We start from the raw sequence: 231,972 nt of genomic DNA on the forward strand, positions 1-231,972 counted from the left end.
ATCCTGTCAAGTGTCCCGTGTTGACCAGTCCCGTAATATGATTGTTGATTGTAAATGACAATAGTTAATAGTTTGATATCCGGCCAGATGTCGCTAGTGTCAGCTTATGGTATGAAATTAAAAAATGAAATATTTATTTACAGAGGTTAAACCAAAGAGTATATAACCACTACGTTCTGGGACAACTGTGACATATTTAGCCGGTGTAAGATATACATTCTTGCTTCAGTTGTCATCTTAATCGTTATGTTAATCCAAACAAGGTCAGGCCTCCCGGCCCTTATGTCTAGTTCTGACTATTTTAGTTGAGTACCAACAATTTTTGGGTTTACCGCCCAAAAATCGTTTGTACTCGACTAAAATACTAAAGTAGTCCGAATTAGGCCTTATAAAAAGCCTGATTGTCCCTTTATGAAAACGGATCGATAAAGGAGAGGGGGATATGGAGCATAGGGTCGCACAATGCTACTCTAATGATTTGGAGTCATTAGACCTGCATCGGTCTAATGACCCTGAATTCGGGGTTGGAGTCAAATTTGGCTCGATTGATCGTTATCAGATGTTTATGATAATGAATAGGAATGAAAATAGGTTTAATGTGCTCTCCAAAGCAAGATTTTGTAACACCACGAACTTTCTCAATTCTGAGCTGAGATTTTTTATTAACATTTATTTTTTAAAGAAGAAGGTTCTGAACTTCATAACCCAAGCCCAACACAGGGCCATATAGGCTAATCGCTGGGCCAACTAGGTAATTTAATATTTCCACACAATTTTCATGCCAAGATGGTCGGTACCTTTACCCTCTATAATTGAACAGATAGGAACTAGTAGTCACTTTGAATTACATGATTATACTTCATAAACATAAAAGGCGACTGTCCATTCCCGATTTATTATTTTCTCCCATTGAGATACATTCTTTTATTATAGTTGTGTCATGAAAGTTTAAATAGTGCAAGTATTCTAGTATACATTTTATGATGGTAGGACTTGAATGAAAAAGCAATCACATCTTAGTTTTACTCTCTGAGGGGCAGGAAAACTCGGCATAAGCCACATTCAAACCAAACCATATGCACTGTCTCAACTTTTGTGAATCACAATAAATTTAATTATATTGTAAATAATGTTTAAGACTCGTGTCTTATTTATTACTTTAGAAACTGCTTTAAATTAAGAATATGCACAATCAAATGAAATTGTTTCACTAAAATTTGGCATCAAAATTTATTCCAGTACTTAATGAACTACAACAAAACTGAAGAATATTTTGATAAATTGTTATGTTAACCTGAATATTATAACCAAACTAAAACCCTAAATTATTATATTCAAATGCGATATGTGAATATTGTCATTATTATCTTTAAATTTTGTGAAAATGCTTGTACCTATTAAGTTAAAAAGAAACAAAATACCTAGACAGTACCTAGGGGTGTCCATTTTGATGTTTTAATAATTAATTTTAAAACAAAATAAGGACATTTTAACTGCAGTAAACTCCTTTTTTTCGAGGTATTAAATCTAGAACGTAATTTTTATTTATTAGGTTTCATTAGTTGGGTGACCTCACAATGTTAAGATATTTTTTTTTAAATAGGGAGATACGAGCGCTCACATTTTATAAAAATTATATGTCGTTCTTTTTTAAACGCATCACACCACTAATTATTTACATGTGCCTAATTTAAAAAGAACTTCTTTACAACTGTAACCTAAAAATTAAATGAAAACAATGCTTGCGGTAGATAGGGAAAATTATCATTTTTATCCGTAATTTATTTGCTATATTTTGAGTGTAATCATTAATCATTACTTTCCTATACTATGTTTTAATATTCTTTGTCACATTAAGAGTTGAATGTAAACAATAAATTGACTATTTTATAAAAGGTTTTTATTTTTTACCGCATGCTAATTTCACAGCCTTACAAACAAAATGCACTCAATAAATAACTTTAAAATATTAAGATGATCAACCGCAATGTGTCAAATTAAAAAGGGGTAGGGGTAGGGTAGGAGTAGGGGTAGGGTAGGGGAAGGTGTAAGTTTACATCGAGTTTCACGCGGACGAAGTTGCGGGCGTCCACTAGTTCCATAATAAAAATGCGACGATTGCGTAGTATATTAGTCACTATCACTTTCCGAAAGCTCAGCTTTATCTTTAGGTACAGGAAGCTTTCTCTTGGTCTTTTTAGTTTTACGATCAATTTTCGTTTTGCGGAAAAGTTCTATAGCCTTTAATTTACTTTCCAATAAATGTTTCTTATCCATTTCTCTTTGCGGTATGATTTCTTGATACCGTGCGCTTTTTGGTATCTTAACATCAAATGGTTTTTCAGACTCTTTTACCACTGTCAATTTAACAACTTGTTCAATATTTTCGGTCTCATTTTTCGATGTAGTTGTCTTCATGAGTTTTGTTTTTGAAGGCCCTGCTTCATTGGAATCATTGGTTTTAGTTTTCCTTTTCCTTTTAGGTTTGTTTTGTTTGTCCAACTCTTCAGATTCATTAGTTTTCAATGCAGAATCTGGGTCTAGCCTTTGAACAGCAGCTTTGACTCTTTTACTCATTTGATCCTCCAACGATTGAAACTCTAATTTTCTTTTAAAATAATCGTAAACAGTTTTCTGGCTTTTACGATCTACCATCCTCTTCAAGACAGGTTTTATAATTTCGTCTAATTTATTTTGGGACCAGCCAAATTTAGTTTTTGTATAATCTCTCAATATTGTTATATCTATTTCACCCCAAGAGAACTTTTCCTCACTCTTTTCAATATTTGGGTCCATGTACGCTTGTACGACCTGTAAAAAATACACAATCAAATCTAATTTATTAAAGGTCTCGAATTTTGATAGTAAGAGGGTACCTTACCCGAACACTAGGAAAGTCATCAGAAAGTTGAATATTTTTAAGCTTTTTCTTCAGACTAATATTGTCTGTCCTTTTTCCTGCCTTTACCCATTTTTTAAACTCTTGTAATCCAGTAATTAGTTCTTGGTATGTATTTTGCTTAGGTTGTTCGCATAATAATTTCTTTTTGTTAAATGGAAATGAAGCAAGAATCTCTAAAGCAGTAACTGGGCCGACACCCGTTACTCCCGTTGTGTAATCACTTCCCACCAGAAGAGCCAGCAACACAAACTGTTCTCGAGTTAGGTCTAAAAGTAAAAAAAAAACGTCTTAAAGTACAACTTGAAAAACAAACAATTAATAGATTGATATAACCTAAATATTATATTATATTGGAAAGAACTTACTATAAGATTTTTCTATTCTATCACTAAGAAACTGTAGAACATGTTTCTTCTGGTTAAAGAAATTCTTATAAACTGTTTTCCCGCCAAATAACCAAATGTCGCTATCGTCTGTAATAGTGCCGTCTGTTAATTTTACGTTCTCAAGAAACGCACACTGAGCCTCTGCCTCCATCGGCGCCACAACATACGGGATCCCAAACACCCTGAGTAATTCTTGGGCTTCTTTGGTCATTTGCTGTGTAATATTTCGACCTATTCGATCTAATCGCCCCTTTTCATTTAATAGTTCTTCTTCCTCATTTTCAATTTCAGTTGCTAATGAATTAAGCTTTTCAACAGTTATCACATCTCTGTTCGATTTATTATTATTTTCTGATGGAATTTCTTTTGGACTAATGTTAGCCAGTTGTTCATTGTCTGGACGCTGATTGTCTAAATTATAATTAGACGTTTTCGGTATCTCATTCACATGTTTATTCACTGATACATCGTTACCCTTTACATCGATTACCTTTTCTTTATTTTGCATAGTTTCAACTAGTTTTGTATTTTGCAGCTCAATTTCCTCTTTACTAGTTAAATTTTTCTTTAACTCCGCAGTAACTAAACTTTCTCCAATATTTGATTTGTTAAGGGAAGTTTTTTCATTTTTTGTAGACTGGATGGATACATCTGAGTCGTTAAGTAAATTAGATTCGATGTCATGTTTTTCAAATACATCTGCAAAAATATCATCTTCTAAATCCTTGTCCATATTTAGTGTTAGCTGAATGGTAGGTTTTCTTAATATATCTTCATTATCAGATACTTCTTCAAAATCATCTTCACTGGATTCAGAATTGAATTCGATATTTGATTTTGTTTGTTTATTTTGCTCCTCTGTATTCTCTGTGCTTGTTTCAAGTGAAATAATCTCTTCAGTGGAGTTCTCAATGCACATAACCGACAACTGTGTATCATTCATATCAATACTTTCGTTTTCCTTCTTTATTTTAATTAAACCAGATTTTTCATAATCGATGTATTGCGAATTTTTGCTCCTTTCTATTTCTTTATCTAAATTATTTTGATTCTGTTCTTCGTCACTGGAAGTTATTTCTATATTATCCTCAATAATTGTTTTTTCTTGATGTAGTTCTTCTATTATGTCATCAACTTTAGGGGCTTTAGACTTTTTTCTGTCTCTAGGTTTTACTGCAACAATATCATCTATTGCTTTATTTGTGAAATCACTATACTGTAAAATGTATGCTTTTGCTGATGAAATGTCCGGTTGCTCAAATCCATCAGTATCTTCATCGTAACTATAATCTGAATCACTTAAGTACGACGTCCACGAATCATCTGTTTTAGATGCGCCTGCGCTTGTATCAGCTTCATCAACACATTCTAATGACATTTTGATAGCTTTCTGTAGGTCATCTTCTAATTCATTGTCATTTGATGCTTTATCTTGTTCTGAAGATGTCCCTGGTTGTTCTTTGATATTTTTGGCTTCTGTTTCTTTTTTCTTTGCATCTTCCAATGCTTGTTTTACGTTACTGATAAGTAAATACCGAGTTGTATTATTAGAAGCAATTCTCCTACTAGGTAAACTATCAAGCTTTGTATCTATGCCTTCTTCATTAAGTAATGATTCTAGCTCATTTAAAGACATTCCACTATCCCCCATTTCTTTTTCTGTTTCCTCCAAGCATTCCTGTAGTTTTCTTCTTTTCAGTAACCTTTGCATCTACCGAAATTTGACAAACCAAAAAAGTATTACTATAAGCTTCATTCTAAATCAATACAATGTTAGAATATCAAAATAATGGACTTACTTGGAAATCAGAAAAATTATCACTTTTCTTTGGTAAAGTGTGAAGTTTGCCCCAAGAATTCATTTTTCTAGTTTCTTTAAGTTCTACTAGTAAATCGTACTTTTCTTTCACAGGCATGTTTACAAATTTATCAGATTCAAGATCAACAGAATGTAAATCAACAGTTGATGCACTTGAATTTTGTTCATCTTCTGATCTAAAACAAAGTTATATCTCATGAGATCATTTTAATTCCATCTGTTCATTTGACCTAAATATGTTTACATACTCTGATTCAGATTCCAACTCTTTTTCTGGTAGTGCTGGTAACTTAAAAATGTCATCTCCATCTCCAACTTGTTTATTTTTCTTTGGTGAAATTTGTGTGCCTAGCAAAGCACTAATTGCAGTCTTTTTCCCCAGAAGAAGAGCAATTTCCCTTTTGAGTTTTTCTGACTGAGAGTTGTATTTTGATTTGTTATCTTGCCGTTTAGCCTTAAAAACAACAAAAACAAATATAGAACATGGAATTAATTATTTTAAGCAATTCAGAATATGTAGTAAAATATTTCCTTCCTATTTAAATAATTACTAAGGTTCATACAGACAAAATTATTATTTTGGAGACAATAAGTTTTGTTACTAGGTAGGTACACAAAATATGAAAGAGTAAATTGATATGATTACTTCTCTGTACAAATAGTAAAATCATATAAATATTGACAAGTTCTTATGTTTGTTTCAGAGTAGGTATATTTGACCTACTTAGGTAGGTCGTTAGGTCGGTCAAGTGAAAATAATTGATATATAAGTATTATTAGAATGTAAAATTCGTATAAAAGTAATTAGTTACTTGTAGGTACACACAAATATTACTGAATTCTCTCTACAAATAAGGTATAAAATTATTGCTAAGAATATGAATTTATTGAACAGTGCTCATCCATTGACTTAAACTTGTCAACAGGCTAAGAAAACTTACAATAACTAAAAATCAGGGAAAGCCCCTTCTTAAGAAAAAAACTGGCTTAACCCTATAATCTTACCTAATTTGGAGTCTGCAACAAGTGCCTGACAGAACTTTTTTTTACATGGGTGAAGTGTATAACTGTGTAGGTAAGAAATTTAAATAAAAACTTACAATGGTTTCCTTTTTCAACTCAGGAAAAGCCCCATCAAAAACAAAAACTGGTTTAATCCTAAAATAAAGTAATTTGCAAAGTCTTTGAAAAAGACCCATAAGATGGGCATTAGGCAGAGGAGCTCCTTTTGCATCTTGGTAGCCTTTCACCATCTGATGCAACCATATTGAAATGTCTGAAGCAAATGTAAATATTAGTAAGTATGAAAAATTGCATTATGCTACAAATTCCATTCTAACTGTTTTTAAATTCAGAACCTACCCACAGCCAAAACCTTGTTCTCCAAAGTCTCCACTGGGACAGGTTTGCCGGCGGGCTCAATTAGGCGCCACAGCCCAGTGACTCCCATCGCGTGCGATTAAATTCCAGAACAGATTTTTTGTTTAACTAATCTATATAACAGTGTACATAACAAAGGTCGTTTCCCACGAGATCTCCGGTCAATCGTCGGTCTCTTCCTCACACATTGCAACCTTTTCGGTCCGTGAACTCGCGGCTTATTTATCACGCACACAACAACAATACGAAATGATCTCTGCTACTGGCGCGCATGCAAGTGTTCACTATATACATACAATATCAAATGTTTTACTACATCGAGACGCCCACTCTTTCCCACACTTTATTTTCTCACGCCCCATGCGTAACCCCACATCCTATGACCGGCCGTCTGTCAGTCGACGTGCCGCAGTCGACCTAACTTCTATTATCCACTCGATTATTCGCGCGCGTTTCATCGACAACTCAGTCGAATCACATTTACAGCACTGGGGTGAGGCCTCTCGCTAGCACATCCCTTGAGTGTCTATGGCGTTCATTGACAGTTCGCATTTTTAGCGTTGTTGTATTTATACTCGAATAAACATATGATTTAAATTAGTTTTTCGAATGGACTATGTAGCATCGCAAATATTTCTCAATGTAAATTACTAGAAAACGACAAGTTCTCGGAAACAATTCAGGTTTTATTAAAAATGCGGTTATGAGACGTTAATTGGACCGTCTGAAAATTCTCCCGTCAAACAGGTGTTATTGAATGTGTGTTACAGTTCCCATCGTAATTATTTATTTATGGTGTAGTGAATAATACAAATATCGATCGAAAAAACGAAGGGTGTCCCTGAGAAAGGAGCCAGCATAATATCGTAGGAAGACTCGAGCGACAAACTCATCGTTGTGATAAGAGACGCTAACGACCAGAGTGGTTTACACTATGTGCCGTAGCAGGAAATTCACTGTTGTCTCCAGATAAGCATGTAGAAGTGGCACCATGCCCGGACGCTGTCGCTATCTCGGTTTACACATTATGGTATTGGAGTCGAGGTGAGAGTGAGCCGTGGCGAGCATGCCGCACCAGTACGGCGCGGGCGCGGGCGGCATGGGCGGGGGCCCGCCGTCGCCGCCGCCGCAGCACGGCGCGCTGTACCCGCGCTACGCCGCCGCCGCGGGCCCCGGCGCCGGCGCCTACCGCCCCGAGGAGCGGCGCCTGACGCGCGAGGCCATGGAGCGCTACCTGCGCGACCGCTCCGACATGGTGGTGGTCATCCTGCACGCCAAAGTCGCTCAGAAGTCGTACGGCAACGAGAAGAGGTTCTTCTGTCCGCCACCCTGTATATATCTGTTCGGCGACGGCTGGCGGCTGCGGCGCGAGCGCATGCTGCGCGAGGGAGAGACTGAGCAGGCATCACAGCTGTGTGCCTTTATCGGCATCGGCAACTCCGACCAGGACATGCAACAGCTCGACCTCAACAACGGCAAGCAGTACTGCGCCGCCAAAACATTGTACATATCAGATTCAGACAAGCGCAAACATTTTATGCTCTCTGTAAAGATGTTCTATGGCAACGGCCATGATATTGGAATATTTAATAGTAAAAGAATAAAGGTGATATCTAAGCCTTCGAAAAAGAAACAGTCATTGAAAAATGCAGACTTATGTATTGCTAGTGGAACTAAGGTAGCTTTATTTAATAGACTAAGGTCACAGACTGTGTCGACGAGATACCTCCATGTTGAGAATGGAAATTTCCATGCGTCGTCCACTCAGTGGGGAGCGTTCACGATACACCTGCTGGACGACAATGAGAGTGAGTCGGAGGAGTTTGCAGTGAGAGACGGGTATGTCCACTATGGGTCCACTGTAAAACTTGTGTGCTCAGTGACAGGCATGGCACTGCCGAGACTTATAATAAGGAAGGTAAATTTCAATCAATTTTTTTTTTATTATTTTCACATTGGCATTTTAAATAATAAATAGGAAATAAATTAATCCCAAGAACTTTCCAGCTCAGATGATATTAAATAGAATGGTATATGTTATAACAAGCTTCTAAAATCTTGATAGTTATGAATACTTTTAGTTTACACTATAAAATGGAAATAAACAGCCCTACTTACAAAAAAAAACTGACCATTTTAGAAACCCAGCATGATATGAAAAAAAAAAACAAAAAAAAAAAATACCAAAAATTTTTATGTTTAAAATAAATCCAAATCACAAAAAAAATGGTCAGTCTCATTTCACATCATCAACTTTTGTTTTATGATAGCATTAGTAGCATTATTAATTTCTACTATTAATGTCCTGCAATATTTGGTCATAGGTAGACAAACAAATGTCTCTCCTAGAAGCTGACGACCCAGTGTCTCAGCTACACAAGTGTGCTTTTTACATGAAAGACACTGAGCGCATGTACCTGTGCCTTTCTCAAGAGAGAATCATTCAGTTCCAAGCCACTCCGTGCCCAAAAGAGCAAAACAAAGAGATGATCAATGACGGAGCTTGCTGGACTATCATATCAACTGATAAGGCTGAATATCAATTTTATGAAGGAATGGGTCCTGTCAGGTAAGTTGATACTTTAATACTTTGCTATACAGGTTACTCGGGAGTATTTACCATAACTTATAGGACTATATAATGATTTATTTATTTACATACTTTACTATATAATGATTTATTTATATACATCCTCAGGAGATGTTGACTCTACAACGTGCAATTGCACGTTGTAGAGTCAACATCTCCTGAGGATGCTCCGGTTTCGGGGTGAAACGTACGTAGAGAGTATTTTGTCGGACCTGGGTGACGTTGTCGCATGGGTTCGCCGAATTTTCGCGGATGATAGCAAAATAAATAAATCATTATATAGTCATGATGAACTTCCGCAAAGTAACGCCTGCTTCTATCCAATATAACTTATAGGAGCCAAACTGCATAATTAATATTTTTAGGTAAATAATAAAAGTATTATTATGAGGAATACAAGAAAAAACTGATAGTACATCATGAACTTCTGTAGTAATCAATGTAGAGTCTGCTACATTGTACATATTGGCACTAAGTACACTATACAGTTATAATAATTACAACAAGTTTTCTCATCTAATTATTACTGTAAATAGAACTGATAAAAATAGATATCATTGACTCATTGCACTACATTGCCCGCTAAGAGTCACTGGGCTATGTTGACTATTTGACGGCCTCCGTGGCGCAGTGGTATGCGCGTTGGATTTACAAGACGGAGGTCCTGGGTTTGATCCCCGCTGGGCAGATTGAGATTTTCTTAATTTGTCCAGGTCTGGCTGGTGGGAGGCATCGGCCATGGCTAGTTACCACTCTACCTGCAAAGGCGTACCGCCAAGCAATTTAGCGTTCCAATACGATGTTGTGTAGAAACCGAAAGGGAAGTTAGTCCGTTTCGTTCTTAGACTGCATCATCACTTACCATCAGGTGAGATTGTAGTCAAGGGCTAACTTGTAACGAATAAAAAAAAAAATTTAAAAACTAGAGTATATCTGTGTGATCAAATCGTCATATTGTACAATATGATTTTTTTTCAATATTTTTTTATGTTTTAGTTTTGAAGAAACCTTAAATCACACATTAAGATTACGGAATGTAATGATCTGAATGTAAAGCAGTGTCACCTTTTTCAGACAATAAAGACATTGCTTTTGTTGTATACGAGTCAGTTATAAATAGAACTTTAAAGATGGTTGCAAACTACAAGTAGATGTCTGTCACCCTATTCAATGTATATGGGTTACTGTAATGACTATGCATATGGTTAATGTAATGACATCTAATAATGGGAATGAGGGAGAGAGGCTAGGACAGTACTAGAAGCTTGTTGCAATAGGGACATGGTCAATTACCTACTAAAGAGAATTCAATGGATGGAGTGTTTTTTACAAAATTATAGAACATTATTTTATGTTTTATTTCTATACCAGAACGACTGATTCAGCGTCTTAGCCCTGAAATGATAACACACCAGTTGCCACAACCTGCCTGAAATGGTAACAACCTAAAACATAAACAATTTATATTAAAAAAAACTTCAACCCTTCTTTAACTCTTTAGAGGTAAAATTTTGAAAATCTTTAATTTATTTTTAGTATTTTCTTTGTACACATACCAATTTGTACAAATGTAACTTGAAAACTGAAAAGAGAAAGACTATCTATATAAACTTACAACCCCTGTTTCATCCCTTCTGATTTAATTTTCGCAATAAAAAGTATCCTACAGCATTCTTCATGTTATGGTCTCAAATCGTGCCAAGTTTCATTTGAATTCATTCAGTAGTTTCAGCCTGATGGAAAGACAGTCAAAAATTAAAAACATATATTTTTGGCTTCAGTATAGATTATACTGTAATGCCCTCAAACAATTTTTTTAAAAATATCTTTAATGTATAGAATTAGACCTGCTACAGTTTTATTATAAGTATAGATTAATTTAATTTATCATCATGATGGTTGAAAAAGTAAAAAGTAAGTAAGTAAAAAAACTAAATTTTCCTATGAGTAATTCACATACATCATAATATTTCTTAGTTTGTACTCATTTATTTCAATAGTCACATCTGTGTGTGTTTAGTCTTCAATGAGCTGTATTTTTATAAACTCTGTTAACAGCAGTAATTACATGAGAAAATTTGTTATCACTGTAGAGTTAACTGTAGACTACATTCAACTATACTTAGTGTAAATACCCATTTTTTTTTATTAAAAATATTGCCATATATTTAAATATGACCAATATTCCTATTCCCTCCAACTAGTCGGGAATGACTGTATTAGGAGTGGGTACTCCCTCGGTGATGAGTCCGACCGCTTTTACCGTTGAGCTATTGAGGCTCTAAACATTGAATTGAAGAAAACCCTTATCGTTCTGTTGTTTAGGTACTTAACAGAAGTTTATGGGGCACTTTGCTACCCTATGGTATCCATGAAAATTTGACAAATAACAAATCTAATTAAAATACTCTGTACTCTATAAATTTCTGACATCAGTAGCGATATTCTGTAACGGTATTTTTATAACTTGACAGTGTGGGTTTTAAATCTCGCACTGTCTTATTTACCCTTCATTTGTACATATTGGACCCCCCAACTAATTTTGATACAGGGCCCCTCCAAGGCTCGCTACGCCACTTTGTCCAAGTAATTAGTTAGTTGGAGATATGTGCGATGTACTATTATTTATTTATTTTATTTATTTATACTTTATTGAACAAAACAACAACAAAGAAAACATAGAAAACAAGTATGTGCAAAGGCGGTCTCATTATAGCAAAGTTCCCAGTGTATTTGAATTACGTATTTCATAAGGAAGACCATTCCATTCCACGTAAATGACTTATTATAGAACTTAGTGTGGCTAGGAGGAACATGCAACCGACTGTTTGTACAAGCTCTCAAAGGCGCTCAGTATTTGAGCCATGAAAAGAAAAATTCTGTTTTCATTATCTACAATAGTCTGCGATTTAGTCGGCCAACTTACAATATTGTTAGTCTTTTTTTTTTTATATTCTTTACAATATAACCCTTGATCACTATCTCACCTAATGGTAAATGATTATGCAATCTTGGATGGAAGCAGGCTAACTTGTCAGGAGTAGGATGAAAATCCACACCTATTTCCGTTTCTACACGACATCGTAAACGCTAAATCGCAGTACGTGGCGGTACGTTTTACCAGTATGGTGGTAACTAGCCATTTCGAAGCTTCCAACCAGCTGCGAGAGCTTTTATCGCAGAGCTATGCGTGCTGAGTCGTGCGTTTGGCAGGTCGCCGGTGACGCCGGTGCCGCTGGTGCACTCGCTCAACCTGAACGGCGGCGGCGACGTGGCCATGCTGGAGCTGGCCGGCGACAACTTCACGCCGTCGCTGCAGGTGTGGTTCGGCGACGTGGAGGCGGAGACCATGTACCGCTGCGCGGAGTCCATGCTGTGCGTGGTGCCCGACATCTCGCAGTTCCGGGGGCAGTGGCTGTGGGTGCGACAGCCTACGCAGGTACGGTACATAGCAATTTAACCCTCGTTACTTTAATTTTAAGTTTTCGACTAATTAGTATCACCATTATCTTAAGTAGGTATAATAAATACCTATTATTACCTGACGTTTCGAAGAGCTTGTAAAGTAAGCCTATTTGAAATAAAAGAATATTCATTGATTGAATTTGTTTACGCAACAGAAGACGTGCATAATCATTCTTTTGACGGCCTCCATGGCGCAGTGGCATGCGCGGTGGATTTACATAACGGAGGTCCTGGGTTCGATCCCCGGCTGGGTCGATTGAGATTTTCTTAATTGGTCCAGGTCTGACTGGTGGGAGTCTTCGACCGTGGCTAGTTACCACCAAAGACGTACCGCTAAGCGATTTAGTGTTCCGGTACGATGTCGCGTAGAAACCGAAAAGGGGTGTGGATTTTTATCCTCCTCCTAATAAGTTAGCCCGCTTCCATCTTAGACTGCATCATCACTTACCACCAGGTGAGATTGTAGTCAACTAACTTGTAAAGAATAAAAAAAAAAAGACCACACTGCTCTGCTCTGGCCGCTGCTGGACGTCCATCAACTGATAACGATGATGATTAAAAACCAAATGAATAGCCTGCAGGTGGATACAGTTGATGATGGTATGGAGTGTTTGTGCAGGTGCCAGTGTCGCTGGTCCGCAACGACGGCATCATCTACGCCACGGGGCTCACGTTCACGTACACGCCGGAGCCGGGCCCGCGCCCCACGTGCCCGCCCGTGGACGACGTCATGCGGCCCGACAACGCGTGGCACGACGCGCACCGCCTGCCCGACGCGCTGCAGTAGCGACCAGCGCCGACAGCTACTGCCTGGTTGGTGACAATGATTAGTGCTCTTCTGTGACATTCACTCATGATCAAGAGACTGGTTGGTTCTGTGACTATTGGTGTCAATCTCAGACTAAATACATAAGGACTAGTATCACACCCAAATTCACGAACAAAATTTTCTGCCATTTTCTAAGGAAAACGAGCTTAGATTTCATACATATCTTATACTAAAGTAGCAGTTTTTGTTCGTTTTTTACACCATTTAACTACACAAAAAGGTATTTTTAAGGAGGTTTTTAACCGACGGACACGATTGTAAACTATGAAACATCGATTCTATAGAGACAGTGTTTATAATCGCATAAGATGACAAAAAATAATGTCTTGCGAGGCAGGTCTTTATCTAATTAGTCTGAGGTGTCAAGTGTCAAGTGATTAGTGCATCTCATCATCAGCTTCTGCGGCCCATACATATGCACTCATGATCAGAGACTGTTCTGTGACCAATTTTGTTCTGTGCCCTACTGTGCATATACCCAAAAATGTTCTGTTTTTCCTGCTGGCCTATTCACATATTACATCCTTCATTGATTTATAAAAGCAGGGAAATAGAAAATGTTAGTTAAATGTGATTTGTCCCCTTTATTGAAAGATCACTTTTAAGTCATGGGAATGTATTATTATGTCGCTGATATCGATATAATAATAGAATGAATGCGAAGGAATAATTTATTTATCTACTACATGTTTCACTGTGTTTAGATCACTTTTTCTCGGTCTTCGAAAGGAACAAATGTCACCTAAAAGTTGATAACGTAAATTCATGAAAAACGTTAAAGGAGATCATTCACGCTCCATACATTTTTGGGCTCTTTTTGAAAGTGCCGGCCAACAAAAAAAAATGGCATGACTCGTTATAATTAGCTATTTGGAGCAATAGTTAATATGGCATAAAAGTTGTCAGGTGGCTCTGAACCAAGTTATAAAGGTTCGACGATTCGTTATTTCCATACATTTTGTCAATTTTCAAAAGTGCCCGCTAAGAAAAAAAACTGATACGTATCGTTAGAACTGCCCATTTGAAACAATAGTTAGTATGGCACGAATGTTGTAAGATTGCTCTGAACCAAGTTATACAGGTTCAATGACTCGTCACTTCTATACATATTTTTTGAGTGTTGTAAGTGCCCACCTACAATATAAATAATACGTATCGTTGTAACTAGCCATTTGCAGCAATAGTTACTATGGCATAAACATTTTAGTATAGCTCTGTGTCCAGTTATGCAGTTTCGATGATTCGTCAAATCCATTTATTTTATTGATTTTTTAAAGTACCGTTTATCAAAAATATGGTACTTATGGTTAAAACTGCCCATTTGGAGTAATAGTTAGTATGGTTAGTATGTATGATTTATTTTGTTTGCGGGCACTTACAAAACTCAGTAAAATGTATAGAAGTGACGAGTCATCGAACCTGTATAACTTGGTTCAGTGCAGTCCTACAACATTTGAGCCATAGTAACTATTGCTCCAAATGGACAGTTCTAACGATACGTACCAGTTTTTTTTCTTGGCGGGCACTTTTGAAAATTGACAAAATGTATGGAAATAACGAATCGTCGAACCTGTATAACTTGGTTCAGAGCCCTCCTACAACTTTCATGCCATATTAACTATTACTCCAAATGACTAGTTCTAACGATTCGTGCTATTTTTTTTCGTTGGCCGGCACTTTCAAAAAGGGCCCAAAATGAATGATCTCCTTTGGTTGCGATAGTGCCTAAATAACCAATGTCCATTCGACAATTATGATAATACAATGATATGTAAAGGAATTATTTATTCTGGTACTACCCGCGAAATTAAAAAAACCTAAACTTGTCATCCTGCATTAACTTCCGAGTCATTGCTCGCCGGAAAACGATATTTTGTCGAAACTGGGTATAACTCCATAAAGATTTGTTTGATTGATTTATTGAGCAAGTTGATTTAGAAATCAGATATTTATTCGATGCGACTATGCGACTTCGAATTGTACTTCGTTCTCTTCCTTCCCCGTGCCTCTGAGAGCACGTTTAATCGTCGGTCGCGATCGTCATCTTGTAATTATTGTTAAATAGTCAAAACATCGCTCGGGCTTACCTTGCATTAGAGCAACATTGGTCTTAGCTCCATATCTCCTCTCCTATAAGGAGAAAAGCCTGACCTATTTATTTTTTAATTTTTAGACTGCGATTGTAGAAAGAGAATTGCGTGCCATGCCACATGGCTACAAGCTCTGGCTTTGTAGTGGACCGTCAAATAGGCTTGTTCTTTTTGAACATTAATGACGTCTGTCTATCATAATGTTTCATGTTCCATTATATTGAGTCAAATGAGATTTTTTTTATTTCATACCAATCTTAACTTAGCAGTAACAAAAGCAATAACAAATAGAAAATAGCACAATAGCGCTAAGATAGTCATATAATTGTATTTGAATAACAATCGAGGATGTATCACATTTACTTGATAACATCGTGATGGTAATTACCATCGCGGTAAATTATCCTATCCTATCTCAGACCAATTATTGTATAGGACCTGCATCGCTAGACGTTACTTTTCTGTCAAAGTATATGATCAACGATCTAATGCGATTATAAAAACTGTCTCTATATAATCTATGTTAAATAGTTGTAATCGTGATCGTCTGTAAAAGAGCTCCGTAAAAATACCTTTTTGTATTATTGAATTGCGCCAAAAACGGGCAAAATCTTCTAGTTTAGTATAAGATGTATACCAAATCTAAGCTCGTTTTCCTCAGAAAATGACAGACAATTTTGTTCGTGCGATACAGGTACTTCGATAGGCGATATTGGTCTGAGTATCCTATTATACCTCTGCATTGATATGTTCCTAAACACTGCTTAATCGCTCCACCAAAGTAAACAAAGAAAACAACAATATTATATATATTATTTATAAAATCAAACTTACACCTCTAAGCGTTTTTTAATTAGGCTTGTAGTTTGCTTTGCGACTGCTAATCAAAAATCTCGAAAGTCGTGTTTATCTTCAACACTTAAAGCGAATTTGATGTCGCACCACAAAATTTGCGGTATCAAAAATATTACTCTCTCTTTTGTCTCTTCTGCCGTTATTGGTCGATAATACCTTCTCTCGTCTCGGGATATCTTGCTGACGCATGATAGGATTACTTGGCCTAATACCATAATGTCCTCGACTCCCAATGATCTCCCAATAATCAAGTCTAATTGACGCAATAATAGAGTATAAATAGAGACTTTTCCCTTTTCGCACTCACTTGTGTGTTCGGGTCGGCGACTATCTGACGAGGCGCGGTGAACCGGAGTACGTTGCTGTCAAACTATTAACGACATTGCTAGCGTTAAAATAAAGTCGAAAATATGTAACCCTTATCGCTCTTTTCTTTTCTCTCAGTATTATGAGTATTTATTGACATTTATTCCAATTTTAACGCTGACTGTGTCAATGATAGTAAGTTAAAAACGTTTTACGACCGCCACTCAACAGATGTCTAAAATATGGCACTAGCTCTAGTCCTTCCGGTTCACATTTATTTTTATAAAGAATATTCGCCATATCTTTTGAATATGGCCAATATCCTCTCCAATTAGTCAAAAATTACTAATAGGAGTGGGTACCACAATAGTCTAGGGTATTGAACCAAAACCTCTTGGTGATGAGTCCGTCGAGCTATTGAGGTATCTTTACTGGATAGTCGGCTAATCTTCAGTGACCCATACCAGCCAAAACTCGATCGAGAAATAAACATTACTATTTTATGTATTTTTTTGAACAATTGCTTGCGTTACCCGTGACCACATGAGCTGAAATAAATAAAGACACTGTAAATATACAATTAGATATGACTTTTTTTTCTTTTATTATTATTATTATGTGTTGTTTTAATAATATAATTAATTGATCAAATACAAAGGTGTAAATCGTGATAGATATAAAATTGTTTTAAGTCTGTCGATCAAATTACCTATAATGAGGGTATTTCTAATTTTTTGTCGAAAAGTGAAATTATTGTTTTCGAAAGTAGCTTTTTATAAAAAGCTAGTTTTGATGACAAATTGTGAAAATTTGGTTTTACACGAAATTAACAAATACTGTCAAATTTACGAGTAGTTGTGTACAACCAAGTGGCACATTTGTCTGAATGTTGATCTGTACAGTATCAGGTCAATTCTAATAAATTCCTTGAACGGTTTGACGCTTTGACGTAAGTCATTTATGTCTGAATCCAAAAATGAATACTTTTGAGGGTAGTTCCTAAAAAACGGCATTTATGCTATTATGTGGTGTTGAGTTAAGGAAAAACATCTCAATGAAAAAGTGTCCGTTGAATGCGTTGAGTTACCTTGAGTATTTGCTATAAATCTATTAAAATGTCATTTACCTACTGTGTGCTATCCACGACGGGTTGACAGAAGGCACCGTATGACATATTTATATCCTACATAGAATCTTCAATTTCGTTCATGTCAACTAACTTAAGGCAAAGTTAGTAAATCAGCCTGCTGGTCCACATTTTTTAAGTAGATAATTAAGGCAGGTTGACAACTGGTCTTGTAACTATCCCTGCTACTAAACTACATGGCTGGACACAGAACCCCCTAAACCCCCTATCTCTCCAAGGCGAGCACTGAAGAGCTAGTAGTCGACGTAAAATACTCACAGTTTTTCACTTGTACCCTACAAAATGAAATATATTTTTAACTATGGAAAGTTAAATTAGAATTCAATTCCAATAGGTATGTAGTTCTTATCATACCCGGATTTTAAAGTAGAATTTATTTTTACGGACGGACACTTTTTTAGTAATATCTTTAAATGAAATGTTTCTCCTTTCCTCTGCTCTCCACCAATCTCGAAATTAAAAAATAATAATTTATAAAACAGAGATCTCTCTTGCTCTTGAATATATTTCTTCGGGGCCAAATAGCTGTAAAATCCATGACGAGTCATTGAGTTTATATTGTATTGCAATTAAGTATAATGTAATGTAATATGTAAGTTATGTAATAAGTAGCTTTATAGGAAAACGTCATTGAAAATGGCACTTTAAGTCTTTTATTTTAGGGTGTGAATTTCTTTTCGATTGTATAAACGTATACAAAAAGGCATCTAGACGATCTGGGAGCTATTATTTAGTAAAAAGACAAATATAAATTTTGTAGGTTATGTATTATAAGAGAACGAATAGTTTTTAATGAAGTTCTGTTTTGTTTCCTGAGTGGGTCTGCTATGCCGGCTCCACTTGTTGATCCTAACGTCACTCATTCAACGTATGGAGACGGTGTTATTAATTATAATCATAATTGACCACTAAATCGAAAGTCTCATATTTTTTGTGTAGTCTATGAAAACTCGAGCACCGTTAATTGTATTTAGTTATTTTAAGACAAGTTTTCTAGATTTACTTACATAGGTAAATCTAGAAAAACATGTCCAAACTACCAAGTCAAGAAACAACTCACAAATATAAAGGAGATGATCCCAAGGCCTGGTCAGTGTACAGAAACTGAAATAATGGAATATGAAATATTAAACTATTTATGATTATTCAAATCTATTAATTTAACGAAATTAATGTTTATATTCTACAAGATATGCAACAATACAGGTAATAATGGCGAATTGATGTCGTTTTGACGTTTTATATAAATACTCACATAACGTTTGACAAAATATGGCTGAAAGCTCACATGGCATTTGACAAATGTCTGAAAGGGCGCCATTTTGAAATTCCTCGAAAACTTGGAATTGTATTTCTATCTTGTTATTTGTTCGAGTTATTCCTTTAGTTTATTTTTAATAAAATCCTTGTATTTTTAGAATTTCAATGTTAAAGTACCTGGCCTGAAGTGGACCATATTCTTACAGAAAATAAGTTTTCATTATGTTTGTTTATATATCTTTAGTTTAGATAGCAGACCTGCTGATACATTAGTAAACACAATGCAGTAAAAGTAAAAAGAGATAGATATGAACACGTACTACAATAGGAGTGTACACACGACTTGTCACGTTGAAGTCCATTGCAAGACTGAGATTGGGTTGGTTAATTAACCTACTTTTTTCATTCAGCAGGGCAATTACCCGCCTTGGTTCAAGTCCTGGTCGGGCTAAGAAATGTTTTTTCTTTTTTTAATCTCAGTAAAAAAATTCAGTCAGGAGGTGTCTCGGTGAGCACAATCGTCGATCTCGATTCGTCTGATATTGTCATCTTCTGATAGTAATCAAAATCAAACATTGTACTTTTTCCTTCTATTCACCCTTTTCCTATAAAGCTAAATATAAATTAGCTAATAATGATGACTGACCATTTCAATTATCTGGTAAACAGTTACTATGAACCTCCTTCTTCTTAGCGTGGTCCCACTACGAGGGGTCCCCTTTCTTGCATAATCTCGCCCACTTTGCCCGATCATGTTAATATGAACCTATTGCGTAAAAAACAATGATTACTCGCGCAAAGATATGTCTAACTTGCATATCCAACAGGGCCTCATGAAGACATTCCATATGACCGCTTGTCGTAATTATATCTATCTCTTTTTAGTTACCCAAAGAGCCCATGATTCGTTTCATGTTGAGTTTGGATGTGTAATTATATACGGCCTAGACATGTGGCATCACGATTGTCCTTCTACAAACGCTAACGCTTCGTAAATTAGCAAAATGTATAAAAAATGACAGATCCAATCTACAATTTGATCAGGTGACCTGTCGTTAGTGAATGTAATTCCCATGCATTTTTTTAATTTTCGAAGCGTTTTTCGAAAGAGAATCGTCATGCCACATGGCTAGAGGCCCGCTCCTATAGCCAAGTGGCACGTCGATTCTCTTTCTCAGATCGCTAACGCTTTAAAAACTAGAAAAATGTATGGGAATGACATTTGCATTCAACACTTTCACATGATCAAGATCTGTCATTCCTATACATTTTTTTAATTGTCGAAGCGTTAGCGCTTGTAGAAAGAGAATCGTCATTCCACATGGCTAGAGGCCCTGATTACTATACATAGCAGTTTGTGCCGTTATACGTATGTAAGTACATTGCGCAGACAATCCAATGAACAATGTAGATAAGTAGCTAGATGTACGTAGCTCATTTACTTTTTAAACATTACATTTGAAATTATATTTATTTTGATGCCAATCGTGTTTTTGTACAATTTGTTTTGGGTAAATATGTGTATTTATGATAGTGTGATTACGAACATTCCACGCGGAAAGTGTAATAAGTACAAAAGAATAATATTTTTGTATAAAAAAAATGTAATAATTAAAAAAGTTGCGCGCGAACACACGCGAAGGAAGTGAAACTTCTTTGGGTTAACTTAACCCGTAAACATAAACGCTATTTTACTACACGCAACTGGAATCATGGGTCCAATTGGACCCAAGATAGCTCGTTCTCTCCACATCTAGTAAGCAGTAGTGCTGCACGTTGGTCATCCATTTCACCATGCTATACAGGGTGCTGGGAAGTATTTCCAATAACTCGGAGGTTATATTCTTTACCGGAAAATTAAAAATGTTCAAGGAACATGTGTAAAATTAATATTTTAGGGGTAAATAATATTTCTTTTGTAAATAGATCTTAATATGTGTCCCTAATACGCATCCTTATAATTATGACGTAGCCAAGTTTAACGTATTTTAAAATGCAAGGATAGATAAAGGCGTGTGTTCCATGGATAGTCGGAATTATTTGAATTAATTTGTATGAAAACAAAAAGTTTTTATTTTTTAGTTTAATAAATATTAGTTAGGTATGCAGTTTCGGACTCCTATAAGTGGACTCGTCAACACTTTGAAGTTATGGGAAATACTCCCGAGCATCCTGTATAATGAGATTAGATCGATGCGTAAAACTGTAACTTTTTGTTGTTCTTGGGTACAAATGGACCCAACGATTCCGGTTACCGGTTAACATATTTATCTGTGTGTTAAATAAGTCTGCAAAGAGCAGGCAAACAAATCAGCAGTAGTATTTTACGTGTCATAATTTAGATACATATTTCATTTTGTGAAGAAGGTTGCTACCTCAGAATATAGAAAACTCCATGAAGGTATTAACGCGCATAGAAATGAAGTCATTAAAATCACTCTTTTTTGGTGTAATTTCACGAACAAGTGAGTAATTTCACGGCATACACAGAGTGAAATCAAGAAAGAAGAAAGAAAGAACATTTATATAAATATATATTTATATAAATAAAAATTGTGCCATACACCACAAAGCCTAATTAAGCACTATTGTAGTGTCTGATGCTTCAACCACCTGAACAATTGGAAATCAAAACTAAAGTAGTTGAAGCATCAAAAACCACTTCGTCATGTTTGGCACAACCTTGGAAAAAGGTAGCAGCTCAGCATTGTGCCGCATAAACTAAGCAAAGTACTTGGCCAAGCGGCGCTGATTTTCAGCTGGTACCTCGATACAGGTACAATTTTTGGACACAATTTGTGCTTTTTAATGACAGCTGCACATGGTTTCTGGTGTTTTCAGTATTCTGAGGTTACTACAATCAAAGCCAAAGCTCCTTCATTAGATGGAATAGGTAATTATAGGATTATGTTTGCTGTTTTTAATGATTTTTTGTCAAACTTGAAGAAGTTTCATTTCCATATGAAATTATTGTTTAATATTGATTAATCGAAATGATTTTATAGAATTGGTAAATAGCAGTATTACAAGGAATTAGTATTATACGCAAGGAATGTGCCGTCAATTTGTATGAAAATAAGCCGAAAATAACCGTGTTACTCGAAAAGTTTTTATCATTTTACATTTTGGTATTTCTACATAATATAACGCTCATGTTTAAGAATGTATTGTTTGTATTTCATGTAATTGCGATGATGTGATATTATGGAGCAGTAATTCTAAAACATGAATATTTTAGTAAAACTGAATTTAAATAATTAATTTCTTTTAATTTACATCTCCTCCATATTTCCCTATATAGGAAAAACCGTCCTATCAAAACGTATGAACATGATAAAAATTACAAAATAAATCGCGCTATTATATGCAAAGAAACATCTGGATTTTTGCAAATGTCGAGGTATAAATAATATTTAATTAATGCGCATTTTAATTAATGTTTTGAGACGAATTTATTCCCACGGGTGGCGTAAATGAATTAAAATTGTAAAAACTCATATTTTTAATGTAACAAGGGTCAAGTATAATTAGCTGATTATGAATCAGAGTCGATCGAGGAATCAGAGCTGTGGGAATGTCTTGAGAACATCTTCACATGCAAGTAAATGGCAAACACATGAAGATTTGACCTCTATTCCAAAGGCAATAAGAGCTACGCAAAAAGTCGTCTTATTTACAAGTTCCCCTCGGTTCCGCACTGTTGGGTTTGACCACAGATAATAATCACAAGTTTATCGTCACACGCTATTGTTCGCTGAGATTCAAGAAATCTGGATTATAATTAATGTTGATTAATCTTTTATTTTTGATAATAAAATGTTAATTCAATGGCAATAAAGATAATCAACATTATTTTATTCTACATAAATAAGTAATGATTGATTACGTAAGTATTATTAAATGAGAAAAGAATTCGTCGAAAATCAGAAATACAAAATTCTTAGAACCCGATTGTAGTGCCACCTATGTGGCCAGAGGCAGAGCTAGGTAACTAAGGGCCCTGATCTGGTGCAAATGAAATAACATATAAAATTAAAAATTTCGAAAACTCCCGAATGTCATGAAATTATTAATTACACTCTCGATCAAGTCGTCAATATTCTCTTTTAGTGCGCTTTCATTTGAGACACCACTCGAGTATTTTTGCAGACATTCGGTTGTTCTTCCCCACTTTCAACACCCACAACTTTTAAACGGCTCAACCGATTTTCATCAAATATGTCTAAGAACATTCGCCCGTAAATCATTTATGATACAAAAAAAAAATTTAAATCGCTTCATCCGTTCGGGAGCTCTGGTGCCACAGACAGACAGATAAGTCAGCCTTATAACACCCCTCTTTTTGCGTCGAGGGTTAAAAATGGGCCCCACACTATCTAGACTGGTTAGTTTTTATATAGTAAAAATCTGAAATATATACAAATACATAAAAATGCTAAGTTACTTTAACATGAGGTATTTTTCTAAGTACAATTAGAGATTGCTTTAGCATTTTAGTCGAGTACGAACGATTTGTGGGCGGTATATCCAAAAATTGTTCGTACTCGACTAAAATACTAAAGTAGTCCGGACTAGGCCATAGGGAAATGATTGACTACTCGACCACTCGCTTAATAACTTGCTTTTCCACTAACGGCCATTTTCAATAACCTACCAAAGATTACGGATAGATAGCGATCCTCGATTATCAGTAACAGACAAACTATCTTTACATAGTCAAACTATCTGTCAGTAGGTTATTGAAAAGCAGATAGGATCGGAAAGATAGATTTTCTTAACTTTAGTAAGTGAACTGGCATCTATACGCCAGTTCAACGGAGAAAACGGCCGTAAGTGTGCCTACTAATAGAGGTCTATCAGGTAAAACGAAAAGCTTTAATACTTCTATACGGTCTACGAGTAAATTTTTACTATTCCCAGTCTAGGTAGATGCAGAATCTATATATATATATATATATAAAAGAAAGTCGTGTTAGTTACTCCACTTATAACTCAAGAACGGCTGAACCGATTTAGCTGAAAATTGGCAGGGAGGTAGTTTAGAGCCAGGAGAAGGACATAGGATACTTTTTTTTTGTAGGGGTAGGGTAGAGGTAGTTGAAAGTTTACATCGAGTTTCACGCGGACGAAGTAGCGGGCGTCCGCTAGTATAGATATAAAATTCCCATCCATTGAACCAACAAGAGTTAACCATAGGTACATTGTAGAACCGACCTACACGCCAATTAAAAACCAATCAATTAATCTTCACATGCAATCAATGACGTTATTTTACGTCATGAAAAACTGATATGATAAATCTATACGTAATACGTGGAATCAATAAATGCGTGTGAACGGTTTATAATTGTACCTAATTAACAATACCACTTAGTAATTGGTCTTCCCATATCCTGTTTCATTCATTCACAGCCTTCAACGATGATTAAAAATAACAGTTCATGAGATGATAATTTAGAACATAGAACATTTTAATTGACTTTTTTTTTTAATTACCGATTTTGCTTTACAGACATTTTTACTTTCAATATTCATTTGATTAAACCAAAATCAATGTACCTATTGGGTCTTAATAGCTCTACGGTTATAGAGCAGGACTTAGAGGTATTAGATAGATAGATAGATAGATATATTCTTTATTGCACATAAAAAAAACATAAAACAATAGGTTCGTACGAATCATATTATTATCATTATTAATCAATGGGATTAGCAGTTAAGTAAGTATATATGCACGTACAATAGGTACCTACGGTAGGTACCTACCTATATGAGTATCAGAGTAGGAATAGGTACCACAAACAAACAATACAATCAAGAATCAACATTCAACGCCGCCCTGTCCGGTTCTGTAAGTAAACGCCTACTTTTCAGCTTTAACATTTAAGTAAGTAAACGCCTTTATATCAGAGTTCATAGCTGTTACCCTGTTCATTTAGGTATTCAAAAAATCATTTATTTAAAGTAGGTTCTTATTTCCTTTTACGCCGCTGCACTCTTTACAGAGTAGCCATGGTCATTTTAGAGGTGCTGGCAAATTTTATGATCCATCTTCATTCCTCCCGTATCTACTAGCTACGTAAATAGACACATTCGTGGAACAAACCATTGAAAGTTTTGATCTGGTCAGTAATTCCACATCGCTTTAATTCTTTCTCCAGGATATGAAGTTTGTCTGTTTGAAGCACAAAATAATGTTATCAGAAACATTCTTTTGTACATTTCGCGTCTTCAATGACGGGGATTCCAGTAGCACGACTTCCATATACTTCCGTAGCTATCCCTGGCTTTCTGTACCAGATATTTTAGAGGTTATTTGTACCTCAAGGCCGCTGCAACACCTTCTAGATTTCGGGTGTAAGGTTATTCCGGTCGTCAGAGCCTCGTTGAAGAACCGCGATGGCTATTTAATTATTTATACGATCCACCGACGCACGAGCGGGTGAGTTTGACCTTTGGATCGGTTAAGATGTTATTAGTACCTATTACCGCTCTTTCTTACTTCCCTACTTAGTTTGCAAGCACTTTAGAAACGTCAGATTATGGTGATAAGTAAAGTCGTAAACTTAAAATAACAGTTCCAAGGGTCTTGGTCTGAGAAGAGCCCACAACCAGGGGTTTTTTTGTTATCACCCATTTCACAATATTCTCTAAAACCACTAAAACTAAGTACCTACCTACATTCCAAGTCATATAGTGCGTTTTATTTCGAAGCTTTTAATAGTTCATAATTATAATCATTTTCATTTTAATAAGATTTTTCTCTAAGCTTGCGTTTAATAAAAACCTTGAAGTTATTGAGATCTTGAGCGGAATACCACCTATTTTTATCTTCTGCTGGAAAGGGTTTGAAGCCTAGAATCCCAATGCTGCTGCATGCAAACTGGCATGCTCATAAACATAAATATTGCAGCAAATGCAAAATAAACATGCTTTTAAGTAAATAAATTGTTCTTTTGGTAACTCATTTTCCCACGAGGTTTTTTAAATCATAACTGTCGGTGCTCGAAACTTCTATTGTAGAGTTACACTACAAAAAGATACATATGACGCTATTGTCATAACCGCCTTTTTGTGCTAGCATGACTCAATATTAACGAAATCTCACTATTAATACAGCGTTACTCTGCTCGCGTTGATGTCTAATCTAAGTAGGTACATTTTGAACGCGTTGCTGGGCGATTTTTTTTAGAAAAAGATTGTTTATAGCGCCTTGTACCCGTATTAAACACTCTACTTTTTATTTCGAATATGAGGAAAATAAAACTAGTTGTTTATCTAAACTATTTATTGGTAATACATAATAATATGAGTAGTACCTATTAAAAATTAATTGTCGAATTAGGACAATTCGAATTAATTAATATTAAAAATATATTTTTTTTAATTAATATTTTATTAGCTATTGAACTCATTTTTAATATTCATATCTTAGTTTAAAAGATTAATACAATATTTTTTTCATAGACCTATTAAGAGAAGTTTGCACTAAATTCACACTGGCTGTTTAGAAACTCACATGGCCGCAGCATTTTTTTTTCATTATTTATTTTTTACATAAAACTCTTCACAGCTGACTACAATTCTGTTTTTGAAGTTAATTCCGGCCCTAAGGTGGGAAGTAATTTGTATGAGTTTTTCCCTCTGTATGGAGGGAAGCAGAATTTTCCTCCCAATAATCAAATCAAAACAATATTAATCTCCGAGTATGAGAAAAGAAAAATAGAAGTTCATTCCGGCCCTTAGGTGGAAAGTAGGCTTATATAAGTTTGTATGAGTTTTTCCCTCTCTACGGAGGGAAGCAGAATTTTCCACCCAGAAAGAAAAGACAGACAGAAAAATAATTTACAAACTTACTTAATATATCCTACCTACATGTACAGTACTGTATGCAATGATTTGTACCTAGGTACACTAAAAGTGTTATGAAGTTATTTTATCAAGAGTTAGGTATGTTAAGTTTTCCCTAACCATTGGAAATTAAATTATACCTAGTTACGGATCTAATTGCAACAGAAGAGTAATAGCTGATGTTCGTAATGATAGGTAATCAATGACGTTTAAAAGAAACAATGACGCATTTGCCTGCGACACGCGGCCATTCATTACTTCATTACAGCAAAAAGTTCATTACCTGCATGGTAAAAAATATACATTGTCTCTTAAGAAATTGAGGATCTTGCATCCGGGTAATAAACAGATGGAAAATTCAAGCTCCGCCTTCAGCGGATCATAAACTGTAGTCTGGAAAGTTCATTTATAACACTCGCATGATATGCGGGCGACGGGTGGAAAGACTGCGCGGGTGTGAAATCGTGCGTGCGGTTCAGTAACGTGCATCAGTCGTGGGGTTTTCATTCATCGCTACACGTCCCCAATCTAGAAGCTTGCCAAGCTATAAAAATTGTCTTTTACATATTTATTCCAAGACAAACGTATATACCTACTTGTTTTATTCATTAACTAAGCTATCCATCGTCGTTGAGCAGATACTAAAATTGAACCTACTAGGTAGATATTATCTACATATTTATTTGTTTAAACATCATGCTCAAAGAAGCTATCATGGAAAACATGATTAAGTTTCCCTACCTTCGTTCGATTAGGACGCAAAAAAGTTGTACCAATAGTTATTATATTGGACCAACGTAATAGTTTTTTATCACATAGAGTTACTTAACACACATATAACACATGAAGTTGCAGGATTTTTAAGCCGTTTAATGTGCCCCGAAATGGGAGCCCTTGACGCTACGATAAGTACGCTTGTGTGTGTATAGAGTAAGCGAGGCTTAGCTCTTACACTCACATAGTCACAGAAGTGGCTTACGTTTGGAGCGATCAATTGTTAGGTGTTGCGGGTCTATAAGGTTATTAGTCCAGGTGGACTAAGCTCAAAACTTAAAAAAGAGCATATTTTTGGGTCATTACGAAAGAGCTCCCATGACGCAAAATAATAGATTTTGAAATTTTATAATCTTATTTATTTTGCAAATATTCAGACAATCTGCTTGAAAAATATATATTAGTTAACATTGACTTTATTTACCCGAATGTATCATAAAAATCAATATATTCAAACCTAGTCACCATCCCCTTTGCATTTTGGCGCAAACCATAACGAGAGTATTTTATAACCGACTGCAAAAAAGAAGAAGGTTTCTCAATTCGACCTTAGTTTTTTGTCTTTCAAATTGAAAGAACTTGCAACTTGCGAGTCCACATCAGCAGCCTTTCGGAAGAAGACCCGGAAAGTGGCTGGTGGTCATTTACCCGCACTAATTAGTGCAACGATTTTATCAAAGTGGGGGCTGTGAGAAAGACATGTGCACACAATTGAATCATTGTCTATGCTTTTTACATTCGGGCCTGATGTATGGCGGCAAGATATGCAGAGTGTGGGAAAGGTTCTACTGCTTGTGTTTTCCAACATGTCATCTCCGCTCGTGGGAACTAATCATTTTACCGAGCAAGTAAAGCAAATAACGGTTGCTAGATTTATTTGATGTGCTTTATTAAAGGTCTTCTTCTAACTTTCTCTAGGGTTGAACTGCTTCGTTCTAGTGGTTTATTGAATTGAGGATCCTATAGATTTAGTTGTAGACCAGAGGCTATGAGGCATTACGTGATCAACCCATATTCGGCTCACTGCTGAGCTCGAGTCTCCTCTCAGAATGAGAGGGGTTAGGCCAATAGTCCACCACGCTGGCCCAATGCGGATTGGCAGACTTCATACACGCAGAGAATTAAGATAATTCTCTGGTATACAGGTTTCCTCACGATGTTTTCCTTCACCGATTGAGACACGTGATATTTAATTTCTTAAAATGCAAACAACTGAAAGTTGGAGGTGCATGCCCCGGACCGGATTCGAACCCACACCCTCCGGAATCGGAGGCAGAGGTCATATCCACTGGGCTATCACGGCTCTATGACTCTATCCTCGGTAGTATGAGGCATTGAGTGTGCATAATTCGAGAACCGAATTCTGTTTATAGTTTTGAACTCAGAAAAGCATCAACCACCAACCAACAACCATTTGAACCAACCACGCTGCTTCAACGTTAACGTTGATTTTGTAATGATCACTGCTAGTACCAGATGTTAATGAGATGCTTGATCGCCAAGACTAAATGGTAGGTACATGTCTCCGAGAAGTCGTTCAACCGTCAAATTCATTTATTTCAAATGTGCTTAGTTTGCAAGCACTTTTGAAACGTCAAGCTATGATTTAATAGTAGTAATTGAAGTAAAAAACTTAAAATTAAAGTGACGATGGTTCCAAACACGACTTGGAGAAGAAGACCATTGACCATTACAAAATCAACTTTAACTTGCACTGCGGCAGTGAAAGGCTTAAGCTTTAAACGGTTGTTGGTTGGTCCAGTATATGATAGCAAATTATGGAGTTTGGATTGTGGCTTACAAGACAGCAGGTTTTGAAGGTCCAAACTCCAGACCCTCAAATCATTAATTATTTAAAGTTTTAAAATACTATTACCAGCATGGAGGCAACTTTTCCACGATTATCTTGTATGTTGGATCAAATTAGATATTCGCATTTTGTAATTTGAGTTAGGTTTGGTCTGGGCTGACCTACAGTGACTGATTCAGTCAGAGATAATCTAAACTAATATTATTAAGAGAAAAGATTTGATTGTTTGTTTACATTGACTAGCCTCTGAAACTACTGAACGGATTTGAATAATTCTTTCTTTGTTAGGAAGCAACACTATCCCCGAGTGCTATAGGCTATATTTTATCCCCGTATTCCTACGGGAATGGGAACCACGCAAGTGAAACCGCGCGGCATTAGCAACATTATAAAGGCTAAAATAGTATATAAATAGTCATTAAAACAATATCATGATAATAGCTTTATTAAAATAATTATAACGTTCACGTCCATCTGAGGCGGACATGGAAGTGATTTTTCCGTCAAGATTACCATTAGATGCGATTAAGACCGTTTCCTTCATAGTTGAATAAGAGATCATTGTTGTAGGCAGCAGTAATTACGCCTGTTTTGTATCTATTGTGTTAATACTGCATTAGTTTTCACATTGCATCCGTATTTTTATCTTTTTTATTTAATTAATTAATGGAAATATTTTATTGAATTAATTAATCATTTAATTGCGTTTTAATTGATAAGTCATTTTCATTTATTGATGATGCAGAGTTAAGTTCTCAAAATGTATTTAAATCTAGTAGACGACTACGCGAAAATTTCTGTTTTTCACAAATCACGTGTGTACCATAGATTTTTCCGAGATGAATAGTAGTAACCTATATATTTGTACATATGTTTTCTGTGCCTATAGTTAATTTAGATTTTAGGGTATAGGTATTCCATCTCTGTCCCAATCAGCCAAATCGGCTTAATGATTGCTTGTAAAGGAGTAACAAACATACACCACACATGTACAATCTTTCGCCTTTATAAAATTACTAACTGATGCCGTGCGGTTTTACCCGTGTGGTTCCCGTTCCCGTAGGCATATGTTTATAATATATAGCCTATAGCCTTCCTCGATAAATGGGCTATCTAATACTGAAAGAATTTTTCAAATCGGACTAGTACTTCCTGAGATTAGCGCGTTCAATAAAACAAAGAAACAAACTCTTTAGCTTTATAATATTAGTATAGATTATCACCATTTTCTTAAAGGTGAAGGTTTCTTAAGAGGTTACCTAAGGGCGGATGAAGTTGCGGGCATCCACTAGTAAATAAATAAAAGTGTGCGCTAACAACTAACTCTATAATATCGGGTGTCTACGAGTCATGAAAGTGACCTCCAGTAATCGACGCAGAAGCGGCCCGCGATAGATGACCGTCCAAAATTGCGCATTTAAAATGTGAAATCAGAAACAAAATTGCTCTAAACACTCATATTCTTGATGTTAGATAAATGACTTCCTGCTGCTTACGACAATGGAGCCATCATTATTCTTCGCGACTCAAGAATGGGGCGAGCTCGTGGGAGACTCTCACGATTTTATTGCGGATATATATTTTTTTGTTTGTTCTAATTAACACTTTTTGTTACAGCTTTTACCTTAATTGTTTACGATTGTATTGCAAATTTTTAACTGCTGTAAAAATAGAACGAACGGCTTTACTAACAACCTAATACCTACCTAGATACGAGATTAATTGGTGTTGTTTACGAAGCCTTTAGTTTTGAAAGAAAAATTTTCAGGCACCGCTATTATGATACCTAATTGAGAAAATGTAGGTATGTATAAGTTTGTGAATGCATTTTTTAGGGTTCCGTACGTTATAGTTTCGCCATAGTCTGTCTGTCCGTCCGTCCGTTTGTCCGCGGTTTAGCGCAAAGACAATTATTTACTGTGCTATTACTACTAGATAGCTGTAATTTCGCTCACATTAAAAAATGTGAATAAATTCGTAAAATCAAATCTTGAAAAAAATTTTTTTTAGGGATCCTTTGTAAAATATTAAGCTTATAAGAGGTAATTTTTGTTAGAGTCAAGTGTCCCAAACCTCTATCTTCACGTATTTAGTAACGGTTGTTTTTGAGTACGTGAAAAATTCACAAAAGTGGAATCTATAATGAATCTTAGTAGCAATTGCTATTTAAAGAGTAGACCACCACTACAATATAGTGAAGGTCAGGACTCGATGATGTTGGAACTGAAACACAGATGAAGGAACTTAGCCATGTGAATTAAAAGCCACAACATTTTTTTTTTGATACCTTTCTCATCTGGTACCTACCTGCCCTGGTGTAACATAGCAAGTCTCAGCTCTCAACAAACACGCAGGTATACAAAGCACATGAGACGCTAATGAAAGCCCCAGGTTCTTCATTTGAAAATAAGCTGCGTCAGATCGCTCTGGGATCTTGGTCAATCACGATTGTGTTTCAAGGTTTCAGCTCGTATTTGGTGAGCGATCGTAGAAAGAGAATCGACGTGCAACTTGGCTACAGGGCTGAACCCCCTAGAAAATATCGTTACGAACGAATGAACGAAGGGTTCGAGGATTTGGAAACACCCGGTGACTCGTATGAAACAATATTCCACTCCTTAATCCGAGTGCCAATACACATTGGGATGGTTCTGCAAAATATCAGCTTGATGCATTAGACTCGATAGATCGCCGCGCTAGAAGGATAATTGGTAATGTACCGTTGACACAGGCGAAATTGCAGACTTTGCAACATCGTCGCAATGTAGCTTGTCTGTCGGTTTTTTACCGGATATACTTTGCTCGAGTGTGCTCAGGAACTTCACCATCTAGTTCCTCCTTCCCCTTTCTACCACAAAACAGCCAGACGTCGCAAACGGTGGCATCCATATATTGTGGATGTCCAGGCAACTCGTACGAAAAGATTTGCATCTACTTTTCTAATTCGTACAGCAAAAATTTGGAATGCCCTTCCGGCGTTTGTGTTTCCTGACACATATAATTTGGACACCTTCAAAGCTAGAGTGAATAGGCATCTTCTAGTAAGCGCGCTCCAACTTAGACCGCATTAATGCTTACCATCAGGCTTAATTATAGTCAAGCGCTGGCCTATATTGCATAAAAAAAAAAAAAAAAACACACTTCCAAACGTAGGCAATTCGTTGTCCAAAATCGTAGCGTCGTTCACTGTTGTCCACTTGTATCGCTGGTATCACTTCGATGTAACTTCACTTCATTCCGAAGTTACACGACTCCCATCGTCCTGGCCGGCGCGTATTTATACAGTGACAATGTATGTAGATCATACTGGGAATGTCTATAACATCTGGAGGACATGCGTATTGTTCCGCGAAATTCGACACAAACAAGATCGTTATTGCAGATTGGAAACAACTCGTTATTTTTTTATTCTCTAAAGGTTGGCCCTTGATCTCATCTGATGGTAAGTGATGATGCAATCTAAGGCGGAAGCGTGCTTACTTGTTAGGATTAGGATGAAAATACACACCCCTTTCGGTTTCTACAAGACATTGTACCGGAACGCGAAACCTAAATCGTTTGGCGGTTAGTCTTTGCCGGTAGGGTGGTAATTAGCCACGGCCGAAACCTTTCACCAGCCAGACCTGGACCAATTAAGACAACCTCAACCAGCCCAGCCAGGGACCGAACCAAGGACCTAGTCTTGTAAATCCACCTCACACACCACTGCACCACGAAGGCCATTAAAATAGAAAAACAAAAAACAAGGCAAAACTATTGCATACGTACCTACAATAGTCCACAATCGTAGCCGACGATTGTTAGGTTGGGGTCAAATGAAAAACCAAATATTGTGACTCATGTTTACAAACACAAACGAATACAAACTTTTATTTTTAAAGCAAAGTACAACAAACATACCAAGAAAATGTCTCCAATCATGGCTTCATTAATTACAAAATTATTTATTTAGCTCAATTATATAAATATAAATCCTTTCCTTTCTTTAAATATTTTATTTAAGGTTGTCTGGAGGAGATCGCTTTTAGCGATAAGACCGCCTTTGCGCATCTTACTTATCTATTCTTTTTTTTTCTTCTCTTTTTTGTATCTTATTTGTGTGCAATAAAGTATTAAAATAAATAAATAAATAACCTTATTAATGCTGTAAATGTTATAATAACAAATCAATACAAAAGTCATATGGTAAACGGGTTTCGATGTTACTAGTGTCCCCTTGTGTCACTCTAAACAATTTAACAGTTATAGTTACAGAAGTTATAAGGAACTGTGCTGTGGTAGTTTCTTCACATACATCAATCTCAGTATATTGTTAAGGCCTTTCCCTACCAGAGGGGATCATCATTATCATCATCATTACCACTCAAACTCGATCACTGTTGAGCACGAGTCTCCTCTCCGGAAGAGGGGTTATGCCAATAGACCACCACGCTGGGCCCATATAGATTGACACACTTCACACATGTCAATCAATAAAGAAAACTCTCAAGTATGCAGGTTTTCTCCCAATGTTTTCCTTCCAAATGGTGACAGACACGTAATATTTTTTTTTTATTCGTTACAAGTTAACCCTTGACTACAATCTCACCTGATAGTAAGTGATGATGCAATCTAAGATGGAAGCGGGCTCACTTGTTACGAGGAGGATGAAAATCCACACCCCTTTCGGTTTCTACACGGCATTGTATCGGAACGCTAAATTGCTTGGCGGTACGTCTTTGCCGGTATGGTGGTAACTAGCCACGGCCGAAGCCTCCCACCAGCCAGACCTGGACAACTTAAGAAAATCTCAATCTGCCCAGCCGGGGATCGAACCCAGGATCTCCGTCTTGTAAATCCACCTCGCATACCATTGCGCCACGGAGGCCGTCAAAAAACGTGATATTTAATCTCTTAAAATGCAAATATCTGAAAGTGCATGCCCCAGACCGGATTCGAACCTACGTCCTCCGAATCGAGGGCAGAGTTCATATTCACTATCTATCTATCACAGCTCAATCGGACCATAGAGGTTGTGGAGCCTAAATCCACTATGTTGGGTATATTTTAACATTACCACGCTCTTCTAGAGGGTCACCCTCTACCCACCCTCTGAGGGTGGTAATGTTTTGACTATTTAACGATCACTTAGATAATAATGAGTGGGACCGACGACAAAGTGCTCTTCGAGGCACAGGGAAATAATACCACCAACTTCCCAATTTCAAACTGAATTAGAAAGAAAAAATAACTCATACCTATTTCATAATTTAATTTCATTCAGTCATATGAAAGCTAAAAATAAATGCTTGTTTAAGTTTTCCATTATTTGATTAATTTTGTATGTATCTATCTATTTTTTTAATCCAATTTTTTTAAATACATATAATATATCTTCGATAATAAATAAAAATCTAAATTAATGTCAACATTCCTTTTATATTTATTTGCCTCCAAAATAAGCTTCATTTTAGTATATTCATTTGTATACAAACCTACATATATTTTGATATTTACTTATCTACTTAAATGTAGAATTTTAATAATACATTTGACGCAGCTAACTACAAGTTCTATTAAAAATAAGTAGAAATGTAAGTATAACATTCAAATAATATTTTTATTGTTTATGGACGGATTATTAATAATTTAGATAAAGTTATAAATAATATTACAAATAGGCATATATCCAAAGGCGTGAAGAAGGGTTTAAACTAGGGTAAGCACTGTACGAGATATATCAAATGGAAAATTCCTTCTCCAATAATGACTTCCTAATGAGTCCTCTATATGGAAATGCATTTCTGCATCAAAGTTTGTTCCCAGGATTCGAACCCAATACGTTATTCGACCCGTAGCAGAACTGTTTTACCCACAGAACATATAGCACTGAAGTTACGTCTTTTAACCTTAGTTTAACCACTGCTAAACCAAGTGTTCGTTTGTATGAAATTTGTCACACACTGTATGTCATTTTGCGTAATCTAATGACAATGGTCACCAATGAAAAGTTAAGTAACGGCTAAATTGTATAATATCTTAAAATTTCATTTATTTTAATATTTTATTTTGACTTTATATAATTATGGTGTAAAATATAAAAACTTTTTATATTAAATAAGTTTTAATATTCACACATGTACACTATGCGAATTCATACAATATTTTTTATTCAAGCATCCATATAAAATTAAATATAACATCGCCAAAAAGCGAGACCAACTATTACACATAACAAAGCCCTACATCCTTAAAATTACGAATCGCAGGCCCTGGGCCTATAGCCAAGTGGCATTTCGATTCTCTTTCTACAAACGCTAACGCTACAAAAACTAGAAAAATGTATAGGAATGACATTAGCTATCGACAAGTCACATGATCAAGATCTGTCATTCCCATGTATTTCTAGTTTTCGAAGCGTTTGCGATCGTAGAAAGAAAATCGACGTACCACTTGGCTACAGACCCTGATTTCTAAAACGTGACGGCATTTTGCAACGAATGACTACAAAAATGACCGTCATGACTTGACTCTCATGATAAATAAGGGCCTATGATTACATTTTTCATGCAAAAACATGACACTATTATATTTATTGTTATTTCACCCGCATCGATCGTTGCTTGTTCATGTTGGTGAGCATGAGGGAGATGTATGACGTCAGCAAGTCGTCCATTTTGTATCCGAGCGACGTCTCACAGAGCAGCTTGGAGCCGCGCACCAGGTTCCCTATCGTCATGTGGAAGTACGTGTTGCCTGACGACCAATTCGAGATCCTTGTGAACGGATGTGTGACCAGAATATCCTGAAAATTTTCGATATATATTATTATTCAAAATATGCTATAAAGTCTGATTTTAGACGATCATATTACCTATAGTCTAGCAAATTCGTCGATAACACTCCTATGATATACGGGCGACAGGGGGAAAGACTGCGCGGTTGTGAAATCGTGCGTGCGGGAATGTGACGTGCATCAGTCGTGGGTTTCTCATTCATCGCTACACGCCCCCCGGCCCGCGCGCAATATCGGGTGTGTTATGAACGAAGATGTTAAGCTATAGGTAATGTATAAAAAATCATTCAACAAATCTCGAAATCTATGGATTCAGACTTCGATCGCTTGAAATTTAGCTTTTTAGAGATTTATCAGAAACGGGGAACTATTGGGAATAAAAAACCGGGATAAAAAATTTATTAGTATGTATTAATCCAGGGTTATCTATGTCCATTTAAAATTTCGACCAAATCAGTAACAAACATCCATACCATACCTATATACGCGTTTTTAATATCACTAGGAAAATGAATTCAACAGTCTTGCGTGTAAGGTGTTGTCAGATCATCAGAGTAATAATAATTAAAAGTTAAACAGGCAATTGTGGTTGGGTTTGCAATTTTTTTTTTAGATACCAGTCAGTCCAGTACAAAGTTAGTAAAGCATCTGATTGTAAAAAGAACAACGAGATTTAATGCAAGCAATTTCAAATCCCGCGCAGTTCCCTTTTTCGTAAGAATACAGGGATAAATTATAGCCTATGACAATCACAAATAACGTGGTTGTCTATTAATAAGAGAATATTCAAAATCGATTCAGTGAATCCAGAGATAACCCCTAAAACCTCAAAAGCTTTACCTCTTTTCGATATAAGTATAGATTACCTTTGACTGTGGGTGAATTAAGCTAACTCCATGCTTGTTGATAGCGATCAACAGCAGCTCCGGGTAATTCGGCTCCGTCGTTTGCTTCACCTCAAAGAAGGCGGAGCCGAAGGTCGGCCACCGGTAGATGACCTTGAGGAAGGTGATCTTGGCGTCCTCGGGCGTCATCCCCGCGTCCTGGTTGTATGACGCCACTATCGCCCTCTTCCAGTCGGCGGAACTTTGCAGCTTGATGAGGTCCGCTGGTACTAATTCACGAAGCATTTGTCTGCAAGGAAATTCGATCGATATGGAAGCTTACACAGTGGCGTGCAAAGAGCTGCTAAAATGCACTCAGTACGCCACGCCACACTTTGTACACGCCACGACAAATCTTGTGAAGACAAAATGACATAATTGTCGACCAATAGTGCCCAACCGTAAATATAGCTCGTTCCATTGGGACGAAAGATAGAGCGACATATCGGCCGCTATGCGTCCGCCTTGTCTTTTCTCTACACGTGATATGTCGTGGCGCGAATATCAAGGCTACTAGGGAGTAGTAGGTACAGATACAAAGTACGAATTAAAGAAAAAATCCGGTTTGTATAATTAATAAAAGCTCAGTTTGTACAAAATGAATCTCTATTTCGCTTCTCGATGTCGTATGCTAAGCATACATATTGTATTGTGGCTACCATTTCATGCTTGAGAAACTTTGTATATCACCATATCTACCACCACGTAATTCTAAACGTTTTAAAGAGACCTCTCATCACAGCAAATGCAGCTTGGCGACAGAAATAAGCATGGTGGACGACTTTTGCAGACGAATTCTGTCTTATAATGCTCTAACTAATTCAACTGAAACTCTTACCTTTTAAGATCGTATATGCCTCGTGTCATCTAACAACTATAATTATAGCAAGTAGGTAACACTTACGGAATGGCTTGCAATTCCTGCTTGTTGTCCCCGAAGCGTGCTCTGTAGGCCAGAGCAGCCAACCGCGCCGCCTCCTCCCGCCCGCAGCGGTGGTAGCCGCGCAGAAGCTTTGGCAACTCCTGGTGGAAGTGGAATATCACGTCCGCGGCTCTGTCTTTGCCCGGCACCGTATTCGTCCACAATTTTTTCATGAAGAACACCTGTCGAATCAATTTTTTTTTTATTTAAATAACGATTAAAATTTGGTTTAGGTCATATTTATGTCACTAGAAGAATGTTGTTTGGTTACCTACTTACGTAATAACTTAAGACAGAAGATCTCTGAAGTAGGGAGTAAGGGCTGAATAAATTAACCGACCTTAATCCTTGAAATACCACAAGGATTTCACAAATTTTGAAGCGAGAGTTTTTTGCAAATAATCTTTTTGATGGCCAAAAGGTACCTAAATGTATTTTTAGACAATTGAGTTCTACTCTCTTAATTATGATAATAATTTTATAATCGACCACTCACCTGATATGTAAATTGTGGTGTTATGCCATCTCTCGTCGGCCGTGCTTTCTTAATCCAATCTGTGAGATGTCGCACGAAATCGAAGAAGAAGTCGCCCTCTGGCACCGATATAACCTTATCAGCTATCTTAACAAATAAACTAAAACCCTCACTAGATCTGAGATTCAGTCTCTGCGCTATGTTTTGACAAAAGTCCTTTGCTCTCGTCGAAGAGTCGACTTCAAACGCTTCGTCCGTGTCGTCGGGGAAGTAAACCTTATGAAATATTTGAGTGGTTTTATGTTGAATTGCTTCTACTTCTACTTGATGAGGGGGATATTTTCTTTGGCCGTTTCTCAAAGTTTTCTGCAGTCTCTGTAAGGAATCTTGGGCTATTGGATATCTTCTTGTTCTAAGGAATAAAGTTAATTCTCTAAGTAGACCCTGACTGCATGCGAACAAACCAGTGGCGAGCCACATCAATTCCCAACCTCTTTCTTCTGACATCCTATTTCTGTTGTCTGTCAGTTGTTTCATTAATTGACAATATATTTCGTCTCTTAAAATTTCGTGTTTTAGTGGGCCATCAAAAATGTGATCTGTGTATTCGTTTCCTATTCGAGGACGTTTTGATGGAAGGTCTCCCATATATTTAACAATAGCAGTGAACGCAAAGCATGCCTCTTCGGCTAATTCTTCTTTAGCCTGTAGCTTTTTGAGTAATGGTTGCTTTATAGGTTCCCTGGAATGTCGCCACAATTCCTCGGCGCCTCGTTTTGCTGTTGACAATGTAAGGGCTTTAGATGTGGTCCTCTTTGGTGGTAATCTAAAGTGATCCATTGCATATTCTAATAAAGTGTGGGGCTTGTCCCTTGTTTCCGTTCCATTAAACGTGCTAGTAGGTGCACGTCTGCCATGCTGTGCACCCTCTTGACAAAACAAAGTCAATATATCGGGTGGAGGCTTTGTAAGAGCTGGCAAGACATATACAGTCTCTGCAGGAAAATCTCCTCTTTCCATGGTCCTTTCACACCGTCCAATACACCATCCATTATTTAGCACTGACTCTCCTGTACTTTCTTCTTCTAAAATAATAAGATCTCCTTTTTGGAAAGTCAAGAAACTAGAACCTTCTCCAGGTGCCTTGTAATCTTGTAAGGCAATAACATATTTTGACCTTTTTTTAAGACCTTCTAAGAAATAAACTACTAAATCTCGAATGTCTTCTGCATTTGGGCTTTGGAAAGTAAACTCTTCACCACGAACTGTAGATAAGCTGAATGTTTGCGTGAAAACTTTATTAGTTTTTTGACTTGCAACCGTTGTTATTTCCGGAAACGATAGTTCAAGTAACACTTGCTCCTGATCATCAACGACATAAACTCCTGTCCAGTTGACCGCTATAATTACATCGTTTTTAGGTAAATTTGGTCCTGAATTTCTATAAGCCTCATAAAATCTAGAGAACAATAAAGGCCACTTGAATTTAGCGTAACTAACTACGTCTTCTTTAACTCTATATGCAGGAACTTTTTCTTTGACATAATAACTCTTTTTATATGCTTGTACTACAAGTGCACCCCATCGATCAACGGCTTTTTCAACCCCCGTCAGGCAGTAATCGGGAATGTAATTCGGCAACAATGTATACAGTCGTTCTGTGTTCATATCTTGTCCATACTCTATGTAATACTGCTGAGCGGCAATCATTGCTAAATCTTCTTCTTTATCACACCTGTATTCTCCAAATTTTACACCTCTAACTACTTGTTGATAAATTAGATTTGTAGCCACCTGATCTTCGGTAGGGTCATGCCACGGAGCAAATATTTCTTTCCTAAAGAATAGTCTCCAAGGAGCGTTTCGTTCCTGTGCTCCCTGTTCTTTGGCGTACTGTTCACATTGTGATATTGCATCCATTACGTGATCGCCTCCACTTCCAAGTGAACTTACTTTATCAAATAGTGCTATGTATAAGGAAAATCCAAATTGATCACGTAACGCGATTTTATCCGATAATTGGTTACACAACTCCCTTGCGGTTGTTGCTGAATCAGCTAACAATGTTTTCGTGTTGCCGTCCATAAAAGTAATAGGTAACATGATGGGTTTTTTAGATTTAGTAGCTTGAAGCTCCAACCACGATGGCGGTTGATTTCTTGTCCCATTGTTAAAAGTTCTCTTAAGACGGTCTTCACAGTACGGCGCATAACCAGGGGGGCCTTCTCTGATAAATGCTCTGAGGTAATTTACAAATTTTTCACTAGGAGCGAAACATCCAACGCACAATGATAGCAAAATCCATCCACGAGCGTGAGATGATTTGGAAGGATTGTTTGTTAATTGTTTACATATTTGGCAGTATATTTCGTCCCTCAATTCGGCGCGCAATATGCCGTGTCCAATAATAAAATGAAGTTTCTCTAAATTCGACGTCGGCCGGGATTCGAGCCACGATTGATAGCTGTCAGCGGTATATTCCTCGTCCTATAACAATCAGTGTCCATTAATTTAGAACTTTCTTAAAATATTATTTAGACAATTCGTATTCAATATAATATTTACCTGTAATTTGCGCCTGACATCTTCCCCTAGTTTGTTTTTCCTCTTCAGTGTTAATGATACTAACTTGTGTCTAATCGATCTTGGCTTTTGTTTATTGAGATAAGCCTCAGGGTCAACGCCCATCATTTGCGCTTCCTGGAATTCTTTAGATCTTATAAAGTTTCTACCGAGAGTTGCTGTTACTTTAGACATCACCGAGGTATTATCTCTATCCATAGTATGATACCTTGGCTCTGCAAGGTCTCCAGTAAAGCGTAGTATAGTGATCCATAACGCTTGGGCAGCCTAAAATAAACAAACAATATTAACATTAATATTTGTAATATTGTAGAAACATATTACAATACTAGGGCTATTTATCTATTACGAGTATATAATCTATCATCTCATTTAATCTCAAACTATGAATACATAATTTATGCAATTATAAATCAATTAGTTAAGGTACGAAGTTTCATTAATTTATAATTATAGACTACGAAGACGATAAATACCTCGTATCTAAACAAATTTTCATCAATTATTTTATTTGTAAATCAACGATTTTGTGAAATGCTCGCGACTTTACATAAAATTGTTAATTTTTCTAAACGAATATGAAATTATAATGAACTTCGTGTAGGGGTCTTTCTCTTAATATATTTTGACCATTTTATTTACTTTTACTAAACTTCTGTGTTTTACATGCTTAAAAATTATAACAAAAGTTGTTGTTTAATATAGATAATTGATACGTTTTGGCGTAAAATCGAGACGGGCGTACAAAATTTCTAAACAACAACAGCGTTTGTGATTAAATCCTATAATTTTATTTATTAGTTACTGAAATATGCATATTCATTGCTATAAAACTACTTACTAATTGATCTCCCTGTGTATGTAATGGCAACAATGGGTGTTTCAGTGGTTTTCTCGAGTACTGGTGTGTGACGTTCCCTTGGAAATAAGTTGCTGCAAATTTCTGGAATTTAAATTCTGACAGATCCTCCTCATCTTCAGACGTTGTCTGCATTGGCGTTACCATCTGGAAACATGAGATTAGAAATATATTGTTTTGTAAACGCTTTTTTACCTTAGGAAAAGCTATAGTAGCTTACTAACTATACTATTAGAAAAACTAGCTATAACTAATAAGAACTAACATTATTCGAAAAGGTCTATTAAAAAGTAAATGAAATTTGCCCAAAGGATCAGCCTGGCTGTCCAGCGCGGAAATGCAGCCAGTATTCTTGCCACCATTCCACGTGGGCATGATTTGTATAGTTATTAGGATAAGTTAGCTTAAGTTCCTTGTTGTATTCTTTCTCAATAAAAAAAAAAGTTTAGTAACAATTTATTTTCAATCAAACGGCGGACGTTTACACCTAAAGAATCTTTGTGTTGTTTAAATTTTTCTAATATTCATAGTCATTAAGAATCTGTGTCAATATTATATTTATATGAACACTTAATTCGATTGCGTCACCAATTCCGTCTAAGTCATTTATTACTTAATTTAAGTATAAATAATGCATTTAGTTTGTTAATATATTTAGTTGCATGAATGTTTGTTTGTTTGACTTATTAAGCAGATTATTTACCTCCTGTTGATCAGCTCTCAACTGTGGCAGATCACTAAATATAGAAGTGTCTTTCGGCGCGGGCGCTTCGCTACTGGAATCAGGTAGGAAGTCAAACATGGCCTCCACAAGTTTACTGTCATCTACTGGCTCGTCTTGCTTCCGAGCTGCTTCTTGTAACAAAGTCCTCTTTGCTTCTAACTGCCGCTTCTCTTCTAGAGCCAGCTCTGCGTCGCGACGTTCAAGCTCGTACATGCGTTCCTGTCGACAAGGTCATATGTTTTATTAAAATTCTTTATTGTACGAGTATGCACAGATGTTTTAGCGAATATTTGTAAGAGTGAGTGACTATAAAAGAACATGAGATTGAATTACTTTTTGTGAGACTTAGACCTCGACTTGACGTTGACTTGAGAGAGACAATGAGATCAGGGGTTACAACAGATCTGCGTCTTGGTGACGTAAGAACTTATTAGGGGCATCTTCGCTATGTAGAGATCAAGGATGCACAGAAACAAATAACTAATAGTTATTCGTCTGGACCTATACGCAATATAGACAAAAAATCATTCTATGCAATATTGGTCCCGACTGTTTTCTAATTCCCTCTACACTTCTGGGAAAAACTTTTTTTTTATTTTTAGTTTTTATATTTTTTTCAGTCGGGTTTATTTTTATTGTTTTTTTTATTATCGAATGGCAACATGGAAGTTGTTCGACCAATGATGAAATGGGCTTCTTTATAATTTTATATGCATTTTGTTCTTAAAGTTACCCTAGACTCTACATACTTCCTTACTAGCATAAGAAATCCAATTACAAGATAAGCCGTTTAGTGTTAAGTTACATTTAGTTCGACATTTACGGCACAGTTTTACTAGCTGCTTCATATATGGGAGATCCCAGGTTCGATTCTTGGCTCAGGACAATTTATAAATTTATAGTAGGTATTAACCGTAGCTACCGCCCAACCGACAAACACGGACCAATTTAGCGGTGCAGTAATATACTAAGTACCAACCAAGGTTTTATTTCCTGTTGTAAATATGCAAGATTTGTAGCTCCAAAAATTCTGCAAGATTTAATCCCTAGGGCTGGAACGTTATAGGAGGACGAATAATCTAAGAGTGTGAATCTCTTATGCTGTGAGACACCCTTCCGCTTACGCTTTTGCTTAAGTAAAAGGACACAAGGGGTAAATTGTCTAAATGGCCTTCAACAGGTCATTTAGACAACCTTCCCCTAATTTTGACCCCATCCTTTTTCTTGCAGTCCTTTACCATCAAGTGAAATCACACACGCTAGCCAAATAGTACGTAAATAATTATTCTATTAAAACTAGTGAAAGTTGCTGGATGACATACATCGGCTATACTTGCCCAGCTATTTAAATCCAGTTTCCTTTTAAAGTCACAATTACAGTCATCGAATGAACTAACAGTTTCATAAGTAAAGTTTGACCACATTTTTTTAAACAAATACAGTATAAAATTGACACGACCGATCGGGTGTAGTGTTAGTCGAAACTAAATTAAGTCGGGTTCGGTTAACTTGATTGCACCGTACCGAGCGTTAGCCAACCGCATCCAGGTCGCTAGGCATTGTATAACATACATGGTCGATTAGGATCGATGTAGTTACGTAAACTTTGGATATATCAGGTGTATCTACGGTTTTAGGTAACGCGGTGTTAGTAATTTTTAGTACCTAATTCTAATACAGTTCTGGTCCATTCACTTTTATTACCGTTTTTACTGATAAACAATAAATTGTAGTAATTAATGTTTGTAATCCAGCTTAAGTATATGTAATTTGAGTTTCACCGCGCGGAAGTTGAATAGTGATGCAGTACGTATTACGATACGTAAATTCAATAACATACTATGAAAAAAAGTACAACTAACTCTGAATTAAAATTTATTTATTTCAATAATCCTACAAGCTACGTCCGGTCTTCTTGGACACTGCCCCATTGTCCCAAAGTGTGTGTGTGGAAAACAATGCTTTTTTTCTAAAATGGCGTGAAATTTAATTGTTTTTGGGTGTTTTTGGATGCTTACCATCCACTGCTTAGTCACTTTGATGTCTGAGTTTATCGACAACAACAAATAAATAAATAAATTTTTAGTATGAAATAAAATAAATAAAAATAAAACATTTTTTTATGCAAAATAAAAGGTATTTTTTTGTTTTTATTGACTTTTCTCATAGTTAAAATATTTTTAATTTTTAAGTCAACTTACCCTGAAATTGTAATTACGACTACACACTTAGGAGAGTTCAAAATGCTCCACAAAGTAGCACAGACAAACATACTTACGAAAATACAAAAGATATCTAACTAAAAATACTTTTTTTTTGTTACAATAATTTTGTATTTGTGTTTGCCGATATTATCAGTAAAGATCAATGGTAAGATATTATAGTTAAATGATTATTATGCTTTCTGTTTTCGCAATCTAGTCAATCTTAGATGGATTATAACCTGACGCGATTAGCGATAGAAAAGCAATTAAAACTACATTATATTTTGCAATCTTTCTGGAATTCCGTAGTCAAATCATTGTCTCGCGTTCTAGTACAATATGATATTTTTATGTTCATTCTTTGGCTTGTGAATTCTAAAATCCTAAAATAGTTTGAGTATTTTGCATGGAAAAATGCTAAAGCATATTAGAATTCTCCTCACAATACGCGCCGTCTCAAGAATCACTGCCTTCTGTATCCGACTCTTGATCCAACAGTTAGGTAGATAGAATAAGACCATTGACAACAGCTCATATCGTTATTGTAAATATTATATTCGATTCAATTTATTATAATTATATTTGAATAAGTATTTAAAAAAAAATAGAACCGACTTCAACAACAAAAACGTACCCATGAAAAATCCCAACGAAATATAGCATTTTAATATATTTTACTAACTGCTCTGTTTTATTAGACTTTGAACTTTATTTCTATAGGGTCCCAAACATAAAATGCACTAACAACGAAGTTTCAATGGAAACCAGAGATGTCACAGCACTGTAACTTTACAGAACGCGACGGCATTTTGAAGGTGATGCCAAGCCTTTATATTTATAGCTATTCATTCAAAGCGTTAGTTTCTTAGACATTTCAGAAATGACATAAATTAACAATACACGGGCTTGGCACTGACTATCCTTTTCAACAAAAACTACAGACCCCAACCCATTTTTAGTCAGTTGTAAAATAAAAGCATACCCTGTAGTTCTGTTCCGCTATCTCCTTCGCCCGCGTGTTGCCCTGGTGCTGAAGTCTCTGCTCCTCCTGTCTGCGGAGACGCAGCGCCTCGTTGTGCGCGATGGCTTCCTGCTTCAGTCGCCGGTAGCGCCGCATCGCGATGAGGCGACGCACTTGGCTCTGGATCTTGACGATCGCCCACATCTTGTGGCCGTACGAGCGACGGACTAGGTACCCGCGTGCTGCTGCCTGAAGAGATTTACGAAAATCATTAGTTTCTTGTCAATAAGCCTCAACAGCTCAGTGGTAAAGGACTAATCACCAGGAGGTGGAAGTTCAATCGCCGCCCGCTGGACTATTGTCGCACCCACTCCTAACACACTAATTAGACGGGAACGGGAATATAGAATAAAAAAATAAATAATAATTCTTCAGGCTCATCTCCCACATACTTTTTTGTTTTCCCTGACCAGTCCCTAATAACTTTATCGAAGTTTTCTAACCAAAATGATGCCACTCCTAATTGGAAAAATACTCGGATAATCTGGATTCTGAGATCTGAAAAATCAGACTAGAATATAATCATTATTACTATTTTACAATTACTAGAGAAAATTTGTTCGTTTTTTGTCTATTTCCTCTATTTTTTAGATCACCTACCTTTTGTAACTTTCCCTGACTTGACTATACAGAATAGTGTTCATAAGTCAATTTTTATAAAAGACGATCGTGCATGACGCAAACTTCAAAACATAAACCTATTGAAACATAATTTACCATTATCTTATATCAAAATGATTACCATATTTTTTGAATAACATGCATACAATATAAATGAAAAAATTAATTACTATAAGTACGAATCATTTACTTACTTGCAATGAAACAATGTGTCCACGCAAGTGTCGGAACCGATGCGCTAAAACTCTGGCACGTATCAAAGCTTGCAACCTCGCGTATCCCACCTTCATTTTGTTATACCGAATTCTTTGCAGCTTTCCGCGCCAATGGCGCTGAATCAAAATAGCTGCCGCTCTCATTTTCAAGAATCTTCTGCGATACACCCACCCACGAATAGATCGTTGCAATATCAAAATTTTTCTCGTTAATACCCTGTCTCTTTCTTGTTCGAGGAACAAGTCATGTGCATCCTTCAGAAATACTTTGGTATGTCCCAACTGATAGTCTGATTTACCCAAAACGGTTGCACAAATTTTCGAGGTCGCAGCTCGGCAGTCTGTCTTATGAGCTGGAGGCACTCCTGATATCAAAAATCTATATCTTTCAACAAATTCCTTAAAACTGTGCCTAATTGGATATCCAGCTCGCCTAATTCTAATGGTTTCCATCATTCCAGAATACCTAAGTTGCCTACAGCATAGACCTCGATCAAACATCATGGGTTTCTTAAATTCATTTGGCTTTATACAGCGAATGAAAAATGGTTGACATGATCCTAAAGTTCTCATTAATAAGTCTAAAGATTTCTTGAACTGGGTTGAAAGAGTTGGCGTCCGTTTTCGTGTTTCCGAACCCATAACGATGTCTTCTTGGAATATTTGTTGTAGGAACTTATTTGTAGAAATATGAATCAACTGTAACAAGTCAGCGCTGAAAGTGTCCCGATTCTTTTCAAGAAATCCTCTGGTATCGTAAAAAACTATACCGGCGAAATGATTTAAGCCGAAGCTAGTATTTATATCTGATTTTGGTTTCAGGTAATTTCTATGGAGTCCATGTGTTTTATGTAACTTAGCTAACATAGTTTGATCCGTTCCTTTTGGAAATTTTGATTCCTCGTCTATTAAAGCCATTATGTTCAACTGTTTAAGGGCAATCAAATCTAAGGCATCTTGGTTATCAACAAATTCTATATGTTGCCAATTTATGCCCTCATGATTATATTCCTCTTGTTCTAATTTGAATATATGTCTAACGAAAAATTGTTGAAGATTTTCATTGGCGAAATTTATACAGAATTGCTCGAAACTGTTTTGATCAAAGTTTTCAAAACCAAAGATGTCAAGAACTCCTATTGCGGTCCGCATAGTAGCTTTGGGTCTATAAATAGCTGCATTTATTTTTCTTACTATAGTCACGAAAAGACGTCCGTAAATTCCTTTCACAAAAGCATCTCTAATATCAACAGATTGGTCTCTACTTAGTGTTGACACAACGGTTTCTCCATGTGCAAACAGTGTTTTTCTTGTTAACGCTTGTATTAACGTTTGAGTTGGTACCCCTAATAAACTTGCCACTCTTTTAACATTTCCCTGTTCTATAATCTCAGTGGCGTCCAAATTATCTACGACAGTTGCCTCGTATTTGATATTTCCACAGTGTAAGACAGCTGCTAACAGTTTCAATATTTCCCATATTTCCGATTCGGTGAACAGCAAAACTTTCATTGCAGATCGTATATCTGCAAATTCAGCTGAATCATCTCTGCCTTCACATGTGAAACTGTTGCCCTAAAAAGAAGAATAATATTAGTTTTATTTATGGTCTTCTCTTAATTCTGTTATAAAATATGTATTCAAATTATGACGATAGGTTCGAGTTTTTATTTTATTATCATAATTATAAACAGAAACATTTCTGCGGTAATCAAGCCACCAGAAATAGGATTATGGGAGTCATCAATTCCATCAGGAATGAAGTCAAGGTCATCCTTGACCAGAATCCATAAGGATTCTTGCTATGATAAGCAAGAGACCTGATGAATCGACGCTGCTTCCCTGGGAACTAAACTATACTAACTGGGAAGTAGTGTGGGCCCTACTTGCGTTGACATACTCATTGACTCCGTGCATGTCAACCCAATCAAATCAGGAAGACAGAATGAATACTGAAAGCCGCAGCAGAGAAAGTTGATACCGGTAAGTGGGTCAAGTATGCCTCTCTGATCGAGAGTTACTTATTTGTTCCTTCTGCCGTGGAGGAGCCTTGGGCTATGGAGTTGCAGTGCATAATATTTTTCCGCTATATTTAACCGCGGCTTATTGCCTTGGCTGGTGGGCTGTATAATTTGTGTGCAAATGAACAGTCTGGCTATACAACGCGGAAATACAGCAAGTATTCTTGCAATTCCAGATGATAATTTGTTTGTATAACTATCAGGATTGGTTAGCTTAAGTTTCTTATTATTTGTTAATTAATACTTACTCCCGATAAATACCGGTAATCCGAAGGCTCCCCTAAATCCAACTTTTTCTTCTCTTCTTTAGATAAACCAGCCAATAAACAGTAGAACACGTGGTAATTCCTCTCATCTGTTCCTTGGAAGACTATTCTTGATTTCTCTAGTAAATATTGTTCTATTTTAGCACCCTCTATAACACCATTGCTATTGAAATGAATGTCGATGTATTTTCCGAAACGTGACGAGTTATCATTCCGCACAGTTTTTGCATTTCCGAAAGCTTCTAAGATTGGATTAGCTTCTAGGATCTGAAAAGGAAATGATATTATTAAAAAAAACTCAATTAAATACAATATGTATACGACAGCTGACTAGTATTCATGTCGTTTTTGTGTTGATCGATTTCATTGTAGCATGACTGAAATTACAATTGAATTGTTAAACATTGTGAATTTATTCATGACTTGTGAACCGTTAACAAGTTTACTTATGCCTGACCAACCGGCTCTATTTTGCTTTTTCAAAGACTATTGACATTTTAGGAGCATTTGTTTGAATAACAATACTGACATTCAATTAGAAATATGTGTGTAATTATGAATTAGCGGCATACAGTAATACTAATCATTACAAAGTTATCGAGAAAATTGATATGAAGTGTAAGAAAAGGCTTTATTAGTAAACTTTATAATTGCGTGATTTTAGATGCTAACTGAGGTTTAATTAATTTGTTTCTATTCATCACTATAATCATCATCATCATCATCATCATCATCATCATCATCATCATCATCATCATCATCATCATCATCATCATCATCATCATCATCACCATCATCATCATCATCATCATCATCGTCATCGTCATCGTCATCTTCATCGTCATCGAAAGCACTATCAAGCATTATGATTTTAAGTCGCATCATCGATCAATTAATCTTTGTCGCTGACTTTGGTTTTTCTGCGGATGGCCTTTGTTTCTATTTTATCATTGCAAATTGTATGGCTAGCATGTGTAAACGCACCTGTTGCTCTATCCAAGAATGTTTCCCACTTATCGCCGCAAGGTACTGCAGAATCAACTTCGTGGATTCAGTCTTTCCTGCGCCCGATTCTCCACTGATCACAATGCACTGGTCCTGACCGTACCGCCGCATATGTGCATACGCATTGTCACCTATCGCGAATATGTGTGGTGGCAGCTCCCCGATTTTTCTTTCTTTGTATAACTTAATTTGGTCCGCTGTGTAAATTGGTAATATTTGGTATGGATTTACCGCTACCAATATAGAACCCGTATAAGTCTGGAAAAGATAAAATAGATTTATTATTAAACAGTATTTTACGGTATTTTATACCGGTGTGTAGAAAGTACGTCCTACAAACATTTATTAATGATACGTGGCTGACATTAGGATCACCTTTTTTCTTTCAAAAAGTATTTTTGCCCTAATCCTATTAGTAAGCTGATTTCTAATTTACACACTCTGCTTAAAAGAGGTTATGTCCAACTGTGATGCTGGATTTCGGCCTATTTTAAACAGTGCCAGCCTACTCTTTTTTTGGCTTTCTGCATCTAATCGATACACAGCCACCTTCCTGATGTCATCAATCCACCTAGTTGCGTCCCACACTCCGCTTTCCGAGACGTGGTCTCCACTCAAGAACCTTACGACTTCAACGATTATCGGTCGTCCGACAGACATGACCACCCACTTCAATGTACTAGCCCTGAGAACTATGTCGGTTCGTACTTTCTAGGTCCAGTAATGTATCAAAAATGGTGTCCTTTAAAAATGATAAGACTTACATAGATGAGATTCTCGTTATAGCGAATGAGCAGGTTCCTCAAGATGCCCGCCTCGTGCAGGTCGCCGAGGGAGATCATGTCCTCGACGCCGTGCACGGAGGTGGCGTGCATGGCCTTGATGCGGCGCTCCGGCGGCAGCCATTGCTCCTGGCCGTCGTCGTCGCGTACGCGGATCCGGCGCCCCTCCGCCGCGAGCACGCGTGCGCCGATGGCCACGTCGAACTCGCGCCCGGACACCGGCTCGATCCATATGTAATCACCCTGGAATTTAAACAACTAACGTTATAACTATGAATTTTATCATCACCAACATCATTATCATCATCAACAGCATCATAATCATCATCATCATCATCATCATCATCATCATCATCATCATCATCATCATCATCATCATCATCATCATCATCATCATCATCATCATCATCATCATCATCATCGTCATCATCGTCATCATCGTCATCATCGTCATCATCAGACTATTTTAACGATCATTTATAGTGCTAAGAACAATGAAGTTGTATGAAGTCGATGCAATAACCTTTGGGTACAAAATTACAATCAACTATTGACTACTGTCAAGACAAACTTTAGCAAAAAATATACATATAATATAGTATACCTAAAGTCAATTTAGAACCTCCTTGTTTTTTTGAAGTAGTTTTAAAAAGCTCATCCGCTATAAAAGGTACTTTCATAGGTCTGCACGGCTATTCTGTAATGATGTTTAGTACAACTCGCAAGTGCGAGATTAGAATTCACCTTTATGTCTCTCTGTCTAACACGATACTGTGGAAAGAGAAAAATAGATGTGAATCCGAAACTCGCCATTCCGAGTTATACAAAACATGGTTACAGAATAGTCCTCCAGGTTGTCACTAACCACTAATATTATCAATGAGTCAATCGAGTATGCCATGGGAACAAATGCTACTTGATATTTAAAAATTGATAGCCTGTCAAATATGGATTAAAATGACCCACATATAACTTCTAATTTGTTTTTTTTTAATCATCTGTCATAAGTACATAATCCACACTGAGACTTTAACAGCTTATAGTGTCAAAAGCTTTGATACTTATCGCTATTACATAACGTTGTGAATCTTGTATCGAGAAACGAAATATGATGAGAGCCTGTAATAGTCAGACATGCCTCATTTTATGAAAGCTGAAAATTTGTCAATCTATTGCTCCTACCATAAGTAAGTAGTCAATTAAGGAGATGGTATTGGAAGGTAGCAAGTTTTAAGGGACCAAATCTTTAACTGTTTATTTATAAAACGTATAATTTTTATATTTTGTTATATATCATGAGAAATTCTGTCTCCAGTCGCCAGACCCTTAACTTCGTGAAAAAACCTTCTGTAGAGACCCTTATAATTTGATCTTTTTGACTCGTATATCGGAATTGCCGTGAAGCTAAAAGACTGAAGACTTGGACATGATATCTCATAGTATACCGAGGTATTATATGAGAAAAGAATGGAAATATTGAAAAAATCTATACTTAGTCAGGTCTGGACCCTAGAAACCTGCTATCGTCTTAAGCCATAATCCCAAGCCAACTCCATAAGTGGCTACTGTACCTGCCCTGTCTATGGTATAGGAGCATAGGCTGACAAATTTTCACTAATGTTTGTTTTTTCCATATCTTTTAAATTTGACCAACTAGCGGACGGACGCGACTTCGTCTGCGTGGAATTCAGTTTTTCAGAAATCCCGCGAGAACCTTGGATTTTTCCTTTCCTTTTTTTGAAAAGTAGCCTTTGTGTTAATCCAGACTATAATCTATCTCTACTTCAAATTTCAGGTGATTCGGTTCAGTAGCCGAGGCGTGAAAGAGTAACAAACATTCATACCATCAAAATCATTAGGTTTTCGCAAATCTCGGGAATTTTTTGGGGATAAAAAGTAGCCTAATAGTAGTAGTATTAATCCAAACTAAAATCTATTTCCATTCTCAGCCATATCGCTTCAGTAGTAGCGGCGTTAAAGAGTAACAAATATCCAAACAAACATACATCCATACAAACTTTCGCGTTTATAATATTAGTAAAATATTTCCATTCCCCTCCAACTAGCCGAGAAATACTGTATTAGGAGTGCGGGGCTCGAACCACCAACCCCTCAGTGATGAGTCCGACCGCTCTTACCGTTAAGTTATTAAGTTAGTTAGTCTAGAAGTTTGTCTGGCTATCGCAGGTTCTTAGTCCAAAACTAAATAATGAATTCGTCGGCCGTCTGATAACCGGAACTGAGACAATGCTCGCTAGTTGACAGTATCGAATTTGATAGAAAGTGTGCATATGAGCCGCTACTTATCCAACTGCACGATCACGTTTCGCGACTATTATCTCAACTTGGGTGAAAGTAATCGCTTAAATTAAATAATATTCTAATTGTTTATTTAGTTAGGCAATAGTTGCTTGGGTTGCTTGCGTGATACGAGTCTCTAACATAGAACTACAAGCAGTAAGAAGTTACCTACAAAAGAGTAATTACGAGTAGGTAATTTGATGTTTGAGTATTTGATGAGCCGTGATAGCCCAGTGGATTGTGGACGTGGACGTCTGCCTTCGATTCGGAGGGCGTAGTTTCGAAATAGACCGGGGCATGCACCACTAATTTTTCAGTTATGTGCATTTTAAGAAATTAAACATCACGTGTCTCAAACGGTGAAGGAAAAACATCGTGAGGAAACCTACCATACCTGAATATTCCTAATTCTCTACGTGTGTCAAATCTGCCAATCCGCATTGGACCAGCGTGGTGACTCGAGCTCAGCAGTGAGCCGAATTAATAACAATATAGAACTCTACGCAACTATATTCAAAGTACCGACTTCTTCACAATTCTCACACTACGATATTTATTTGCACACTACTGTAGATGTAAGTTTGTATTGGAATAACATTATATTATTTCAATACCAGTGTTAACATATATTATTATATCTAACCCGATATAGGATAGATCTTCCATAGTTATACCAGCAGAATTAAACCTCTACTTGGATGCCGTAAAATTGAAAACCAAATCTTCCAATCCGGCTACTGAAGTCACAAGCACTATCGACCGGAAATATTCAAAATTCCGACCGTCTTTTTACTAATTGAATCCACAATAACAAGTTAAAACTAACGGGATATATCGAAACATAAATATTTCTCTAATTTTCGTACATGCAGGTAATTGAGCGTTCTATTTTTCGTTCTACATACCTCGAAAATGGTTTCTAATTCGAAAGTCATAACACTTTTACTAAATTCAACATTTTAAACGTATAATAATTCGAAAACACATGTTTAATTATTTGTTTGTGCTCGTTTTACAACGCGTCGTGTTCGTTTTGGTCTTATACGATGTACGAGTAATTAAGTGTATCATTCAATGTCAATAAGTTTATCAATTGACCGTTTCTCTCTCTCTCGATTGAATCAGTTTTGTATATAGACTTTATCTATATGTTATAACTTTAACGACTGCACTGGTGCTAATATTTTGTGCTTGATGACAGAATGGTTCTGGATTTGATTATAATTCAATAAATTAAGGAATATAGATATATTTTTTAACTTTTTCATCTACTCTACAAAGCCCCCATAAAGCGGTTAAAAAAATTACTAACTTTAAAAGTGATGTCGAAAATCAACACACAAGTCATTCACGAAAAAATTACAACAACAATTAATTCAATGCCACGCTGTCTGAGTATAAATAAACAGTCAAAGACTTAGTTATCCTAAAGCAAACTTTAAAAGCTGAAAAGTTGTCAGCTCTACCATAAAGTTTGTTTGATTTTGGTGAACTGGACGGCTATTCTGTAACCATGTTTTAATATAACTCGCAAGTGCGAGTTTCGAATTCACCTCTTTCTTTCTCTTTCTAAAATATCGGGTTAGACAGTGAGAGATAAAGGTGAATTCGAGACTCACACTTTCGAGTTACAAAAACATCGGTACGGAATAGCCCTCCTGGTGTTTGTTGAAGTGAAATTCTTTAGGCGCGATGGGCACTTGCTGGTAAGGGGAAATTGTATAGGTTCGCGTCACCGGCATGCTCATGACTGGAGCACGAGCAGTAGCTTAACCTTGGACACTTTTTGGATGGGTGAAATCTCGTGCGTTCGCGCCACCGACATGCTTGTAGCAGTAGGTTCCATACAGGGTGTCCCGTAAATATTACATGGTGATACCTGACATCAATGTCTACTAAAATAACGCAATTGTCAGTCGACATTTTACGGTTTTTACGTTATATTGGTAGAAAGTTCACTACCTTCAGTGCAATTTAATCGTACCATGTGCTGAATAATTACTTAAAAGTTTATTTTTTTTTTGAATAATTGTAAGTAGTCTCTTATGGCTACTATTTTTAGACTTGCTCAAGCACAATTTGCTGTATACACAATCTCAAGCTCGCATAGCACTAAATAAGATAACAAAAAATATACCCGGCGTTCTGAAGTGGAGGTTTGTAGATAAAAGTCGAGTGATTGAACCTGATTGTATTTATTAAATTTCGGATACTCTATGATACCGGTATTATCGAAAGCTCTCGAAAACGCAGAATGCAAGCTTTCTAAACGTATAATAATTTTATCAAAGCAGTCATAAATATATGTTGATTTATAATAGAAAGTATTTGCATGAAGAATAATTCATACGTAGTTAAAAATGCAAATCGGCACGCACTGTCGCACTGCTCTGTTTTTGAGTTCGTCATTTTATAAATAGATATATTATTCAAAGAATATTTTTCATTACTAAAAGCGAAATCTGTATACCTACTTGTACCTATTAAAAACAAAAATTCCCTATTATGTTTTTTTTAATTAAGGTAGGTATTTTTAAATAAAGTCGAGAGTAAAAAAAAATACGCTAAAAAGAAAATAGTATGTACTAGCGGACGCCCGCAATTTGGTCCGCGTTGAATTTAGTTTTTCATAAATCGCTCGGAAACCGTGGATTTTTCCGAAATGAAAGTTAGCCTATATGTATATCTAAAATAAAATCTATTTTATTCCAAATTTCAGTCAAATCGGTTTAGTAGTTGCGGCGTTAGAGTAACAAATATCCATACAAACTTTCGCGTTTATAATATCAGTAGGATAGGATGTCTACATATTAAAACCATTAATTCTTCCGATCATCTGATCACCCAAAACATGAGACCAACGACACATCTCGTGAAGAGAAATGGACAAATTTCGACCAATAGCGGCGCAACCGGAAATTTATTATTTATTTATTTATTTAATAGGTTTATTTACAATCACTTACACTAACTAAAATAATAAAATGTAACTAAATTATAAATCACTATACGTGTAGTGATTACTTACAAATAAACACACACAGCATGAAATAAAGAAGAACAGTAATTAAAAGATAACTTAAATATCACAAATAAAGAACATACACACTAGTATTATTAACTGAAAAATAAGAAAAAATGAGAGAAATAAAGAAAATGAAATAAGCCCATTTTAGTCATAAGAGTACCAAGTAGAGATGATTTTTTCCGAAAACTGTACATTGATTCAGAGTAAATGTTAACTAAATAACTAAATGCCGGTCTCTTTCTTTGCGTTGGGACGACAGCAATATTTAGTCGATATTTTGTCTTTTTCATTCCACTTGGTCGCAAGTTAGGCTTTATGGGCCCCCTACCATAAAACAGGAGCCAAAAAATAAGTATTTTTCACACATTTCAAAGTGAACCACGAAACAGGTCGTAGCTATTGTAAAATAGGTGTTCACTTCTACATACTCCCACGCCAACCTCACGAGTAAATAGTGCAAGTCCGCAGGCGCGACCACTCTCGCTCTCGATATGGTATTGTCCACATACTAGTTTGACTGCGGACACTATGCTAATGTGCCTACCTATTGTGGATTTGTTTTAATTGAAAGCGAGTTTGAATACCAGCCTTTTCGTTTGTATGCCGGTGGAATTACAGGCACAACTTGGCAATTTACGCATGTTTATTGCGTGTATGCCCAGGGAGATGTGGGAGAGTGACCTGAAGCACTATTAGTGGAGATAAAGAACCGCGACTATGCTAGCGTACTGAAAGAGGTAAAATCTGGACTAGCGAACGAAGACATTGTCTTTTCAAAAGTGAGAAAAACAAGAAAAGGCGATATACTTCTAGAACTAGAAAAAGGACGAACCGGAGGTGTCTTACAAATAAAAAATAAAATGGGAGAAATATGTCCCACTTTAACGCTTAGAACACTCAAAGAGTCCGCTGACGTTATAATAAAAGGTTTAGTTAGATACTACTGCCGAAAGAGAAGATATAGATCAGGTTATCAAACTAAAAGTAAGTGAATTCCGTATCAAGCGCTTTTGGGAGAATAGTTATGGAATCAAGACGGCGATATTAGAGATGTCAAAGGAAGAGGCTCAAAAACTAGCAGATGAGAGAAAAATAAAAATAGGATTGGTGAGGGCTTCGGTTAGCCTTCTGGACCAAAGGAAAAGATGCTACAGGTGTCTCGAATATGGTCATGTTTCTACTGTCTGCCCAGGACAGGATAGAAGCTCTCAATGCTATAATTGCGGAGAAGAGGGACACAAAGCCAAGGATTGTGCGAACAAGATGACATGCGTCATCTGCAAAGATAAGAGAACAGAAAACACAGATCACCGCACTGGGTCTAAAAGCTGCCCATCGTGGAAAAAATGGTTCCCGGTCTTAGAAGAACGAGGCCAAAAAACGGGGGGTAACAGCAGGTCGTGGATTCCCAGGGTCACCGCTCAAGGTATTACAAATAAACCTTGACAGGATACGATCGGCCCACGATCTGCTGGAGGTAACTGCAAGAGAACACAACATAGATATAGGTATTATATCGGAACCAAACAGGAAAATAGCAGAGAAACAAAAGTGGTTAACAGACCTCAGAGGTGACGCATCCGTGATTGCATTTAACAATGGGTTGCAGTTGAAAGTCGCGGCCCAGGGAAACGGGTTTATTGCTATAGACCTATCCGGGCTTATCATATATAGCTGTTACTTCTCGCCAAACTACGGCTTTGAAAAGTTTGAGGAAGATCTAAACAAGCTTTTTGAAAGCATCGAGGCACAGCATGGCGATATAGTGGTAGCCGGAGACTTTAACGCGGCCTCAAACGTCTGGTCCACTAAAGCCGAGGACGCTCGGGGGCGCCTTGTTATGGAGTTCTTGGCAGGCGCAGATATGGTCATAGCCAACGTGGGCCTAGCTCCAACTTTTCAAAGAGGAACAAAAAAGTCAACCCCTGATATTACGATTGTAAGCTCCAGTCTGACACAAAAAATTACAGAGTGGCAAGTCCTGGGAGAAGACAGCATGAGCGGACATCGATACGTAAAGTTCAATGTAAATGAGAGGGAGATAAAACCGCCTATACAAGTACCAACGGGATGGAAATTAGACAAACTTGATCGAAAAGAACTGGAGTTCAGTTTAAAGCAAGTTAACATTCAAACAGCAGCGGAATTGATAGAAGCTACTAGAAAGGCCTGCAAGAAAGCGATGCCAATGAAATCAATACCCAAGAAAACTCCGGTTTATTGGTGGAATGAAGAAATTAGGGAAAAGAGGCAACTCTGCACAGAATGCCGAAGAAAATATACTAGGCAAAGAAGGAAAAAGAATAAAGACTCAACGGAAAATAGCGAGAAAGAGGAATTCCTAAGAGAGCGCTATAAAGCTGCAAAATTATCGCTGCAGTGTGCCATAATTAAATCTAAACAAGACCAGTGGAAACAGCTCTGTGAGGAAGTGGATAAGGATACGTGGGGGCTAGGATACAAGATAGTAACTAAGAAACTGCGAAGAAGTCCTCCAAGACTTAAAATGGATCTAATCAAATCGGTGATTGAAGTGCTGTTTCCAGTGCACAGCGACTTTTGTCGGATTGTCAATTCGAACGCTCCCGATAATATGGAGTTAACACTGGAGGAAATAAAGATAGCAGCAGAGAACCTCAAGGCAAAGAAGGCACCTGGACCAGACCAAATCTATCCGGAGATTGTCAAAATTGCAGTCGAAGTGATCCCTGAAGCTATCAGGAAAATCCTACTGGAGGCTTTTACATCCGGAAATTTTCCTCCCGAGTGGAAAATAGCTAGCCTAGTGCTGCTCAAAAAGACAAACAAGCCAATCGATGACCCGACGGGTTATAGACCGGTTTGCCTGTTAGACTCGTATGGGAAGCTTCTGGAAAGAGTTCTTCTAAATAAAATCGAGAAGCTTTTGCCGGAACATGGTGGTCTCTCTAATCACCAATACGGGTTTAGAAAGGGTCGCTCTACTTTAATGGCAATCGAAAAAGTAGTGAAAACAGCCATACAGGCAAAGAAAGGAACGGGTAGAAATCGTAAACTATGCGCCTTGATATGCTTGGACGTCAGAAACGCTTTCAACTCTGCACCCTGGAAAGAGATTGTGCTGGAAATAAGGACGAGGCGTTTCCCCGGGTACATACAAAACCTGGTTAGTAGTTACTTGGAAGAGAGGTACATAAAGGTAAAGGATACCACTGGAAGGGAGGATATGATAAAGGTCAGTAGCGGGGTACCTCAGGGATCAATTCTAGGTCCAACCCTGTGGAATATCCTTTACGACGGAGTCTTTCAAATAAACCAGGCGGAGGGAGTCCAATTGGTGGGCTTTGCCGATGACTTGGCCTTAGTAGTCGTAGCAAAAACGGAGAGAGCACTTATGGTCAAGGCCAACACGGCACTAAAGCTCATAAACAGGTGGATGCTCGGAAAACAGCTGTCTTTAGCTCCAGAAAAAACTGAAGCTATAGTGTTTAGCGGCAGAAGAAAACTAGACCCTATTACGTTTATAGTTAAGGATGCCTCAATCAGTCCAAAAGACCACATAAAATATCTCGGATTTTGGCTAGATAAGAACCTGAACTATAAAAAGCACATAGAGGAGGTAGCAAAAAAGGCGCAGAATATGACGGAGGCACTGTATCGGTTAATGCCAACTAAAGGCGGTCCTAGAGCCAGTAAAAGAAGGGTGCTAGCATCAGTGGCCCACTCCGTCATCCTTTACGGAGCACCTATATTTAAGGGAGCAATGGAAGTCGATCTCTATCGACGAAAGCTGGAAACGGTGCAAAGACGTCTCGCAATAGGCATAAGCGGGGCATACCGGACAGTTTCCACTGAGGCTGTGCTAGTAATTGCGGGTCTTGTACCTATACACAAACTCGTAAAGGAACGGGCGATGTTGTTCGAAAACAGAGACAGATCATCCGCAGAAGTCCGAGAGGATTCACTGACGGAGTGGGAGAAAGAATGGCTGGGACAAGGGAAAGGGACCTGGACACGGGAACTGATCCTTATAAAGTGGCACAAGAGACAGCATGGAGAGGTAGATCGCTGGTTAACGCAGGCGCTTAGCGGTCATGGAGTTTTTAAGACATACCTCTTCGCCATTGGAAAGGCGCACGACGAGTCATGCTACTTCTGCGACGAGGTAGATACCCCGAGGCATGCACTATTCGAATGCTCAGGTTGCACAGACCTGAGAGCTGCGGCCGACGGAACAAGCGACGGGGTAAACGCAGCAAACCTTATAACTCGTATGCTGTCGAGCGATGAAGAGTGGCAAAAGTACGCTCATATGCTCCGAGCCACGATGAAAAGAAGAGAAGAAAAAGAAAGAGAAGAAAAACGAGAGAGCTAAATATATCAGGAAGGTCAGCGTGAAGTAATGCCAAGCGGTTCCGCGCTGACCACGGAGCACAGGGGAGGTTATTTTTAGTCCGTGCAAGTCGGACATGCCCTGCCGACTAGCCGGCAGAAGTCCGAAGGGATTTTTTTCCTCCCCGACAAAAAAAAAAAAAAAAATGCCCAGGGAGATAGCACTTTGCTTTCGATCATCGATTCCCAAAGTGGTCCAGGTGCCGGTAGAATTACAGGCACAACATAGCAATATACGCATGTTTATTGCGTGTTTGCCCAGGGAGATAGCGCTTTGCTTTCGATCATCGATTCCCAAGGTGGTGACCCCCAAGGGTCGACGGAAGTCTCGGCGGGGGTCTACTTTTACGTGACATAAAAATGGTGGTTCACGTTTTGTAAGCGGAGGTCCACGAAAATTTATCTGGTTTCATGCCCAATGGGGAATTCTATAAATAAAATAATTTGTGAATTTGTTGGTTTCTTGTGCTGTGAGTAGATATCGAAAATTAAAGTTGGCTGAAATAACTTTTCCTTAGACAATTTAACTTTCTACCATCCACTCACAGCATACCTAATCAATTAATCATTTAACTAAGTAATCAATTCTCTCTTTTTTTTTAAACTGTTGTATTTTCGTGGTGGCTGTTGATTCAGCTGCAACAAAAATTTCCATAGGTGAATCTAATCAGCTAATCACATTTTTTGTCGAGTTTAGGATAAAAATTTAGCAGGGGGTCCAACGGATCCAGTTAAATTAGAAAGTAGTCTATGAGAAAAGTTTCGGAACCTCTGCTTTAGCTAAATACCCAATATGGTCTTTATCGTATAATGTGGTATTTTTGGATTTTTATGATGATACTCTTTGGATTTCTTTTTTTTCTTTTGTTTTTTTAACGATATTTAACACATCTTTTTTAATTAATATGACCAATATTCCCCATTCCAACTAGTCGGGAAAAACTGTGTTAGGTATGGGAACGACAGTATAACTATTAGGAGTGGGTACGACAATAGAACAACAGGGCCGGGATCGAACCACCACCCCCCGGTGAGTCCGACCGCTCTTACCGTTGAGCTATTATCTGATCTATCAATCAACTGTTGAGTTTATTGGCGGCTCTTAGCAGAATCTGTCTTCCAAACAGGTGGTAGAAACTCTACGTATTAATTTTTTCACAAGCGCTTGTAAATCTAATACCATTTTTTAGTTGCCTATTTTTGCTGCTAAGCAGCATTGCTGAATTGCGGTCTAATTGCCGATGTAAATACATCACGAGGGTAACACCTTCGCCTCAGGTTAAAACACTATGCCTTGCACGAACACATCACTTCGCTAGAAGTGGTATTCTGTTTATATAGACTAGTAGACAGCCCGTTTCACCCACGTAGTTCCCTTTCCTGTGGGAATACGGGGATAAAACATAGGCTACGCGGCTTTCTAGTGGTAAACGAATTTTTAAAATCGGTTCAGTAGAGCCAGAGATTACACCATATAATGAACCTCTTTATAATATTAGTATTTAACCAACTTCAAAAAGGAGGAGGTTCTCGAGTTGACAGGTATGTTTTTTTTATATATTACAGTATGATTATCCCTGTATCATTAGGTAAAATGTATGGACGAGTAAAAACAACTCACTTATTTGTATTAAATTATTTTAAAAATTACAATTGTCCAAATACCATTTACAATAGTTAAACTTAAAAAAAAACAGTTAAGTATACGTACGAGTACATATTATGTTTCTATTTTCAAATCGCTTAACACAAAAGTGTGTCTGTGTGCAGTAAAGGTGAACGCCCTGGACAGTGCTAGATTGAGTTTGCCGGAATGTGTTGCCAAACGCAATGATCGGAACCCGCTTGCCGTGTTTCACTTTCCGGTATTTTGGAGGCTACTTCAAATGTATAAGGGCAGCGCAATTCGTCCGATATCCGGATGAATTAAATATGTTTCGAAAACTACGAGTTCACCAGTATAATTGACAAAACAAAGATTAACCATTTTTCACTCATTGATGGACCTAGATTTGACGATTGTACCGTTTACAAATGAGTGTCATTTATTAAATAACTAGCTGACGCCACGCGGTTTCACTTGCGTGGTTCCCGTTCCTGTAGGAATACGGGGATAATATATAGCCTAAAGTCTTCCTCGCTAAATGAGCTGTCTAACACTGAAATATTTTGTTAAATCGGACCAGAAGTTCCTGAGATTAGCGCGTTCAATCAAACAAACAAACAAACTCTTCAGCTTTTGGTTCAGTCAGGTTCTTTCAGTTTTGGCTTCAGGTTCTAAGCTACCTGTCCACCAATTTTACGACATTTTTGACGAATGTGTAGATAATAACAGTTTTAGACTTTTAGCAATTGTGAATTGATGATTTTGAAATATAAGGTTATTATAAAATAAAAGATATTTTGTTATTTTTTCTGTAACGTGCTGGACCAAAAATCGTCGGTTTCCTTTGACTACTTGTCTCTGCCGCCTAGACTGTACCACCGATTTAAAAGTCAGGTTATCTGCTGAGTAAATATCCTTACTCCTTTTTTCGTAGTCCACAAGGAACCCTTATAGCTTCGCCATGTCTGTCTGTCTGTCCATCCGTCCGTCCGTCCGCGGTTTAGTGAAGAGAGTATTACTATCTACGTGCGATTCCGAATCGGACGACACTCAACCAAATTTTTAGGAGAAGAGATGGGATATTCTGGTTGGTGGGAACGGCTTCGGTTAGTTACCACCCTACCGGCAAAGACGTACCAAGCGATTTAGCGTTCCGGTACGATGTCGTGTAGAACCCGAAAGGGGTGTGGATTTTCATCCTCCTCCTAACAAGTTAGCCCGCTTCCATCTTAGACTGCATCATCACTTACCATCAGGTGAGATTGTAGTCGAGGGCTAACTTGTAAAGAATAAAAAAAAAAAGATGTGATCTAGTGAGAGACACTATTAGCTACAGGGTTACAAGGCCTTGACTTTTTCAAGTATATTTACGGCAAGCGTGGGTATTGTTTTCATTGAGTTCCATATTTAGTAAATGCTACATCTGTTTTGGTTAAGCAGTAAAATAACACGTTATACAAAACTAGATGTTATTCATACGTCTACTTTGTTCATCTGGATCTGGTTATATTTATTTCATATATTTTATTTACTTGGTTATCATCTGGAAATGAATTGCCCGTACTAAATAGAGCAAAAATGCAACTTAAATCATTGTAACGTCACTTGCACTCCATAGATGAATACAGGCACTGCCTACCCCGTGGAAGTTAAAATCTAACGTAACAAACAGAATTGAAGTATACATTTTTTTTTTGGGTTTTTAAATGTAGGTAACATTAAAATAAAGATACAAAAGTAAAACAAGTTTTCTTTTACCTTTTTTTAAACAGATTTGATTAAAAAAAACTTAAAACAAAAACATGGCATAACAATGTATTAAAAACATCGTTTTAAGAAATATGATCTTATGCCGCTCGATACCTATCCCATATCAATGAATATATATAATAGATACCAAAATAAGAAAAAATCTACCTTTATATGTTAAACTGAGTGACATTGTATTAGCAATTTTGTTTTGTTTTGTAGCAGCAGGTTGTGCTAAAAAAAAACATTTAGGCTACTTTTTATAAAATCTATGGTTCCCGCAAGATTTGTGAAAAACTGAATTTTACACGCGGACTAAGTCGACGAACGAAGATGTATCATCATCATCATTAACAAGCCATATTCGGCTCACTGTTGAGCACGAGTTTCACAATGAGAGGGATTATGCTAATAGTTCACCACGCTGGCCCAATTGGCAGACTTCACACACGAAGAAAATTCAGAAAATTGTCAGGAATGCAGGCTTCCTCACGATGTTTTCCTTCGCTGTTAGAGACACGTGATATTTAATTTATCAAAATACACATTGCTGAAAAGTTTGAGATTCATGCGCCTGACAGAATTCGAACCTACGTCCTAATCGAAGGCCAAGGTCATATCCCCTGGGCTATCACGGCTCTCGAAGATGTATATGTGTTTAAGCGTGTAGAGTTTACATACGTAGATGTTATTCTAAAACCAAAATTCATAGAATAACAAAATCTATTAAATATATAAGGTATATTTTTAATAGATTAAAAATAAATGTTAATAACATTATTTACATAAATAAAAAAGCTTTCCATTCAGTTGAAAGATCTTGAAGCTTTTGTTCAATGGGTTAATGTTATTCAAGGCGAGCGAGCAGCGATCCTTGAACTCTGATCTTGAGTACAAGTTGTTTGCTTGTTGGCAAAATAAGAGTTGAAAATTATTGTGTATTTAATGTTGTTGAAAATAAGATTTAACTAATTTATTGTTTTATTAGCTACCGCGATTATTATTATTATTAAGTGAGCAATTTATTATTTTATTAGCTACTTTTTGAGTAACAAATATGATTTTTTACTGAAAAAGTATTAAGCCTTTAATTTTTTGGGATAAAAAGTACTAATATGTTGCTCAGTAACCTCCTCTTACAATGACATTATTCATTTCATTTATTTATGTTTCAGAGATTATCCTAGACAAACAGACAGACAGTCACACAGACCGATAGACAGACAGAAAGACTATAAAAATATTATAAAAGACGTCCACCGCTATGTAATAAATTTCAAGACAAATTTTCATTCTATTTGTGAAATAAATTTTCTTATTATACCATACACTATAAGTATACCCACTCATTATTCTGCAAGTAAGTACCTACCTACTATACTTACTACTTACGTCACTAAACTAGCATTAGATGATGACCTAAGAACTTACGGAAATCATTGAATCTATTGTATGCATTCTATGCATCAAATTACTAAAAATATCTTTTTTGTTATTAATTCACAAATATGTATATTCAATAGAATGTAAGATGCAACAACGAACTCTTTAGTTTCAAAAGAGCTTGTAAACTAAGCCTGTATAGTCTGGCAAGTTTGTTGATGACACTCCCATGATATGCGGGCGACGGGGGGAAAGACTGCGCGGGTGTGAAATCGTGCGTTTCGGTGCATCAATCGTGGGTTTTTCATTCATCGCTACACGCCCCCCCGGCCCGCTCGGACCATTAGGAGTGTTACGAACGAAGTTGCCAAGCTATAGTCAACACCTACTTGAAATGAATAAATTTTGATGGTCGACAAATTCTTACTTCGTTCGTTAACGTGTTAAAAGACTACTCTAATGTAGATGATGTGATGTACAGATGTACCTTGTATCCGATATTTCTTTATACATATATTTTAACTTCCTTTCATTGGCCAAGCTTGCCTCATCATCATTACTTTTACATATGAAATATACTCACTCTGGTAACGATCACCATGATGTCGCCGACATGTGGTCACCGGCACGATCTAAAACAAAAAAACGATTATCGATACGGGAACGTAAAATACGCGTGTAAAACCACAGTAGTGGTAAAACTGCGGACGGTCTATTAGTCTATATTGATATTACTAGCTGACGCCGCGCGGTATCACCCGCGTGGTTCCCGTTCCTGTAGGAATATGGGATAATATATAGCCTATAGCCTTCCTCGATAAATGGACTATCGAACACTGAAAGAATTTTTCAAATCAGACGAGTAGTTCCTGAGATTAGCGCGTTCAATCAAACAAACAAACAAATTCTTCAGCTTCATAATATTATTATAGATACGAGTCGTCATCAACCCATATTCTTCTCACTGCTGAGCTCGAGTCTCCTCTTAAAATGAGAAGGGTTAGGCCAACAATAGTCCACCACGCTGGCCCAATGTGGATTGGCAGTCTTCACACACGCTGAGAGTTAAGCAAATTCTCTGGTATGCAGGTTTCCTCACGATGTTTTCCTTCACCGTTTTAGACACGTGATATTTAATTTCTCAACAGCATATACGAGAATATATACAAGGAAACAATATACAACCAATTTTCATAACGCAAAGCGATTAATAGACCTCCCGTGACCAGAAGGCTGGCCTATATTTAGGTCAGAGAATCAGTATTGCCATACAACGTGGCAATACTTCCAGCCTTCTGGGAACTTTACCAATGATCATCGATTCGGATGAATTCTACGACGCCTAAGTCTGTAGAAATAATTTATATTTTATTTTTATATTATGTTTTGGTTAATAAGTAATAAGTAATATTTAAATTTCTAAAAAAAAAAATTAAATTTCCAGAGCTGTGATAGCCCAGTGGATATGACCTCTGCCTCCGATTCCGGAGGGTGTGGGTTCGGGGCATACACCTCCAACTTTTCAGTTGTGTGCATTTTAAGAAATTAAATATCACGTGTCTCAATCGGTGAAGGAAAACATCGTGAGGAATCCTGCATACCAGAGAATTATCTTAATTCTCTGCGTGTGTGAAGTCTACCAATCCGTATTGGGCCAGCGTGGTGGACTATTGGCCTAACCCCTCTCATTCTGAGAGGAGACTCGAGCTCAGCAGTGAGCCGAATATGGGTTGATGACGAGAATATTTCAATTTCTAGTAACTAACCTTTAGTTACTAAAAATTTAAATATTGTATTTAGTTGTATATGTATAATTGTTTCAGTATATGAATAAAAAGATATAGTAACAGGTAAAATTCACGTTCATAAGTATATCTGGTTACAGATAAAAAGTTTCAACGTTTTCCTAGCCATTCATCACTTGTTTCAAACTATAAAAATTCACCACACGCAACGAAGCATTCATTCCCGTCCGCGATATGAACCGACGTCGTGTCTCCAAACAACCAACGCGTTACTAAGTGTACGTGAAGAATCGTTGTTAATGATGCAATTACTATATAGTCGGTCTAGATGCGATACCTCGTAACTAAAAATTTTTGGTAAAAATTGATTTTGATGCAGAAAGCTTCAAACAGCTTTTCCGGTGGTAGCCCGTAAATATTTTGTAGTACGTACATTAAAAAACGTTTTTCGCATAAAACGACTTTTAGTGATACCTAAAAGTTGTTTCTTGTCTCTCCTGTAAAGTTCGTCAGTTTGCACTAACGAGCTATTACATCTAGACCGATGATATATTAGCATACTAAAATGAAGATAATGGATATTACCTCTGCTTTTGATAGAATCAGAGGTCGTTTGGTTTGAATCCGGTCATGCACCTCCAACTTTTCAGTTATGTGCATCTTAGGAAAAACATCGCGTGGAAAACATACTTAAGAATTTTCTTAATTGTCTGAGAAAGAACCTGAGAATTTTCTTAATTTTGGTACATGTGTGAAATCTACCAGTCCGCATTGGGCCAGCGTGGTGGACTATTAGTCTAACCCTTCTGAGTAGAGACTCGAGCTCAACAGTAAGATGAATATTGGCTCTTACCGATAATACCTACTGGATATTGGTGATTTTTTTGTGTTGCATAATGTTATTATAATTATATGTTACATGCGGATTCTATATACGCTTACGCTTGACTACAATAGTGACCAACACACGTTTAATTATAGTCGTGGGTCCTACAGAAACGTGAGAATAATTGACCGTTTGTGGCTAGCATAGAAGATACCTATTCATTCTATCACATTTCACTAAGTCCGTGCGTTTAAGTAATATTTACAAAACCCTACACCTATTAGCATACACTTCAGTGTATGCAGCTACTAACAAAACCCGAGCAAAAGGATTACTTGAAGTTAACATTCGTGTTTACAAAGTTAATGAAAGTAAAAGGCACACGGACGCATTTGTTAAACAAAACGCAGGTGTTATTGCTATTGTTCGGCTCCGCGACCGCTCGACTACAGGCTTCTTTCATAGAACAATAAGATGGCAATTCTGTTGTGTTTGTTTTCAAAACAATGAAAAGAATACGCACGTATTTGCATGCTGCGAGTGTTAAATTTCACGGGCTATGGTTGCAACTTCCAATATTGCACACAAACACTCCCTGTGTTTATATTTTGTGTTAACAACTAGTGGAGGCCCGTAAGTTCGCCTGCGAGAAAATCAGTGTACGCTTTCGTCATCTTTTGCACTTCACTTGGTACATTTTATGGATTACTAACTATTTTGTGACGAAAGTCAATGTCCCAACGAGTACCATGAATACAACTAAAATAAACAACGAACTTAATTATACAAAATATCGAACTTTCACAAAAAGAATCTTATTTTACCTTACCAAGGTTGAAAATTCTTCAAAAATCAAGCAATCGGCCCCAACTATAACTAAAGGTATACACTATAAGGTGTTTGTAGACCCTTCACCAGGTGGATTGACGACATCAAGCGAATCGCAGGGATTCGCTGGATGCAAGCGGCTCATTATAGTGATGTTTGGAAGTACCTACAAAAAGCCTATGTCCTGCAGTAGACATCCATCGCAGGCTAATATGATGACGGTATATTGTTGTAAAATAAGTAAGTAGGCATAGGGCGAATACGGAGGCGATACAGCTAATAAATCACTTCGGAAGTCTTTTATCCGGCGACCAATCATCTGGGCGAGGCGCAATACAATGTCATTGGGGAAAACCCGCACACCAGGAAGTTTTCCATTCAACTAAATACAAAAATGTAAAGAGATATTCGTCGATTTCAGTAAGAATACGCAATGGAGTCAGCTTTCTCATTAAGTTTTTGACTAAATAGATTAAAAGTCTGTGCTAGTCAGACCTTTGACATTTTATAAAAGCTGTAGAATGAACGGTAGACACATGATGTTTGCACTGTGGTCGCTTTATACAGCAAAGTATAAAACTTTAAGTAGCGATTGGGCGAGTGACATGAACTCGGACAGCATACGAATGGGGGTAGCAAGATTTTGTGAATTAAAAATTATGGAAAACCCAAATGTGCACGCCGCATAAAACTCACTAGATGAAGAAGAAGAATAACTACTTTTATTGCACACAAAAATACAAAAATAATTTTAAAACATTAAAAATTAAAAAAATCAACTTAGCATGCAAAGGTAGCCTTATTGATGCTATAAGCAATCTCTACCAGGCAACCCCTGTGTTGTGAACGCCGTTAAAACCGTCACGAATAACAGGGCAATACTTCGTAGACACACTCGCTAAGAACACTCCTGATGATGCTTGGTGACAAAAAACATGGCGGTTGTACTTTCCCGTACCAGTTCTGTCACAAGAAACTACAATACTACTAGAAGTGTAAGCAATACACCACAAATAATCCCTAAGATACACTAAATCTAAGTCACGAAATAGACCGTAAACACATAAAGATACTATATCATTAATCTGTGCATATAATAATACTGATACGTATAAGTTACAAATAATAATCACTAGAGCATCACATTTAACTTCAGTACATCAAGCTATCAAGCCTCAGGTAGGCCGTATTTAATTAATACCTGCATGTCTTACAAGGTACTTGGCAACGGAATACATACTAGACGCGTTCCATATTTGTCACAGAGTACAGTCAAAGAGCTAGTGGAAAACATTAAGGCACTGTACGGCTTACGAAATATATTACTGTAAGATTGTTAACATCGTCAAATTTTAAAATATCGGAAAATAGTGTATTGTGCAATCCACGTTAAATTACTTTATCATCTAATTTCTCCCTAGTTGATTACTTATTCACAATTTTTTGTGAGATTATAGTCTAACGCTGTTTATAATCTATCGGTAATACGCGTTGTTAAAATTTGTTTATTTACGTGAGATCAATACGTTCGTTTTGAAGTATTAAATTATTTTCATTTCTCGAAAAAAAGTTTTTAAAAAAAATTCAAAATTGGTTTACAATTGACGGAGAAATATATGTTGACGGAGAAATGAAATGTAAGCGTTTCTTGCTAAACACTCTAATCTTATCGCCATAATGTTACTATATTGCCTAGAATAAAAAACAGTCATTCGTATTCGAGAAACTCTTCTTGTGCAAATTAGCGCGAAAATATACCCAGAATAAGACACAGAATAAGACACACAATACAGATAATAATTTATTTGTCAACACAACACAACTACTAACTTATAACTAATACATTTAAGTAAATGTGTTGTGCAATTAAAATAGACCTGACTTAGCTTATATTGTTGTGAGTACATCAGTACCCAAAACGCTGATATTCTGTCAGACCCTTATGAGTGAAGGACAGTAATAATTATATTTATTAGTTAATAATTATATCACTAATAAAAAGCAGTTAAGAAGTGTAATCTTAGAAGAAAGAAAAAGCAAGTTGAATAAGAAAGATGGTCACAATAGTATAATTAAGAAAAACGATAAATAAAATAAATTCTTCTTTATTAATTAATTATGCTATTGCCACATAGTCTGCCACTAAAAGCCTGCTCAAATTTTCCCGTCATCTCTCAGTAGCATGTGCCGCTATGTAACGGCGATGAAGACAAGATGTCGAGAGTCGAGACAGGTTGTTTGTAGAGTGCAGAGCCTGCCTCCGTTACTAGCTAGTTGCCACCTTATCGCAGTTAGAGTAAACAATGGCGTGACTACAATACGGGCGGTTCTTAATGGGATTTATTGTGCCAAGGTCGTATCTATCGAGTTGAAGGAAAATGGATATTTGATACATTGAAGACTCGGTTGAACGGACAAGTTATTGGTAAAAGAAAATCGGATAACTGCGTAAGGAAAAGCGAGTCTTTTCTTGCATTTCATCGGGGTCTTGCAATAACTATTATGTATCTCGGTATTGAATTCAAAACTTGAAATATCTATACTAATATTATAAAGCAGAAGAGTTTGCTTGTATGATTGAACGCGCTAATCTCAGGAATTACTGGTCCGATTTGAAAAATTCTTTCTGTGTTAGATAGCCCATTTATCGAGGAAGGCTATATATTATCCCCGTATTCTTACAGGAACCGGAATCACGCGGGTAAAACCGCGCGGCGTCAGCTAGTCAGTTGATATAGACCTGTGATTTTTCGTTTTCGCGATTATCTAATTCTACTATTACTGCGATTTAGGTTTTTAGAAACCCAGCACATGTGATTTTGGAAACAAAAACAAAATAAAGAACGGAAGAACTGAAGAATGCAACCTACTCTCTATTTACTATCTAAATAAATTCGTCAAGACCGATTTACCGGTTATGCCGGAAATGTAAATGAACTCACTTTTGTATTCATACCTACATAATGACACATATAAGTATATATATGAGACGTTTTCATTCACGAGAATGTATAAAACCGCTCATCATCACCATAATATCAGCCGATGGACGTCCATTGCATAGGCTTTTGGTAGGGACTTCCAAATATCACGATTCTTACCCGCCTGCCACCAGCGAATCGCTGCGACTTCGACCAAGGCTGCGCTTTCTAGTGCCGGGTTGCCATTCCTGGTCCAGAACGTCCATCGGCTCTTCGATCTATGTGCACCGTCCATTGTCACTTCAGCTTCGCGACTCGTTGAGCTATGTTTATCACATTGGTTCTTTTGTGAACCTCCTCATTTCTGATTCGATCACGTAGAGATAAATAAAATAAATAAATAAATAAAGCCTTTATTTCCAATAATATAAAAGTAATTGCAAAACATTATACATAATAAATTTAGTATTAATTTTTAAACATGTCAATTTCAATTTGTACATTATAAGTTTGATAATAATTTTAAACATGTCAATTTCAATTTTAAATGTTAATAAATATTTTATGTCAGAAAAATTCTTCGTCATTGTTAATATTATGTTAGTTTTGGGCATAGGCCTCCTCCATCCTTCTCCATGTATCTCTATCTCTCGCCAACCTTGTCCAAGTGGTTCCCGCTGTGTCGTAGAGATAGCTTGTTCCAAAATAAAACCTCACAACAACGAAAATTTCACACAACTTCCAGACTGTTTTTGAAAATTACTTGACAATATAACTGATGTTGAGATCACGATACTTTGTCGATTATATTAATAAACTACTTTTTAATTACCGTGAGGCAGTTATATGAGACGGTAATAGTCCAGCCGGGATCAAACCCAAAACCTTATAGTCTTGAATCCGGTCCTTAAAACGTTTAGCTATTGTATTTAACGCGGCAACCTTTTTTACTTATGCTTCAAATGTTTATAATATGTACAATGTACATATATTCATAACATTTACGTAAGCATTATTATAAGTATTGTGTAATCATGTATCAAAGAACATAAGCACAGCCATTATCTTATATTATACCTATAAAGTTACATTTATAAATCGCCAGTAAAACCATAACCACATCTATCTATGGGCAAATAAAATACTCTTTTTAAAAACGTTAACATATAAATTAACAAAGATAATTACAAGCTAAGAGTAATTGTTATGTTTCATTCTCTATTGAATGAGGTAAGTGACTTATGCGCGTTCTTAATACAATGCTTTTTATATATAATTGTATAAAAAGAGTAAATAATATAAATATATAAATACACTCGTATATAAATATCTACAATAGTTATAACGAAACAAGAAAAATACATTTTTTTTGAATGCTGATTTCAAAAACAAGGAGTACCTGTCATAAAGATTTTGGTTTCTCAAACATTGTTTCTTTCATGTGTTTTGTTTAGTGATCGAACGGGCAACACCGCTTATTATTAGTTTTTTATTATATTAACATACCTCAAACAGATAAATCGCTGTTAAAGAGTTTCTTAGAACAGATAGATCGATTATAGGAACCATCCGTTAGCGGTTAGTGCAATCAGCCTGTCTGCCTGAACAATAAACTCGTTAAGTACAGTTCTTATATCGTACGATTAAAATAATATGACTTTTTAAGTTAAATGGCGTTAGAGATGCAAACATGTTTGATATGGTTGCTTTGCTGTGCGATGATGTTATTTGTTTTCAATTCAATTCAATATTCAGTAGTTTATTTGCAAACACGTGTTGAGGATAACAATAAATTATTTGTATGTAGCCTACAGCTGGCATGAAAAATTATAAAACAATAACTTAATGTCGGATGACAGTGACTTACTTTGATCAAATCTCGATGCATTAGCTATAATTGAGATTATGTATGTATTGAGAATATACTCGTAACAATAAACTTTTTCAAAGTTTACTTTTTATATGATTTTCATGTTTAAAGCACATACGAATCTTTTTTTTTTTTTTGTATAAGCAAGCGCTTAGCTGCAATCACGCCTGATGGTAAGCAGTGATGCAGCCTATGGTGGAACGCGCTTGCCTAGAAGATGCCTATACCTTGAATTCATTCAAGCATTATCAAAAAGCGTTATCTACGTTACATCTCTTGCGTATTTTCTACATTGTAATCATGTATGTGTGTTTTATGATTACTTTAAGGGGCAAACTCTATTCGTGCACATACAACACTTACTTCTGTACTTGCATTACACATAATTATATTGTTGGTTCATTAAATAAATAAATAAACAGCTATGAGTGTTAACAATGCATTTTTTATACAAAGTTCAAAATACGATTATAAAGTGGCACATAAGGCTGGTAGCGTGCACGCACGAACGTACCCAATGTGGCGAGCCGACCAGCCGTGACGACTAGACAGGTGGCTGATGGATCGAGTTATCGATTGCTATTGACTAAACAACCAATATGTATAACTTGGCAGATTTGTTCCTAACACGATGATCTGCGCGGGCCGGGAGAGTGATAGCAATGCGCAGTCCTTCCCTGTGCCCCGCGCGCCCACAATAACCGCCATGTCTCAGCTGCATAGAACGTGAAAAGACTGAAACATCTCTATAAACACAAAGAAGCATCTTGTCCATGCACTGATCCCATCTTTACTTATGCAGCTGAGACATGGACGATCAAGTCAGCTGGTGGACATCGCATAGACGCTGTCGAGATGTGGTGCTAGAGAAGAATGCTCCGTATTCCGTAGACAGCACGTAGAACCGAAGTATCGATGCTAAAACAACTTAACATCTCGAAGCGACTGTCCACCTGTCTTCAGAGGATCCTCGAGTACTTCGGCCATATTGCCAGGAGATAACTTAGAGAAACTAGTGATCACTGGCAAAGAAGAAAGAAAGATGTAGCCCGATGCGTTCGTTGGTCAGACCAAATCCGCGCCTGTTACGACACCAAGGTTCACGAGCCTCTGCAAGTCGCGAAATGCCGAGCTACATGGCGCGACATCGTCAAGAAGCAAGCTCGAGTTAGGGGTCACGACCCTCAGTAATAAAGAATACGCTTTAATGAGGAGGAGTATTTAGTTAAAAAGTCTATTTGGTGACGTCTGTTTTGATCTTACTTAGATTTTTATCTTAAATTTCTTTTTATTTTTTATTGCGACTTCGTCCGTATGAAAATCTGTTTTTTCGCCGCGGCAACCACGGATTTATGGGGATAGAAGTAGGCTATGTATTAATCTATCGCCATTTACAATTTCAGCCCCTTCAATTGCGTAATGGACTTACAAACATCAATACATTCACACGAACTTTCGCGTTTATAATATTAACTCCTGCCCTCACTATATGTTACACGGGAGGTGGTAATAGTATAGCTAAAGAAATTATACAAATTAATCATATTTTAAATCAATTAATTAATTATAAACTCATTGACTTAACTATAAGCAATCAATAACTCGTTTACATAATTTATAATATCTACTGTCACCTACTGTTAACAGAATTTTAATACTTTGCGATTTAAAATGCAAATGAATGTCACATTCATTGTACTTTCATTTACCTACAAATGCCGCAATAGTTTCATAGTAATGGGACCGGCCGGAAAACCTAAAGATCAGGGTTCGATCACTGCCCGTTGAGACTAGGGGTGTAGCTACTCAGGGGATAGGCGGTGCAAGTGCAAATTATTATTATGAGGCAAGGTTTGATTTTTTTTTTTAAAGAATATTTGCCATATCTTTTTATAATATGACCAATATTCCCATTCCCCTCCAACTAGTCGGGCAAGAGTGTGCTAGGAGTGGGTACGACAATAGACCAACGGAGCGGGAATCGAACCCTGATCTTTAGGTTTTCCGGCCGGCCATCCCCCCGGTGATGAGTCCAACGCCGCTCTTACCGGTAAGCTATTGAGGTTTGTATATTTGTTACGATTTAACTACTCGGCCGATTTTAAATAGGTATGCTTTCACAATTATAAAGCTACATTTTCACGAAGTAATATAGACTTTATTTCTAGGAATCATCATCATCATCATGATGATGATGATGATGATTCCTACGCAAACGGCAAGTACGCGGGTGAAACTGCGGGGCGTTTGCTAGTACATGAATTAAAAAGAATTCTTTGCGTGGAAGAAATCGCAGGCACATGATAGTTCAGAACAAATGGTTACATATTAGGTGCAACGTTTACGTATCGCGTGATTTTACCGACTAGTTTTCTTCACTTTTCAAGTCCATTGTCTATTAAGTAACTAAACAAGGTCAAGTAGTTTATTGTTTTAACCCAGATTGTAAACTTTGAAGTCCTTGAACAAATTGGCTTATAATTAAATATTTCTAAGATATATCTAATACTTCAATAAAAAAATGTAAAAACCGTAATTTATAATGTTTATATTATGGTATAATTTATTTGCCTATTTAAATTTCGCTCTACAGGGCTAAGCCTACCTCCTACACGCCACCGTCTTTAAACCGATCAAAAGATAGCACATATTATTTTTCGCTTATGAGTTGTAGATTTTTTTTCAATTGTTTACAAGACTGCAATATCACCTGATGGTAAGTGATGCAATCTAAGATGGAGGCGGGCTAACTTGTTAGGAGTAGGATGAAAATCCAAACCCCTTTCGGATTCTACACGACATCGTACCGAAACGCTAAATTACTTGGCAGTACATCTTTGTCGGTATGATGGTAACTAGCCACGGCCTAAGCCTCCCACCACCTCAATTAGCCCAGCCGGGGATCGAATCCAGGACCTCCGTCTTGTAAATCCACCGCGCATACCACTGCGCCCCGGAGGCCGTCAGTATTTGTCACTCATAATGATTTAACTAAAAACCTAAGAAGACTGAAGTAACAATCTCTATAGAAATATTTATGTTGTAAATTTAAAAGGCTTACTCAATGTACTCCGTCGCATTAGTGCTGTACCTACACTTCACATTCAAGGAAACCTTAAAATTTCATTGGATCAATACTTTACTCACGGAATCCGACAATTCCAAACCGCAAGGCTGACTGACTGAATTACATGACCACGAGATATTAGGCCAAGTTATAGTATTACCTTATTTACCTACTTAAAATTAGTAGTTTTCGATGTGAATCCTCCTAATATTAAAACGCCAAAGTATGTATGGATGTTTCTTACTCTTTAACGTCGCAAATTGTAAACCGATTTGGTGGAAATTTAAAACAAAGACAGATAATAACCCTGGATTAATACATAGGTTACGTTTTATCCCAAAAAAATCTATGGTTTTCGCAATAACTGATGCTTATTATTGTATGAATGTTTGTTACTCTTTCACGTCTACTGAACCGATTTGTCTGAAATTGAAAATGAAGATAGACCCTATTATATCCTAGATTAACACATAGGTTGCCCCCAAAGAAACCAAGGTTCTTTGCGAAAAACTGGTCGTAATGCTGGTATGAACTCATATATGCAAAAACTATTGGAATTAGCTGTTGTTTGGAAAACAAATGTGGAAACCCTAATTTTACGCGAATGAAGTCGCGGGTATCATGTTAATATGTTGATGACAATATGTTTGAAATACATAACCCTCTTCGTTTGAAATGCATAACTATTTTCGTCTTCAACAGGTTAAAAACAATATACCATCAGTCTCGACGATATAAATTCAAGCCACGCATCGACACATAGTCGAACGTATTGATGCATATTTGACCCCGCGACCCTCTTCTAGTGAAAGTCAGTGCGTTCTGGTAGAGCGAACGATTTTTATAATTCCCATCGCCATTCATCGATTACATGTTCTCTGGTTTTCAATAGCCATTGTTGCGATGGCTATTGAATGTTTCGATACACGTATGAGTATACAACAGGTAAATAAGTAATAATTTCTATTCACAGATTGTTAGTCATAGCGAGAAAGATCTTTTTTTAATTGACTTCAAATAAAGATGAGGTCCTAAATACAATGTAGTTCTAATTTCTATGCGAAAAGAAATAAATCGTTTAATTAAATTGAACTTCTTATAGTACTTGTACGTCTGGTAATCCTGTAAGCGCGTTGAAATCTTTTATATGAAATGAAAAATTACGTAACATACCTATTTGATACTCATTTTTAAAATTCTATAAAAATGTTAACGTAATAAGTATATTATTTTTTTACCTTGAAGTTTAATCCTCATATATAAAGCATATATTTTAAAATCTTAAAAAAAAATACTTAAGTCGTGATCTACAGAAAAGAGTGTAATGCATGTTTTACCCTATTAAATATACCTAGTTAATACGTTTTGTATAGAGAGAACATATTAAGTTTTCTTGAACAGCTTCAAGTATTATATTACTGCATAATATTTGATTTATTAAATTGTAGTTACAGTCTTTTAACTGCAGTTTAAAGCTCTCCAATTCTGGGAAATTGTTGTGAACAAATAAGGAACAGTAATTTAGCGATAGGCAGGTAAAATTAGTTCGTTCTTGTATTTTTTTACGTTTTTATAAATCAGGAAACGTCAAATTAATTACGCAAGTGGAGTCGTTTACATACTTTGTATAAAAAGTGATAATTACATCATACCAAATCTTACGTATTTTAAAAAGAAAAATATATTTTTGACGTCAATACTGTATGATATTCATCATATTAAACAATTTATACGTATTTTATACATAATAAAATATATTTTTTGACGTGTATGTTGTTCATAATATTAAGTTTTATATATAGTTAGCGTATTTATTCGCTAGTGAATACATGAATTGACATAAATCATGTCGAAACTATTTATGAGTATCAATTTATAAAGTAATCCTACTAAAATTATAAACGTGAAAGTTTGTATGCATGTTTGTTTCGATGTTTGTTACTCTTTAGCGCCACAACTACCCTGGATTAACACATAGGCTGCTTATCATACCATAAATATCCATGGTTCCCGCGGGATTTGTGAAAAACTGAATTCCACGAAGTCGCGGGCCTCCGCTAGTAAATAATATTATGAAGGTTAAAGTGTATATCTAAATATGTAGGTTACTCCCTTACGCTGTAAAGGACAAAATCGATTTGGTCTGAGGAGTTGAGATAGAATAGGTAGGTATACCTTGAATTAACACATTAAAGAAATTAATATTATCAGGGCGAAAGTGCACCTGTAAGTGTGTATAAGGATGTAAGTTTGTTACTCCTTCACTAAAGAACCAATTTAACTGAAAAACGGGAATGTAAAAAAATAAAACAAAAGTAAAAACGGAAATACCATTCAGTCTCTCAGAAATCCATGGTACCTACCGCTGGATTTATGAGAGACTGCATTGTAAGCGAAATCGGGGCATCAGCTATATTTAGAAATACAACCAACTGCAACCCTGAAAAATGCTTCTCTTTAAAACTTATATATAAACCTGTTAATTGAAAGATAACGGCTAGTTTTTGACTAAGTAGTTTTTCAGGAAAATTGCTAGTGACTAAAGTAAAGCCAGCTTTTAATTATTATCTAAAGGTCATAATAACCTCGTTCTGTTGCCGCAATATGATATTTAAAATGGCTAGTGTTACGTGTAAGGTAATAAATACGTGTTACCCACCTTGACTATCGATTGTCAAAATGCATGCTTTACCTACCTTCAATAAACATATTTTCCATTTATTTGTATGAGTCATTACAGTTCTCATTGAGTCTATTGAGAATAATTTCACGCTAGTATTGTTGTAAATGTAGTGAATAGGCTATTCAAGAGGCCTGCTCAATAAAAGTTTAAATTATTATTGACGACTTGTTCGATTGTAACTCCATTGAATAAAAATAAAGCCTTTTCGAGTAACAGAATGTGTTTAGTGTAGAAAATATTCTAAAAGTTTTGCTATAGCTATAGTGGAGTATTTCTCATTCAGACTACCTGCTTATTTTAACAAATAACGAATAAATTAGCCCGTTTGTTATTCTACAAATACGACTGTTGTTCCTACTTCATACGTATCTAGAATAAGTACAATTAAATTCTAATAAGATTCTTAGACGGGTGAAATTTTAGAACGTGAACAGTTTTACCTTACATGCGTTCTAAACTTTCCATGGCAACGGTAAATTCGTATCCAGTTCATATATTTCGCTGCCTCGACAAATCTCGCCGTGCACGAGAAATCTGTGTTGACTTACGACTTGACGAGTTATTGTACCGCTCGCAGCCTCACGCGCATCAACTATCGGTGTCATAATTCACGGGTAAACACCGCTACGTGGATGGGACCTACATCGATGTCTCTTTGTAGAAATATCACGCATTTTCTCTTACAAAATACACCCCTAAAACCCAACACCGTTAAAATTCGTGCTACGATCACCTGACCGCACTGTAAACAGCGGCAGGTCAGAGTCGGCCAACATTTACCGTTAAGATCCGCTGAGTTGCACTATCAAATGCCTCGTCCACTCTTCTTCATATCACAATCACTTGGTAAAACGGGCACTGGGTTGAATCACACGCGGTCACCAGTCACAGATCCTCGCACATTTTATCGCGGAAGTTGTTGATGTTGGAGCCGCGGCGGAGAGCGCATAGAAGCACCAAATGCGACAGACCGTGAATGTTAACCTACCTGTGGCGCTTGCGTGTCGCCCGTCGGCCTACCGGACCGGGGCGACTGCTTTACCGACCGCCCGCGGCGCCGCACAACAATTTTTCACATTCAAAACATGAACAACTATGTGGGATTACAAAATATCTACAGTTCTACGTCAATTGTCCATACCCAAACGTTGTATGTTATAAAACAACACTTTTTTATAAACTGGATCTCTTAACTTAATAATTTACATACGTAAAATTAACTCTAAAGCCTTATTCTGTTTTATCGACACTAACAGCGCCATCTTACGTAAGAGAAAACATCGTGAAAATGGAAAACAATATTAATGAATTGAAAACATTATCTAAAACTTTAGAAATATACTCAACACTACTCATTGTTACAAATTATTATAATAAAAAAACAAAATAGATAACTGAGAAAGTAACAGTCTCATGTTAAAATACCAAAAAAACATTCGCCAGCGCGTAAAGTTTAACTGTACTAAGCATGATCTATAGATCCCAAATGCGAATACAGCCTTACGAAGTACATGACTTTTCCGCGAGATGGCGTAGTCGGTATTAAAGCCTTCTTTGAGCGTTGTTTACTTTGTTTGCCTTTAATTAATTTCATTTTAACGTGCGACTGACATTATTAATTATTTACTACAAGATAAAAATATTAATCAAATTAATTTCCTTCGGCGTACATCCGTGTTTAATTTAAACCGAGGTCGCGGTTAGATCCTGATGACAAAGGAAATACTCGGGAAATCTATTTAGATCCGGGTCCAAGATGTGAATTATTAAATGACGTTAATTTTCATATAATTATGGAAATCGTAGTTAACGTTGAGCCGGGAATATTAATAAGGACTTAAAATAATTAGACCAATTGCGTATCTACAAGACGAGAGTTCTCAGAAATATTTCTAATGGCGCCTACTTGTTAGTCATAATATCATTTAGAACAGAACGTTTATGTAGATAAAATTGTGCTCATACGACTCATAAAAAGCTAAATTACAAGAACTTACGCAAAGATTAACCTCAAAATAAAGTAAATGTGGTATAACCTATTGAAGATTTCTTTAAAGGTCTACTTTAGTATGCTTTTTTTGCATACATAGTATATAGATGAAATTTGGCAGACAGAGAGCTTATAGTTAGTCGACGTCCTTAAAAATGGACTTTCCGACAGGGCCGGATTGAGGAGGTTTAAGGGTGGACGAAAAATGGCCACCAACAGAATGGAAAAAGGAAAATGTGGACACGCAGGAGGTTGTGATCTTACCAGGACCACGATCTTCAGTAATGAAGGAACGACTGCAGAGAAAGAGAATGGTGGACAAAGTCGTGAGCTTCCGCTAGTGTAGAATAAATGTATAGAGGCTAAATGAAAGAATCCAGAAACTCATTTTATATTAAAATACCAAAAAAGTTTAGGTAGATACTTACAAATACAGTCTTGACAGAAGATCCCATAACTTTTTTGGCAATAATAAGCTGAATAAAAAGTTTTGTGACCTGCGATGCGTAAATTGCGATTCATAATCATCATCATTATCAACCCATATTCGGCTCCCTGTTGAGCACGAGTCTCTTTTCAGAATGAGAGGGGTTAGGCCAATAGTCCACCACGCTGGCCCAATGCGGATTGGCAGTCTTCACTCAATTAGAGAATTAAGAAAATTCTCATGTATACAGGTTTCCTCACGGTGTTTTTCCTTCATCCTTTGAGACATGAGTGAGTGAGAGAGTGATATTTAATTTCTTAAAATGCACATAACTGAAAAGTTGAAGGTGCATGCCCCGGACGGGTTTCGAACCTACGCCCTCCAGAATCGGAGGCAGAGGCTCCCCACTGGGCTATCACTGACTAAATAGCGATTATGGCTATAATAATATAGTTACTGCGTCACTGTTACGACAATAATAATAAATAGTTAGTTAGATTAAGAAAATCACGAAGGGAATTGTGGATAATGGGAATTCAGATAGTATTCTGGTGATTCATGAATATGTATAGGAATTTATTCACAAATGAAGGATTGTTTATTACTGCCTTGTGTAGAGTTAATGCTGCAATGAATATGTATGGAAGACCCATAATTTATAAGGCCAATGTCGACACTGTCAACAAACGGATATGTGCATAGGTAATACGGTTTTAAAGTTTGACGGAACATGATTTTATAGAACGTGCCTACACCAAACTCGTATCCAGATGATTTTGAAATCATCATACCTAACGTTGCATCGTCTCTGATTGCTATTTTGTGTTTTATAACTTATAGCTGACACCGCGCGGTTTCACCCGCGTGGTTCCCGTTCCGGTAGGACTATGGGGATAATAGCCTATATTATTATAGCCTATAGCCTTTCTCATAAATGGACTATCTAACACTGAAAGAACTTTTCAAATCAGACCAGTAGTTCCTGAGATTAGCCCGTTCAGTCAAACAAACAAACAATCTCTTCAGCTTTATAATATTATGTACAGATTAACGACGAAGGCAGACGTCATATCCACTGGGCTATCACGTCGGTTCGAATGCGGTTCGGGGCATGCACCTTCAACTTGTCAGTTAATGGGCATTTTAAGAAATAAAATATCACATGTCTCAAACGGTGAAGGAAAAACTTCGTGAGGAAACCTGCATACCTGAGAATTTTCTCTATTCTTTATATATGTGTGAAGTCTGCCAATGCGCAATGCCCATTGGGCCAGCGTTGTGCGCTAAAGCTCTCATTCTTAGAGGAGACTCGTGCCCAACAGTGAGCTATGACTGAACATAGTCTATGTCGCTTCGTATAACTAGGTCCTGGGGTCGAATCCTTGGTCGGGCTATGAATTGAGCTTTTCTATCTTCCAAAAATTGTTTAGTAAACATTCTAAGCCTGAAGCTTGTTTTTAAGTCAGGAAGTTAGCAGTGCCTCGCCAGTACCATCAGCCTCCCTAGCCAAGTTGCACGTCGATTCTCTTTCCACGATCGCTAACGCTTCGAAAACTAGAAAGATGTATGGGTATGACATTTGCTATCGATACGTCACGTGATCAAGATCTGTCAATCCCATACATTTTTCTAGTTTTCGAAGCATTAGCGATCGGAGAAAGAGAATCGACGTGCCTCTTGGCTAAGGGGGCAGTATTGTCCATGATATAGTTATCTTGACAAAAGCGGCAGCAGCGTGGTGGGTCTAAGCTCCAAATCCTATTCTTTATTAAGGGAGGAAGCCTAACCCTGCTGTACCTTTGAAAAGGCTCATAATAACATACGAATTGAAAACCACCTAGCACCTTTGTCATTACCAAGGATGTCAAATAACATAACAGTCATGTTAATTACTCGCAGTTCCTAGTTGCTTCTGAGAATCGTTACGCCGACCGTCACGACGTACGATACTTCGGTGCCATCACACACATAATATTCTGATTGTTATCGTTAACGCCTTACGCGATGGATATGACTGGCTAATAGTAAATACTTGTGCCATGACTAAGACATTAGCTTAGCTGGTCGACATCGCAATGCGGGTAATATGAAGTATGATCTGCGATAGGGCTTGAGTTAATTGAAGTTAAGGTTTTGACGGCCTCCGTGGCGCAGTGGTATGCGCGGTGGATTTACAAAACGGAGGTCCTGGTTTCGATCCCCGGCTGGGCAGATTGAGATTTTCTTAATTTGTCCAGGTCTGGCTGGTGGGAGGCTTCGGCCGTGGCTAGTTACCACCCTACCGACAAAGACGTACCGCCAAGCGATTTAGCGTTCCGGTACGATGTCGTGTAGAAACCGAAAAGGAGTGTGGATTTCATCCTACTCCTAACAAGTTAGCCCGCTTCCATCTTAGACTGCATCATCACTTACCATCAGGTGAGATTGTAGTCAAGGGCTAACTTGTAAAGAATAAAATAAAAAAAAAAAATTAGCCTGCAGGTGATATCGCAGTCAGCTTACTTGTCGTTGATTAAAAAAGGAAAACATGAGAAAATTATCGTTATTTTTTTTTTAAATTTCACGTGTAGGTGTTTCTTATTATTATTTAAAAGTTAGCCCTTAACTACAATCTCACCTGATAGTAAGTGATGATGCAATCTAAGATATCTAAGATGGAAGCGTGCTAACTTGTGTTAGGAGGAGGAAAAAAAACCACACCCCTTTCGGTTTCTACACGACGTGGTACCGGAACGCTAAATCGCTTGGCGGTACATCTTACCGGTAGGGTGGTAACTAGCCACGGCAGAAGCCTCCCATCAGTCAGACCTGTACCAATTAAGAAAACCTTAATCGGCCGGGGATGGAATCCAGGACCTCCGTGTTGTAAATCCACCGTGCATACTTCTGCGCCACGGAGGCCGTCAAATAATAATAATAATAGGTATTAAATAAATTTTTATTAACCGACTTCGTGTTAGTTGTATACGTTAATGCCTTCCTTCAATATGACAGACGTTTAGCACCTGTTCGTAAAAGGACGAAACATTTGCGAAACAGGATGTAGCCAAATGAGGCTGACGTTCTAAAGTATTTTCATATGCAAATACTGAGCAGTGCTGCTGTGCTGAATTATTGCTGTTTTATAATAAAAACCTGTTTTACATACGTAATGACATAATTACTGCTTGTGTGCATCTTAAACTTTACGTAACTCTGTGATGACCAGTGTCTTAAGCAAATCAGATTGCATTATCTGCAAATTGCCAAACTTTCTCGATAAATGAGAATTAATCACACTAATATTATACAAAAGCTGTGAGTGAATAAGTTTGTTTCTACTTGTTGTTGTCTTCTCTTTCGTTTACTTGAGTAGTATTGAGATATATCTGACATAACTTATTTTCATTAAGATAAAACCTTTGGTTTTCAATAACATCTTCATATGCTTTGAATAACTGAGTGTTTGTGGTGATATGCTCTTTGTTGCTTTTTAAGACTTTCTCTAGGTAAGGATTTGTAATGACATATCAAAACGAAATGAAAACATCACTTTATTAATTGAAATTTTAATACTTTACTAAACTATGAAACAGGTAATACAACTGATTCAACTTTAGCCAACCTTTTAATAAAACCTTATAACTGTAGAAAACGAAGACAAAGCATTAAAATTTCGCCAGACTCTCTGTCTACATCCTTGTATCCATTTATGGATGCATTATGCGTACCAGTAATGGCCTGCGATAGCCAGACATACCACATTTAATGAAGGCTGAAGTTCGTCAGCCTATATGCTTCTACCATACTTACTTACGTATAATCAAATTAAATCTGAATTCATTTATTTCCATTAGACTCGGTTTACAAGCACTTTCGAAACTTCAGGTAATATTATTATTAGTTACAGGTCACAATTAAAAAAATAATAATAATACGTATATTGTGTGCTCTTCTCGGACCAAGACGCTTGGGAAGACCTTCTTGGTCCAGGTCTGGCAGGTCTTCGGCCGCGGCTAGTTAACACCCTACGTACCGCCAAGCGATTTAGCGTTTCCGGTACGGTGTCGTGTAGAAACGGAAATGGGTGTGGATTTTCATCCTATGCCTATCCATCTTATCTTATAATTGCATCGTTACTTACCATAAGATTAAAAGAAAAATTAGGTAAGTATGTCTAACTACCGCAGGCTCTCATTCTATAAGCGATTCGATTATTTTTGATAGGCAAAAAAGCAGAAAAGGCACCGATGCCCATGCCGTGCCTCGATTAGTCATGAAACATACGATCGTTATGCAGATTTATGCAATAAATATTGTGAGTTGTAATCGCATGGTCCATGAGGAACCGGGTTGAGGTTACTCGTCATACTTTATGGTTTAATCAATTATGGTTATAATAGTTAAAAATATGGTTAGCCAAGAATGTAGGGGTCGCATGGATTCCCCAGAATCTGAAAATGAACGTTCGTATCTTATACGCATGGCTAGGGTAAGGAACTTTCTCCTGGAGTCAGTATTTCCTAATTCTTACTAACTGGGCATCTTTAAGCTGAGAATGCACATCTTCTAAACAAGAGCGTTTCACCTTACCATCAAGTAAACTCGTGGTTTAACGCGAGCTTATTTCTTATAAAAAAGGACACAATTAAAATTACAATGTGAAAGTCCTCTAAAAATTGAAGTCGAAGTAAAATCGAAGTTCTCAAAATGGGTTTTATGGATTATCGAGTGAATTATATAAATATGAAAAAAAAGTTATGGAACTTTCAAATTTTCAGTTCCTTGTGAATTTATGCCAGGATGAATACTGTGAATAGGTATCTAAATATTTTGTCTCGAGTTAAAATAGAAATGGAGGAAAAAATTAGTAAATTTTTGGAAAAAATTTAGATGGTTGATATATAATGTCCTGGATTATAAAAATTATTTTCCCTATAAAACCGTATTCGTTAACGTTAAGTCCCATATATAATTTAAAAGACGATCGGTTGCTTGGTTATTAGAATCCGGAATACTAAACTTGAGAATTTTTAGTTACTACGTCGACAAACATATTTATGCTAGTTACTTAAGCTATGTAATACATATATATTTTTTATAATTATAGATATAGTCACTGTTAGTCATACATCCGCATCGACTGATGCAAAATAGTTGAAATATTACTAACGAAGCATCAAGTTGGATATTTCATATTATTAATGAAGTAATTTGGTGGCTACCTATGTTAGTTTTTTGGTCATAAATTGTTCTAAAATTGTCATTCTGTGGCCGTTGTGGTCACCGCGAATGGCTTATTTATTTTGTAATGATTTTATTTTTGGAATATGAATAAATTCTTTATACCTATATATACCTACTTATAATTATATATTAAGTGATAAGCCTCTCAACATAGTCTTGTTATATCTACTGTGTCATAGGCTCTCATAAAAGTAGGATATATCTCCGTGAAACAAATCGATTATAAATATAACTGCCATATTCACTAATTTGGTCTTTATTAACAACCTACTAAAATAATCTTTTTATCTTTATCTTTATCTTTTTTTTGTTAAAATAATAATCAGACTTCAATAAAGTATTTCAGTGATTTTGATTTTAACACTACTAAACCGTTTATCATGAAAATGAAATGGGACTAATCTGGAAGTATACTTACTCTTTCAAAATAAAATAACTTTAATTTTCAAAATTGTTTAATAAATGACGAAGTTATAACATAAAAAAAAACAAAGAACAAACGCGTATATACAACATATATAATGAACATTAAATCAATTGACAAAATGTCGTCTATGATATTCACGAATCAGTCAGTAGGCATCTAGGATGACATTTGTTACATAGAATTTCAATTTCGTATAAGTCAACCAACATACGTCAAAGTTAGTATATGAGCTATATGGATATCAATTTTTTATCTCGGTTATTAAAAATTTGGAGCTTAGATCCACCACTCTGTTTTAATTCAGGTCGACGTATTATCGTGATCTCTGAGGCAAGTTGTGTAAACTACCAACTTTCTTCATCCAGTCTGAGAATTCTTTATTTTTTTATCCGAAAGAAACAAGCTGCTGAAATGATCTGAAGTGTGAAATCTTACACACTTCAGATATTCAAATCACGGGCTCAAGGTACTTTTGTGCAAAGAAGCACTTGCCTACTATTTTACTTATTTGCTAATTTTAATTAAGTAAGTACTTAGAGGTTACTTGTACTTACGAAAAAATACAAGATACTTTTTGTATTATTGTTGTAGTCATCAATGTCACGGCATTAAGATGTTATTACATAGAATTACTGAAATGTCTCCGCTTTATGTTCTAAGTCTGGACATAATGGCGCAGTTAACACACGGATGTGGACTTTCTTAGACGTGTTCGTACTTATTACACAACGTCAGCTGCTTGGTAATCATGTGATGACAATAAACCGAAGTACAATATAGTAATGATATAAACAAATTACTCTATATACTTGGACTTAGGGGACCTTTAAAACCTTACCACCCAAGCTACCAAGTCCAAGTTGTCTATCATACTTACCTATGATATAAGCATAGACTGGCAAAAAGCTTTTATAAAATGACGTTTTTTTTTGTCACAATCATGTTTTAATCAATTATGTAGGGTATTATTGACTAACATCCAATTTGTCAAAATATACGTTCCCTTTATAAACTGTTTTAAAAAGTTAAATCTGTGTTGTTATTAAGCCTGGCCCTAACAATGTGGTCCTTCGAGCCAGATTATTACAGTATGTTCCATACTACCTCCCCAATTTTGGTGAACCGATGGTGCTCTGTTGAAAAACAGCAGCTAACGGAGCAGGAGCTGATCCAGCGAGGTGCAAAAGCATAAATGTCAGAGGAAGGAAGAAAACGACTTCTAGACCAGCTACGAGTAGAAGCATGCGCTAGTAGTAAAATAAGCAGCCATCCTGTGACACCGGATTGGGCTTCTTCGCACAGGAGGACAAGTAGGTCTGGAAAGCTACAAGCAGTATCCTAAGCCTAAGCTAAGAAAGCACAGTTGCAACTAGCGGCAGCGGAAGCGAAAGCGGAATGGTATTTGCGTCGCTAGCAAGTTATAGCTAACAAATGTGATTAATATTTATTTTATTTATTTATTTATTTATATACATGACATGTGCTCAGAGAAACATTACAGTTTCCCAATTCATTTCTCGAGCAATCAGGAATAATAATTATGACAATAAATCTTAAATTACAAAATGAATATATTTAAAGCACTAGTCTTACAACTTAAAGCTGGTAGTATCAGCAAGGTTGTCACAGTCTAAGGACTCTATTAGACAAGAGTGTGCTCATATTATCGTCGTCATCTCGCACTACCATATTAATTTGGCAAAACTCGTATGAATCCTACGACAATAAGGATTACTTATATGGAAGGAGGTCACATACGAAAATGGACAAATCCTGTTTTACATTTTAGAAAATATGGTAATTGCGAAGCATACAACTGTGTCTTATATTTACTATTAGTTATATTTACTATTACGCCCATGATTTCGTTCACTTGAAAATAATTGTAATCTATACTTTTAAACATTCCTTATTCCTTGAATTGTTTAAATTACTCTACGAGCATCTAGCTATGAAAGCCGCATTGAAGTTCGTTGTCTACTACCTAATTATAAACTACTACAGTTTTATTTTAAGTAGATTTATAGATAGATAAGTATTAAGGATACCTACTAAAACTTTTCCTGAAAAAGGTTCCTTCCTATAAGTTAGGTACATGCGTTTATTGATAATTGAAAACCCTTGGTCAGGATTTTCTTTGATAGGATTAGATTTTTTTAATCATAGACGTTCAAACATTCATTGTACCTACGATTACATACAAAATCGAATGCAGAACCTTCGAATACTTTATATAGAATACTTCGAAGTCCGTTTAAATATAACGTATTTAAGGACGAATATAGACTTAGATAAATGTTGATTAAATCATCATCACCTTGATTAAATAAATTTACTCCAATCTACGTTAAATTTTCGATTTGATAATTCGTTAAATGTTAAAAATCAAGGCATACCTATATATTATTAATATATTGGAATCAATAAACTAGACAGCACGCCGTCGCTCCTTAGATCCGCTTTAGAACATTTTAAAGATTATTAAAAGGTCACTCCATCGGATGTCGGATCGTACTTTCAATTTTTTGTAATGTAAATATGTTGATTTTGTGCGTCCTTGTATTTTATACGATCGTATTAAAAACGTTAATCGTTGGTTTTTATTTATGATTGATTTCGATCTTTAAATGATATCCCGTTCACATGATGTTTTATTATATAGTGTTGGTTGAATTCTTCTTTTTATTTTAATAATTATTTTAAAATTAATTAAAACTAAGAATTTAAATAACATTAATTTTAAATTTAAAATAAATAAAATATTTATAAGATATTCACACCACCTAGTTGTTCATCCGTGGGCAAGATACCCAATACGCTGGCGCTATTACCCCTCTGAATTAAATAAATTCTAAATCAATTATATTATGTAAATTAACATGTATAAAAAGTTATAAAATATACAGAAAACAGTGTTAAAATATAGCATAAGACACTCACAAATAACGTGGCTTATAGATAAAATAATTTTCAAAATAGGTTCAGTAGATCCGGAGGTTACCCCCTATATTACGACAAACTTTAGATACCTCTTTATAATATTTATTGACACGAAATAGAAGCTTATCTAAAACGACAGCAGAGAGGAAATTCTTTGAACGACGCGACGGCTACTCACTCGACATATCTGTAACTTAATTTCAAAGAACGGAACCCTCGACACAAGAATCCTCCACGCACTTGGTTGGTTTTATTTTTTTATTTTACGAGCAAAAATAAGTTATCATTATCAGTGGCGTAGCGTGCCTTGGAGGGGCCCTGTGATAAAATTAGTTGGAGGGCCTAATATGCAGGGTAAAGATTTCATGTATAAAAAGATGTCATCTATAAAAAGATTAATTAATTATTTAGAACGTGAGATCTAGAGATGTAATCTACTACGCTTACGAATGAGCAGTTCAAATTAACATGCTATTAGCAAAATGGGTCACAAATCATTCACTGAATGTTAATTTTGCGTAGAACGTTACAAACTTGTAATACAAAACACAGATTTGCATAGACACTGCATTGTTTTCTAAAATTGGAAGGAATAGCCTAGGAAGAATCAGTTAGATGTGTGGTTTTTCAATCACCACAGAATACATACACACTCGTAAAAGCAATCACACTAAAATTTTAACACGCTACTATCAAAATAGTCTGTGTAAAAAATGATTGTTAGGTACTCATTAACCACCTACCACGATAAAAAAAGAGAGGAGAAAGAAAGAGAAGAAAAGCGAGAGAGCTAAAGATAATATCAGGAAGGTCAGCGCGAAGAAATGCCAAGAGGGTCCGCGCTGACCACGGAGTACGGTACAGTATTTTTAGTCCGTGTAAGTCGGACATGCCCTGCCGACTAGCCGGCAGAAGTCCGGAGGGATTGTTTTCCTCCTCGATAGCAAAAAAGGGTATTCTTTAACGCTTAAGCTACTTGACTGATGTGGCTGTGGTATGAAGATACGATTATAAACTGGATTAACTTAGGTATACGTAGGCTACTTTTAATTCCAAAAAAAAGAAGTTGAACCCCGCTGGATTTGTGAAAAACAGAGTTTCACACCGAAGTGGAATGGATCCGCTAGTAGGTAATTGAATATATTGCTAAAAAAACCTTCGAATGCAAATAAAACTGAGCTAATTGACTCACTGCTCACTGGCAGATGTAGTCAATAACTAAAGATGTTGAGAGTTGACGACCTTTTTATTTTGCAGACGAGCGTGTCGTTCTATAAATTAGTAGTATAACTATAATACAGGAATTCAAAACATTAACCCGGATCAAAGAACTGAGAGGTAAAGGTCGCTTTCCATCGAAACTTCGTAGCTTCGACTGTTATTGTGCTGCGATATATAAGAACTTTTTAACTATTATCTTATTTTATTACTTACAACTTACTGTTTCACAACATATCCACCGCAAATGCTTACTCTACAACGTCACATACTTATAATAAGCTATTGTCAATCCATGCTCTTACATAAAGTATGTACCTACGTATGCATGATAAGTACGGTAGAAAATTACGAAGTGTGGACTGTGGCCTTGGAAGTTATCCGGTTTCAGATTCTCAATTGTCAAAGTATAAAAAATTTTAATAAAAAATATTAGATCGACTTCAAAAACAATAAGACAGCGAAAAATAATATAACACAAAATAACAGTTAGAAGGCGCTGCTATTATATTTGCTACTAGCGGACGCCCGCGACTTCCTCAGTTTCAACGTTCGACCATGGTTTTTTTTTCGGAAAAAAAGTAACATTATTATGTGTTAATCCCGGGTATTATTTATTTTCGTTTTAAATTTCAATCAAATGAGTTCAGTATGCAGGTAGTACAGTTCAGTTAAAGTTTTGGCGTTAAAGAGTACCAAACATCCACAAATACATCCAAACAAATATCCATACAAACCTTCGCGTTTATAATATTAGTAAGATCACTCGAAAGGTTTTTAAATCTAAAGTTCAAAACTAGATTTGATAGATATATTACAAAGAATTAGCCACGTGTGTGACTGTCTCCACGTGAGCGAGATATTGTTCGCATAGCGCGGCGGTTCCAGTGGTGAGCCGCCCTAAGTCGGTAACAGCAGATGCCTGAGCGCGGAACCTCGCAGCATCCATTATTTATGAGATAGGCGTGCGCAAAAACGATACATCCGCGATATTCCGTCCGACCTACCAATTACGTTACCATTTAACTGCCATTCAAATTGATAATGTGTTATATTTATAAACTGTAAACAAAACAAGAAATCAATTTTGTTACCCAACTAAGCAAAAAAGTTTATCGTTCAGTTTTGTATGTTTGTATTTAAGTGTATTATAATCATCACTATCAACCTATGTTCGGCTCACTGCTGAGCTCGAGTCTCCTCTCAGAATGAGAGGGGTTAGTAAATTTACCACCACGCATTCCGGTGTAGTGCCTTAAAACTGATGCTCATCCGGTTTTAATGAATGAGGGGGTCAAAACTATCGTATATATTTACAATCAAAATGGATGTGTATACTAAACACGACGGATAATAGATCATGTGTTTGAAGAATTTTGAAAGATTTACACATAAAAAATTAAAATAGTGATAGTAGTATACTACTCAACATACAGTGAAAAGCTTTTGAATTTTGGATAAAAACATTGAATAGCGTATAAATATAAATGAAATGGGGTTAAAAAGAGATGAATCAATATAAAAACTAAATTTCTTGCGGTTGAAGACATAGTTCAGTTTGCAGGCAGTTTACCTGCCACTACTATTTAATAGCTCATATACCTATTTATGTACTCGTATACACATATATACGTATTTATGTATATGTATTGTACCATTGTATTACTACGTCTGTTATCGTCGTTTAGTGTTGGAAATAGTACTCTGTGACGGATATGACGTCGCACGATCTCGTGTTGGGTGTTGGCTTCAGTGTGCTCGTGGCGTTCGAACCGTCCACATCTATTGTTGTGTAATTCTTTATGGGTTACTTCTAATAGGCGGGGAGAGTGACTTGAGTGGAAAAGGGGAGTGTTTGATATCAGTAAAAGGCGCCTTTAACCCTACACACATCGTTCGCAAGTACGTGACTCCACTCAAGGTCATTCTCTGCCATTCTAGGGTCTTATTTTGGTTACAGTTTGATTTGTTAATTAAGTTGTCCTGACAAGTGTTGTGAATCATAACCTTTGTTCGACATTAGTTTTCTTATATTTGTAATCACTTTTGAGTCCTATAATACGTCAGAAACTACGAACACTGAGACAATTATAAATCTTTGAAGTGAATATAACGGCTGCCTGTCTTATATAATACAAAGTGGCCATTCACAACATCGTTAAGTAAATTATTGTGTAATACAAAACTGTGTTTGTTCCATAAATCACTTTTAATTGCCGTAAAACTAAATCCACGTGTACTTTGACCGGACTTGGTTTACAGTGTTATGGTTATTCTCTTTCCTCATTCAATATAATATTTTAGACAAAAACAAAAGTGATCAAAAATATAATACAAAAAAAGTTTCTGCTTATTATATTACCTTACCTTATCAGCCGATAGACGTCTACTGCTGGACATAGGCCTTTTGCATGGACCTCCAAGCACAACTGTCTCGAGCCGCAAGCATCCAGCGGCTCCCTGCTCCCGCTCGATATCATTGGTCCACCTAGTGGGGAATCGACCAACACTACGCTTTCCGGTGCGGGGTCGCCATTCCAGCACTTTGGCGTCCATCTTCGAACTATGTGGCCTACCCAAACCCATTGCCACTTCAACTTTGCGACTCGCTGAGCTGTCAGTGACTTTGGTTCGTCTGCGGATCTTTTCATTTCTGATTCGATCACGCAGAGAAACTCCAAGCATAGCTCGATCTATCGCCCGCTGAGTGACTTTGACCCTTCTAGTAAGACCAAGTCTCGGATCCGAATTTCTTCTTCAAGCACTGAGGATTTTCGGACGAAAAGATTATATTGGACGACTTATTATATTGGTGTTGGTATTATGTTGTTTGCCTATTACCTATGAATAGTCATAACATAGGTATAAGGTGATGGCCTTTGTTAAAGATCCAATTTAAAACAAAGTTATTTTTTAGAACGAGAGGCTTCGGGATGTGCGGTAGCAATCTTTGAAACTTAGACCTTAGCCCGGTGCAAGTGCACACCTTTTCATATTATCATTATCAGCATAAAAAGAGAACTGAGAGAGATTTAAACAGGAAACTTAAAGCGAACTTATCCGAATAACTATGCAAATCATGCCCACGGAATGGTAGCAAGAATACTGGCTGCAATTCCGCGTTAGACAGCCAGGCCAGCCTTTGCGAAAATTAACCCTTTTATCACCAGTCGATGCTTTGAAATAATTCGGAGTATTTTCCAAAAACAGCGATGCCATGGCCCAAGGGTCGCCAAGGAAACCGTAAGTAGTTCTTGGTTAGAGACACACTTGTGCCACTTATTGGTTTCGACTTTTTCTACTGCGGTACAATAAACTTATATTGTTATCATGATGGGAATTCAATTTATAGGTAGCAATCACGTCGTGGATGATAGAATGTTTATAGAAACAATAATATGTTAGTCAGTCAGCCTCCCACACATCACAAGAGTTATACCTACCTGTCAATTACTGATTATGATTGGGCATCACGTGTTACGTGAGTTTAATGACCTTGTACCCACATTGATCCGGTCTGCGTATTAGTTGCATGTATTGCAATTTATTTCGAGCCACATGTTAACTTGATTATATTGACTGCCATGTCGAGGCCATTTTGAAAATACATATATCACGAGTCTCAATAACAGTAGTTTAAATCGATCGATTCGATTAATTAGTTGATAAGTTAATAAGCCTAACTGTACCCAGTTACTAGAATTTCTTGAATTTTTTTTTGGTTTTAGGCCTGTTCCGAACTTGGTCATTGTCGACCATTACGCATATCCCCTGATGTACAAAGGTATCTAGGCTCCGCTGAACCACTAAAAATACAAATACTTGAGTACTTAAACAAAAAATAAGCACTTAGGCAGCTACTATGTAAAATTCTGTCAGCAAAAATTCACAATTTCGCAAATATTTTCACGTCATCATCCTGACTGCTTTGTTTTCGAGTGCCGGCGATGTTTACCCAAACTACTTGAATCGGTATTTAGGATTTCCCACGATTGGTATTCCCAACGAAATTACGAAATATTATGTAGTAGATTGGTCAGTACACACCTACTACGTAGGTAGCTACCGAAAGTATTTTTTTCTCATACTAATAATGAACTGTAACCAGATAGTCCTACTTGTGAATAGTAGCACTTTTCCGATGACGAAGCTTGTAGATCTAATTTATAGAAACTTCTCTGTGTAGTAATTCTTGCAGATCCTGGTAAACTCCTAACTTCGAGCGACTCCATTTTTTATTAGCAATACAATAATGAGATTCAAATGTGCTCTTGTCAGCAACTTTGTTAGTAGGATAGATGTCAACCGTCAAGGATAAGGATGACAAATGAATCGATGACGTGTCGCGAATCTGAAGTGGCAATGGGCGGGGCACATAATTCGAAGAGCCGGTGCACGTTGAGATCCCAAAGTGCTGGAATGGCGACCCCGCACTACAAAGCGCAGTGTTGGTCGACCCCCCCACCCGATGGACTGATCAAGCGAGTCACAGGGATTCGATGGATGCAGGCGGCTCAGGATCGTGGCCTATGTTCTGCAGTGTACATGTCCATCGGCTAATATGATGATGAGATGAAATAAATCTACTAGTCTACACCGGAGAAAAACTTTGAGAATGCCAAAAATTTGTATTACTGATCCGCAAATATTCAAAATAGAAGTCAAAGCCTCACGGATGTTGAAGGTTGTTCATGTTGTAGGCAATGAAGGCGCGAAACACTCGTAACGATCGACCGATAAGAGATAATTGCGACCGCCACCCGTAGAGGTCGACTCACGGCCCGCCGATATTCGCACTATAGATAACTCCTAAATTACAATCCTCATCGTCATCATGTTCGGCTCACTGTTGAGCACGTATCTCCTCTCAGAATGAGAGATGTTATGGTTTTAGTCCATCATGCTGGCCCACTGCGGATTTACAGACTTTACACATCTAGAGAATTGAGAAAATTCTCAGGAACGCAGATTTTTTCACGATGTTTTTCCTTCACCCTTGAAGCTGCATGCCCCAGAGCTGATTCGAACCTACACGCTCCGAATCGAAGGCAGAGGTATCCACTGAGCTATGACGTATCTAAATTAATAATTATAATTAAAATTACAGTAAGAACCTCCGGAAACTTTTACTTCATATTTTTTAATTTGAAGTTAAAGTTTCCTCGCGGCTTCTATTTAGATAGTTTAAAAGTGTTTATTACAAAATTACATTTAATATTTTTGAAAAAATCATGGTGCTACTAGACAGTTTAGAATCCTAGAGAGTTTCTTAGACAGATATTTCTCAGAGAAGTTGCCTTGATACCCGGTATTTGTTACGTTTTGAAGCTCACTTTTTATATCAATTTCCCACGGATACGACGACAGAATGGTAATTGAGCGATTGCAGTGATAATAAAACAATTATAGAAGCCTTGTTAACACCAGTGACATTGAATTAGTTTATATACATATTAAACTGAAAATACGATTAGTTATTGCATGGACTTCTTTAGAATCCATTGTAGTGTGAAGAACCATAATAATTATTATGTCCCTTAAAAAACATTCCTACATTGAGCAAACTTTTATCAGCAGTCGCTGTAACTCGGTGCTACTTATATTTCTTTCTTTGGGAGTTTAAGAGTAACTCTGTCGGCGGTGGATTGAAAAGAAATGTTCTCATGCTCATTACATAATAAGAAGATAAAGGTCACGGTCGCTCGCGGCCGCGGTCGTTTTCTCTGGGGCTGCGCTGCAAAACAAGGCGTGTCTAGATTCCTAACTCGAAGGCAGCATCCGGGCCGCAGGGAGCTGTACGCGGGAGCGTGCGAATGTCAAGGAACCCTCGGCGCTGCGTCACGCTCAGTCGCAGCCGATATGTCTGCGCGCGCGCTCGCCCGCGCCGCGCGCCTGGCGCTCGCGTGCGCCGCGCTCGTCGCCGCCGCCGCCTCCTCCATACTCGCAGGAGCCAGTGAGTATCGTCTGCGTACGGATATCGGAGCCGTTCTAGCAGCGGCTAGAGGCTTCGATCAATTATTGATGGAATTTAGGTTTCATTTTTAATTGTCACAATTATTAAGAAAAAAATCCGTTCTACCAGGATATAGTTTTTTAGTGCCCGCTCAATTCAATAAATAAATGTGACTTTGAAAAAGAAATAAAATGAAACGACATTTTTCACAGGTGATAACGATATTACATGTAGAAACGACGGACTCTACGCCGACTTCGACACCGAGTGCCAGGAATACGTGCGCTGCTCGGCGGGCACCGTGCGCGGCCGGTACGCGTGTCCCGCCGGGCGCGTGTTCAGCGACGGCGTCGCCGCGTGCGTGCCGCGCCGCAGCCTGCCGTGCGCGCGCCGCGTGTGCGCGCCCGGGGACGGCCTGGCCTACGCCACCCCGGGGACCGCGTGCCGACACTACTACCGGTGCGAAAACGGCACCGCCGTGGACCATGCCTGTCCCTCGGGTTCGTGGTTCGACCTGGCACGACAGGCGTGCTCCCGGGGCGCCGGGACGTGCTACGAACCCGTCTGCGCGGGACTACCCGATGGCAAATACCCGGACTCCTCGCACGAGTGCCGACGCACTCTGCAGTGTCGCGGAGGCGAGCTCCGCGCCGTGGTGTCGTGCGGAGGAGCCTGCGTGAGCGCGTGCCCGCCGCCGCGCTCCGCCGCCGTCCCGCTGCCCGCTGGGGACGCCGACTTCTGCTCGGACGAGGCGTGCTCGTCGCTGTGCCAGCACGCCGCGGACGGCGCGTACGCGGACCGCTCCGCCGGCTGCCGGGAGTACTTCGTGTGCGAGTCGCACCGCGTCACCCGGCGCGGCGTGTGCGAGCCGGGCCTGCTGTTCTCGGGGAGCGGCTGCGAGCCGGCGGCGGGGACGTCCTGCCCGCCGCCCGCGCGGAGCCCCTGCTTCAACCGCCCGGACGGCCTCCACAGGGACTGGCGGAATTGCGCGTCGTGGTTCGAGTGCCGGCGGGAGCGAGTGACCGCGCGGGGCGCGTGCGAGACGGGTGCCGTGTTCGACGGCGTCGGCTGCGTGCCCCGGGAGTCTTTTTACTGCGAAGGGCCCGAGCCAGCTGCGGAGTGCGAGGGGATGCCGAGCGGCACCTACCAGGACCTCGAGTCGAACTGCACGCGGTACTTCCACTGCTCGGGCGCGCTGCGCACGCGCCTGGCGTGCCCGGCGGGGCGCGCGTTCGACGGCGCGCGCTGCTCGGCGGCGGCGCACGCGTGCGAGCCGGCGCGCGACTCGTGCCGCGGGCGCGCGGACGGGCGCTACCGCGCGGCAGACGCGGGCTGCCGCGGGTTCTACGCGTGCGCGCAGGGCGAGAAGGCGGTGTACGCGTGCGCCGCCGGCCGCGCGTTCGACGGCGAGGCGTGCGTGCCGGCGCACCCCGCCGTGTGCGCGCGGGAGGACTACTCCTGCGCCGGGCTGGCTGACGGCTACCACGCTGAGCTAAAGTCTAATTGTCACAGGTATGAAATAAATAAACTAAATACCTATATTTATGCTTATAATAATAGGTAACTTACGATATAAAATAATATATATTTATATAATATATTTATATAAAATAAACTACGAAATACGTAGGCGGCGTAACTACATAAAGGGTGGCAGAGCTGGCAAAATGCTACCGGCTTTTTCATAACTTCTGAGCTCACAGTGGTTATGAAAAAATTACAAATTGACCATTTTTCTGAGGCCCTACCCATGATCGAATTAATTCGCAACGGACTTGAGACTATACGACTATACTAGCTACGCCACTGGTAGCAGATACTTCAGTAACACAGCCGCATGGCGCAGTGGGCAGTGACCCTGCTTTCTGCATCCACGGCCCCGGGTTCGATTCCCACAACTGGAAAATATTTGTGTGATGAGCATGGGTGTATTTATACACTACATAAGTATTTATATGTAGTAGGTGATAAATTCAGTTTTCTTAGTACCTAGGCCATAACATAGGTTAAACCTACGCTTACTTTGGGGCTAAGTAGTGATGTGTGTATTGTTTAAGTACCTATATTTATTTATTTATTCAAAATATTTTTATTTATATCCCAGGTACTTTTACTGTGAGGGCGGTGACAAACTGGCGACATTATCGTGCCATGCGGGCAAAATATTCGACGGCCGATCGTGCGTCGCGCCCTCCCACCACATATGCGGCGCACCACGACAAGGCACGATCGAACATGGCGGACGATACTGCGAGAGAGACGGCTTCTTCGTACAACAGGGAACCGAGTGCAAGCATTACTACTTCTGCGTGTCCGGCGTCCGGACATTCCTGACGTGTCCGGCAGAACAGGTGTTCAACGGCCAAGTGTGCGTGCTGAAGGACCAGTACACATGTCCGGGCTGAATGCGGGGTAAACGACCCTGACTCAAACAATCGGCCGGCTGACACTACGCCGGTACGTAGCACGAGCCGAGGACGAGTCCTGACTGCGAGGCGGACCGTGGCGACGTGTCATTGGCATTTGTGTAACTTGTTCCTTTTTATTAATAAACGGAGTTTTTGTTTGAACCGCTTGTTAGTAACCAATGTACCTACTCGCATCAAGTGAGAAACTAACTATATTGCGGAATAGTCACTTTGAAATATCTCTCGGATATTATTGTAACATGCCGAACGGTCAATAACTTTGACGTACGATACCAAAACAAAACGAAAACCACGTGATTTGGTGTTTAAAATTTATTTATTGTAATGCTAACCATGTGCTAACTGATCAAAATTGAGATTATGGGTAAAAATTAAACCTGTGGCCTATTTTACTGACAACCCGTAAACCTTCGTGGCCGTGTGTATCACATTGGCGTATCTAGGATTATTTCCTGGCCCTCGACATCAAGTATATTATTTGTATCATAATAGAATTCTATCTCTATCGTTCGCACACTCACATGTTGCGCGCGGGGCGGGGGGAAGTGTAACGATGAATAAAAACCCCACGACAGATGCACGTCACTTCCCCGCACGCGAGATTTTACTCCCACGCAGTCTTTCCACCCGTCGCTCGCATATCATGCGAGTGTTATCCGAACTTGCCAGAGTCCAGAATTCTAAAGTGGGCACAGGTCCATTCTAGGGTGGGCACGGTCTAGTTCTAATTTCGGTAAATAAATAACGACGCTAGAGTAATTTATTAATTTTTATTGGCATAAAAATTTTAAGCGACCTATGTTGATAACATATTATTAATCTAATAATTACACAGTGACTTTTATCTTACAGTGTTCATTTACAAACACAAATAAGCTCCGTGAATAAAAAAATATTTATCTTTAAGTATACACAGTAAACATAGAAGTAATTTTTTTTTCGATATATCTTTTATCCAACCCTTAAATATAACAAAAACAGACAATAACGTACCTACAAGTACATCGATTAAAATATTAAATAGACATAATATTATAATAATAATGTAGTTCGTCAAATTCAAATGCTTTAAAAACCTCCAGGTTTTTTTAAGAAAACATGTTGAATACATTTTTTATTTGTATTTTGAATAGATTTTTAGAAAAAATAATGTGGTAATATTTTTTAAATTCATTCCTACGAATTTGACGATATACACACGCAGGGTTATTTTTAAACATGCTTCGTAGTAGGTATTTTTTAACCCTAAAACTGATTAAACAAAACGTAAGTTTAAGTGTATAAAATACAATACAAATCACAAGAAAAAAATATAGTTTTAGTCTATGATGTGACAGTTCGAATTTCGAATTCACCCGAGCAAATTAAGCTGGTGATAAAAGTTCAGTTTATTGAATATATTATTTTGGAATTTATTGAATATCAAAGTAGTTTGAACAGTGACGAAATTTAAAAAATAACCCTGCATTATTTTACAATTCATTAACACAATAATATTTTTTTTATATAAGTAAACAATCAAACTGCGTGTGAGACTAGTTCAGCCAAAAAGGACTTAAGATTATAGCTCACTAAAAGTTAAAACCACTCGGCACCAGACCAGCAAAGTTTCTCCTCCTGACAACTTTCAAACAATGCAACGATGCTACTGATTTACTAGACATAGTGAGCGTATATCCATATAAATCCATTAAAAATACCAACTAACTGTGCTGATGATGCCAACCGGCTCTAATGGCTTAAGAAGCTTAAGAAGCTTAAGACCCTTAGTCCCAAATTGTACATCTAAAAATATATGTTTGGCAACGAATTATAAAAGCCATTATCATCATATTTTACACAATTACGTATATCCAATAAATTTCATTATTACAAATATTTTATCTACAAGTAAATTCTGGCCTTTTTTTTGACCAAGAGAATAAAAATAGTTTTTTCGTTTATAAGTTATCTAATCGGCTATAAAGCCGTGCGCATACCACAGCGGGCAGCTTTGCAAAGATCGGTCATCAACTTTAATTCGTCTCGTACATTTATATTAACATCCGTTGTTCGCGTTTGGAACTGCTGGAATGTGGCAAGCCTTTAAAATCGTAAATAAAACTTAAACACGTGACGCAAAATGCCCTTTTTAAGAAACATAGATAAGTATGTTTTGAAGTCTTACCAATAATTGGATTTTTTTTTCTGAAACTAAGGGTCGGAATTGTCTTCCTTTAGCACGGGGATTGCGTAACAGACAAAGTAAATTTTTTAATTAGGTATTCTTTTTTTATTTTCTACATTGGTATTACCATAATTGTTTTTTTTACTGACAAATTATCCCTTTGTGTGTTATTAAAGTTTGTCTGTAACAAACATGTTAAAAGTACTTAACAGGACTCTTGGATATTTACTCAGGACCTCTTATAGGACCTCGAAAACTAGAAAGGTGCAGGTACAAGTACACTGAGTAGGGTTGCCAACCGTACTGTAATATATAGTATTGCACTATATACTGTTGAAGAAATACATAGCACGCAAAAGTATTATATTTTTAACAAATTTACAATATTTTACAAACATTTTAAACTATAGAAACATTATCATCGAATCCAAACTTGTCTATCTAATCAATACCGAACTTAAAATTAACGTTTAAAGAAATCAGTTTAGGTTTTCTATATATTTTGCGAAAAATCACATAATATCCCTTATTTGCCTACTTATGACAAAAAATATTGAAAAATATAGTTTTTATAAAAACATACGTGCTTTTCGTTTAATTTGAAAAATACAATCTTTTTATTAGGAATTGTTGGCAACCCTGAGTTGTAGGGACTGATTGGATCTAATTTCCTTGTTAATATGCGCAAGACTTAAAAATAACATTTATTGCGTCAGGTTAGGGTATCCGGGTGCAGTGCTATAGATCTATTTCTGATATACATTTTTTTGACGCACTTAATTAATAAGTTGGTCCACACCGGATATAGGTTTTGTATAAATAGTTTTAATACAACACTTACCTATACACTCATTAGTTAGGTATATAAAAAGTTTCACGAAGCAATTTACAGTTTGCTTTTTCAGTATATATCAATTGTTTTTACCTGACATTTAAATACATAGCATAATGGGCTTATATTGTCTATGAATGAACGCAAGATGTCATTCAGTTAATTTTCGCTGACGTCATCAACCCATATTCGGCTCACTGCTGAGCTCGAGTCTCCTCTCAGAATGAGAGGGGCAAGGACCAAGGCCAATTTTCGCTGCCTTAGGCAATTTACAAGCGCGGTAAGTCTCTTTGGTCTAGTGGTTAGGCTGTGTTTAGGATAGTTTTAGAAATATAATCTCAGTTCGTATTTGGGATGTTACAGCTTGGCAACTTCGTTTGTAACACTTCCGATGGTCCGCGCGGGCAAGGGGGCGTGTAGCGATGACTGAAAAACCCACGAGTGATGCACCTCACATCCCCGCACGCACTATTTCACACCCGCGCAGTCTTTCCCTGTCACCCGCATATCATGGGAGTGTCATCAACGAAACTGCCAGACTATAGTTAAATTACACCCCCGTGGCTAGGAGAGCATGTTAAGCCGTCGGTGGCGGTCATTATCAGTAACATCTGAAAACTCAGACTAATTACAAAAGGACCTGTCTCGTTAGACTTTAGTACTTTTCTGTCAAAGTATGATCAACGATCTAATGCGATTATAAAAACTGTCTCTATAACATATAATGAAAGATAAATTGTTTCATGACATCAATATAACAAATCACTTACAAACGGAGCGTTTGACAAAAATATTAGTTAACGTTTAGTACATGAAGTAACATTGTGACGTCACAAAATAGACGACAGCGTTTTTAACGTTAGGAAATTTTAAAAAAATACTCGATTTATACATTAAGTTTTATAAGAAACTAACTTTTATTAATTAATATCGATATATTTCGATCTCTATACAATCAATGTTTCATAGTTGTAATCGTGTTCGTAGTTTCGAGCTCCCTAAAAATACCTTTTAGAATGATGTAAAAAATGTTCAACAACTTCTAGTTTAATATAAGAATCTAAGTTTGTTTTTCCTTACAAAAAGACAGACGACTTTGTTCGTGCGGATGTAGGTGAAATACTAGTCCATTTGTAATTAGTCTAAGTCTAATAATTATCGATAAGGAGTCGATCATTATCACCCTAAGCACGCCAGTCCACATTGGAGAAGCCTGTTGGGGCCAAGCTCCATATCCCCTGGATCTAACAATGGAAATCATAGACGTGGGGGTGCCCCCAGCGCATCGTTCACCCGCTGAGTGTCAAATTTAAACTCTATGCGTATGAGAATTCGACACTCAGCGGGAGAATGGTCCCCTAGGGGATCCCCTGCAACGTCTACGAATTCCAGTGTAATAATGATGTAGCGCAGTGTATTTAGGTGCCAGATAAATTAATTTTCATTTTAAGATACATTCTCAACATTTAAAAATTATGTACTCAATATAAACACTTGTGAAACATGATTTTACAATATTACAAACATAAAATGAACGCATAAATAAATTAAAATATATTAATTAATATGGACGTCATAAAATTATAATAATTAATATAAGTAAAAGGCTAAATGAAAAATGCGACAACCTTTAAAGCATTATTCATTTTTATTTGATTAAATTATGAATATTATAATATGACTATATTCTAACTAGTCAATATAATTATCAAATATAATCAAATGTTACAAATCTCAAAACCAGATATTATTTAATGCCACCAAGACCAATATTTTTATGCAATAATATCAAACGGATTTTACAACAATATCGAAAATCATCAATCTATCATTAAAAATAATAATTAATCAAAAAATATTAATCGTTATCGAAAATCGACAATGAATTGCAATATGAAACACTCAAGATCTTTAGCTTATAGTTCTTTTCCATTTATCCTGAGGGCCATTAAGTCAGGATTGTTCCGTATAGCAATTTTGGATTCACTCAATAGGGATGATGACAGTTTTTTAAATTGTATATAAATAAAGAGTATACTAATAGCAAAGCAATTTTGTAAAAGTAACAGGGTATCTACGATCATTACTTTCGGAGCTACAGGGATTTAAAGGGTCAGATTTGCGGCGCTGCCGCGGATCCCTGAAAAACGCTCCATACAAAATAGCACGATTTAGTGACGTCGTTAGCTCGCTGATCGTTAGATTTGTATGGGCGTTCAAACAAAATTACCAATATCTTTGTTATTTGTGCGTTTATGTTTATAGTTCATTTATTGAAAAATGTCACATTTAATGTAAGGAAGCTAAAACTGAATGAATTTTCATTTAATTACGATAAAAAAAAATAATAGATTTTGAAATTTTATAATCTTATTCATTTTGCAAACATCCAGACAATCTTTGCTTTTTATGTATAAATTAGTCAACATTGACCTTATTTACCCGAATGTATCATAAAAATCAATATACCTATTCAAACCTAGTCATCATCCCCATTCGTAGCACTTATTGAAGTAACATCATTTACGCCCTTAAATAAGATGGAGAAATATAATGATGGTTTTGTAAAAGGTTGAGACAGTATTGCAACCGGATAGGTGGCAATATACTCGAACTATAGTACTCGTTACATCCGCATTAGAAACGACCTTCACCCATCAGTTGATGAAAAGTATGTTGAAAATATATTGCGAGAAGGTTGCCCCAAAAACTCCTAGTCGAACTATTATTATAAGTAAACCAAACTATTATTAATGAAACATCTGATACAATTTCACACACACACACACACACACGCACACACACACACGCACGCACGCACGCACGCACGCACGCACGCACGCACGCAAATAAACCAGCGTTTATTGCATGTTGCATGTTAAGTTAAGTTTATATTTGTTATTAAGGAAGAGCGTGACCTTCTGATACAGGTTTTAACTTAAAAGAAGGTCTCAGCCACATCAGAGACTGTAAAACTATAAAATAATAAAATTTCATTTCATTTCAATTTAATTTAATGATGATAGTTTGGCCAGGAGTCTTTTAGGCAAACTACTCGCAATATGTTTCCAACATACTTTTGGTATAAAACACTTTTTATCCAAAAAACAGATGGGTGAATATAATTTCTCATTGGGATCTTCAATTACTCGTATAAAGCGAGAAATAAATTTACTTAAATCGACAACATGAAAATTTTGGCTGACTGCCCAGTTCCATAGAGCAAGGTTATCGCAGCTGACTGATTTATTACTTGTTCTATAAGTTAGAGATAACCTTAATTATTCACAAAAATATAATCGTTGTAAAAGTTGTAATTATTGTTGTTAAAATTGTCTATAGTTTAACGTTACTAAACAATTTCTTTTGAAACTGGATCATAGAAAACATTATTCGACAGTTGACGTGCGTAGCGTAGTAAAAATAATAAAAAAAACAATTTTAACATGATTTATTTTTTAAATTTTTCTCTACAAGTTAGCCCTTGACTACAATCTCACCTGATGTAATGATGCAACCTAACAGAAGCGGGCTAACTTGTTAAAAGTAGGATGAAAATCCACACCCCTTTCGGTTTCTACACGACTTCGTACCGGTACGCTAAATCGCTTGGCAGTACGTCTTTGCCGGTAGGATGGTAACTAGCCACGGCCGAAGCCACCAGCCAGACCTGGACCAATTTTCGTTCAATAAGATGCCTTATACTGGCCAAAGAGGGCCTTATCGCGAAAGAAGTAACGCTGCAAATTACTAAAACAATAAAATCTCGCATTAATTCACTCACATTGCAAATAAAATGTGTAAATCTGTTCAAAGTTAAGTGAACGTAATAGTCTTACTTAAATCATAATATATCGAACGATTAAAACCTTCTTGAAATGACTTTAAACAATGCACTATGTAATTTAGTAAAGACCGGCCGCTCAGCGATTGCGTTTCTGACGGGTCGTGATCGGATGGGCGATGCAACTTCGAACTGGCATACTTGGTGAACTGCGCTGTTTCAAGTTTGTGCCAACTGTTTGTCTTTGTAATTGAATAATGAAGAAGAAGGCAATTGTATTTGAATATGTTTGTCCCATTCTATCACGACCTGTCAGAAACGCAATCTCTGAGCGGCCTGACTTTAGACATCGGTTTTATATATATTTATTAACTCTACCATTTAAAAAACTAATAATATGACAGTTGTCAGAAAGGCTAGAACCACAGTATCATCACACAAGTTTGTTTTGTTCAAATAATAAACATTAAAAAATCAAGCACATCCTTATACGTAAGTAAATAAGTAAGTAGTCTTTTTTTCTATACTTTAAGGAGACCATAGTGTTTTTTGGTCTAGAATACGTGTCTCTGACACAGATTAAATAAAGTTTTCTTTTATGAACACACATTTATATTTCATTAATAAATAATTTCATACACACTTTAAGTTATCTGTACCACAATTAGTTTAATTTTACATGAACACTAAAATGGTTGTAGAATTAGCGCTATCAAATCTACATAGGAGACAGACATAACATTTTTTTTTTACAAGTTAGCCCTTGATTACAATATCACCTGATGGTAAGTGATGATGCAATCTAAGATGGAAGCGGGCTAATTTGTTAGAAGGAGGATGAAAATCCACACTCCTTTCGGTTTCTACACGACATCGTACCGGAACGCTAAATCGCTTGGCGGTACGTTTTGTCGGTAGGGTGGTAAATAGTCACGGCCGAAGCCTCCCACCAGCCAGACCTGGACTAATTAAGAAAATCTTAATCGGCCCAGCCGGGGATCGAACCCAGGACCTCCGTCTTCAAATCCACAGCACGCATACCACTGCGCCACGGAAGCCATCAAAATTACATTTAGCACAAATAGCAATAATCGACAATTTAGTTGTTTCTAGTAATCTTGAAAACAATAGTCCTAGCATGCGACCAACGACATTTAGCTCGTGTAGATAAATAGACAAAATTTTAACCAATGCCGGCGCAGTAGTCTCTTACGTCAGAATTACGCAATTAAAACGATATTTCCGGCTGAAATTTATCTATTATTAGAGACACAGTTATCCGTCCACTTTAATATGACGCGAGTATAGTAAAGTGGGCGGATAATTGTGCCTCTGAGTATATGTCTATTCACGAGATTCGTCGTTTGGACGCATATGAGTCATATTGGCCTGCAATAGACTATCAATCTATCTTAGATTAGAAAGTTGTGATATAGTAATCTAAAATGAAAACATTCATGTGATTTAAATCATTTTGGATAATACTTAATCGTGTATCTATATCGATTATAGATAGATAATAAAATAATATAGAACAGTTTGCTATTCGATGTTATGTTTGGACATGATGTTACACATTTATTAATTATTAATGTAATTTTTTTAGGAGGTTTAAACTTTAATTCATGTTTGTAAATAAGGCCTATTTACAAACATGAATTAAAGTTTAAACCTCCTAAAAAAATCATCAAAGGAAAGTGAACTTTAAACAGTAGTGATTAGGTGTACTTTACTTTAAAGAAAATTTAAGTTTAAATCTAAATCCATGTTAAAAAATATAGGGATAGGTGCGTGACCCCTGAGACTGTGCAATGTGCATAGCAGTAATCATCATCATCATTATCAACCCATATTCGGCTCACTGCTGAGCTCGAGTCTCCTCTCTGAATAGCAGTAATACTATCAACCATTTCAATAAGAAAATTTTGCATCTATTAGGATTCCAACATAATAATGTTTTTTTTTTCACAATATTCGTTTATATATTTATACTGTTACATCTACACTACAAGTTACACACATAGCTATGTTTCCAAGACCTCTTTATAAATTATTATCTTGAAAGGTTCAGTCTTACATTAAGATGAAAGAAACTAAATTATCAAAACATTCGTTGGACCTTCAAAGACACATTACACCACCAATACACTACTCGAAAAGTTAATCGAAGTTAATGGAATACAGGCACAAACTTTGCCTCGCCCAACTACCGATATTTGTCGGCTTTTGAGTCAAAGGATTTAAAGCGAACACTAAACGCCTCGTTACACTACTCAGCTCACTTTAGGATTTCGTCGAAACGTCAAATCGACTAGTGTATTTGAGGTTTTATACGAATGTAAACAGTGACAAATATATTTCGAAAACGCAACAATTTGATTAAAGGTGAAATTTTAGTATTAAGAGAAAAAAAATCAACAATTCGATTATAATTTATAGCAAATACTTCAATGTAGCAAACAATTAATATATAAAATTTTTTAAAGTCCATACCATTTGAAAACAAATAAAATATCTCTATCTAAAACTAAACTAATAGTGACTTTGAGAAATCAATCTTTGTGAACGAGAAGTTCTGTACAGTTCAAAGACTTTTCGACAAACTGTCAATTTGTCTTATGCCCGCTATTCACATTGGCCAATACGTTGGCAAATATATTGGCTATCATGTAGTGCGGATGTTTCGAAACAACCACAATATTCGCCACAATGTTGGCTAGTGTGAAGAGCATCATAGCCAACATTGGCTAACGTGTATAGCGGGCATTACACATTGCTACCTCATTAATCCGAAAAAGTGACTAATATTTTCGATTCCGCCGCTATTATCTTTATATTTGTCTTTATCTCATCTCGAGATTGTAATGGTGAGCATATGCCTTAAGGATACACCAGGATATAATTATCATATCTGACAGTTCTAGTATTTAGTGGTGGCAAAATTTCACCAAATAAATTGCAACCAAGGTTAGAACATGTGATATATAGTGATGATATCAACATCATAGATAATGAAAACAAAGATAATAGAATATGTCTATGAACCATACAAAATTTCCAATTCTTATAAATCTTGATTTTCCTGAATTACTTTGCATGAAAAACCGCCAGAAACAGCGATAAACATTAAAATTGATTATTTAAAAATGTCAACTTAGTTTAATTTTAGAATACGAAGCAATACTGAACAATGCTCAAAACATTGACAAAATATATAATATTTTTTTATTTTATTTATTTTATAACGTTGCCTACACAAGATTACATCCACTAAACATATTTAATAAAAATAAATCTTTTAACTTAAAAATAAATAAATTTTTCCCGTACAACTATATATCTTTCATTTTTTTTTTCGATTTTTATGCTCATAATAAACATCCAGTATAGAATAATCGTTGAGGGACAGATTCGTGTTTGGAGTAGAGGAATCTCGACGTTATGTTGATCGCGATAAGGTTGTTAATCGCGGCTACTGATCGCTGGTGCCGGGTTTCGGCGCAGGCGCTAGCAATACGCTGATATCCCATACCTAGATAAAATGTTCAAGGTATATTTATTGAGGTGCCTACATTATTACTATTATACTATGTGCGCTGTAGCATGGTGCGGGTGACAGTTGCCTTATGGCGTTCATGTTACATAATATTATCGTGAATCACGGCAAACTTTCAAGAGTGAAACGAACTGTCACCCGCACCATGCTACAGCGCACGAACTGTAGGATTAGTCGGCAATATTTATGACGTCTCTGAAATAACCCGCAGATGCAGTGGCGTAGCGTGCCTTGGATGCCCTGTATCAAAATTAGTCGAGGGGGCCAAAAATACCCAAGATTTCTTAAAACAGAAAAATATTTAAAGAACCTATAATATATGATACTTAAAATCTTGTATTGCGCAGCTAACTGCACAATGTTCGGAAACGTCATAAAGATTGAATCCGACAATACTATCAGATACTACAATTAATATTATAATGATTACTCAATAGCTCCACGATAAAGGACCCAAGGGTCTTGCATTCTCCCGCTGGACTATTGGTAGGGCAATAGTCCATCGGGAGAACGCCAGACCCCTCGTCTTTCCAACAAAACAAAATTTATAAAGATACGGATAATATTCTATACTCAGAGGCACAATTATCCGCTCACTTTAATATGACGCGAGTATATTACAGTGGGCGGATAACTGTGCCTCTGAGTATATTTAAACGAAAATTATGACCCTAAAAATAAAAAATAATGACTTTTCTATACATTATGTGCTCCAAATAGTCAAAAAGCCTGCAATAGTCTGACCTCAGTCATTTTATAAAAGTTGAAAGTTTGGAACTATTATCATAAGATGCATCAACCGTGGTTGACGAAATTCCAATAAAAAAAATAACATATAAATACTTTAAGGACCCCTTTTTTAAACTTCCATATTATAAATTAAAAAGTTACTTTTAACCCCTTAGCGGTACGACCTACTTTTAACGCCTGATATGGCAGAGCAAAATAAAGTTTTCAGAGAAAGAGATGAAAAAAAATTTAATAAAAAAAAATCAACAGACTTCAAAAACATAAAACACACCGACTAAACTAAAAAGCGAAAAAATACATCATATAATGTTCTACTTGCTGATCACTTTGAAGGCGGTGCTAGCTAAGTGCTAGCCAGAGTATAATTTTTTAAATAATAAAATAATTATTCAAATCTGTCCAGACATCTTCGAGTAATCGCGTAACATGCACAAAATAAAAAACATAGAATCGAATTGAGAGACTCCTTTTTTTTGAAGTCGGTTAAAAGTGGAGTATACTTTTAACCTCTGCTGTAGCTAAGAACAATCATTACCTTGATGACGCGATCTTTGCCCGCCGTGCACATGCGGCCCGTGGCCTCGTCCACGAACAGCGAGCCCACCGCGTGCTTCATGTCGTGGAAGGACGCTAACGACTCGCGCCTGTAATAACGCAACAACCCGCTGAATTTCGTAGCTTTAACCCGCCATCCCCATAATGGGGATGATGACTAGGTTTGAATATATTGATTTTTATGATACATTCGGGTAAATAAGGTGTGTTGAATGTTAACTAATTTATACATAAAAAGCAAAGATAGTCTGGATATTTGCAAAATAAATAAGATTATAAAATTTCAAAATCTATTAATGTTTTTTTATCGTAATTAGATGAAAATTCATATAGTTTTAGCTTCCTTACATTATATGTGACAATTTTCAATAAATGAACTATAAACATAAACGCACAAATAACAAAGATATTGGTAATTTTGTTTGAACGCCCATACAAATCTAACGATCAGCGAGCTAACGACGTCACTAAATCGTGCTATTTTGTATGGAGCGTTTTTCAGGGATCCGCGGCAGCGCCGCAAATCTGACCCTTTAAATCCCTGTAGCTCCGAAAGTAATGATCGCAGATACCCTGTTACTTTTACAAAATTGCTTTGCTATTAGTATACTCTTAATTTATATACAATTTAAAAAACTGTCATCATCCCTATTCGGGCGGGGTGATGCCCTCACCACAGTCCTAAAGCCCATTTCAAAGGAGATGGTCCATTTCAGGCCCATTCTCGTACCCCGTGTCATTAAAATTTAAAAAATACCGGATATTTGTTAAAATATAAATAAGTGAATAAATGTAACTAAATAAAATGAAATAAATAAAATTAAAACACAAGTTCTTGAGTTATATCAAGATGGCGCCCTTAAAGCAACTATGACATGACATTTGACAGCAAACGTCAAAACGATTATTACGTTGAAAACGTCATCAATGCGCCATTGTTACTCATAATAATGTTGCATTTCTTGGGAGATAATGAGTATTATTTTGAAAGAATTAAATTAAATTCGTATATCGTATAATAGAAAATAGTTAATAAAATTATTTTCTTTTATTTCCGCCAGGGTACAATGGGCTCCATACAAATTTGGACCATCTCCTTTAAAATTTAATATCAATATCTTATTTTATGAACTTATGCGCCTGATTAACTTCAAGTGGCCTTCGTACAAGACTTAATAAGGCCTAAAGGTAACGCAAAGGTACACTTTAGTGAAATGTGTGAATGTTTTTGTGGGGACCGTCTAACACCCCGCAAGTGCTCGCGCTGTTCTTTCACAGGGAGTAATATATTTGGTATTGTGACACGTCGGGTAGCAGCGACAGTGCTTGTACAGTTATTTAGTGGTAGAGGAAACACCTCGAGCAGGTCCCAGGACTTGTGACCTTGAGAGTAGGTTTAAGGGATCCTTTCAAAATACAAAAACACTCACCTTCCCTGCCCGAAATGTGTACCATGCCCACACTAAACAATTTATGATAAACAATAATTACAACACAAAACATTATGGCACAAAATCACTAACGCGACTGGCAGCGTAACGGTGTCTACGCTGCCTAACAAACAACTGAGTTCAAGTTATCAAATACCCTATTATTTATCCCAACACTGATACCTGTACCTACCTGTAGTCGAGGAACTTGTAACATTATGTATTTTTTAGTTATTTTCAATAATAATAATTTATAATCTGATTGATTAAATATTTACTTAGAAAATCAAATCAATTTCAATCAATCCTCATTAACAACCCAAATTCGGCTCACTATTGAACACTGGTCTCTTCTCTCTTCTCGTAATGAGAGAGGTTAGGCAGGTCCACGACGCTGATCCAATGGGGAATTGGCAGACACGTAAAGAATTAAGGAAATTCTCAGGTATTTATTATCTCTGTCGGAGACCCGTGGTAGTGACACTCACGGCTCGTGGCGCAGCGTGTCGTAGCAGGCGGCGCACACTCGCTGCGGGAACTCGAAGCCCATGACGGGCAGCGGCAGGCGGTGCGGCGAGCAGGCGCCGCACACCGCCGCGCCGCACCAGCGGCAGTGGTGCTGCCGGAGACCTGCGGTAGTGACACTCACGGCTCGTGGCGCAGCGTGTCGTAGCAGGCGGCGCACACTCGCTGCGGGAACTCGAAGCCCATGACGGGCAGCGGCAGGCGGTGCGGCGAGCAGGCGCCGCACACCGCCGCGCCGCACCAGCGGCAGTGGTGCTGCCGGAGACCTGCGGTAGTGACACTCACGGCTCGTGGCGCAGCGTGTCGTAGCAGGCGGCGCACACTCGCTGCGGGAACTCGAAGCCCATGACGGGCAGCGGCAGGCGGTGCGGCGAGCAGGCGCCGCACACCGCCGCGCCGCACCAGCGGCAGTGGTGCTGCCGGAGACCTGCGCACAACAGTCAGACAAATCAGTCGAGGTACGTTGAGTGGACGGACACGGAATGGTTCCACAGAAAAAGCTTCTATACTACAGCCTTTCTTGATGCGTACTGTTTACCAACAATCAAATTAAAAAATGAAATGAAAAATCGTATAAATCACAAGTAATTTCACACCTCATAATAATTATAATCAGTACGTCGCGCGCGCGCATCGTTGCTGCACGCGTATCTTGTTTACCGTTCACCCAGTTGCCATTCATTAGCATTAGTGATGGGAAAAATTTTCTGTATCGATAACGGATAATATATTTTATTTTAACCATGGATCGTTATTTATGTCGATCAAATTCTGTTGGGAAGCGACCCCGAGAAACGCTCCCCGGTACCTCAGAATGGGAAATTCCCAAAAGGTCAGCGCGTCCTGCTGAGTTCAACTCAATGGCTCCACTGAACACGACAAATAGATTCAGCACCCTAACAACTGATTCATCGGACTTAACAGCAAAACGACTTCAGGATGCCACAATTGCCCGGAAAAACTCAGACCGCACTCCACCAATTGTCGTCGAAGTTAACAAAGATTGGACTCATGAATTTCTCAAGACCCTCATAAGCAGATACAATCAAAATTTTCACCTACAATACAGAGGTAGGAATAAAGTAGCAGTTATATGCTACTCACAGGATAGCCACGAGGCTGTCAAAAAGGGCCTTAAGTCGGAAAATGTGCCCTATCACACATTCTCCCGCAAGGATGAAAGGACCTCTAAAGCTGTCATTTATGGACTACCTGCTTATGTTGAAGAGTATTTAAAAGAAGAGCTCACTTCCCTTGGCTTTGCCAATGTCATTGTACGTAAAATGAAGGTACCGGATGATAGAAGGACTACATGCCCTCCTTTCTTTGTTCAACTCCCACCCGGCAGTGATATAAAACGCTTCAAACAAATCAAATATATTAGCAACTGTGTAGTTCAAATTCGCAAATATCAGGCCAATAACATTTATGGAACTCAATGCTTTCGCTGCCAAGGTTTTGGTCACTCGTCAAAAAATTGTAATCTTACACCTCGATGCGTCAAATGTACGGAGTCACATCTCACCATCGACTGTCCAAAAAAGGATCGATCTCAACAGGCCCAGTGCTGCAATTGTGGCGAAAACCACCCAGCAAATTTTAGAAAATGCAATGAGCGTCAAAAATACCTCCGTATTCTACAGGAAAAGAAAATAAATATTCAAACGTCATTGAAATCACAAAAAATTACGCCACAAAATAAAGTAGACGGCCGACCCTGGAGCAATGTCGTGGCTGGTGGTAATCAAGAACCTACACCGCATGTTTCTCCTGATATTAATAATCAAGCTACTAGTGATATATTAATTATACTAAAGGCGATCCAAAATATTAAAGAAGAGTTCATAGCATGCAAAAGCATGATGGATAAAGTAATACTTATCCTAACTCATCTAGGTCAATATGTATGATTGTAATAAGTTACGTATACTATCCTGGAATGCCGATGGCATTCGAACAAAAATTATTGAACTTCAGGATTTGGTACGGTCACTTGACATTGATATTATAGGTATATGTGAGACCAGAATATCTCCAAATGTACACCTTAACACACCGGGATTCCATTGTTATCGTCGGGATAAACTAGCTGAGGGTCGCGGACAAGGTGTTGCTATTCTTATTAAGTCAGACATTCCTCATGTTCCCATTAATCTGCCTCGTACTCACAACTTAGAATGTACTGGAATACAGGTATCCCTTTCTGGTAAACATGTTGCTTTCATAGCTGCTTATCAATCTCCCAATCTACCGCTTCTATGTAGCGACCTTGATATTATCATTGATAGGTATCCCTCGTTTGTTCTTATGGGTGATTTAAATACCAAGCACCCATACTGGAACTGCCCTGCTGCGAACTTACGCGGTAGAGTATTGTTTAATCACATGATTAATAAAGAATATGACATCTTTGCCCCAAGTACACCCACTTTAGTTCATTACAATAGTTCATACACTCCTACCACTCCGGATGTGGTCATAGCTAAAGGTATTAATGTTATTGCTGATATGGAAACTTTTTCTTGTCTATCTTCAAACCATTTTCCAATCTTTTTTACTGTTGGAGGTAAATTTTCTCGCAAATCATTTAAAACTTATAATTTCAAAAACGCTGATTGGGCTAAATACAGAAAATATATAAATGAAAACATTTCTCTCATAATTGCACCTTTCAAATGTTCCACTGAAATAGATAGTAATATTGAACATTTAACTAAAATTATCACTAGTGCCAGAGACCACAGTGTTCCGGTTATAACAGTTATAAATACAATCAAACTACCTCGCCGCATTAGAAAAATTATAAAAATAAAAAACTCGTACCGTAGAACTTCCTTAAAAGTACAAGATAAGTCAGTTAAAAAGTACCTTCTCTCTGAATTTAACAGATTACAATACGTAATCAACTATGAAATTAAAAAATTTAACGATAATATCTGGTCACGCAAGCTAGCTAAAGTTGATAATCCATCATCTGACTTACCACGTTTAATAAAATCATTAAATCCTAAACTAAATATTATTCCTCCTCTACAAATTACCGAAAATTCTCTCACATCATCCACAGAAGAGCAGTGTGAGGTCTTAGCAGAGGCTTTCCTAGCTAACATGAATATAACAAGTAGTTGGTTCAGCGAATCTGAGGCAGAAGTTGCTGAAGCAGTTACCAAACTAAATGTTGTAAATTCCATAACTATTAAAGACCTCGTTAGACCATCTCAAATTCGTAAATTATTAAATAAACTTAAGTCTCGTAAAGCTCCTGGTATCGATGGTTTAAGTAACATCTTACTCAAAAATTTGCCACAGAAATGTTTGGTCCTCCTTACTAAAATTTTCAACGGATGCCTATTATTGAACTACTATCCATCCCAGTGGAAGGTTGCAAAAATGATAGCAATAAAAAAACCAGGAAAGGACGCATCATTAGCCTCAAGTTATAGGCCCATTAGCTTGCTACCCAGTCTGGGAAAATTATTCGAATCTATCATTTTAACGCGTCTTCAGAAAGTTACAAATAATTTGATCATAAACGAGCAATTTGGGTTCCGTCGTTATCACTCAACTACGCACCAACTAGCACGTGTGGCTGAGCATGTGGTACATGGCTTGAATCAGGGCAAATGCACTGGTATGATCCTGCTGGATATCGAAAAAGCCTTTGATTCGGTTTGGCATGAGGGTCTTCTACATAAACTAATAATAAACGACGTTCCCACCGGCCTCGTCAAACTAGTTCAATCGTACTTGACAAACCGATCTTTCGCAGTCATTATAGACGATCACAAATCGTCCTTGAAATCTATACCAGCCGGCGTGCCCCAGGGTTCTATATTGGGCCCCTTTCTCTTTTCCCTTTACCTAAATGACATACCAAAACAACCACATACGCATCTCGCTATTTATGCAGACGATACAGCCTCCTACACGACTTCTGAGGACTGTGACCTCATAGTAGGACGCCTGCAGCTTTCCTTGGAGTTGCTAAGCAGTTATTTTAACAAATGGAAATTAAAACTAAACTCTGATAAAACAGAGAGCATAATGTTTACCAGAAAACGTACTCTTCCCACCAAGACAATAAAAATAGGGAACCTTGTTATCCCCTGGAAGCGCCATATTAAGTATCTTGGTGTTTTAATTGACAATAAGGTTAATTGGTGTAAAAATATTGACAGTCTAATCTCCAAAGGGACTAAAGCTATCAACGCACTGCACCCAATCTTAAGTCGCAAATCTAAGCTGAGTGCAAAAACAAAATTAAAAGCTTATTCCACTTTAGTGAGACCATGTATAACATATGCAGCCCCTGTTTGGTGTAGCATCTCTGAAACAAGATACTGCAAATTACAAGTTATTCAAAACAAGGCATTAAAAATTTCATACAATACGCCATTTAGAACTAATTTAAAAAAACTACATGATCAGTTAAAATATCCGTTGCTAAAAGATTACATCCTTAAATTGTCTCGTAATTTTTATGTACATAATAACCCCATTCATCCTAACATTTTGGTTTCGTCAATAGGTCGTAGTAGACTCAAAACTTTATCGTACGCATCGACATACAATAAATATAGACTGCCCCATCACTATTTTCTCGGTGATTCATAGCAATAAGTAATAACAAGCGACCGGTGGCGCGCTCGTCACTGATCCGTTCGCTCAATATATTTGTGCATTACCCGCAAAAAAAAAAAAAAAAAATTAAGTTCATTTCAATAATATACAATAAATACCATAGTAGAATAAGTTACCATCTGTAAAATTACTTCTGTGTAATAATATAATTAATAGAAATGTACATGTATTATAAGTGCTTGCAACAAACGGGCGCTTAGCAGTGGTAGGTTGGTACCTGCATGTCTCAAGTTAATATTAGTTTATTACTTTGTAAATTATGTCCCAATTGTTTTTCCTGCCATTATTCTAAATGTTTATAAAGGTGTGTAAGCCTGTACAAACAAATGACCATAGCATGTTAGCAATAAGAAATATTTATAAGTCTATTGTTCTAACAACACTGTTACAATATATTATATAATAAAGACATTTAAAAATCAATCAAAAATCAATAATTATAATTAATTTGTTCTTAAATTAATGAAAATAAATTTCATTAATAAGCTTATAACAATTAGTTATGGTTAATATATTTTATATAACATTTTATAAACAAATTATACATAATTTAAAATAAATAAGTTATGAAATGACATGCGTTTTCTACCTTCATTTCTAATTTATTTGTTGATAAACAGTATTCATCAAGAAAGGCTGTAGTATAGAAAGAATACTGGCCGCACCTAGCGAAAGCTCAATTTGAAAGAAAAAAAAAGAAAAGAAAAAACGTTAATTTTAAAATTGTGCCACACACCACAATGCCGAAGCACCGATGCAGCGTCTGATGTCTCAACCACCTGAGCAAGGCAAGACCAAAACTCGAGTAGTAAAAGCATCAAACACCACACTGTCACGTACAATGTCACAATTAAAAAAACTAGTGTGCTTTAGACCACACGATACGACACGAAGTAAACCTTCTTTGTAAAATCAAAAATAAAGCGCCATCTATGGGCATCAGGCATAGTTGCATCGCAACAGATTCTTGAAGTTTACAGAAAGGGATTGTTTCAAAGTTTCCTAAGAACGCCATCTACTGGTAGTTTTAAATAACAAACACTGTCTCAATATACCAGTAGATGCCATCATCAATACTCTTTACGTAACGCATTCACCGACTTACTCCCCAAGTCCAAGAAAATTTACATCAAAAAATAAAAATGAGTGTGATTTAGACCACACGACAGTAAATCTTCTTTAGTTCTGCCTCTCAACGTCCGCGCGTGCTTACACTTTTCGTAACGCATTAACCCAGAAAAAGCTTCTATACTACAGCCTTTCTTGATGCGTACTGTTTACCAACAATCAAATTAAAAAATGAAATGAAAAATCGTATAAATCACAAGTAATTTCACACCTCATAATAATTATAATTAATTTGTTCTTAAATTAATGAAAATAAATTTCATTAATAAGCTTATAACAATTAGTTATGGTTAATATATTTTATATAACATTTTATAAACAAATTATACATAATTTAAAATAAATAAGTTATGAAATGACATGCGTTTTCTACCTTCATTTCTAATTTATTTGTTGATAAACAGTATTCATCAAGAAAGGCTGTAGTATAGAAAGAATACTGGCCGCACCTAGCGAAAGCTCAATTTGAAAGAAAAAAAAAGAAAAGAAAAAACGTTAATTTTAAAATTGTGCCACACACCACAATGCCGAAGCACCGATGCAGCGTCTGATGTCTCAACCACCTGAGCAAGGCAAGACCAAAACTCGAGTAGTAAAAGCATCAAACACCACACTGTCACGTACAATGTCACAATTAAAAAAACTAGTGTGCTTTAGACCACACGATACGACACGAAGTAAACCTTCTTTGTAAAATCAAAAATAAAGCGCCATCTATGGGCATCAGGCATAGTTGCATCGCAACAGATTCTTGAAGTTTACAGAAAGGGATTGTTTCAAAGTTTCCTAAGAACGCCATCTACTGGTAGTTTTAAATAACAAACACTGTCTCAATATACCAGTAGATGCCATCATCAATACTCTTTACGTAACGCATTCACCGACTTACTCCCCAAGTCCAAGAAAATTTACATCAAAAAATAAAAATGAGTGTGATTTAGACCACACGACAGTAAATCTTCTTTAGTTCTGCCTCTCAACGTCCGCGCGTGCTTACACTTTTCGTAACGCATTAACCAGCTCACTCCCCAAGCCAAGAGTACGTGTTTGTGAACCCACCGAGCTGCTTCTTCTCCATCATGGCGCGCACGTTCCATATGAAGGGCGCGCGGCACAGCTGGCACAGGTCGGACTCGCGCCACGCCGGCGTCTCGCGTCGCTGCACGCCCATCTCCCACACGCCCAGCGCGCCGTCCTCGCCGCACGACACCAGCCGCTGGCAGCCGCCCACGTACCACAGCCCCGTCACCTTGTTGCTGCGGACAAGTGGCGTAACTACATTATTGCACAAAATCACTTACGCGACTGCCAGCGTAACGTTGTCTACGCTGCCTAACAAACAACTGAGTTCAAGTTATCAAATACCCTCTTATTTATCCCAACACCGATACACCTAAACAACTAAAAAAGGATAACTCTGGCTGAGTTTGTTGTGGGCTCTTCTCGGACCAAGGCGCGTTTTGAACCTTCGTAACTTTAATTTTAAGTTTTCGAATAATTATTATCACCATTCTCTTAAGTTTAATATTATTACCTAACGTTTCGAAAGAGCTTGTAAACTAAGCATATTTGAAATAAATGAATTTTGACTTTGACTTTCGACATTACGAAACCACTGCTGTTTAACTACATAATGCTGACGCACAGGTGCAGATCCGGCCCTCAGGTTTATGGTCACAGCCACTCTATTAAGTACGTGTCTAAGAATAAAATTGCTCTTGATCGATATAGCGCATTCACTTATAGGAGTTTTTTTTTATTCTTTACAAGTTAACCCTTGACTACAATGGTAAGTGATGCAATCTAAGATGGAAGCGAACTAACTTGTTAGGAGGAGGATGAAAATCCACACACCTTTCAGTTTCTACACGACATCGTACCGGAAAGCTAAATCGCTTGGCGTTACGTCTTTGTGGTAACATAGCCACGGCCGATGCCTCCCACCAGCCAGACCTGGACCAATTAAGAGAAAACCTCTGTCGGTCCAGCCGGGGATTGAACCAAGGACCTCCGTCTTGTAAATCCACCGCGCATAATAATAATTATAAATCAGCTACATAACAAAACCACTGTTGTATAACTACATAACGCCATCGCACAGATGCGGATCCGGCCCTGGATCATGGATGGTTATGGTCACAGCCACTCTATTCAATGTCAAATATAAAATTGCTCATGTTCGTTATAGCGCATTCACGTAAAGGAGTTGTTTGCAAACAATATTTACCTTCTTCTTGTAAATATATAAAAGCGAAAGGTCATCAAGAAATTTCGAAAACTTTTTGGCGTACAAAGATGATATTTCGCATAGAGGTGCGATAGGAACGATTTTTCGACAGGGCCACAACAACACTGGGTAGCTACAGAACTACACAATATTAGTGTCACTATGGTGTAACTACCAAGATTCCAAAATTAAATAATTGTCTATGTCTTCTTTTACAGTTAACAGAATTTTTTTTTTCGGTTTTTTGTATACAATTGATGAAAAAAGTTATCTTACCTATGACCTTGAAGCTCGTACGCTGTTCCTTTCTGTCCACCAATGTCCCACACTATAATGGTTTGGTCGAACGAACCGCTGAACAGCAGCTGTGGTATTGGCGCCCAATTTAACACTCGAACTGACCTAGAAATTAATATAAAAACCTATTATTAATAAAATACAGCCGATTTAGAAAATTCAGTCTAAGAGACAATCATTATCATCACCTCCAAGGACCTCCTTTTTGGTTTCCGTGTGGTATGTGCGGTGGATTTACAAGACGGAGGTCCTGGGTTCGATCCTTGAGGTTTTCTTAATTGGTCCAGGTCTGGCTGGTGGGAGGCTTCGGTTAGGTTACCACCCGGCAAAGACGTACCGCCAAGCGATTTAGCGTTCCGGTACGATGCCGTGTAACCGAAAGGGGTGTGGATTTTCATCCTCCTAACAAGTTAACCCGCTTCCGTCTCAGATTGCATCATCACTTGCCACTTACGAGATTGTCGTCAAGGGGTAACTTGTAAAGAATAAAAATAAGCACAATGATCTCGAGCCGCCAGCATCCAGCGGCTCCCTGCAACCAAGATAAGCGCTTTCGAGACAACACATTCATCAATTTATAAAACACGAATGTTTGTCAGTCAGTATAACTATCTAACTAACTTTAAAAAGAGCGTGTCCTTTTAAAGTTAGTTAGGTAGTTATATAGTTTATTGGGTAGCTGGTGGTGGTTTTAATGATACCACAGAAAACATATGTGTATAAGTTTATATTACAAAGCGCGTAGCTCGGTCACCTACTTATGTACTTTCTTTTATTTCAATAGAAGCGTACCTACATACAAGCGTACTTTGTATTACAAGCGTTTACAAAACACCGAACATTTGCTTGATTATCACTATCAGTGTATCGTGGACGGTGACGTAACAATTAACAAGCAACGACCTTGAACACCACTCATTTATGTCAACTAATTTTGTTCACATGTTCTACAGTATAAATGCGTCTTTATCTAATTAAAAACACCATGAAAAAACAAGAACTTCTTTACATAAGGAGCAATAAAATTGTATTGAAATAAATAATATCGGTTTTGGCCAATATAAAAAAATTGTCGCTAACCGCTTTTCTCCTACAAATAATCGCAGAATCCCAGGCGTGGGTACGACAATAGGGATGATGACAGTTTTTTAAATTGTATACATATAAGTAAATTAGGGGTATGCTATAATAATAGTAAAGCAATTTTGTAAAAGTAACAGGATATCTGCGATCATTACTTTCGGAGCTACAGGGATTTAAAGGGCCAGATTTGCGGCACCGCCACGGATCCCTGAAAAACGCCCCATACAAAATGGTACGATTTAATGACGTCGGAGATCATAATGATCGTTAGATTTGTATGGGCGGTCAAACAAAATTACTAATATCTTTGTTATTTGTGCGTTTATATTTATAGTTCATGTATTGAAAAATTATACGTTTAATGTAAGGAAGCTAAAATTTAATTTGCAAATATCCAGACAATCTTTGTTTTTTATGTATAAATAAGTTAACATTGACCTATGGGCTATGGGCTGGGACAACTCCGACGTATAAATAGACGTAAGGCCGGTTTAAAATCAATTAAACCATTCCATTTAAAACTAAAAAACCCGTTTAAAACCAAAAAGAAAAAACATTTCTTTTTATTGATTTTTTAACTACCTAATTAAAACCAAATACGATGTCAAATGACCACAATTTATCATTTATCTATACTTATAATAATAATATTTGAAGTATAAAACACATTTATTTTATTTTCGTAGTCGAGTTTTAAACCGTTGAAAATGGTTTAAAACTGCAGAATTTTATTTAAAACGTTCTTTTATTTAAATCGGTTTTTTTTTCTCATATATACTCCGACGCCATAAGACAGATTTTTGTCTAGTGGTCGCATGTTATAGCTGGCACCTCTGTGACGAGAGAAAGACGAGACTAGCTGTTCTCCCACAACGCTCTCTTTTATCCCAACACAACGAAAGAGAGATTTCAGATCCCGTCGCTGGGGCGCTGCGAATCTTAACATACGAGTAGTTTAAAATTAGGTCGTTTATGCTGTTTGTTTAAAACTGCGCAACCAAATTAACTTTTTTTTAGATATTGATTTTTATACATATAGTTTGGCAATAATTTCCACAAGTGCAAAGTCGTGAGTTTCAACTAGTCTATAACATAAAAATTAATCTTGAATCTTCCTAAGCGCACGAGAACGGCGGAACCGATTTTGCAAATTCTTTTTTTAGAATACTCCTTGAAGTGCGAAGGTGGTTCTTACGTTTTTTTTGGTATAGGTTAGGTAGGGGTAGGGTAGGGATAGACCGTGTCCGCTAGTGTGAAATTTAAAAAAAAACAAAATAACTTACCCAGTGTGACCCTTCAACGTCGTGACTAGTGTTGCACAGTTATTATCTAACTTTAACATCGTTATCTGGCCGCTGTAATCGCCTATGAACGCGTATTTTGACTGTGAATCGAATCTGATTACAGTTGTTAATGAAATATTGTTAAATAATGGACAAATTTAAATCGTCTATAGTGAAATTTAACCCATATAAGACAGGCACGCTGAAAAATCTGTTAAAAGAAAGAGGACAATATAGAAAATGTATAGGTATTCACACACAAGTCAAGTCATCATATGATTTTTCTTAAAGATATAATATTATTTATCACACGAAAGTTTGTATTTGTTACTTCTGCACAGCACAACTACTGAACCAATGCAGCTGCAAATAAAAATGGAGATATTAACGCATAGGCTACTTGTTATTACAATATTCTCAGGAGGATGGCTTCCACACTAGTGAAACTGTGGGCCAAAGCTAGTAAATCATAGTTGTAATTTTCGGAAAATATAATTTCCTGTGAGTCAAGCTTTTTTTCTGCTGTAAGGAAGGAAAATTTATATACATATTTATTTTTTGTTTGTCTCAAAAACGTGAATTCATATTTGTTTTGTTTAAAAGATATTAAATATTCTCTGAGAAATGAAGTTATTATATTCTAAAAGACATTTCTTTTCTGGCTTCAGTGAAGTGAAATAGTAATAATATTTAGAGGTGAAGCCATATAATAAGCCTGTATCATTCACCAGTAAAATAAAAGACTCATAATTTACTTAAATAATTTGGTTCAGCAGTTTTAAATAGATAAGTAAAGCAGTTATCATTATATGCCTATTTAAATGGTCCAAAATGGGATCCTCTCTTATTACAGGAAAGGATATTTATAACTTAGACCCACCATACTTTTACAATGCAGGTTGATTAATATATTTATTAACCAACTGGTTAATAAATATATATCTACTTTTGCAAGATGCGAAATAATTTATTACATAAATTACTAGTTATGGTATTTAAATTATTTAAATAATACAAATAAAATTATGTAATTGTATAGTCATTATATAAAAGTAAAAAGAATTAATTAGATACTAATTCAAGGCAGACTTTATATTATACCTACTGATTAACCAGGCATGGGAATATTTATAAATAAGATACAATAATACCATTTAAGTATTTCATAAACCTTAAACTAAAATTATAATTTAACATTCAAATATTATATTACGAGTACATAAAAGATGGAGATAATAAGTTAATTAAAAGTTATAATTAATAATATATATTTAAGAGATATATGTAGAACATTTTATAATACAACAATACAATTGCCGAGTTCCTTGCCAGCTCATGAAGAAATGTTAATTCAGTATGTTATTGGCAATATAGCTGTACTCATAACTGGCTACAACCATAACTCACTGTCAAATGAAGTCAAATTTGTTTATTTTTAACTGACTTCAAAAAAAAAAGGTCCTCAATTCAATGCATATGTTTTTTTTATGTTGGTTACCTCATAACTCATTTACTTCCAGATTGGTCCCATTTCATTTTCATGAAAATCGGTTTAGTAATTTTGTATTACAATCAAAATAACTGAAATATGTCTTTGAAGTCAGTTCCATTTTTATGTTAAAAATATTGTAGAGGCTTAGTTTACAATAATTATGATAATGATAAAGTTATCATTGTCATAATCATCAAGTTTTACTATTTTATCCCGGTGTGGAAGGGAGATGCTGAAAAGAACCAACAAGACAATCAGTCAAATGAATATTAGACAAGCTATACTTTATAATGCTTAAAAAAGGATACTGTAAAGCAGTGCACCATGCCTCAAAGGAATAGCCACCAATTCTCCTTCCAGTTTCACTGCAGTGGTAGGCAAATAACTTGTCTCGACTCACTGACAACACCCACTCACAGCTCAAGGAAAACACCACCGCTGTAACTCTGGCCGTGTGCGCCAAGTATTCCCTAGTCTGAACAAGCAAATGAAAACTTAATCATCATTATCAACCCATATTCGGCTCACTGCTGAGCTCGAGTCTCCTCTCTGAATGTGAGGGGTTAGGCCAATAGTCCACCACGCTGGCCTAATGCGGATTGGCAGACTTCACACACACAGAGAATTAAGAAAATTCTCTGGTATGCAGGTTTCCTCACTATGTTTTCCTTCACCGTTTGAGACACGTGATATTTAATTTCTTAAAATGCACACAACTGAAAAGTTGGAGGTGCATGCCCCGGACAGGATTTGAACTCACACCCTCCAGAATCTGAGGCAGAGGTCATATCTACTGGGCTATCACGGCTATATCGGAAAACTTAATAGTGACCAAAGATTGTATAGAATGAAACATTATTGTGGTATAATATTATCGGAGAAAATGTTATTCATGTTCATTGTGACATTGAAAAAATTCTATCCAATTAATCTAAATTACTTTGCATACAACTGTATAATTACAAATCCTAAGTTACAACAGTTTCTATCAGATTCATTTAACATGTATGAATGATCAATCTGACCCGCTCAAAACTATTTTACATCTTTCATTCATTCATAATTTGGGTACAAAAAATTTACATGTAAATTGATGAAAAAATGTTGCCACCAATTATATTAAATTAAAAAAACAAAATCATTTGACAAGGTCCACATAACAACCTAGGATAGGTTGTTATGTGGACCTTGTGTGTGTCCTAATAAATTAATTAGCACACCTATTGCTAATTAATATATTTATCTATACTATTATCTATATTATAAAGAGGAAAGATTTGATTGTTTGTTTGCATTGAATAAATGAAACTAACTGATTTAGAAAATTCTTTTACTGTTGGAAGCTACACTATCTCAGGGTGCTAGGCTATATGTTATCCCCATTTCCCTACAGGAATGGTAACTATGTGGATGAAGCATGATGTTTGCTAGTTATCCTATAATTTTACAATCTATTTACTTACTGGGTTTATTCTATTACAGTCTGCGGCAAGTGTGAACTCAGAAATAGTGCCATTTTCTTGTCCTATGAATAGCTGTCTTGTTTCTGGTGTGTAAAACATTGATGTGCATCCTGATGGCATGTACTGACAAATACTCGGCCAGTATTGTCCTGAATCTCTTTTGAGCCATACTCGGACTGTCCTAAGAACCAAATGATGTTGGTTTAGTACAAATTACACTTTCAAAATTGACAAAACACAGGATGGGGAAATAGGAAAGCAAAGTAGTAAATTAATTAAATGTAACCAAATGCCAAGGAATGTTTTGATCCACTAGTTACAATATCAACTTGCCCCACCTTAATCCCTAGCTATTACCTGACAATGGTTTTGAACCATGAGTTTTCTGATAATAAACCTTCTTAATATTCAGAGCTACATAATATCAACAATCAAACAGTAAAACTGATGTACAATATTCACAAAACACACTGTTTTATCATATTGTGTTGTTTTATTAACTTTATTAATATTTATTCCACAATTATAATTACCTATTATAAGACTTGAATTAATAATAGAAGCATATATTTTTCAATTTCTGTGTTGCATGTAATATACTATACTGAAAAAACACTTGTCTAGTCCCCCAACCTACTTTACATACACACACAGCACAGCCCACTCACATAAGTTACAAAATTTGCACAATAAACATGTGTGATGTGTCCTGTTCAACTTTCAACTAGTTGTTTACATAGTAAGTCGTACTAATTACGGCCACAATGTAAAATAATATGTGAAACTCCGATATATTGTGACAATATACAAGACTTGCATGTTGAATGACCTTTACGAATAGTGATGAATTATTCATGCAAATTCAATGTGAGAGACTTTTAATCAGAGATGTGCACTTATATACTTAATAGGCTTAATAAAATGCTAATAGATCCCATACTTATCGTCGCAAACACTAATAACTCCGTCTTCGCCAGGGATTACTACCGCCGCGTTCACGTCGTCCGTGCAACCTTCCAATTTATTAAGAAGTGCCGGCTTTTTCGTTGTAGAAAACCTGTCGTTCGGTGTCCTAGGTGCGGGTTTAATTTCAGCAGCCATATTTTACAATATAAAAAGCAAATAAACACTTTATTCGTCACTTCTTTCTGAGAACGAAAAAGAAAACGTCATTATCATTTTGACATTCCGGACTCCGGTTTCTTTCTTTACTTACTCGTTCGTTAATCATTGTACGATGAGCAAGTCGATTCAGCAAAACAATAAAAAAAAATTAAAATATTTTATTAAGCAATTAAAAATCAAATAATTTATACTCAGTAATTTCATCAATCTATCCATTAATTGTGTAATAATAAAGCTTAGCTGATGCAAAAACGCTTGTTTTTCAAACAAATCTTTAATTTTCAATTTGTTGACAATATGTCGTTGTCAATGTCAATTCAATTGTCATTTGTGACATTTATCGTTTGTCAGTTTACAAAATTGTTAAAACCACGAGGTGTCGGTGTTTTGATTTTTATGAATGCGTTTTTAATTATATTATAATTTAAAACTATTTTTCCACTAAATTAATTTATTATTATTAGATAAATATGCCGTCTATGAAGAAAGCAAAATTTAAACAACCCAAAATGCGTCAGAAAAGAGCAAAAAAAGAGGAAGAACCTCAAATCAATTCAGGTTAGTTATAGCACGATTTATTTTCTACAAAATCTATTAATATGGTCAAAAATGGCTGAAAATAAGCATATTCATAATCTTTTACAGATTCAGAAGATGAAATGGACACCGAAGGACATAAAAAATCGTTGGAAAAGTTGAAAACAATTGATCCAGACTTTTACAATTTCCTCGAAGAAAATGACGAGAACCTTTTGAACTTTGAAGCAGATTCTGATGATGATAATTCAGAGAAAGCCGAGGATGACGAGAATGAGGACCAATTACATGTACCTGGAGCAATTACAGGCGACAGCGATGAGAGCGATTTTGAAGTGTGTTTCTAATTTATACATAAACTAGCGGACGCCCGCACTTCATCATAAAATTCTATGTTTTACGAACTATGAATTTTTCCGGGTTATAAAGTAGCCTTCCTGTCTGTTCAATTTATCTGTATACTAAAACTCATCTAAATTGGTATGCAGTTTAGCTGTGAAAAATATCAATAATTAATGATGATAACCAAATCATCATCATAGGTTTAACATGCTCTCTGAGCCATAGGAGTCTAATACCAATAACTTAGTAACTACAGTTTGTTTCATATTGGATGGTGCAGGTCACAGTTCGTTTCACTCTTGAAAGTTTGTCACAATTCACAATTATAGTATGTATTATGAACATCATACAGGCGACTGTCACCATACCCATGCTATCTGAAAAACACTTGTTGGAAGAAATACCATAATCCAATGTAGGACTGAAACCCACAACTTGATCTAGTCTGATCACTGGATCAAAAAAATACAGTAATAAGAAGTCTAAATATTTTTAATATACAAGCATAACTAAAGTGTAAAAAGTATGGGGCAAGTCATTAAAGTTATTTACATTTTTACTTTTATTATTACTTTTAGGATGAAAAATCTAAACCAGTGCACGGTCGAATCACACTGAAGATGGTGTCACAATGGCAAGCAGAGTTACAGAGTGAGGGTAAAATTAAGCTAGCAACTTTAACTACAGTTATAAAAGTTTTCAATGCTGCGATGTTGAGAGCCACAAGTGATGATGGCGCATCTAAAGGGGAATATAAAGTTGAAGGTAAGACAATTATATTATCTTGGAATCTTAAATATTATGAGTGTTATTAATATGAGTATTAAACATAGCTAAAACGCACATGATACAACATTAGATTCTTGCTACCCAGTGCAAGCAATCAAACTGTAACCAAAATAAGACCTTAGAATGGCAGAGAATGACCTTGAGTGGAGTCACACACTTGTGAATGTTGTGGGTTAAAGGATCCTTTGACTGTTAACAAACACTCCCCTTTTCTACTGAAGTCATTCCCCTCGGCCTATCCCAAGTAATCCATAAAGAATTACCTAATAAGAAATGTTGACGGCTTGAACGCCACGAGCATACTGAAGCGGACCGTAAAACAAGCGTATTTGAGCGTAATAACGCAAGTTTTTGCCGTCAACCGATTGCTAGCACTCTTAAATCCCTACTCTTTACGGAAACAAGTCGCGCCACCTAGCATCGGCACGAGCCAACACGAGATTGATTGACATCATATACGTCTCTGACTACTATTTCTTACACAATTTATAAGAAAAAATATAATTTAAAATAAATAAGTTGTGAAATGACATGCATTTTCTACCTTCATTTCTAATTTTTTTGATGGTAAACTTTTAGTAGGGTCGTAGTATAGTTGGACATACCCAATGTTGTGTCACATGAGTTTTAACTGTATTTTATAATAATTTTAATCTGTTTTAAATTCTGTAGTGAATCATTGAGCAAAAGTTTAGTGACCACTGTATGAAAAGAAAAATCAAAAATATTGGTCATTCATTTTGGTGGGACAAAAGAGAGTAATATTTTTGATTCTGCCACTATTGTTTAAAATCTTCATTCTTCAAGCCTTGGGCACTTGACCAAGTTGACATTGCGCATAGATTGGTTGATAATAATGTTTTTTGCTTGTCACAAGATATTGATTTTGGCATATCCTAGGCCTGCAAGTACCAAATATCTATAGTCAACAACTTTGTTTGTAATCATTATTTGAATTAAGGAGCATTGCACCAAATATCTACAATTAGTTAGACCTAAATTAGTAATTAGTTAGACCTAAAATATTGTCTTAAACAGGTTGTTAAAGTCTGTAGTTGCTCCTACTGTAGTTGCTAGGATTAAAATCTTCTAACAATAATTTCAATACTTACACATATTTTACCTGCTGATTCTCTAAGTACTTATTACATCTCTCATTTATTTATTACTTCTTTTTTTTTAATTTTTAACAATATAAATATAAAATACAAAACATTATTAAAAATTTATAAAAAAATTCACCCTCCCGCTGCGGGAAATTTGAGTGTCCAAGCAACCGGTGGTCAGGGCTCCAGAGTGAGGAACCTCCTCACAATACGCGCCGTCTCAAGAATCACTGCCTTTTGTATCCGACTCTTGATCCAACAGTTAAGCGAAAGCTTCTTAAGGTGTTGGTCGAAGCTTTTCACTATAAGACCATTGACCATTGACCATTTACATTATTGTTACATTTGCTTGTAAAAATGATAGAAATGAATATAACCTAAACAATTAATTTGCTGCGACTTATGTTAAGTTCACTGTGGGTGAAACCACAGGGCATCTGCTAGTAATGTATACAGGTAGATTTAGGTAAGTTTTAGTCTAATATTTTGTTTTGTTTTACATACTACCTTATTGACATCTCAAACATTGTTTTTTAGGTTCATCAATCTTCAACTCTGTAATACAAATGTGTGTATTATACTTACCAGCTGCAATTAAAAAGTACCTAGGCACCGAACAGTCTGGCAAGGACCCAAAGAAATGCAAACACTATGTGAAAATCAAGGGACCATTGCTTGCATACCTCAAAGATTTGTTGAAACTTCTGAGCAGTGTAACGTCTGAAAATATTTTGACCGTACTACTGAAGCATTTGCATCAAATGTGTGTTTATGTTGCCTGTTTTACGAGCATATCGAAACAAGCACTGAAAAAGTTGATATCTCTTTGGAGTAACAGTGAGGAGACTGTGCGAGTTCTCGCATTTTTATGCATTTTGAGGATAACTAGGAATCAACAAACTGCACTGTTAGATTTAGTGTTGAAAGCTATGTATTTGACGTACGTTAAAAATTGCAAGTTCGTTAGCCCTTCAACTTGGCCGGGAATAAATTTCATGAGGCGTTCATTAGTGGAAATGTTTGCACTGGATTTAAATGTGTCATACCAGCATGTGTTTTTATATATAAGACAATTGGCTATACATTTACGTAATGCGATTGTTGTACAGAAAATTGAGAACAGACAAGCCGTTTATAATTGGCAGTTTGTGAATTCTTTACATTTATGGGCAGATTTGATATCAGCCACATCAAATAAACCTCAGTTGCAGCCATTATGCTATCCTCTTGTGATGGTGATAACAAATACAATAAAACTGGTGCCAACACATCAATATTATCCACTAAGGTTTCACTGTGTTGATATACTCATAAGCCTTTCTAAAGAGACCAATACATTTATACCGATACTGCCATTTTTGGTAGAGGTGAGTTTTGTAATCCATACTTATATTACCATTATAATATTTCTTGTTTTCAGCCCTAAACCACTATACCAATTTTAACATTTTTTTCATCAATAGAAAGGTCTATCATCAACAAGTAATATATGCTATAATTTATCCTCATAGTACCCTGAAAATGAGAATTAGTAGTTTTTAGCAAAAGGTTCAAAAGTGGATCTAAAAAATAAGAAAACAAAGTTGAACAAAGGTTTCACAATATTTCTCAGGACAACTTAATTAACAAATCAAACTGTAACCAAAACCTAGAATGGAGTAGAATGACCTTGAGTGGACGCACTTGTGAACGCTGAGTGTAGGGTTAAAGGCGCCTTTGACTTAACAAACACTCCCGTTTTCCACTCAAGTCACTGTCCCAATCCCAAGTAACCCATAAAGAATTACACAACAAGAAATGTGGACGGCTCTTTTTTGTGAATTTCTTCGATGTACGTATATTACACAAGAACAAAAAATAAAGCTATGTAATTTACTATTTACAGGTATTAACCTCATATGATTTCAACAAAAAACATACGAAAGTTTCAATGAAGCCTTTAGATTTCTCATGTGTGCTGAGGTTAGCAAAGTCACAGCTGATGGAGAATGGATTCAAAGACTCTGTGATCGAGAGAGTGTACGGCCTACTTCTGGAGTACACTGCCAATGAATCCCATTCTATTGCTTTCCCAGATATCACATTATTGGCTGTTATTCAGGTTAGTCATAAATTATAATAACTTATAGTCCTTGGGCCCAAGAACAAAATATTTATTCATGATCATACTGCTTAAAATTTGTGTATATTTCAACTTCAGGTTTTCAAACTTAAAGCAATATAATATATTATAAAATATAAAATTCGGGAAATATACAAAATAAACTTGGGATAAGAATAAGCTAATAAGTCTAATCAAATTTACTTTCCTACCTAAATACTCCAACTTATAGGACTATCAAATAATGGATAATATTTCTTCTTCCAGATTAAACAATTCCTCAAATCATGTTCAGTATCAAATTACACTAAGAAAATGCGGCAGTTGTTAGAGAAGATAGAGGAGAACTCAAAATTCATTGAGAAGGAGAGAGCTAAAATCAGCTTTGCTCTCAGCGAAGACAAAATGATAGCAGCGTGGGAGGCCAGCATTAGAGCCAAAGGCACGCCGTTACTTGCGTTCTTTGAAAACTGGAACAAAGTCAACAAGATACAGAAACGGAAGAAGGTTACCAAAAATGACGAGATAGCTGGCGATCTGCCCGTGATCAAGAGACCAAAAATTCCAGAAACTGAAGAAAAAGTAAAGAAACCAGAAAACAAAGGACCCTTAGTACTATTCCCTTCGGATAGTGAAGGTGAAGAGGATCAGTTTAAACTGAAAGAAGAAACCGAAGAGCCTAAACCTAAGAAAGTGAAAAAGAAGGTCAATAAAAAGAAAGTACAGAAGGAAATATTGCCTGAACTAGATGTGCCGGATAAAGAAGATGTGGTTAAGGATTTCAGTGTCAATGACTGGTGATTGTTGAATGATTATTATTATTATTAATAATATTAAATAAAATTTCACTCATGTATCACAGTTTTTTTCTTATCTTGTATCACACAAAACTCTTTTTCATCCCCTACCTACTAGTATGTACTAAATATAAAAAAAGCATTTAAACACAGCACAATATTTTTTGCAGTCTCTGAATAGACGTAAATATACAAGGTTTCCATCCTATTCCCTGGAAACAAAAACTAGTTATTATGGTTCAAGATGTGGGTACCGTTAGAAACCAAACAAATTATTATTGTTAATTTTTTATATTAATAAAGCATTAAAAATAACAAGAGCAGTAGGTAAATTGCTCATCACAAAATTCCCTTCAAGAAATACGTCCACTGCACTCTCGGCTCTGGTGGTTCAAAGGTCTCTACACTAAGACACCCAGTAGGTAAAGAAGCCCGATTAACTACATCGGTCAAATATACGACTATTTTCAAATCCTGGAAAAGAAAATAAGAGTTAAATAGTATGAGTAGGCACCTACTACATGTTTGAGTTGGGGATCCTAACAGCCCGGTTAGGATCGCGGTGTTTCCCGAATGCTGCTCCGCCGAGTTGGATTCGGTATTCGGTAAATACCTAATATTAAGTGACGATCCAGTCTTAGCAGGCTAACTTGTAAGAAGTAGGTACCTGCAACTTTATTTTACCCATACCTCAAACGGACGCGGCATCAAAATGTAACGCTAATTATTGGCGGTACGTCGTTGCTGGTAGGGTGGTAACTAGCCACGGCCGAAGCCTACCACCAGACCAGATCTGAGCCAATTTAGAAATTATAATATACTAAACTGATCTAGGCATCGAACCCAGGACCTCTCTGTTGAGATCACAGCACTAACAACGCCAGAAAGATAAAATGATGAAGATACCTTCTTGGCTCTCACTGGCTCATATAGACTCTTGGTGTAAAACTCCTCACTGTCTACATTAATCTTGAACATTCGCGAATCAGCGAATACGTTTTTAAACGTAATAGTGGTCGATCCTCCAAGTTTTATTTCAAATGGCCCTTGAGGATTCGGTTTTTTTGCAATGCCTTTTATACTGAAACTGTGAAAAAAACATTATTACAGATATACTATTATTATGATGACGGTTTTTCTTTAGTTGTAGTTGTAAGGTAACTAGAGGGACGCCAGCACAACAGAAACGCATACGCATCGTTAAATTACCTGAAGTGATACAGGGGGAGTACCTACCTATCATATCAAAACCCGGTAAAAATCAATTGTTAAAATCTGAAAAAAACTTTCCCACACCCGTCTTACTAAGGTAAATCTAAGCAAAACCTATTATCAGATCTATTAGTTACTTGAAGTTATGTTTAGCCGCGTTCTTCTTTTTCATAAATCCTTCGGCAACCACACAAAAGTAGTTATATGTGTTATCCAAGGTATAACAAGTCTCCACCTCAAGTTTTAACCAAATAGGTTCAAAAGTTGCTGCATGAAAGTGTAAGAAACTATAAATACACATACAAACTTTTGTTTTTATAATTTTAGATGCTATGTAGGCAGATACAACATAGCATAAATAGCAGATACAGATGTAGGTAGGTACAACTTACACGAATTCACCAGCCACTGGAGAGTTAAAGGACACTGTACAGTTTTGGACTCCAAGCTCTGTTGGCTCAAACCAAGCCAGAAACTTTCCTTTCTCAAAAGGACCCAGGTTATAATACGGATCTGTTATAATTGAAGGATGCGAGACCTAAAATTAAGAAAGTTTAAAGAATTAAATCGACTGATCAGAAAAACTTTTGGGGATAGTGTGTAAATTTTAAAGTTCTTCACGGTAATTCGTACATTGATTACCTAACTTTAAAATGTTGAAAAATGGGCATGAGAGCTTATTAATTTCTCGAGGACTGTCTCTTCTAGTCAAAGGCCCGTAGTGGCGAAAAAAATCAGGTATCATCAGTACAAACCGTTGCTGTAAAGCTCGTCCGAACATCAGTCTTGTTTTGCACCCTGAGACGAAGTGGTAAACTAGATCCTAATGACGTTGTAAACTCGAGCTTTTTCACTTTTGCGGGTAAACACTTGAGCTTTAGTTCGTAAATGTACGTGCCAGCCAGCTGATTGCTCACTTCTAGGGTGTCTTTCATTTCCCCTACCACTAAGGGTGCATATACCAGATTAAGAATGGCCTGCAATTTGATAAAGATGAATGAGGAAACAAGCAAAACAAGCCTCGAGTAGTTCCACAGTTAATATCATTATTATCCTGTTTTAACGGCCATACCTTCCTTATAGGAGAGGAAATATGAAACTTAAACTACCATGCAGCTCCAACGCAGGTTGGCAGGCTTAGGAGTGATGGCCGGGCCGAAAAGGTTAAGGTTTCTAAACCTAGAAGTCTAATAAGCTAATAGGATCTTCGCCCGTAGACTTTTATTGTACCAACTTGTAGCACATGCTATTTCTCTTTCTTGGTAAGGCGTAAACCTTTCCCCTAAGATTTTAGAGGAAAGGTAAAATGGTTCGATAGCAACTGCTTACTTTATCGCTAGTAAAACTATTTTTAAAATTTTTGTGTAACGAACAGTAACATCGCGTAAGTGTAAATGGATTTGATATTTTGTAGCGCAATAGACATTAGTTACATAGAATAGTATTTTAGAGTAGGTACTTATTTAGGTAAATTGAACTAAAAAAAAAAGTAACTTTCTGTCGTAATCGAAATCGCAAACGCCTAAACATCATCACGCACGCATCAGACATCAGGCGTCCACTAGTTTATTTACTAAACAGTCACCTCTGATTTCCTAGTTATTTCAATATTGTCGATACACGTGAGTTTGTCGCTCTTGACGCTGAAGGAGGCATCCTTTGAGAGTGGGTTCTGGATCTTGAGGTCGCATTGCACGGACTCCCGAGCTCGCGCCGTGAAACTGAGCGTGTCCACGATCTGGCTCTCCTTCACTTGAACCACGATGTTGTAAAACTGACATTCGCGACTCGCTTCGTTGATGAACATCACCTGCATGTAGGTAAATCTATAATATTTATAGCCTCAGTAGCTCAACAGTAAGAGCGGTCGTACTCATCACCGAGGATGGTGGTTCGATCCCCGCCCCGTTGATCTATTGTCGTACCCACTCCTAGCACAGTCTTTCCCGACTAGTTGGAGGGGAATGGGAATATTGGTATTAGTATATTTAAAAGATATGGCAAACATTCTTTAAATATGGTAAATAATAAATTCTCATGGTTAGATTAACCATGTACCTACGCAGAAGATAATAAGATTATAGTGCACAAATGTGTGCGCAAACTCAGGTTCACTCTCTTTTCCCTCACTCCCATAGTCCGATGGGACTATTAGCCTCCTTGACCTGACCTGAATCCGGTTTTTAGTCTCGATTTATCGACGATTATCTCTGAGGTTTAAATTCTGTCATATAGTTGTTTAATAAAATTTATATAGCCTATGTCACCCGGGCTATTACTACGAACTCACTCTGGCGTATATCTCGGCCACTTCATAACACACGATCGTCCAGCGACAAGTCCCAGCGGCTTCTCCCCAAACTTTGACATGCTGGGCGTGAGTAATCTCGTAGAAGCCGTCAAACTTGTCCGGAATAATTCGACATACTTCCGTCACAACTATATACGCCTCTGGAAACTGGATACAGAGTTTTTGTATATCGTTTATATCAAGTAGGTAGGCTTAGTGTGATTGTAGCACATTAAAACATAAGTTTGACTAGCTGTAGAAACTACCATCGATTTGAGTTGCAGGTTCTGCCTAAAAGAGCTGGCAATAAATTCAACATTAAAATTCATTAAATTAACTAAACTACACCTTACTTGATTTTGTAATTACTTACTCAACGTAGGTAATTACGAGTATTAAGAAGAGGTAAAGTTTGTGTGATTGTAGGGGGTAGGTAATCTCCAGCTCTACTAAACCGATTCTGAAAATTCTTTTACCAATAGAATGCTACATACATCTTCGACTCCGAGTAACATAGACATTTATCCCCTTATACCCACGACAACGAGAACTGCGCAAGTAAAACTAATTTGAGACGTTTAAGTTGACCACAATCCATCTCACCTCAGTAATGTTGTAAACGGCCAGGTCTTGCGTGTGGAACTGCTTCGCGGACACCGTGATGTTGATGGTGCCGTTGGGGTTGGGCTGTGTGGCGTTACCCTCCAGCGTTACAAACAGTGCAGCCTCGCCCAGCGGGGAAAACAACACTTGAGACTGTAAACAAACGTTTTATTACAAACAGAGATATACTATAACCATTTCCTGGTATCCCATCATTGGTTTTACCAGGTCTTTTGTTGTTGTCACGCTCAGCAATCAGCTTCCACCCGCGTATTATTAGGGGTCGTTCATGGGGCAGATAAACAAACTTCAGAAAAGACGGCAATGCATCGCTGGCTCCTCTGGTGTTGCGACATCAAATGACCCGCCTTCTCATTTGCCCTTAATTTATAGATAAAAATACGTCTACGATGATAAATGCAACTAATACTAAATTTATTGTCCCTAAATTAACTGAATGTACCGGCAAAAGTATGATATGATGAGTAAATCTTCCACCTCAGAATTCTTAACCTAAATGTAGTTGACCTAATGAAAGTGTACTCTAAACTTCATTGAAGGTATTGACATTTACTACTATGTAGACTATTGTGTTCCAGAAAATTAAAAGTATAGGTGAATTACCTCGTGTTTTCCCATAGTTTTTGGTTTAAAATGAATTGGTATGTTAAAAGTAGAATTCGCCTCTATATAAAACTCCTTCAAAGTTTCAAACGGATCGCTGGTCACTTCTGACAATACAAGCCACATATCATCTGAACTGCAAGAAAGCATAAAAATGAAGATGTGTTATACAGATGTTATCCAAGATATTGACAAACACTCATCAATTCAAATTCAAATTAGATTTATACATAATAACTTAAATCATCACAGCAAAGCTTGATAATTTACCATTTCACCAAGAACCTTTTTTTTTTATTCTTTACAAGATAGCCCTTGACTACAATAACACCTGATGGTAAGTGATGATGTAATCTAAGATGGAAGCGGGCTAACTTGTTAGGAGGAGGATGAAATCCACACCACCTAATTTCAAAAAGGTATTTTATTTATGCAATATAGTCTAGCGCGCTTGGTTGCATCACGCCTTAAGGAGTTTACGATCCTGACGATGACATAACGACCGACAATGCTTCCCAGGCAATACAAACACAAGCTACACAGCGTCTTCGCCGGCGAAGACGAGGTCCCCGATATCTGACCTCACTCGGACTTGAGTTTTAACGCATCTGAGGGGCGCCCGGACTGATACACTCAGGCCTAAACACCCTTCCAGAATTGCCCTCTAAGCCGAGGTCCGAGTCTCAGAAGAGAGAATGTGAGCGAAACGACTCTCTAAGGGCGCTTAGAGAGTCGTTCCGCCTACATCTTCCGCTTCTGCCTTCGGGCCCCATCAGTTAATGCTTCTGCCTTCGCCTAAACTCCCTGGTGATGCCGCTGAGTTCTTATTATGGAGCCTCAGGAAGAGATCAGGAACAAGGGTTTTCTAGTTTATCGTGATGCGTAGGGGTTATATGGTAAAAAGAAGAAGGAGGAATATAACGGAAAGTTCTTACAGTTAATAATAGGTAGTATAAGTAATTTCTTACGGATTGGTGACGGTCACATATTGTGTGTTAACTTCTCTCACAGGACACTCAAAGAGTAAAGATTTCGTCTGTACGTTACCAGTGTCGATACAAGTAGCATAAAGCGCAATCTCTTGAGGTGGATAGTTCTCTATATTGCAGCTTGCCTGTAAAATAAAGTTTTACATTCCCTTTAAGTCCCTTAGTACTCGATCTTTTCTGTCTGTGTACTGTGCAATGTGTATATCTCGCTTGCTCGCAACAAAGAGATATTTAAGCAATTGCTTAGGGTAACCCATTTAGAGAGGCACCAAAGGCGACCGAGAAAAAAAACGACACAACGTATACGAAAGTATAAGTACCTACATAACCAAATCCAAAATCCTCACCTTTTTTTTACTATTTTTTTTATTACTTTTTTGTAGTTCACCTAAAGATACATAGGCCCATAGTGAAAGATTGCTATGGAGCATCAAGTTTCCTTAATCCATCACTGAGTCTAAGTTTTGTAAAAAGAAAATACGCTCAAGACTGCTGATAGACTTGAGCATTCACTTGTAATGAGCATTCGTGCGAATGTTACATCACAGAATAATACGAGAACATTTTAGCGAGCATTCTATCGAGCATTCTAGCGAACAGATTTTCTTGGTATGGAAACATCGAATAGAGCGTTCCCTAGAATTCTCAGGATGCTTGTAGCAATATTTGGCTCTATGCTTGGCTCTGCTCGTTGTTCAGTTCGACAAATATAAAAACGACAAATGCTCAATGTTCTGTTACAAGTGAATGCTCAAGCCTATTAGCACCTGTAGACACTTAAATAAGTATTACCTATTCACGAAATAAAATTTCTCTTACTTACCCAAACTTTTATAAAAGGATTGTGTTTTACAGGTCTAAACGTTACGGTAAATGTAACATTTGTGTGAGCTGCGACGTTGCCTTGCATCGGTGATATTGTGAACTCGTTCGATACCAGAGGTTGCCACCAGAATCTGTTTTAAAAAAACAATTATTGGTATTTTTGTTACATCTTTTGAACCTTCAATCTATGTTTCAATTATTGATTGATAAATAGAAAAGCGATTGATTGATACGCATATGAGTAGCGTTGCCAGGCATCTGGATAAAGTCGGACATAGTTAGGCTTTTTCATTGCGTTTGCGTGTCCGGCCAAAACAAATGGCGTCCGGTTTTTGCTAGGCTTTTTACATTCCTAGAACTTAATTTTTACTAAAGACTTTATTTGAATGATTAATAACTACCTATTAATAATAAATTACTAAAACTGGTTCGATTTTATTTATATTTAATTAGAATTTAACAATATTTATAATAATAGTCAAAAAAGCTTATTTTACATAAATTTTTTTGTCGTACTATACTTACAGAGACACAAAATCCTCAATAATGTGTCCTTAGGAGAGTGTCCGGCTTTTCACCCTAATGTCCGGCCAAAGTAACTATAGTATGCGCGTTATCATCTGAGTCGTCCGGTCATAAAAGTCAAAAAAGATAGGAATGTGCAGCGCGCCTACCTGCGCACCCTAATTATCGATAAACGGCTACCTGCGCACGTGCTAATGATGAGTCAATAATGATTTGGACGATTCTGATTGGTCGGTTTCTAATGTAATTGCATTGCGTATTTTTTTTGCTATAAATGTGTTTACTGCAATTAAATAAATACGTGATACATATTAAATGATTCGCGCTCGGCCGCCGTCGCGAGCAGACGTGTCCGTCGTAGTGCTCCGGCGTTTGAGTCCGCGTAGTTTTCGAAATTATATATTTAATTGACTGCCTATTTGTCGAAAGCTACTGCAACCAACGTGGGTTGCCGGATCAACACACCGTTTCGTCTGGTTCCTGCCCCGGTCTGCCACCAGCGGCATCCCCCGGGGCCGGGCCGGTACGTGAATGAGTGTGCCGGTACCTCCGTCTGGACCGCGCCTAACGGCAGGCCGTCACCGTACCGCGACCGCGTACCTACCCGCGTACCTATTCTATTTTATTATCGCGCGTAGCAAATAACCATGCCACCGCCGCCTACCCACCCCGGACAACAGCGCCGCGCAACCCGGCCGCAGCCAGTGCAAACTTCACGTCGCCGGCGCGACTACCCGCGCGAAATCACCACCGAGGCCGGCCTGGACAAGCCCGAGCCGGGCTGTTCTAAAACATTGGCCGATTCGGATAAGAGATCAGCAAGGTCCGCACCAGCTACTGCGAGCCCTTCCGAGGGTGCTGGCGATACCGTGTTCGCTACGAGCCCGCCCATCCTATCACCAACTCTGGCTCCTAAACCAAGACGCGCTGTACCAACGCGCGCTCATACCTCGCGCCAACCCGCAGTGGCCGAGCTCGCTCACACTCACGCCGGGCCCGCTCACGCCGCGCCGCTCGCCGCGCCACTTGCAACGCCCGCGCTCACCGCGCTCGCTCACACTGAGCCCGCGCGCGCCGGGCCCGCTCACGCCGCGCCGCTCGCCGCGCCACTTTCAACGCCCGCGCTCACCGCGCTCGCTCACACTGAGCCCGCGCGCGCCGGGCCCGCTCACGCCGCGCCGCTCGCCGCGCCACTTGCAACGCCGGCGCTCACCGCGCTCGCTCACACTGAGCCCGCGCGCGCCGGGTCCGCTCACGCCGCGCCGCTCGCCGCGCCACTTGCAACGCCCGCGCTCACCGCGCTCGCTCACACTGAGCCCGCGCGCGCCGGGCCCGCTCACGCCGCGCCGCTCGCCGCGCCACTTGCAACGCCCGCGCTCACCGCGCTCGCTCACACTGAGCCCGCGCGCGCCGGGCCCGCTCACGCCGCGCCGCTCGCCGCGCCGCTCGCCGCGCCACTTGCAACGCCCGCGCTCACCGCGCTCGCTCACACTGAGCCCGCGCGCGCCGGGCCCGCTCACGCCGCGCCGCTCGCCGCGCCACTTGCAACGCCCGCGCTCACCGCGCTCGCTCACACTGAGCCCGCGCGCGCCGGGCCCGCTCACGCCGCACCGCTCGCCGCGCCATTTGCAACGCTCGCGCCCGCCGCGCTCACTTACGCTGAGTCGGCTCATGCCGGGCCAGCTCACGCCGCGCCGCTCGCAGTGCCACTCACTGCGCCCATTTACGTGGGGCACACACTTGCCGCACCCGCGCATGCCACGCACGTCGGAGTCACACACGCCGAGCCCACACACGCCGGGCCCGCTCACGCTGTGTACATGTACGCTGCGCCTACGCACGCTACACCGTCTACGTCATGGCAACCGCCATTAACCACGCATTCGTATGCTGTGCCGCCGACGATGCCTGTTCACGCCATGCTGGCGCAGCTTGCTACGCCAGCCGGTGAACGTACACCCCATCGGATAGGTACCACTGAAGCCATGGACGTTGCAATGGAGACGTCACCGGTGGCTCAGGGACCACTGCCAACACTACCGACGCAGTCTCCTAGATATCCAGTGGCCCAGTCGCACATCCCTGTGGGCCGCTTCCCATCTCCGCCCCAGAGGGCCCAAAAAAGGAGCATGCCATCCGTCTCTCCAAGTTCACCTAGGGAGTCGGGACAGGCAGCTCCCACCTACGCACGAACAGTGCATACGCCACCTTCGACTGCCGCCTCAATGAGTGCCGCGCCACCCGTCGGGCACTCAACTAGCCCGGCTACCGCTCCACCTACATCCACTGTGAATGCCACCACTCCGGGCTCAACTGCCGGAGGAGCCACTCAAGCACAAACACAGATGCCGAGGCCGTCAAGCAGATACCCGCCTCTCATAGTGGAGGTGCTACCAGACTGGCCAACACACTTCCGGGAGTTGAAAAGGCTACTTGGACACACCCCGAACGGACGCCCCTTTGGCAAGGGCGTCCGCTTTCTACCGCGGTCAGACCAGGAGTTCCGTACCATCCAACACTACTTAGGGCAGCTGGAAAGTGCACTGGGAATCTCGTGGTTCTGCTATTCGTTGCCAGCAGAACGCAGCGTTAAAGTGGCAATACGCGGCCTGCCAGCGAACACGGAACCGGCAATGGTAGAACAGGAGCTGCGCGAGCTCGGGTACACTCCGGAGTACGTGCGGTCGATCCCAGCCCGCCCGGGCAGACCGGGATGCCTAATGTTCGCGCAACTACAGCGCACACCGGGCCTCATCCCTGGCATCTATGAGGTGTGCGAGCTACTCTGTATGCCAGGAATCAAGATTGAGTCGTGGCGCGGGCGCAAAGGACCTGCGCAATGCCACCGCCGCCAACAGTTCCGCCACTCCTCGCACAACTGCCACAGGCCTATTGCCTGTGTGCGCTGTGGCGAAAATCACCCCGCCAGGGACTGCCAACGTCCCAGGGAAGAGCCCCCGACCTGTGCCAACTGCGGCGGGGCACACACGGCAAATAACTCCGCGTGCCCAGTATTTCGAAAAGAGACCCGCAACCGCCGAGCGGGCACTGTGGCGCGCACTACAGCTACAGCTACAGCAACACGCGCTACCACATTCGCTGTCCCTACTGTTTCAACGGAGGTAGACGCTCCCGGCTCACTCATGGCTGCAGCCAATCAACCAAGACAACCGCCGGGAGGTAAGCGTCGCCGCAAGCGCGGTAAGCGCACCCAAACGCGCCAAGAAGAGGCCCCACAGATGTCATCTGAGGCGCCGACAATAACATCCACGCAGCCCGCCGGCAGACGTACCACAGCGCCGCCGGCCCAGTCTAAGCCCACCGTGATCGCTGCCCCCGAAGGGGGGACGAAGGCGAAGCGAGTGGCGCCGCAGCCGGCATCTCAACCGGACAGCGGCTACATGGACCCAAGATTTGCCGTAGTCATCAACAGTCTCAACCAAGTGCTGATGGCGATACAGGAGCAGCGTGATCCCGTCCCGCTACTCCTGGAATGCATTGCGGAAATCTGCCGCTACACTGGCTGAACTCCGCATTGCATTCTGGAACGCCGACGGGCTCTCACCAGCCAAGACCCGTCTCTTCAAAAACCTGCTCTCACAGCGTCGAGTGGACATCGGCCTTATAAATGAGACCCACCTCAAACCGGTGAACAAGTTGAAGGTTCCCGGATACTTTGTCTACCGGGAGGACCGCATCTCACCGAATGGGATTGCTTACCGGGGATTAGCAGTCCTAGTCCGACGGTCCGTCATCCACCAAATGCTGCCAGCACCACGATTGCAGACGTCGTACGCCCTGGGCGTGGAAGTCTGCGTTGATCGCCAACCCATCCGTGTGTTCGCTTACTACAAGTCTCCGCAGGATCGACTTGCGGTCGCTGATGTCCACAATCTGCTGGACTCGCCACTGCCAACCATCATAGCTGGGGACTTCAACGCGAAACACACAGCGTGGAACTCCAATATCGTGTGTCCGGATGGCAGACGCCTCCTAGACGATGCAGACCGCAATGGCTACGAAGTGCTAGGACCAGAGGTTCCGACGCACTACCCTTACTGCGCTGCCCACACTCCAGACGTCATCGACCTAGCTGTCGTCCGCGGCCTCACGGCCACGCCAACGTTAGACGTCATGGACGACCACCTCTTCTCCGACCACCAAACCGTCCTCTTAACGCTACTGAGTAAGCCCATGACGACGACACGACCTTCTCCCAAACAACGCCAGGATTGGCGCATATTTGCCACTCACATGGCAGAGCACTCGCCATACTTCAAAGTGGAGACACCCGAAGACGTTGACCGACTCGCGTCTCAATTCAGCGCGAGTATGTCCCACGCGCTACAAGAGTCCAGACTCGACGCTGCGTCCACCCGCAGGCCTCCCCAACTCCGCCCCTGTCTGCAGGCGTTGATAGAAGAGAAAAGGAAACTGCGCAGGAAATGGCAAACCCGGCGATGCCCTATCATGAGGTCACAGCTCAACGCTCTGGCGGCCAAAATTTCGGAAGCGCTCGAAACCGACGCGACCGAATCTTGGTACGTGACCATCGAGCGAGCCAGCGACGATTGGTCCGGCATCCACCGCCTCTGTCGCCGCCTCTCAGGAACACGCGCTCCGACTAGGCCCCTCCTGGCCAGTGACGGTACCCCACGTTACCGCGCCGAGGACCGAGCTGAGATATTCGCGGACTACCTCGAGAAGCAGTTCCAACCGAATCCGACCACTGATGTGCAGCATGACGACACCATCGAGCGACACATAAAGACATACTTCGAGGCACCAATAGCTCCGACCGAAGACCCCGTCGTGTTCTCCCCTGGACAAGTCCAAAGGATGATTCGACGAACCAAACTCCGCAAAGCACCCGGCCCCGATCGAGTCCCCAACGAGGCCCTGCGTCACCTCCCCCGGCAAGCAATTGCGACACTGACGCAGCTCTTCAATGGAATTCTCCGCACCGGGTATTTCCCCTCAGCGTGGAAACTCGGCCGAGTCATCCTTATCCCCAAGCAAGGGAAGAACATTTTGCAGCCTGGGAGTTACCGCCCTATCACATTGCTATCGACCACCTCAAAAGTCTTCGAAAAACTGCTCCTGCTGCACATCATGCCCCATCTACCACCACGCGACGAACAGTTCGGATTCCGTGCCGAACACTCTACGACACTCCAAGTGACGAGGGTACTGCATCACCTCGCTGCCGCCCACAACAAGCGAGAGCACTCCATCGCAGTATTCCTCGATATGGAAAAAGCGTTCGATCGCGTCTGGCACACCGGCCTAGTGTACAAGTTGTCCACGTCTACTACTCCTCGTCGAGTAGTTAAGACTGTGAACACCTTTCTACTGGACAGACGTTTTCAAGTGGCGGTTGAAGACGCCTTGTCCACGGAACGGCCCATACGTGCCGGTGTGCCCCAGGGAAGCTGCCTGTCGCCCGTCTGCTACAGCAGATATACGGACGACATCCCAGTTGCGAACGGCGCCATGCTTGCGCTGTACGCCGACGACGCCGCGTTTATAACCACATCGCTGTCGGGCCGACACGCGGCGATCAAAATGCAGCGCGCACTGGACGCACTTCCCCACTGGCTAGAGACCTGGAGACTCAAGGTCAACGTGGCGAAAACCCAGGCGATCTACATAGGGCGATCCCACCTACCGCCCCCGGTGTCACTAATGGATGAGACTGTCGAATGGTCCCCGACGGCTAAATACCTCGGAGTGACCATAGACAGGAATCTCTCCATGCGACACCACGTGAAAAATGTGGTCACGCAGACGCGAGCCGCACGGAGCCTCTTGCGCCCTGTGCTAGCGTCTCAGCTGCCTCTCCGTGCGAAGCTGGGTATCTACAAAGCATACATCCGCACGCGCCTTACATACGCGGCCCCAGCGTGGTACGCGCTGGTCTGCGAGTCGGGCCGCAAATCGCTACGAGCGCAGCAGTCACTGTCGCTGCGCACAATTACCGCCGCCCCACGCTACGTACGGAACCAGGTCATCTCCAGAGATCTGAACATAGAGAGCCTGGACGACCACATTCGCCGCCTGAGCATCTCAATGTTCGCGCGCGCTGACGGAGCGCGATCCCAGCACCTGCGAGGTATCGCGCCATACCATCGACGTCCGCCGGACACACGAGGACTGCCACGAGACCTGATCTCCTGAACCCCCCCCCCCCCCGGACATGACCACTTCCTCACTGCTGGCTGACGGGCGCTTGCCGGAGTTTCTCCGGCGAGCTCGACCTCGCTGAGCAGTGGGTGTAGCACCACCAGGATTTACCACTCTGCCACAGTTCCGCAGATCGCCCGCGATACCTGCGAGCTCGATCGCGATGCGGCAAGATAGCACCGGATCTGAAAAACCCGGTGTTGACACCACGGACCTAAACAGGTCCCACCCAGCGCCCCGCCTGTCGTTGCAGGCGGCGTCGAGCATCACAGAGAGGGGCCAACGCCCCGATCACTGTTACCCCGTGACCCGTGGGGGTTACCGTGGAAGACCCGATCGTCGAAATAAATACATTCATGTGTTACTCGTTGCGCACTATGGATACTTTATTTTCTAACGTTGATCTGAAGAAATTACATGGCGATATTAGCCCTCAAGCTCGAACACTGATTCACAACGTATTCCTGTTTCTCAATGAATTGAAAAGTGATCCGAATAAAGTGGCTTCTCTAAATTTCAACAAACCACGTGAAATGGCCGCATTTGTTTGTGGTGTGAGCAGAGCGACAGTGGACCGAATCAAGACGGAAGTATCACAATCAGGCAGTACCTGTATACCAAGAACAAATTTTAAGAAACCACAAACCGTCACTAATATTGACGATTTTGATAAAAGTGTGTTGAAGCGAACTGTAGCTTCATTTTATGAGAATGGAGAGTATCCATCCGTGGCGAAAATTTTAGAAAAATTCCGTGAACAATTACCCGATTTTAAATGCGGCAACACTTCAATGAGAATACTACTGAAGGAGGTTGGGTTCCAGTATAAGAAAAATAGCGAAGGACGTAAATATTTAATGGAAAGAACTGATATTGTTTGTGCTAGAATGGACTTTTTAAGGAAATTGGATTTACTTAGAAGAACTAACGATCAGCGACCACGTTTCTATCTAGACGAAACATGGATTAATCAAAACCATGCAAGAAAGAGGATGTGGCTTGGAAGCAACGATGAAGGAGGTTTCAAGAATCAGCCTGTGGGAAAAGGCCAAAGATTAATAGTTTGCCATGCGGGTTCTGCAAGGACTGGCTTCGTTCCAGATGCGAAGCTAATATTTAAAGCGGTGAAATCAAAGGATGCTGATTACCACACAGAAATGGATGGCGAAACATATATGGCATGGTTTTCCGAATTCCTGAATCTACTTGAAGAGCCCTCAGTTATAATTGTCGATAACGCAAGCTATCATTCGATACAGTTGGAAAAGATACCCACAAGAAACACGAGGAAAGCTGAAATTCAAGAATGGTTGACAAAGAAAAAGATTCCATATTCCAGCAACGAAATTATTGAAGAATTAATAAGAAAAGTAAAAGCCAGTAACCCGCAGAAGGTCTACGCTTTAGACCATCTGGCAAATGAACGAGGTCATGAAGTAATAAGGCTCCCTCCATATCACTGTCAATATAACCCAATAGAATTAATTTGGGCACAAGTAAAGGGAGAAGTTGCGAAGAATAATAATACCTTCAAGATAGCAGATGTCGAAAATCACCTCCACCGAGCCATAGAAAATGTCACACGAGAAGACTGGGCCAAATGTGTTAGGCATGCCGAAGAACTTCAAAACAAAGATTTACAAAAAGCTCTAATTAGAGATCACGCGCCGCTTATAATAAATTTGGCAGAAGACGAAGATTCTGATGATGAAGACTCAGATGAAGATTAATTTTATTTAGTTAATAATTATATAATATGAAATATGTATTATATTAAATCAAATATTGTTAATTTTTTTAATTTTGTGAACAAGATACGATAATAAACTTTACTTATCGATAATATGTCTTTCATTGTTACACCCTTCACTAGACGGCTCCATAAGACCCATAAGTGCAAGCGAGATAGATATAGAGAAATGATTTATGGCCCTAAGACTCAGTTGTTAACGCGCGTACTATAGTCTGTCCGGCTATTGGGCTTGGCGAGCTGGCAACCCTACACATGAGCTACCCTACATATTAGCTGGTGGGAGGCTTTGGCCGTGGCTAGTTACCACCCTAACGACAAAGACGTACCGCCAAGCGATTTAGCGTTCCGGTACGATGTCGTGTAGAAACTAAAAGGAGTGTGGATTTTCATCCTCCTCCTAAGTTAGCCCGCTTCCATCATAGATTGCATCATCACGTACCATCAGGTAATCAAGGGCTAACTTGAAAAGAATAAAAAAAATGAGTATCGTAATAAAATATCAAGTTATGTCGTACTTGGCACCAAAGTCTCCTTTATTGAATAGCATGACCTTCAAAATCTTGCAACCGCGTTTTCTTACGCGACCGAACTGCATGGAGTTCTGACTGAAGTGCAAACTCATCCCAGTCGCAGAACCGCTCAATTTCACCAGTGGACGCTCGAATTTAAACACTCTCATGTTCAACTGTTGATCAGATTAAAACTTTGATCCAGCAATAAAGAGACATACAGCTCGTGCGTGATTAACTTGACACCTAGCTCGAATGATGTTTGTACTGTGTTTGTATGGATGTGTTTGGTAGCCAGGTGTCAAGTTAATGTGCACGGGTTATAAGTACATTGCCTTCATTTTGTTACAATCCTCTACTTACTAAAGCTCAGAAATAACAAGAAAATTATGCATTAGGTACACTCGTATTTTCTATATATTTACCTATAGTTATTTTAAAAGTTCCTCGTTGTTATTATAATGATAATAGGTAGGTAAATACGTATTATTTCTTAATATGATTTGAAAAAAAGTAAAAGCTGATTCACTAACTTTGACGTGTGTTAGTTGACATATACGAAATTGAGATTATATAAAACAAATGTCGTCCGCCTACTGATAGCACTTCATGGATATCATTCAGTAGATTGATGACATTTCTTAGTTAATTTTATCAGTTGTGCTTAATATGAGGACCACATTCTGTTTTAAATTCAGAAAGAATTCTTGTTACTATACTCAGAGCCACAATTATTCGCCCACTTTAATATATTCGCGTCATATTAAAATGGGCGGATAATTGTGCATCTGAGTATATTTGAAGTAAGCATTTAAGATAAAAAAATGTTTAATATAAACCTGAACATCCAGATTACTGATCATGCCAACTGGCTTAAACTGTATCTTGACTGGCACTTTCATATAAGGTTTGATCGTGCACTTGTTGGGAATCACTTTAAGTGATGACAGGGCATTCTCAGAGTCCTTATCTATTTGTTCTTGGATTTTATCCTGTTTATATTGTTGCAGCATTTCTATTCTGTAATAGTCACACTTTTAACCAGTAGCAAGGTGTGGGCGAAGTTGGCGGCCACCTATGGCCTCGCATCCAAGGGGGCCTCGCGACGCCACAAAACCCCACAAGGCCACTCGAGGCCTTATTAATATATATGATATTATCTTTCAGCACATTTATATGTCTTCCACTATCATGCGTATATGAATTGTATTGTTAATACAGGTAAACGGCTTTAATTCATATAGCAGTCCATATATCTAAAGAAGAAATTCTCGTTTCCTTGAGATATACTCAGACAAACAAAAAAGAACTATCAAGTTCTGACAAATGAGAACCTGCTCTATATTTTCGTTGGTTAAAAATGGGCCTTGCAGATGTTTCTTTGCCCACGCCTAAATTTATATACGCTACGCCGCTGCTTTTAACTCGTAGCAAAGATTTTTGTTAAGAAATATAATAATTGAATAGACTTACCTAGACGGCCCTTGATCCTTAGCATGACCGGCAGCGGGGGTAGGACTTAAACACACACTAGTTCCTTCAGATTTTACGTCAGTATTATCCTCCCGATTTTGGTACATAACTTTAAATAAGAAGGTGGCTTCTATTGGCACTTTACTATGGTTCATCACTTCTATTGGGCGTACAATCTTTTCTCCTACCTTGACTGCTCCTAAATTAAAACTCTTTTGACAGCCTTCGTATAAATCGAAGAGCAGCGGAACCCCTTAAACGCATAAAAATTCAAATTTTAATAAATCATTTACATTCATCAGTTTACTACACCTAGCTGTGTTAATACCTTCTCCTTTAATTGTGACGATTTCTTCGCAGAGTGAATTGACCCAAAACTGTAACTTGAATTCATATTCCTTGACTAGTTTTGGTCGGAAATATATCGGTATGTGTAACCTTTTCCTTGGGTCCACAACATAATCAGGCGTTAATACGACGTATAATTCTGGCGAATTGGTGAAGTTCAGTGACAACCTAAACAGTTTTATTGTTTAATACAAAATTAATCTGCGCAAAGCAATTAAAACATTACACAATTTGTAGTTGAATCTATACTAATATCACCTATAAAGCTGAAGAGATTGTTTGGTCATTAGATTGTTGTAAATTTAAAAATTATTTTTGTATTGAATAGTTTCTTTATCCAGGAACGCTATACGCATATAACATCACGCTACGACCAATAGAAGCTGCACGAATGAAAAATGTTATGAAAAAGGGGGAAAAACACCCTTTTGAGAGCTTACGTTGCGTGCGCAGCGCAGCGTAAACTATATACGCAAGCTATAGTTACGCAAGAATAATGCATGACGAAAACACGGAATTCCTTTTATATTTTTTACTGACAGACAGACAAACACGTCAAACTTATAACACCCCTCTTTTTGCATCGAGGGCTAAAAACAGTTTAAAAACAATGAACGTACGTAACGATAACTTTATCGTCGTTTTCGAATGCCAAGCTTTTCTTGTAAGTGGTATCTGGCGCATTGACGATACATTTTCCGAAATCGTACTCTTTAAAAGAGAAACTATACAGTGGTTTTTCAATTTCCGCGTGCAGATATATACTATATTCGGGACCATCTGAAATCTTAACGAAAACATATTGATAAATATACACATCATGACAAGAACTCTCTAACCCAGCGGTTCCCAAAAGGTGTTCCGAGGAACCCTGAGGTTCCGTGAAAGGTCCTCAGGGGTTCCGCGAAAATACAAGATTTCCATATTGTAAATCGTTTCACTTGTGATAATATTAATTGACGTAATTTATTATTCATTTTCAATTAACTTGTTTAAGAAAAACTATGGTGATATGTCATTCATCACATTAATTTTTTTGTAAATACCTAAATAAATATACGAGACGTAAGTGTATTTCCGTTTTTAGTTTACCTCTTTCTTAAGCTAGGGTTCCGCCAAAAAATGGTGAAATAAAAAGGGTTCCGAAGTCAAAATAATTCGGGAACCGCTGCTCTAACCTAACCTATCTTAACCGTTGGGGTGTCCCTTCGATTATTTTCGTCGCCCTAAAAAACAAGGGGGTCGTAGGGTGTAAGTGGTTTAATTAAGCAGGTCGTCAGAGGTCGAATGGAATTGACATTACTAGTACATAAAATTAGATTGTATATTGACATTAAAATTAGTATCATTATTGTAATTTGTATTGTTTATTGTATCTATTATTGAAAGTATGCCCCGACTAGGTTCGAACCCATACGGGGCCCTTAGTCATGAGCTGGTTCTTGCATCGCGGCACGATCCAAACTGCGAAGCGGCTGCGCGACGCGCTGCTGCTCCGACCTCATATCACGTGAGTTTTAGCCGTGTTTCATAATCAATTTTTTTTTACTGTTATAATTCATTCTTGAGTAATAAATAGCTTTTGTTTGGGCTCAAAAAATTTTCACTAGTCCTTTCATTCGATTTTTAATCTAAGAAAACAGAAGGTCAAATATTTACCGACAACGTAACAGGGAATGCTTGAACGGGAACTTTTTTCAGCGTGAAATGAAGTACACACTCTACTTCATTGGCAGGTGTGACGTATCCGTTGACAGGCTCCACATACAGCTGCAGATACTTCTTCACCTCACTGGTGTCGTAATTCCAGTCAAAGAAGAACGTTGCAGAACCGTCATTCTTTATCACGAATGGAACTGTCCTTTCGTATGTTGATGCTGTCTGTTTATAAACGATATTATTGCAATAATAGGCCTTTTGTAGGGACTTCCAAACATCACGATACTGAGCCACCTGCATCCAACGAATCTCTGCGACTCGCTTGATGTCGTTAGTCCACCTGGTGGGGGGTCGACCAACACTGCGCTTTCTAGTGCGGGGTCGCCATTCCAGCACTTTGGGACCCCAACGCCCCGTCCATTGCCACTTCAGCTTCGCAACTCGTTGAGCTATGTCGGTGACTTTGGTTCTTCTGCGGATCTCCTCATTTCTGATTCGATCACGCAGATATACTCCTAACAAAGTTCGTTCCATTGCTCGCTGTGTGACTCAGAGCCTTCTTATGAGGCCCATAGTTAGCTATCAAGTTTCGGAATCATAGATCATCACTGGCACTAGTTACGAGTGTGAAATACTAGCGGACACACGCGACTTTGTCCGACCATAGACTTCCTTAGTCAGGCCCTCTCGCAAAATTCGTTCTTAGCAGATGCCTACTATAACTACTAAACAAGCGATTTTCGCTTTTATAATTATTATATAAAGATAGATTGTAAAAAGTGTCCAGTCAAGTCATATTTCATTATATAAATAAAAATTATTTACGAAAATGTATGGACCGATCGCCAGTAATACCTACCATATTATGATAACTATTCTTTACAACCATGTTAACTATAAATAATTCTTTATTTACAAAAAATCACGCACAGCTGTTGGTAGTCTTACAACTTGTAAACAAACTGACTGATTGAGGTCACATTTTGTATAATTTATGCTTTTCTCTCTTAGTTTATCCACGGCTCTGTCGATTGGAACCGTTTTTAGGGTTCTGTACCCAAAGGATAAAAGGAACCTATTACCAAGATACTGTTGTCCGCGGAAGATGTCCTTCCGTCGGTCTGTCACCAGTCTCTCACGAACCATGATAGTTAGACAGTTGAAATTTTCATAGATTATATAGTTATGTAGCCGCTATAACAACAAATTAGCATTTGTTGTTATAGAGGCAACAAGATACTGGAATGGCGACCCCGCGCCGGAAAGCCCAGTGTTGGTCGGCCCCCGACTAACTGGAGAATATCAAGCGGCTTGCCGGGAGCCGCTAGATGCTGACGGCTCAAGACCGTTATGCTTGGAAGTCCATGCAAGAGGCCTATGTACAGCAGTGGACGTCTATAGGCTGATAATAATGATGATGATTAATATAGGTACAACTAGCTGCCGCCGCGCGGTTTCACCCGCGTGGTTCCCGTTCCCGTAGGAATACAGGGATAATATATAACCTATAGCCTTCCTCGATAAATGGGCTATCTAACACTGAAAGAATTTTTCAAATCGGACCAGTAGTTCCAGAGATTAGCGCGTTCAATCAAACAAACAAACAAACAAACTCTTCAGCTTTATTATATTAGTATAGATATAACTTTAGTATATTACCCAATGATATTAAATAAGAGGTCGTTGGTGTTACCTGATCCAAATGAATATTAGTAACCGCATCACTATTCAATATGCGATCATTTCCAATCAAATAGTAAGTGACTTTAGGCTTTATAGAATAGCTTAGTGCATTTACACACAGAGTAAGCATTTTTGTCAAATATGTTATGCTACAAAAGATCTTGAACGACAACGGTCCGTCTTGTATTGGTGTATAGATGATCCTGAAAGAAGATATTTTTTAGTTCTTCTATGCGTGGAAGATGGTTTGCATTTGAATTTGTAAGTTGACAGCGTTAGCTTTGTAATGTGTAAAGTAAACTAAATAAATAAATAGGGACCAGGAGCCTTAGCTATGTGGCACGCATCGTCTCGTGATTTATAGCCATAGCCTAAAAACTGGAACAGAGGACAATGCTTGTTTGTACGCCTTATAAATAAACAGTCTTATAAAGCTTAACTTCCATTCTATCGGACAAATTTTCAACGACTAATACTTGTAGTCTAAGAGGTCGTGAACCCCAGACTTTCGTCATATTATAAAAGCTGAAGTTTGTCAGCTCATGCTTCTACCATAGATAAGTAGGGTAGCCAATTATGGAGTTTAGATCGTGGACGCTTTGGAAGTTAGCAGGTTTCTAGGATCCAGATCCTCAACCGTCTAAGTATAAAGTGTAATTTTTTTTTATGTTTTCCTCTGCATAATATGAGAAATTATATTCCCATTCACCTGACATCTAGCTTCATAGCAACCCTTCGCTAGAAATCCTTAAATTTTTATCTTAAATGGTGTTTTTCGAAGGGTTGACGCGAAGCTAATTGACTGGCGATTGTGTATGTAATTTCTCATATTATGCTGATGAAAATAAACAAAAACTACACTTTATATATAGACGGTTGAGAATCTTGATCCTTAAAGCGTGCATCTTCTTCTTGCTGACTTCGAAATCCACCACAGCTTAAAGTCCATAGGTACTGTACTTAGGTACCTATGGTAGGAGCATGAGCTGACAAACATTCAGCTTATAAAAAATCTGGTCTGGTCAGGTCTGGATGTCACTGGCTCTCAGTCTATTGCACTTACTTTATAGATGTATCCGATTTCGGTTTCAGGACACCCTTTTCTGGTTCCACGATCACAGGTGTCTTACCAGACTCGTCACATATTGAATTACCTTTAAACTCAAAACTCAGACATTCACTCTCATTGTTCCTAAGAATCACTTCATTGTTGGTTTTAAAACCGACCAAAGAGTTCCTTATGATCAGAATAGTGGGAACAAAGTTCACTATCGGCTCACGGACTATGCCCACTACTAACAAATTGATAACCAGGTTGTAGGCCGAAATTACAAACTTCCATTGAGATTCGTATACCTGAAAAATATATGCAAACTTAAACTTAAACTAAAACAGCTAAGTATAGAATTATATTAAACTAGCGAGAATTATAATTGACTTCGACCGCGTGGAATTCAGTTTTTCACAAATCCAGCGGGAACGTCTGATATTGCAATACAGAAGTGGTGTTATAATAATTAACTAAACAACACGAGATCACATTAATTATCAGCATCTATTCATGGCCCAATGCGGACTGGCAGACTTCACACACGTACAGAATTAAGAAAATTCTTATGCATGTATACAGGTTTGTATACAAATGCATGTATAAAGGTGAACCTACGCCTTTCGAATCGAAAGTAGAGGTCCGCTGGGTTATCACGGCTCATTGAAATATGTCACTAATGATAAACAAATGCTAACTCCAGGGCTCGTGGGCGAAAAAGTAAAGACAACTTCAGTAGATGTACCGCCTTCAACGTATCCCTTTAACATGTTACAATGCATTGGAATAAGTTCAGGCTTGTCTGACAGCACCATCTCAAATACGAACTCGTAGCCTTCACATGTGGGGTTAATTACATCAAATGTTCTAAAAACAAAACATTACTGTAAATTATTGACGATGGTGATATCGAGCGTGAGCGTCGAGCGCTGTCGGTCCGGTAATATGTTGACACGCAGATTCTATAGGTATAATGCTTATTATTTTTTTTTTATTCTTTACAAGTTAGCCCTACAATCTCACCTGATGGTAAGTGATGATGTAATCTAAGATAGAAGCGGACTAACTTGTTAGGAGGAGGATGAAAACCCACACTCCTTTCGTGTAGAAACACACGACATCGTACCGGAACGCTAAATCGCTTGGCAGTACGTCTTTGTCGTTAGGGTGGTAACTAGCCACGGCCGATGCCTCTCACCAGCTAGACCTGGACCAATTAAGAAAACCTTCATCGGCCCAGCCGGGGATCGAACCCAGGACCTCCGTCATTAAATCCACCGCGCATACCACTGCGCCACGGAGGCCGTCAAAAGCCAGTGCTAGTGTAGAGGTAAAGCCAGGGGCGTAGCTACCGCCGTATCTGCCGTATCAATGATATAGACCCCCCGGACTACACTACGTGTAAATGCAAAAATGACAAAATGACAAAAGCACACCAAACACTAAAGAGATTTTTCGGCATTTGTCACTCGTCTGTTGGGTCTCCCAACTAATTTTGATACAGGGCCTCCTCTAAGGCCACCCTTCACCACTGGGTAAAGCTCACACTCTTTAGAGCTTATTGCCAATCCTTCTACAGCTGTAGCCTGTTGACCGACTATAAGCAACAGCCCTACGGCGCCCTGTGGGTTCAGTACAATAATGTGCTGAGAGCGCTGCTGAGGCGGCCGCGTCATTGTAGTGCTTCGACGATGTTTGCGGAGGTACGGCTACATGATTATTATGGCAATCATAAGAAAGCGTGTGACATCAATGATCTCCAGACTTGTGCGCAACTCCCTCCTCAGTACGAGGGCGTAAAGATTCGCCTCTCTGGAGGGCTTGGAATGATGTATGTAACCCGCAGTAGAGGGGCACTTAGATATTAAGTTTATTAATTAAATAAACCATTACGTTATGGTTTTAGTAACACATTCTCATGTACAACACTTAAAGATTAAGAACTTTTTACTAACACACTTTGGAATAATTTATTTTCTGAAATAAATGATGATTATTATTATTATTATTATTAACAATCATCTTTAGAATACTTACTATAAATAATAATATCTAATAAGAAAATTGTCCTTGTAAACAGTGGCGTAGCCACGGACTACCTACGCGTAGCAATGCTATGGCCCCGGTCAGCATGGGAAAAAAAATGGAAAAATGTGATGGGCTCATAAAACTCATAATACTTTACGATGTAAATCAGATCCGTAGAATTTAACTAATATAATTTGATTAATATTTTAACCTAAAATATAACAATTTAATTAATATTTTAATTTAAGGGGGATTTTCGAGCAGACGGGCGTACGGCTGCCCCGGGTGTTGTAACCTCAGACCAATTATTGTATAGGACCTGCCTCGCTAGACGTTACTTTTCTGTCAACGTATATGATCAGCGATCTAATGCGATTATAGAAACTGTCTCTATAGTATCGATGTTAAATAGTTGTAATCGTGTTCGTCGGTTAAAGAGCTCCGTAAAAATACCTTTTTGTGCAATTGAATTGTGTAAAAACCGGGCAATAACTTCTAGTTTAGTATAAGATATATACCAAATCTAAGCTCATTTTCTTCAGAAAATGACAGACAATTTTGTTCGTGACTATGAGTGCGATACAGGTCCTTCTATTAGTGGTCTGAGGTTGTAACCCATGCTACGCCACTGCTTCCAAGCTTTCACTAACTTCTTGTAGCAACCGGATCCCAAGACATTAAACTCCAATACAGTAGTATGTTCTGGTAGTGTTACACCAGTTACTTTTCTTCTGCCAGAAGTTAAATAGTCACTTTCCTCAATGTCAAGATGAACATAAGGAACTAAAGATTTGGCTGATATCTTACAAGATATGTTCTGATCGTATGGGTCTAAGTTGTCTGAAAAAAAAAATTATAATAATTAACGGACCAAACAAAAGTGTAATCTAGCATAATTTAATAATGCCATTAAATTAATTTTCCGTGAGTAGCTTCAATCATCTTTTTATTTACGTAAATTCTGGATTCAAGTAACAGGGTTACCAGGTAATAAAACTTTCTAAGCGTCGGAACGGGATAAATAGCACGCAATTTGTAGGAAATGGTGGTTGTTAAGTTGTTTAACTATTAATTAAGCAACAGTAAAAAAAACATCTAGTTAGTAAGAACTTTTGATAAACTTCCCTCCTCCCAAATTCTATCAATAACAAGATTATCAAAAGTTGTTACCTACTAACCAGCAAAACGAGAATTTTCAAAATTAGTTAATAAATGACGAAGAGGTGACAAACATAAAAAAAATACGCGTCGAATTGAGTCGTTAACAATGCTGTATGTTTTTAGGAGGCACAATAATATAGTACTAGTTCTTTTTTTACCTATATTACTCTTCAGTCTGACGTTAAACAAAAATGCATCTAGCGGTGCAAAGGTGACTTTAAACTTTCGACTTTCGTTAGGTTTTAGACAGTCTTTCGCTGGCTCGATAACAAACGGCAGATCGACTTCAAACCACGTGTCAACGCTTTCTCTTCTCTCACTACCGCTGAACAATGTTATTTTACTTGAGTCTGAAATTTTAATTATATATATTACTAGCTGACGCCGCGCGGTTTTACCCGCGTGGTTCCCGTTCCCGTAAGAATATGGGGATAATATATAGCCTATAGCCTTCCTCGATAAATGGGCTATCTAACACTGACAGAATTTTTTCAAATCGGACCAGTAGTTCCTGAGATTCTTCAAGAAACAAACTCTTCAGCTTTATAATATTAGTATAGATGATTGAGGTTGTTTCTGTTACATAGAAAATACTTGACTGTGAATGTATTAGAAAGCTGACAAGCATTTGACAGTCTGGTTGATTGTAAAACTGACAGGCATTATTTATGCAAAAATCTATTATTAAGAGTGGTTGTTAACTAAATGATTGCTTGATAATGTCTACATCGCGTAATTTATCTAAATATTTTAATTGCGCATTTCTGCTGTGTCAGAGTAAAGATATACCGAGTATTACAAATCATACACAGTCGTTAATGCTGTCAACTTACTGCTACATCTGAAGGCAAACTGTCTTCCAGGAATACAAGAAAATTACAACAACAACAACAACCACAACAACAACAACACAGTGTATTTGTAAAATATAACGAGACTGAGAAAATATTATCTATACCTACTAATATTATAAAAAGGAAAGATTTGGTTTGTAAAATAAACTTTACTGAAATGTACCATGTTCTTCATAAGTCTTTGAAGGCGATAGAACATCACATGACTGCTTATTTTCAGTGTCATCGATTTCACTACATTCGATTCGTTCCTATAAAACAAGGTTAATATCAGTATTTATTAAATCCAAATATTAAATTATCTTCTTATTTATGATACTTACTACGTCTTTACGCTGTTTACTATACTTATCTATTCGAGTAGGGTATTCTTCGTCTATTGTAAAGTTCCATGCAATTTTAAAAGGCACTTTTCCAGTGTTATCCACTTGGAAACTAAAATCTCTTACCTGAAACCCAATATGTTGATATATTTATCTTTATTTATTGGGGATGATGACTGGGTTTGAATATATTGATTTTTATGAGACAGTCGGATAACTGAACGACATGTTAAGGGCAATATTAACTAATTAATATATAAAAACAAAGATTGAATGAACAAAATGTACTAAAATTAATAATTTATCGTGATTATATATGAATTCATGATTTTTTAGCTTCCTTACATTAAATGTGACATTTTTCAATATTTGAACTATAAACATAAACGCACAATTAACAAAGATATTTGTAATTTTGTTTGAACGCCCATACAAATCTAATGACCAATATGATCAACGACGTCATTAATTCGAGCCATTTTGTATGGGGCGTTTTTCAGGGATCCGTGGCAGTGCCGCAAATATGACCCTATAAAATCCATGTAGCTCCGAAAGTAATGATCGCAGATATCCTGTTACTTTTACAAAATTGCTTTACTATTAGCATACTCTTAGTTTATATACAATTTAATAAACTGTCATCATGTATGTAGTAATAAATATATTTTCTTTCTTTCTTCTTTCTTTCTTTCATCATCCCTATTATGGAAAGTAAAAGATTAACAGATTTTATTACTTGGTATATAAATGTGTCCGGTAAGTTCATCGTATGTGCCAAGTTGCATTTATATTTAGTATACTCCGTTACAGCGGAATAAAAAACCACAATATTTATTTTGTCCGAAGGAATTTCTTGTTGTGATTCAACTTCATCATTTAGCATTGTTTCATGTCTTTCGTTGACGTCAACTCCTCTGATTAATGCATCGATTTCATTATAATTATTGAAAGAAAATAAACACATTCATAAATAATTTACCAATATGTAAATTTCTTAAGTGTACCATTTTTTTTGTATGTTATTTCTAACTTCGTCATTTATAAACCAACTAGCTGACGCCGTGCGGTTTTACCCGCGTGGTTCCCGTTCCCGTAGGAAAACGGGGATAATTTATAGCCCATAGCTTTCCTCGATAAATGGGCTATCTACCATTGAACCAATTAAGAGACGGCACAGCCGGAGATCGAACCCAGGACCTCCGTTTTGTAAATCCACCGAGCATACCACTGCGCCACGGAGGCCGTCAAAATAATAATATGATGTGTAATAAAGTGTGTATTTTTTTAAAAAGGACTACTAGTTAAATGAGAGACATAATAAGTGTAAATAATAATACAAACACAATACACACCTGCTGTTGTTGAAGACAGTCAGTGTTTGTCTGTTGTCCCAAGTCGTTGCCTTCAAATCCAAGGTTATAAAGTCTACACAAATAGATTTCAAGTTTAAATTTAATATCTCCTGTAATAAAACTTGAATTGTAACCTAAATTGTTTTTATAAGTATCATATTATAAGGCCTCATTCGCACGACAGTTAAAAAAGCGATGCGTTAAAACCCTAGCGGGCGTAGCGTATGAAGTTGATTGAAGGTCAATGTCCAACGACAAAAATTGAAAATGCAACACTGAAGAGCCGTGTTTTGAAAACGCTGTCGTGTGAACATACTACTTGGGAATGCATTTGTTGTATTTGAATGCTTTTTTAACGTCCGTTAAAAAAACTCGTGCGAATAAGGACTAAAACTTTAAAAATAAGACACCTTTTTAATAGATATTGGCCGAACGCAGATAAATGCAATTTCTATATCCTTTTCTTCCCCAGGCGATATATAACCAACATTAGGTTTTATTACGAGATGTTCAACAGTGTCCCATTCAAACTTATAAACCTTTTCACAGTTATTCACCATGGTCACTGATCTTTTATGCATAACATGTAGCTCACATCCACCTAAAATTTTGAAAATCATGAAAATTTTGTTACACATTTTCTGTCCTTAGATTTGTCTGTAAACTCCCTTTATATTAGAGTTTTCATAACTGCGTTATCATCATCATCATCATCATCATCATCATCATCATCATCATCATCATCATCATCATCATCATCATCATCATCATCATCATCATCATCATCATCATCATCATCATCATCATCATCATCATCATCATCATTATATCAGCCGATGGACGTCCACTACTGGACATAGGCCTTTTATAGGGACTTCCAAACATCACCATCCTGAGCCGCCTGCATCCAGCGAATCCCTGCGACTTGCTTGATGTCGTCAGGCCACCTGGTGAGGGGTCGACCAACACTGCGCTTTCTAGTGCGGGGTCGTGCCCCGCCCATTGCCACTTTAGTGCAATTCAGCAGACCATTGGCACATCTGTGTGATGGACCTAGGTAAACGGTATTAAAAATCGCGACAACATTTAGATTTATAGAAGGTTATAGGTTATAGAACAGATAGATAATTATAAAGAAGAAGATAAAATCTTACCAAAATTTAACAAATATTTCAAAACAGAATGTTGACCAGTGTCGCTAAGTTTGAAAGATGCTTGAGAAGTTCTTTTACTTTTTTTCCCTTCTGTCTGCTTAATCTTAGTTTTATCCACAGCGCTTTTACTTTTTTTTCTACTGTCAGCAGTCGAAATCGTAGATATTGTCCTTAATGCAAAAAATGTGTCTAAATAGAATTCATATAAATTCTAAATAGATTTCATTTAAAATCAATTAGAAGCATTAGCATGATGTCCGGTCAACATAAAATATGGACAGACAGACAGACAAAACATAAAAAAAATATTTTTTGGCTTTATAATGCCCTCCAACTATAATTTTCAAAATATCTTCAATGTACAGAATTTGACCTGTTACAGTTTTATTATAAATATAGATAGACTAGCGGACGCCCGCGATTTCGTCCGCGTGAAAACCTATCCCTACTCTATGTCCTATGTCCGCCTCCTGGTTCTAAGCTACCTCTCTACCAATTTGATAATATTGAATTAAATTTACCCATCTGCAGACTTCTTAAAGCTTTCGACATCTGTATCCATAGATAGCATCTCCAATCCCATTAGGATAACATCTTCCATAAACGCCTCGGCCTCGCATAAAACCTAAAAATTTTAATTTCGTCATTTCAACTATTACTGTTTCACACTTATAATTAAACATTATTTTTTAATTTAATTACAGAAAGTCAAATTTAAGGCCTCATTCGCACGAAAATTAAAAATACGCTGCGTTAATATCAAGCGTTGGTGCTTTTATAGCGTTTTTAGTTTGATTATTCATACGAACGCTTTTAAATCATTCTTGGCGCGTTACGGGCGCGCCGTGGTTTGTACGTAACAACGACCTCCATATATATGCTAACCCATAACAAACATTGCCCATTACAACAAACAGCTCTCTCGAAGCTATTTCAACAGAACTACTACGCATCCCAACCAACTAGTGGTTGAGGCTTGTAATTACACTCCAAACTTATATTCTAATGCAATCAGAGGCGGCCCAAAAACGATCCTCTATGATCTAGAGACGCTGTTAGAGTGTCGTCCCCTCCCTCTGTCTATCTTTCAGCCTACGGGTCTCATCTGGCGATGCTTCTACGCTCGCCCAAACCTCTCAGTGACGCCGCAGGGGGTTAACTCTCATGCAAATGAGGTCTATGTAAGTTACCGCAAATTGCTCATAAGGATTTTTGGATATCGTCAACTTTATGTCACACGACGTTCGACCTCTTCTTATGGGGTTATAGTTTACATATATCGTGTCTATTTCACCGGGTTTCACTGTAATCTTCGTAGTTCTGTAGGCTGTAAATTGCGCTTATAATTAGTTTGGGCATGTTTGAATAATTATTCATGTTTTAAGCAAATAACTTATTTACTGATATTATAGTTAACAGAAATTGATCTTGTCATAAATATGGTTATGGCTATCAACATCAGTAGCTAAACTTGTTTTCGTACCTTTCTTGTTGTTTACAATTGCTTGATCATTATCAGGGGCAGAAGTTACCCAGAACACTGGCCTTTCTTCATTCTCAGTTACGAGAACTTTCGCTGTAACAGTAGCCTCTACAGAACTCACATTTTTTAAACGTATTTTCTTAACACTTATAGAACCTAAACAAGTTACAGGAAAATGTAGTACGCCCATTCGCTGATGTGTCAAAGTTGGTGCAATTAATGTAATTCTAGGTATAACACCTTCTCCAATCAAGCATATTTTAAAAGATTGCTCTTGATTTTGGAGTAATTTTAAACGTATTTCTAGAACAGCTCGGTACTCCTAAAACAAAAATAATATTTCGTGAACAGGAGCAAATTTACTAACGCCATGAATTTAACATGGTAAAGGTAAGTAAGTAAAGTAATTAAGTAAGGTAAAACTTATGGTTGCCAGGGCAGATATTACCTCACCTGAAGAGTTTTTGGAGTAAATATGATTCCAAGATTCTTGTGCAACAGAGGTTCTATGTGAGTTTCGTATTTGTCAAGCGAATATATGTCTTGATTTGAATTGGCCTGGTAATGCAATTTCATTGTCAAGGCACAGGCAACCAAACCACTGTTATAGAGATCGATAACAGCCACAAACTTCGAGTTAATAGTCACAGAAAAGAAATGAAGCGCTACTGAGTCTTCAGCGAATACACAATGGGCAGATGTCTGCAACGTTATTAGAAGTAAATTATAAATTACTATACCTACGAGTACTACGAGCCGTGATAGCCTATCTATATAGATAGATTGATAGTGGATATGACCTCTGCTTTCGATTTAGAGGGCGTAGGTTCCAATCCGATCCGGGGCATGCACCTCCAACTTTTCATTTAAGTATATATGCATTTTAAAATATTAAATATCACGTATCTCAAACGGTGAAGGCTCAGTTATGCAGTTTTCCTCACGATGTTTTTCCTTCACCGTTTGAGACACGTGATATTTAATTTCTTAAAATGCACATGAAAAGTTTAAGGCATGTCCCGGATCGGATTCGAACCTACGCCCTGGAAGTAATTTTTTTACAGAACCCTACCGAATGGATTATTGGTATACTTAGTTGCCTGTTACTGGTAGGTATAAGCTTTACTAGATGACATAAAAAATGGATATATCTGTTATTAACGCGTAGACTAACACAACAACAATTCGACGGTATCCGTGGCGGTGGTATACGCTGTGGATTTACAAAACGGAGGCCCTGGGTTCGATCCCCGGCAGGGCTAATTGAGATTTTGAGGCTTCGGTCGCGGTTAGTAACCAACCTATCGACAAAGACGTACCGCCAAGCGATTTAGCGTTCCGGTACGATGTCGTGTAGAAACCAAAAGGGGTGTAGATTCTCATCCTCCTCCTAACAAATTAGCCCGCTTCCATCTTAGACTGCATCATCACTTACCATCAGGTGAGATTGTAGTCAAGGGCTAAGTTGTAAAGAATAAAAAAAAAAGAAAACACAATTTAAGAATCTTTAAATACCTCAGGTTCTTTATAATCCGACAAATTTTTAACAATAACATGTTCACGGAACGTGTTTTCAATATTCCAAAAGTCCAGTGTAGGCATGGCTCCTGTTCCAACCAACTTGAGGGGGACCCCTTGAGCTTCGGCGGGACAAGTGTCGCTTATGATGAAGTTAATTGTCTCCTCGAACGTTGTAGCAGCCGTCGCTGTGAACTGCATGTTAAGCGTTCTACTCGTTCCGGGGGCTAGCAAATTGTCGTCATTCATAATTAGAAAGTTACCACACCTCAGGGGAGTGTTCTTTAATCTGTGGACAACAATCATTATTAATGTACTAGCGGACCCGGTCAAGCTTCGCTTATCTTACGTGCACTTCATCCCTATCCCTACTCTACACTACTCTACCCCTGCCCTACCCTACCCCTACCTTACCCCTGCCCTACCCCTACCTTACCCGTACCCTTGACTTTTAAGCGTTTGTATGGGAAATAAAAAAGGGTCGTTTTTATGGTTTTCCCGGCATTATTCTTATTTTTCTCACCTTTTAAACCTTCCCTGTACCTCCACGAACATTTTAAGACCAAGATAAAATAAATCCGTTCAGCCGTTCTCAAGTTTTAGCGAGACTAATGAACAGCAATTCATTTTTATTATTAATGTATTATATTTATACTAGCGGACGCCCGCGACTTCGTCCGCGTGGAATTTAGTTTTTCACAAAACCATAGATTTTTCCGGGATTTTTTTTTTATTCTTTACAAGTTAGCCTTTGACTACAATCTCACCTGATGGTAAGTGATGATGCAGTCTAAGATGGAAGCGGGCTAACTTGTTAGGAGGAGGATGAAAATCCACACCCCTTTCGGTTTCTACACGGCATCATACCGGAACGCTAAATTGCTTGTCGATACGTCTTTGTCTATGTGTTAATCCAGGCTATAGTATCTTAATACCAAATTCCAGCTAATTCGGTTCAGTAGGTGAGGCGTGAAAGAGTAACAAACATTCATATCATCAAAATCATCAATTTTCGCAAATCTTGGGAAACCATGGATTTTTTCGGGATAAAAAGTAGCCTACGTGTTAATCCAGAGTAAAACCTATTTTCATTCAAAATTTCAGCTAAATCGCTTCAGTAGTAGCGGCGTTATAGAGTAACAAACATCCAAACATACATCCAAACATCCATACAAACTTTCGCGTTTATAATATTAGTAGGAAGGATTTTACTAGCCGACGCCTCACGGTTTCACCCGCGTGCCCGTGATATTCGTGATCATCATTATCAGCCGATGGACGTCCACTGGTGGACATAGGCCTCTTGCATGGACATTTTTCACGGTGCGTTACATGCTCGAGCCGTGTGAGGTATACACTGAGAATCATTAACTACACTAAGAAACAAACAAAAGCAAAAAAACCGTTTGACGTAGTAACATGAAATTTGACAGGTAGGTTTTTTTTTAATTTACTACGTATTGGATAGAAGCAGGCGTTACTTTGCGGAAGTTCATCATGATTATATAATGATTTATTTATTTTGCTATCATCCGCGAAAATTCGGCGAACCCATGCGACAACGTCACCCAGGTCCGACAAAATACTCTCTACGTACGTTTCACCCCGAAACCGGAGCATCCTCAGGAGATGTTGACTCTACAACGTGCAATTGCAATTGCAAGTACGTAGTGAGTATTTTGTCGGACCTGGGTGACGTTGTCGCATGGGTTCGCCGAATTTTCGCGGATGATAGCAAAATAAATAAATCATTATATAATTTACTACGTAGGTCAAACCGAGGAAGTTTGCTAGTAGACCTGTATAAACAGAAATAAAAACAAAACTTACTTATTGTCTCTAAGTTTAACTTGCGGTTGTGGATCATCGGGGTCAATCTGATATTTTTTGGGTAATACTATTGTAAAAGTAAAAGGACATTTGCTTGTGTTATTTAGTATCACTTCTCTTGTTACCGAACTGCCGACCGCAATTATATTGAAATTAAGCTCTCCGAGAGGAAATAAGGTGAAGCTGAAATTTAAATTTTAACTTTTTATGCTAAAAAAGCATTATAATAGCAACTATGTCAGCAACTGACGATCAAGTAAGCTCACATTCCTTACGCGCTTATGCGCTTACGATGTGCATGATATCATGCCGATCGCGCCCAACACACGATCAATTTCATCGGCTGTCAAGCGTTAGCGCTGCAGGCATGTGAGCTTCCTTGAACGTCAGTGGCTGACGTTAGGAAAAAAATATGATTCGACGACCTCTCTGGCGTGGATCTCAACAGAGAAGGTCATGAGTTCGATCCCAACTCGAGTTAGTTTAGGATTTTATTTTAGGTAGGCTTCCACCGTGGATGGTTACCGCCAAGCGATTTGGCGTTCCGGCACGATGCCGCGTAGAAATCGTCAACGGTATGGGTAAAATAAACTAGTACCTCAAGTCCGCTTCCATCTTAGCTTGCATCGTCACATAACATCAGGTGAGAACGAATACAAGAGCTAGCTTGTCATTGAATAAAATACAGCTCGTGAGGCTTAACTTGACACCTGGCTCGAATGATGTTTGTACTGTGTTTCTTTGGTTGTGTTTGGTAGCCAGGTGTCAAGATAGTGCGCACGAGTTATAAAATACTAGCGAACGCTTGCGACTTCGTCCGCATGAAATTTAGTTTTTCGTAATCCATCGGGAACCATGGATTTTTCCGGGATGAAAATTAGCATATGTGTTAATCCAGAGTAAAATCTATTTCCATTCCAAATGTCAGTCAAATCACTTCGTTAAAAAGTAACAAACAAACATCCAAACAAACATCCATACAAACTTTTACATTATAATATTAGTAGGATACTAACGTATTGTAAAACGATGCAATGGTGACACAGACTGGAAACTTAGCAACGACTATTTGGTTTTTGCTGCCATCCAACAGGGAGCAAATGTAGGCGGGCACGTTCAACAAATTCATGGAGGTGGTAGGAGTGCATTCGAATTCTGTGGTGATCAGCTTTGTAGAGGGCGGTATGACCCCACATTCTGGTACTGCCGAAAACGATTTCAGTAACGACGGCTCAGGAAAGCTTTTCACCTTCTTCAGCCTTAAAAGAAAGTAGTATTTTAGTGTGATTGACATTCGGTCGTAAAGTCTAATTTAATTTATTTCAAGTTGGGAAAAGTTATTTTGTTGTGGTGAAGTAAACTCCAAGTAACTCAGAGTGCTATGGAAAGAGATTTTCTTGTTGTCTCTTTCAGGGATAAAATGAAGTGATTGGCCAAAGAACGAAAGTAACCGACATTATGATGGTTTTGACTTTTTGGAGCTCTGGGGAATTTATTTATTTACTTGGTCCATAGTGATTGTTAGTCTTTTTACATAATCTAAAAAATACAAACACAAGGCTCTGTACATGTACAATCTTAATAAAGCAAGACACTAAATCCTTATTCCCGTAATATAATAAACTAGCTGACGCCGCGCGATTTCACCCGGGTGGTTCCCGCTCCCGTAGTAATACGGGGATAATATATAGCCTATAGCCTTCCTCAATAAATGGACTATCTAACACTGAAAGAATTTTTCAAATCGGACCAGTAGTTCCTGAGATAAGCGCGTTCAAACAAACAAACTCTTCAGCTTTATAATATTAGTATAGATTAGTATAGATTTATACAATGGATTCACCCTATTGGCTGATAATACCTAATAGTAGAGTGACTAACTTGTAAAAAACGTTATATCTTCCTCTATTGAGCATGTACATTTCTCGAACAACGGTAGAATTAACTTTGACGTTGCCATAGTTGAGATAATTCTCCGAGGGTATTTCATAGGCGCATTCCACCATAACATCATAGCATTCCGCAGACAAAAGCAGGGTGTCAGTGATCATTGGTCCACCACGACCTTCCGCATCATATATCTGGAGATAGTTAAGAAGTACATGGACTATTTTATATGTAACGTAAATACATAAATCCTAGTATTTATAATTAACGGAACAAGATGATGAAGTGGAAAAACCATCGCTTATAAATAGGGCAACATTTCTCAGGGCAGTTTTTTAATAACAACTAAAAGACCAGACTTGTATAGTCCACCAACTTAAAAAACTTACGGAGCACATAAGTACAAATTCAATTTTCAATCAATTAGATAACTCAACTCATTCTGAGAGGAGACTCGAGCTCAGCAGTGAGCCGAATATGGGTTGATAACAACGAAGATAACTCTAAAATTTGGCATGTGTTTATATGTATATTAATTACGTCTATAAAGTGGTAAAAGAATATTTGAAAAAAACTATTTTTGGATTCCTTCTCTACATGCAAACTAAGGATGATTGTTTTTAGTGTCTATCCCATGGTGTGGGATCTGCATTTTTGTGCATTAAGTAAGGGTTAAAAGTGCTAATTGAATCTACGGAACCCTACACTACGCGTGGCCCAACACGCACTAAGCCAGTTTTTATTAGTGTTTTTATGTATAAAACTAGCCGACGCCCGCGACTTCGTCCCCGTGAAACTCGATGTAAACTTTCAACTACCCCTATCCTACCCCTACCCTACCGCTAGCCTACCCCTAGCCTACCCCTACCCCTACCCTACTCCTACCTACTCCTACCATACTTTTCTGGTTGATTTTTTACACCTTGTGTCCGAAAAACCCAAATATCTTACCCTATTTATTTCCAAAATAAAATTTAGCCCATGTTACTTGTGGATAATGTAGCTTTCGAATAGTGAAAAAATTTTTAAAATCGGTCCAGTAGTTTTTGAGCCTATTCATTACAATCAAACAAACAAACAAACATACAAACGAAGTTTTCCTCTTTATAATATTAGTATAGAAGTATAGATAGTATAGATTACCAAGAAATTATTGAAATAAAATATAAATGAATCCACTTACATCCAAAATCATTGGTTTGTTTTGTATGACACCCACGCCAATTGCTATGTACGATACGGGCACTACTTCATTGTCGTGTCGAGGTACTATAGAAGTCGTTTTAGATATTATAAAATCCTCCACAAATTCCTCTGCGTTGCGAATTTTATACAAGATGGGCAGAATTGAATCGTTCTTAACTATAAATCTATCATCCTCTCTGCGATACAGCAAATGTTTCCCGTATTCTTAAATTTTAAATACATATCTTTAAAAATGTAAAACTGTAACAGTACCCAAAATACATAGTATAACTTCGATTTTTGAAGTTGAATATAGACTATGTCAAAGGAACAGGACAAAATCCTATGAAATTTTTAATTCTTATAAAACTTAATTTAAAAATTACGTATTTGTAAAATGTTTCCAATTGTCAAAAATGCTGTCGTCAATTTTGTGGCGTCACAATGTCATGCACGCCATTGACGATCAAATATTCTCACGTTTTTGCAGCACCCACGACTATAACTGATTGTGTATTGGTCACTGCGTGCATGACGGCTCGACATATGAAACGTCTTCGCTGCCGTTTGCGCTGCAGAAATGTGAGAATAATTGACCGTCAATGGCTGACTTTACTTGATGTCACTAGAGGAATGAAAGTCAAATTAAGGCATTTCCAATTTTTGCTTCTCTCAATCTTGCTAATAAACGGTTAGTTAGTGTTTACGGGTTTACGTGACGTCATGACATGGCCGATAGCGTTTTGGCTCATATTGTGAAAAAAAAAATTTAAAATTGAATTTTTTATAGATCCATGTCTCAAAAAATATGGTAATTTATTTTCAATCTAAGAGAGCGATAATGAACAATTTAAGACCATTTAAAAAAAAGTGTCAGCTAGCCTATTAGACCTGTTACAGTTTTATTATAAGGATAGATACATAAAATTTGACATAAAATATTTTTCATCCATTAACCACCTGGCTATGACTGGTCGTTCTATACTGGGTCCTTACTCAAAATATAGGTTTATTTAATCCAGATGTGTAATATATCTTTACCAATTGTTTTTGTTAAAGGCAGTATCTCCACTATCGGGACAACTCCACTGCACGCTATGGTGACTGTCACTATCTCAGGATTGTCTTTAACGCAGAACAATACATTACACATAAATACACCAACTTCTGTGGGTGCTGCTGATATAGATATCTTTCCTCTACATCCGGGCTATAAATGCAAACGTTAAGAAAAATATTTAGTTAGGTACTATATCTACGTAAATCCCTAAATTATTTATTCACGAAACGTAATAGTTTACCATTCATCAGTGATCTTTTATTATGTTTTTCACAAATACCGTGGGAACCGTTGATTAAAAAATTATTGATTAAAATTAATAAAATTGATTAAAACACTTTTTACCGGGATATAAAGTACCCTATATGTTTTTCAGTAACCTCCTCTATTCCAGTTAGATCCCATCAAAATCGATTCAGCCTGTCCAAAGAAAGAAGCTTGGACAAACACTCACAGACTGACAGATACAAATTAAAATAAGCTTAATTTTGCAGTCACAGACACTTTTATCCTTTATGCAGAAGTATAACAAAATTTCGTTTTCATTAATAAGAGGAATATAAAAACCATAATAGTACTTTCTAAGGCCAATAATATTAAAACTAAATTTAATAAAATCTCACCTCTAGTCTTACAAATGTTTTGTCTATTTCAAAAATCGTCGTGTCTTCTAAAAACTCAATCACAATATCTGTCGTTATTAAGGACGCATTTCTTAAATCGATTGTGTAAGTTTCTTCATATATCCTTATATAAAAAAAATCCTTTATTGTGAATGTATTTAATGTATATGTATATGAAATATATTGCTCAAAAATTAAAAGCCTCCAGGAACGTGCTTTTAACAAGTAAATAAATATTAAATACCTTTGAGGTCCTATAAATATAGGACCAAATTCAAAAAGCTTCTGATCATCTAAATAGGTAACTTTGTAGACTGTATCCTTCACTGTCCTTCTGGCAAAGTTTTCAAACATTTTTTTAGGCCGACAATCTAACCTTGAATTAATTTATGCAAATATAACAAGGCTATTATTTAAAAAAAAAATTAAACTACTGGCAGCTTCGTACAAATAAAATTCTGTTTTTAAAAATCCCGGAACCATGTATTTTATTGGGATAATAAGTAGCCTTAATGTCGCTCAATAAACTCCTCTATTTTCCAGTGAAAGTCCTATTAAAATCAGTTTAGCTGCCATAGATTGTCCGAATAAACAAGAAGACAAGACAAAAATTTTAAAAACAGTTGATTATTGTTAATTAATTATTAGATTAAGAATTAATTGACATTGGTTTGTATTTAAAACACAGCAAACAATCAGTAATCTTGATTATGCTTTAGTATCGTGTACATAGCTATAAAAGACACAGTTATTGAATTTAAATCACAGACAGACACTTTAATTTTTATGTATTGATTATTATTGTTTGTATACCTGGGTATATCACATATTCCAGTGACAATAATTTCAGCTCGTGAATCGGGCCATCCACTAACTTCAACGAACCTTTTGATGTTGAAATTCCCTTCATATTGAGGACTAAAAGCATATTTAAATCGAACCAAATCCCCTGGGTGAAGAATTATGCGACCACTGTATTCTGAAATGTAACAAAAAAATATTTTAAATCAAACACGTAGCGTATTACGTATATTACAACACGTATTATATCTATTATTTAATTACAATCTCATCGGCAAGATGAATCTTCATTAGAATTAGAATAAATAAATAATGATAAAGACCGAAGATTATCATTATTAGAATTGATGCCTCACTTTTTTTATGTCATACCTTGGCATGTAATGTTCTACATAAATACCTATACAAGTAATTAACTTAAGACAGAATTTAATACCTAATAGTGGTTGTACAGCGCGCAAAGGCAAAGGGCAATTCGCATTGGCTTCACTTGTTTCTGTGGTTGTTCTTTCCATTGAACTTGATGGAATTTCAGAAGTTGAGGTTTGTGAAGAAGCCAACTGGAATATTTGTTTCATTGGGATTAGTTAAGACGAAATTCAAAGTCATAAGCAACTATGTATATGAGCAAGCCAATATGGTTAAAATTCTTAAAACATGCAACATCAAAATAATTGTAGAATTATTAAGCAAGTCAATAAGAATAGTGAAGCATAAGTAATTGTCATTGGTTTGTCATTTAAAACACAACAATCAATCTGTAATCTTTACACATTACTATTACAAATTAAAAATTAGTATAGCTTTGCTGAAGTTACGGGGTAATTTTGTGTGATATATTCATAGTTATTGCCTAAATTGTTTAAAAATGAATCTGTCAGCTGTTTTAAAAAGTAGCAGAATTTGTAAAAAATTCAATATGGAGCCATTTACCTTTTTACCACATGTACAATGCCATTTCGACAAAATATTTAACACGTTATCTTGATTTGTGTCATCTAACAAATTTAAATCGTTCAGTTGATTACACTCGCATTTTTTGATCTGTAATAATTGGTTAATGAATATTGATAGCAATAGTAAAATTTATATCAATGATCAATCCATCGAAATCTATATTTATAATTACCAGCGGTTCGTCTAAATAACACCACTCTAAAGGTTCTTCATGATTTATTGTTGGAAACGTTCTGGGCAGTAGTACAGTATAAACTTTTCTGCTGACAGAAGTTTTGAGAATATCACACCTATCTTCGTCAATCACAACTTGCCTAACAAAACTTTGACAAACATTTTTAAACATATTCAATAGCGCATCTTTATATAGAAGACATGGACAATTAATAATTGTCAATGGAAATCCTCTTTGTGAAAAGTTTTCTTCAGAGCCCTGTAAAACAAATAAAAACAAGCATTACTTCAATATATTTTATTTCATCGGATTTGTTCGCTTACTCGTCCTAAGTTTCATATTTTTAATTACCTGTATTTGCAGATCAGACTTCTTTTTAGACTTCTTTTGGATTAAATTAACTACTTGTCCTGTGAAATCATATAGAGGACTACCCACATCGCCATCTTCTATTATCCAATTATTAGCAATATTCAGAAGTTTCTCGTATGTATTCTTCAAGTAGTCAGTATATTTTGTATTCATCAATACATATTCACTAGCCTGTTTTCCTGCAATATGAAAAAATACAATAATATTACGAAAATTTCAAAATCTAAGGAAGAAGCTTTTACTTGCCTTTCAAATCATCTTTCTTTATTTTCTTTTTGGATTCATTTACAGTTATAATGGATTTACTGTACACGGTATCTGTAAAGACAAATAAAACGAATATAAATTTCATAAAGACTTAGGTAAACTTTGCCGAGTCTTCTCATCGCCTATACCACAATGTTTAATTAAAAACAAAAGTCTTTGACCAGTGTCAAGTGTGACAAGTGATTTGCCAACGACCGAAAGTACATGAACATAGCTCTCAAGTGGCAGTGGGCTGGTCATTGAATGAGGCTAATCTCCAGCAGTGGATGCATGATGTCTGATGACGATGATATCTTATAAAATGTAAATTTGTCAATACTAGCGGACCTCGTCAAGCTTCGTTTTGACTTATTCAACTTCACAGTTATGCAAGAATAAGCTACCGGCAACCAATATATTATCTTTAGTCGCTTATAATGAGAAAGCACAGCAATACCTTTGAAAGTTTTATCTTTTGACATAGTTTCGTGCAGGAAACTGTAAAAGAAAAAGTTTTTCATTTAAACAATAGTGGCAGAATCAAAATAAATTCACTAATACACGACATAGAAAATACACTTTACCCGACTTTTTCGTAATGCTTTCGACGCCTCTCTTCTAAACCATATGTAACGTATATTGCTTTTAAATCTGAGCTAAGATTTTCGTATTCTTCGCTTTCCATATTCTTTATTAATTTAACAATATTTTTAATTTCCACTTCATCATAAACTTTGTTGACAGTCCTTTGAATTAATGTTCCAAATTGACTTATTTTATATGAAACGAACTGAATATTAAATTCAAGAAATTGTAATTTTTAAATACTTACTCATCAACTAAATCTGCTTCGCGTTGAAGTTCTTCATAAGCCCGAGCCCATTTATTAAAATCCGAATGGCATAGCAAAAGATGAATATTTCTTATTGTAAGTTTGCTTTTTATAACCGTTGTGAGAACCAGTGGAGGGGTTGTAATAACTAAACTGGTCAATGTGTCTAATATAAAGCCTTTCTCGAATTTAGGCAACTTGAAATATTCAGTCAAAAGTTCTAGTATTAAATCCTGGGAATTTTAATATGCAGCTTAAATTAATGTTACTCGAACTATAGATAGTGAACCATTTAACGAAGAAGTTTTTATTTAGATTAGTAAACTTGCTAAAAATCTAATAGTTACTTACTATCAATATAAATAACTAGCGGACGTTTTGCGAAGATTTTTACAAATCTCGCGGTTGCCATGGATTTTTCGAAATAAAAAATAGTCCATGTTCTACTTCAAGGTCCAGTAGATACCAAACATCCAAATCGGTTCAGGGGTTAAGCGTGACACCATAACAGACAGACGAGACTTACTTGTTTTCACTTTTATAATATTAGTAAGGATTCTTATAATTATATGTGTAGAATATGAAGTAGGTACTCGTTGTATCAACTTGTATGGGAACATTTATTTCTTATGTTATATCGTAAAGTGTAACGTATAATGGATGATGTGGTTAGTCCATTTTTATTAATATTATAAATACACAAGTGTGTATGTTTGTGACATTTTATTTCTTATCTATGAATATAAATAAACCATTGTACTACCATATGAAACATTGTAGTTGAACCAACTGCTGCTTGAGTGCTCGAACCAAGGGTTGTAGTAGATTTCTTCTTTTTTTTGACGTTTACTTTAGTATGAGGTGTACTTGCGTTCTTATGGATTGCTAAATATTTTAGTTTTTTAAATATAACATCAATAGTATCCATTTCATCAAAATCATCTGTAAAAAATCATCTTTTAATTATCAAATGCTGCTAATTATTACACATTAAATATTTATAACTAATTTTAATAATCACAGTTTCGTATATCTATAACATCCTCTAGAATAACAAGTTGGCGGGCAAATAAAAGGAAAACGAAAGTATAATCGCACCGTCAAAATCGTCCTCGCCATTATATTCGTCATCTTTTTTAGAATTTCTTAATGCTGTTTCATACAGTTCGTCTATAGCGCTGATCATTATAGATTTAGCGGCACAATCACAGACACATAAAGCGTCTACGATACAAGAATCTATATTGACAGTCGGTAAATTTAGACCTTTTCCAAGCGAGTAAGCCATTTCCTGGCACTGCATTTCTGAAATCAGGCAAAATTATTATATCCATATTTTTTTACAATTTAACTGCTCCTTAATTTTGGTACAAGGACAAGAGAATTTTATAATTTTTAATGAACTCTCCTAAGTGTTCGCAAAATATCTAACTAACCAAAGTACCTTCAACTTCGCACATCTTAATAAAAACGTATTTTTTATTAAAGTCCCATAATGACCTTCGCACGGAGATCCATGTACTAGAATGATTATCCCTTTCGAAGGTTTGTCCGTGTCTGTCAAATTCGATGTAGTATTTATCCTATGAAGACATTCTTCCAATGGGTTAATTGCAGCTGATTTCATTTCATTTATAACATCTGAAATTGTCTTAATAAGTTATTTAAAAATACACATGAACTTCACAACCATACAAAACTTCAACATTCAAACAATTTGTTATAGGGTAAGTTAAATAAAAGCTTACAATAATAGGACGCACTGTCTAGTAATAAGAGGGAGGAAATAGTGAAATTGAGCCCAGAGAATATATCTACCCGGAATATTAATCAGTTAAGAGCCTTTATCTCGGTAAGTTCTATGGTTCGACCAGAACCTCTAAACATTCAAAATCGTCCTTCGCTGCGTTTACGGTATATGGACTATAGGTACATTATTATTTTAGCTTACTATAATATACTTGAAAAACTTGTGTACCTAGGTACTAGTAAATTTACTAAACCTGCTACTATTTCAGCCTCGGTGCGACGGATCAATTTTGACGAATAATCCTTTGCTGGTGCTAGTTTTGAAGCATTTTTAGGACTCTTTGCTTTCCTACAATATGCAATTAAATATTTTAATAATAGATGATGATTTTACTATAAAACAATAGGATATTATAGAAAACAATACTTGGAAGCTGCCGCTGCACTCCGCGGGTGGGAAGCCTTTTGTGCGAGAATTTCCTCTTCTATCTGACATCTAAAAAATATAACAATGTTTGTTTTTAAACTTTATTTTTCTTAATTAGCCGGGTTATAATTTTAAACTTTATTTTTACTAGCTGACGCCGCGCGATTTCACTCGCGTAGTTCCCGTTTCCGTAGGAATACCGAGATAATATATATATAGCCTTCCTCGAGAAATGGGCTATCTAACAGTGAAACAATTTTTCAAATCGGACCAGTGGTTCCTGAGATTAGCGCGTTCAATCAAACGAACAAACAAATTCTTCAGCTTTATAATATTAGTATAGATTCACTGTAGACTATATCGGTGTATTTAATATCAGTTTCACTTTCATACTTTCTAACTCTCTCCTTGAAATTTTCGCAAAAAGTAACAATCTCGGCTGGCATCCCAGCACCGGGCTTTATGGCAGGCACTAACATTTCTTCAGGACTATTGTAATACTTGTACAGAAGTTGATATATTTCCTCCTCCTCTTTCCATTTTCTGAAATCAATCAAGTTTATGTATCCAGTATTTAAAATTTCTTTAACAGGATATCTTATTTTATTTTTTATAAAGGTCTTTTTATTTTATTTAATAAACCCTACTTCTGTAACTTAACTGGGTTAATTAGTTCGTTTGTATTATTAGAAAATTTTCAAAATAATATTCTTCTTATCTAACAAAACCATTAAAAAGAACAGTTGATATACATGGATTCATTAGATTCATAGTACATTTATATAATACTGTTTACTTGTCACTATGCGTTATTATAAGTTCAACTGGAAAAGGACAAGGGTTTGTAATTCCAAAGTAAATTTCAGAAGTTTCATCCCACGGCAATGTTGGTGGGAAAGTGACGTTTGGTCCAATTATGTGCACTTGAGGTACAATGCCTTGTCCAACCACTGGAACTATCAACTTATTAGGATTCATATGGAATTTGAACACTAGGCATCCCTCGTACAGTATCTGTTGAAAAGACATTAAAATCATGATAAAATATACCAGATACGGCTGACCTTGTTGTGGGATTTACTCAGATCAAGGCGCTTTTGGAACCCTCGTTATTTTGATAATATTTTAATGATTTACCTTATTGTTATAGCATAATTTGACGTTCCAAAAGTGCTTGCAAACAAAGCCTAATTGAAATAAATGAATTTTGTGTTTGACTTGAGTCGCATAGGAAACAACGAAAATAATTTTATCATCAACCATACCTAAATATTGTATACGTCGAGTTGTGTGTTCAGGTACTGGCAAAACTGTATATACAAAAATATATAATGGAATTAAATACAAAATTGTGCATGTATGCTCTCAGTGGAGTAGCTAGATTTGGATCACTTTTTGCGGAGATTTTGTTGGCACATAAAATAATGTAATATTTTACACCTTACCTCCGTTGTGGGTTTAAATGATACAGTTAGCCATCCGCTATCACCAGGATCATATTTTCCTGAACTATCGTGCACCATCAAAGCATTTGTCCCTATAGTTTTGAGCTTCAAATTGACAAACCAAATGCATGGAGGTTTTCCTCTATGAGCAAAAAAAACAACAATTATAATAAACAATACAAGATATCTTATACCTATTAATAGTTATTATTAACCAACACTTACACGTTCTTAAGAGATATTGTAGTTTCAATTTTATCCCCACATCTGACTGAACCAAAATCAATCTTTGATACATTTGAAACCAAGTAAGGCACAGCACACATTGCTTTGATGTGAATTGGAATCGCTACTCCGTAGGGAACCTTAAAATATTCGGAATATGTTTACTGCATTTTCTTTCAAATATTTCTGCATTTTATCGGTGAAGGAAAACATCGTGAGGAAACCTGCATACCAGAGAATTATCTTCATTCTCTGCGTGTGTGAAGTCTGCCAATCCGCATTGGGCCAGCGTGGTGGACTATTGGCCTAACCCCTCTCATTCTGAAAGGAGACTCGAGCTCAGCAGTGAGCCGAATATGGATTGATGACGATTTTCTTTCAAGAACATTTACAAAATTAATGACGCCAACTATATGAGTATACACGTATTGGACATTCACTTTATCTACCACAATCTATTTTCTCAAAGTTTAGAATTTATTAGATCAGTTTTATGCTTAACTGATCTAAGGTGTAAAGATCTATGTGTCTAAGTATATATGACTCATTTAATATTTACTATACAACATCTTTAAGTAATTTAAAAGTTTTTATTATTAATCATAATATTATATGCTTCTTTACCTCGATATTGAAGGAAGTTTTTATGTACTGCTCTAATTCAGTGAAAACGTTTGAGGTTGGCGCAAAAGTAGCTTCCAGTTTACCTCTTTCGCCTGAGTTTAATTTACCACATAACTTAACCGTCAACCAAACCGGAATATCAGTTCCTCTTGCAAAGTACAATTTTGTAGCAACTGGCCCATAATTGATTATGTCCACACAGCATTGTATCTAAAATTGCTTGTTTAGTTAAAACCTTGAAATAACTCACATTACTAATACGGGGCCATATAGACAATTTTCAAAAATCGATAGGTTCAATTCAAAGTTGAAGACCAGTTAGTTTAGCGATAAATACCTACGTTTAATAACTAATATTACCGTACTTCCAGTGATTACAACACCAAAATCAATAACGTAGGGTGTTGTACTAAAGCCTGGGATAGAACCACTTTTAGAAGCAGTCTGATAGCAGTTTAAAATATCTGGACGTAAAGTGATATGTTCTATAACTAACATCCTTTCTATTGCCATTTCAATGTCCATGATGGAGGGATATGCATCCTGGAATATATAAATTTATTTATACTACAAACAATTAGAATTACTTAATAACTAAAACTTTTTTTTCACAGTAGAAAGAACTTGTCCATAAAATGACTGCCCAGAAGTTAAGAAATAAGCATACGTACTTGTGTATACATCTACTTCGAAAATTCCCTTCCAGTTTTAGCGATTAGTTTGAGATACATACAATAAACAAAAATGACTAACTGCAATAATTAGTTTATCATTAAACTTAAATATGATGTCAAAGTAATTTTTTTACCCAAGCCGAACAAATGTGCCACTCTTGCTGAAAGAATCTATCTTCGAAGCATCTTTCTGTTACAGGCGTATTTAAATGCTCTGACACTGGTCTAGTAAACATTTCATTAATTGCTTCTAAATATTCTTGGGTTAGCATTGGTATCGCTTTATATCCTAATTTAGGATCCAGCTTAAAAAAAATGTGTATTTATAGTCTTGAAACAAAAAAAAATACATGTTTATTTATAAATACAATATCTTTACCTGTAACATATCAGGTCTCGGTAAACAAATGTAAACTTGAGGTATGACTCCCCACCCCACAATTTCTATGGGCACAAAGGGAACATGACCTAGTTCCAAAAGAAATGACGTATGAAAGTAACCCAGAACCCCTGGTCGCACTTCAATTTGAAGATATATTTGTTCCTCTGGTTCTAGAACTTTGTTAGTAGGCGTTAAACTAAGGATTGTTCCATAAAGATTATTTTCAAACGTAGGCTCATTTAAATATGTATTAAATTCAAAAGGTAGTTGAGAAGCATTTGACACAATTAAAACTTCTGTGGCGTTTTCATGAAAAGAACGTATTTTGAAATTAATCTTTTTAGTGTTAAGTTTGTACAACAAATCAGAACTTTGCCCTGTTACCACAATAACTTCCGTAGGGCCCCCTAATACTTCACACTCTAATGTAACTCGGACATTTATGTTAAACTTCGGTCTAAAAACAATATTTACATATTGAACTTCATTTGGTTTTAATAGCCCAGAATGGGGAACAACCTCTAATATGTCATTTATACCAAAATCATACCGTTTATTTTGTTTTACCAATTTATGTGCCCATTCAAATTCGGTATCTGTTTCTGTCTCTACCATTGGTAGCACTTTCGACATTACTCTGCAATATCTGTATTCCACATTGTACTTGTATTGAATAATTGAATCATTAATGACTGAATCTAAATTATCGTCTTTTGTTTGTTGTTGTTGTAGAGAGTTTTGATCGATGGCAGTTGGTACACCAATAACTGAACCTGCTGGCGTTCGGCACGGTAAGATTTCGTGAAGACCCTCTCCTGCATTTCAATAAGAATAAATATTTAAAAAGAATTTATAAACACACATTGTTATTAATGTCATTCTATTTTCGTCTTACCACTTGATGGGCTTTCGGTGACAACTGCAGAATACTTATAATGACTAACATTACTCATCTGTTCAACTTTCAATATCTCAGACTGTAAGATAAGATATGAACTTAATAAATCATTACTCGTATAGTAATTGTGTATTTAATAAAAGTATTTTAATATTCACCTGCAATTTTGTTATGGTATACTTTCTCCAGTTAAATCTATAGCATACAAGAAGAGGTGTTATGTTTTGCATTTTAAAAGTTTTACTGTGAATACTTCCATTTAAAATATTTTGAAAATCTACTTTTGGTGTTAGGACGAAAATGTTCGGAAAGTTAATTGTTCCTATAAGTTTTATTGCATCCTAAAAATATAAGGATTAAAATAATTATTTCAGATTTTAACGATAATGAATGAATGAATCCAATAATTAGCTCAAATCTTACTTTATTTTTATGCCCTTTAAATCGTATTCGCATCAAATCACAATAAACTTTTGCCTTAAGCGTTGTATGCTTAGTGATATCGAATAGTATCTGTATTTTCATTACTTCTTGATCTTCTAATCGTTCTTCTATAGTGTGTGTGAGATTAAATGCCCATTTAATTTTATTTATATCATCAAAAAAGTGTAAAGGGCCCTTTCTTACAGGATCAATAGGTTTTAAAGTTAAGTAATCGATAAATATTTTCGAGCGTTCTGGTCCATTTTCGTTAACAATACTGGGGACATTTAAATCTGCCTCATTATAGCAAATACATCCACATAACCATTCGTCGCCGTTAGGAACTTTATACGACTCTTGTTTATGAATTAGTGCAAACGGAGGTTTGACACTTATTTCGAAATCCAATGGCAATTTAGAGACATTCTTTATAGTAACTAGATCTGAAAAAGAAATATTTGTTTATAATTCTGCAATTCACATGAGATGTGACTATTGACAGTATAGATACCAGGCGCTGTTAGGAGTTTAGTGCACATAATGCGAGTACCACATTCTGATTATCATTAGAATTCATTAGAACTGAGAAAAGCATGCAGATTATTGAATCTGGATGTTCCCAGGAGGTTTTTTGGTCCATTATTTTTTTATACCTCACCCAGGGGGGTGGTTCAATTCGAGTTAGATTAAGATGAACAAATGGTTTGCAACAATTTTATTGCTTGTTTTATTAAGGATTGTTTTTTTTTTTATTTTAAAGACAGTAATAGCTAATCAATTAAAGAAAAAAAACAAAAAAATCAAATAAAACCTAGCACGATTTGAGTTCATAATACACAAAAGGTCTGACCTATATGACCTTTTGTGTATTATGAACTCAAATTAATTATTTTTGTTTATGATGTATTATGAATTATTTTTGTTACGAAGCTAAAAATAGTAGGGATGAAATAGGGATAATAATTTGTATGGAAAGTCCTTTACTTCTCAAGTTATATTTATAAAAATTGGTTCAAAGCTGTGAACAGTATGCGGTCCTCATACTCATATTGTGCTCAACTCACTCCTCATAGCGCCTGGTCTAGTACGAGTATGTCTTACCTGTCAATTTATAATATTCACTATAGGGACCATAATCATATTGAAAATTTATGATAGCGGAGGATACCTCGATTTTTGGATCTACAAATTCAGCAACTACTTGGCATTCCAACAGCAATTCTTTTTTATTGATGCCCTCCACACTGCCTATTAAATACCACATTTCCTTGCTAGTAGCTACTTTAGAGGATAAACCAGTTACAGTGAGCTCTATCTTTTCTCCTGCTGATAGTTTAAAGGAACTCGGTTCTATGTTGAAAAATGCACTAAAAATAACGGAAAATTGTATATAAGGTTTTGTCACAATCATTTTAGCATAACTTAAATTAAGAACAATATCCAATCGTCATGTGATAATTTGAAAACATACTTGAGAGATTTAATAATCTTTTCAACATAAAAATGGAACCAACTTTAAAGATGTATTTCAGTTATTTAGATTTTAACACAAAATTACTAAATAAATGTTTATTAAATGAAATGGGACCAATCTGGAAGTATACTCTTTCAAACAAAAAAAGTAATTTCAAAATTGGTTAATAAATGACTAAGTTAGTATGTAACAGACGTTAAAAAAATACTTAGATACGCGTCGAATTGAGAACCTCCTCTTTTTTTAAGTCGGTTAAAAATGAGCTGTGATTAATGGCAAATCTATACCGTTAATATACCGAAAATAGGAAATACTTCAAGTGGATAACGCTTTCAGCATTTAAGTAAGGGTAATAATGAGCGTCACACAGCGAGCGATGGAACGAGCTATGTTAGGAGTATCTCTGTGTGATCGAATCTGAAATGAGGAGATCCGCAGAAGAATTAAAGTCACCGACATAGCTCAACGAGTTGCGAAGCTGAAGTAGCAATGGGCGGGGCACATAGTTCGAAGAGCCGATGGACGTTGGGGTCCAAAGTGCTGGAATAGCGACCCCGCACTAATAAACGCAGTGTTGGTCGACCCCCCACCAGGTGGACTGACGACATCAAGCGAGTCGCAGGGATTCGCTGGATGCAGGTGGCTCAGTATCGTGATGTTTGGAAGTCCCTACAAAAGGCCTATGTCCTGCAGTGGACGTCCATAAGCTGATATGATGATGAGCGAAATCTTGACTCACGTTGTATGTTGCTTTGTTTTAGGCGCCTTGTAATGTTGACTCCATTCTAAAGCATGCAAACGTGTACCGCAGTTTTCCATAGTAACCTTACAATTCAAAGGTATTTTGGTGAAATGGCGACCAAGCAGTATTTTGTCTCTATGTTCACTGATCGAAATGCTGGTCCCTACACCAGTTGATGACAGAGGAACTAACTGAAAAATACAACGTAAACATGTTAAAGATTTACCACTTCTTAATGTGTTAACATTCATTGAACATTTCATTCTAATTTATTTTATATACCTAAACTTACTATAAAAGTGAAAAAGGTGCAATTCTGTATAATGAAGATAATTTTAAAATTTTTGTTGGATGGCATTATATAATCGATACTGAACTCAAAAATATAAATTATTATTATTTTTTGTCAGTCTGTCTGGCCGTTTTTTTGTTGACCGGGCATCACGATGAAAGTTCTGAATAAATTCAAATGAAACTTGCCACGATTTAGGACCATAATACGAAGAAGGTTATAAGATACTTTTTGACGCGAAGATAAAATCAAAAAGGGGTGAAATAGGGGTCGAAAGTTTGCATGGTAAGTCTTTAATTTGTCAAGTGACTTTTGTAAAAATTGTTAGGTGTACAACAACCAGAAAAATACTAAAAACAGTGTTATTCAAAATTTTTTAAATCTACTTTTTAAGGGTTAGAAGGGGTTCAAGTTTTTTAAATATAAATCGTTCATATTTTGAGTTAAATGTATTTTTGTAAAATAATTTGTGAACTTGAAAGTTCACATTGATTTCCACGCGGACATAGTCGCGGTCGACCGCTAGTCTGTCCTAAAATTGCTTTACTCTTAATCACACTTATATTATAAATGCGAAAATTTGTGTGTAAGTGTGTATGTTTGTTCCTCCCTTTCGCTGCGGCTACTGAAGCGATTTGGCTCAAATTTGGAATCTAAATAGATTTAAATCTGGATTAACACATAGGCTACTTTTCATCCCAAAAAATAATCATAATCATAATCATAGCGTTATACCACTTACGATGTCTTTAACATTCTCCAACTGAATAACAGCTTTATTTGTGTAGCTGTTAGCATCAATAAGATACAGACTGACAATAAGTTCAGTTTCCGATTCTGGTCCAATGTACCCTTCTGTTGGATTGATTTGCCATCTTCCATCGCGATTAAGCTATAGAATACAGTTATTTTGTAAAAATTTAAAGATAAACATTAAGTATTTATGTATAAGCAAGGCAAGCAGCTGGTTATAGGATGTTTTTGTCGCGAAAATAAAATCTGAAGAGGGTGAAATAGGGGTTGAAAGTTTGTACGAAAAGTCCTCCATTAATGAAGTTACATTTGTAAAAAAAAATTGGTATGTGTGTTACCATAAAAATACTTGAAAAAAATATAATCCAAGATATTTCAAAATTCATTCGCTGAAGGGTTAAAAAGCGGTTGAAGATTTTTTCAATATAAATAGTTCATGTTTCGAGTTGAAATGATAAAGTTGTCTATTTATTATACAAAAAAAACTAAGAGAAAATACAAATAGAAGGGGGGAGAAATAGGGGTTGAAAGTTTACACCGAGTTTCACGCGAATGAAGTCGCGGGAGTCCGCGTTTATAATATAAGTATGGATATTATAAATAGAAGATATTTTAAATAGAGAATGAGAAATAGTTACCAAATTTACTCTAAAATTAACGGTAACGGGTGAATCGTTACACAATGTTAAAATTTTCTGCGTCTTGGTGAGGAGCTTCACTTGTCCCCAATGCAGTGCTATGGGGTTACATGTAACGATGGGCCGCATGCCACAGCCTATTATATGACATACCTCTACAGGCTTGGACATTCCGAATAGATTCAACCTTTAATAAAAACGCAACACATAATATGTATTAATAATATGTAATAATATGTATTAATTGAACGATAATCGTATATATAGAGAAGTATATTGAAATTCAATATTAAATGTCACGTGTCTCAAACAAAGAAAAACATCCTGCATAACTGAGAATTTTTTTAATTCTCTGCGTGTGTGAAGTCTGCCAATCCTCATTGGGCCAGCGTGGTGGACTATTAGGCTTAACCCCTGAGAGGAGACTCGAGCTCAGCAGTGAGTCAAATATGGGTTGATAATGATGATGATGATGATGATGATGATGATGATGATGATGATGATGATGATGATGATGATGATGATGATGATAATGGTGATGATGATGATGATGATGATAATGGTTATGATGATAATGGTGATGATGATGATGATGATGATGATGATGACGATATTAAAATTCTAAATGACAACAAAACAGATAAAGCGGAAATACTAAGTGCTTTTACTTTTTAAATCTGTAAGTAGGACCTTAAAATGTTTAGTGTGATTTATGGCTATTTATTTAATAATATTTAAGTATCTAAACAAAACCTGATCGTATATTCCTGTATACCAAGTACATTTGTCCTAATTGTTATAGGTAATGTTATTGTACTGTTTGGTTCTATTAATCCTTCCTTAACGCCTACTTCGACCTCCAATGTCGACTCTTCCTAAAAGATAAGACTTTTATATAATACCTTTAACCATAGATTTTAAAGACCCATAGAGTCGATGGCATTTAATAGTAATTCTTGTATATAATTGGTTGTTGATGATGATAATAATCAGATAAAGTCTCATATTTGCTAATTTCTTGGATATCTCAGCCAGAACCAAACATTGACTCACCTCGGGTTCCTCTATCGTAAAATATCCCCAAAAATCTTTACAGACTATGTTAACCTCTTGTTTGTATCTAAAGTCTGTGAAACATGCTCGCATCCGTATATCTGGCGCCGGTGTGATCTGTGGCACCATTGCATTGAATGTCACTGGCAGAACTATTGGGGGACTGTCTGATTTATCGATTTCCATTTCTAGGTAGGTTTGATTTGCCCGTGCCAAGTTAGCTGTTAGCGTCACCTTGTAAAGACAACAAATAAGTTTAAATGCTTGTCATACGCTCGATTTTGTCGATCAAGGAGATTTTTTCCACTTCTAATCATGCTGGTTTAGCATGATTAGAAGTGAAAAAAAATGCTATAGCATAGTTTTGTTATTATTTTGATATCTCTTTGATTATCTGTATGTAATATTGTAACATATTCATAAGCATAAGCTATATTGTTCTAGTTATTTTATGTAAAATACGGGAACATGCCGTTACATTTCATACATTTCTTGGATCTTGTATATTTTATGATAGGTTATAACTGTATTTCAAAAGTCATGAATTCTTAACGCTGACTTATTGGATATACATACACGCAAATAAACTGTCGATTTGCCGCCTATTTTAACTTTGTAAGGTTCGATGTTAAACTCTCTAGGCCACTGAGGTATTGGCGGCTTCGGATTTTCGGCAACAGCGTAATCTTTTAGAGTGATACTAAGCATTTCTGGGCCATCCGAGGATATTTTTATGTTTGCGTACACGTCAACTAATGATTCGTTTATAACTTCTAACTCCATTGTTTTGGGTACTCCTAGAAATCAGTAAAAGCGAAGATTAAAAATCGAGGCATACAATATAGGTACAAATTAATAATACCTATCTAATTAATTATGTATATTAATATTGGACATGAAGCTGAAGAGTTTGTTTGTTAGGTCAACCAACTCAAGAATCTGCTGGTTCTAATTGAAAAAATCTTTTTCCCGTAATTTTTTTGAGAGCTTTCGTGGCGTGACCAACCACGGAATTGTTCACCTTCAGTTCAAATTCTAAAAAAAGGTCCGCGACAGGAGAAGGTTGAATTTTGTCAAGGAGTACCCCGCAGACGAAACAGGGTCCGCTACTATTGTATAATGAAACTTACCAACACTGACCATTCCAAAATCCAGACAAGGTATATTGAACATCAATGATGGATAAATAACAATGCCCCTGAAAATTATACCAATCACATTTTACCATAATATACAAAACTACAACTCTAAAAACATTATTATGTAATTAATCATTAATAACTTTAAATACAGCTTGAGCACCACACTTGTATCTCGTATTATGAAATTTATTTCTTCAAAAAACGGTCCTTGATTAGAGTTGCAGAAGGAAACAATAAATGTCTGCTTTTCACCAGGTCGCATACAGTATGCTCCCGGAGAACACGAGATTATGCTTCCGAACAATGGGGCAGACTCTCTGTACTCAATAATGCCATTTATGTGACCTGTAACATATTGAAACAAATGTTTTCGCAGCAGTCAACACAACACTTGCAATATTGGCTGACAGTTTAAGTAAAAATATAGATGTTAAATTTTATGGTGACGGTATTCCTAAGGTTGCAGTACTTAGTAGTAAAAGAACATGTAGCTATAGTAGTTGAATAATATGAATTGCAATGTCCATTACCTTTATTAGTAGCTACGATTTCGTAATTATAATTATTATTTATGTAAACATTATCCATGTCGAGGGTCTCTAAGTTAAGATTTATTGAAGGTGGTAACGAGGTACCACCAATTTTCAAAGGCATACGACTATCCACCCCGTCTATATCTAGATACACAGTTGCATCAAACTCTCCTATTTCTTTAGGGGCGAATGTTATAGTCAACTCTGTCTCCTTATTTGGCCAAAGTTTTCCTTTCTGAAATTAAATCATAAACATTCTAAATCAACTCTAATATTTTTTTAAAAACACTTACAGGCCGAATTATTTCTTACTCTTAAATAATTCGCAAATAAACAATGCCTACTGAGTTAATTGATTACTTAAAACTTTAAAGCTTTTGTAGTTAAACTTATCAAATTCGGTTAATTTGAGTAGGTTCAGTGTATGGTATAGCTGAAGGAGAGTTTTCTTATTTATTGAATGACAAATTAGTCCTTAACTGGCGAATCCAAGAACACTCTGTTGACTTTCAATTGTACTAAATCAATCGTAATAACAAGTATATACTTACGATAGGTGTTATAGATATATGTGTATTCTGAAATACTAGGCTCTCATCTGCAACCAGAGCTTGCATCTCATCATAAAAAATCCGTGTGTAAACTCGCAGATGTTCCTCACTACTCAGCACGTCATAATAGACTAATTTGTTCGACTTGGCCGATTCATACTGTTTCAGATCGTAAAATACGGTTGCCAAGTTCACTTTGTCTTCAAAATCTATTGTCAATGAAACGAATAATTTAAAAGAACAGGTGATATTGAAGTTTTAGAATAAGATACAAGAATCGTTAAAAATAATAAGTCTTGACCATGATGATACTACTAAATGGATTTCAATTGTGTTTCATATTTGTGATCTAAGACATAATGTACGGATTTTCGTACAATATACGGTGCACACTGATAAATTTGGGAGCATAAATAACTTGTTTATTGCACTCCAATTACTCCCATAACATGAAGTCTAGAACTATTAACTATCAAGATAATAAATAATGTCAAGGAGAACAATCTAACCGTAATAAACGCATTCATTTTTCATGCACATATAAGTGAGCACATGGTTGGATTTGTTGGTAATCTTGAAGGTCTGCTGCCGCACCATGGTGTTATAGGTGTCGAGGAATCTCACAACTTGCTTCTCTAACTCTACACTCACTGTATACGTGGACCCTGTCAGCTTTATGCGGAAGTTTTCTCCTGTGTATGATTGCAAAAGAATTAATTCATTAGCTAGACATGAATTTTTATGCACTTGATGTTAAAGAAAATCTCTATGGCAGAGCAACACTGCCCTTCAAAAGTGTTTAATATAGATCTACTGCATACAAAATGAGATATTTGCTTTTAAAATTTTCATAATTACTATAGTAAATAGAACAACAAACTTGAAATCGTGGTAAATAACAAAACAAATGGTGAATACAGATTTGTGTGAATTAAATGAAAATGAAGAGCCGAAACAAAAATAACGCGCTACAACCTCGGCCTGTTTATATTCAAGCGAAAACCTTTAAATTCAAATTAATAATGAAAAAAACACTGACCGCGAACTAGAGATCTAAAAAAGTTAAATCTCCAAAGTACCTGTTTCAAAAGTAGCAAACATTGTTCCCTGAGTTTCACCAAGGTGCATAGTTTTAAATCCAACTCTGATATCAATTTTTTCTTTAGGATTTAAATAGGCAGACTTAGGCTGCACTGAAAATGGACTGGAAACAGTGGATATTATTTAGTTATGCTTCTATTCATACAGTACAAAGAATTGTCATCTCTTTTATAAACGACTTAAAAAAAAAAGAAGGAGGTTCTCAATACGACGCGTATGTTTTTTTTGTAATGTTTGTTAAACTCGATTTAGATTGAATTGCAATAAACCTGGTTTTATAAACTTTTTTCTCGATGCCAATCTTTCTTAAGAGTTTTCAGAATGATCAAACTATTAAAACACGCACAAACGATTTATAATATTCAAGGAATAGGGTTATAAAATATTGAATTATTCTTTTAGTCCGATATTCATTCAGTATTTCATTCCCGGCCCATCCCTAGGATGACGGCAGAACTAATGTGACATGTTATTTTCATGAAAATCGGTTTAATGATTTTGTGTTAAAATTAAAATAAGTGAACAACGTCTTTGAAGTTAGTTCCATTTTTATGTTAAAAAGATTATTATACCATTTAACATTTAGGGTAAAACCTGCAGGCACCATTCCAACATTGTGTATCGCATAATATAAATAATTTTCCACCTTCAACGGTATTTTCGGTACAACGATTTGGTCAGGAAAATCAAATACAGGTCTTGGTCCCATTGCTAAAATGTTTAAAATGTTTTTTAATGTTTTACATTTTTTACCAAAATTTTTTTCTAAAAATTAAGTCGACAGAAGTCGGTTAAAAAATGACGTTTATTTTTCAGGTTGATATACGACAAACTCACAGGCGCTTTTATAATATTCTAGGTACTTGTCGACTCACTTGGCGTCACTCTCCGCGTGAGAGTTAAATAAGTAACTAGCGGAAGCCCGCGACAACGTCCATCCTTAAACCTCTTTAATCCGACTAATCGTTCTTAATGGATATCTACTAACTATAAACCAATCCCTGCCAAATTTCAGCTCTGTACTTCAAGCGGTTTTAGAGATTTCGTGATGAATGAATCTTCGCATTTGTATATTAAGATAGAGGGCGCTAGGGTGATTGTTGCACTCGGGCGCTCCGTGAGCTAGAAGCGCCTCTGCTTAGGATAAACTTGCAAGTTAGTCGTAAAATTTTCTGATGAGTCGTTCATAAACATAAATAAAGCAACTTACCAATCAGTGGCAAAACATACTGATCAATATCCGTATAAAACGTAACTTTGTGCGTATAGTCCTCATAGTGTACAGGTTGGAAGGTTACCGCGAAAGATACGCTAATCCCTGGGGCCAATCGTGAAGGCATCTGGCCTCCCATTAGTTTGATAGAGAAATAAACTGATTCCTTGTACACCATGTTTAAGTATGTCGGAGCCTATTCAAACGAACATCCCATTGGCCATTAGATATGTAATAAGTTGGTCTTAGTTGAGACTAACTTGCGTGTTTTGGAGTACAAGTTAAACGACACAGTTTACACGGTTGTGTATTATATAATAATAATTTATCTCCAAAACATGCAAAGTTGGTTTCTGCCAAAGACCAACGCCATAATATGCAAGTACTTATTTCAAAAAAATAAAGAATTGTGTAGATAATGCATAGGATATTTATCTAAAATATAGCAATTCTTAGTTAAACATTTATATTTTACCTTACTAATGTTTTTAACAGAAAATTTAGCAACAATCTTATCATTTGGTTTGAAATTCTGGAACACTATAATTCTTGGTGTGAAGGACAACACGATACGACTGTCTTTGCCACTGTGCACAATATTGTCTACAACTATACTGCTTAAGCTACGTATCCTCTCCATTGTGCTCATTTTCATTTCCCTTTCATAATCTGATGGTATGATCTGAAATAGTTATCTAGACATTAGAACTACCGCGTTTTTGAGACAAATCATTATCAATATCATCATCACCATCATCATCAGATACTTGTGTTTTCAATTGTATTTCGACAGGTTGACGAATTTATTCAGAATAATTAGTATCAGAAATCAGTCAATATCGATACTAATAGAACTGAACAACAACAAAATTACCTCATCTCTGGAATCCTCTTGATTCTTTTTTGACAATAAATGGTACAACTCGGCTGTAAAATACCCATTTTGTTTAAATTTATGCAAAATATTCATTATTTAAGCCTTATCCTTTTCTTGTTTAATAACAAGGAATGACAGTTGTCCACGCCGTTGCTACGGCAATGTCATTTAATTATCAAGTTCAAATTAAGAAACTACAGAATCACTGTAATGGTATACATATATAAAGACTTTTCGACTTCGACACATCATCATCCTTATTGTCAACCCATATTCGGCTCACTGCTAAGCTCGAGTCTTCTTTAAGAATGAGAGGGGTTAGGCTAATAGTCCACCACGCTGGCCTAATGCGGATTGGCAGACTTCACACACGAATTAAGAATATGGGTTGATGACGACGATATAGTCATAAAGCCGAAAGCCCAGTGAATATGACCTCTGCCTCCGATTCCGGAAGGTGTGGGTTCGAATCCGGTCCGGGGCATGAGCCTCCAACTTTTCCGTTGTGTGCATTTTAAGAAATTAAATATCACGTGTCTCAAGCGTTGAAGGAAAAACATCGTGAGGAAATCGTGGAAAAATTCGTCTGGTATGCAGATTTCCTCACGATGTTTTTCCTTCAACGCTTGAGACACGTGATATTTAATTTCTTAAAATGCACACAACGGAAAAGTTGGAGGCTCATGCCCCGGACCGGATTCGAACCCACACCTTCCGGAATCGGAGGCAGAGGTCATATTCACTGGGCTTTCGGCTTTATGACTATATCGTCGTCATCAACCCATATTCGGCTCACTGCTGAGCTCGAGTCTCCTCTCAGAATGAGAGGGGTTAGGCCAATAGTCCACCACGCTAGCCCAATGCGGATTGGCAGACTTCACACACGCAGAGAATGAAGATAATTCTTGGTATGCAGGTTTCCTCACGATGTTTTCCTTCACCGATTGAGACACGTGATATTTAATTTCTTACGACTATATACAATAGATTAATTAGAAATCTAGAAATATTCTAATATTTCGAATAAAAAAATCGTAAATAACTTGTTTCGTTTATTAATCATTATTAAAGTTGAAAAAATCTACTACTTAGAGCACAAGCTTTGGAAAAGAAACATAGACTTAATAACACCTAAATTCATACGAAAAATTACTTTCTCTGCTGAAGACTGTAATCTCATTTCTTGACTCGCTTTTATGAGCTTAAGTGTTTGGTATGAGATTTTTTTTGTTATTTTATACAATATGTTATAAAGAACTTAACCAACCGTATACACAGTTTCCACCAACCTGTTTTTCAGCACAATATCTCGATATAAAAATCTAGCAGCTAGATAATGAACTGGGAAAAGTTTGACATCTTTTAATTAACGAATTATTTCCGACGTTCCGATTTATTGAAAATGGAGGTAAAAGCTCAAATAACTGTCCTAAAAATCTAGTTCTTGGAAAAAAAAATGGGAAATTAAGAAAATATATAAAGACGTCGACCTCTAGGACTCTTATTCGCAAGGTGGTCGGCTGGCACAGAGAATGAGTGCGGAAATAGCGTCGCGTAGTAATTTTAGTAGAAACAGGGCAACGCGGACAGAAATAGAGGCGATGGCGGCGCACGCGTCTTCTCGCTGTCAATTTCATCCGGATAGGGCGCAAGATTAGCAGATCTCGGGGCGCCTGTCGCGAGCGCGCGTCTAGTAGCCCACAATCGCGAGTGCAGTGTTCAGGAATCGCCAACAGAACCATAATCTACTAAAATTATGAGTTAAGAGATATGCCGCATACATTAATCGTATTTAATGTTACACAAAGTGTTATAGATAAAGTTTAAAGTGTCAAAGAATAAGGATTTAGAAATAAAAGCAAGTATTCTTTCTCATTTTTATTCACACTTAATATTTATATGTAATGATAGTTATTAATTGGTTTATAGCGTACTTGAGGTTTTGTAACGTCGTTGCATATAACGATGTGGTAAGTATGTAAATGCTTTCGATATTTTGGGATATGAGAGGCGGAATAAATGGGTCGGCGAGAGCTCGCCCGCCCCGCCCGTCCCGGCGGCAGCCGCTTTTTGTTTGCGTTAAATTATATTCTACTAGTAAAACTAATAAATACAAAATTATTCGTACTTATTGTAGGTACTATTAAAAGTAATACATACAAATTTGGGAACAATTAAGCATTAAATACTTAATGAAAATAAATCGTAATTATTGTAGGTACCATTAAAAGTAATACATACACATTTGGGAAGAATTAAGCATTAAATTCTTAATGAAAAATATTCGTAGTTATTGTAAGTACTATTAAAACTAATACATATAAATTTGGGAAGAATTAAGCATTGAATACTTAATGAAAATTAATCGTAGTTATTGTAAGTACCATTAAAACTAATACATACAAATTCGAAAATAATTAAGCATTAAATACTTAATAAAAATTAATCGTAGTTATTTTAAGTACTATTAAAACTAATACATATAAATTTGGGAAGAATTAAGCATTGAATACTTAATGAAAATTAATCGTAGTTATTGTAAGTACCATTAAAACTAATACATACAAATTTGGGAAGAATTAAGCATTAAATACTTAATGAAAATTAATCGTAGTTATTGGAAGTACCATTAAAACTACTACATACAAATTTGGGAAGAATTAAGTATTAAATAATTAAATGAAAATTATTCGGAGTTATTGTAGGTACCACTAAAACTAATACATACTTTGAAAAGAATTAAGCATTAAATACTTAATAAAAATTAATCGTAGTTATTTTAAGTACTATTAAAACTAATACATATAAATTTGGGAAGAATTAAGCATTAAATACTTAATGAAAATTAATCATAGTTATTGTAAGTACCATCAAAACGAATACATACAAATTTGGGAAGAATTATGTATTAAATACTTAATGAAAATTATTCGTAGTTATTGTATGTACAATTAAAAGTAATACATACAAATTTAAGAAGAATTAAGCATTAAATACTTAATGTAAATTATTAGACACAATATATCCGTCCGTACCTACTTAAAAATTGTAATCGGTACTCGAAAATTGCATATCTACTAATAATAATAATAATTAAAAGATAAAGCTGTTAGTAAGATAACTCAGAGTCTGTACAAACTAGAAAGCTGAATTTTACGTACCAACCAACCAACGTAATAAAGAGGTGTGTTATGGCGTTACAATAACATCAATGACATGTACTTAAGACTAAATATATGCCGAGTACGTAGCTTTTAAACAAACGGACCGCATGATGGGTCTGTTTATTTGAAAGTTGACTTGATCAAGTTAGTTTTTAGCCACTTCCATTATGCCAATCCGATGATGTTGGCGTTTTTACCCGACTGCAAGAAGGGTTATTCTATTATTATGGAAAGACTCCCTAATATAAAGTCGGTATTTGTCTTGATTGTTAGTATAAAAATCTTCGGTGCTCGGGTTTATATATTCTAATTTGGTCTAGTCTAGCCTGTCTTCGGTCGCAGTTAGTTACCACCCTTAATCCATCAAAAAAGTACCTACTGTAAAGCGATTAAGCACAATTTCATTTTAGATTGCATCGTCACTTACAAAGCACACTTTATAGCACTGTAGCACTCTCCTAAAAGAAGGTGATTTAAAATGATAGAATGTTTAAATCTGTAACCACCAATGATGTTAAATACTGTTAGATTTGTTACTAGCGCATGAAAAATGAGGCGCTCAAAAGAGGAAAATAGTCTACTCAATGTTATTTGTGGTCAACAACGAAAGTTATTAAAAGTAATAATACCTAAAGATCGTCTACAATGTCAAGTTGAGTAAAAACTATATATATAACATAAATATATATTGGAATTAAAGACAAAATTGTGCATGTGTGCGATCAGTGTTATAGTCTATTATTCCACTTTATGCGGTGATTTTGTAGAGACGTAACCTATCTATACTTAGTATAAAATTATCATTGGTAACGACCAATATCAGATATTAATGGTTTATCATCCGATCGGAGATGGGAATTTGGTGACGTTACACCCCGTGTGGTCGGTCCCGATCGTTACTATTAACATCTGATAATGATCGTCAATGGATCACAAGTAAATAATTAATAAAATAAAAATATTGCCTATCCTGCTCGCACCTAGTCATCCGCCTAGCATATTTTGTACAGCAATTAATATTCAGAGTGCTAATTACTATGTATGAAACCATAAAAGGGTTTTATTTTTTAGTTAAAACAATATTAGTTATAAAGTTCGGCTCCTATAAGTTGACTCGTCAACACCTTGAAGTTTTGGGAAATACTCTCGAGCACCCTGAAATCCTCTTGATGAGCTTCAATTTGATACCCATATCGCAATATTTGATTTTTTTTTACCTCGAGTCCACAGCGTCTTACAGTCGTCGTGTTGGTTTTCTTTTAACTTCACCTATCTAAGAATATTTGGGTTATTAAGACGAATCAACGATATCTTAATTACGTAAATCCATTCAGTGGTTTGGAAGATCAGAGGTACTTAATAAAGAATATTACATACATAAGATACCCGCGAAAAACCCTTCTTCAAAAATATTGTCACCCTAAAACTTTCAACCTGTATTGAGTGGTGGGTAACTCCGTATCCCCTCCCCTATATGAGGGATAACTGGCCTGAAGACGTTACAATAGGCTATATTTTTATAAAAGACTAGCGGACGCCCGCGACTTCGTCCGCGTGAAACTCGATGTAAACTTTCAAGTACCCCTACCCTACCCCTACCCTACCCCTACCCTACCCCTACCCTACCCCTACCCTACCCCTACCCCACCCCTACTCCACCCTACCCCTACCCTACCCCTACCCTACCCCTACCCCTACCCTTACCCTACTCCTACCCTACCCTACCCTTACCCTACCCCTACCCTACCTTTTCCTGATTTTTCTTTGCTATAAACCTCACGGAGCCCGAGACCTTTCCAACGAATGCAAAACCGTAGAAATTGGTTCGTGCGTTCTGGAGTTATAGCGTCAGGAAGGAAAACCCGACTTATTTTTATATAGTAAAAAAAAAAAAGATATTGATATTGTGACACTGAAACGCCAAATCGTTGGATACTGAAACTATTTTCGTCGGCGCCTTACCCACTCGAAGCGTGCTTTGACATAGTTCCTGCTATTCTCTGACCCCATTACACAAATTCTCTGCAGCTTGTTAGTGTTTCAATCACTATACACCAGCAGTAGATACACATATTGTGTGGTATTTACATCGCCAGTGAAACGGGCTGAAAACGAGGAATGTACATCTCTGACTAAGCAGTAGACTTTGCTAGAATACAATCTTTACATATCTGTTTAATAGATGAAAAGAAGTTCATATCAAATTCAGTATTAAGGCTATAAAATTTCTTGACAAAATATTATTTGACCTGCAGGTTATTCCTATCTTTGACGTATGCTAGTTGACTTATACGAAATTGAGATTCTATGTAACAAATGTCATCTCGTGCTTACTACTATACTATATGATAGTGAATAGACCAGATATCCTGTTCAACTTAAACGTCCAAAATCGCTATACTAAACAATCCTTCGATAAGCTCTAAGGCCCTCAGGGTACAAAATATCGAAACATTATCATGAATGAAAAATATTGGAACCCCAATAACTTTAATTTAAAGACAAACAGACGTGCATAAAAGTAACCTATGTCACAATATTACGTACCTATATAAAATGTAGTAATTGATCATCATCATCATCATCATCATCATCATCATCATCATCATCATCATCATCATATCAGTCGATGGTCATCTACTGCAGGACATATGCCTTTTGTAAGGATCCAAACGTCACGATTCTGAGCCGTCTCTTTATCCAGCGAATCCCTGCGACTTGCTTGCGTCAGTCCACCTGGTGGGGGGTCGATAGTTAAAGCATGGTATAAAGTAAATGAGGGCTTTGTGTGGTGAAGTGGTGTTATTTCAATTTATTTTTGTGATTCAGTCAAAGACTCATTGTTCCACAAATCTTGCGAGCTTTGGGTGTTGGCTATTTGATCTAGTTTTCAGGTCACTGTTCTGTGTAGCACGCAATTTTAGTGTCGAGTCGTCGACATCGTTGCATTGTTTATTTATATCAACACCCTACATTCATGTCGTTTCGACGAACGAGCTTTATTACGAACGGTTTGGCAACAATCCGGGCCTATACGTGCATTTTTAATATCTAGATAATGAAATTATGCATTTTTTTTTTTTGGTTTAACTTTTTCTAATAATTTCAAAGAGCTTTATTAATTTCAAGAAATTCTTTTTAAAAAGCACAGCAAAGCTTTCGAATGCCTTAAATGTCTGTACTTATTGTGAGAGATATCGTCACTTTATACGCTGATAGATATGCCCTCAACCCATGGTAGCTGTGAAAGCAAAGCAAAGGTCCAACCCTCAATAATCCAAGTATAAATAAAAAATTGTCCATGTTTTCTTAAGTATATTATGAGAACTAATTTCCGACGCGGTTTTTCCGGAAACAAACCGTTACAAACTTAAGAAACTTGAAGGTCTTTGGCTAAGGGTCACGAAGTCTGGCACTGTTAGCTTTTCTAAAACGTAAATTGTTATCCATAGATATCTAGATATGTGACGTACAGTAGCATGCACTTCACAAATGCATAAATGCACTACCTACCCTATGGACTCAATACAAACCTATGTTAGGCCACAGAATTTTACAATTTTACAGTGCTTACCCTAGTTAAAAGCCTTGTGCACGCCACTGGTGATGTACTACTAAATCAAATATGTCGGTCTCCGAGGGACATTGGATTTTTTTATTTCCCACACCGATACTGATAATGGTGTCAGATTAACGATGCTTGTTGGGCAGAATACTAGTAAGACTAATCTCATTTTGATTCCGCAGATGTTAAAGAACCGTGGTCGCGACCCGCGCTCGGCGGTGCCCAGCACGCCCACGATGCTCCGCTCCACACTGCACCGAGCGCCCATGGCGAAGCCAGAGCCGGACTACGAGGTGGTGGAGTTCCCCTCGGAACAATACGTCAATGCGAAGCTTCAGCCACCGCCGCCGCCTCCGCCGCGACCGCCTACAGGTGATCATAAATTAGGTACCCACTAGTAAATACCCGCTAAAACTGCACACAGCCATAGACCTTCCTCCTTTTTAAAATCAGTTAAAAATATTTAAACCGCACTTCTCTCATACCATACAAGAATGTTATCTTATTTGGGAGATTGCAGTACCTATTCAGACCGCCTTTGCGACCGCCTTTAAATTTTCCCGTTTTAAACAAAATATAATAAAATCGCTTTTTGAACAGTGGAGAAAAACTGTTTTATCTTTGCACTTTTCCCATCCACATGACAAACTCTACCGAATCGCGCCTACACACTCGTTTTTTGCTGAATCCAATAGGAAAGCTAACTCAATCTTCTCTGGTCCAGTCCTGAGTCATGTTTAATATGTTGGGTTTTCTTTCTTCTAAGAAATTTTGAGTTGTAGGTATATTCTGAAGTTGGAAAATCTACACCCATACCCATGCTTTTGAGAGCACCTAAAGCTGGTCATCATCCATAGAGATCGTCATAAGCTGACGACCTGTTTTGTACAGCACGAACCTTGAAAGAGGACCCGTGTGTAAGAGGACGAAGGTTTGCGTCCTGCAGTAAACATAAGCTGATGACTGTTTAGACATGAGAGACGTAAAATAAAACGGATCATTCGCCGCAGGTCACCCAATTGACGCAGAAGCTTCTTGCGGCCTGTGCGGCGGCGGCGGCGCGCGCGTGCGCTGCACCGAGTGCGGGCGGCGCGCGCTGTGCGCCTCCTGTGACGACATGTACCACCGACACCCCAAGCGACGGAACCATCAGCGACAGGTGAGAACACCACAACAACTCTCTGCTCTGTGCGGCGGCGGCGGCGCGCGCGTGCGCTGCACCGAGTGCGGGCAGCGCGCGCTGTGCGCCTCCTGCGACGACATGTACCACCGACACCCCAAGCGACGGAACCATCAGCGACAGGTGAGAACACCACAACAACTCTCTGCTCTGTGCGGCGGCGGCGGCGCGCGCGTGCGCTGCACCGAGTGCGGGCGGCGCGCGCTGTGCGCCTCCTGCGACGACATGTACCACCGACACCCCAAGCGACGGAACCATCAGCGACAGGTGAGAACACCACAACAACTCTCTGCTCTGTGTGGCGGCGGCGGCATCTCTGCGATGACCTTAGCGCAGACCAAATTTCTACAGAATCGAAGGCTTTCTCTTATTCCACAAACGCTGAGCAAAGTGGCTGGTTATAATCTTGAATCTTCTGTGTAACCTGCCGCAGCGTATGGATGTGGTCTATGGTACTAAAGCCTTTTCGGAATCCGGCTTGTTCGGGAGGTTGGAAGTCGTCGAACCTACGAGCGAGATGATTCGTAATGACTCTCGAGAACAATTTGTAAACATGGCTTAACAGCGAGATGGGTCTGTATCTGTAATTCATCAGCATGGTGTAGTCACCTTTTATGAAGAAAAAACCACCACGCTCCACTATGCCACGCCACAGGCGTCGTACCCTCGTGAATGATAGAATTTCGTCATTCTTTCTAGTAGTAAAAGAATTTTTAAAATCGGTCCGATCTCGGTAGATCGAGAGATTACCCTCTACAACACCACATTAATTAAATTATTAGTATTAGATTGCTAAGACATACTCGTACTATACATATACATTCCTACATACGAACGTAGGTAAGTACAAACCTATTTGTTTTTATCCACATTAGAAAGTAATTGCACAAAGAGCACCACGGGGACAGCAATTAGTCACTGTCCGCGTGCGACGATCAACGTCAAAATATTGGCTTCAGTCCCGCTCCTAGTTTGGTATTTTATGATGTAAACAAAGTATCGTACCTAATAGTAAATAACTATAGACAAAATAGTACAGACATACACTTGCGCCAATAAAAGTACTAGGTAGGTTTACCTATCTGAATTATTTTTACTTGGCACTTCACATGCGCACATTGACCTTTATGAATGAACGCAAGATGCCTTTATCAGTTCACTTTGCAATGCGAACGGCAGTCTTTCGCTTCACAGAAACTCCACAAACCTAACAATAACACACTTGTACATATGTATTCCGTGACACAGTGTCTAAATGTGTTCAGTGATCAGGTTAATGATTTACATACATCTACTAATAGTTATTCCATCAGCAACATTTTGAAAAAGAATGCAACCAATAGGAAACTTATACGCTACGTGTAACTTATAATAATAACTACAAATCTTGGCCACGGGGAATGGTAGCAAAAATACTGACTGCATTTAGCTGCGTTGGACAGCCATGTTGATCCAGTCGAGGCAACTAGCCGCGGTGAAATATCTAATTTGAAAAAATTTTTGGCAGTGCGACTCCATGGCCCAAGAGTCTCCATGGCAAAAGCAACAAATATGTAACTCTCGGTCAGAAAGGCATGTGGATGATATTAAATTAATGTTGTTCTGCTTCAATACAGGCATTATCACACGCGCAGCTTCGCGATGAACGTCCACCGCTGCCACCGAAGGCTGCACCTCCTGTTCCACCGCCGCGCAGACATAAGGTGAACTACCTATGGTGAACTCATGCATAGGCACATGACGTTTTATAAAACTACCTACCTGTACCTTCCACCGCTTTTATAGAACTTCATGATGTTTCCAAAGTACTCATAATGTTTGCGGCTCCCGTGACCAAATCCCGCGGGTACCATGGATTTTATCGGGATCAGATCTACCAGTGATTCACTGGCAGTGAAAGTCCCATTTAAATTCAACGATTCCAAAGACTGGGCCGGACAAACAGTCAGACTAGAGACGAATATTCCATGGATTCACCGTGCGGGTGCCGGGTCCATCGCGTGGTAAAGAGAAAAACTCCGTGGAGAGTCCTGAACTTGTGACTACAGGATGTAGGGTTAAGGAATTCCTTGACGATCGATCAACTCCCCGTTCTCTGATCGTGTTGTTCTCCAAATTCATTAAATTTTTAAAAAGCTTGATTATGTTTTAGTATTGTGTAAATAACTAGAAGCACTTGAACATACACAGAAATCTTAATCACAGACAGATACTTAAATTGTATTTATATGTATTGATTTATTTTCCAGATAGGCGGCGATAGGCTGAATGCGAGCCCTCTTCCTCCAGCTATTGACCGACGCAGTGCTACTATCAACCCAATGATGGGAATACCCAAGCAAAGCACAATAACTAATACTAACCACTTTGTCTCCCAACGCCCGCAAATGCAACACCAGCGGCCGAGCGTTCCAACTATGACGTCACAAATGGGTAGTATGCCGTACTTGCCAAATGCTGTGCATCATATGAATACACCTGTTGCAAGTCATGACCAATCCAACACTTTGGGACATTTCTCGTCGTGGAATCGACCACGTGGCTCTCTGCCGGGCTTTAATGTGCCTCCGAATGTAAGTTTTGAGGTATAGTCAGTTGTATTGTAACTAAAAATAGTATATATCATGATCATGTATGAGGTAAACATATAATTATTATTTTATTATTGTTCTTAAACCGCTGTTAGTAGTCGTAAGTTGCTTTTTACAAATAATAGTCAGGGATCCGTAGAACATTTTGTACAACTGATTACTATCAAGTTAATTTTTCGTGAGTAGTTTCATTTCGATGAGACGATCAACTTTTTTATTTACGAAAATTCTTGATTCTGGTAGCTAACTGAGTTACTTATAAAAATTTCTGAGCAGCGGAACGAGATAATGTACCTCGCAATTTGTAGGACATTGTGGCTGATACGTTGTGTAATTATTAATTATGCAACAGTAAAAAACAGCAGGTTAGTGACAACTTTTGATAAACCACCCTCCTCCCAACATGTATCAGTAGCGAGGTTATTAAAACTATAACTTAGGTTACGGTTACGTATTTAAAGCTTTAATCTTATAATATTGAAATATAATATCTTATTTTAATGTCTGAATGGTTGATACATAAATTATATTATAGATACATTTGTAACATTTAACGTTTATAATACCAGGTGCAAACTCCACCTTTAGAGCAGTGGGAAGCGCAAGAGAACCTTTCTACCCAGAACTGGGGTCGACCCTTACGCCGGGGAACATCGGTCATGGATCTGGGCGGTGGGCCGACGGGGTGCCCAGGCTGTGCGCACTGCGCTCCCAATCCCTGGCGATACGGCAGCTGCGCCAACTTGGACCACCCGTGGGTCGGGCAGAGTCCTTGGCCACAGACTTGTTGTGTTCCACATCCGGCCCACAGTCCACAGATGTTCCCACATCCACACGCTCATGTGCCACAAACTCCTCAACCTTATCGAAGAGGTAAGCACTCTTTTATCTATAAAATTATAGCATTGTTCTTAGATGATATAACTGTAAACTACGGGCCTCCAAGTCACACAAAAGGCGATGGAACGAGTTATGCTCGGATTATCTGTGCTTGATCGAATCAGAAATTAGTCGCGAAGCTTAAGTGGCAATGGTCGAGGCACATAGTTCGAAGAGCGTTGTCCCAAGGTGCTGTAATGGCAACCCCGCACTAGAAAGCGCAGTGTCGGTCGGCCTTTCACCAGGTTGACTGACGACATCAAGCGAGGATTCGCTGGATGCGGCATCAATCAATCAGTGGACATCCATCGGCTGATATGATGAAGGATGATGATGAGTAGGTGTTGGTCACTGTACTATAATCATTGTAAGCTGACTCTTGTGCTAATATAGATTGTTTTTCTCGTGAATTAATCAAGATATTTTCCTCAGCAGTCGAAAGTAGAGCAGTGTCCCGAGCAGCCTCACGAGCGGGATCTCGCGCCGTGTCTCCTGCTATGAGTGTTAGATCGCGAGCTTCCCGACGATCGAGACATCGAACACCGTCCCCACCACCTTTACCGTCAAGCGACGCCGATTCCGAGAGTGAAATTGAGAGTGATACCAAAGAAAGTGAAAGACCATCGATGAACGCCAAAAATGTAAAAGATATAGACGAAGACAGCTCTCTCGGTCCTGCCCCTCCGCCGCCCAACTCATCTTGGCAATGCGAGCACTGCACATTTGTTAATGAACCTGGAGTGAGGGTATGTGCGGTTTGCTGTCGCACACCGACCATCAAAGCTAAAATAATTTCAACCGACGCAGTAAACAATGGTATTACAAGGCTCAAAGTAACAGAATCCACCAAATCTTCTCCTTCACCTACTAGTAATTTAATAGATGATCGTCGGAAAAAGAATGGTAAGGCATTAACTTATTGGTTTATTTAATTTATTAAACTTTCTAACCTGAACATGAATATTCTTACAGATGATAAAACTAATAAAGGAGTGAGATCTTCAAAAGAACGTATTTCTACTGGGTGTGGACCATCACCACCTCGTGAAGAAAAGCCCGTGCTTAAATCTCCAAGTCGATTGGCTACCCCTACAAGAGAACAAAGTAATGAACGGTCTACACAAATTCGAGTGCGTCACGATATAGCAGTCGGTCCGTCACCGCCCAAGGAACTTTCACGTAAACAGCAAGCAGTATCCACATCAACAAATGCTGCAACGGTTCAATCAATTCAGGATCGAGTCGAATTACGGTCCCTTCCAAAAAGTGAAACACCTCTACGTGAGTCCTTACCTAAGCACAGCGTGTCGGTCGGCCCTTCACCACCTCGCGATAGCCCATTGCGAGTAGTCGCATCCATTCGAAATGTGTCTCCAAATTTTCAAAAAAAGTCCGTTGGAAACTCGCCACCTCGAGAAATTGATCGGCCTTCGTCCAGATCAAGTCGAACCAATACAGGAACTTCTCCACCACCACAAAGCATTTCTACACAAGTAAGATTAATATTTTCACGTATCCACCATAGGTAACTTAACATTTTCAGTGTCATATTAAGACTCTTTATAACTTTCAGACTTATGAAGTACCAAATAACTGGGACCGTGCACAATCGGTATCACGAACTTCGCGGCCACGACGTCGTCTGCGAGATGAGAACCGACGGGAAAGATCACACAGCAGACTCTCTCTGTCGAGCGATACACGTGTAAGTGGACTGTTAGACGATAATAAAAAAAACACGAAACAACAATTCCAATCATCAATATTTTTTAGGAGAGTGAGCGTAGTGTCCGCACAAGTGGTGGGAGATGGGAATGGCGAGAGCCTCGCGACAGTAGCCCCAGCGCCGAATGGAGTGAGAGCGAACGACGAAGAGATTCTTCCCGTCTGACGCGACGAGCTTCTCACCTCGACCTTCGTCGCAATCGTGCCGTGCGCCGCTCCAGCATGTACGGTTCAGAAGTAAGGAATATAACCATAATAATAGATGACAATTACTAATTTGACGATTATCTAAATAATAATCGTAAGAAAGATTTACATTAAATTCATGTAATACATTACACAGCTCAGATAAGAGCTCCAAACAAAACCAAACTAAATTGTATAGCTCAATTCCAACTTAGGTTTCCATATTGCAGGCCCCATCACCAGAACTTTTACCTAATAACCGAGCAATATCTCTCGAAGCTCTTGCTGGTGCGGGATCGAGACGGGAGGCAGAAAGAGGTTTAGAACTGGCACGCTTGATGAGCGACGCCGAGAGATTGGGATTCAGTGCTGCTGAAGTACACGCAGCGTTGGCACAAAATCCAGTGGCACCTTTAGCATGGTTGAGCGAACGATGGCCTAGCCTTTGCGCAGGTGTCCGAGCGGCCGCAGCTAGGTTAGCGCCGGGTGTTAATGTAAGCGAGCTCGAGGCGCGTGCGGCCTTGGCCCGACACAGAGGTGCAATGTGGCCCGCTGTCAACGAGTGTGTCGAGAGATCACGCAGGCAGGTAAAAACTTAAATAATATAAGCTGTTCTATGCTTGATATTAAAGAGGTTTTGTTTATTTTCTCACCGTAAACTACTTAACTTTATTAAGAACGAATATTTTTAGGCAGAAGTAATCAGTGTCGGCGAAGAGGGTAGACTGCGCGGTCATGTTTGGGGTCCACCAACGGGAGCTGACGATGACGCAGTACCTCCAGCTACTTCATTGAGCCGCTCACACCGCACTCGCGGTAATCTAAAGCATCCCAAAAAACAATAACATTACATAATAAAAAGTCGCCATATCATCATAACATTCACGTTTACATTTCAGCAAACGACAGTTCAGATGAATTCGAAGTAACTACAAACAAATTTCAAGATGATGACTGGATGTATTTACCGTTAGATATACAAAACAAAAATGATTATGAATTTGAGCATACTATAAAAAAACAACACACAAATGCAACTAATAACGACAGCGAAGATATAGCAGAGAAATTGAAATCTCTTCTAATCCAGGCAGGCATACCACAGATTGATGAAAAATTGCTTTTAAAGGGTTTGTTAGGCAACACTCTTTTACAATCAGAGCAAAATAAAGAGGCACAAAATAATAGACAGACTGATAGTCACAATTTAACTGAGTTCATCCAGTCTGAGAATGATTTTATTGATGCATATAATGCACTAACGAGATTAAGCCCCCTACCAAATTTAAATGAAAATAATAAAATAGACACAAAAACGAAATCCAAACGAAATACTAAAACTAAAGATGTTTTGCCTGTTAGTAATGTTATTTCTTATGAATCATCTACAACGGACGATTTACAAATCACTAAACATAAAAAAATGCCAGTTAATAAACAACCTATTCAAAATGTTATTAATCATGACAATTTAACGAAAAATGAGATGGATAAACTTAACAATAAAGACGACACACAAAATAAAAACACAGGAAGTTTTAAAAAAAACCATGACAGTAATTCAACTAAACAAGCACTAAATATTGAATCTAGAGAAAAATACGAACCTAAAAATCTTAACGATATAGTTGATAATACACAAAGATTAATACAACAAATGAAAAAAGAAATCCATTCAGATATTCATTCTTTACAAGGAAAAAGTAGCACACAAAGTGAAGCAGGTGATAGTTCCAATGAGTCGCACTTATCATCTGAAAAAGAATCCAGTTATAGCAGTAGTGAAGATGAATCGGAAGATCTGACATCTGATGAGAAACAAGTCACTTGTAGTGGTGAGGAAATTGTACCTGAGCACAGTGACAATCGAATATCTGTCAATAGAACAAGTTCTGAAGACAATGAGAATTTTGAAGAAGCTATGGATCACGTAGAAAATGAAATAGAGGATTTTCAAGATTCAAATATACAATTATTAAATTCTATTGCAAAAAGTTTACAGCAAGAGCTTACTTTAACAGTTGAAATAAATGAACCTAAAGAACCGTCTATAACTAAACGTAGCCAGGATGTAAATAACAATTTATTTGCAGCAGTTAATAATTTTGATGAAATATATGAACAACTTAGTAAGGATAACCAAGAATCTCCACGTCAAACACCATCTATAAAAAAATATTCATCATTGAACATTAATGTCGAGCAAGCCAATATTATTGATTTGCCTGAGGCAAAACGTGCTAATACCTACGTAAAGGAAGATATAAGTACATTAATATTTAGACCCAATTCTCCAATAAAATTATTGATTACTGAAAATCAACATAAACTTCTTACTGCTAATGTAGAAAACTTTGAAGATTCTTTAGAAGAAGCTACAGTGGAAAATACCATAAGTATTAAATTAAATAACGTTGTCGACCAACAACCAATTGACTATAACGATAGTCCAGCTATGAATACATTAGAACAAAATGAGGCAGGCTTTATTCAGGAAGTTTTATCTAAAACTATTGCTGCAGGTAACATAATAGAGGACAATGCTTTAAAAGTCCACTCTGACGATGAAACGACTGATAAAGAAGATGAACAAAACGAGGCACAAGGTGACATTATATTAAATCTTAACAACTTAACAAATAGTAATGAACAAGACAACGATGACTCTATTCCTACACTTACGATTCAACATAACCCTTCAAATACGGAGGGCACTGAAAAAATTAAGTTAAAAAAAATAACTCCTCCGTCTAATATAAACAAATCAAATATTCCGAAGCTTGTAAAAAATATACACAATGGTAAACAAAAAATAGATAAAAATGTTACAAAAGTAATAGCATCCAAAGTACCCGTTCGTAGAGCTAGTTTAAAACAATATCCTGCACCGAACCCACCAAAAACTCGTTTTGGACAAATACAAAGTGGGTTTGTAAAGCAGTTGCAAACTAAACTTTTTAATAGCAAATCAACCAAATCAACAAAAACTACGATAGAGACGCCAGTCGTACAAATTACTGACCCAAAATTGATAGAAGTCAAAGCTTCCACTTCAACGTTAACTAAAAAGAAGCAAGCACCACCTCCTCCCGTTCAAACATCAAATCAATTATCACCACCAAAACCACATTTTGTAAAAGAAAAAAGTAATAACTTTTTTCGTGAGACATGTCGAACAGAAGATGAATGGACCGAAAGTGACGGAGAAGATCTTAATATCCAAATATATACAGAGAATGAGTCTAATACTTTGTTACCATCACCACCACAGCCTATAACGATGCGCCAAGTTTCCGGACAGCTAATCGATTTAGCTCTAGTTCGATTACCTGAAGGTTCTCCAGAGGTAAGAAATATCGTAAAACAAATGGTATTATTGAGCTATTTACCCATAGCTAAAATTAACGAACTTTTTAATTATCACAGAGACAAGCTCGAATGCTCCTGGCAGAAGGGGCCACAGAGAATTGGGAACAGGCCCAGCTTGCGGTGAAACTAATATTACAAGGAACCGACACACCGTCTGCACTTTTAGCTGCTTTAGAATGTGTTGATCTTGAATCAGCTCAAGCATATTTGCAACAAGACTGTGAGCTCTGTGCTTCTAAATTTCCAGAACACGAGGTACTCGTATTATGCATATAAAGGTCTCAAAGTGTTATGATGGTCATGATACATTATGCAATATGTTTTTATTTGCAGATGGTTTCAATGTTGCGCTGTACGCACAGATGTTGTCGTGAATGTGCTCGCCATTATTTCACGGTGCAGATTTCGGAAAGAAGCATCGTCGACTGTGTTTGCCCATACTGTAAAGAGCCTGAATTAGAAGATCTGCCTGAAGATGACTGGCTTGACTACTTTGCTCATATGGACATTTTATTAAAAACATTACTGGAAACAGAAACTCATGAACTCTTTCAAAGAAAGGTATTTTTCTTTTGGTTCTGGCAATCCAGCTCCAAATATTTTCCCAAATTAGATATTTTTTGGTCTACTGTAATTTTGTGACTTTGCTAACGCATATTATTATTTACTTTTCAGCTGCGTGATAGGACTCTTGCGAGAGATCCTAATTTCCGTTGGTGCGTGGAATGCTCTTCTGGATTTTTCGTCCATCCGAAACATAAAAAATTACGCTGCCCAGAATGCAAATCGGTTACCTGCGCCAGTTGTAGGAGACCCGTAAGTAGAATTATGTATAGTGGATCACAATATAACACATACAATCGTACATGACGTCACTGAAATTTGAGAACTACAAACACACATCACAAATAGCCCAGTGGATATGATCTCTGCCTCCAATTCCGGAGGGTGTGGGTTCGAATCCGATCCGGGGCATGCACCTCCAACTTTTCAGTTGTGTGCATTTTAAGTAATTTAAATATCACGTGTCTCAAACGGTGAAGGAAAAACATCGTGAGGAAACCTGCTTGCCAGAGAATTCACTGCGTGTGTGAAGTTTGCCAATCCGCATTGAGCTAGCCTGGGGAACTGGACGAGCTCAGCATTGAGCCGAATAGTGAGTTGATCATGATGAAGGACTTTGTAAAAACATCTATCAACGATTAAAATTAATAACCTGATGACTGTCTTAAAGCGGTAATATGCAGATTACTTAAACTAACCTGATTTTAATTTGACTCTATACAGTGGAGCACAAATCACGAGGACATGACATGCGAGCAGTATGCGCTATGGCTAGAGGACAACGACCAGGAGCGCTCCGTCGCAGCTGTGCAACAGCATTTACGAGAGAATGGCCTGGATTGCCCCAGATGCCACTTTAAATATTCTTTATCCAGGTATTGTATACACTACACATCACACTAATCACATCACATCACATCACACTTCTCATCACATCAAACTCACACTAATCACACTCACACTATGAGATGGAGATAGATTTTGCTCTGTATAAACACATAGACTACTTTTCATCCCGGAAAAATCCATCCCCAAGAATTTTGAAAAACTAAATTCTTGGCGGACAAAGTCACGGGCGCTAATATAAAATATTACTAATTTCTTTATCTTTAACATGAAAAAACCTCGTCCTTCAAATTCAATAGAGCAAAAACCCTAAAAGTAGCGAATTAATATGACAACTACAACAGACGAAAGACCCCACCTCTCGGATTTTAGTTCGTAAGCTTAAAAAATGTATACAAACAAATGCCTGCATACTTACTACTTATTATAAACACACAATAAAAAACATAGATTTAAGAGTCGGTGTACAAGATAAAGAATAAATTTATAGAACCGAAATCGAAGATTGAATACAAGGTAGCTCGCAAACCTAACCCACATTGGATCAACGTAGTAGATCTAAACATTCCCTCCCCTAAAATAAAAGAGGCTTGACCCTGCAGTTAGCCATTAAATTAGATAGATAATAATTGAAATGATTGGTAATTCTTACAGAGGAGGTTGCATGCACTTCACATGCTCGCAATGCAAGTATGAATTCTGCTACGGATGCGGGAAGCCATTCATGATGGGCGCCCGCTGCGGGCTGAGCGAGTACTGCTCGAGACTGGGCTTGCACGCGCACCATCCTCGCAACTGCTTGTTTTATCTACGAGACAAGGAACCTCATGAATTGCAGACACTACTGCAGGTAAATGTTGTCACCAATATAAAGCTACATCAAGGAGTAACCTAAGCTATAAAATGAACCATTAGTAAACAGATTAAATAATATTTTCTCAGATGAACAATGTAACGTATGAAACGGAAGCAGCCGAAGGTTCCACTGGTCGTTGCCCAATCCAGCTGCAACGCGAAACTCCTGCTGGCCTTTTAGACACCGTCTGTGGTAGCGAAGTGCAACAAAATCAGGCAGGTCTTTGCAAGTAAGTATTTTAAAAACTATGGGCTAGTAATGTAGTATGGCCTAACTAAGTAGTTAGCTTTCGTTCCGGAATTTCATTTGAAGTGGACTTAGCTGAATTTAAATAAAAGAATAGAAAGAATTCTGAAAATTTTCAAAATTAACGCATCCATAAATACATGCGAATAGTTCGCTTCATGACTGAGCAAAAAAAACTCAAAATTCATTTATTTCAAATAGGCTTGGTTTACTTTCGAAACGTCAGGTAATAATTTTAAACTTCAGATAATGGTGATAATAATTATTCGAAAACTTAAAATTAAAGTTACGAGGGTTACGAGGGAGCAAATTGTTCAATTAATTAGTGCACCGACGCTTTTAATAAGAAGTGTAGAGGTAGAGGTATATAGGTAAATCCGCAATATCCTAAATCATATCCACTACTTCAACTTCCGAGGGAAGATGCTAGTATAGTTATATTCCAAGCATGTATTGGGAACATGGAAGGTTCGGGCGGTGGTCAGTGCGGCATGTTTTTACAGGAACCATTACTTGGAGTATTTGAGTCGGCTGGTGCGAGGGCGGCAGGTAGACCCGTTGCCGATCCTCGCGGTGGACGACTTAGAGACGCTCGTGCGGCGCGCTGCGTTACGGCCGCCGCCGCGCCCCTACGGCTCGCTAGATGGCCTCTACAGACGGGGCCTCATCGAGGTGTGTTTACGGGCTCTGTTGTTACAGGACCCACTACGTGGAGTACTTAGCGGGCTTGGCGCGCTCGCTCGACCCCATCCCCATCATGGAGGTCAGCGAGCTCGTGGCCGAGCTGCGCCGCCGCGCGCTACCCCTGCCCGAGCGCGGCCCGTGGGACACTGACCCCATATACGCTGGAATGTGTGCAGAGGTATTGTTCTTGGGTTGGAAATACTGGATCTAACAGGCCGTACAGACTACGTTAGTATTTTAGTCAAGTACGAACAAATGATTTTAAACTTATTTCGTGGTTGTTCATTATGAATATTATTGAAACAGGTACATACCACGATAAAACGACAAGTTTTTAAATGTCGGTATTTCGACCCAGTTCCATAGATCGTGGTCACGACGGGACTGAAGTTGCGAGATGCGAAGGTCGAACAATTTTTGAATTTATCGCCCAAAAGCCGTTCGTACTCGACTAAAATACTAAAGAAGTCCAAACTAGGCCTACCTTACTACCTTACTCGATGTAGGATGTTTATCAACAAACAAAATTTATTTGTTGATATCACTACTCATTTCACACTTAATAGTAATATTAATTTTAATTAACTTGTTCCTAAATTTATGACAATTGATTAATAACCTTAGAACAATTAGGTGTAGTTAAAATCTTTTGAATAACATTTTATAGAAAAGCAGTACATAATTAGGTATGAAACGACAAGAGTTTTCCACCTTCCACCAAGTATTTTTATCATTAAGAAATTGATCAATTGTGTAACCTCGACTTGTGAATGATTGAACTTATGCATTCTCAGGTCCATAACCGACTTGAGAATCTAATTATAGAAGAGTACACCCAACCTTATGAAAGATATTTTATTATATAAAAAAATATCGCCGTATCTTTCGTCCCGGTCGTATTTTTGTCTTCAAGAGATATCTTGTGGCGGTGACGCGTATCTTAGGCCTTCATCGAAAGACAAATTCAACTATGCGAGAACATTAATAATCGGAAATAATAAATTCTTGCATGACAATACAAAAAAAGTCTAATAATTTCGTCTTTTTTACAGATTGTGAAAGAGAAGATTCCACTTGACTGAATATTTAAAATACTTCGAGAACTCCGTGTATTTTTCCCATTGATTTATTGTGTGCCACACATCAGTTAACAAAATATGCCAACAAATATCTATTTTTGTAAATCGCTATAATATGAGTAATTAAGTAGCATTTGTGTATTCGTTTAATGCCAATTATTCAAATATTTATTTATTAACATAATGTAAAATGTATGATGAAAAATTAAACATATAAAAATATTTAATTTTTTTATTTTACTTCCCTTATATTAAGTAAATAAATACATTGAGTATTTACATTTTATCGCCTTGCGAAATGTTCATTCATGTGCCTCTTATCGCGTTGAATATAATGTCTATTTGAATGGATTCTACTTTCAAGTGAATCTGGTAACACGCGGGCTTCGTTTCTAGATGAATGACGCGGTACGGAACTTTCTGCACTAGCGTTTTCTGCCAACTGTGCAGCTACTCGTCTGCCTCTCTGAATCTCTCGTTCTGCGCCTGCTGCAGCCATTTCTGCTAACTTGGCAGCTTTCTCCTCTTCACTAAGTCCTGGTCGTCTATTTTCTTGTCTATATCCTTCTTTTTTACGAATTTCTGAATTTTGTCTTGCAATTGTCCGGTCACTGCTCAGTTGTCTATGTTCTTGTGGCCTTCCTTCATTACCATCAGGATTAGGTTCTTTATAATATCTTTCATAATGTATTTGTTCCTTTCTTTCTTTTCGATCACCACTTGACTCTCTGTAATACCTTTCATGTTCATTTATCTCTTGTTGATCAGGACTAGAACTATCATGTCTTCGTTCCTTTCTTACTTTCCAATCAGGGCTTGATTCTCTATAATGCCTTTGTTGATTTCGTTCTCGATCAGGACTAGACCCATTATGTCTTGGATGCTTTCTTTCTTTCCGATCAGGGCTTGATTCTCTAAAATGCTTTTGTTGTTTTCTTTCTTTTCGATCAGGACTTGAATCACTAGAATGCCTTTGTTTTTTCCCTTTTTTTCGATTAGGGCTTGATTCATTATAACGTTTTTCTTGTTTTTTTTGTTTTCGATCTGGACTTGATTCACTATGTCTTTGTTGCTTTCTTCCTTTTCTATCAGGACTAGATTCACTAATAATCCTTTGTTGGTTTCTTTCTTTTCGATCTGGGTATGATTCTCTATATCTTACATTACTTCTTTCTTTTAGATCAGGGCTCGTATCGCCGCGTCCGTGATGTTTAATTTCATTCCAATCGGGTTTAGATTCACTATAATGTTTGTGCTGTCTTTCAGTGCTATTACTGTTATGACCATAATTTCTCTTGTTCTTTTTTTTAGAAACACGATTATCATCACTGTCATATTTATCTGTATTGGATTTTGTTTTTATTCTTTGAGATTCCTTGGGATTTTCAACTTCAGTTTCACTATCATCATCTTGATTCTTATTTGGCAGCTTGGATTTTTTTGATTTTTTACTTCTAACTGGTGAGTTTGAATCATCTCGTCTATGTTTTTTAGATTTGCTTTTCTTTTTTTTCTTTTTCTTCTTGGATTTCTCTTCTTCTGAACAGCTATCTGATGAAGACTCATTAGAAGATTCAAGTAATTTTGCAATATTCATACCTTTCTCACCACCTAAAGCACTTAACTTTGCTGCCAACAAATCATCAAGATCTGACTTTTTCTTTTTTGATTTCTTTTCAGATTTCTTTTTATTTTTTTGCTCCTGAAATAAAAATGTTACAATAACAAATGTTTCGAAAATTAATAAGATAAATTAAATAAATTCACTGCATGTGTTGCAATGGCGTATATGGAAAAATAGAAAAACAAAAAACATGGTTTTTCTAATAAATAACTTTTGAAGTTTCAGATCTCTAAGCAATTATAAATGTTTTTTTTACAGCAATAGTTATTGGAAATATCTGATCAACTACCTGATGTTAAATAGAAGGCCTATAAGAAGACTGCATTGAATTATACATACTATGTGCCTGTCAAGCCCCAATGTCTGTCTGTTAATAAGCCTGTGTGATTTTACCAACTACCATATTCTTTAGGCGGTAAAACAGTAATACCACTTTAAAGCAGATATAAGCATGGCAGTTGTACTTTTCCCTACAAGTTCAGTCACAAAGACACTACTAATACTAGAAATCAGTCAAGTTTTAATAAATTGTATGCAGAAATCTGTGTATACTGCCTTAGATTGACTTAGGAATAAAAATAAATATAATTTATGCAATGGGGATGATGACTATGTTTGAATATATTGGTTTTTATGATACAATAGCAGACTCAGTCAAGCTTCGCTTTGACTTACGCCTACCCCTACCCTAGCCCTACCCTAAGCTCTCCCTGTAGCTCCAAAAGTAATGATCGCAGATACCCTGTTACTTTTACAAAATTGCTTTACTATTAGCATACTCATAATGTATATACAATTAAAAAAACTGTTATTAGGTAATTGAGATTTACAAGTTCATAAGGCATTTCAGATTGATGGAATACTTTACATAATTATGTAGTTTTCATTGACTAACCTGTTCTTTTCTTAATAGTTCAGTAAGTTTCTTTCTCTGAACAGGATTGTTCAATAAAGCAGCTCGTGCAGCCCTCTCTCTTTCCTTGACTAACAGCAAAGGATCTTCTCGGAGCTTCCTCGTCAGATCCACTTGTGTATCACCTCCTGATGTAATCATACTGGAACCTACAACTCTGCGAGAAATGGCTGGTATCTCATTTTGTTCTGTTTTACCAGCATTGTCATAATTTTTGTCTATGACTTTACCCAGCAGATAATCTTCTTGTTGTGCTCTTTTGTCTGGTTTTTGCTGTAAAAACAGAGAGTAAAACATCTTAATTAACTGACACCCAAGTTTATTTAGGTTACTGGAATTAAGTAAGATTAATAATTCCAGTAACTTTTTAAGGAACTTGTTCTTTTGTTTACAAATTGGGATTGCACATGAGCATGACTACTAAGTAGAAGTTATGAACTTAATATGTTATCATATTGTTAGCTGCTTACAAATTGTAAACATGGCTAGTTGTATTGATGAAAAAGTTTACTCATATTTCTTCATTCCATTTAAGGACAACTCTCAATAATGCATTAATATGATCAGTTCCTTTAGGTTTGTTATATAGAGTTTCACTGTATTAGGATAGGACCATGTACCAGTAAGTGCAGTGAAGGACGCCCTCCAGCCAGATGATCTGACAACCTCAAGAAGGCAGTGGTAAGTGGCTGGATGAGGAAGGCAGAGGGTCGTGTGTGGTGTCACGCTCTAGGAAAGGCCTATGTCCAGCAGTGGACAGACACAGGCTGATGTTGAAGATAGAACCTGTGTGTGTGCTAGTGAGGTACTCACATCATACATCCAAGACAGTCGATTATCACTGGTCCCAGCAGCAGCATCAGAGTTTTGTCTTGCCAACTTGTTCAAATCCTCCCGGTCTCTTTCCTGAGCCCGCTCTCTTTGCAACTCCAGTATCCGTTTCTGCTCCTCCGCTGCAGCCTGTTCTGCCTTCCATACTCGCTCTTGATTTTTCAATGTACTTGGATGCCAAGCTTTCTTCGTATTCTGTACGAATCAAGACATTATTTAATAATACCATTACTTATTGATGAAATAATTTAATATTAGAATTGCAGTAGAAAGATGCATATTACAGGAACCACTTATGAAATACAAAACTAGAATATATAATAATAATAAATAGATGCTTACCAAGTCTCCACCACCCATGTTTAGTAGTTAGTACATTCCAATAGCAACTGACTGATTCTTGATTCAGGTTTGCACTATTTGTGTTTTTGACACTAATATAAGCCTCTATAAACATAAACACCACTTTTGATTCTTCAATAACCTCTTATAAATCTTGGAAAATACCTTCGAATCCAACTCCAAGCTCTTTTCGGTTTTCGATTTCGAGGTCGAGCAAGTTTTGAGTTTGACAGTGACAGACACAGTCATAGATTACTTAGTGACAGTAACACTAACGTCAATGTCAAATTGTAACGTCAACTTTTTTTCAAAATACTGCATGTACAGCTCTGTATTCTAAACCCTTTGAGCCCTTAGGACTTCAAACCATTATGGCCAAAGAGGCAAAATCTATTTTTTTTTAATTACTTCCTCCACGACCACAGCGTAAAGCATAAACAGAAAATAAATATAAATCCTTTCATTCTAAGTTTTATCTTTTATCTATGGTATCTATGAGTTGGAGTTTTATCTTTGACACCTATGTTGTAAGATAGGTGTGAAAGGTTGTAAGGAGTAAACCACAAACGGCTAAAAAGATAAAGATCTATAGTTTTATATACTCTGTACCGACTCGTAAATCTATGGGTTTTATCAAAGAGTATAATAAGTATATTATTTATTAAACCTGCCTCAAACCAATTACAAATGAATTTTTATTTTAGGTCTGAGATACCTGCTAATAAAAAATACATTGTATGGAAATAAAAGGGTCTGGCAATTGAAAGATGAGAATTAGAAAGTGCGGCAAATTCAAAAAATCAGAGTGTGGTATCCCTGAAGTGTAACGCGAATATTAGTCTTGACACTTTTATCATATGTTAAATTTTAAACTTTATTGATTTGTCTGTTTTCTTGTTTGTTTTCTTAATTTGTCTTCCAACATAGATTATAAATTCTTTTAATATGACATTGTCTCTTTCTCTATACTTATCCTCCACATTCATGACATGGTCAGTCATTGTTTTCCAGTCTGAGGCAGTTATGCTCGCGAATGACTCCACATTAAGTTTTCCTGCGTCTGCTGCAGATATGCGAATATTTTTCTTTACGATTAGTCGCTTCGCTGAAATCCACATATATTGGAATAAAGTGTTTTTGACAATATCGACTCCCGTGACATCTCTAAAGTCTAGGGCTTCGATGGCGCAGCGGTATACGCGGTGGATTTATAAGACGGAGGTCCTGGGTTCGATTCCCGGCTGGGCTGATTGAGGTTTTATTACTTGGTCCAGGTTTGACTGGTGGGGAGGCTTCGGCCGTGGCTAATTACCGGCAAAGACGTACCACCAATCTATTTAGCGTTCCCGTACGATGCCGTGTAGAAACCAAAACAGGAGTGGATTTTCATGCTCCTCCTAACAAGTTAGCCCGCTTTCATCTTAGATTGCAACACCACTTACCATCAGGTGAGATTGTAGTCAAGGGCTAACTTGTAAATTAAAAAATAAAATATAACAATAGGTTATCTTAACCTGACATAAGAACACGCGTAATGAAAAATGTTAACTATTTTTAAATGTTAGCTTTCTGTATTCACCGTTTAAAACAAAAAATACTCTTGAAAGAATTATTTCGATACGTTAATTAATTCCCAAGATATGGAATTTTAAAGTGAGCGCGTGGTGCTCGTGTTTAGCGCCGTGACGTCATCAAACAACATTTGCTTGCCCGTTATAGACAATTTCAAACTTCTGCTTTACCTACTGACAAACTAATGGTTAGAATTGAAAAATTCTTTTTGTGTTGAAAAGCTTGTTTACCACATTTTTGATCGGTGCTTTGCTCCTATTGGTTGTAGCTTGATGTTATGTTGGTTATAGCCTTCCTCGATAAATGGGCTTTTCAACACAAAAAAAAAATCAATTTTAACCATTAGTTCGTCAGTAGGTATAATACAAATTGCCTATAACAGGTGAGCAAACGTTGTGTGATGACGTCACGTATACGTATTACATAGTGAGAGAAAAATCGTTCGTACTCGACTAAAATACTGAAGTAGCCCGAACTAGGCATCAATTCGGCTCTTCAATATGTTTATTTTCTTTTATAATTATGCTCACTGTTGATACATACTTTTTTGTAGCTTCCAATGTTTTAATTAATGATCAATTAAATTCTTTTTTTTCAATAAAAAAAATTAAACACGACACAAAAAATATTTTATTTCTGGAAATATAAATTAGGTGAATTTAATATTTCGTACGTGATTGTACTGACATATACGTATTACGACAGAAAACATATGCACAAGTATACCGAAAATTTTCTTAGAAGTCTAATCACCAAAACAAACCCGTTTTGTCACTAAAATCACATATTTCACTTACGTTATACGTAATTTCTAAAGAACAAAGTGTCTAAATCCTTTATTATACGCGTACAGTACGAATTACACCAAAAACTACACCGAATTTACGATTTATTCACATTTATTTTCTGAAAAACAAAATCACAACGAGATTAATTTGCACAGCTTAACTACGATTACGGCAATTTGACATTTCGTAACGCTAGATTGTCTATGAAAAGTAAGGATGGGTAAATAACATCGAGCGTTAACTTATCGATAAATGATAATGAATGATTCTTTAATAATTGATATGTTGTTAGTTTAAAGATGGGAAAATGAAATATTTTATAATCATTTTATTTTAAAAAATAGTTTTTTAATAAAAATGTTATACAATACATATGCTCACGTTATTCTATAGCGTAAAAGATATCTTACGAATAGTAGCATTATTCAAACACTGGTATGGATAACATTATCTCAATACGATTTTTAATAAAAATCGTCAAATCAAGATTTTAACAAAAACTAGCAATGTAAATTTAATTTGCAAAATGCGCGCGATCAGCTGTTTTCCAAGAGGTCAAATAGGCAGGTCACGACTAATAGGTATCTATCTATACAAAGTCACAAACAAACTGCGCGACGTTGTATTGCCGACCGCCGCCGGTGCCGAGGAAAATAATTGCTATCTCTCTCTAACCTAAGCCGCGTGGCGTGGTTAATAGGTATTTTCAAAATATTGAAACTTTAGGTCCTTTCGCTAGACGCTACGCTATTTTTTCTTTAGTTCGTGTTCGGCGGTCTGTTGACAAACAAACCAAAATTCAAAAACCTTTGTGTATGTTCTATGTTATGTTAGTAGTGATTTTCTGTAACGAATACTCATACAATTGTGTCGTTTGTATTGTGTGTGTTTGTGTGTGTTGACTGAGAAGTCTTGAAATGCTTAGATCAAATCAATTCAGTACTCATGAATATTGTACCTACTATGACGACAGAACGTCTCGTAAACGAGAAACAACCTGAAGTAAGTTAATTACCTGTACCTATACTAATAGCATTAACAACTGAGTCTTAGGGCCATAAATCATTTCTCTATATCTATCTCGCTTGCACTTATGGGTCTTATGGAGCCGTCTAGTGAAGGGTGTAACAATGAAAGACATATTATCGATAAGTAAAGTTTATTATCGTATCTTGTTCACAAAATTAAAAAAATTAACAATATTTGATTTAATATAATACATATTTCATATTATATAATTATTAACTAAATAAAATTAATCTTCATCTGAGTCTTCATCATCAGAATCTTCGTCTTCTGCCAAATTTATTATATATTAGTATCCATAGTGCGCAACGAGTAACACATGAATGTATTTATTTAATTGCAGTAAACACATTTATAGCAAAAAAAATACGCAATGCAATTACATTAGAAACCGACCAATCAGAATCGTCCAAATCATTATTGACTCATCATTAGCACGTGCGCAGGTAGCCGTTTATCGATAATTAGGGTGCGCAGGTAGGCGCGCTGCACATTCCTATCTTTTTTGACTTTTATGACCGGACGACTCAGATGATAATGCGCATACTATAGTTAAAAACTTGTAAAGTATAAAAAATAGGTATTAGATAGGTAAGTGTAGCCAGCCGATTTGCTGTCGATGCGTACGTACCTACTCGTACGTACACAGTAGATTGCGGAGCGTTGTTATCGCATTGTTCGCTGTACATTGCGTGCTCAAAATTTTCAAAATCTGAATTTTCTTATTTCCGACGTAATTGGTACCTATTTAAAATATCGTTGTGGAAACTAAATTTAACCTCTTCACGCAGTTTTCGGTATCATGTCCCTTACACCCAGTATGTACGTGGATACGTGCACACTTTTTTGAAGTATAAGCAAATCTTGGACGTTAGTACGTCCCCAAAAGATTAAAGAAAGAGACGGCCGCGTGGCGCAGTGGGTAGTGACCCTGCTTTTTGCATCCACGGCTGTGGGTTCGATTCCCACAACTGGAAAATATTTGTGTGATGAACATGAGTGTATATAAGTATTTATATGTAGTATATAATTGTATATTAATACTATAATATCAACTATCTTAGCACCCATAACACAAGCTACTCTGTATGCTTACTTTGGGGCTAGATAGTGATGTGTATTGTTTAAGTATATTTATAATAATAATAAAAAAAGATTACCCCATTTCTTACCCACGCGTACCCATAGGCATAAACCGTGCACCGTTCACCGTTTGTGACACGTGATATTTAATTTCTTAAAATGCACACAACCGACAAACGTTACTATACGTTCCCTTTTAAGATAACGTTGTATAGTAACGGATGTTTTAGTTTAGGTATTTCAGTTATAACGATACCTACTTGATATCGTTCCGATGCCCGCCGTTAACTTCTCAACCCTACTGATTGTCTTTGATTCATAGTCGGCCATTATTGTTGTGTAAAAAAGTCATCTAAGTAAATTTCGAGTATACTTTGGTTACGCATCAACATCCAAAAACGAGTGACTGCACAAAGTTCAAATTAGACGGTGTTATAGTTCGACATAAAAGAGTAGAAGTTATTAAAAATGGAACTAATAAACTCGCTGTGTGGCAACACTATAGGTACTGTCATTATTACAAAATCTGTCAATAAAGAGCAACCAATAATTATTGATAGTTTTATCAGATTATGAAATCTTAACGGAAATTCGGATAATTGCCAGACGAATAAAATTACAATAAATATAATTTATTGAGACTTGAATTTATTTAAATTCAATAAATGTAAATCATCAAATCAGCTATCTTAGTACCCATAACACATGATGCTTATTTCGGGACTAGATAGTCTGAAAGTATTTCACAAATATATTTATTAATTTATTTATATTAGATAAAAATATTATTTTCAGCAGATCATCTTATTTAAAATAAATATTTATACTACCCACGTATAAAACTAAATATCAAGTATCAAGGTAGTTGCAATGCCAAGTAGATGACAGAACATTGGGTTGGGTTACCCTATGAACGACATTATGTAACTACAGCGCCCTCATTTATTTTCTACCCTTTTGTGTCGCACTATACCTGCCTACACCTCCAAAATTCAAGAGAACAAATGCTATAATCGACTTTAAACTATGTACCTGTCTACATTGCCTCTTACAGTCGATAACATTTGGGGTATGTTGACGTATAAAAACCAATGTATGTCTCACACTACGCAGTGGTTCCACACTCAAAACTTAATTGTGAAAATTTAAAGTACGGGTCGGCTTTGATCTCTACAATTTGAATTTTGAAGTGAAAGTCATAACGTTCCATATATATTATTGCCTTGTCAAAGAGTACCTATATAAACACTACGTGGCCTTGTTTTGTATACATATATGTATTCTTAAATATATGGCCTTGTTATCGAGATTTTCTTTATTCTTTATTTGAATTTTGGACCACCATTAAATATGGACCACCATTATAAAAAATATACCCTCAGTAAGAGTAAGTTCCATGAGTTAATCTATAATCTAACAACTGCATTATTAATAGGTATTTACTTGGGTACCTACATAATTATTATCTTGAAGCCCTTTAAATGCACGTGTAACAATTATTATTACCTTGCACCAAGCCGAGGTCGGTCGATCACCTCCTCGAATCGTCTTCTATAAGTACAGAGAACATTGCTCGTGTAGTGCCGAGGTCGTCGACTCCCTTTTACTTATATAATAATTTTCGTCTTGTAAGTATAATGCCTATAAATAATTACATTACCGCGCATGTATCAAGTTAAGAACTGTCTTGTGATAACGTTTTTGTATGTCTACGATTATGAGCAATGGTGTTTATTGTTTATGCACTGGCACTTGCCTACATAAATAACTAATACACCAATACCAGTTATGTACCTACAATATAAAACATAATGACATTTTATTTTAGAGTGCCGTAGTCCACAAGCATTGGGGCACCTACCTAGGACTAGGCCCCCAACAGCAAGTCAAGTATTAATTTATTGAGATCCTAATAGAATTCCATATCGGTAGCCCAGGATCCTAAAGTGGGCACAGCTACCTCCTAGTGGGCACGTTTAGTTTCGAAATGTCCGTCTGTTATATTTTTAGCCCTTCAATAAGCGAGTTGTACTGAGTCTCCTACATGAAACTATCATAATTTTTATACAACACTAGCGGACCCGCTCAAGCTTCGCTTTGACTTATGATGCACTTCTTCCCTATCCCTACCCTACCCTGCTTCTACCCTACTCTTACCCTACTTCTACATTACCTCTACCGTACATCAACCCTACCCCTACCCTAGTCATACCCTACTTTTACCCTACCCCTAGGATTTAGGGGTACAGACTTCTTTAGTATCTTAGTAGAATACAAACAATTTTTGGGCGGTAATTCCAAAAATTGTTCGTTCTCGACCAAAATACTAAAGTAGTCGAAACTAGGCCTTAGTCGTATACAGTGCAGTGGAAATCTATTTCCATCTCTTTCTATGGTATGACGTTTATCAACTGTTTTCTTTCTCTTTCATCATACGTTGCTACCGTCCTCGGTGCGTACTTTAGGCATTTTAAAATAAAGCACAGAATAATGTACAAGTACTAAAGCTCTGTTCTAAAGCGCCGTAATCTGAGAAGTGTCCACAACAAACTCAGCCAGGATTATTAGTCTTGATCAAAAAAGCCATTTATACCACATTTGTACCATTTATACATACATATTATATTTAAATATACCATATTACATTGTTAAAAAAATGATTTCTACCATTAGGTTTCTGAAATTAATAAATTAATTTCTAAAAAAAAAGTCAAAAAAATTTTTTTACTACAGAGCACATGTTAACCAGGCTTACGAGTTTCACAGTTGGTATTAGGTATTTAGAACGTAGTTATTTATATAAGTATGTACATAATACATGACATATTCTATACAGTATACAGCAATTGACGCTTTGTTATCGTTTAGGTAATCATTTACAATGTAATAGGATTTATTTATTTTGAACATTTATATGTAGCTATATATGTATAATGCTCATAACTTAATTAGGTAGGTATATTAAATCTAAGTAGACAATACTTAAGTATTACCATGTCAGTGATGACTGATGATCCTTCGAGCCGGATATTGTTGGTTATTTATTTCACTTTGATATATTGTTGCCTAGAAAGGTAACTACTAATGCAACATAAGTAATTAGGTACTTACTTTCATTACAAAACATGGTTAACAATAAATAAATAAAACACGAGTATTTCCGTAAAATCTGATGTGCTTGAAACAGAAGGTAAATTAAATATAAAGTATAGGTAGGTATATCTTTGCCAATACCTATATTTTTAAAAGCTTTTATTTAACTTGCATTGTATGTATGTATGTTACGGTGGATTCTTTAAACTAAATTTTGTGTACACGTTAAGTTTTGATGACAATGCACGATATGTTATATGGCGTCATTCTGAATCCAATATGGCGTACCACTTAAGATGGCGGAATAGTTATTTTTAATGCATTTCTACAATATGGGTATCAAATGGAAGGGCTTATTAAGAGTAACTTGAAAATATGTACAGACTTAGAGACCTAGCCAGCGATAACTAAAAAGTAAATTAAAAGCAAAAACTTTTTTAAAAAACGCTTTTTCTTAAACGCTCTAAAAAGAAGAAAATATTTTTTTCTTTAAAAATTTTAACTATCTGTTAAATATATCTGCGCAATTAGAAAATAAACTAGTACCAATTTAATTATGTAAATTGATGTGGTAACTTTTTTAATTTCAATTTGATTAAGTACTGATAGGTACCTCGCGACATGCTTTTGTTATTGTATAAAATGAGCTGATAGTTAAAATTTTTAGTAAAAAAATATTTTCGTCTTTTTTGAGTGTTTAAATAAAAGCTTTTTAAAATTTTTAGTGAAATTAGTTTTTCTCTCTTTTATTTAAGTATTTGTCATTCTTTTAATTTTTAACAATGTTAATAAAAATGGGTTAATTATCTACTCAACGGTCGTGTGTCAGAAGTAAGAATAAAGGAGGTTGAGGTTAGTTCAATCATCCGAGGGTCGTGTAGGTACTTACCTATGTACCTACCAGTCAATGAAAAATACAAATTGATCTACCTACGTAGGTTACCGCCTTTAAAAATCACAGAGTAAATTATAATAGTCTAATACAAAGCATACCGTCGAAATCCCTAACTTCGCCTGAGTTTTGACATATTTTTGAAGTTGGCGCTAAAACTATTAACTGGTTTGGCAACACTGAGTGGTAAAAGTACTCTATAAGACCCAAAGAATAGTACAGAACAAAAATCTGTCTTAAAATTAGTCCAATAAGATGCAAAATTCGATCACAAATTGAATAGGTGAAGTTTGGCAATTTTGCTTAACTTCGCCTGCATCATGTCATAGCGTCAAATAATAAGTAATTGTTTAAACAAGGTCATAGCGCATCTGGTCTAAGCAATTTAGAATATTCACAGTCGAATATATACCTTACAAACGCACTATAGAGTAGATTTAATAAAAAAAAGGTGGTAGGCGAAGTTATGCAACGTCTTGAAGTCAGTTTCATACTTTAGCTATAACGCATATAGGGCTGCCAAAAATTATGCTAACTTACCTCACTCCAAAACTAAGAGGGGTGATGGCTTACACAAATATTTATAAAAAAAGTTTTTTATTAATTAATTATTTTATTCATTTATTTTTCAAACTTTTAACTTTTAACTAAAAAAATTCAATATTAACTCAAAGTTTACTAAAGCATATGGATAATTAAATATAGAGTAATAGGTATCTTTTAGCTTAACAATCCTCATAGCAATAAAATCAAATTAATAAAAAAAAAAGTCAAATGAGAATTTTATGAATGAAATATTCAACTTAAAATTCCTTATTAATTTGAACAATCAGGTAAAACAAAAATGTAATAACTAAAATTTTAATGATGCTCTCATTTTTAAAGTAATTAAAGTAGAATAACTATTGTATGTTGTAATTACTTAAATCGTTATTAAAAAAAATTTGACCTCGTCGACAAATTTTTGGCTCAGGTAGTACTAAAATAATATCATCTAAATGCTTCATGGGCCAAATATCATCCACTGTTGGGTAAGTAAATACTGATCCTTTTTTAACTTTTGATTCCTTCTTTTTTCTCAAAAATTTGACCTCAGGAACGTTATTCTTTATTGATATTACTTTTCCTACGAAATGCTTCACGCTCTTTTTTGTAACGAATTGAGCTAAAATCCAGGAGTTTGTTTTTAATTTATTATCACTTTCTTTGAAGTATTCAATATCAGAAATTCCGTAGTGCATTGATAGTTCTATATTTTCTTGTTCTTCTCTCTGGCATACCGAGATAAAGTCGTCCAAGGTTTCGTATTCAGAATCATCCGCTATACTCATTTCAATGTCAGTTGTTAAGCTAGATTGACTACTAGATGTCTTCCTTTTTCTTTTCACAGACGTACGCTTTAGAGTTTTCTTTTTTGCTTTAAGAGTTTCTCTACTTTTTCTTTTTTTAGTTTCATTATTTGGTTTTTTTTCAACAGTGTCTGTCATTTCTTCTAGCTTTTCTTCGTGTGTATTTTTGTCGAGGACTTTTCTTTGTTCAGCTACCGTATCTTTTGTTGTGGAGTTCAGTTTCATGTGTAAGGCAGACCGCGAGATTGTAACCCCTCTCTTTATAAAATTTGTATTTTCTTTCTTACTTTGGAGTATTTTTTGAGATGTTCCAGCTTTGATAATGACATTAGAAGTAATATTAATTTTTGTTTTATTTGTTTGAAGACAGTCTGGAATTATATTACTAAATGGCATATTTTCTTTATCATTTTTTAATATGTCATCTAAGTATTTAACATTTGATGTTCGCGACATGGGTGCCTTAGCATTTTGCACAAATGGAAGTAAGTTAGTATTGACACTTCTGATACACAAGTTTTTGAGACTTTCAGGATTTTTTTCCGTTAGAGATAATTGCAATAATGAGTCTGAATTTACCAGTACAGTCCTAAGATTTTTTCCCCTTTTTCTTTTATTCTTTTTTACTAATTCTACTTTATTACTTTGAGTTTTTAAATTTTTAAAATCATTTTCGCAGACTGATTTGCCCGGGGGCACATCTAATTTCTTATTTCGTACTTTTTTATTAGGATCTGCACTGCGAGTCTCCTTCAGCCAGTCTAATAGCGCATTGTCGATAGAATATGACATTGTTTGTTGGTCTGAGTCTGGCAGTTTACTAATTACTTTATCAGGGTTGAATGGCACAATACCAGTGCTTTTAAATCCACTGATTATATTATGTGTTTTCACGTTAAGTTTGTCTACTAGTTTTTTGAGTAGATCTGGAAAATGTCCCTTGTGAATCGTTGTTTCTCTTGGGTTTTTTATTTTGTAATTTAATAGAATTTCTCTCCATAGTTTTTTTAATGGACCAAAATAGCATACATCCAGAGGTTGGGTTATATGTGTTGAATTTGTAGGTAAAAATACGAAACGTATATCATTTTGTTCACAATATTTCACAATTTTGACATTTATGTGGGATGCTAGGTTATCTCCAATTAAAACTTTCTTACCAGGTTTATTTTTAGCCCATGGTAAAATAATAGTTTCAAACCAATCTTCGAATAAGTTGCTATCAAACCATCCTGATTTAGAACGGTTAAATCTGGCTCCTTTGGGTCCATTAAGTGTCCATTGTGTGTATAAATGTTCCGCCTTATATACAACGTATGGAGGAAGACATTCTCCTGATGCGGTTATTGCAAACATTATAGATATAGCTCCCTTCGTAAAATTTAACACTCTCTCGGGATACTTGACTCCTCTTCTGACCAAACATTTTTGTACCCCAGGATTATCTGTCAAGTTTGTTTCGTCGTAATTAATTATATTCTCATTAGATACGCCTTCTAGTGATAACTTTAAATTTGTGAAATAATCTTTTATTTCATCAGCACTTTTTTCTGCTCGGCTCCTTTTTATATTTTGGATCACTCTGTAGGTTAATTTAGGTTTGTTTCTTTTTATAAAAGAGTATGCCCACTTATTTCCAGGTAATTTGTTATTGAAAATTGATAGTCTTCCGTTGCCCTCCAAATATCTGAAAATATAAAATGCAAAACTCTCAAAAAAATGTAAAACTCTCAACTGAATGATTAAGTTTAACATTTTCTAATATTCTACCAACAGAAATAAATGATGTGTAAATTCGGTTAATTTCTTGATAGAAAATATTAGTTTTAACGTCACCTGTATACGACAATTTTCAAATCCAAAAGAGTCAAGGGGCTGCCATAATCAGCAGCTGCGATTAAAACTTTTACTGTGTCGTCTTCCTCCTTATTAGAGAGTTTCGTAGGGCACCCTGGACTCTTAGGGTGTTTATTATTTAATTTGTCTAATAAAGTCCGGCGAGGTATTCCGAAGGCTTTTTCAGCCTCGTATGAGGACATGGTTTTATTTTTCATCGCTTCCACCGCTAAGTTAATCATTGCTACTGAATGTTTTGCCGTATAAGGCCGTTTTTTGCGTTTCTCTTTTTTATTACCCATGGTTAGTAGTCCTGTAATCAATGTTTTTAATTAAAACCTTTAGTTTAGGTAATATCACCTTTTACCAAGATACGTGGAGATTTGCTCGAGATAGATAAAAAAAAACCTGCACATGTTTGTGTCGATTTTAGTGAAGGACACTGTAAATTAAATTAGCACTTTAAACTTATAAAGTGCACAGAAATTCTGATAAAAATAACCAACACTAGTAAAGACGAGAAAAAAATCTTCCTCACTTGAGATGTAGGGAAGGAATCCCAAAAAAAAACGTTATTAACACCCAGGCCAAATTTCAGCTTTTTAGTTTTAACTGAGCTATGCTAATTAATAAGATAAAGTTGTTAGTACACAACTATCTAATTTGATATATTGCTTCTAAAGGCAAAAATTTGAGACCATGGACTGCATTGCTACAATTTAGAAGTCGTAGAAGAACATTAAATATAACTAGTTCTCCATCTTAGATATGCCGCCATGTTGGATTTATAATGTTAACCATGCATTGTCATTCAAATTGAACTAATATACAAAATTTCAGTTCAATTGGTTGAAGATATATTCAAAATTGAGTTTTAAGATACAAGTAATATACATACATTGCAAGTTTAAATAAAAGCTTGTAATATAATATCAACTAATAAAAAAAAACTTTTTGCTCTTTATATTTTATATTATAGTATAGTTATAGTTATAAGATATGAAACAAAAGAACTGACAACCCTAGGGCCAGGTGAAGTTTGGCAACAAGATGGCCGTCGCTATTAACTTAATCGTTTTTTAATAAAAAATGACATCTAAACGTGAATTATACGCAAAATGATAACGGTTTGCGAATGGGGATTAGTTTTAGGTGATAGTAAAATAAAAAGTTTAGCGTTACCTGTTCTGTAACACGGCGAAAAACCAAAGTTAAAACACACACAAAAAAAGAAGTGTCGTTTCATCCACGGTAAAAACGCACTGGTCACCACCCATGTGAAGTTAGCCACAATCCGTCCGCAGAATATTACCATAGTTAAAAAATACTTTGGTATTTAGTAGTTATATGTGTAGCCTGACCTCAATTTATATTGAAAAACTTAACTTAATTGAAATTAGGCGAAGTTCGGTAGCACAGGCGAAGTTACGATTCACGACGGTACAGAAAAAAAAATGGTTGCGGTCTAAAATGATTACGGAAGGTTACGCGCATTAAAACAAGGCAGGCGTTAGGCGATCGGTGTTTGTCCGTGGCGCGGCGGCCGGCGCGGCGTATCCGCGGGTCAGCTGCGGTCGGTTGAGGAAGGTTGAATCGGGCGCGCCGCACGCGCCGCTGGCCTCAGCACCGCGGTTTCGAACGTTCGCTGACCGCGTGCAGCCCGTGTCGCGCCCCGCCCCGCGCGCGCCTCCCGCCGCCCGCGCTCTCCCTCGCCTCTGCACCCTCCATTCTTTTACATTCGCCACCGAATTAATTTATAACGTACTCGGTACTCCGGCTCGCAGTTCGCACCCTTGTCAGAGCACCGAATTCAATAGGTAGATGTTTTAATAGGTTAGCCCTACGCACTAACCTGCCTCAATTAGGAAATCATGCCGAAATCAATCTATCGCGTCATCACGTGACAATACATAATATTATACAATCATAGTTATTTAGGTCTACATACGTACCTGTTAAGTACTTTAATTTGCACTATTTATTTACATCATATAAAATTAATAGCGTAATACCTACCTATTTAGGCAGATTTTTTTTTGTTTGTTCTATTGCATGAAAATTGCGCACATAGACGGTGATAAGTACTTACTTACAGCCGATTTTATGTAATGTCATTGCCTGAAATAACTGTAGACGGTAGGTATGGTAGCTAGGGTTGCCAAACGTACTATAATTTATAATATTGTACTATATTTCGGGTCTGCGTACTATATACTGCTGCAGAAAAATACTATATTTCAACAACTTTATGAATTTTAAATTTTATGATTCGATGATAATGTATCATCGAATCCGAACTTATCTATCATATTTGATTTCGAACTTAAAATTAACTATTAAAAAAATGAGCTTGAAAACGTGAAAAAGCATATAATATTTAAGCATATAAGACAAAATTTCTTGAAAAATATAGTAAGTGTAAATAAATATAGTTTATAGAAAAACAAACGTGTTTTATCGCCTAATTCGTAAAATACTACATTTTCTTTAAGCGTACTATATTTTTCTCAAGAAATGTTGGCAACCCTAATGGTAATTGCCCACCTAAATATACACAAGTTCTATTTCTTAGTAGGTACATAGGTCTCGTATATGTATATTATAGTATATGCGTCTTATTTGGTATTTTGAAAATATCTACACTCGTACCTGACTAGATATTTACTTAATCGACCCAATCATGTGATGATTTAGAAAATACTAATTTTATTGATATAGTTACCTACCTACCTACTGGCGAATATAAAATTGACTGCAGTAAGCATTAATGCTTACTGCAGTCAATTTTATATTAATTTTTATTGATTATTGATTGCAGTAGCTAGGTACCTACTTAAGTAGGTACCTAGCTACTGCAATCAATTCGCAATAGGTACGTCTAACTTCAACTTTACGGAAGATATCTTTATCATTTTTATCTTTGTAATATGATAAGACGAATACGTAATGAATATTTACCGTTTTGAGTAGGTAGTAACAAAAACATTCATTTTTCAAACGCCCTCTGTGCGTCTCCAATCTCAACAATTTTATACTATACGGTTGTTACGTGCCGAACAACATCAAAAGTGATTCAAATTTAATTACTC

The 231,972-nt window shown here is 37.3% G+C and overlaps 10 protein-coding genes across 15 annotated transcripts; 4 read left to right on the forward strand and 6 right to left on the reverse strand.

Moving 5' to 3' along the window:
- Nucleotides 1-1,878: 1,878 nt before the first annotated feature.
- On the reverse strand, nucleotides 1,879-6,877 carry LOC112052245 (DNA excision repair protein ERCC-5). The gene is made up of 7 exons (XM_024091253.2): nucleotides 6,470-6,877; nucleotides 6,208-6,383; nucleotides 5,356-5,561; nucleotides 5,088-5,283; nucleotides 3,268-4,999; nucleotides 2,882-3,168; nucleotides 1,879-2,811 (listed from the first exon to the last, which is right to left on the reverse strand). Exons 1-7 carry the CDS (start codon nucleotides 6,555-6,557, stop codon nucleotides 2,131-2,133), a joined length of 3,366 nt encoding a protein of 1,121 aa, XP_023947021.2. The 5' UTR covers nucleotides 6,558-6,877; the 3' UTR covers nucleotides 1,879-2,130.
- A 164-nt stretch (nucleotides 6,878-7,041) lies between these two features.
- Nucleotides 7,042-22,286, forward strand: LOC112052246 (suppressor of hairless protein). The gene is made up of 4 exons (XM_024091254.2): nucleotides 7,042-8,405; nucleotides 8,812-9,056; nucleotides 12,291-12,516; nucleotides 13,162-22,286. The coding sequence occupies exons 1-4, from the start codon at nucleotides 7,554-7,556 to the stop codon at nucleotides 13,327-13,329; spliced, it is 1,491 nt and encodes a 496-aa protein (XP_023947022.1). The 5' UTR covers nucleotides 7,042-7,553; the 3' UTR covers nucleotides 13,330-22,286.
- A 12,414-nt stretch (nucleotides 22,287-34,700) lies between these two features.
- Nucleotides 34,701-80,424, reverse strand: LOC112052239 (myosin-VIIa). 2 transcript variants are annotated; one of them, XM_052891331.1, is made up of 14 exons: nucleotides 80,188-80,424; nucleotides 65,843-65,891; nucleotides 50,804-51,064; nucleotides 50,019-50,297; nucleotides 49,017-49,301; nucleotides 46,727-48,322; nucleotides 45,873-46,100; nucleotides 42,666-42,905; nucleotides 41,945-42,109; nucleotides 41,086-41,370; nucleotides 38,542-41,007; nucleotides 38,028-38,227; nucleotides 37,106-37,373; nucleotides 34,701-36,248 (listed from the first exon to the last, which is right to left on the reverse strand). In XM_052891331.1, the coding sequence occupies exons 2-14, from the start codon at nucleotides 65,858-65,860 to the stop codon at nucleotides 36,042-36,044; spliced, it is 6,498 nt and encodes a 2,165-aa protein (XP_052747291.1). In that variant the 5' UTR covers nucleotides 65,861-65,891; nucleotides 80,188-80,424; the 3' UTR covers nucleotides 34,701-36,041. The 2 variants fall into 2 exon arrangements, with proteins under 2 accessions (XP_052747291.1, XP_023947014.1); XM_024091246.2 differs by lacking the exon at nucleotides 80,188-80,424 and adding an exon at nucleotides 79,980-80,181.
- Nucleotides 80,425-97,067: 16,643 nt separating this feature from the next.
- On the forward strand, nucleotides 97,068-99,950 carry LOC112052237 (peritrophin-48-like). The gene is made up of 3 exons (XM_024091243.2): nucleotides 97,068-97,380; nucleotides 97,593-98,892; nucleotides 99,485-99,950. Exons 1-3 carry the CDS (start codon nucleotides 97,083-97,085, stop codon nucleotides 99,783-99,785), a joined length of 1,899 nt encoding a protein of 632 aa, XP_023947011.1. The 5' UTR covers nucleotides 97,068-97,082; the 3' UTR covers nucleotides 99,786-99,950.
- Nucleotides 99,951-100,565: 615 nt separating this feature from the next.
- On the reverse strand, nucleotides 100,566-128,225 carry LOC112052240 (WD repeat and FYVE domain-containing protein 2). Its single transcript, XM_024091247.2, has 9 exons — nucleotides 127,963-128,225; nucleotides 127,023-127,203; nucleotides 125,868-126,034; nucleotides 124,068-124,181; nucleotides 121,681-121,806; nucleotides 120,237-120,433; nucleotides 113,694-113,835; nucleotides 111,434-111,542; nucleotides 100,566-110,124 (listed from the first exon to the last, which is right to left on the reverse strand). The coding sequence occupies exons 1-9, from the start codon at nucleotides 128,121-128,123 to the stop codon at nucleotides 110,065-110,067; spliced, it is 1,257 nt and encodes a 418-aa protein (XP_023947015.1). The 5' UTR covers nucleotides 128,124-128,225; the 3' UTR covers nucleotides 100,566-110,064.
- A 259-nt stretch (nucleotides 128,226-128,484) lies between these two features.
- LOC112052236 (nucleolar complex protein 2 homolog) lies at nucleotides 128,485-133,878 on the forward strand. The gene is made up of 6 exons (XM_024091242.2): nucleotides 128,485-128,705; nucleotides 128,793-129,019; nucleotides 129,605-129,791; nucleotides 131,459-132,288; nucleotides 132,807-133,022; nucleotides 133,290-133,878. Exons 1-6 carry the CDS (start codon nucleotides 128,618-128,620, stop codon nucleotides 133,821-133,823), a joined length of 2,082 nt encoding a protein of 693 aa, XP_023947010.1. The 5' UTR covers nucleotides 128,485-128,617; the 3' UTR covers nucleotides 133,824-133,878.
- Nucleotides 133,879-134,089: 211 nt separating this feature from the next.
- Nucleotides 134,090-192,693, reverse strand: LOC112052243 (hydrocephalus-inducing protein-like). The gene is made up of 77 exons (XM_052891147.1): nucleotides 192,598-192,693; nucleotides 192,199-192,405; nucleotides 191,721-191,919; nucleotides 191,083-191,221; nucleotides 190,489-190,613; nucleotides 189,919-190,101; nucleotides 189,410-189,618; nucleotides 188,856-189,093; nucleotides 188,466-188,670; nucleotides 188,314-188,381; nucleotides 187,760-187,980; nucleotides 187,184-187,417; nucleotides 186,884-187,005; nucleotides 186,131-186,317; nucleotides 185,482-185,631; nucleotides 184,445-184,638; nucleotides 183,333-183,598; nucleotides 182,232-182,674; nucleotides 181,959-182,149; nucleotides 180,908-181,730; nucleotides 180,663-180,833; nucleotides 180,215-180,397; nucleotides 179,855-180,064; nucleotides 179,231-179,370; nucleotides 179,006-179,147; nucleotides 178,357-178,574; nucleotides 177,910-178,103; nucleotides 176,885-177,025; nucleotides 176,483-176,689; nucleotides 176,148-176,326; nucleotides 175,385-175,617; nucleotides 175,137-175,298; nucleotides 175,010-175,050; nucleotides 174,553-174,624; nucleotides 174,286-174,485; nucleotides 173,932-174,192; nucleotides 173,736-173,846; nucleotides 173,239-173,362; nucleotides 172,815-172,980; nucleotides 172,246-172,377; nucleotides 172,002-172,125; nucleotides 171,360-171,528; nucleotides 170,317-170,543; nucleotides 169,128-169,327; nucleotides 168,263-168,505; nucleotides 167,247-167,429; nucleotides 165,414-165,705; nucleotides 164,352-164,600; nucleotides 163,899-164,220; nucleotides 163,606-163,742; nucleotides 162,937-163,040; nucleotides 162,416-162,585; nucleotides 161,672-161,862; nucleotides 161,262-161,371; nucleotides 160,646-160,823; nucleotides 159,930-160,035; nucleotides 158,891-159,175; nucleotides 158,222-158,411; nucleotides 156,242-156,410; nucleotides 155,559-155,851; nucleotides 154,506-154,698; nucleotides 152,813-153,034; nucleotides 151,774-151,940; nucleotides 151,134-151,321; nucleotides 150,806-151,058; nucleotides 150,172-150,352; nucleotides 149,339-149,508; nucleotides 140,361-140,493; nucleotides 139,517-139,662; nucleotides 138,549-138,684; nucleotides 137,925-138,077; nucleotides 137,322-137,489; nucleotides 136,617-136,841; nucleotides 135,787-136,008; nucleotides 135,424-135,569; nucleotides 134,726-134,906; nucleotides 134,090-134,293 (listed from the first exon to the last, which is right to left on the reverse strand). The coding sequence occupies exons 1-77, from the start codon at nucleotides 192,691-192,693 to the stop codon at nucleotides 134,159-134,161; spliced, it is 14,748 nt and encodes a 4,915-aa protein (XP_052747107.1). The 3' UTR covers nucleotides 134,090-134,158.
- Nucleotides 192,694-194,216: 1,523 nt separating this feature from the next.
- LOC112052231 (E3 ubiquitin-protein ligase lubel) lies at nucleotides 194,217-213,756 on the forward strand. Of its 5 annotated transcripts, none has more exons than XM_052891124.1 (21): nucleotides 194,217-194,458; nucleotides 199,512-199,701; nucleotides 200,340-200,488; nucleotides 202,126-202,212; nucleotides 202,759-203,094; nucleotides 203,670-203,973; nucleotides 204,412-204,882; nucleotides 204,952-205,472; nucleotides 205,553-205,684; nucleotides 205,753-205,941; nucleotides 206,121-206,477; nucleotides 206,583-206,706; nucleotides 206,790-209,236; nucleotides 209,317-209,514; nucleotides 209,593-209,820; nucleotides 209,935-210,075; nucleotides 210,547-210,698; nucleotides 211,324-211,519; nucleotides 211,612-211,754; nucleotides 212,275-212,443; nucleotides 213,508-213,756. In XM_052891124.1, exons 2-21 carry the CDS (start codon nucleotides 199,512-199,514, stop codon nucleotides 213,535-213,537), a joined length of 6,564 nt encoding a protein of 2,187 aa, XP_052747084.1. In that variant the 5' UTR covers nucleotides 194,217-194,458; the 3' UTR covers nucleotides 213,538-213,756. The 5 variants fall into 5 exon arrangements, with proteins under 5 accessions (XP_052747084.1, XP_052747085.1, XP_052747086.1 ...); XM_052891125.1 differs by having other exon boundaries at nucleotides 204,415-204,882; XM_052891126.1 differs by lacking the exon at nucleotides 212,275-212,443 and adding an exon at nucleotides 212,471-212,633 and having other exon boundaries at nucleotides 194,218-194,458.
- LOC112052233 (pre-mRNA-splicing factor CWC25 homolog) lies at nucleotides 213,753-217,484 on the reverse strand. The gene is made up of 4 exons (XM_024091238.2): nucleotides 217,245-217,484; nucleotides 216,885-217,097; nucleotides 216,054-216,344; nucleotides 213,753-215,236 (listed from the first exon to the last, which is right to left on the reverse strand). The coding sequence occupies exons 1-4, from the start codon at nucleotides 217,260-217,262 to the stop codon at nucleotides 213,818-213,820; spliced, it is 1,941 nt and encodes a 646-aa protein (XP_023947006.2). The 5' UTR covers nucleotides 217,263-217,484; the 3' UTR covers nucleotides 213,753-213,817.
- Nucleotides 217,485-226,431: 8,947 nt separating this feature from the next.
- Nucleotides 226,432-229,526, reverse strand: LOC128199899 (uncharacterized). Its single transcript, XM_052891288.1, has 2 exons — nucleotides 228,884-229,526; nucleotides 226,432-228,734 (listed from the first exon to the last, which is right to left on the reverse strand). The coding sequence occupies exons 1-2, from the start codon at nucleotides 229,183-229,185 to the stop codon at nucleotides 226,601-226,603; spliced, it is 2,436 nt and encodes an 811-aa protein (XP_052747248.1). The 5' UTR covers nucleotides 229,186-229,526; the 3' UTR covers nucleotides 226,432-226,600.
- Nucleotides 229,527-231,972: the final 2,446 nt, after the last annotated feature.

Source organism: Bicyclus anynana, chromosome 3 (assembly GCF_947172395.1).
Source record: "Bicyclus anynana chromosome 3, ilBicAnyn1.1, whole genome shotgun sequence".
In the NCBI taxonomy this organism is placed as follows: Eukaryota; Metazoa; Arthropoda; class Insecta; order Lepidoptera; family Nymphalidae; genus Bicyclus; species Bicyclus anynana.

Bases quoted from the DNA above. Each gene is read 5' to 3' on its own strand.
- LOC112052246 (XM_024091254.2), top strand. From the start codon at position 7,554: ATGCCGCACCAGTACGGCGCGGGCGCGGGCGGCATGGGCGGGGGCCCG. The intron at 9,057-12,290 runs GTAAGTTGATAC...TGCGTTTGGCAG, and splicing joins GAAGGAATGGGTCCTGTCAG to GTCGCCGGTGACGCCGGTGC. The intron at 12,517-13,161 runs GTACGGTACATA...GTGTTTGTGCAG, and splicing joins GGGTGCGACAGCCTACGCAG to GTGCCAGTGTCGCTGGTCCG.
- LOC112052237 (XM_024091243.2), top strand. From the start codon at position 97,083: ATGTTCTCATGCTCATTACATAATAAGAAGATAAAGGTCACGGTCGCT. The intron at 97,381-97,592 runs GTGAGTATCGTC...CATTTTTCACAG, and splicing joins CTCCATACTCGCAGGAGCCA to GTGATAACGATATTACATGT. The intron at 98,893-99,484 runs GTATGAAATAAA...TTTATATCCCAG, and splicing joins CTAAAGTCTAATTGTCACAG to GTACTTTTACTGTGAGGGCG.
- LOC112052233 (XM_024091238.2), bottom strand. The intron at 216,345-216,884 runs GTGAGTACCTCA...CTGTTTTTACAG, and splicing joins GACTGTCTTGGATGTATGAT to CAAAAACCAGACAAAAGAGC. The intron at 215,237-216,053 runs GTTAGTCAATGA...TTTTTATTTCAG, and splicing joins AACTATTAAGAAAAGAACAG to GAGCAAAAAAATAAAAAGAA.
- LOC112052245 (XM_024091253.2), bottom strand. From the start codon at position 6,557: ATGGGAGTCACTGGGCTGTGGCGCCTAATTGAGCCCGCCGGCAAACCT. The intron at 5,284-5,355 runs GTATGTAAACAT...ACTTTGTTTTAG, and splicing joins GAGTTGGAATCTGAATCAGA to ATCAGAAGATGAACAAAATT. The intron at 3,169-3,267 runs GTAAGTTCTTTC...TTTTACTTTTAG, and splicing joins TAGAATAGAAAAATCTTATA to ACCTAACTCGAGAACAGTTT.
- LOC128199899 (XM_052891288.1), bottom strand. From the start codon at position 229,185: ATGGGTAATAAAAAAGAGAAACGCAAAAAACGGCCTTATACGGCAAAA. The intron at 228,735-228,883 runs GTGACGTTAAAA...TTATATTTTCAG, and splicing joins TTGAAAATTGTCGTATACAG to ATATTTGGAGGGCAACGGAA.
- LOC112052236 (XM_024091242.2), top strand. From the start codon at position 128,618: ATGCCGTCTATGAAGAAAGCAAAATTTAAACAACCCAAAATGCGTCAG. The intron at 129,020-129,604 runs GTGTGTTTCTAA...TATTACTTTTAG, and splicing joins GCGATGAGAGCGATTTTGAA to GATGAAAAATCTAAACCAGT. The intron at 129,792-131,458 runs GTAAGACAATTA...ATTGTTTTTTAG, and splicing joins AGGGGAATATAAAGTTGAAG to GTTCATCAATCTTCAACTCT.
- LOC112052239 (XM_052891331.1), bottom strand. The intron at 48,323-49,016 runs GTAAGTATTAAT...TCTTCTTTTTAG, and splicing joins ATTACCGGTATTTATCGGGA to GGCAACAGTTTCACATGTGA. The intron at 36,249-37,105 runs GTAATCTATACT...GAAAATTTTCAG, and splicing joins TAATTCACCCACAGTCAAAG to GATATTCTGGTCACACATCC.
- LOC112052243 (XM_052891147.1), bottom strand. From the start codon at position 192,693: ATGAATATTTTGCATAAATTTAAACAAAATGGGTATTTTACAGCCGAG. The intron at 172,126-172,245 runs GTATTTAATATT...TTTTTATATAAG, and splicing joins ATATTTATAGGACCTCAAAG to GATATATGAAGAAACTTACA. The intron at 163,743-163,898 runs GTACGAAAACAA...CGCAATTTACAG, and splicing joins AATTGTAAACAACAAGAAAG to CCTACAGAACTACGAAGATT.
- LOC112052231 (XM_052891124.1), top strand. From the start codon at position 199,512: ATGTTAAAGAACCGTGGTCGCGACCCGCGCTCGGCGGTGCCCAGCACG. The intron at 203,974-204,411 runs GTAAGCACTCTT...TATTTTCCTCAG, and splicing joins TCCTCAACCTTATCGAAGAG to CAGTCGAAAGTAGAGCAGTG. The intron at 210,076-210,546 runs GTAAGTAGAATT...GACTCTATACAG, and splicing joins GCGCCAGTTGTAGGAGACCC to TGGAGCACAAATCACGAGGA.
- LOC112052240 (XM_024091247.2), bottom strand. From the start codon at position 128,123: ATGGCTGCTGAAATTAAACCCGCACCTAGGACACCGAACGACAGGTTT. The intron at 126,035-127,022 runs GTAAGTAAATAG...TTGCTTGTTCAG, and splicing joins ACTGTAATAGAATAAACCCA to ACTAGGGAATACTTGGCGCA. The intron at 113,836-120,236 runs GTGGGTTCACAA...TGTTGTGCGCAG, and splicing joins GATGGAGAAGAAGCAGCTCG to GTCTCCGGCAGCACCACTGC.